This window comes from Neovison vison, chromosome 10 (genome assembly GCF_020171115.1).
Source record: "Neovison vison isolate M4711 chromosome 10, ASM_NN_V1, whole genome shotgun sequence".
NCBI classification, from domain to species: Eukaryota; Metazoa; Chordata; class Mammalia; order Carnivora; family Mustelidae; genus Neogale; species Neogale vison.
The window spans coordinates 6,005,035-6,252,327 of NC_058100.1; the positions used below are offsets into that span (position 1 = coordinate 6,005,035).

The following is a 247,293-nucleotide window of genomic DNA, read 5'->3' on the forward strand; positions in this document are numbered from 1 at the left end:
TCACGTCTATAAAAGATGACAAATTTCATAAATGTTATGCATGTTCTCCCTGCTTCACAGACCAGTCATTTCCCCAATCCCTCTCCCTCTCCGTGGGCCTCCCTATCCCTGAGACACAATAATACTGAGAGCAAGCCAATTAATCATCCTACAATGGTCTCTAAATGTTCAAGTGAAAGGAAGACTCACACATCTCTCACTTTAAGGCAGAAGCTAGCAATGATTAAGTTTAGTGGGGGAGGCATGTCAAAAGCCAAAATAGGCTGAAAATTAGGCCTTTTGTACCAAACAATTAGCTAAAAATGTGAATGCAAAGGAAAAGTTCTTGAAGGAAATTAAAAATGCTACTTCAGTGAACATGCAAATGATAAGAAAGCGAAGTGGGTTCCTGGCGGTCGTTGGTTGGAGGGTATGGGCGTCCGAAAACATGGGATTACTATTTTCAAAGTATATAGGACAGTATGCATCAATAAGAAAGAGATTCACATACCAATAAAAAAAAAAACTGGACAAAGAGAGAAAAAAAGAAAAAAATAGTCAAGAGAAGAAATACAAGCAAATGGCTTCATAAATGTTTTTGTGGTTTTTTTTTTTTAAGTGTTTTACCCCAAATGCACACTGCTGCTTCAGTTGGTGGGACATCATTTCAAATTGGAGTCCAACTACTCTTGTTGTCCCTTTCTTAAAGCCTCGGCACTATAAGCCTGGAAAACCCTGTATTTGGGGTTTATCCTCTACCACCAAGTTGCAAGCGCTGGGGCCCAGACACGGGTTTAAAGGCTCCCCAGGTAGTACACACTCCTACAGTCTCCGTGGTCCTCCGAGGGAGCCCTGCGCATCTCAGGCCGGCTCGACTCAGAGGAAGGGCGTTCTAGCCAGCTGCCTGCGTACTCGATGGTAGGGCCCCTGCCCGCTCGGCCCCCGGCGGCCGCCATGTTGGAGGCTCCGGGAGGGAACCATGGCTGTGGTCGGCAGGTGCGTGGTCAGAGCTGCGCCAGCTCCGCCGGGCAGATGCTGGAGGTACGGCCGGGCCTGTACCTGGGTGGAGCCGCGGCCGTGGCGGAGCCGGACCACCTGAGGCAGGCGGGCATCACGGCCGTGCTGACGGTGGATTCGGAGGAGCCCGACTTCAGGTCGGGGGCTGGGATGGAGGGTCTACGGAGCCTCTTCGTGTGGGCGCTGGACAAGCCCGAGACTGACCTACTGAGCCATCTGGACCGGTGCGTGGCCTTCATCAGCCAGGCCCGCGCCGAGGGCCGCGCCGTGTTGGTGCACTGGTGAGTGGCGCGCACGTGGGGCAGCCCCCCGGCTTTGCTTCCAGCCTGCAGCCGCCGCCCCTTCCTCCGAGGACCCTAGGGGAGGACCAAGGGGCTGTCAGACCACGGTTCCGCGGCTGGCGAGTGTCTGAGAGAGAGAGGAGGGGCAGGTGGCGGGCCCCCGAGGGCGTGCTTGCTTGCGTTCATGCTGCGTGGTTGATTCATTCTGCAGCCTCCGCCCCTCCCAACCCCGAGTTGCTTTTTAGGGGGGGGACTGAGAGGTGGCAAAGTCCCTGGACCTAAAAAGGGTCGAAGGCTTTTCAGGCACCTACCCAGATGATTATAATGCAGATTAGGATGCCAGTCGTGCAGTAAAAGATATTAACAAAAATTAAGATTATTCACAGTTCACCGCAAAGGCAGATTATTTTCAGTGTTTTTGTTTGGGGCAGAGGACGGTTTGTGAAGGGAAATGGGGAGAGAAGAATTGGTTAGGACACGCAGGAGCCCTAAGCCATGCCCAGGGGAGAGATGGAGTAAGTTTATAGCAATGCGTAAAAGAAAATCTTGATAGGTATTTGGGAATTCTTAGTAGTCTTCTTTAGTTACACTGGAATGTAATAATTAGTTTAAACTTGGTGAATCAGCCCTTTTACTGCGTGCCAACACTTGTTTTAAATATTTACACACAGGACATAAGCTAGTGGTAAAATGGAAAGAAGCCTGGGACCAGATCTTCGGGCCCCGTAATGCCAAGAGAGGGGAGCTTTGGATTTTTTTTCAAAGCCATTATAAAATTTTTTTAATTAGTGTAATTATTTTTGAAAAGGTAATACATTTGCGTGGTTCAGAATTCAAAAAGATTAAGGAAATAAATAAAGGAGTCATTAATTTCAGAGGCAAAGGGTTTTTCTTTGGGTAGAAGGAGCAGGCGTGAAGTGGACCTGAATTTTACCGTTTATGGGAAGCTGGGCTTTTTTTTTTTTTTTTTTTAATTGCTGCTGTTTGCTATTTTATTTTAAAGGTCTCTTTTTCAGTCATGCAGGAATTAGTCGTAGTGTGGCTGTGATTACTGCTTTTATGATGAAGACTGACCAGTTTACCTTTGAAAAAGCCTATGAAAATCTCCAGACCATCAAACCAGAGGCTAAGTGAGTTCTTTGTTAAAGAAATAATTCTGGTTTTTCGAAGTGATTTTATCCATTTAAAGAAAACTTAGCTTTATATTTGTCCTTATAGGATGAATGAGGGATTTGAGCGGCAACTGAAATTATACCAGGCAATGGGATATGAAGTAGATACTTCTAGTGCAATTTATAAGCAATATCGTTTACAAAAGGTTACGGAAAAGTATCCAGGTAAGTAATAATTACTAGTACTTATTGGGCCCTTTTTAGATGCTCTTTACTCTGATGCTAAAGGCTTCCAGTGTGTTATCTTACTTTTCCAGTCGTCCCTTGAGATAGGTGCCGTTACTTCCTTCTGAAAAGGTGGTTTACCAAGAAGTAACTTGTTCAAGGTCACATGGTGTGTAAGTGGTGGGCTGGGATTTGAACTCAGGCAGTCTGTGCTCAGAACCAAGGGCTTCTTCACAATGTTCTCTGACCTCACCCTGATTTCTCAACGCTGGAGATTTTTATTTATTTATTTATTTATTTATTTATTTATTTTTAATTTCTGAGGTTAGCATTTCTTGCCTCAATTTGCATTAGCTGAATTTTGTCTGAAAATGCAGAGCTGATTGCAACAAATAGATAAATTTTAATGATCTCATGTAGAATTACAGAACTTACCTCAAGAACTCTTTGCTGTTGACCCAACCACCATTTCACAAGGATTGAAAGATGGCATTCTCTACAAATGTAGAAAGTGCAGGTAAAATATTTTCTGTCCTCTGGAGATTTTATCTTATATCAGGAGCTGAACTGTACTAAAAGTTTCATTTTCTTAAAATCTGTAGGAAGAATTTGTTCAATTGAATATTATAAAAATTTCAAACTCAAAACTACTTTTAAGAATATAAATTTTGGGGCACTTGGGTGGCTCAGTGGGTTAATCCTCTGCCTTCAGCCCAGGTCAAGATCCCAGGGTTCTGGGATCAGGCTCTCTGCTCATCAGGGAGCCTGCTTCCCCCTCTCTCTCTGCCTGCCTCTCTGCCTACTTGTGATCTCTCTCTCTGTCAATAAATAAAATCTTAAAAAAATAAAAAAAGAATATAAATTCTTAAGAGTGAAAGTAAATCAGGTTACTTGTAGAGGTTATTGAAAGTTAAAGTAGCATAATCCTTTTTTATTTTGCTAAGAAACACTGCACAATTCATCTGTTTCTTCATCCCTTTGGAGGTCATTAATGTTTTTGTTTGTTTGGGTGTTGCAGGCGATCTTTATTTCGAAGTTCTAGCATTTTGGATCATAATGAAGGAAGTGGTCCTGTAGCTTTTGCCCACAAGAGAGGGACGTCATCTTTCACGCTCGCCGCTGGGAGTCAGGCTCAGTGTACATCATACTTCATTGAGCCTGTACAGTGGATGGAATCTTCTTTGTTGGGTGTGATGGATGGCCAGGTGAGAACGCATTTTATTTTCTGCAATTTCATTGTATCATCTATATTTTGTTGTTTCTTGCCCTCTCAACCATATTTTAACTGGTGTTTCATTCCATCATAAGTATTTTCTTATGAAGATTATATCTTTCTAGTGCAGATAAAAATCTATCAAATAAATGAAGTAAAAATCCAGCCTATCTAAAGTAGTGAACCACGTTTGGTTGAGAACTATTGGTCTATGTGAATTCCTTTTAAGGCTATTTATATTTTTTCAGATAGAAGACTAACGTAAGCTGATTAGAATGTATTTAACAAATTCAAATTTAGTAACAAGTAGGGCAAGTCGAAGATTTTAAGATTACATTTAAAGTTTCTTTCCTTCTTCTCTTTCTTTTTCTCTTACGTCTCCTCTCTCTTTTTTCCCTGATATTTCAATTCAGTATGTTTGCTAAGAGATTCATTTTCATTTTCTATTTATTCTTAAGACTGCAGATCATGAGAGTATCCTGGGATGCCACATTTCTCCTTTAGGGTTACTTAATTTACAGATATTCTTAATCTAAGATATAATTAATATAATCTAATTATATTAATATATATTATTATATATAATATATATCTATTAATATAATCTAAGATATAATTAATGATTATAAAGGTTTATGGTTTGTATAAAAGTTTGTATAATGAAAATTTTATGAAACTCACTCTATTTCACTTGAAGACTACAGTAACTGTACAAATAGGTAAAACATACATAATCATGTTTTATATGTGAAGAAACTTAGTTTATGTTAGTATCTTGCCTAGAAAGAGATACCCTATATTCAAACCCACGTTTCAGATAATTTTGCTTATTGAGATATAAGTCACTTACTATATAATCTTACCCATTTAAAGTGTACAGTTCATTGGTTTTTAGAATATTCACAGAATTTTTGCAACATCATTGTTTTCACCATTCCCAAAATAAGCGCTATACCCGTTAGCCATCACTTCCTGTTCTTGGTGATATCATTTGCAGCAGTGGGGTTTTAATTTTGAAATCCACTTTATCTGTTTGGTTTTTTCTTTCTTTCTTCTGTGGCTTGTGCTTTTGGCTCACTGCTCTTAATTAGCCTAGAAAACATATAAGATGGAGGCATTTTTGTGGAAGATACTATATCACATTTGTGCATACTTCTTTGTACACTTATTTGAATTTTCCTGTAGACCTGAAAGTGGAATCCCTGGTTTGTGGCGTGTGTACGTCTTAAATATTGCTAATATTCTACCCTGACAATAAAAATGCTTATACAACTTGGCTTTTCACTAGCATTGAATGCATGTACCCATTTTCCGATACTCTTGGCATAGTGGATATTATAAAACTGGTAACGTTTTGTCAATCTGAGAGATGAAAAATATTCATCTTAAAATGTCATCATTTGAATTTCCGTGACTGTTACTGAGGACCAATATTGTTATATACTTATCAGCTATTTACAGCTTTTCTGTACATTTCCTTTACATCCTTGGTCCATTTTTCTATGGAATTTGCCTTTTTCTTAGTGATTTATAGGAGCTCTTTATATAGTCTAGATGTTAATGATTCCTCTAATATATTGTAAATATTTTCTCCTGTCGCATATCTCACCTTTGTGGTGTATTTTGTCATATTGAAATTTAAGATACTGGGGCACCTGGGTGACTCAGTGGGTTAAAGCCTCTGCATTGGGCTAAGGTCATGATCCCAGAGGATCGAGATCCCTGGGATTGAGTCCTGCATCCAGCTGTCTGCTCCGGCTCTCTGCTTGGCATCCCCCTCTCTCTCTGCCAGCCTCTCTGCCTACTTGTGATCTCTGTCTGTGAAATAAATAAATAAAATCTTTAAAAAAAATTTTTAAGATACTTATGTAATCAAATTTGGTTTCTGAGTTTTATGTCCAGAGCTTTGTATCATTTAAGATTAAAAATAAGACTCCCTGACTCATGTCATGCACAAAATAACAAGCTAAATTTTAAAAAATAATGCTCTAAATACATAAAATATAATTGATGTGCTCAGGGTTTTTTTTTTTTAAATTAATCTATTTTACTGGAGTATCAGTTTGTTTTTAAAAAGCTGTGAATCAGGGATGTCTGGGTGGCTTAGTCGTTAAAAAGCCGTGAATCTGAGGCCTAACCTATATGCTGTCAGTCTCAATACTGATACTGACATGAGACTCCTCACATACTTTCCTGTTCTTTAGTCACGATGATCTTAGTTTGATATATTAAACTGCAGATTGATATAAAAGGCACACATGCCACTTCCTGAAATCTTGGGTCCTATCTCAACCTTTCTGCCCTCATACTGGGGCATAAAGACCAGATTAATCTGGTCTTTCTCTAGACTCCCAGGATACAACATGTTTCTTACAGGATTATCATAGTCCACTATATGTTATGGTAAATTGTCATTGCCTTTTACCTTGCTGATTCGATCATAAACGCCTGGAAGCTAGGAGCCATGTCTTTTTTTTTTTTTTTTCCCCCCAATTTATTTATTTTCAGAAAAACAGTATTCATTATTCTTTCACCACACCCAGTGCTCCATGCAAGCCGTGCCCTCTATAATACCCACCACCTGGTACCCCAACCTCCCACCCCCCCCCGCCACTTCAAACCCCTCAGACTGTTTTTCAGAGTCCACAGTCTCTCATGGTTCACCTCCCCTTCCAATTTACCCAAATTCCCTACTACTCTCTAACGCCCCTTGTCCTCCATGCTATTGGTTATGCTCCACAAATGAGTGAAACCATATGATAATTGACTCTCTCTGCTTGACTGATTTCACTCAGCATAATCTCTTCCAGTCCCGTCCATGTTGCTACAATAGGAGCCATGTCTTAACCTGGTTTTTATTTTGTTTCATTTGTTTGTGTTATTAGGGAGAGAGGGGGAGGGGCAGAGGAAAGGGAGGAGAGATGCAGACTCCCTGCTGAGTACAGAGCCCAAGGTGGGGCTTGATTTCAGGACCCTGAGATCATGACCTGAGCCTGAATCAAGAGTACGGCGCTTAACTGACTGTGTCTTACCTGTTTTTATATCTTCTATTGCCAGTAATAATTATTTGTCTTAGAAGTGAGTGAATGAAGTAACACAGTTCCTTTATTTCAGCTTCTTTGCCCCAAATGCAATGCCAAGTTGGGTTCTTTCAATTGGTACGGTGAACAGTGCTCATGTGGTCGATGGATAACACCGGCTTTTCAAATACATAAGAATAGAGTGGATGAAATGAAGATGCTGCCAGTTTTGGGATCACAAACAAGAAAAACATGAACTTGTGACATTTTTGATAGCTTGGAAAGAAATTTGCTGATACCTGTTTCCCTTGCTTACTGTCATTCGTGGCAGATTGTTTAGTTTATAGGCCATCAGCATTTCATTTGATGTGACATGGAAACTGCTCTGTTATTTGTTAGACTCCTACACTATTTAAGCAGAATACTTTATTTGCAAATCAAAACTTTTAATCATGTAAACTGTACTTTATTTGATATTAAAATTTTCTATAACGCATGTTCTTTGTTTCATTTATTTTCAAGAGTTCTGATTTTTGGAGTGTGTAGTTATGTGATATTAAGGTCTGGATAGACAAAATTATTTATAAAAATTGGAAATTATCATGTTTAAATAGATTTTTATTTCTAGAAATGTAAAGCAGATTTGTTTGGACATAATTCAAAACTATTTCTCTTTCTTTAAGGGACATTAGTAAATCTACATATGTCTGGATTTTTCTTGGAAGTGTAGAAGGAAAGGCTGTTAGTAAAACCTTGACTAAAATAAGCTTTTCCTGTTACTCTTTAGGAATCCCAATTATGTAAATTTTTAGAAAAGCATGTTTAAGATACATTAAGTAATCTACTTTGGGACGCCTGGGTGGCGCAGTTGGTTGGACGACTGCCTCCGGCTCAGGGCGTGATCCTGGAGTCCCGGGATCGAGTCCCGCATCGGGCTCCCAGCTCCATGGGGAGTCTGCTTCGCTCTCTGACCTTCTCCTCGCTCATTCTCTCTCTCACTGTCTCTCTCTCTCAAATAAATAAAATCTTTAAAAAAAAAAATGTATTAATGTTAGGTATGTTTCTAATGATAAGGAAAATACATGTGGAATAACTATATATCAGTTACTTTTTTAGCCTGATAGGTTGGAGAATTGGAAAAGGTACTGTGTCCATATTAGCTTTTTAACATCTCTCTGGAAACTGGAGTTTATTTTACTCATTACTAATAATTAGAATTGGACCTAATTAGATATTTGAACAATTACATGACATCAGAATTAGCTAGTAAAGAGAAATATAGTCCATGTTCTTAAGCCACTTTGCATATTTACACGTGAATATGTCTATATAAACACCAAAATGGGAGTAGTTTTAAATGGAAAAAGTGAAAATGAACCTCTTAAAAAATACCTAAATTTTATTTATTTATTTATTTTTACAGAGGGAGAGTGCCAGAGCCACTGGGGAGGTGGGGAGGGGCAGAGGGAGAGGAAGGGAGAATCAAAGCACGCTCCGCACGGGGCGCTGGTCCCAGAGCCCAGTTCCCCAGAAGGATCTCATGACCCTGAGATCATGACCTGAGATTAACCAACTGAGCCACCTAGGCGCCCCTACCTAGTTTGTTTTTGAAATGTTGGGGGTGTTATAGGTGGTTCTTGAGAACATCTTGGCATAGGGCCTGAAGCCTTTGGTAACTTCATAAAATGGTTTTTCTTATGAGAAAAAATTTCTCCATTTCTTTCTTAGCTTTTGTAATATGTGTTCACTTTGATTCATAATGTACTCTACAAGCTTTTTGAAAACAATTATGAATTGTGCCTTTTGTAGGTGCAAAACTGAGTAGCGAGAGTTTTGTATGGCTATCCACACTAGCATCTAACACAGAGAAAATTACATAGATTTTATCTGAATTTGCAATTCTCAATTCAGTAAGTATTTACTGAGCACCTATTATGTGCAGATTCTAGGTGATGCGGTGAACAAACTAGAAAAAAACCCTCTCTTTTTTAAGATTTTACTCATTCCTGAGAGACAGAGAGGCAGAGGCAGATGAAGGGTCAGGGAGCTCAAAGGGGGACTTGATCCCATAACCCTGGGATCACAACCTAAGCCAAAGGCAGACACTTAACTGGCTAAGCCATCCAGGCACCCCAAAGCCTGTCTTAACAATTTATATTCTGGCTGGGAGAGAGGGCACTTTTTTTTTTTTTTTAAAGATTTTGTTTATTTGAGAGAGAGTGCACCCAGCATGCACGTGTGCACAGGCACGTCGGGGGCAGAGGTGGTGAAGGGCAGAGGGAGAAGCAGACTCTGCTGAGCAGGGAGCCCCATGTGGGCTCAATCCCAGGACCCTGGGATCATGACCTGAGCCAAAGGTGGATGCTTAACTGACTGAGCCACCCAGGTCCTCTGACAAGATTCCTTTTTTGAAAGATAATTGGTATTTGACAGTGGAAAATAAGTTTGGGGAAATTGACTTTTCTTTACATAAATTTTGAAATTTTGTGAAACATCCATTAAGTAACAATTCCCAATTTAAACTCCATTAATATTTTACTTGGTAAATAGTAAATAGAAATGGTAAATAGAAAATCCATTATGAAGAAGAAACCAAATCTTTAAAAAACAAACAAGTAGAACCCTTTTTAATATTTAAGAACATCAATTTACAACAAATGGGTTTACACATTTGTCCAAAAGAGTGATATGAACTTTGTTTCATAGGTGGTGTTTCAGGTGCAGTTAAGATAGTACTGAAGTAGAAGTCTGCCTGGGCTCTGATCTTTCTGGCCCCACCTGTCTCTAGCTGCCTGGAAGGTCTTCTGCAAGCTGAGGGTCAGGCATCTCCTTCATGAAATGGGAGTAAATGTATGTTCTACTGCTCTGCCCTCTTAGTAGGGTTGTTTTAAAGGTCATTTATATAAGCCTTAAATAAAACACTTGTATAAAAGGAGGTAATAATTATATCCAGTCTGGGCAGTTGTGGGGATTTTAATGATACAATGCAGTCACAGAAAGTAAAACAGTACCTAGCTAGTAGCATTCAACACGGTTCCTTAAAATAGCTGCAATTTATTGAGAATTTACCATGTGCTAGTCACTGTGCAATTAATGTGTGTGTTTTTTAAAAAGATTTTATTTATTTATTTGACAGACAGAGATCATAAGTAAGCAGAGAGGCAGGCAGAGAGAGAGGAAGGGAAGCAGTTTGCCCTCTGAGCAGAGAGCCCGATGCGGGGATCAATCCTAGGACTCTTGGGATCATGACCTGAACCGAAGGCAGAGGCTTTAACCCACTGAGCCATCCAGGTGTCCCCATTTAAGGTGTTTTATCTAATCCCGCAATCCTGTGTGGGATAGATCCTATTATTCCCATTTTACAGGGGAAACTGAGGCTTAGAAAGATTAAGCCGCTTCATCAAAGTTATATTGCTGGGAAATGGTTGAACCTAGATTAGAATGAAGATTTGGCTTATCCCAAAATCTGACCTTTCAACTCTGTATTCTAGGCTTGAGTTCACTGTTTAGGGTGATAGAAAAGATGTCATACTCATACTCAAAATATGAGATTGTGAAATATAAAAGTACTGGTGAAATGCAATTTTTTTTAAGATTTTATTTATTTATTTGACAGAGACTACAAGTAGGCAGAGAGGCAGGCAGAGAGAGAGAGGAGGAAGCAGGCTCCCTGCTGAGCAGAGAGCCTGATGTGGGACTCCATCCCAGGACCCTGAGATCATGACCTGAGCCGAAGGCAGCGGCTTAACCCACTGAGCCACCCAGGCGCCCTGAAATGCAATTTTTAACCAAGTTGTAAATCTACTGGTCAGGTGCCCCCCTAGCACTTGCAGAGTTCTGATGAGTGCAGATTGGGGCCTAGATGCTACTTGTCTTAGTCCTTGAAAGTTATAAATCCAGTTACCAAGCTATTAAATAAAATGTGTCATTCTCTTACAAACATAACTTCATGAAAATCTGGGAGACAAGGTTTGAGTTTAAAATTCTCTGACTTTATGGAGTTCCTGACAATATGACAATGTAGAGAGAGTAGGCTCCCAACCTACAGAGCAACCTGCAGAGTCGGCCCCTTTCCCCACCCTGGGGTTCATTCACATGCCTGGTGCATATGCATACGTGAACTTCCCACCTCACATTTCTAAACTTAGTCTTGTACTCCTGGCATATGGCATTGGCACAGTTCGCCCTTGGGAAGTCAGAGGCCTGAGCAAACTTTAGAAACAGGCATGGAGCTATTCGGGCATGAGAAGCATATCTAGAAGGAGGCATGTGTTCTGGTTGGGCGTATCCCCTTGGCACCATGGATTCTCACCCTGTGGGAAGAGACACTGCCAGATGCCAGAGTTGAGTCCTCTGAAGTGTGGATCTAGGCAAGGGCCTCCTTTATGTCTCTAGGCAAAACTCTCTCAAATTTCACTTTGCTTCCAAGAGTTTAAGTTGAAAGCAAGGTAATAAAGAAAGAAGATTCAATAACATTTGACACTTATTGTTAAACACACACACACACACACACACACACACAGTAACCAGAATAGAAGGTGTATATGACCAGAGTGTGTATAAAAACTACAACAACCACAGCGAATTTCTGGATGAAAAATGAAATTTTCCTTGCACTGAAATACTACGGGAAAAATCTTATCAATAGTAAAACTTTTAAAAAGTTTCACATTAAAGTTGGGAACAAGGTAAAAGATGTATATTTGTGTATCTACCTTCAGTGTGGTACCAGAGGTCCTTGCTATTGCAATAAAATAAGAAGGGGAAAAGATTTAAGCCTTAGGAAAAAAACAGAAATCACTGATAGGTGTTGACATCTCTAAAAGTAGGATATTTAGAAATTAGATGCCTCCTTGTATGATGCAAGGAAGTACGTAAGAAACATTCCTGCGAGACTATGGACTCTGTAAAACAATCTGAGGGGTTTGAAGTGGCAGGGGGGGGTGGGAAGTTGGGGTACCAGGTGGTGGATATTATAGAGGGCATGGATTACATGAAGCACTGGGTGTGGTGAAAAAATAATGAATACTGTTTTTCTGAAAATAAATAAATAAATTAAAAAAAAAAGAGAAACATTCCTGCGAAAACAAATGAAACAAAAACCATCTAGTCAAGTTTACATTTAACTGGCAGTTTACAGGAACAAATCACCATGAAGACCCTGAGCAGTAGGAAATTCTACAGCACAAATGACAGATCCTTTAACAAAGGGCATGGGGTGACAAGGGGAAGAGGGACTGTCCCATGAACCATATGCACCCCGATGATCCTGATTTGAGCAAACCAGTTGTAGAAAGGGATTTTGGGGATAAAATTGAGTGTGGAATGGGTAGAGATGATATTAAGGAATTATTTTTGGTGGGTATCATAATGGTATTGTAGCTATGTTTTTAAAAAATTGGAAAAATCTTTGTCAGGATACTTATTGAAGTATTTTTAAGTGAAATAACATGATACCTGGGATTTGCTTTAAAATACTCCAGGGGATGGGGCGCCTGGGTGGCTCAGTCGGTTCAGTGTCCAACACTTGATTTCAACTCAGGTCATGATCTCAGGGTGGTGGGATCCAGCCCTGCCTCCGGCTCCATCCTTAGTGGAGAGCTCTGGAAATTCTCTCTCTCCCTCTCCCTCTACTCCTCCCACTGCTTATGCTCTCTTTTTCTAAATAAATAAGCACATAAAGAAAATATTTTTAAATATGTTTAAAAAACACCCCAGGGGAAAAAAAACCAAAACAAAAAATAAAATTGTTGTGGGGAGAGAAAGTAGATAAAACAAGAATGGCAAATTGTTGAAGGTGGGTGCTAGGAACAAGAGGATTGGTTAGTTTGTCTCTTGTGTGTGTTTGAAGTTTTCCACACTAGAGATTAATTTTAACATGGTTACAGTGTTAAAATAAATTTTAAAATGTCAGTGTTCGCATGCAAATTTTTCTATATAGAAAATCCTATAGAATTTACAGACAAAATACTACAGTCACACAATTCAGCAAGTTTTTGGATACAAGATTGCAGTATAAAAATCAATAGTGTTACTATACCCAAGGAATAACCAGATGTGGGGGGGGAAGAATGTGAAAAACAAAACTATAAAAATATTCAGGGAAAATAAGAAAATCTCTATGACCTCAGGAGAGGGAAGGAGTTTTAAGCAAGTTACAAATGCCACAGATCTTAAACAGAAGACCGGTAAATTTGACTACATTGAAATTAAAACCTAAAAGACAAACCCCTTAAAAAAGACAAGTGCAACTTGAGAGAATGTATTTGCCATATATGTATCTGTTAAATGAAGATAGTAGGCTAGCTAAAGATGTGGGTATCATCAGAGAGAGAAAATGCAATAGCAAATTTTGTAAGAATAGATGTTCACAGAAGAGTAAGTAAGGTTTAATAAACACGAAAAGATGCCCCATCTCCTTAATTGTCAGGGAAATGTAAATTATGGTCACACCCTTCACAGGGGCAAAAAATGTGAAAGTGACCAAATCTAGTGTTGGTCAGAATGTGCAGAACTCATTGCTGCTAGCAAGGATGTAAAATGGTATAATCTGGCAAATATTAACATTCCTATTCTATGACCCAGCATATATCTTAAAGACATTCTTGCTTATATGCACAGGGACTCATACAAAGGCGAATGTAATGGTAAAAATTTGAAACAATCCAAATGTCCATTAGTAGGGAAATTAAAGAAGAAATTGAGAGTTATATGTATGTGTGTATATATATATGTATGTATTTTCAAGGAAATACCGTGTAACAGTTAAAACATGAATAGATCATCAAAAAGTAATGTTGGATAAGAAAAGTGATTTGGAGAACACGAGGATGACACATTTATGTAAATTAAAAAACCCAACCCAATACTCAGTGTGTCATAGAAGTGTGTCTATGTGTGTCATAGAAGCCATCTATGTGGAGGGAGGGAAATGAAGCAGGGGAAAAGCACACTTGGGTCTTATCTGCAATGTTTAATTTCTTATATTATGAAAAACCTGAAACAAAACTGGAAAACGTGAATATTTGTTAATTTTTGGCGATAGGTATGCAAACGTTTGTTTCATTATCTTATTTTTATCTTTGGGGTTAAAAATAAAATTTTCAAAATTAAAAAAAATCAACACTGGCAGGAGTTCAGTCATGGTGATTTTTAAAAAAGCACTGAGGTACCTGGTGGATACGGAAAGAAGACTCTCGCTGGTTCTATCTTAGTTTGTCAGTTTTGGATTTGCAGTTAAGAACACCTGATGCATATCTCACCGGACCTGAAAACTGGTTAGGCATCCGACGGTGGAAGAGAGCATGCGGGGTTTTGTCTTGTTTTTGTTTTCTTCCGGCTCTGGGTCCCCGGGCGGCACTGACCGCTGCGGATTATGCAATCAGGAGTAACCCTCCAGCCTCCAGGACTTGGGTGGATTCTGGGAAGCGCTTGTTTGGTTCAGTAACTGTGGGAAAGACTCCGCTTGGTCCTAAAGCGATACGTGTTCTCAGGGCGTTTGACCCCGTCGCCGCTGAAGTGCCGCGAAGAGAAAGGCTGCGACACAGCGGTCCGGACGCTGTTGTGTCAAACTCGGCTCAGATTTTCAGTCGGAGCTCGTGATGTGAATTTCTTCTACACAAAACGGAACCTTAAGTTTTAGTAACAAAGAGATCGGGAATTTCCTTATTGTAGGTTGCCTGGGGGTACGCTCGCCCGCATTTCCACCCGCCACGATGTAGACACGCAAATCTAGGAGATCGGTCTGAGCCGGGCGGTTCATCGTTTATACTCGCCTCGCTTCAATCTGTTTAAATAAAAGTAGGCTTTCTAGAACTACACCGCGCGCGGTCCTGGTGGTCACGTCGGGTGCGGTGCCTGCGAGGGCGGCGTCTGACGAGCGCCGCACGAGAGCTTTTCTCCCACACGGTCATGTGTACGGGGAGTTTTTACATTGCTGGCGAGCGATTCTGAAAATTAAATCGAATTCACTTTCTCGGGCTCTGCTTTTGTTCTGCGAGAGCTACGCTGTGGTATTAAGAAAGATATCCAGCATGTTCAGAAAGGGCTCTTACTTTTCTTAATATTATCAGTACATTCATTTAACCAATGTAGTGTTTATGTGTCCGTCTTTCTCTCTCTCTCTCTTTTATTCCTTAAACCAGCGGGACAGAAAGTGCCGAAAAGCCCTACAGGGAAATATTTACTCGGACATTTGTTTAAACGAGCTCATCAGTATCTCACGCTCCTCCTTTCTGATCCGCACAAGTGCCCGGGCGGTCGAGGCACTTTGTCCTCCCTCGGCCACCGTCCGCAGCGCGGTGGGCGGTATTTTGTCCGCCGGGCGCCGCCGTACGGGATCTCAGTCACCGAGTTCCAGGCCGCCGGAGCGTGGGGCTTGCGGGAGCCGGCTGGCGTTGCCGGCACCATGGAGTCGCCTCTCAGCCCGGGCCTCTCTCACCGAGCCGAGGAGGACTGGGGTGAGTGGCAGCTGCGAACGTGCCGCTGCCGACCGTGGGGTTCTTCCTCCTGACGCGCACTTGTGGAGGCAGGTGTGGGCGAACTCTGCCCCGGGAGCCGGGGCTGGCCCGTCGCTTCCGTCCGCGGTCCTCCGTGGTGGGGTCTCGCCGAACCCGTCGGTTTCTGCCCGGGTAACAGCGAGCGTGAAATGTTGCCTGATTGGAATTATTATCGTTTTTCAGCGTTTCCGCTGGGAAAGTACGAGGTGGTCATTGTGTGGGGCTGGAAAGGGCGTAGGTAAGAAGCAGAGGGCAGGAGGACTGTGACCACCCCAAGGCTCTAAGCTGTTTTCTCGGTGGGGGATGTGGGCGGTGATTGCCGTGAAGTGTGTCTGTCGGGAGTGTGTCTGTGGGAGAGAATGGGAGTGTATACGGGGATCTTCGTGTCGCAGCTGCCACTGTTGGTCTAGGCTGATGTGCATTTTGGCAGACAACCAAAGCACCAGACCTTGGGCCCCCGACTACCAAGACCTAACACTTGAAGACTGATGTAATCCTTACTGCCTTCCAGAAACAGCTCTAGTTTTTTGTTTGTTTGTTTTTGTTGTTGTTGTTTGTTTGTTTTTAAATTTTGCTTCCTGTATTTTTGTTTGGCTTTATGGTCAGGAAGAGTGGAAGGCAATGCAGTGCGACTCAGAGTGGGGAAACTTCCTCATCTAGGTGTTTAGAGGAACCTTTTATTCTTCTCTTTTGTTGTGGGATGTAATACTAATGCTGGTCTCGAGCTTCAGTGAGAATTTGGGATTGCATAGGTCGAGTGGGCCCTGTAGTTGAGCCTATGCCATTCACCTACTTTGGAACTTTTTGGGATGACCCGGGCTGATGCTCAGCTTTCCCCCTTGGACCATCATTCTGAGAAGCAAAGTGCAATCTCAATTCTATTTATTGACCTGAAGTCCTCGTTCGACTTTCTAAGGACAGAACTTTTCTACAATTATGTGACATGAGAAATTTATTTCAGTCCTTGGTGGATTTCCTAGCAGTTGTTGGAAGGACTGTAGACTGTCAATTTCAAGTGTGTTTTCCTGTGCCAGATAGAGTGGTCATGGTGGTTACCGTTTATCTAGGACTTCATTTGTGTCAGGTGTGCCGCAGAGCTTCTACATGCATTATCTTCTTTAATCCTCTCAACAGCGCAAGAAGTTATTACTAATTTACAGATGAGAAAACTGAGGCTGAGGGAGAGTGGTCAGTCTTCTAGCCTGTGAGGGGCACAAGCAGGATCAGAACCAGTTTGTCTACCTCCAGAGCCTGTGCTCTTAGTCATTATTCCGTAATGCTTTCCTTAATTATTTCTGCAGATGTGATTCTTCCCAAGACCATCCCCCCCCCCCCGGTTATTAATAAATCTACATTAAAGTGTCAGGTGTTACGTTTTTTTTTCTTAGCTAGTCAACTGTTACATTTTCATGATTTTTTTAAAAGATTTTATTTATTTATTTGGCAGAGGGAGATCACAAGCAGGCAGAGAAACAGGCAGAGAGAGAGAGAGAGGAGGAAGCAGGCTCCAGCAGATGCAGGGCTCAATCCCAGAACCCTGGGACCATGACCTGAGCTGAAGGCAGAGGCTTTAACCCACTGAGCCACCCAGGCACCCCTCATGATATTTCTTAAACTGCAACTGTGGGGCACTTTCTTGAAGCATTATTTTGTCTTTTGATACTCAGGCTGCATTTTCCTGATTAACCCGATAAATTGATGGGTAAATTGACATGTAGTCCTAATGTTCATTGACAGAGCATTCAGTTCTTTGTAGTCATTTCACTGAGTTAACTCAGGTATCCTGCCCTGCTCCTCCCTGAATATGTTCATTTCCCATTGTTTTCCAGGCTTCTCTTTTCAGACTGTTGACAGTCTTCTCCTGGTTGCACACTTTAGTTCTGATTTATTAGGTAGTCAGTAAGTAGGATCGATTTCCCAGGCACTAAAGTGAAACACTACCGTCTGCTGCTGTTTTTCAGTAGAATATGGATTCATTTTCTGGGAATTGCCATTTTGAGGATCCAAAGACGTCACTGATTTATCTGATTTTTTTTTAAAAGATTTTATTTATTTATTTAATAGAGAGAGAGTACAAGCAGGGGAGTGGCAGGGAGAGGGAGAAGCAGGCTCCTGTAGAGCAGGGAGCCTGATGTGGAGCTCCATTGCAGCACCTTGGGGATCATGGCTGAGCCCAACGCAGATCCTTAACCTACTGAGCCACCCAGACACCCCCGATTTTTTTTTTAATGTTAGAAGGTGGCTAGTGATATTTAAAAATTTAGAGTATGTAATTAGTACTTGTCACTCTCATAACTTTGAATAATAAAGTGATTAGCTCAGAACAGTCTATGGTGGGAGGGGCTTTTCCCCTCTAACTTGGGTAGTGACATTTAGAGCAGTGTCTGCAAACATTTTCTGTAGAGGTCCAGATAGTAAGTTTTTTAGGCTTTGTGGTTCTGTGGTCTCTGTTGCAGCTACTCACCTCTGCTGTTACAGTGCAGAAGCAGCCATAGGCAGCGTCAGCTGAACATGGAGATGAGGAAGACTGTGTTCCCATACAACCTTATTTATGACACTGAACTCTGAATTTCATGTAATTACTTTATCTTATTCTGTTTTAAGATTTTTACACTTATTTTTAAGTAATTTCTACTTTCAACGTGAGGCTTGAACTCTGAGATCAAGAGTTGCAAGGTCTGCTGGCTGAGGCAGGCAGGTGCCCCCTGAATTTCATATAATTATTTTTAATAGTTAATAAGTTTCTTTTTAGTACAGTTTTAGATTTACAGAATAATGGAGCAGACAGTACATAGAGTTCTATTTATACCCTCCTTGCCATTTTCCTTATTGCTAACATCTTGCATTAATGTAGTAAATTGTTACAGTTGAACCATTATTGATCCAATATGATTAACTGAAGTCCATAGTTTATGTTAAGATTCCTTCTGTGTTGTACATTTTGTGTTTTTTTTTTTTTTAAAGATTTTTATTTATTTATTTGACAGAGAGATCACAGGTAGGCAGAGAGAGGAGGAAGCAGGCTCCCCGCTGAGCAGAGAGCCCGATGCGGGGCTCGATTCCAGGACCCTGAGATCATGACCTGAGCTGAAGGCAGAGGCTTTAAACCACTGAGCCACCCAGGCGCCCCCATTTTGTGGGTTTTGACAGATACCTAACATCATGTATATACAGTATCTCACAGAATAGTTTCTTGTTATCTAAAAAATCCCCTGTGCTGTACCTGTTCATCCCTCCCTCTCTCCTCCTGGGCCCTCTACCTAGTCTACCTAGTTTCGTGTATCAGTCTCTCAGCCTGCCATAACAAATTACCGTGGACTGGGTGGTTAAAACAACAGAAATTTATTTTCTGACAGTTCTGAAGGCTAGAAGTCTGAGATCAGGTGCCAGTATGGTCTAAGTTCTGGTGAAGGCTCTCTTCCTGACTTGTGGACGGCTGCCTTTTCACTGTGTCTTCACAAGGCAGAGGCATGAGAGTTGAAAGAGAGGGGAGAGGGGTGAAGGGAGAGAGAGGAGGAGAAGAGGAGGGGATGGGGAAGGGTATCTCTCTCCCTCCTCCTGTAAGGCCACAGTCCTATCTGATTAGAGTCCCACTCTTTTTTTTTTTTTTTTAAATTAACATATAATGTATTATTTGCCCCAGGGGTACAGGTCTTGAATCCTCAGTCTTACACATTTCATAGCACTCACCATAGCACATACCCTCCACAATGTCCATCGCCCAGCCACCCTATCCCTGCCCCCCACCCCCAGCAAGCTTCAGTTTGTTTCCTGAGATTAAGAGTCTCTTATGGGGTGCCTGGGTGGCTCAGTGAGTTAAGCCGCTACCTTCGGCTCAGGTCATGATCTCAGGGTTCTGGAATCGAGTCCCGCATCGGGCTCTCTGCTCAGCGGGGAGCCTGCTTCCCTCTCTCTCTCTCTCTCTGCCTGCCTTTGCATCTGCTTGTGGTATCTCTCTGTGAAATAAATAAATAAATAATCTTAAAAAAAATAAAAAAAAAAAAGAGTCTCTTATGGATTATCTCCCTCCGGATCCCATTTTGTTTCATTTTTTTCCCTCCCTACTCTCTACGGCCCCCTTCCCGTCCCCCATCAAATTCCTCATATCAGAGAGATTCTTATAATTGTCTTTTTCTGACTTACTTCGCTTAGTGTAATATAGGGCCCCAATCTTACATTGTCATTTAATCTTGTTTACCTCCTAAAGATCACCCTGTTTCTGGCTGCAGTCACCCTGGGGGGCATGGCATGTAAATGGAGAGGGGGAACACAACACAGTGTGTTTATGCATGTATATATCAAAGGATCTCTTGGTTGCTTTAAAATACTGGCAGCTACACATAAAGCTGCCATGTTCATGTGCAGCTTTTTGTGTGGACATGTTTTCAAATCATTTGGGTAAATACCAAGAAGCATAATTGCTGTATCGTATGGTAAGAGCATATTTAGTTTTGAAAGAAAGTTCCAAACTGTTTTCCTAAATGGTTGTACTGTTTTGCTTTCCCATTAGCAGTGAATGAATGTTCTTGTTGCTCCATATCCTCACCAGCCTTTGATTTTGCCAGTGTTCGGATTTGAGCCATTCCAATAAGTGTTGTTGGTCTGGTTTTTTTTTTTTTTTTTTTTTTTTTTTTAAAAGATTTGCTTATTTTAGAGCGCGCGTGCGTGAGTGGGGCGGGGAGGAGAGAGAGAGAAAGAGAATCTTCAATAGACTCCCCATTGAGCCTGAAGCCCCACATGGGACTCAATCTCATGACCCTGGGATCATGACTGAAATCAGGAGTCCGTCACCCAACCGACTGAGCTACCCGGGCACGCCACCTTGTTGGGTTTTGTTTGTTTGTTTTAAGATGTTATTAATTTATTTGGCAGAGAGAGAGAGAGCCAGAGGGACAGCACACAAGTAGGACCTGCAGGCAGAGGGGGAGGGAGAAGCAGGCTCCCTAGTGAGCAGGGGGCTGGGTCCTGGGACTTGGTCCCAGGACTCTGGGACTCGGTCCCAGGACTCTGGGATCAGGACCTGAGCTGAAGGCAGACACCTAACAGACTGAGCCACCCAGGCGCCCCCCTCATTTTTGTTTTAATTTGCAGTGCCCTGATAACCTGTAATGTGGAGCATGTGTTCAAATGCTTATTTGTCACCTGCAAGTCTTTCCTCTCCTTCCCTTCCTCCCTGTCTTAACTTAGTATAGAAACGATCTTTTGCCACATGTAAGGTATATGTACCAAGATCAGAAGCTTCTATCTGCTTCTGTGGTTTCTTTTATATCTTCAGTCTCTTCTGTGAAAGTTGGCCTTCTGGCACTGACCGCAGCCTGACTCCCTGGTGGGTGCTGCTTTCTCCGAAGTCTTGGTGAATGGCGGCCATTTTGATTCTCATATCCTTTTTGCCATTTGGGCCTCTAAAGGTGGGATATAGTTAACTTTTTTGTTTGTCTTTCATTTTTTTAAAAAGATTTTATTTATTTATTTGATAGATATCACAAGTAGGCAGAGAGGCAGGCAGAGAAAGAGGGGGACGCAGGCTCCCTGCTGAGCGGGGCTCAGTCCCGGGACCCTGAGATCATGACTTGAGCCAAAGGCAGAGGCTTAACCCACCGAGCCACCCAGGCGCCCCAACTTTCTTGTTTTTCACTGCTGCTTTCAGCTCATTCTCCTTTCATCCTCCCTAAGAAACATCCAGTTTGAGACTCACATTTTCACGACGTGCTGTGCCACCCATCCCTGTTACAGTCAGTCATCTGCTCTTTCCTGGTTCGTTCTCCCTCGCTGTTGAGAAATTCTAGCTCTTAGCTTACTGTCACTTTTCTCCAACATTCCTCCCTTGGCTGATTTCAGTTCCTCAGAGGATACTTCAGATACCGTGACCTCTCATGTCTCCGGCCTCCTCCCCACCAGCGGTCTGGCCTTCCGCCCTGTTCAGCCATTTACTCCCCTGGTCGCAAGCTGAAACCCTGTCAGTGCTGCTAACAGTTTCAGTTTCAACAGCCCCCACTCCGACCACCACCTCCTGTCTTACCAGCTCACTCCCTTTTGCTTCCATCAATCCCTGCAGTCCTGCTGAGACGCCGCCATCTTTTCCCTGCTCCCCGTTTTCTCCATGTCATCACTTCCCCCTTACGCAGTTCAGTTCCGTCGGCTTCCCTCGCTCGCCCTCACAGTACCTTGTCTCTCGTTTTGTAGTCCTCTCTTGGCTGAGCCACGAGCTTGGTTAAATCTAACAGACTGATGATAGTAACCCGCACCAGGCCTTCAGGTGTGGCCTGGCGGATCATATTTGCCTGGATCTCATTCTCCCACTTCGATGGTTGTTTGTATCAACCTCCTTCTCTCTTCAAACCTCTTTCACCTCCTCCCCCTTCCTTTGAATCGGAAGAGAGCTACCACAGTCTCCCACTGTCTCATCCACCACTTACCAACATATTTACCTTCTCTTGTTGGGAACCGGTGGCTTCTCGCTGGAGCCTCTAGTGCTGTAGATCCCTCCTCCTCCTCAGTCAAGAGTGTTGCGCAGCATGTCTTCCTTCTGTTCCCTGGATGGCATCACTTCCCTCTCTGCTAGGTCGTCTCCACTGGTCAGTAAACATGTGGTTGTTGGTCCTGTTCAGAGTCAAGAAAAAGCCCTCCAAACCTTCTTGGGTGTTACTTCTCCTCTAGCTACTACTACATTTCTCTTTATTTTATAGCACAATTCTTTTTTTTTTTTTTTAAAGATTTTATTTATTTATTTGACAGAGAGATCACAAGCAGGCAGAGAGAGAGAGAGAGAGGGAAGCAGGCTCCCCGCTGAGCAGAGAACCTGACGTGGGGCTCGATCCCAGGACCCTGAGATCATGACCTGAGCCGAAGGCAGAGGCTTTTACCCCCTGAGCCACCCAGGTGCTCCTATAGCAGAATTCTTTTTTTTTTTTTTTAAAGATTTTATTTATTTGACACAGAGAGATCACAAGTAGGCAGAGAGGCAGGCAGAGAGAGAGGAAGGGAAACAGGCTCCCTGCTGAGCAGAGAGCCCGATGTGGGGCTTGATCCCAGGACCCTGAGATCATGACCTGAGCCGAAGGCAGCGGCTTAACCCACTGAGCCACCCAGGTGCCCCCTACAGCACAATTCTTAAGAGCAAAAATAAAACCATGTTCACTGACCCCAGTTTCTCCTGTCTCATTGTCAGTGAGCAGCCGGGATCCACCCCTCCACCAAAGCCGCTCGAAGGTCACCACTGACTTCCATTTTGTTAAACCTGGTGGCCATTTCTCATATTACTAAACTGAGAGGAAGTAAATGAATACTTGGTCAAGGTCAGGTGGGAAAGCTTGCTGAGAAAGTTAAAAGTAATAGCTCCCATAGTTACTACTGCAAAGGGACATCTAAATATTGGTTACGTGAGACTGGCAAAGAGGACGTCGGACTAGACAGTGGACTTTAGAGTTGTTTCAGAGGGGACCAGCCCCGAATGTTCGGTAGATATACGTTACTAACCTACTTTCAGTTGTTTTTAAACCACCGAGGTTTTTGTTAAAAAACCACAGCGAATGAAAAGATCACTACAGGATACCCTGTATTTCCCTCATCTAGATTGACCAACTGTTAGCATTCTGCCCCATTCAGTATTACCCATACTTCCCTCCTCTTTCATCATCTGAAAGTAGGCTACAGATAATACGAAACTCCTAAACATTTCATCATTTACTTCCCGAGAACGAGGAAATAGGTATTTTTAAGCAGCATGAATTCATACTAATACCTACAGGTCAAAGGCAGTACCACAGGGTTCTTTCTCACCTTCTCACATTATATGCTTACATTTTTTTTTCTTTTTCTCTCTTTTTTTTTTTTCCCTGAGATAGAGGTTTATTGGGAGAACTTATGTCCAGGGAATCCAGGAGTGCCCGACTGGACAAAGCATTCACTGCTGAGTTACATTTCTTTTCTGTGAAAATCCTGATTCCCAATAATATCCTGTGTTTTTACTGTCTCACTTCAGCTGCTCTGTTGAAAATAGACTAAAGGACAGGCAAGGGCGGAAGCAGGGAGAACATTTGGAGGCTACTGTAGCAATCCAAGAGAATTGCAGTGGTGGCAGCTGAGGTAATGGCAGTGGTTGGATTATGGAGATATACAAATACATCTACATATACAGATGTATATACACGAACTTTTTTTTAATTTTATTTTTTTTAGAGAAGAGTCAGATCACACGTGAATGGGGATGGGCAGAGGGAGAAGTTGAGAGAATTTCCAGCAGACTCCCCACCGAGCAAAAGCCAATAAACCTATGTTCAGTAATTAATGTTTCAGTATTTTATTTTATTTGGAAGTGATCTAGCTAGTCAACAAATACCCATCATTTAACTTATCTTAGTAAACATCAAAATTTCAAGTTACCAAAAAGATTTTGCAGACTTATTATTTTTTTCTTTTTAAATATTTTACTTATTTGAGAGAGAGCAAGAGTGCACATAGGAGTGCAAGTGGGGGTGGGGAGCGAGACAAGCAGACTCCGCACTGAGCACAGAGCCTGATGCGGGTCTTGACCTCACAACCTGGAGATCACAACCTCAGCTGAAATCAAGAGTTGGACATTTATTTATTTATTTATTTATTTATTTATTTATTTATTTATTTTTAAAGGTTTTATTTATTTATTTGCCAGAGAGAGAGAGTGCACAAGGAGCCAGAGTGGCAGGGAGAGGGAGAAGCAGGCTCCCTAGTGAGCAGGGAGCCCAACGCAGGGTTTGGTTCCAGGACCCTGGGATCTTGAGCTGTGCTGAAGGCAGACACTTAACCGACTGAGCCATCTAGGTGCCCCACACATATTTTTTATTTAGATGTTTAAATTTTGAACTACTTTCAAAACTAAACAAAACAGTTGCATACCCTTCACAGAGGTTCCCTGTTAAATTTTATTGCATTTACCTCATTTCTCTTTCATTAGCGTGAGAAAGAGAGATGTGTTGACCCATTATCTTTAAATACTACAGTATGTATCCCCTCTTGCAAAGCAAGGATACTCCTGTGTTACTACCATGTCCTCCTTCCATTCAGGAAATAAACACTGACATGTTACCATCCATCTCACAGACGCCATTCAGATTTTGTCCTCTGTCTTAATGGCTCTTTTTCCTTTCTTGACGAGAGTCCTACCTGCAAACACACATCACTTTTACTTGTCAGGTCTTAATGTCCTTCAGTCTGGAACGGTTTCTTAGTGTTTTCCTGTCTCTTGTGTCCTTGACAGCCTTAAAGAACACAAGTCTTTTATTCTCTAAGATGACCCTAACCCCAGCTCTATCCGTGGTTTCCTCATGACCAGAATCAGCCCATGCATCTCTGGCAGGAATGCCAGAGAAATCCTACTATGCTGTTCTCAGTGAATCATTCGGAGGCACACTATGTTGCCCTGTCCCAAGATGAGGTTCATCTTAATCATATCTGCCAGGTTTCACCACTGTAAAGTCACTGTTTCCCCTTTTGTATTTGATTCCTGTTTTGGGGGAGATACTCTTGACATCACACCAGTGTCCTATTCCTCGTTAAACCTCCACCCACCACCCCCAGCCTCCATTGATAGTTCCTGCGTGTATCAACTACCGCTCTAATGCCAAATGATAATTATCTCTGTCATTCTGTCTGCATTTATTAGTTGACGTTGTACTGTAAGAAAGAGCTTTCTCTGTGTATGTGTGTGTATATGTATTTATTTCATTATAGACCCACTGACTCCTGTTTGATTCAGTGGGTTAAAATCTGGTACTCCCATTTTATTTCAATGCTTAGGTTTTCCCCAGTTTGACCAGTGGGAGTTCATTCATATCAGCTCTTTTTTTTTTTTTAAGATTTTATTTATTTATTTGACAGAGAGAGAGAGAGAGAGAGAGAGAAATCACAAGTAGGCCGAGAGGCAGGCAGAGAGAGAGGGGGGAGCCTGATGTGGGACTCTATCCTAGGACCCTGAGATCATGACCTGAGCTGAAGGCAGAGGCTTAACCCACTGAGCCACCCATGCCCCCCCGCCCCCATATCAGCTCTTTTATTCTTCTGGCATATTCCAATCATTCTCTCAGAATTTCCTTATTTTCTGGCATGAGAAGATTTTCCATTCTTATCTTGCACATTCCCTGCTTCAGCTCTGGAAATCAGCTAGTTCTCCAAGGAGCTCTTTAATGGACTTTCATTTAGTAGAGGATGGCAGTTAGTATCCAAGATTAGAGCACACAGTATTTTCACTGCTACTGGGATATCACTGTTCTAGGACCTTTGAGCCCACAGAACTAGGACACATATGTGTTTGTATCTATATACACAAGTATACAGACATCTGTGACTCTTCTGTGTACATATATTTGTTAGAAGTGGGCTCATATCAATACTTCCAATGCCAGTCCAACATCTTAGGGTTCTTTTAGGTGTTTTCCTTTCCATGTTGTGCATCCACCCTTTCTTAGACAGTGAGAAACCTGACTTTAGGTATTTTAGATATATTTGATTTGCTCAGTTGACGAGGTGTTTGTCCAGTGTCATTATGCTTTTAAACACTCAGGCTGCCTCTTCCATCTACCGTTTTGTTCTCCTTCCTACTGCCCCATTTCCTTGGGAGCCTGGGCTTGCTGCCACTGACACTGGACAGACCCTCTCTCATACCATCCCATGTTCTTGGCTACCAGGCACATTGCCACAGGTGCTGACACATAGAGCCCCACATCCTCGTCGCCCTGCTTTCTTAGAAGCTGACATCTCAGTGATGGGAAAAATACAGAAGAAAAGGAAAGATGGGAGGGGAAGGAAGAATAGGAAGGAAAGGTAAAAATCAGATTATGGGTATATAGCTTGAAGACAGAACTGATGGGATTTGCTGATAGTTTGAATATGGAGAGTGAAGAGAAGTAAGCAGTGACTCCGACCAGGGTTTTGGCTTGAGCTACTGGGAGAATTGAAGCATGATTAACTGAGATGAGGACAGAGCAGTAGAGGGTTTGGTGGGGGTGATCAGGAGCTGAGTTTGGGGTAAGCTAACTCCGAGACCTCCAAGAGGAGGTGTCCAAGAGATGTACTCCGTATACATGTGCATCTTGAGGTACAGGCTGGAGATGTGTATTTGGGAATCCTTGGCATATAGATGCTGTTAAAGCCACGAACTCAGCTGAGATCCCCAAAGGAGTAGAGTAGATAGAAAAGTTTATGCTGACCAGTTTCATGCCACGCGATGAGGAGGAACCAGCAAGGCGGGGTCAGCCAGTGAGGCGGAGGGAAAGCCAGGTGAGTGTGGTCATTTGGAAGCCAAGTGAGGCACGTGTTTCAGTTAACATGAAAGGGTCAGCTCTGTCCAGTGCTTCTTGATAGGTCAAGTAAGACCTTGAATCTACCATTGAATTTAGCAACGCAGAGGTCGTTGGTGACATTAATAACCATTTGTGTGTGTGGGAGAGGAGCATGGTGAAAACAGGCTCCAGAAAGAAAGGGAGAGGAGAAGTGAGAGGCAGCAGAGAGAACTCTTCAAGGGTTTCAGCCTCCCTGTGAGGTACACAGTCCCAGTTAACTGCTTAGGTGTTCTTGGCTCTGCGACCAAGGTTTAGGTCATCCTTTTGTGAGAGTTGTATGAATAAGCTCTCGTTACTGCTACACAGAATTTTTCGCTAGGTAGTATTTTGCTGTAGGTTGGTGAAATGGTTCTGTCACTGGCTGAGTGAACGGTGGACTGACAGGTGGCGTAGCTTCTGTATGTGTGACCTGAGGAAGTCACCAGAGCAGTGTCAGTGGTGTGACGCTAGGGAGTACAAAGGCAGTCTTAGGTTTGGAAAACTCTCTGAAGTTCTTGAGATTCTAAAAATGTTGGAGGCAGTGGACACATCACAGGTATGGTAACCAGCTGCTTTTGGTCTTTTCTGCATCCTGACCATCGCTGCAGGAAGTTTCAACCTAGTTTGTTAAGGGATATTTTCTGGGTCCTTAAATTTCTTGGTTTATAATGAGATCTTATCCAGAAATTGGAATTAGTTAGATTTGCTGAAATAAATTTAATGGTTTAGATAAGTGAGTCCTTTATTGTTCAGCTAGAAAGTTGGTTGAACCCCTGACTAAGACTTGGATGGCAAATACTGTCCATGGGCTGCCATATTCCTCTTCTATAATCACTGCTGATCAACTGTGGTACGTTTTTCCCTCCCGCCCTCCCTTCCTTCCTTCCATTAGTTTCAGAGGTAAGATTTAGTGACTCATCAGTTGCATATAACACCCAGTGCTCATTGCATCAGGTGCCCTCCTTAATGCCCATCACCAGTTTATCCCTTCCCCTCACCGACCTCCCCTCCAGCAACCCTCAGAGTTGCCTCCTCTGCTTCCTAGAGTTCAGCGTCTCTTATGATTTGCTGTCTCCTCAATTTTCATTTTATTTTATTTTTTTTCCCTTCCCCTATGTTCATCCGTTTCTTAAATCCCATGTAGGAGTAAAATTGTAAAATTGTATGGTATTTGTTTTTTTCTGACTGACTTATTTTGCTTAGCATAATACCCTCTAGTTCCATTCATGTTGTTGCAACTGGCAAAATCTCATTTTTTTTTAAAGATTTTTATTTATTTATTTGACAGACAGATCACAAGTAGGCATAGAGGCAGGCAGAGAGAGAGGGGGAAGCAGGCTTCCTGCTGAGCAGAGAGCCCGATGTGGGGCTCGATCCCAGGACCCCAGGATCATGACCTGAGCCGAAGGCAGAGGCTTTAACCCACTGAGCCACCCAGGCGCCCTGCAAAATCTCATTCTTTTTGATGGCTGTGTAATATTTTATTTTGACACCCCCCCCATCTTCTTTATCCATTCATCTGTTGACAGACATCTGGTCTCTTTCCATAATTGGGCTATTGTGGACATTGCTGCTATAAACATTGGGGTCCATGTGCCCCTTCTGATCACTATGTTTGTATCCTTTGGGTCAGTACCTAGTCGTGCAGTTGTTGGGTAGGGTAGCTCTAGAGTGTTTGCACCAGTTTGCACTCCCACCAACAGTGTGAGAGGGTTCCCTTTTCTAACCAAGGTACATTTTCATGTTGAGCTCAGATGTAGCCTCAGAATTCCTGTTTGTAATGTTCTAGAAAGTCACTTATCATTTAGTGCAGTGTGACCTGACATAAAACTTGTTCATTAATCCTTGGTGAAAAGGTTTAGATCACAAGATAAAAATGATGTGGAAAACAATACATGAATTAGAAATAGCTTTGAATTGGTTGTTGTTCACACTGCTAGAGTTTATCAGTAATAGTAATGGCTGATGAGAACCCGTATTAGAGGTGGCATAGGGATACAGTGCTTATTCTTTTGTTGAAACACTGAATTGACAATATCTGTTCTTTTCTTTTTTTTTTTTTTTTAAATCTCTGCCCTTTTGTACAAAGATTCTGCACTGTTTGCTGAACTTGGCTATTTCACAGACACTGATGACCTGCATCTGGATGTAGCAAAGGAAACTTACGTAAGTATTTAGTAGGGGAGAATTATTGAATAATGTGATATTTAATCTTTAGTCTAATTATTGCAAGATGGTTTCAGGATAACAGGTTTAGGGTAGTGGTTTAAGTTTAAATAATTTAGTATTTAAGTGTGAAATTTAGCAGCCACTTTTTACTCAGTAAATTTAGGATTGCAGAAATTGCATTGGTCTTGGTGGGAGAAGACTTGTATTCTGAGTTTACTTTTGGCCTCAGGGTTGGATGACTTTGGACAAATCACTTAACTGCCTACTTTTGGCTTTGTAGGTAGTTTGCTGCATAAGGGAAACGATGATGTTAAAGAGTGTATGTGAGTCATGAATCCAGTCAAGCAGAACTTACCAACTTCCTTTTTAAAAGTTACGTATCCTTAGTATAGAAAGCTCTGAAGTTTAGACGTGTCCTTACTTTTTGCCTGTGAATGGTTAGAAGTCTGTGTAAAAGCTATTATTATAGCGCTTTGAGTCCTCATAATATCTTTCCTTTTTTGTGTTAGTGCATAGTACATTGGCCTATAGAACTCTTTCATTCTGTCATATTCTTGAATGGATGAGGCGCTGTTTCGCTTGGGAAGTAATTTAATTGAACAGAGTGATTTTATATGTACATCAGTCAGGTTGGATCTTTGTTTCTTATTTTTTAAGCCCTTATTATGCTGAGTACAAAAATATGTAATGCCTGCTTAGTGAGTTTGTCAAATATTTCTCAAAGAACAATTTAGCAGATCGTATTTTTTTTAATCAGCACATGAAATTTTAATAGCTTTTGTTTACCTTATGAATGTTTGAGAGTGCGATCTATTGATTAAATTGGCTTTTTTTTTTTTTAAAGATTTTATTTATTTGACAGAGAGAAAGAGATAGCAAGAGAGTATGAGCAGGGACGAGAGGGAGAAGCAGGCTCCCCGCTGAGCAGGAAGCCGAGTGAGGGGCTCAATCCTATGACCCCAGGACCATGACCAGAGCCAAAGGCTTACACGTAATTGACCGAGCCCCCCACCTGCTCCAGATTGGCTTTAAATATTGGGCGGTTACCTAAGCAACTGATACTCATTTACAACCTCTACGGCTAAAACTACCAAGTTACCATCCAGTAGTTAATTTGAAGGGTTCAGGGAAATATCCTCATTTTGTAACTAACATCCTTACCTTACACAAGGCAGTCAGTCTTTCAGTTCCTTAGTTTTTCTAGTATGAAGTTAAGGGATTGGATTAGATGGTGTCTGAGGGCCCTTTCTAGCTTTAAAATTGTGTCATTCTCTTCCACACGTTAGTAGTTTCCCATGAGAAATCATAGAAGAGTCAGAATATAGAATATAGAAGCATAAATATGTCTCACTTTACATGAAATAGACCTGTTAGGTTTTTCTGACAGATAAAAGCCTTACGCTCTAAAAGGTATTTGACTGTTTTGGCTGAATACTGAGGAAGAAGCTTCCTGGAGTAGGTCATGTCTACTGTTGTGCCTGTTAGAAAGTATTACTAGCACTGAGGAGGCTTCATTTCTTCGGTTAAGAAAGTTTAAGGATCTGTTGGGTTGCTGAAGATAAAAGGCCGCTTCATTTCTGATTGCGTAAGGTTCAAGTAAGAGAAAAAAGCAAAGGGGGTCGATTTAAAAAGGGGTTCTTTCATGGTTTCAGTAGTATTTTTTTTCATGTGAATGTCCACACACTCTCTTTCTACAACTTGTACCAATATTTACTTAGTTAAGGGCAGTGGGATCAAACTGTTCCCTTCTTTCCTTTTGTTCTCAATAAAAATAAACCACAAAAGAGACATTTTGAAATAATGTTATTTTAGAAATTATCACCAAATGGTTGTTAATAATTAAAAGACTAATCTCTACTTTTGGCCTGTAACTTACTTTCTCTACTGTTGCTGTTTTATTATCTGTTATATTAGGTTAATACTGACCACCTTTGACTTTGTGGTACTGTGTGTATATTGTTTACTTCTGTTCTTGTCTCCATACCCCTGGAGACTTAAGATAATAGCACTGCTTGACCTCAGACTCACGTGTGGCAGTACTTTATTTATGTATATAGTATAAGATGACTTCAGATGGCCCGGAATATGCTTATATTTAAGTAAAAAAAATCATCATCTAAATGAAGAAACTAAGAGTCCCTCTAAGAAGTGTATTGACTTCTGTTTGAGAAACTTAGTTTTACCTTCTTCTAGGATTATAAAAAAAATTAGAAATTTTATTTTAGGAATTTGAAAGGTACTGTACAGTAGAAAAAGGAGGAAAATTACCCATCCTATGGATCTCTTTTTTCTTAGATAACCGTGTTAATATTTGGGATAACTGAAGGTTCAGCTAAAGTCTCGTTACAGTTCTTGCATGTCTTTTGGCTAAAATCTATATTTTTCTTGTTGCTGTATAAAGATGATGTTGTAAGTAGGCATTTGCTCTGCCTTGTTTTCATCAATGGTGATGGGAAAATGTACTCTGCTGCATCTCCCTTATGACAAAGACATATTTTGTGACTCTTGTAAACGTTGGTTCCCGTGGAAGAAAATGACACCAACTGAATCTTTTAGATGTTGAGTCCGTTACCTCCCTGGTTGTTCCTCCTGTGTTTTATATAAGTGGATTGGCTTATCTTTAGGCCATGCAAGGTGTATTATCAAGATGAACCGATTGACATAGAAAAATTATTTTAACTGAGTTGAATTTCTAATATAGAAATTATATTATTTATGGCAAATTGTGTCTGATAGTTTGATTTCTAGATCTATATATTTTATTCTTCTAATATCCTTTTCCTGATTTGAAACATACAGGAAAACAATTTTGATAATCTTGATTTTGACTTGGATTTGATGCCTTGGGAAACAGGCATTTGGGACATCAACAACCAGCTCTGCACAGGTAATGATGTATTTCATTGGTAAAAATCTTAAACAGATCCATTGTATTTTGTAGTTTGGTATTAGTCAAAATTACGTGGGGTAATTGGGCTACTTTGATGGGTTAATAAAAGCCAGGGATAGATATTCTACTTCTCATGGGGCAGTACACACCTAAGTTTCCTACCCAAATGGATGGAAAGAATTTCTTAGCTATATGTTAGTCACATAGTGATAAAGAAGTCATATCAGAAATCCTGATTTTGAATTCTGTGTAGTATCTTTATAAGAGGTTAACCTATTTGAGAACCAGACCGAATTTAGGGAATCAAAGAAAACTTGGGATTATCACAACTTAGGAAGGTGGCGTAGGGGTCCCTTGCATTTGATATACATACTTCTGTGGAGGGGGCACTTTCTGTCTGATGCTAGTATCTTTAAGGGGTCCTGATGAAGTAGGTTTTGGATGTGCTGAGAGAAGCTGGGATCTAGAGCAAACGGTCACTTGTGGGATGAAGTTGATGGGAGGAGGAAGAAACCCCTTTCTCCCCTCTCTTCGCTTTAGTATCCTTCCAGTATCCTCCATTCATAGGACGTAAAAGGGAGCCAGCTGAGACGTGTCTTAATGTGCATCACAGACTGTAGATAGGCAGTGGACTTAAGAGCTGAGAGACAGTGGGTAAGTCACCAGCACATCCTCCCACCCGGATTGCAGTCCTCCCTACCCGCCATGTCCCAGTCCCCTATTTTATGTGTTTGCGTGTCTTGCTCAATGCATATCTTCCCTCGTAGACTATGGGCTACCCAGGGCCAGTGTTCTGGTTACTATTGTCATGTTACAAACTACTATAAAACTCAGTGGCTTAAAACAACCACCATTTTATTATGCTTCCAGAATCTGTGAGTCAGGAATTTGGATAGGGTACCCTGAGAATGGCTTGGCCCTGCTCTGTCATGGCCAGACCTCAGCTGGGAAAGCTTGAGTTGCTTGAAAGTTGGGGCTCGCATTACCTTAAGGTTTCTTCACTCACATATCACTTGCCAGGCCCGAGTGAGTTGTGGCTAGCGCTGTCGGCTAGAGCACCTGCACACGGCCTTCCTGTGTGGCTTGGCTTCCTTTCAGCTTGGTGGTCCCGCGGTAGTCAGACTTCAGAGGCTCAGATGGTAGCGTTCAGCGCACAGAGTAGAAGCTGCATTGCCTAAGTAACCCAGCCTTGGAATTCACGTAGCATTACTTCCATACTCTGTTGGTTGAACAAGTCTTAAGCCTACCTTGATTCAAACCGAGGAGAAATAGATGCTACTTCTTGATGGGAAGGGGTAAGAGAACCTTATAGATGGTAAGATCTATAGATCTTGAGGGATGCTAGCTATTTGGCAGCTAACTTTGGAAAACATTGCCTGGGCTGTGGTTGCTCAATAAAATTTTTTTTTTAAAGATTTCATTTATTTATTTGATACAGAGAGAGAGATCACAAGTAGGCCGAGAGGCAGGCATGGAGGGGGAAGCAGGCTCCCTGCTGAGCAGAGAGCCCGATGTGGGGCTCCATCCCAGGACCCTGAGATCATGACCTGAGCCGAAGGCAGAGGCTTAACCCACTGAGCCACCCAGGCGCCCCAGTATGATTGAATTGTAAGAGTAGTTTGTACCCTCTTCCTTATTTTATTTTGAGTTTATAGTGTCCATTGGGACTTTTTTTTTTTTTTAAAGATTTTATTTATTTATTTGACACAGAGAGATCACAAGTAGACAGAGAGGCAGGCAGAGAGAGAGGAGGAAGCAGGCTCCCTGCCGAGCGGAGAGCCCAATGCGGGACTTGATCCCAGGACCCCGAGATCATGACCCGAGCAGAAGGCAGTGGCTTAACCTACTGAGCCACCCAGGCACCCACCATTGGGACATTGTTACTTCATGTTTTTCAGTTAAAGATGTTAAGGCAGAACCTCAGCCACCTTCTCCAGCCTCGTCAAGTTGTTCGGTCTCCTCTCCCCAGTCAGTGGACTCTCACTCTTCAACTCAGCATGTTCCTGTAAGTAGCCAGTCTTCTCCGGTGATGTTGGTCATAACGCTGTCTGGGAAATACGCATATGGTGGAGGCCCTTACCGTTTATGAAGTGCTACCGTGAGCCTTATGATCTCATTTCATCCCGAGGAACCTGAGTTTCGAGGAAGGGCCTTAGGAGAGCCCGTAAGTTCTTGGTCTGGTTTTGCCCTCCTTCCCTGGTGTTCTTGCTTTCATCTTGCCTTCACAATTTCATTGTTGCACTGGTTTTTTTGCACTTCGCCAGTATCCTGTATTTTTTTATTTATTGCCTTACCGTCTTCTCTCCCTGCTGCCCTCTCTTCTGCCTGTCAGAATATATGTTCTTTGAGGACAGACTCCAAGGTGATCTGATTTGTAACTCCTTGGCAATAGAGCCTAGAATGGATTTTTTTTTTAATAATTTTTTTTTTAAGATTTTATTTATTTATTTGACAGACAGAGATCACAAGTAGGCAGAGAGGCAGGCAGAGAGAGAGGAAGGGAAACAGGCTCCCTGCTGAGCAGAGAGCCCAACGCGGGGCTCGATCCCAGGACCCTGAGATCATGACCTGAGCCGAAGGCAGAGGCTTAACCCACTGAGCCACCCAGGCGCCCCTAGAATGGATTTCTTAATTCAGGAATGCTTAGTACTACCTTTGAAAAGGCTTTTATAAAAATCTGGTAACTTCTTAAAAGGCCTTCTGTTCTCCATCCACAGAAAAGCTCAGAGGGTGGGAAAAGGTACTTAAGGCAGTGGACTTAAGAGCTGAGAGACAGTGGGTAAGGGGGAAACTGAGAGACAGTTTTGAATGGGGGAAGGGAAAATTTAAGAAGAAAAATTCAGGGGTGCCTGGGTGGCTCAGTGGGTTAAGCCGCTGCCTTCGGCTCAGGTCATGATCTCAGGGTTCTGGGATCGAGTCCCGCATCGGGCTCTCTGCTCAGCAGGGAGCCTGCTTCCTCCTCTCTCTCTCTGCCTGCCTCTCTGCCTACTTGTGATCTCTCTCTGTCAAATAAATAAATAAAATCTTTAAAAAAAAAAAAGAAGAAAAATTCAAATTAGTATTTTAGTACATTATATCTGCTATAAACAGAGGTACCTTCTTTTCAGATTCAACTTGTAGCCAACTATGAAATCTGGACGGTTCAGTCCAGTTAATGTCTCTGTGATTCACCTTCTCTGCTCCTGCCAGACCATCATCATCTCACTGGGATTAAGTTAGTAGGATTTTACATGGCCTCTCTGCCTCCTGACCACCACCCGCCTTGCCCCCGCCCCCCGCCGTCCCCATCTTTTCTTAGCAGAGGAATCATCAAAGAGAAGTCTTCCAGAATTACAAATTTGATCATGTCAGTCTTTTGCTTAAACCTTGTAATGACTTTGCAGCCCTTACAAGGATGAGATTCAGATTCCCGGAGTACTAGACCCTTCGCAACCTGGCTCCTGCTTACCTTCCGGGCTCCCTGTCCCTTCCTGCCTTCACCTTCCCCTTCTTACCCGGTGGGAGCTCCCGCACTCTCCACTCACTCAGCAACTGTGCCAGGCACTGTTGAAAGCCTGGCAGTGAGTGAGAGCAGCGAGTTGTCGATTTTACACTTGTAGGTTTTTGTACATGCTCCTCTGCCTGGAATAGCCCTCGTTTTTTATCTTCCCTTGTGAAACTCCTATTCATCCTCTTTTAGTCCCGGTTCAAAACCACTTCCTCTGTGAAGCTCTTCTCTGATTGCTACCATTGGAAGTTCTCCGTCTCACAATTTCTCCAAATGATTTAAATTTTTTAAAACTTAATTTATCTTGAAGTCAGAAGTATATAATAAGGAATTTTTTTTTAAAGATTTTATTTATTTATTTCACAGAGAGAGAGAGAGAGATCACAAGTAGGCAGAGAGGCAGGTGGGGGGAGGGGGAAGCAGGCTCCCTGCTGAGCAGAGAGCCCGATGTGGGGCTCCATCCCAGGATCCTGAGATCATGACCTGAGCTGAAGGCAGAGGCTTAACCTACTGAACTACCCAGGTGCCCCTGTTCAAAGAATATTTACAGAAGCCTGATTTCTGTCCTTTCCTTCCCATCCATCCTTACGCGAAAGGTAGCATACCCTGTACCTTGGTCTGCACCTTGCTGGTGTAACTTAGTGGTATATCTTGGAGGTAAGACCAGTTTCAGGATCTTTCTCATTCTTCTTCATGGCTGCATGGTGTTCCACTGTGAGGACGTATCATGCTTTCTTTAGGGATTTCCTTATTTGATGAATCTTTGTGTTCTCAGTCCTTTTCAGGCTCAAATAATACTGTAGTGAATAAGGTGTTACTTAAGTCACTCCATATTTTCGCCACGGCGTCTTTGGGATATAATCGTAGAAATGAGATTGTTGAGTTCACGGTGAATACATTTGTAATGGTGTGGATTGTAGCCAGATTTCCCTCCGCGGGGTCATGCGGTTGTGTGTTCTGACCAGCAGCGTGTGAGAGGGCCGGTGTTCCCATTGTTCCTGCACAGCGTGCTTTGTTGTCTCTTTGTTTTATTCTAAGTGTGCTTGAACAGCTTCTCAAATATTTCATATGTATAAGGCCTATTTTATTTATTTTTTAATGAACTGTCTGTTCAAATTTTGGTTCACTTTTCTATTGGATTGTGTTGGTCTTTTTCTCCTCAAAATTTTTAAGTTGTTTTATTACATATTAGGATTATTAGTCCTTAGTTTGTGAAGTAAGTTAACAAGTATTTTTTCTCCAATTTGTCATTTGTCTTGATGTTTTCTGTCTGGTGTTTATTTTCTCCAGGCATACTTTTTCCCATAGCCAAATTACCAATCTTTTATTGCCTTTTTTTGGGGGGGGGTCATTCAGAAGAGGGTTTTCACCACTGAGAGGTTATAGTATTTTTATTTGTGTTTACATCAACTTTTTGTTTGGAATAATCTCAAAGTTAGAGAAATGTTACAAGGACATTACAAATAACTATTTTTTAAAAAATATTTTATTTATTTATTTGACAGACAGAAATCATAAGCAGGCAGAGAGGTAGGCAGAGAGAGAGAAGCAGGCTCCCTGCTGAGCAGAGAGCCCTGTGCAGGGCTCGATCCCAGGACCCTGGGATCATGACCTAAGCTGAAGGCAGAGGCTTAACCCACTGAGCCACCCAGGCGCCCCACAAATAACTTCTTTTCCCTGAACCATTTGAGAGTAAGTTGCCAACCTGCTTATCACGCCCAAATACTTCACTGTCTACTTCCTACAAGTGTGGATGTGCCTTCTGTGGCCACGGTACCATCACTAACATCAGGAAATGAAAGTGGACGCATTACGTTCACCTAGTCCTCAACTCCCACTTAGCTTGAGCCGGTTGTCGCAGAGATCTCCCTCAGACCAGCAACAGAGCCTCGTGTAGGATCCAGCTTCGTGTTTGGTTGGCTTGTCTCTTTCATTTCCTTCAGGTGAAGCGATTTTTTTTTCCTCAACTGTCATGACCTTGTCACTTATGGAGATTAAATACTAGTTATTTTGTAGAATGTTCCTCAGTTGGGTTTGTCTGATGTTTTCCTAGGGGTTAGATTCAGGTTTTGTAGCCACGGCAGGAATATCACCGGGGTGACGCCGCATCTGTCGCATTTACTTTCGATGAGGTGTCACACGATTTCAGTTTGTCATTACTGATGACATTCTCTTTGTTCACTTAATTAAGATAATGTCTGCCAGGCTTCTCCACTGTGAGGTTGTCCTTTCTCGCTTTGCCATAAATAAGTATTTTGTGAGGAAGTACTTTAAAATGATGTTTAAAAAAAAAAGTCCAGTTTCTCCTCAAAGTTTAACTTTATCTGTTTACTTTTTTTTTTTTTTTAAGATTTTATTTATTTATTTGACAGAGAGAGATCACAAGTAGGCAGAGAGGCAGGCAGAGAGAGAGAGAGAGGAGGAAGCAGGCTCCCCGCTGAGCAGAGAGCCCGATGCAGGACTCGATCCCAGGACCCTGGGATCATGACCTGAGCCGAAGGCAGTGGCTTAACCCACTGAGCCACCCAGGCGCCCCTATCTGTTTACTTCTTTATATCAGTGTGGACGTCAGGGTTTCCTATTTTATTCAACAGGTTGTAATCCATAACTGTTATTATTCTGATTCTCATGCTGTCCTGGATTTGGCCAGTGCAGCTCCCTTCCCACAGACCTCTGTGTTCTTTTAATATGTCTTTATTGGGCTTTTTGATAGTCAGGCTGACCCGGTTTGGATGTTATCACCCTGTTCTGACTCCCAGCGCTGGAGCGTTCGCCCCAGCCACATCCCCGCACTCTCTCTACCCGACTCAGGCTGGACTCTGACACTCGACTAGCCCGGCTCTCCGGAGGCATGGATGTTGGTCTTGCTCTGTCGCATCTAGTGGCTTTAGGGTAAAAGTACTCAGCAAGGAATATTTTTGTTTGCTTGTTTGTTTATTCATTTGTTATTTATATTCCACAAGTGAGTGAAATCCTATGGTCTTTGTCTTTCTCAGTCCAACTTAGTTCACTTAGCTTAATGCCTTCCACGTCCATTCATGAGCAAGAAATATTTTCTCAGTGGCTGTTAGTACATATTTTGTAAGGTTTTATTTTTATTTATTTATTTTTAAAGATATATTTATTAGTGTACTCAAGGGGATGGAGCAGTGGTGCAGAGGGAAAGGGGGAGGGAGAGACTCTCAAGCAGACTCCCTGCCGAGCTTGGATCCCAATGCAGGGCTCCTTCCCATGACCCTGAGATCATGACCTGAGTCAAAGTCAAGAGTTGGATGCTCGACTGAGCTACCCAGGTGTCCCATAAGGTTTTTAAAATTAAATTAAATTTTTAATTGTTTTTGAAAGATGTGGCCCAAGATTGAGGCCTGAACAGCACCATTTTTTTTTTAAAGATTTTATTTATTTATTTGACAGAGAGAGATCACAACTAGTCAGAGAGTCAGGCAGAGAGAGAGAGGGGGGGGGAAGCAGGCTCCCCGCTGAACAGAGAGCCTGACATGGGACTCGATCCCAGGACCCTGAGATCATGACCTGAGCCAAAGGCAGAGCTTAACCCACTGAGCCACCCAGGCGCCCAGGTTGTATTTTTAATTTAGATCTCTGATCCATTTGAAATTATCCTGGTGTATGATGTGAGATACAAATCTAATTTCATCTTTTCCCAAATGACTATCAAAAGAATGGTTTCAATACAGAAAGTTCATCTTGTTCTCACTGGTTTCAATCTGTAACTTAAAATGGTTTAGGTAAATAGCGCTATTATATTAGATCTCTTTGTATTTCTTTTAAAAATCAACACAGTGTTTTTAAGATCAGTTCATATCATTCTGTGTGCATGGTCTGTTGCATTGAACTGCACAGCACCTCACGGATGTGTTTACCAGGTTTTACCTGCATCCCAGTGAGCGTTGTCAGAAATGACCTTTTATGGGCCTGTGTGAGGAATCCTTCGGGATGCAGCCCAGGGGTGGAACTGCTGGGTGGTCGAGTGCACGTGCTTCATGGGACCAGTGCTGCCACTTGCTCTCTGGTCACCTGTGGTAGTCTGAAGTCCCGGCCACAGTGCTTCCGGATCCTTGTAGCTTCTCTTCGTCGCTAGTGCTCAGTGCTGCCTGGCCTTCTAATTTTTGCCAGATGGTGCAAATTTTTTATTGTTTGTTTGGTTTTAATTCACTTATCTTTGATTACTGATTGTTTTCAACATTACATGGCCTTTTGGATTTGGATATTTTTTCTTCTCTGAATTGTTCATTCCTATCCTTTGCCAGTTTTTCTATTGAGTTGTCTTTTTCTTACCCACTTGTAAGAATTCCTTCTGTCATTGAGATAGTGACTTTATTGGGTGTAGATATTACGTGTATTTTTTTTTTTAAAGGTTTTATGTATTTGAGAGAGAGAAAAAGAGTGAGCAAGAGTGGGCAAGCAGGGGTTGGGGTAGAGGGAGAGGGAGAAGCAGGCTCCCCTCTGAGCAGAGAATCCAATGCAGGACTTGGTCCCAAGACACTGGGATCATGACCTGAGCCAAAGGCAGACGCTTAACCGACTGAGCCACCCAGGCATCCCCTGCATATATCTTTTTACTTTTTATTATATATTAGCTTTGCAGTCTTTATTGAGTAGAATTTCTAATTCTGAATACTCAGATTCATCTTTTTTTCCCTTTGTCTTTTTGATTTATTTTTGAAGTTTTTTTAAAGAAGTCTTTCTCTGCTTGTAGGCCACAAAGATGTTCTCCTGCATTTTTTTTCTATTAACTGCATGGTTTACCTTTCACATTTAGATTTCTTAATACCTTTATTTATTATTTTTAGAATATTTTATTTATGTATTTGTGAGAGGGATTGAGGTGAGGGGTAAAGGGAGAAGCATACTCCGTGCTGAGTAGGGAGCCCGATGGAGGACTTGATCCCAGGACGCCTGGATCATGACATGAGCTGAAGATAGAGGCTTAACTGACTGAGCCACCCATGTGCCCCAAGATTTCTTAAACCTTTTTTTAAAAACTAAATTTAATTTTTAATTTTTAAAATTTTATTTATTTATTTTTTAAAAGATTTTATTTATTTATTTGGCAGATAGAGATCACAAATAGGCAGAGAGGGAGGGAAGCAGGCTCCCTGCTGAGCAGAAATCGCGATGTGGGGCTCGATCCCAGGACCCTGATATCATGACCCGAGCCAAAGGCAGAGAGTCTTAACCCACTGAATCGCCCAGGTGCCCCAAATTTTTTATTTTTTAAAAGATTTTATTTATTTAGGGGCTCCTAGGTGGCTTAGTCGTTAATTGTCTGTCTTTGGCTCAGGTTACGATCCCAGGGTCCTGGGTTTAAGCCCCAGGTCGGGCTCCATGCTCCACAGGAAGCCAGCTTTCCTTTTCCCACTCCCCCTCCTTGTGTTTCTGCTCTTGCTTTCTCTCTCTGTCAAATAAATAAGATATCTCTCTCTCTCTCTCTCTTTTTTTAAGATTTTATTTATTTGACAGATACACAGCACAAGTAGGCAGAGCAGCAGAGGGAAAGGGAGAAGCAGGCTCCCTGTTGAGCAGAGAGCCCAATATGGGGCTTGATCCCAGGACCCTGGGATCATGACCTGAGCCAAAGGCAGACGCTTAACCGACTGAGCCACCCAAGCATCCCTTCTTAATGCCTTTAGACTCTGCCTTACTGTGTGGTTTTAGGTAGGGATCTAGTCTTGATTTTCTCTAAGTGAACCAGTTTCTCCAGTTGTATCACCTTTGCAGTCATTCTGTTAAAGAATATCTTATGTTTGGTGGCGCCTTAGTGAAGTTATCTTTTATGTATCTCAGTTAAGTTTTGAAATTTTCTTTATATAGGCCCTGTACATTCCTTAGAAAATTAACTCCTAGGTATTTTATAATTGTTATAGTTTTTGTGGTTGAAATCTTTTTTATTATATTTTTAAGTGATTATTCATACAATATTTTCATTGTGAAGTATTTTTTAATTGGTTTTTATATGTGTTCCAAGTAGACAGCATGTCACCTTACAAAGGCACTTCTGTCTCTTCTATTTTAATACTTACTCCTTTTATTTCATTTCTAGTATAATGATATTTGCTAGAATTATAGAAAAAGCAGTTACGTTTCTTATTCTGGACTTTAATGGTATTGTATTTAGTATTTCACCATTAAGTATGACATTGGCTATGCAATTATGCCTAACTTTTTTTTTTTTAAAGATTTTATTTATTTATTTGACAGACAAAGATCACAAGTAGGTAGAGAGGCAGGCAGAAAGAGAGGGGGAAGCAGGCTCCCCGCTGAGACGAGGGGCTCAATCCCAGGACCCTGGGATCATGATCTGAGCCGAAGGCAGAGGCTTTAACCACTGAGCCACCCAGGTGCCCTAGCCTTTTTTTTTTTTTTTTAAATGTTAAGAAATATCTTTTAAGTATCTGAGGCCACAAAGAGATTTGTATTCAGATCTACTGAATGTTAAAAGTCTTGGAAAATGTTGTCTTTATACATCTCTGTATTAACAATTCATCCATTAAATAAAAGAAAATGGTCCTGTTCCTTTCAGTGTTTGTCTTTCTTTCAAAACATTTGGGACAAAGGCAGTGTTAATAAATGAAAAAGAAAAATAGTAAGAATTACTCGTTTTGAGTTTCTTATAAGACTACTAAATTAGAGATTAGAGGAAAGGATATTGGCATTTTAACCTTAGTCTTATACCAGACATTTATATGGCTAGGAACCAAGTAAACAGCAAGTGTGTGGGAGGAAATATAGGAGCAGATCAGTGCTTCTCATCTTTAATATGAGAGGATGACTTAGGCATCCTCTGCAATTTGAATTATTTTTCCTCTTGTATTGATGGATAATGTTACTTTATCCACAGTCTCTTAGTACTCAGTAGGTAAAGTTTCTAATACATCATACCTTTGCCTTGAAGTTTTTCTTGAATGTTTATCTGTTAATGTATAGATCTTGCCTCTCTGAGCCATTTTCTGTTCAAGAACTACATTCTTCTCCATGAACTTGTTTGTATTTTATTTTGCTGTAGGAGGAGTTGGATTTGTCTTCTCCTTCCCAGATGTCTCCCCTTTCCCTTTATGGTGAAAGCTCTCATAGTCCCTCCTCAGCAGAGCCCCTGAAAGAAGATAAGCCCATCGTTGATCCTGGGAGCAAAACTGGTATGACTCCCGTCTCCGATCTTCTGTTCTTTCTAATTTGGACTGAACTTAGGTTCCATTTTTAAAAAGAAAATATTGGATTATGTGCATGTTTATTAAGCTGGCTTTTTGTTTTTAAACAAGTGGACCTGTCTTCTTTAGTTGTATTGTCTTTATGGGTGAAAAATGCTTTAAAGTAGATATAGGCCTCATCATCTTCAGGAGAGAATTCAAGGATTCAGTTAAAGATATTGAATGTGAGGGCCATTTGGGTGTGACATTTATTACCTCTTAATCTTCAGGCCTTATTCAGTGATTTTAGCTATTCTCTACCAGTTGTAATATCCCAGCACTGCAGTGTGGTCGTCCAATGAAAGTCATCATTTTGACCATCAATGTGGTCAAAAAGGAAGGCTCATTTGACTTCCACTGTAAATAAGTCATGACGATGTACTGTACATGGTGCCTATGGTTAGTGATACTGTGTTGTCTATTTGATTGCTAAGAGATTAGATCTTACAAGTTTTCATCACAAGAAAAAAATTTTTAACTGTGGTAGCAGATGTTAACTAGATTTCTTATGGTAATCCTTTTGTGATACAAATATCAAATCATGTTGTACCCCTGAAATTAATATAATGTTATATGTCAATTATACCTCAAAAAAGGGGTAGACCTCAGATGAAGGACTTTTCTTGAGTCCATTAAGTTATAGAATAGCTAGGCTTAAACTCCGGGTAGGGACAGTTACTCAGAGGTCTAGATAATGTGTAGAAAAAGGTGTATCATAGAATCTGTTTTCTAGGAATTGCTTTCACAATGATCTGTTGTTTGTTTGGATTTTCTCCAGAAAATGGACTGACTCCAAAGAAAAAAATTCAGATGAATTCAAAACCTTCAATTCAGCCCAAGCCGTTATTACTTCCAGCAGCACCCAAGACTCAGACGAACTCTGGCGTTCCAGCGAAAACCATCATTATTCAGACATTACCCACGCTTGTGCCCTTGGCAAAGCAGCAGCCTATTATCAGCATACATCCTGCGCCCTCTAAAGGTACCTGAGTGGAGCTGGACGCTGCGTAGTTTAATTGGTGGCCACTAAGGCTTGTGTCACGTCATTTGTTTTAACTCAGGTTATAATTTCTGAGCACCGGCTGGGTGCCAGGAATTGTCCTTGGTTTTTGAGGATGTGACAGGTGATTAACATGTGATTCTTGTCCTAACAAGGGAGATAGCTATCCAGATGAATTATATCAGATACTTCTTTTTTCTTACAGTTTTTGTTTTTTTTTAAAGATTTTATTTATTTATTTGACAAAGATCACAAGTAGGCAGAGAGGCAGGCAAAGATCACAAGTAGGCAGAGATAGAGGAGGAAGCAGGCCTCTTGCTAAGCAGAGAGCCCGATGCAGGGCTTGATCCCAGGACTGCTGGATCATGACCTGAGCTGAAGGCGGAGGCCTTAACCCACTCTGCCACCCAGGCACCCCTTTTCTTACAGTTTTAATTATGAAAACACCTGTCTGTCAGGATGGTAGTTTTATATAACCACTTGTAATGAAGAAGAAAATCCAGGAAACTTTATTGGCACCATTCTGTCCTGAGAGTTTTGTGTCCCTGAACTTTTGTTTTTAAGGAGAGGTCAGTATGTAAATAGCGTTACGGGTCTATAGGTGAGTTTCGGTGATAGCATGAGGCTCTTCATCCTGGCAGAGGCAGCATCCTTTAGTAAACGTGATCTTGAGTGAGGGCATGAGGAAGAGAGCTCAACTCTTGACTTCAGTTAAGAATGTGTGTGTTTCCGTACCGTGTCCACCAGATGGCCTCCCATCCTCAACTCTACACGAATTGTAGTATTGGAAGAGCATGCTTGAGGATCTGGTGGTGCACAGATCCAGGAATCATTTGCATGTGGAGATGTCTTAGGCAGATTATCTGTCATTCTCCTCATACTGATGTGTGTACACAGGAGTAAAGGAGAACCCAATCGACTTTCTTTCCCCAGATTTAGGGCTAGGTCTCAGTGGTGTATGGATTGTAAACAAATGTTTCTTCTATTGCGGTGTTTCCAGCTCTAGGTTGTCAGTTCCTTTCTTTGGAGCAAGAAGATCAAGTTTTAATGAGAGCACGGTCATAAATTTGATTTCTAGTTACTCTGTTTTATTCTAAGGTCATGGACAATATAACATTGATAAAGAGAAGAACTAGGTGGGAGATTGGACGAGTCTGTGAAAAATCCGTCCAAGTCTGCCAGAACCCTAGACAGACCTGGAATACCGGCCCTTTCTGTACAGGGTCAGAACTGCTGCTTTTTTCATGTGAAAAATAGCAGCCGATAGAAGAGGTGTTCTTGTGGTCTGTGAATGGATGTTAAGTGTTCATAACTTGAAATAAAATGTAAGATTTATTGTATGTGTGGACTTTTCTCAGGATAGTCTCCAAAACTTTCATCAGGATCTCAGAAGGGTCTGTGTCTTCCCAAAGGCTAAGAATGAATGAATGAATGAATGAATGAATTTATTTTTTAATTATTTTATTTTATTCTTTCAGTGTAAGGCTAAGAACTGAAACTTGAGAAGAACCTCATTATGGTTTCTTAAAACTCTAGTGTAAAAAGCGAAAGCCGGACATTAATATGACTAGTGTGTGAAGCAAGGGGTATTCCTGAGAATTTGCTCTTAGTAGACCATGTTCAAGTGATAGAAGACAAACCATTCTTTTCTGAGCAGTTTATCAGGTTCAGAAACCCGTATCATATGTTGCTCAGAAACCCGAGTCATACGTTATTCAGAACGTCAGTGCCTGCCCATTTTTCTGAAGATGGTATTTATGTTTGCTAGTATAAGATACTTGCGTGTTTTTCTAGTACAGTCCGGAGAGTTGGTGTGGCTATAACATACAGATTTAAGTGTACGTCTTCCATTTATTTGAAATAAAGTGGTAGAGGGGAAATACAGGAGAGGCATTTTATAGTTAATCAATGTAAGTGTCAGTAGTAAATACTTTACTATTAAAAAAGAAGTTATTTTTATAGGATTAAGTTCACATTCTCTAACTTGGAAGTAAAGCCCACCGTGGTTTGGCTCAGATTTCATTTTCTAACTTTACATTATAATCACTCCTTTTTATAAACCAACTTCCTCTTCTAGCCCAACCAATCTGGCCACTGTCCCTTGAATTCTCTCATTTTTTCTAGTTTCTTGGCTTAGACCATGTCTTAGACCTGTCTGCCTGAAACAACTTCTGTAACTTAAGTCTTGTACATCTCTTAAGGCTGTTAGGAGGAGTGCAGGGGAGAGATGATGAAAGCCTGGTGTGTCTGTGGAAGTGGAGAGCCAGGATAGAGGGTGCAGAGGTTAAAAAGTGCAGAACCGCAAGCTTGGCAGTTGGATGGTTGGAAAAGGGATGAAGGATAGAGAGGAATGTGTCCTATTTCTTGGGCTTGTCGGGTAGATGATAGTGCAGATCATTGAAATGGAGGATGGAGGTAAACTCACTTGCCCCAGGTCATTCTGCTCCTGAGAGGTAGAGGCCGACCTGGAGCCCGGGTGGTCTGGCTCAGGGTCTGCGCAATTGGTCAGGCTACTAGATTTCCTCTAAAAGAATGTGCAGATGTGCTCCTTGACCTCCAGAATTCTGTCTAATTGGGGAGTTAACATATTTACAAAAATAAATAGCAGTGACCGTGAGAACTAATGAGTTAATAATACGTATAGTGCCCTTACAGAAGCTGTTACTATATAGAAATGGAAATTAATAATAGTAAATAATAGCTAACATTGAAGTTCTTGCTGTGTGGCACTGTTGTGTTTAAGTGCATTATCTTGTTTAAAAATTACACTGGTTCTGAGAATAGGTACTATTACTGTCTTCATTTTATAGATGAGAACATTAAGACAGAGAGGAATCATTTACCCCAAGGCACACAGCTATGTTATTTTAGACAAAGTAGGCATTCAATAAATGTTTGATATGTAGTTTGAAGTCTTTGAAGAAAGTTGAAAAGGAATAATGCCTGTCACACTCGGTGAGTCATACAGAGTCAGAAGTATTCAGCATTGAATCTAGCTGGGTTCCTTTAAGGGGGATTACCTGTAAGGTAAGGACGTACCATTAAGGGTGGACACACCATTAAGGTATGTCATATCTGAAAGGATTCTGAGCATGCTGCAATGGATAAATAGTCTTATGGTTTTCCTTTTTGACTGCCCTTTTGTCCTTTTCATACTAGGGGCAGTAGTTCCTGTGTTCAGCTGCTAACTGTTTAAGGCCCAGAACAGTGCTTTGCAATGCGTTCTGTGATTCCTGAGCATCTAGCGGGCCAGTGTTTAGCAAGTCATCACAAGAGTTTTTTGTTTTCTTGAACATGTTATAATAGAAGTTTCTCCCTATTCTGTCTTGAACCCTGGCTTGCCTAGAATATTTAGAGGATCCTAGAGTTAGATGCTACTAGGTAATTTGAGGATAGTTGGGCACCATGGGATGTTCATCATAGAAAACAGGAGGCAGCAGTGGCCTGATAGGACTGGGAGCCACTTGGGTACACAGACCCTGCCTCTGTGTTGCCCCATCTCCCTCACTCCATGAGGCAGTTCTCTCAGCAAGGAGGCGGTGATAAGTACACAATGGACAGTACAGACTTGGGTTACTTTTCTAAATTAGTTTTAAGAAATAGCGCAGAGCCATTTGCGTGTGTTAACTGCAGCTAGAAGTATTATCCTTTCTTTGAAATGTTTAATTCTTTACTTTTACCACCTCCTCTGCTCTTTGGAATAATCTCAAAGTTCACTGAGCAGTGTTTCATTTTGGGATTTTTTTTTTTAAAGATTTTATTTATTTATTTGCCAGAGAGAGATCACAAGTAGGCAGAGAGGCAGGCAGAGAGAGAGGAGGAGGAGGCAGACTCCCTGCCAAGCAGAGAGCCCTATGCGGGACTTGATCCCAGGACCCTGAGATCATGACCTGAGCTGAAGGCAGAGGCTTAACCCACTGAGCCACCCAGGCGCCCCTGTTTTGGGATCTCTACCGAGAAGATGTGGAATAATGCTCTTCTCAGAGTATTGGTTTAACTCAGTGGTTCCCACACTCCAGACTGTGGACCCCAGGGTATGGGTGGTGGGAATAGTAGCCTTTGGCATTTTGCAAGGCCTCTGCAAACCCCCATACTGACAGGTATTTTCTGTAGCCTGAATAATTTGTTTTATATCTTTTTGTACTCCTATTTTAAAAATTTTTGTGGCTGTAGTTCAGATTAGTAAACTACAAATTTATTTTAAATTGTTACTAGGTTTTTGTTGTGGTTGTTTTTTTAAGTAATGTGGGGCTCGAACTCATGACTCTGAGATCAAGACATGAGCCGAGATCAAGAGTCTCAGCCTGACAGAGCCACCCAGGTGCCCCTGTTACTAAGTTCTTTTTTTAAAAGATTTTATTTATTTATTTGACAGAGAGAGATCACAAGTAGGCAGAGAGGCAGGCAGAGAGAGAGAGAGGGAAGCAGGCTCCCCACTGAGTGGAGAGCCCGATGCAGGACTTGATCCCAGGACCCTGAGATCATGACTTGGCAGAGGCTTTAACCCACCCAGCCACCCGGGCGCCCCTGTTACTAAGTTCTTAATAGCCTTTTCTCATCATGTATTTTTTCAGTCCTGAAACTGGAAGGACAGCCATGATCATCTTGGGTGACCATGATACTTTTTGATATTAAAGAAGAGGGGTCACTTGGTTTAAGGTTTACATAATGATGAGTGTGTCTTCTAGTACCAGATTGTACTTTTTCTTTTTTTTTTTAAGATTTTATTTGAGGGGGTGCCTGGGTGGCTCAGTGGGTTAAAGCCTCTGCCTTTGGCTCAGGTCATGATCTCAGGGTCCTGGGATCAAGCCCCGCATTGGGCTCTCTGCTCAGCAGAAGGCCTGCTTCCTTCTCTCTCTCTGCCTGCCTCTCTGCCTACTCTCTCTCTGTCACATAAATAAAATCTTAAAAATAAAAAAGATTTTATTTATTTGAGAGAGTATGGCAGTGTGCAAGCAAGTGGGGGAGGAGCAGAGCAGGAGAAAATCTTAAGCAGACTCCCTTTTGAGCTTGGTACTCTACATGGGGCTTAGTCTCATGACCCTGAGATCATGACCTGAGCCGAAATCAAGAGTCGAGTGCTTAACCAACTGAACCACCCAGCATCCCCTGGACTGTAATTTCTTTTTTTTTCTTTTTTATTTCTTTTCAGTCTTCCAGAATTCATTGTTTATGCACCACACCCAGTGCTCCATGCAGTACGTGCCCTCCATAATCCCCACCACCAGGCTCACCCGACCCCCCATCCACTCCCCTCCAAAACTCTCAGTTTGTTTCTCAGAGTCCACAGTCTCTCATGCTTCATCTCCCCACTCCGATTTCCCCCAAACTCCCAGTGTCCTCCATGTTATTCCTTATGCTCCACAAGTAAGTGAAACCATATGATAATTGACTTACTCTGCTTGACTTACTTCACTCAGCATAATCTCTTCCAGTCCCGTCCATGTTGATACAAAAGTTGGGTATTCATCCTTTCTGATGGAGGCATCATACTCCATAGTGTACATGGACCACATCTTCCTTACCCATTTGTACGTTGAAGGGCATCTCGGTTCTTTCCACAATTTGTTGACTGTGGCCATTGTTGCTATGAACACTGGGGTACAGATGGCCCTTCTTTTCACTACATCTGTATCTTTGGGATAAAAACCCAGTAGGCAATTGCAGGGTCATAGGGAAGCTCTATTTTTAATTTCTTAAGGAATCTCCACACTGTTTTCCAAAGTGGCTGCACCAACTTGCATTCCCACCAACAGTTTAAGAGGGTTCTCTTTTCTCCACATCCTCTCCAACACATGTTGTTTACTGTCTTGTTGATTTTGGCCATTCTAAGTGGTGTAAGGTGGTATCTCAATGTGGTTTTGATTTGAATCTCCCTGATGGCTAATGATGATGAACATTCTTTCACACATCTGTTAGCCATTTGTATTAGACTCTAATTTCTTTTTTTTTTTTTTAATTTTTTTTTTTTAAAGATTTTATTTATTTATTTGTCAGGGAGAGAGAGCGAGCACAGGCAGACAGAATGGCAGGCAAAGGCAGAGGGAGAAGCAGGCTCCCTGCCGAGCAAGGAGCCCGATGTGGGACTCGATCCCAGGACGCTGGGATCGTGAACTGAGCCGAAGGCAGCTGCTTAACCAACTGAGCCACCCAGGCGTCCCTAGACTGTAATTTCTTAATAATAAGTGTTATTAAGAAACCTTACACCTGGTCATGAGCTTTTTATTTTATATTTTTATTTGAATATTTGACCTAAGCATATTTATATCTGCTTATGAGTCATCTCCTCATTTAAATGTTTTTATTTCATAAAAGAAGTTTTTCCGGGGGAAAAAAGATAAAAATGTTTAGAGATCACTTTTGTCCAAATAAATTACACATATTAAAAATCTGTGAAGTTATTTTCTTATGTGGGATAAAATGCTGTTAACTAAACTCTAGTTTTAGTGTGCTTTTTGGGGCCATGTGAAACATAAAGACTTTGATTTTATAGAAGTGACCTTTTTTTTTTAAAAGCTAAGACAGGTGTTCTTAACAAACAGGTGTTTCAAAGTATTATTTAGATTTTTAGTTTTTCTTGATCCTTTGAAATACCAAGCTGAATTTTACGTGGGTCGTGTTACACTGGCTGAAAGTAGGATGCTCTTTTTTTCCTGCCTTGAAGAAGAATTATAAATATTTATGTAATTGTAGTTGCTGGTTACTGTAGTACTTTTTTTTTTGCTGGATAGGCCCAAGCAGCTGTGGATGTTGGGGGAGGCTTTCAGCACCTTGTAAAATTGGCCAGATCTGAAAGGAAGCATTCAGTAGGCAAGTGGGATTTCTAAAAGACCGGAGTTCTGAGTTATAGGAGTCTTCTTTAGGTTAATGATACTAAGTCTCCTCAGATTAGTGTAATTTAAAAAATAATGTTTAATGTGAAGATTTAAGAAAAAGATTTAGAGACCATTTTGTGTGTGTAGGGGGAGTTGCTATTATCTACAGATAATTTTAAGTTACAGATTTGTCTCCTGTTCTTGTTCATTGTGAACTCATTTCAGATGGTTTTAATGTTTGTTTGTTTGAAGATTTTCTTTCTTTATTTGACAGAGAGAGAGAGATCACAAGTAGGCAGAGCAGCAGGCAGCAAGAGGGGGAAGCAGGCTCCCCGCTGAGCAGAGAGCCTGATGTGGGGCTTGATCCCAGGACCCTGAGACCATGACCTGAGCCTAAGGCAGAGGCTTTAACCCACTGAGCCACCCAGGTGCCCCTCAGTGTTTTTTTAATAAGGACATTGTGAACAACTTCATAAAAAAAAGTATATTTTTAATTGAAGTAGGATTAACATAGCGTTGCTAGTTCCGGGTGTACAGTGTACTGACAGAACATTTCTGCTCGTGACTCAGTGCTCATCGCGGTAAGTGTCCCTCTTCATCCCCTTCGTTTGACCTGCCCACCTCCCTGCTGGCAACCACCAGTTCTCTTTAAGAGTCTGGGTTTTGGTTTTTTAAATTTTTTGTTTCTCTTTTTTTAGAGACAGAGTATGACTGGGCAGTGGGGCAAGGACAGCAGAAGGAGAGGGAAAGAGAGAACCCCAGGCAGGCCCCACACCCAACTTGGAGCCTGACACAGAGCTCGTTCGCAGGACCCTGAGATTACAGCTCCAGCCGAGAGCACGGGTCTGACTAGATGACTGAGCCGCCTAGGTGTTCCCCGGAGTCTGTTTTTTTGTTGTTTGTCCCTTTTCTCTGTTCATTTGTTTCTTAAATTCCACATATGTTTGTCTTTCTTGGACTTCTTTCACTTAGCAGAATAGTGTCTAGATCCTTCCATGTTTTTGCAGATGACAAGATCTCATCTTTTTTACAGCGAGATAGTATTCCATTGCTTATATAGGCCGTTCTTTATCTATTCATCACTTAGTGGATACTTGGGATGCATCAGTGGGATGCATTCCACTTGGCTTTGGGAGATATTACTGCAAGTTTTAACATTTTTGATATTTGTAGTCCCTGGGCTGCCACATATTGAGTCACCGAATCTCCATTTGTATATTTTTGGTGCTGTATTTCTAAATCCTGTTAATTTAAAATATGTGGCTCTCAGTGTTCAGGATAAAAGATTCATTAGTTATAATATGAAAAATACTTCTTGGCACTCATAAATTTCAGTGGTTAATAGAGAAATCTATGTGTAACTCAGCAAGTTTGACATGAATATAGTTGAGAAAAAATGTGGACATACATTGTTCATGATAACTTCATAGGAAACAAATGTAGTTGGTTTCATTAAAAACAAAACATCAGAAGTCACTGTGCGTGTGTGCTGCTGTTGATTATGTTTTAATTGGTGGTTTTAAATGCCCTCAGTGTCCTCCTCCTCTTGTATCCACAGAAGGGACCTAAATGTTAAACACTGTCCTTTGTCATAGTGGTCACGCACACTCTGACTCCTTTCCTGTTTCCTCCACCGCAGGTCCGACCGTCGTGCTTTCTCAGCCTGCGGTCGTACAGCTTCAGGCTCCCGGAGTCCTGCCCTCTTCTGCCCCAGTCCTTGCTGTCGCCGGGGGAGCCACACAACTACCTAATCACATGGTGAATGTGGTGCCGGCCCCTGTGGCAAACAGCCCAGTGAATGGAAAACTTGCAGTGACTAAACCTGTCCTACCAAGTACCATGAGAAGCGTGGGCTCGGATGTGAGTGCTGCAACTTTGTGCTTTATCGTGCCTGACTGAAAAGACAACAAGGACAAAACCACACTGTTTTGTTTTTGTTGCCTTGTTTTTGCTTTTTGGAGTTTTTATCATCGTGCCTTGGCAAATTAGCACGTCAGAATCTAAGTGATAAGGTTTTAGAAAGTCTGAAGTTGTTAGATGAAAAGTGACGTTTGCATTCTTTCAAGCCCTCCTCGCATTCTGCAAGGTCCTCCCCAACCCCGTCAGACACTAGTATTTTCCAAGACTCTCTCATGGCTCCTGATTGAAATGTTTTTGGCAGTTCCCAGATGAGAGCCTGTAGACTATTTTTTTGTCAGGATTTACATTTACCTTCTCTCTTGAGTTATTGAAGGGCTTTCACCACTGCAAAATGATGACTTGCTACTCTTAGGAGTTCTCTTAATGATTAGTTGGTATTTTCCCATCTTTGCAAATCCTCAGATTTTCTAGCCCATTTTAGGTTTATTTATTTATTTTTTTAATAATTTACAAATCACAGAAAGTTTCCTAAGACCTGTCTTCCTCAAAGCCAGTTATAGCATTTGCCAGCTAACTTTTGCTTTCTTTAAAAATGATACAAAAATATCTCATTAAGTAGTAATTGAACATTATAGTCTTAAAGTTTAACGAAGTTAAAGTCAAATTATCACTTTGACAGTGGATTCTCCTAAACTATTAGTGGGAAGGCAAACCCATATGTGTTTTCTTTAAAATAAAAGTAGATATTCTTGGTTGTTAATATTACTATTCTACCTTTTCTTTAGGTATTGCAAAATACTTTTAAAATTTTGTGCCTTATTACAATCTGTTGTGCCATGATTTATTAACTAGCATGTTAGTAGCCCAGTAGTGAAATTGCTCCGTTGTTACATAAACACAACTAAGTAATGTCCATTCAGCAGTATTTTTAAAGACCCATAACAAAGGAATATTATCTGACGAAAGCAGAACATTAAAGATCTCCAATAATTCGTATAGTTTCTGTAGGTTTTGAAAACTGTGTCTGTCCAGACATGGAAGAAAATTTAGTATCGAACGAGAATACACATGGATGGTTCAGGATTAGCCTTGACTGTTCAAGTTCGTTTATTTTGAGGACTAGAGAAGGCTAAGCTAAGTTCGTTTATTTTGAGGACTAGAGAAGGCTAAGCATAACCATAGTGGTTATGGCAGAATAGGCACTAAAACACAGTATGGGCTTCAGCTGAGGATGAAATCGTACGGTGCTGGGGTTTGCTTAAAATACTCTGGGGCAGGGGGCAAGGAGCACAGGATGGAGGAAACAAGATTGGCAAAATGTTGATGATCATTAAAGTTGGGTGTAATCTTTCTCTCCTTTTGGTGTGTGGGAAAATTTCCACAATAAGTAAATAACAACAAAAGTCCAAAAATACCCTGTGCTATTTTCGACTAAAAAGTTATACAGCCAATAAAAGAAAGAGTATGTTTTTCACAGGAGACTGAGATAGCTAAGAATGAGGAAAGAGAGTATTTTTTTAAATGATCCTTTTAAATTTCCTTTTAATCCTCTTTAAGTTATGAATTTGAGTATTTGTTCTGTGATACTCCCAAACGCAACTGGCTGTAGAAAATATTCAGAGTTGTCTTTTTATTGTTTATCTGAGAGAGCGAGAATGTGCATGCTGATACAGCGGAGAGGGGCAGAGGGAGAGGGAGAGGGAGACTATCAAATGGACTCCCCACCAAGCACGGAGCCTGATGTAGGGCTCGATTCCACCACCCTGAGATTATGACTTAAGACGAAATCGAGAGTCGGGAGTTCGACCCAGGAACCCCTCAAAGTTGTCTTTATATCATGTTAGGACATTTAAAATATTTATTATGAAATATCTTAGACATGAAAAAAGGTAAAGACTAAATTAGAACTTTAAAAAATATAGATCAACAGTATGTCACAGTTGTTAAATTATTCACATAGTGTTAGTTTGTATTCTTGGCTTTCTAACATCCGATTGTGGGACAGTCCAGAGGCATGTGGCTAGGATAGGGAAGATATCTTGAAACGATGTTCTAGTAGAGGAATGGTTTAAGGGTTGGAATGACTCCATGAACCAGAAGAGAACACTGAGCATAGGTCTGGAGCTGATTCCAGGACGTGAAGGTTGATGTGTAGAAAACAAGATGATTGTTCTGGGTTGTTCCAGAGGACTCAGCTAGAATAGGTGCAGATACATTATAGAACGGTTTTGTCTCATCCTAAAATTCTTTGATCCTGTCATTGCATTTAAAAACAGGAGGAGGGGGACGCCTGGGTGGTTCAGTTGGTTAAGCATCTGCCTTTAACTCAGGTTATGATCACAGGGCCCTGGGATTGAATCCTGTATGGGGCTCCCTGCTCAGCAGGGAGCCTGCGTGTCCCTCTGCTTTCCCCTCTGCTTCCCACTTGTCTTGCTTGTGTTGTCTCTTTCTCTCTGACAAATAAGTAAAATCTTAAAAAAAAAAAAGGTAAGAGGAAGCCTTTTTTTTTCTTCTAGGCTAATATCTGAATATGAGCGTCTGTAATGTTGGCACTCATCATTGTATTCTACAGATCCATTTTGTAATCTCTGAACATTTCAATTAATTATTTGTTGAACAGACATTTGCCATAAGTTCCTTGGTGTGAAAGAACATTTTTTTTTTTAAAGATTTTATTTATTTATTTGACAGAGAGATCAAAGTAGGCAGAGAGGCAGGCAGAGAGAGAGGAAGGGAAGCAGGCTCCCTGCCGAGCAGAGAGCCCCATGCGGGGCTCAATCCAGGACCCTGGGATCATGTCCTGAGCGAAGGCAGAGGCTTTAACTCACTGAGCCACCCAGGGGCCCTGAAAGAACATGTTTGTTCTGCTCTTGCATCAGTAAATTTTTCTGATAAAGTCTCCGTCAACATTGAACTGGGGGATGTGTGAGATGCAAAAGTATAGGCCCGACAGACATCATCTTTTTTTTTTTTTTTAACCAATATTTATTGGTTAGAGTTTGGAGTTTAGAGTTGACAATATTTCACATACTGTTTGTCTAGTGCAAGAGACTTAAAGGTGATTAGAGTAAATTTCTAGTCAAGCTGCATTAAGGTTTTGTGCTTATTTTTCCCTGGCCAGCACATCAGGAAGTGAGCCAGGTCTTTTCAGTATGAGTTCTCTGGTCGAGGTTTTGACTTAATGTTTATTTCAAGTAAAGAAACATCAGTCTGTCCTATCAGCTGGCCAAGCTGCTCAGGAACCCAGAGAAAATTTGTTCCAGAAGGAGCTGCAGGAAACTTTGATCTGCTGGTATAGTCTCCTGTGTTAAAACTTGGTTGACCTAAATAGGGCACATGTTTGTTAGACTCAAGTCCTATTAAATTATGATAAATTTGAAGTAGTATAAATTCTGGATTCAAAATGGCCAAAAAAAAATTTTTCATTATGTGCTTTTTGTGCTTTTGAATCAAAAGCCTGGTGAAAAAGCTGTAATTCAGGAGAAGAAAGCATATCAGTCTTTCGGGGCTTTATAATGCTGACATGGCTTCTTTTTCCTACCTTTTTTGTTCTTTCATTTGGCTAGTTTCACTCTCTAGAGGCCTGCTACTGCCCTGAGTAGCGTTTTTTGCATACCAGATTCTGCAGACTGCATTCAGTGCCACATTTTCTGTTATGAAACAGTTTGCCTGGTTCAAATTATAATCTCACTCTTCCTGTCTTTTGCTGGTAAATCTGTTCTGTTTAACTCTTGGAAAACTTACCTAAGTTTTCAAGAAATATGGTTGGTTTTTGGCTCTGATCATGATGGAAAAAATGAACATGGTGTCTCATTTCAGTGTAGAAATTCTCTTATTTCTCAGTAAAAGGCAGTCTTAGAACTGCAAAGTTGCCTTCATAGGAGAGGGTGCGTATCTTTCTTTAAAGAGCTATTGAATGTTGTCAGACATCAAACCACGGACTTGAACGTAGGCAGACTGTTTATTTATTTTTTAAAAGATTTTATTTATTTATTTAACAGAGAGAGAGAGAGAGAGAGAGACCACAAGTAGGCAGGAAGGCAGATGGAGGCGGAGGGGGAAGCAGGCTTCCCACTGAGCAGAAAGCCCAATGCGGGGCTCGATCCTAGGACCCTGAGATCATGACCTGAGCCAAAGGCAGAGGCTTTAACCCACTGAGCCACCCAGGCGCCCCTAGGCAGAGTATTTGGATCTGCATTGCTATAACTACTACTCTGTACCCATCATAATTCCATAAAGTTCATGAAACATTATGGCCCCGGTTTTAGGGCTATGGAGTTACATTGTTGTTGTTATTTTGGGGGGATAAAAGACCAGGGGAAAACAAGTGGGGAAATGATATTCTACGTCCTCTGCGGCGGACCAAGGTGGAGCCCAAACCCTTAATGGAAGTCAGTAGGTGGTGACAATGGAAAGAACATGGTCAGGAGCTAGGTCAGAATTAGAAATACCAGATGGGAGGCTGATCAGGGGTACAAGGTTTGCTGACAGGGGGCCTCCGGCCTTCCTCTCAGTCCGTGCACCCCATTAAGCATCTTACAAACCCTTTATTCTTGCACTGTTCTGATTCTTTACTTAATGACCTCGATCCCTCCCAACCCAGTCCCTAGCCCTTGGGAGTCCCTGTCCTGGTCACTAAAGCCAACGTGAGAAGCTGGGGGTCTGGGGGATCCCTTTCCACCTGCCTGCAGGTATTAGAAATAGTGTGAAGGGGATTCCTTTGGCATACCGAACGGAACCTTGTTTATTTCTTTTCTCTGGAGACAGTGTTAGTTCAGCTCAAGATTTCAGGTATTGTTAGTACTTTGAGCGTGGAGGTGATGTGATCTGGGACCAGACGGGGCCAGTACACACAGTGTTCCTTTGTGGCTGTGCAGGAGGGCTGAGTTTTGGGAGTCTAGCACTTCTCCAGCGAGCAGTGAGCGAGTTTCCTCATTGTCCAGAGGAAGACATTACCTCATCTCACAAGGTTTTTTGCTGGAAACACAGCCCTGAGAAAGGGCCTGGGTAAAGAGCGGTTAGGGCCTTGTATTCTTGGCGTGCCCAGGAAGATGTATAGCAGCAGGACTCCCAAGAGACCCCTGGAGAAGTATCTTTAAAGAAAAATATGCATCTAAAATAATTTGTTTACAGTGCAAAGCAATGCAGAGAAACCCTTAGAAAGATGGAGAGTGCCTGCATTCTCTTTCGGGAGAAAAAAAAAAAGCATTGTCTCTAATGACACTTAAGCTGCTTATTTTATCTGTAACACCCAAGAGTAAGTCCTCTGTTAGGTCCAAGTAGGAGCTGAATATCCATCCTTAAATGATGTGGCCAGCCTAGATCTAAGAAGATGAAGAATGAACAGATACTTTTCAGTGACTGAATTCTTTAATAACAAAGACATTGAGATTGTGCTATTTCTTTAGGCTTTTAAAGGGGAGGAATCCATCAGAACCAGTTCAGCAGAAAGGATTTGGAGGACTCAAAAGCTATCCAGATTTTAGTAAAATATTACTTCTGTGCTGATTACTTTTCTGGCTTTGCTGCTACCAGGGACTGTGCAAATCAAAGAAAAGCGTGCTTTGTTAAAATACTTGTAGTTTCTCTTTGGGGCTTTAAAAAATTTATCTTGAATAAGGACTTTGGCAAGTAATTTCATTTGTGGTTACAGTAGCTTTGGAAAGGGAAATGAGCAGAAGGTGGTTTTACTCCCTCTCTAGGTTCTGTTGTATTAGGTTAGGTTTCTGTCCCGGCACCTGGAGCATTCTTTGTTCCGTATTTTTCAGTTTAGCAGCTTGATAAGGTTAATAAATAATTATTCTTAAAGGGATCCTGATTTTTTTTTTTTAAAAGATTTTATTTATCTGACAGAGCCAGACACAGCCGAGAGAGGGAACCCCAGCAGGGGGAGTGGGAGAGGGAGAAGCAGGCTTCCTGCAGAGCAGGGAGCCCAGGGAGCCGGATGCAGGGCTCAATCCCAGGACCCAGGGATCATGAGCTGAGCCGAAGGCAGACGCTCAACGCCTGAGCCACTCAGGCGCCCCGGATCCTGATTTCTATCTTCATAAATAATTAACACTTAATTCTCTTTTCTCTGATTTCCCTTCCTGCATCCTGTCCCTGAGGACAGTCCTTCCATGTCACAGATGAGTATAGCCACTCGGTCTCCCTGCCCAGAAGCAGTCATTGTCACTCATTTTTTGTGCCTCTGTCCTGAGACAGTTCCTTAATGTGATTCTAGTTTTAGCCATTTACCTGTTCTGCATAAGTGGTAACGAGCATGTTCATTCTGTCCCGCACCTTGCTTTTCTCATTAGGTATATCTTAGGGAACTCTCTGGATCAGTACATGAACATTTTTCTTTTTTCTTTAATAGTTGCGGGGTAGTCTGTTTCATGCAGGCATCATAATTACTTAAGACTTTTGAAGTTTTTTTCTTTGTAAGCATTCCTCCATCGAGTAACTTGGTACTTAATGTTGTTTATGTGCAAGGATATCTGTAGGAGACATTTCAGGACTGTACTAAGAGAGTCAGAATGTACGTAGTTTTTCGATATTGATAAATATAGTTAAATGGGCCACCATTGGGGTAGTAGTTTTAATTCATCCTTCCACTTTGAGTGTGTGAGAGTGTCTGTCATCGGGCTGCTCAGAGCCGTCTATGCACGGTGTCTCCACAGAGTTCCCCTTTTCCTTACGTCACCCCTTTCCTTGCATAATCGTTTATAATACTGGGTATGTGCGTTTGTGTAGAGAGAGAATCTATAGCTTCCTGGGTAATTTTTTTAGTAGCTTGTTGAGATAAAATTCACACACCATTGAGTTCTGAAATTTAGTGGTTTTCAGTATATTCACAGAGTCCTGCTGCGATCACTGCTATCTAATTCCAGAATGTTCTCATTACCCTAAAAAGAAGCTCCGTACCCATTAGCAGTCATTCCTATTCTGATCTTTTCCCCAGCCCCTGGCAACCACTAGTCTGCATTCTGTTTGTATGGAATTGCCTATTCTGGACATTTCATGTCAATAGAATTATCCAGGGTGGCCGTTTGTGTATGACTTCTGTTACTTAGCACAGTGTTTTTCAAGGTCCATTCAAACCATAACGTGTATCAGTACTTACTCCTTTTTATTGCCGAATGATTTCCCATTGTTTGGCTGGATGACATTTTGGATTATCCGTTTACCAGTTAATGGGGATTTGGATGGTGTCCACTTTTCAGCTATTAGGAATAATACTGCTTTGAACATTCTTGTGTAAGTTTTCATAGTCTTTTTGAAACCTTTTTTAATGTAGAGAGTATTTATACATCAGTGAGAAAAATGCAAGTTAACCCAACAAATAGGACAAAATATATGAATAGATAATTCACAAAAGAGAATGGCAGGTTTTTCAGGAAGGTATCAGTGGCTCTGTATTCTTGACTGGGTATGCCCTCTGAAAGATTACTATTTTAAAATATGTGAAAGAATATTAATTATTAATAGAAGAGAACTTTTGACTGGTTAAAGAATGCTATTCAGGGATTAAGTGTCATGGTTAATGTTTTCTGTGGCTCTTTTTTTTTTTTTTAAAAGATTTTATTTATTTATTTGACAGACAGAGATCACAAGTAGGCAGAGAGGCAGGCAGAGATAGAGAGAGGAGGAAGCAGGCTCCCTGCTGAGCAGAGAGCCCGATGTGGGGCTCGATCCCAGGACCCTGAGATCATGACCCGAGCTGAAGGCAGAGGCTTAACCCACTGAGCCACCCAGGCGCCCCTCTGTATGTCTTTCTTGTAATTCCTCAGCGTGGTACCTGCCCTGCAGCCCTGAAAGTGTGTGTGTGTGTGTGTGTGTGTGTACGTGTGCATTAGACTTTGCATGTGATAATAATGTCAGATACTTAAAGTTGCAGAAACAAAACTCATCCAGAGAATGCCCATGTGCCTTCACCGGTTAACCTGTTACCATTTTACCCCATTTGCTTTATTCATTCTTTCTTTCTGTCTTTCCACATACAGACTCCTGCCCCCCCAAACCATTGTAGAGTATGTTACAATTTTTACCACTAATTTTTCAGTGTGTGTTTTTTCAGAATAAGGATATTCTCCTGCATACCCACAGTAATCAACTTTGTAAATTACATTTGTTAAATACTTTAACCTGCTGTCAGTATTACAGTTTTGTTGGCTGATGTAATATCCTTTATTGAATTTTTTCCCCTTTCAAATACAGGACCCAGTCTAGGGCCAGATACATTTAGTTGTCTCTTTAGGTTCTTTTAATCTGGAACATTTGCACAGTTTTTGTCTTTTTGATGCTTTAGAAGAATTTGGCTCTTTTCTAATATGGTTGGTTTTTTGTTTTTTAAAATATATTAGAGAGAGGGAGGGCGCTTGTGAGCAGTGGGGGGGTGGCGCAGAGGCAGAGAGGGAGAGAGAATCTCAGGCAGATCCTCTGCTGAGCACGGAGCCCATGGAGGGCTCAGTCCCAGGACTGTGTGGTCATGATCTGAGCTGAAATCCAGAGGCAGCCACTTAACCCACTGAGCCACCCCAGTGCCCCTCTGATACAAGTTTTAATAAGTACTCCACATTCATACTGCATTATAAATCATTTATTTTTACATAGTTCTATTTGACTCTCACAAAATCCTTGTGAAGTGGGTGATATTTATTCCCCTTTCACCATGAAAGGGGTCAGTTGGTGAGGTGTTTCAGGCAAGGCCATATTGCCGAGATGGCGAATACCAATTAAGTGGTGTGGGTCACCCTTGCCTAAGCACGTGACTCGCAGATACCCACTTAGAGCAACGCACTCTAAACCTCCTGACAGCCCTTTGAGGTGAGCGAGAGCCCCGATACGAATGGGGTAAGGAGCAGACGGAGGGCTCTCCGAGGATTTTAGTCGGCTGTGTACCCTTAGGCTCTTTTTCTGCTCTGCAGCAATTAAATGGGATTTCCAGATTTTGTCTGTTTTTGTTTTCGTTTCTTAAGTCATTTTTAACATTTAAAATCTGTGAAAATAGGAGCTGAAATGAGGACAGATAATTTCATCATTGCTTTAGTTTCACAGTTTATCTGAGCAGCTCTGAGGCATTGGTGACGGAGTTCAGAATTTTTGCCTCCTCACTCAATTTTTTCATAGCCGCCGGGCATCTCTTTTTATTGACACTTACGTGTGTGTGGTGCGTTATAGTCGACAGAGACCCTCACATCCGAGTCGTGTAATCCTCGCCTCAGTTGCTCGGCCTGCGCCAGCCGAGTTGGGATTCAGGTCTAGGGCTTGTGTTGGTCCAGTGCTGCCGTCACCACTCAGTGCTCCCTTAACGGGGCTTTACTTTCAAGAGAGCATGGAGGCAGTACAGACTGCAAATGACCTGCATCTTGAAACTTGCTTCTCCCTCTACAGATGTACTCTCTTAATTTTTAAAAAATTTCAGCAGGCGGTTTTAAGTCTTGAGAGACAAAGTATAAGGGCTGACAGTAATGGAACAGCTCAGTGATCTGAGATAAAATTTACAGCAAAGTTAATCTCTGTTTTGGGACAGAGTAGTCCTTACTAGGACATGTGGTAGTTCATTATACTTGTTTAGCATCAGGACTAGGACCATTTTGGTTTTGGTTGGAATGGGACCTTCAGAAGATTAATGGGATGGATCTCAAGTTTTTGCCCACAGTCCACAGTAAGAAATGTGTTTTACATCTTTCTTAACACACACAAGTCTAGTGAGACAGTAAGCTCTTGCTACATAGAGAATATTCGGTTTTCTTTTATTCCATCCTGTGACTTTCTGTCAATTTTTTTTTTTAAGGCTCTTGTGATCTACTAAATGTATCACACTACTTGATATTGGGTTATAATTTCAAAAACACTATTCTGGTCTAAATCCCTCTATTACTATACAAATAGGCCCCAGGAGAAGAAATGATTCTTCAAAATCTTTCAGTTAATTCATTGCAGTGCTGAAATTAGAGTTAAGGACACCCAACGTCCAGTGTTGTACTGTCCTCTAATGACTTAAGTTGCTATTACTCTTTTTTTTTTTCAAGTAGGCTCCACATCCATGTGATCGACACCCAAGCCAGGATCCAGAGTCAGGTACTTAACTGACCAAGCCACCCAGGAGCCCCTAAATTCCTATGACTCTTAGGTAGCTACACCAGGTATTTCTAGGGATGTCGAAAACAGAGGAATCATTAACTGAGGGCACAGGAAACCGCTCTGAGGGTCCTTTGATGATCCCTGTGCAGGGGACTTTCTCCATTCTTAAGGAAGCTGTGCTGCACAGTGTGGCTTTACTAAGAGCATCTTGTGGATACTCCTGCCTTCGTTCTCCACCAGTTTTTTCTCTTCCCTCAGAACATTAGATTAGATAAGGCAGCCTAGACCTATCGTCCAGCAGGGATTTTGTCTATCACCCTTTCTCACTTGGGAAATCACACTACATGCCCAAAGGCATTCTTCATTAAAAAAAAAAAAAGAAAAGATAATTTGCAGGGTGAAGATTATTTCTTCGACTCTGCCAGTTAAATGGCTCAGGTTGCCAATAATGAAGCTGCTTTATTTAATTTTTGCTGACTAGGAACTGGGTCTAACAGACACGTACCCAACACAGTTTCTTAAAGTGTTGGCTTTGTATCATGAGGTTTGAGAAGAGTACGGGTAGTACAAGAGGAGATTTTCCCCTTTTCTGTTTTAAACAATTTTTTGAGAAAAAAGGAGTTTTTTTTAATGATTCGTTTGTTTGTTTAAGTAATCTCTATATCCAACATGGGGCTCAAAACTCTGAGATCAAAAGTTGCTTGCTTCACTGACTTAGCCAGCCCAGTGCCCCTAAAAAGGGAGTATTCTTAAGAATCATTAGAGAAATAAAACTAAATAACTTAATTTATTTGAATATTTAAAATGAGAGTCCCACACATTAAATTTGATAATGAGTTTAGCTGTACACATATTTTTAGAAAGTATTTATAAATATATTTACTATGATAGGCAATAATATGTTATATAAATTAGAAATGTATAAGATAATTTACTTCTTTGGCTTTTAAATCAGTTTCAAGTAGACAAAGCTTCTTTTGTATGTAATGGAAAAATTGGTTTGTCCAATATGAAGATATTGTCGTTAATCAGTAACAGTTTGTATATTAGTTTAGAGATTCAGCGAAATAAGAATTACAATTGAGAGAATGATATGTCATAAACCAGTGATTCTTCATAGTTACCAGTACCTGATCTCACTGAGTTCATATGAGATGTTGGAATGTATTTCTTAGCATTAAAATATCCCATTTTAATATCTTTGATTTATAGTCATACAGGACTTTGAAGCTCATTTCTTAGCAACATCACAGAATCAAAGGTCCAAACAGTCTGTTTTACTTATAAGAAGAACATAATACAGTATTTATTGATTGATAACTTTTAAAAGACTTGGAATTTTGACTCAAGTTGGTTGAAGCTTCAAAAAGTACTAATTCGTGAAAGTTCTTTTTTTACCCAAGTCTTTTTTACAGTCAAACAAATGTTCGCTGAATAATGCAACACCGTATTACAGTATAGGGGCACTAAAGGGAGAGAATATTTTACAGCTGTGAAGTTTTCTTTTTTCTTTTTCCAAGGCACAGTGCTTGAAGGAGGAGTTGTCTGAAGGCAGGATGATCAGAAGCAGGGACTGACCAGCTGTTCACTCATTTTAGTCATGTTAAATCATCTGATATGCCTGTAAGAAGAGAAATGTCAATTGATTAATGAGCCATAGTATTGATTTTATGTTTTCAGACTGCTAAAGGAGTTTAAGCTTCCAGATATAAGCATTTCCATAAGCCTTTCTTTTCGAACAGGTGCATAATGAAAGTAAGCACAGAGTTCGCTGAGGTTGGAGTTCCATGCTGGGATCCAGGACTTCCATTTGATACTGAAAACAGTGTGGTGTTGGGGCTCCTGGGTGGCTCAGTGGGTTGAAGCCTCTGCCTTTGGCTCAGGTCATGGTCCCAGGGTCCTGGAATCGAGCCCTGCATTGGGCTCTCTGCTCGGCAGGGAGCCTGCTTCCTCCTTTCTCTCAGCCTCCTTGTGATCTCTGTCTGTCAAATAAATAAAAAGCTTAAAAAAATAAATAAAAATAAAAACAGTATGATGCTATTGTGTGCTGGGCTTACAGTCAGCCGACCTGAGTTCTGGCTGTGGCACTCATCAAATGATGAGGCTTATCTCAAAGAATCTTGAAGACTTTAATAATTTCGGTAAGAGGAGATTCAATATAGAACATCAAAATAATTGAAATACTATGCTGCCGTTCTCATTGCATGTCAAGGATGATTATAATACAGTGGGTGCAAAAGTCAGTTTACAAAACAGTAATTACGGTCTAATTTTTTTTCTTGTAAAATGTACCCCCCACCAAAAAAACAAACACCACAGAGGTGTGTGTATGTGTCTGTGTGCGTGTGTGTGTGTGTTAGTCTGAAAATAATAATTTTTTTTTGTCTAGGAAATACAGAATAACTTATCCAGATAGCTGAAGAGAGCTTGCTGAGATGTAAAGTTGAAATTCTTGTGTTCAGTGATGCCTGTGGGTTTCATTTATTTTTATTCTCTATCCTTTGTGTCTATTGGTAGTATTGAGTATTTATTTTCAGAGCTATTGTATCTTTTTCCATGGGAAGAAATGGACGGCCACAGGTGGTTTTCATTTTTTCTGCATGAGGCATCTGCATCGACAGCCTTTGAGACCTTAATGCTTTATAATATGCAGGTGCTTTTATTGTTTATAGAAGTTCCTAATCCTTGTTTGAAATTTATTAAATGGTGTTCCGTCTGTAAGTCTCCCTAAAGTCCATAGATTAATTAGCCTTTAAAGCAAGGTTGCCTTTTATCTAACTGCAGTATAAACTCTTCCATCTGGGAACCTTCTCTTTCCCTCTGGGAACCTTCTCTTTCCCGCGCTTGCTCAGTGTTCCATGTACCTCAGCACTCCGGTATTAAGTATTAATTACGGACATTAATTGACATTCCCAGTCACCAAAAAGAACACTAAGAACAGCAGTAGATTGAACAAAGTGGCATTGTCCAGAGAGTAGTTTGACGTGGTGAATAATCCACTCATCATGGCTTGGCCGCTGCTGTGTGCACATGTGCACACATGTGCGCGGCATTATCGGGGGCGGGGCTGTGTGTGTGAGGGGGAGTAGTTATTCCATAGGGAAATTTTACAGGTGACGGTTCTGTAAATTAGCATTCTTAGGAAGTTTCAGTTAAAGGAAGAAAAGAGAAAAACACCCTCTTTTGATATCCCATGTGGCTTTTTTCCCTTGCAGGTTCTGATTGAAAGTTTGTTGACAGTGTTTACTGCAGAGAGACTGGCTTTGGTTCTTTTGAGAGAATGTAGCATAGGTTTGGAATTGTGTTGTTTTAAAAGAAATCTATATTAAATGATTTAATTCTGTTTACTAGTCTCAGTAAGAATTATTGAATACCACAGAGTGGAATGTTTATTTTATTTTAAAGATTTTATTTATTTATTTGACAGAGAGATCACAAGTAGGCAGAGAGGCGGGCAGGGAGAGAGAGGGAGGGAAGCAGACTCCCTGCTGGGCAGAGAGCCTGATGCGGGGCTTGATCCCAGGACCCTGAGATCATGACCTGAGTCGAAGGCAGCGGCTTAACCCACTGAGCCACCCAGGTGCCCCTGGAATTTTTAAAAAACATATAAAGTCAGTAAGTAATTCAGTCATCTGTGTACTTAAAATAATTAGCTTAATGTTATTTGGTCCTTGTTATGGACCTAACTTTGCTACCTCACCCTCTGCCTCAAATAAATTAGATTAATGCTGTAACAAATAGGTTCCATAGCTTGTTTAGAAAACATGACAAACATGATTTTACTCAGTTAAGTTTTGATTATGGTAGATACTGAGGGTAGGAAACAAAAATGTAGTATTACATAGTTTTGGCTTCCAAGGTGGTTGAGAGAGAGACTTAACAGTCACGAAACAGTTGAGACCGTTAAGAGTTCAGGTGTATTTTCCAAATTACAAGAGCACAAGGCATTTGGGGAAGATGGTTTAGCATAATCAGTGCAGAAGGTCCTTAGAATTAAGTTAGTGGAGGAGACAGCATCCTACATTAGAGTAAACACTATGACTAAAGGAATGACTTCGGCATGTGTGCAGATCTTGGACTAGCCTTACGTGATCAGAACCTGGCTGTGGATTGACCAGTTGTCAGGGCTGTTGATACGGTTGTTGAGGGGGGGTCACATTGTGGGAAGGCTTTGAAAGCAAAGGTGGTCAGTGAAGATGCATGACTAGCTTGTTTTTGCAATAGAGTGGCAAGATAAACAGTTTCTCCCTGATGAGTTACCTTTCAAATGGTAGATAGGAGGAGATTGGAGATCACTGAACATATTTAGGAAATGATTGCCGTAATCATTAGTAAGTGCCTTCCTTGGGAGGGTGACGGCAGGATTAGATGAGATAACTGAGACACTCTGTCACCGGAAGAAAGTTGGTCATTACCATTAGCATATGTCATTAGCATATCCTCAGTGCGTGTTTAATGAATCAGAGGTTGAGACAGGGAATAAATATGGTGAATGAAGGAAAAAATAAGTTAATGGGCACTTCTTCCTAGATATCTTGAGAGTTATTTACCACTGATAGAAGATGGATTGGTAAACAAATCTAGGCAGATGATGATGATGCAGTTTATACATCCTGAATTCGAAGTGGTGGTGACTTTGCAAGTACAAGTGGCCTTAAAAGTCCTGGATGTGTGGCTCTGGAAACGAGTTCAGGGCCCGAGACATAGAGTGAAAGTCTATGAATATGTACATATGTGGATATGTAAGGGCACTTTCTGAGAGAGTTTTTCTTTTTTTCCTGAGGGAGTTTCTAAAGGGAAAATTGGAAGATCAATAAATAAGCCTTAGAAAACACCGGAAGATATCATTCAACATTTAGGCTTTAGAGACCTACTTTTAATCATTTGATTTCAGTTTGCTTAATTTGAGTTAATATCTTTTAAAACCTTTTTTAAAACAGCCAGTAACTTGTGTTTGAACAGTTTTGTTTAAAAATGATGGGAGAAAATCAGTATACTCCAGTCTGATTCTAAAAGCAGAATATTTCTGATTTGTTATAACTTTTGCTAGATTGCCGTGCTAAGGAGACAGCAACGTATGATAAAAAATCGAGAGTCTGCTTGTCAGTCCCGCAAGAAGAAGAAGGAATACATGCTGGGCTTGGAGGCCAGGTTAAAGGCTGCGCTTTCGGAGAACGAGAAGCTAAAGAAAGAGAACGGATCCCTGAAGCGACAGCTGGATGAAGTCGTGTCAGAGGTGAGTGCTCGTGAGGCAGCCCGATGAGGCGGGTTCGAGTAGTCTCTCTTTTCTGGAGAAGCCAATTGGAAATTGTGTAAAAAAAGAATACTAGGGCGCGATAAACCCCAAAGCATTTGCACTCAGAGTATAGCATTGGAAAGAGGAGCTGTGGGCTGTACCTGCCGGTGTGGTCAGAAGCTGTGTGTTTCCTGGGTGGCTTGCTCTCTCTCTTTTCTGACTAAATGAGTCCCCTTGAGGACCCTAAATAGTCTCAACAGGTCTTTCCTTTTATAAAGATTTTATTTTATTTATTTAACAGAGCGAGCGAGAGAGAGAGAGAGAGATCACAAGTAGACAGAAAGGCAGGCAGAGGGGGAGGGGAAGCGGGCTCCCTGCTGAGCAGAGATTCCTGGTGCGGGGCTCCATCCCAGGACCCTAAAATCATAACCTGAGCCGAAGGCAGAGGCTTAACCCACTGAGCCACTCAGGCGCCCCTAGGTCTTTCCTTTTAAAGAAGAAAATACAGAAGCGCCTGGGTGGCTCAGTTGGTTGAGCATCTGACTCTCTTGATTTTGGCTCAGGTTATGTTTTCCGTCCCGGGATGGAGCCTGAGTCAGGCTCCACGCTCTGCCGGAAGCCTGCTTGAGAATTTCTCCCTCTGTCCCTCCCCTCATGCTCTCTCTTCCTCTCTCAAAAACCAACAAACAAAAAGAAAGAAAGAAAACACAAAATAAACAATGTTAAGGTCTTTTCTCTCCCTGACGACTATTACGGTTTTTGCATTTTGTTGCCGTGCTAGTCCCGATAAAGTCAATCTTCTCCTTAATTCTGTCCATGAAATCTCCTGTCTCAGGATTTCCCACTCCAGAGGGATGTCTGTGCCTACTGTGTGGGGCTTTTCCCACTGTTCTGTCTTTTCCTTACTGAGCACATGTTAAGGGATTTAACAGACGGGGAAATAAACTGCAGATGTCTTTTAAAACTCTTTGAAGACCCATAAAAATGTTAAATTGTTGAATTCTTTCCTTTTGGGTGCAGAGGAGACTGCAAGGGAGTGGCCCTTAGTTTCTCCCCTCCGGTGCCCCGCTCTCCTTTTCCCTTGCTGCTGTCCCAGGGAACCTAGAAGGCTCTGCTCTAGTCTTGTGAAAAGTACTGTTTCCTCACCTTTGAGGGTTTTTTTAAAAACTATAATAAAATGGGTGAAGAGGAGTGTGTTTATCTTAGATGTTGATTTTTGTGAGATCGATATGTAGTTTAGCTGTATTTAAGGTGGTTATTTCTTTCAGAACCAGAGGCTTAAAGTTCCTAATCCGAAGCGAAGAGCGATCTGTGTGATGGTAATATTGGCATTTGTAGTGCTCAACTATGGACCCATGAGGTAAGCGGATAGCCAGCCGTTTGTGCTGGGTACCAATGCTAAAAATTTCAGCTCTCATTCTTTCAGCTCTCATCATAAGCTAGAGAAAAACAGTTTCGTTTCGTTCTCCTCAGGGACAATATTTAGGTAAGAAGAGGGGGAAGAAGAAAGATTGGTTTCTCTTCCTTGTTCTTCACCTAGGTCTGGCAGAAAACCCATGACGTTTGATGAAGAAAGGTTTCTGTTACCAAACAGATCCGTGGTGGGCCTTGAAATCAGACTGCCCGAGTTCAGATGCTTGCCTCTGCACTTGGTAACTTTGTCATCTTAGGCAAGTTACTTAACCTCTGTGCTTCAGTTCCTTACCTTTAAAATGATGAAGCCTTTATTATAATATTGTTACCTGCCTCCCCCTGTACTGTGATGCTTGAGTGGCCTCAGGGATTATAAGACACTTGTGTGGCTTCCTCCCTGGCTGGAAAGTAAACAGCTAGAGCTGTAATTAGCAGTCTCTGATTGAGTAGGTTTGGAATGGGAATCAAGAATGCAAATATTTTATAGTGTTCTAGTTGATTGTGGTACAGGTTTCTAGCTAATCATAGCTTGAGAAACACTGCTTTTAGGTCAGAGTCATAGAACACTAGGATTCAAGGAACCCTGGAGACCCTCTTTTCCAGACTCCCACTCACTGTGGCACATTTGATCGGTGAATGAAATCAGTATATCCTAGGTGCTGGGGAGTCCACGAGTAATTAGACCCAGGCCATACCTTCAAGGATCTCTTGGTCCAGCTGAGAAGACGGACAAGTCAAAGGATGACTCAAGTATAATGTGGTGACTGTGGGAACAGCAGTGTGAACAAATTACTAAAAGAGTGTAAATAAGAGTAAGAATTCCTTGAGAAAGTTTGCATCATGTTGATAGATGTTCAGAACAGATTTTGTTGAATGAGAGTGGGAAGGGAAGTCCCTGCAGGAGACGCTGAATCTTGGAAGTGGGATAGCAGTTTGCCAGCTGCAGAGTATGGAACGAGATGCCAAGCAGAGGGACCACAGTAGTTAAAAGGCACAATTAGGAAATGGCTTGACATCTTCAGGAAAAAGTGAAAAATTCACATATATCTTGTACAAGTGGGAATGTGTATGACGGAAATGGGTCTACAGATATACCTGTATGCAGGTATACAGTGGGGGCCAGATACTGACGGGCCTAGTGTGCTGCTGTGCACAATGAGGCACCCGTGGGTTTTAGGCAGAGGGCAGCATGATCTGTTTTGATGTTAGGAAGGTGACAAAGGGTGGTAGCGAGAATGGACTGGACTGAGCAGATGGTCTTGGCAGTGACCGCGCCGGGAGGCTGTTGGTGTGTTTAAGGTGATAGATACGAGTCTGGCATTGGACTGTGGGGACAGAAAGGACACGCTGTCTCAGGGTGCACCTCTCATGTAGACTCTGGGCTTTGGTGACTGTTAACAGAGTGGGACATGAGGAAGAAAAGAGAGAAGCTAAAGATAATTCCAAATTTCTATCTTGAAGGACAGAATGGCGTTACTCTTATTTAAGGCAGCAGATAGGAAGATGAATCATTTTATGATGGAGGATAATAGTTTTTATTAGTATGGGAAGTTTGCGTTTCTCACTAGATATTGGGACAGACGGACAGATGGTAGTGGAGTAGGTGAGATTATCCAAGGAGAACAAGTAGGGGAAGAAGAGTAATGCGAATCTGGGGAAACCAGCATGACAGACTCAGGAAAAGAAAATCAGAGTGAGTGGTGTTAGGGACAGAACCAGAAGAATGGTTTTCTGAAGCCAAGAATGAAAGAATTCCAAAAACAGGCTTGTCGGGGCAGAAACCTGAGGTGAGAACACTGACTTTGGCAGCTAGCATCTTGATGGTTATCTTGGAGCTTCTCTGTGGTCCGGGCTTTGTGCTTCACAGTGTTTAATTCAGTGTTCATTTCGGAAGGTGATGTGCAGAGGCAGCACATTTCCTTAGGCACTGTCTTCTGACCTGCATAGACTGTAGTGAAATCCTTCCTTCCTAAGAGCTCATTTTTTTCACACAGCCTAAGATTGTGGTAACTGTTTCGAAGACATGTATTATTAAGTAAAATCCCCGTATCTTTTTCACATGTTTGATGGTCAAGCTAGGTCATTCCCATTTTATTTTTACACAGTTTCTAAAAAATAAGATGTAGATCTTGTATTCAACTTTCATTATCATTTGGTATTAACACAACTTGCTAGAGTAGTTGATACCCCATAATGGAATCCCAGATACCCATCTACTTTTTACTAAAATGATTCAGTGGAAAGAGGTCATACTTCTGAGTTGACCTGTTTTTGAGTTTATACTGTATTAGACATGTTACACAGAATATGTAGAAGAGATACCTGGAACAAGCATTTAAATTATTAAAAGAAATTTTTTTTTGCTGCCTGTTGATATTTTACCCATATCCTTCATATTAAAATTATTTTTTCATTTAACTCTGATAATGGCAGTCTCAGAGGCTTTATGCAGTAGCATTTGGTGGACAGTAAAGCAGATGGGGTTGGGATGTAGGAAGTGAGGATGGGGCTGGGGATACACCTTGTTGTGGGAGCCCTCATGCGTAAATAGAAATTCGTGGGGAAAAAAAGACAAAAATTTTCAAGTGGATTAATGATGTTTATAGCTACTGAGGGTAGAGAGGGTGTGTGGGGATGGATCTCATTTCTGTGAGCAGATAAGTTGATTCATTTTGGAAGGAGGAGACTATTGTCCTCTTTTTTTTTTTTTAAATTTTATTTATTTATTAAAGAATGAGAGGGAGCATGAAAGGGGAGTAGGTTAGAGGGAGAGGCAACTCCCCATGGAGCTGGGAGCCTGATGCGGGACTCAGTCCTGGGGCTCCAGGATCATGACCTGAGCTGAAGGCAGTCACTTAACCAACTGAGCCACCCAGGCGCCCGACTGTGGTCCTATTTTATCATGGAAGTTTTGTGTCCAAAAAATTAGATGGACAGTACAAACAGCAGAATGAAGAATGGAAGAAAGCCTAAATGTTTGAAAGTCCTGAGGAACGGGCAGAGGAGATCTGTGTCTCTCTGTGAAGGCTTGAGGAACAGAAAGCAAGAAGAGAGAACATTTAGGAAGTGTGCAGATTTTTAAATTCAAACATGTTAAAAGGCTTAGATTGAAGCAAAGTAACAAAGAGCTGGAAGGGGTGGAGAAATATCGAAGTATCTCAACAGGTTGGAATACCTCCAGACACCAAGAAGGAAATAGAAAGAAACTGGCTCATAAAAACCAGGAACTAATTCTTCTAGACACAGTTTGGCACTGATGGTGAAATATCAAAGCTGAGAGGGCAGCAGTGGTCTGAAAGGCTAAACCTGCCCCTGAACCAGCGTTGGCAGTGGACATGTGCCATCACGTATGCTCTTCCGGAACATTCTTGACTGACCCCGTCCTCTGCAGCCTCTTCACTGCAAGACTGAAGATCTCAGGGCTGGGAATCTGCCAGAGAAGCAGAAACTTCCCCGCTGAACCTTATTAATACCACCTGGAATGTATTTATTGAATAACTCCCACACCCATGGCTGTGTCCGTCAATCTATAAACCTTAAGCATTATTGGGCTTTAATTGGTATCGAAAAAAGCAAGATTGTGTGTTGTAACTGAACCTTTCTTAAGTACCACAAAACTAAGTCTGGCCAGACAAACAGACATTTAAAGGAGAGATTTCCAAAGCATTTTAAATTTAGGAAATGAAACTCTTTCAGAACAGATCCCATTACCATAGTAAAGTTGTCAGTGTTGTTTCAGATGTTCCATGTAGAGTTAAACTTCTGTGCCATATTGGTATGGGTCCAAGTGAAAAAATACATAACACACAAGTTTGTTGCCTATAGGTATGCCTTAAGAAACATTTCCTGAAGGCCCTTGTGGTGATGAAATGTAAATACATCTTACATCTAAAGTAAGAGAGTTTTGTGCAGCAATACTAGTTTGAAGAGTTTTAGGTTCCTGAATAGTCATAACACAGAAAAAGAAAATAAACCAAACAGACTTAAAAGGGTTAATTTTTCTGACCTTATTGATGTTGTGCCGATGGTAAAGAAGGCATCTAGCTTTTTCTGGCACAAGATTTAAAGTGCTGCCCCCTGGGTGGTCTATAAAAATAGTAACTCTGGGCAGCAGGGAGTGGCTAAACTGGACAAATGTGAATTGAGAGGAAACCCTCTTCTTACTACCCATTAGGGTCGTAAGATTCTGTGATTCTGATTCTGTGATTATCAGTCTTATTTTATAGTTAAAGAACTGGAAATTTAACAAAGGTCTTTTTAAAAATTTGTCATGGAAAACTCTGCCTTCTCTACTACACCATAAAGTGTTTTTTTCCTACCATTGTCCAAGGACTTCTGTTTTTGGCAATATGGTGGGCTATCAATATGGAGAAACTCTTTGCAATTCTATATACCAACAAATGCTGGATTAACAAACAAATCAAAACTCTGTTATGTAATGGGTGAATCCAAGACAGAGTAAGGACTTCTTAGAGGCCAGAGATGTAAAGATAACATGAATCCATTATAAGCTAGCATTGGAAATGGTGCTATTTCCTGATCCTCTGGCCTAGAGTCTGGTGACAGGAAAGTAGTGGGGTCCTGAACAAGGTAGGAGAGCACAAGTGAGCCTCATCCCCCCTTCCCATACCCAAATAAAGCTGGAACATCCAAAGAATGACATTTTTCATTTGCTAAAAAGAGGGGGGAAAGTAAGTTGTCATATCACATAGGAAGAGTATTGATAAGTACCTGTCTTGGTATTGGCTTTGAGTAGGATGGAAATAAAGAAAAAATCTCCCGGAGAACTCATCATTACATGTCTTAACTCACACAGGTTTGAGCCTGAATTTATACTACTATTGTGACACTCCTCAAAAAAACCAAGCCAAAAATTTAGTTTAAGTGGCCCTGTGTTGGTACTGCTAGGCTCCTGGTGGAAACAAATGCACCATCTTCTCAGAGGAAAGCGCCGTGGACATCCTTCTAAAAAACTGCAGATCCAGTTCCAACTGACCATGCGCCGACATCACCTCCCTTTCCCCTGATCATTAATCACACTAGGAAACAAGCCACCATGGGCATGAGTTGGAGGAAATAACAAACTACAGAATCAGACTCGGAAGACTGCAGATATTTGAATCAACAGCTACAAGGTGTAAAGTAAATACGTGAACTAGAAGAGGGCTTCAAAGAATGGGAAAGGAACAAAAGACTATCAGAAATGATGCACACATTTTGAGAAGAATCTAGAAATGTGATAGTAAGTTAAAATTAGAAAATGCCCAGGTTAAAACAACAAAATAGGCACATTTGAAGAAAGAAACCGTGAATGGGAAGATAGGGCTGAAGGAAATGTAGAGTGTAACAGAGAGACGAGATGGAAAACATGGAAGAGATTTAAGAGGGGAGGTCACACTGCCATCGCCAAGTAATCCAAGTAGCATTTCTCAGGAGACATTCTGACATCTTGTACCTCCTGAAGAGATGCCCTGGAAAGGAAACAGTATCACTTCTGTGATATTCTAGCCAAAGAAGGAATAATCTTAATTTTCTAATGAAAAAAATAACGGATAAATCCATATAGAGAGGACAATGTATAAAATAGCCTGTGATCTTAAAAAAGCATTCAGGGTATTCAAGAAGAAGGAAAATAACCCCAAAGGATGGTTTGAGACACAGAAATGAATGTCCAGAATGACAAAAATGATAGTTGTAGATGAAGCTTTCTTAAAAATTTGATGGTATAAAACATTAACAATGTCTAGTTTGTAAGGTTAGAACTCAAGGCGGAAGTATTTTCTCTACAGTAATCCCTGATAAATTGAAAAGGGTGTGATGGAAGTGAAACCATTCAAAGTTCTTGTTTGAGAAGTAGGTAAAAGTATTAATTGTTTAGACTTGTTTAGCATTTAAAATTAGCATTTTAAAGTTTTGGTTTAACCCCTAGAAAAATGTAATTGGAGTGTATCCTTTCAAAATCTAGTGGAAGAAATATCACTGAATGAGATGGACAGACTCAGCCCAAAAGAAGGCATGAAAAGAGGGAAGGCGACTACTAGAGTAGGAAAACACAAAATGTGATGGTAGAAATGAATCTATAATATTACCCGTAATCACAATATGTGGAAATTCACTGAACTCTGCATTTAGAAGGCAAAGATCGTCAGACTGGGGCTGAAGAATGATAGGCAGAATTCAGCTTTATGCCTTTTACAGGTGAAACACCTAAAAGTGTCAGGCTACAGAAAGTCAAAGTTGAAAGTCAAGGGATTGAAAAAGCCAATGGCAAAAAGAAAGCTGGAGTTGCTCTATTAATATCGGACACATAGACATTAAGGAAAAAGTGTTATTAGACACAGTTACTGAACTGTGATCATATAGTTAGTTTACCAGGAAGATATATGATTCTAAATTAGTATATACCTATTAAGAGAGCTCGGAAACAATCATTAATAGAACTACAGGGGAAACTGACATTCCACTGCCATAGTGGGGAATAGGAGTGTGCCTCGTTCTCTCTCTCTTTTTTTTTACAAAGTTTTTATTTCTTTTCAGCGTAACAGTATTCATTGTTTTTGCACCACACTCAGGGCTCCATGCAATCTGTGCCCTCTCTAATACTCACCACCTGGTTCTCCCAACCTCCCACCCCCCGCCCCTTCGAAACCCTCACATTGTTTTTCAGAGTCCATAGTTTCTCATGGTTCACCTCCCCTTCCAGTTTCCCTCAATTCCCTTCTCCTCTCCATCTCCCCTTGTCCTCCATGCTATTTGTTATGCTCCACAAATAAGTGAAACAAATATGATATTTGACTCTCTCTGCTTGACTTGGAGTGTGCCTCTCTTGATAGAGCACACTGACGGAATCTGCCAGGATAGAGAGGGTTTGACTGTTATTATGAAACCTGATGGCCATTTAGAGAAATGCTGCATTTATCAACACACAGAGTTTTTGAACCAGAGCTGGAAATGTTAAAAAAAGTATTGATCTGTGCTAGATCATAAAGGAAGTCTCAACAGATTTCAGAGACTAACATGCAGACTGCATTCAGTGTGAGGGTAATTAAACTACAAATCAATAACAAAAAAAGTAAGAATTTCGGTTCTACTAAAACTTAAAAATACAATTCTAAATAACTCATAGATCAAAGAAGAAATCATAATGAAATGATTACTGAATGATATTAAAAATACTATTTATCAGACCTTGTAGGAAGTATCGTGTTACATGGAATAAGCAAATTGCAGAAGAGTGTTTATAGTAGGATTGCTTTTATGTCAGGTTCAGACCGAAAGAACTGTACAGTGTGAATGTGTGTACATATGTGTGAAAGCTATAAAAGAAAGCAAGGGAACTGTTACTCCAAAATTCAAAAATCACATTGAGTAAGTTTAACTCACACGTAGGCCAGGCTAAGTATTTCTGCCTGGTGCTTCCACATCGTCCTATTTACATATCATAGAACTTGTCACACTGGCTAGTTCTTTGTTGCTCTGTCTTCACTGCTATAGCTCTTGTGTTGTTTTCCTTTTTTTGGGCAGGGGGAAGCTCTGCTGCAGTCCATTTTTTTATTATATCCTCAGCATCTAGCATAATATGTACAGTACATGGCATATACTTAAAAAAAAATGCTATACTGAATTACGAGGCAGGGTTTGTCAGGCTGACAAGGAGAGATGGACATTCCAGGCAGAGTTAGGGAGGATGGCTTTTTGCCGGCGGTAGGAAGCAATCCGAGATGGCTAGAGCTCCTCCGCCGAAATTTTAGATCATGCTTGACATAGTGGAGCTCCTTAATAAAATCTTTGTTGCATGTGGTTGAGCGAAGAAACAGATGAATGAGGGCCTGCTGGAATGTGAATGAGCATAGACTGTCCTGTGGCGAGTGGAAAGCAGTAGGGCTGAGAGGGTAGGCTGTGGCCAGTCCCTTTAGGGCGTCATGTTCCCTGCGGAGGAGAAGACCCCAGTGACCATTGTACGGTAACGTTCTAGTGAGTACTAAGTAACCTGGTGTGTTTTGTGAGTGTCATACAGTGAACAGGAGGTTAGTGGAGATGGTGATTATAGGGAAGGCTTCACCCAGAAGAATGGAATTAAAGATTTATAAGGAGAGAGACAGAGGTTCCGTGGGAGGTGAGGGATGCATGACACTAGACAGCATACGGTACGGAGATGGAGAAGAAGTTATTTCCCCTGTCTGCCCTTTTTGTTGCCTTAAAAGAAACAAACACGAGGCAAAAAAAGGTCTTCACTTCCTAGGCCTTTTATGAATGATTGGATTTTCTTATTTGTTTTCTGGTTGTGTGTTTTCTAAGACACCTTAATTTTCATAACCTGTTCTCTCTATCTCATTACTGCTACTTTCTGCATTGCAGTGGAGTTTCTTCTCATTTTTCATATACTTAGTCTTGTAGGGATGTTGGAATTGGATTGGATAAGGCATAAGTGGTTATCTAGTTTAAATTTTTGAGGTGGAAGAAGAGATTTTTTCATTGTGGAGTGGGGGCTTAATTTTTAGAATTTTGTCTTCTTGGGCTCCTCCTTTCTTAAAGCAGTGTTCACACAGCTGATGTTGGTCCCACCAGAGACATGGTTTTCATTGCTGCTCTGTGCTGATGTGTTTCTGTTTTGTTGTTACGTTAAGTTTGTACCTTAAGACCATACTGACATTAGGGAAGTTTAACCCTCCCCCATACCTCAAGGACTGATGTAAATTTCAGACTTGTACAGATATCCAGGAAAGAGGGTATGTTGGAGGGAATGAGCAGTGTTCCTTTTAGACATTTGTAGAAATATTTCTTAGTTGAGGGAAGTTGAATTAACTTAAGAAAAATGGTGGAAATAAGGGAAGAGAAAGGGAAAATAGATTAAAAATCTTGATGGAAGAAAAGAATTTCCAAAAGTTTCTCTTGGCAGCATAAAGTTTAATGAGCAATAAATTGTGTTAAAAATACTTCCGTCTTTATAAAGCAGGATGGTTAAGAGCTAGTTGGAGAAACATCGGTCTGAACCCTACTTGCAGTCTGTCGTTTATTCTGAGTTTTGTGGTTGGTTGAGTAATGACAGGGGCTAAAGTTTTTATCGCAGAAGTTTGAGGTTTTGCAGATTCTCCTTGCCTACTTAAAGTTGGGATGAAAAAAAAGTTTGGCTGATTTTTTTCTTGCATTTTCTCATAGTGGTTCTCGACCATGGCTGTACATTAATAATCACTAGGAAATCTTCCAAAGGGAGGAGCCCTGCCCAAAACTTGTGGAATCTGGTAGGATGGGTCTAATTCAGTTGTTCTTGAACAAAATGTTTTTCCCTCTGGTGATTCTGAAGTATGTCCAGAGTTGAAAACTGTGCTGTGTTGTTTTCTTTCTTTTTTATATACCTTGGCCTCTGTAGAAATTGTTAGAGCACTTACCCATTAATTTTAGAGGATAATGTATATAAGAGAAGTTTGGTTTTTTTAAAGATCTTATTTATTTGAGAGAGAAAGTGAGAGAGTGAGTGGGGGCCGAGGGGCCAAGGTAAGGGGGAAGCAGGCTCCCTGATGAGCAGGGAGCCTGATAGGGAGCTTGAGCCCAGGGTTCCGGGATCATGACCTGAGCCAAAGGCAGACGCTTAACCAACTGAGCTACCCTTGTGTCCTGGGAAGTTTTGTTAAATGTCTAGACAGACACATCTGTACTCAGAGGTTTGTCTTATATAGTTGAGGAAATGTATGGACCTCTGTTTTGTACTAAGAGCCACAGCATAACCTGTGGGGAATTTCTTCCTGGCACAGAGGACTATAGTTACCATTTCCTTTGTTATGCTTTCCCCTTTCTATTTTAAAAGTCACTGTCATCCTCCTCCTCTTCTGAAAATAAAAGCAATTTCTTAGGAGGTTTTGAATATGCGAGGTCTTAAAAAAATAAAAAATGTTTCAAATTGACAGGGCCTTTTCCGTGTTTGTTCCTGGTTAGGTGCTCTCCCCTCACTAGAACGGAATCTTTACAGTTTGAGGCATCAGACTTGGATGAAGAAGGGTAAATCATACTGTTTAAGGGCCAGCTACTCTGTGGTTTGCTTCCGAGACTGTTAAGGAAAAGCGGACCACAGAAAATATGGCACTGAACTTGAGTTGTCTGGAACTGGTTAGAAATAAAATGTCTCTATTCTAGCATTCTCTAAGTTTGTCAGCGTTTCATAATTTTTACAGGAAAAACTCTAGCTTCTTATCCTGAGATGAGCCTGTCCCCAAATCTGGCTCTAATTTTTTTTTTCCTGTTCAATTGCTGAGCACATTTTGCTGTATGAAATCATTATTGGCTGTAGGTTAAAAGTTACTGTATAACTTAAATGTCAGAATTCAAACCACCAAGTCTACATGATTTTGTTCAGCCAGATTTTAAAATGAAATCTAATTCAAATTCTTGGCTGAAAGTACTTTCCACATTTATCAAAGTGACACATAAGCTGAAGAAATGCAGTACATCTAAACAGCAGGTGTCACTGAATTGCAGAGACGTGTTGGGGCGAAGGGCGGTCCATCCCCCAAATCATGTCGTTTATTCTCGTTCTTCAAAAAAGTATCCATGCAGAGTAACTGGTTCTCATTTTTTCCAGCCTTTGTAGATTTCATCCTTTGTTTTAAAAAAAATGACGTAGAGTTTGTCAAGTGCAGAGCTGAGTTTTGAGGGCATGGAAAAGTCTGTTGATGATTTTCTTTCGTTTTGGACTCCGTGGGAGTTGTATATTGGGAGGTCTGTAAGGAGTACCAGCGGCTTAGCCTTCATTGCTTGGCTACCTTTTGGCCTAGACTTGAGTTGTGACAGTGAGGGAAAGGGCATTTGAAAATAGAAATGTACATCCTTTGCTAATTGCCTTCTTAACCTTGAGTAAGTCACTATGTCACTTTCAAGATAAGGGGAAGTAATGTAACTTCTGCCGCTTTCTCTTTTTTGAGAGAAGAGTCACTGCGAAACCCAGAGCACATGAGAAAACTGTCCAAGTTCAAGTTGGTTTTTGATGTTTTCTTTAGACCCCAGATCTTAGCATGTATGGTGTGTCTGAAGCAGCTTTCTCAACCACCGTTTCCAGTACTTAGTACATTCAGGTGGAATCCTGCGGTAGAAGTTGATCAAAACATAAATGGTAAAGGAGTTCACAGCTTTGCTTGTGGAAAGGGACGCTCTAGCCTGATATTAAGGTAGTGTAGGGTAACCGAAACTTTTGATTGTAAGGAACTATATGTGTAATTAATCACATATCATTTAGGCTTCTATGCGGTTTGATATCAGTGCCTTATTTTCTCCAGATTTGAGCTGTTTTGTCATTTCAGGAAACATTTGAAACTTAAATATTTTACAGATTGTTTTTAACTGAGTTACGGCCGATGTAGCATGCATGACCTGTGAGTGTGTGGTGTATGTACATTTAGACTTCATGTTGTCTGTGCATTCTGAACAAAAACTGGCATTAACGTGTTCTGTCCATAGTCAGTTTTTCACAGTCTGTGACCGCTGAGGAGCTAGAATTAGGGAATCACAGAAAGTCCATATGCCTTATGTGGCTTTCTCTGTCAGCCCTTCTCAGTAAAGCAGCATTACTTGTTTCATTCTTCCGTCGTATGTGGGTTTCGTTACTGTTGTGAATTTGAAAATGCGAGATAGATGCAAATAAGACCGCTGGAAGAAAAGGTGAATAAAAAAGAGAAGAGAATTAGTTCTAGAATAATCTAGGTTGGCTGTATGTTGATACCATCTGTGCTTGGTTGGTAAAGGTAGTGGTTTTTGTGTTTGTCTCGTTAAGCTATTTTTAAATACTTCGTGCCAAGCAAATGAGCCTAAGCAATTTTGTGAATTCATTCTCCCAGAACTGTGAGGGAAGGTGTGATTATCTCTCTTACAGATGAGGAGACTGAAATTCCAGGTGCTGATGTTGCAGAGCTAGGATCTAGAGTATGCCCGTGGAGCCCTTGTCTTAATCACTTACAGAGCCACTGAGGCAGGGGAAAAGAAGTTGCAGACAGAGGAGAAGAGTTAGGATTTGATCCAGTAACTTTACCCATTCCTTGAAAGCTAGGATTGGCTGTGAAAGGAGGAGAAAATACTCTAAGTTGACTAGGTTGATGTAAATATAACAGAAAAGGGATTGTACTCCAATTTACAGGCATCGTTTTGACATTTAGAATGATCAGAGCATGCCTTTCTCAAGTGAGAAAATTCCAGAAGGTTGTTTACACACAAACTTCTTATATCAAACATTGACTCGTTGACTTCAATTGAGTAAGTATAGTGTATTGTCTATTGCTGTGTGACAAATCACCCTAAAACTTAAAGCCTGAAGATGACATTTACTTTGCTAAAGCTCTACAATTTGGGCAGGGCTCAGTAGAGACTGTTCTTTGTTCCATGGAGTGTCAGTGAGGATGGCTTGGGTTTATGGACCATTCAAGACGGCTCGCGCATCATGGCCAGCGAGTTGGTGCTGGCTTCAGCTGAGACCGCTGAGGCTATGGGCTGGGTTTCTCTGTTCTTCTTCATTTAGGCTTCTCCACCAGCAGCGTGGCTTTCCTCTTAGTTTCAAGGCGGAGTTCCAAGAATGAGCATCACCTGTTAGAAGAGTGCTTGCTTTATAATTGTTCATTTGAGCGAGTGGAAGGATCTCGTGCTGATTTCTTGCTCACATTGGCTCACTTGGCCAACTGCTGCTATAAAGTACATGTTTCTTCTCAGGGGCCGATAATCCCTGGTTCTGAGAACTACTATTTAGAAGGTTTTTAAAATCTTGATTTAAAGATTTATTTCATTATCCAGTCACATTTCTGTTTTTAGTAAATTACCCCCAGTTACTACTGGCCTGCAAAAATCATCTGTGAACCATTCAGTAAACAGAAAAAACTTCTTTTAAGATTTGGAGAACTCCCTTGGGAACTTTTCATTTTTAGCCTCAATTGCAATGAAAATTAACATAATTTCCTGTTCCTGGATCTGAAGATGGTGTAATAATGAATTCACCACCTGCCATTCTTGAGTTGTGAGTTAGTGTCCCTAAAATGAAGATCTGGATTTTTCTCTTGACTTGAGGCAGAATGCTACATACATTTCATCTGTTTATTATTAAAAAAAAAAAAAAAAAAAAAAAAAGAGGTCCCTGTACTCCTTCACTTACATTCTAGCGAGGACAGACTGACAGTAAACATAATAAGCAAATACAATGATAGAGTTGTAGTTCCTTTGAGCAAAGGGAGTAAACTATAGTAGAGTGAATGGTTTTACAAGTGTGAGGGTGGTTGTTGGAACTGTAGTTTGAAATAGTGATCATTGTAAAGTAGACATACGCACCAAGGCTTAACAAGAGGGCCAACCATATAGATATGTAGGGGAAGAGCATTCCCAGCAGAGGAAGCAGCCATGCAAGGGCCCTAGGGTAGAGGTATGCTTACGTGTTCGAGGAAAAGCAAGGAGGTCAGGGTGGCTGGACTGAAGTGAGCAAGGGGGAGAGTAGTCAGTGATGAGGCCAGAGGGGTAAGATGGATGCATTGAGTGGGGCCTTGGTCATTTTAAGGTTTGGGGCTTTTGCAAATGGGGAGCTATCTGAAGGTTTGAACAGAGAAGTGACTTAATAATTTGACCCAGATTTTAAAACAATTCCTCCTGTTGCTGTGTTGAGAAAGGGCAGAACCTGGCAGGCAAGAAGGCAAGCTGGTTCCCTAAATGCTCTGTGTCATTTTTGGGACACAGAGCACTTTTTGATTTACAAAAGCATGTTCACATCTGTCATTTTGCTTAACTCTTTGGAAAAATGAAATATGTGTTATTTTTCCCATTTTACATGTGAGGAATTTCTATTTTACATGTGAGGAATTGCATACAAAGAAGGTCTCCTCCAGTGGGGGGCTCAGAGCCACGCCTTGAACCCAGATCTCTTGATGTCAAATTTTGTGCTCTTTCCACCATCCTGCATTAAAACTGGAAAAACTCCATGTTCTTTTCAGCTTCATGTGATTTCAAGTTTTCATGGGTAGTTCTCCACCAGCAGAGCAGCAACAGCATGTGGATTTCTCGGGGAGATGAAAACCAGTAGGATTCTTACCTGCTTAGATGGCTTGAACTTAAAATTGATCTGCTTGTATCATAAGAAAGCAGGTCTGCAAAGGGTAGAATGAATTTGGAAATGTGCTGGTTTTTGTTTAGTTACTTGGTATGAAAATTGGTTATCTGAAATCACTTCTTAACAATTAAGTGGCTTCACAGATAATCTAAAACACTTGTTGGCTTTTAGAATTTTTATAAGTGAAAAAGTGAAGTAACAATTTTTAGAATACCTTTTCCAGACTTTTGGGGAAATTGAAATTATTTGTGTTTTTACCAATCTATGCTTTCAGGCCTGTTGGCCCCTGACATGAGCAAGGTTTATTGGTGTAACGGTTACTTTGTGGCCTAAAACTCTTGTGGCTCTTGTGGAATAACACGTTTCTGATCATGGAGACATGGGGACTTTTATTTTCTTAGTATTTCTTAGTTTATTTAAAAATACAGAATAGAGGGGCGCCTGGGTGGCTCAGTGGGTTAAGCCGCTGCCTTCGGCTCAGGTCATGATCTCAGGGTCCTGGGATCGAGCCCCGCATCGGGCTCTCTGCTCAGCGGGGAGCCTGCTTCCCTTCCTCTCTCTCTGCCTGCCTCTCTGCCTACTTGTGATCTCTGTCTGTCGGATAAATAAATAAAATCTTTAAAAAAAAAATACAGAATAGAACCTAATTTAACCTAATCATGAAAAGAGTTTGATTAGACTGTTTTATTAATGTTATGAACTATAAACAGTCATTGCCATTAGTACACTAACCCTTCCCATGACTCTGAGTCATCTCTTTATATTATTAGGAATTTAATTTTTCCAGGGGTGCCTGGGTGGCTCAGGGCGTTAAGCCTCTGCCTTCGGCTTAGGTCATGATCCCAGGGTCCTGGAATCAAGCCCCGCATCGGGCTCTCTGCTTAGAAGGGAGCCTGCTTCCTCCTCTCTCTCTGCCTGCCTCTCTGCCTCTTTGTGATCTCTGTCAAATAAATAAAATCTTAAAAAAAGAAAAAGAAATTTAATTTTTCCAAAATTAACAAAAGCGGTCATTGAATGATGCTAAAACAGTCATGCCAAGAATCTGGAAGTTCACATCCACAGTTCTCTTTTCCTCTTTCATACATTTGGCTACTGTCAGATTCCTTGATAATATTATGGTGGCACAGTTGTACCTAAGACAGTCTTGATTTCTGGCAGTGAAATAAAGCTCTTTCTTGTATTTCAGATAGTCATAAAAACAAGGGAAACATAATTCTACAGTTACTCAGATGGTTAAAATTAGTTTCTCTGGGTCATTTCATAGGGTTCAAGCATTTATAGTTTTTTTTTTTCTTTTGAGCTGAATTGGACAGGTGGTTTGTCTGTAATTTAGCTTAAGAGAAATTTCATTTTAAGACCTTAAAAAAATCTATAAGGAATGGAAGCCAAAGGACAACAACCACCAAAAACAAATAAATGAAAAACTTTAACAGATTCTTTTCAGAATTCTTAGTATGTTACCTTTTCAAAATACATTCTGGGCCAATGAGTAGATAATAAAGGTGAGGCAAACAATGGGTAGGGGTTACTAGAGTGGCTAAGGTTAAAGGTAAATCGCCATTACACTGTGATATTCATTACCTGTATGGGCAGCGGTGAAAAACCAGTGATCACGTAGGCGCCACACCAGTCAACATCAAAGCTGATTTCCGGCCAGTGCAGCTGCTGAGTGACGGTTGCGCAGCTCAGCTTCAGATGGAATCAACTAAGCCGATGGTTAACCTCAGGGCATTTGCTTGGAACAGCCGTAAATCGTGAATTGAAGTGCCTGTCTTCATAGCAATATTAACATCATCAAAAGAACAATGATCAGTAGAAAGGCACTTTCAAACTTCCAAGTATTAATAATGCTGAACACGTTTCCTTTATAAAACGTGCATAAACCATACCGATGTCCACTTTGATTATACCCTTCCACCTGCCGCCTGTCTGGAGGCTCCATCCTTCCCAGAATGTCCACTTCTGTTGCATTCATTGTGGCAAATGTGTAATTTTTAGGGAATGAGATAGGAAGATGTGCAAGACAGGATTATTTAAAATGGTGGCTCTCGAACATTTTGAGTGTGTCTCAGTCACTTAGATGGCTTGTTAAAACACAGAGTCATTGGGCACCATTCCTAGTGTTTCTGGATGAGTCTAAATGGGGTGGGGCCTGAGAATTTGCATTTCTAACCGGCTGTCAGGTGATGCTAATGCTGCCGGTCCAGGTACTGCACTGCGAGAATCAGAGGAAGGTACTTTCTGATCGAGAGAAACTAATGTAGTGTGTTAATTGCTAGTTGATAGTAGGATTCAAGGAAACATAAGTGAAGTTATTCTAGAAGCCATAGCAGCACTTTGGCTTGGCAGTTAACTGTGGGTGATCGAGGGAGCCTCCCTTTTTTAAAGGTTTGTACTCCCTAGCCAGGGCATAGGAAAACAGGGAAACTGTTCTAGTAATCTGCCGTTTTTCAAGTAGTTGAGGTAACTAGGAGATCATTGTAATTCCAGTTTTTCAAAGAAAGAAGGTAGATTCCCCCATTAGAACAGGGAATTTTAACAATCACAGGGAAGATTCTGATACAGAAAGGGAGAGGATAGGGGGGCCTGGCGGGCTCAGTCAGTGGAGCATGTGACTCTTGATCTTGGGAATGTAAGTTTGAGTCCCATGTTGGGAATAGAGATTATTTAAAACATGAAATATTTAAACATAAATAAATAAGAAAAGGACATATCTGAGAGCCAAAATTAAAACAGGAACAAACAGGCTAGTTTTGTTTTTGTTACTTGATTAAATTTCTGGACTTAGTGAAACTGTGGCAGGCAAGGCCATCCCTAATCTAGCCTTGCATTATCATCCTGCTCTCCTTCCTTTCTCCTCTCTCTCTGAGATGATCCCTTTCTCTCAGTGTCCGCGCACACAGTCTCTCCTGCTTTACTTGTAGTTCTCTGAGCAAAACATGCTCTCATACCTGTGCGCTTTCCCCATATACTATTCCATCTGTACGGCATGCCCTCCCTCCCTCCCTCTTCTTTTTCCACCTGTTTATTTATGGCTTTCATTTAAGATCACTTTGTGATCCTTTTACTAGAGATCAGGTGCTTTAGCTGTGGGCTTCCATAGCATTCGGCATTAACCTTTATTATGATGGTAATCACTCTATTTTCTTTCTTTCTTTTTTTTTTAAAGCTTTTATTTATTTATTTGACAGAGAAAGACACAGTGAGAGAGGGAACACAAGCAGAGGGAGTAGGGTAGGAAGAAGCAGGCTTCCCGCAGAGCAGGGAGCCCAATGCCCGGTTGATCCCAGGACCCTGGGATCATGACCTGACCGAAGGCAGATGCTTAACGACTGAGCTTCCCAGGCTCCACCGCTCTGTTATCTTTTATCTGTATCAATACCCTCCCCCATACACTGTAATTTGATTTTTACCTTTTTCAGAATCTTTTTTCAAAATGCTTTTAATCAATTAATTTTTTTTTTTTTTAAAGAGGGAGAGGGAGTGGGGGAATCTTAAGGAGACTCTACACTTTGGGGCTTGATCCCACAGCCCTGAGATCATGACCTGAGCCAAAATCAAGAGTCAGACGCTCAGTGGACTGAGCCACCCAAGTGTCCCTACCTCCTATTATCTTTGAGTCCTTAGCATTGTATAGCGTTCCTGGAACATAATAGGCCATAGTACACATTGAATAAAGGGATAATCAGTCATTCTGAGAAATGTCAACATAATGCGGTTCCAGTGGAGTTCTAATCTTAGGTCCAAGTCTCTGCTTCTTTAGCTACTTAGAGCAAGTTTGTTTAAACTCTTTGAGCCTCAACTTGTACTAAGTCTTCATTCCCTAATATAGTAGATGCTCAAATGGCTGCTGCTGTTTTACTGTATTTGCATCTTGGAAGACAGTTTAACAGTCGTGCGGTATCCTTACGGTCATGATGGGGAATTTTGGACTATGTGCTATAATTAATTCAGAAGTGGTGAAACTTAACATTTTTTATAAGGTTTTCACTAGGGACATGCTCCATGGCTCGATTTCTTTGTTCTGAGTGTTTCAGTATTTTAGTAACAGCTCAGTTGTGGATGTTAGTGGCATGCTGACCCTTGCTTACAAGGAGAATTTCTTTGGCTAATTAGGATCCTGGAGGTTCTTGACTGATTGGTAGACAAGGTGATATTTTTAAAGGAATTGATGAAAATTATTCAGCTGGGATCAAAAAGCTCAATGATATGAATTCAGAATTGGAAGTGGGAGAGGAAGGAAAAAGAAGGTAACGGTTCCGAATCAGTATGTGAGGAGAGTAGGGATTTGGATTAAACCAGACTCAGGAGAAGCAACATGTGGTGTAACTGCCAACAAAGCCTTTGTGATACTCGACTGCCTCAGAGGGAGAAGCGTATCTAGAACGCGGGAAGGAATGAATCTGTTCCATCCTGGCTGGTCATGCCCCCTGAGAAGTACTGTAGCCCGTTCTGGACACCACTTCTGAGAGGCATAGTGATAGGAGAGAGGCCAGATAAGACTCAAGACAGACTGCTTCAAAGAAGAACGTGTGTGGAAAAAAAAAATAGCCTGGAGAAAGCAAGCCTGCGGGGTAGGGGTGGGAGGCGTAGGAGATGTCTTTGGACACTGGAAGGAGGCTTGTTTAGGCTTCTGAGCAGCCACAAAGCCCAGAACTAGAACCAAAGTGTGGAAGTTACAAAGAAGCACATTTCTAGTTATAACCAGGGGAAAGACTTTTCATAATCAGGATGATGGAGCCCCTCTTCATCATTGGAGGGGTTGAGGGAGTACTTGGATGAACAGGGATGTGTCACTAATACAGTGTAGCTGTTGAATTAATGGAGATTCTGTTGCTAATACAGTGTAGCTGTTGAATTAATGGAGATTCTGTAAAGAAAGTTCTTCACTTTATTTTGTTTACAGTGTACATTCCTAAATCGAATGTTTGATACCACGCTTGAAAGATTTAAAAGTAAAATCTTTTTCAGAGAAGTAAGTTGCAAAAAGAAAAAATTCTGCAGTTATCATCACACACTCCGTTTGTCTTCCCTACAAAGTTCTTGCTTCTCTCCTATTTTCGTAAATACTCACCAAGTTAAGTTTTCCAGAGTTTGGTTAGACTCCACTAGGCCTTTTCCCTTATTACAGCGGGGTTCCTGTTGGTCGGGAACATTCAGGCAAACATTGTGCCTGAAAGATAGAATTGTGACAGTGTATCCTCAGTTGTAGTAAAGTTAGATGTTCCACAGGGCTGGTAATTTGGTGGCACACCTTCGAAGGGTTTACAGGATGTCTGAAGTGCTATAGCATACTGTGTGTGGACCTCTGGACAGCAGTGATTCTGGGGGGAAAGAACTGAGGAAAATGGGAAATAAACTAAGAGATCAGAAGATGATTCTAGAAAGATGTACCTGCTTCCTGTTTCCCCTAACACTGCTTTCCTCAGATGCGGAGACAACTGCCCTAGGCTGAGGAACTCCTTCCCTCTTAGAACCACTTTCATTAGCCCTTCTTTCCTCTACCTCTTTGACCTTCTCAGCGGAACCTGGCATCCCTATTATGTTTCCCTTTGCATTTAATTTCGGGATTAGAACTAGTATAAATAGTGTGTGAGGCATTGCAAAATAATGCATACACACACAGAATCTCATTGGTGAGCCAAATCTCTAAGCCCATGATTAGTGAGTTAAAAGTGTTAAATGACTGTACAGTATTGGCTTTACGTGTGTGTGTATGTGTTTTTGTTTGCCGCAAATACTTGGGCCCACCCTGAGGACATGCACTGACAATTGAAAGTATGGGGGAAGATGGGAGAAAGAAGGAAATCGGAAACTTTACATGTAAATAAAAATAGAAGTCTTTTTTTAAAATAATTTTTTTGTGTGGCCCAGTCCGTTAAGCATCAACTTAATTTCAGCTCAAGTCATGATTTCAAGGTCAAGATGGAACCCCACATTGGGCTCTGTACTCAGTGGGGAGTCTGCTTGAGATTTTCTCTATCCCTCTTCCCCCACTTCCACTCATGTGTACACTCTTACTCTCTCCCAAATAAATAAATGAATAAATAAATCTGTGAAAAACATTTATTTTTTGTTACCTGTATTTGATCACCTCCCTTCGGGGATTGTGAAGGGCTAATGCCTTTGGCTGTCCATAAGGAGAAGAGTTCCAATTTCATCTGAAGTGTTCCCTCATTGAAACAGCTTGCAGCATTCAGGAGGACTTCTTATTTCAATTATTATCTGAATTTAAAATTGTTAAATGTATGTTGTACTTCTTTCTACTTTATATATGTATATAACATAATTAAAATAGTTTTTATTTTATTTTTTTAATTTTTTAGATTATTTATTTATTTGATAGACAGAGATCACAAGTAGGCAGAGAGGCAGGCAGAGAGAGAGGAAGGGAGAGAGGAAGGGAAGCAGGCTCCCTTCTGAGCAGATTGCCTGATGTGGGGCTCAATCCCAGTACCTGGGATTATGACCTGAGCTGAAGGCAGAGGCTTTAACTTACTGAGTTACCCAGGCGCCCCTAAAAGAGTTTTTAAAGCATATAGAATACTGATGTTGTTCAAGCAGTTTATTTTTTTAAGATTTTATTTAGTTATTAGAGAGAGAGAGCACGCGCACGTAAGAGCAGGGATGAGGGCCAAGGGAGAAGGAGAGAAGGAGAAGCAGACTCCTCGCTGAGCATGGAACCCGATGGGGGTCTCTGTCCCAGGACCCCGGATCATGAGCTGAGCCAAAGGCAGATGCTAAACCAACTGAGCCCCCCATGCACTCGTGTTGAAGCAGTTTAAAAATGAGGTACTTTTAGGCACAACAAAAATTATTCTCAGAATTGTTTTTCATGTGTATAGGATGCCAGGTGAGGGATATGACCACAGCCATGTGCTATTTTGTTTTCTGTGCCTGGTGTTCATACTGTGTGCATGAACCTCTGAAGGAATTTGGGTTTGCTTTAGAGCTAATGTAGTATGTATACATGTGTCAAACTGTTCTTTCAATTATTGTTTCACTTTTTAAAATTTTCAGCATGTTGGAACAGGATTCCAGGAGAAAAAATCCTAGTGTGAACCCTGCAAATCAAAGGAGGCATCTTCTAGAATTTTCTGCTAAAGAGGCGGAAGACACATCAGATGGTATCATCCAGAAAAGTAACTACAGGTTAGAAGACGGCATGTCTCTGTCTGTTAAAATGATTTAATGAAACTGCCATGGGGAATCATATAGTATAACTTTACATCTAAATCGTTTATGCATAGTTTAATTTGTAGAACAAACAAGTTATTGAGGCCCTTAGTAAATTTTACTGTTAAGGTCAGTTTTAAGAATAAATTTGCTTTTTGAAACCTTTCCCAATTTTGGAATTCTTACGGAGATGTGACCTTAAAAATCTCTGTTTGTGTGTACTAAGATACATGTGGAAGCAAATACAATATATACACATTGTATTACACATAGTGTTTTTAATATAGTTTTTTAAATCTGCCATATGGTTACACGTATGGTGCATGTGATAGTATCATCTTGTGAGGACGGTGATCTGGTGGAGTGATAACGGGTGAGCCTGTGTGCGGTCAGTCATCTGATCAGGTCGTTTATACTTACTGTGATTTTTGTCGGATCTTCCTCTCGTTACGGTTTACCATTCTGGTAAATTTCTCTATATCTTGCCAATAGTAACAGACTTAAAATTTTTTGAAAAGACAAGGTCTGTATTATATCAACTAGAAGCAGACTATAATGGACATTTTCAGAACTCTATACTTTTTGATAAACATTTCCCTGTGTTATTTGAAATTTTTATTAGAACCGAGTGGAGTGTCCTTGACTAACAAAGCAAAGGAAGGTCACAGTGTGGCAACGATTGCACAATATAATGCTTGAGAATCATTAATTTGTTTACTTGTGACTCGTTAAGGTTCTACTGGCCAAGGGCCATAGTAGAATCTTTTTTTAAATTTTTACTGTGACAGCCATATCACTGAATGAAATTACTACTGTAGTCCTGTGGGCTTGTCTCCTTTTAGCCGTCCTAGAATAAAATGCTAGTACTCATTATTTTAGGAATCTGCAGTGTGTCAAGTGTTAAGCATGGCAGAGGCTCCAGAGAATTAAATGGCAGTGAGTGTAACTGACGCGGCGTGTGGGGTGATGGATGTCATAACAATGGGAAATATTAAATAACATTTCTTGCTTCTTTTTAACATGCCCAAATTAGCCATACTTCTGAAATACTGATCTTAGTGCTCACTTAACGGTGTCTTTGAATATTGCTAGAGCTTAATAGTATCTCATTTTACTGCGTAATTTGTCCAAGTTTGCCCTACATGTTCTGCATGTAATTTTGAGTTGTGTTATCCACATGCGAGCCATCGAAACTTACGTTTTAAATTTGATAGCCTTTGGATTTACGAGCATTGAGAATATGCCACGTGCCTTTAGGTACCTATTGCTGGTTGGTTGTTAAAAAAGTAGAGCTAGTTATTGATTATGCACTTGAAATTACAGTTCAGGTAACCTTTACAGCAATACTACCTACCTTGAGCTAACCTCAGTAAATAGCGGCCTTCACCTGTTTGCGTGTGGTGGAGTAAAGTAACATGGGAAGCATAGTGCTCTGGTCATCCTAGTTCAGCCTAGATGTTTGAATGACTTTCAGGCTATAATTTCTCAGCTTTCAAAGTAGTATATGAAAGACAAGCCATTCGCTGTTCCCCACCCCAGAGTCTGGGTTATTGGTATTAGTAAAAAAAAAAAATAGGAAAAGATTATGGATTCTTGACTGCATACAAATATCTTGAAGTATCTAAGATTATTATTGAGGAGCTTAGGGCATGCAAGTTGGTATCAGTCCATCAACTCGATATTCTTGATTTTATCATTATAAATACTAAATAAAAGATACCCGAGAATGCTTGCACAACATTTGAAAGCAGCAGATACAAATGTGTTTTGAACTGCATTTTAGTTGGTTTATTTATACACAGCCATGACACTATACTTTTTTTTTTGACACTATACTTTTTTAATGTATTTTATTTGATTTTTCCGTGTTCCAAGATTCGTTGTTTATGCACCACACCCAGTGCTCCATGCAATACGTGCCCTCCTTAATACCTACCACTAGGCTCCCCCATTCCCGCACCCCACCCTCCAAAACCCTCAGTTTGTTTCTCAGAGTCCACAGTCTCGCGTGCTTCATCTCCCCCTCCAGTTTCCCCCAATTCACTTTTCCTTCCCTTCTCCTAATGTCCTCCATGTTATTCCTTATGCTCCACAAGTAAATGAAACCATATGATAATTGACTCTCCCTGCTTGACTTATTTCACTCAGCATAATCTCCTCCAGTCCCGTCCTTGTTGATACAAAAGTTGGGTATTCATCCTTTCTGATGGAGGTGTAATACTCCATAGTGTATATGGACCACATCTTCCTTATCCATTCGTCCGCTGAAGGGCATCTTGGTTTTTTCCACAGTTTGGTGATTGTGGCCATTGCTGCTGTGAACACTGGGGTACAGATGGCCCTTCTTTTCACTACATCTGTATCTTTGGGGTAAATACCCAGTAGATGACACTGTATTTTTCAATGCAGCTTACTTTTTATTATGTTTCATTTTTTAGGAGAATTATGAGAACTGGTTCAACTAAAAAAGGAGTAGATTATAATTCCATAGTTCATAACATTGCATTCTCTTAGCATATAGTAATTAACTGCATATATGTTTTCAGTTTTAGAAATGTGTGGTTTATAATAAGATGAGCACTTTATTTGTCCAACCAAACTGGGACACTTTTAAGAATGAAAGGGAGTGCTACGTAATAATTACATAAGGACCTCAGGTGTAAATTCGAGACTGTCTTGGATAAATGGGAAGGGATGGTTCATAGAAGGCATCAGCCAGAATAGAATCCCTGGAATAGGGATTAGCTCTTCCTAGCTCTGTCCTTTACTTAAGGATTTATTTGCTGAAATGGTGTCTTTCGATGTGGAATAGCTTGCAAGCAGCCTAGAACCCGACCGCATCAGGATTAGTGTGGACGTGATTGTCTCCAGATTGCATGTTGGCTTAGAGTCTCCCTTTTCTTTTCCCTTCAGCTCCACCCAGTTCTTTTCCTGGTATTTCTCCTATCAGATTTTTATTTTTTTCCCAAAGAATATCTTGGCTGATCAAACAAAGCAAGTTAGCACAGATGTGCAGAAGTCATTACACTAGGGTTTATCACATGGAAATAAAATTATAGATCAAAAATATATCTTCAAAAGTAATTTTAGACTTGTCTGAATGATAGGAGCATTTGTATTTTTTGAAAGTATGAAGACCTGATTTTTTAAACTAAGGCACATGTGACAGGTCTTCATTCTTTCTTTTAAGTGTAGCAAACAGCCTCCCCTGCTAGGCACATTCATCCAGTACAAGGGAGAGGTTTTTTCCTTCTCCCTCAACGCTTAATTTTAGGGCAGTGTGTGTGCAGTTACTACGTGTGCACCATCATTTCTGTGTTATTCCAAACAGTTTAACTCTCAGAGGCAGAGGAGAGGACTGGAGAATGTTCTGGTGCGACTTGAAGGGAAGAATGATGTGTGTATCCTCAGCTGTTGCTTTTTTTCCGTGGTGTGTGGCATACAGAGAAGTCTGTAACTTTTCTCTTGAAGGTAGTTTTCTGGTCGGCCAAAATTATTTTTGTCACGGAGGCCAGTTATTTCAGTGTTGCCAAATTCAGTGGAAACTTCTGTCTTCGTCTTGATCTTTCCTCCGCATCTGGCCATGTGGATCCCTCCTTTCTTGAAACATTCTCCCTTTCGTTGCTACATTTTTCAGTTTCCATCTTTTTCACTGGCCTCTGTCTCAGTCATCTTTCTGGGCTCCTCCTTCATCCAAATCTCATCGTCCGGAACTGTGGACTTTTAGTTTTCTTCCTGCTTCTGTGACTCATCCGTAATCTAGTGCACAATCCCAGTCTCTGTGTCCTGACAACTGAATTTATATTTCTCCGTCTCCAGACTGCTCATCCCAGTAGTTTCCTTGATGTCTTTATCTTTTCCAATTTATTTATTTATTTATTTATTTAGTCTTTCTCTTTTTTTGAACATTTCAAACTTAACACACACGCGGCAGAACTCTCGGCGCCTCTCTGCATTCATCCTCCGGCCGCTTCTCCCCGGCAGTCCTCCTCGCTCTGTCACTTGGCCGGAGACCCTGATTCCTCCCTTTCAACAAGCGCCACTGATACGCTTCCCCGAAAGTATCTTGCGCTGGTTCACCGCTCTCCGGCCCAGCACCTTAGTCCTGCTAGCTTCAGCTCTTGCCTGGCTTCCAGCTCTCTCCTCACTGGTCTCTGAGCTTCCCCGGTGACCTCCATTGAATCCATTTTTGGTACAGTGGCAGGGGCAAGGATACACTGAAATACATCACTTCTCTCCTTAAGTAATACCTTATAATCTGGTCCCCCCCTTTTTTTAAAAGATTTTATTTCTTCATTTGAGAGAGAGAGGGGCCAAGAGGATGAGTAGGCAGAGGGCCAGAGGGAGTGGGAGAGGGCAAGCAGACCTCCCTGCTGAGCAGGGAGCTGACACGGAGCTCCTTCCCCAGACCCTGAGGTCATGGCCTGAGCCAAAGTCAGATGCTTAACTGACCGAGCCACCCAGGCACCCCCTGGTCTCTGTCTTTCTAACCTTGTCTTGTGTTTCCCTCACTTGCTCACAACTCTTCAGTGGGTGAGTGGTCTTCTTTAAGTTCCTGAAGGCCACCTTCTCCTGACCTGTGTCTGTCTAGATCACTCTCTCCCCAGTTATTATGGTACTGGCTGCTTCTCATCCTTTAGGCCATTTCAGACCATTTCCTCTAAAGTAGAGACTGCCATTGGTTTTCTATTTCTAGTTAGATTCTTAATTTGGATTTATTTGATGTATCTGTTCTCTTATATTTGGTGCATCTCTGCCGTTAAGGTCTCTGAGGATAGGGACTCATTTTGCTTGCTCCCCGTTGGACTCCTAGCGCAGGGCCTGGCACATAGTTGGTATTCAGTAAATACTGGTTCAGTGAATTAATGAAAAGTGTGAATCTAGCCGTGTCTGATTTTGTGTTTACATTTTTTCTTTTTGAGTGTTAGTTAAGTATTTAGTCTTCTAAATCTAGAGCATTGAATATAAAGAAATTCAAGACAGATCTAAGATTTGTTAGTGAGAAAGGTTACAATAGCGGCAGAAGAGAATAAACAGTGTTGATGCCCCCAGTCAGCTTCTGACTTTCAGCCTGGATTTTGCTCCCTCCATCACACCACGGATAATGAATTCAGTATGACAGTTAGGAAGGTATATTTTTCGAAGCTAATGGAGTCCCTGACTGGTTAATGTTACTTTGGTGTTTAATTAGTGACTTGGATTCTTCCCTGACTCTAAAATTTATATTCAACTTTTCAGCACTCACTTCTTTCCCACCGAGTGTTTTATGCTCTTCCTTTCCCCCACCACACACAGTTTTAAGGAGACTTGAGTTTTGTTATCACAGAATTGTGAATGACCACAAAACTTCAGTCTGTTCACCCAATACTATCTTTCCTGTCAGTCAGTGGGTCCTTCCCCCACGTCCCTTCCTGTGTTACCTCTGTTCCAGCAGCACTATGTATGCCTCAAGTTCACGGAAGACACGGACCTTGTGTTTTCGTCGTTTCCTTAGTTTTTGACACATAGTCATTGCTCAATAAATGGTGACTGGATAAATGTGAATTACCATGACAATCTGCAGAACATTGGAAAGTGACATTTGTGCCACATGGTCTACACTTCCCTCCTTTTCTGTTGCATTTGCTTCCGTCTTGCACTATATCCTATTTACTATATTTTTATTTCCATGAAAAGTTAATACTAGTAATGACTTTCTTATAGCAAACTACTTAGGAATTTAAGACACAAGGTTTTGTGCATATGTTTTTCAGATATGATCATTCTGTTTCAAATGACAAGGCCCTCATGGTCCTAAGTGAAGAACCACTGCTCTATATCCCTCCGCCTCCTTGTCAGCCCCTGATTAACACCACCGAATCTCTCAGGTGAGTGTTGTAGATCGTCACACAAATATCTGAGTGGGTTCCTGGGCTTAGCTTTGGAACGTAGAAAGTTGTTCAGATTAGTTAAGTGACTGGGAGAAGCTCTGATTGTGTGTTGGACAGTCATAGGCTTAGCAGTTGTTGTCCAGTTTCCCCAGCAACCTGATAAAGATGGCGATGGACTATGCCGCGTGGTAGTGTTTGGTTGCTACTTAAATATGCCTTATTTGAAAACTACAGAATGATATACTTATAGGATGTTAGACTTGAGAAGCGGTAACATTCACAGGAGAAGGGGCCTTTTTCATCAACTTAGGAAGACAACAATTTGAAGAGAATGATTCTAGAGGTATTTTCCCATTAGGGCACACCTTACCATTCCTCATCTCCTTTTCCCTTGAATATTTTCCTTTGATTTTGGATTCTTTTCTTGAACTTCAAAAATTACTTCCTTTTTTTAAGTCATAATCACCTCTAGTTAAGTAAACATCGTCTAACATCTTCACAGCTGCTGTAAAAAGTAAGCACAATAAATGGAACCTATATTTGAACTTGTCCTTTTTTTATTTGCAGTGTTGGGAATTTTGGTTTATAGTGCATTGAAATTTATTTCTTTCCTTTTTTTTTTCCATGAGCAGTTGAGTTCATTCTTTTCCTTTTCCCCAAAATAGTATGATTTTCAAAGGCTTTAATGTGTCCATTTCCTGGTAGGATCCTATAGTTTACTAAATGCTCTTCAGTGTCTCCAGGGTTGTGCGTATGTAGCCCAAGAGCAGAAACAGGAAGTACTCTTCTGTGAAAAAACCTTTGCATTCATTTTTTATATTTGGAATGTATTTAGTTATGGGTTTTTTAAAAAACCTGAACTCATGATTGAGGAGTCTACGATATAAAAATGCATGTCGTATTAAAATAACTTAACATTAGTATCTTAGCTTTTTCAAATCAGAAAGGAATATCGAATCATTAGGCACTAGGCATGCTATTTGGACCTTAGAGAATGTGATTAAATGAATTTTTTAAAATAAATATTTTTATTTATTTGATAGAGATCACAAGTAGGCAGAGAGGCAGGCAGAGAGAGAGGAGGAAGCAGGCTCCCCGGTGAGCAGAGAGCCCGATGCGGGGCTCGATCCCAGGACCCTGGGATCATGACCTGAGCCGAAGGCAGAGGCTTTAACCCACTGAGCCACCCAGGTGCCCCTGATTAAGTTAATTTTAACCAAAGGTGAGAAATTTATTTCTTTGAAGTATGCTTAATTAACTAAGCTGTTTTATAGGTTAAATCATGAACTTCGAGGATGGGTTCACAGACATGAAGTGGAAAGGACCAAGTCAAGAAGAATGACAAATAATCAACAGAAAACCCGTATTCTTCAGGTTTGTTTCTGCTTGTCTTTGAACAGTGGTTGGCATACGGGTTGGCCTTCTTCCTTCAGATGGGTTGTTTTCTTCCCTGAAAAACTGGAAAACTTGAACTTCAGTCACTTCCCACTGGCTCCTGCTGCTTCGGATGCAGCCATCACTGCCCCTGAAGCCCTGGTCCCAGGTAGCACTAATAGCTCTTGCCCGGGTCTCGTGCTCCTTCCTGCTCTCTCCCTCAAATTTACTTTCAAGCCAGGGATTCCGGTGCATGGACATCTGTATCAAATGTTTTTGGCACAAATGGTATGATAAAGGGTACTGTTTGTCTCCTCTGTTCTTAGAGCTTTTCAGAAAGAAGGTTTTAAAACATAGGACAGCTTAGAAATGGAGGCACATCTTCCTGGAGAGCATTTTTGAACTTAGATGTGTGAGTCTGGCTACGGGTTAATGGCAGCTCTTATTTAGAACTTATTTAGCTGGGCCTCCTTTTGGGGGGGTATTAGGATTTTATTTTATTTATTTAATTTTTTTTATTATTATTTTTTAAAGATTTTATTTATTTATTTGACAGACAGAGATCACAAGTAGGCAGAGAAGCAGGCAGAGAGGAGGAAGCAGGCTCCCTGCTGAGCAGAGAGCCCGATGCGGGGCTCGATCCCAGGCCCCTGGGACCATGACCTGAGCCGAAGGCTGAGGCTTTAACCCACTGAGCCACCCAGGCACCCCTAGGATTTTATTTTTAAGTAATCTTTGCACCCAACATGGGGCTCGAACTTCGAACTCTGAGATCAGGAGTCACATGCTCTACCTACTGAGTCAGCCAGGTGCTGCAGATGAGCTTCCATTTTCATGTTTACCACAAAGCACCATTTGTGGTCATTCCATCATTTGTAAGCTACTCATTACTTCTGAAGCACTTAGACTAGCAACTGGCACATTCTAAGCTCCCAACAAACATTACCTATGATAGAGAGAGGCAAGATGGCGGAGGAATAGCAGATTGAAATGACATCGGATCCTAGGAGTTCAGCTAGATAGTTATCAAACCATTCCAAACATCTCAAACTCATCAGGAGATAAAAGAGAAGAAGAGTAGCAATTTTAGGAACAGAAAATCAACCACTTTCTGAAAGGTAGGACATGTGGAGAAGTGAATCCGAAGCAACGGGAAGATAGACCACGGCGGGAGGGGCCTGCTCCCAGCGAGCGGTAGAGCAGTGGAGCACAAAATCAGAACTTTTAGAAATCTGCTCCTCTGAGGGACATTGCTCCAGAGGCTAAGCAAGGGTAAAGCCCTCACGGGGACAGTGTGGTCTCAGGTCTCACAGTCACAGAAAGATCAGGGGTGTCTGAGCGTGGCAGACCTGCCAGGTATCAGAGCAGGGTAGCTGGCTAGAGAGACGGAGCTGAGGAGTGAGCTCTCAGCTGGGGTTACCTTAAACCAGGATCCGTGGCACAGTTGGGCCACTGCTCTTGGAGCAGGGACCCCACAAGTGGCAAATCTAGGGAGGCTCACCTTTTTCCTCCAGAAGGAGCAGCGAGGCAGGAATCTGCTGGGTTTGGAGTCTCCAAATGGGGCTGTGCGCTAGAGACAAAAATGCTCGGTCACAGGCTGGGTGAGCTCGGAGTGTGGCCGGAGACCAGGAAGACAGGAGAGATTGACTGCTTTTCTCTGAGGACACACTGAGGAGTGCAACCCCAAGCTCTCGGCTCCTCTGGGCCGGAGATTGGGAGGCTGCCATCTCCATTCCTATCCTCCAAAGTGGTATGGAATGCGTTCAGGAAATAAAAGCTCCGAGAGTGAACCCAAGCAGATTACTTACCCTGGTCCCTGGCAAGGGCGGTGCAGTTCCACCCTGGGCAAAGACATTTGCGAGTCACTGCAACAGGCCCCTCTGCAGAAGATTAGCAAGAACATCTGGCCAAGATTAAGCTCACCAATCAAGGAGAACAGCGGAACCCTAGAGCTAGGGGAAAGCAACTCATAGAATTCATGGCTTTTTCTCCATGATCCTTTAGTCTTGCAAAGTTAAATTTTTTTCTAAAAGATTTTATTTATTTATTTGACACAGAGAGAGAGATTGCAAGTAGGCAGAGAGGTAGACAGAGAGGGGAAAGCAGGCTCCCCGCTGAGCAGAGAGCCCGATGCGGGGCTTGATCCCAAGACCCTGAGATCATGACCTGAGCTGAAGGCAGAGGCTTAACCCACTGAGCCACCCAGGCGCCCAAGTTAAATTTAAAAAAAATTTTTTTTCCTTACTCTATCTTTTTAACTTTTCCTCTTTCCTCTTTTAACTATTTCATCTTAATAGAACCTTTCTAAAAAAAAAAAAATCATTTTAAACCTTCACTGTTATAGTCATATTTTATCCCTTCATTGTATTTAACCTTATATTTTGTATACATAATGGGTGTTTTGTTTTTGTTTTTGTTTTTCTTTTAGATTTTATTTATTTATTTGACAGACAGAGATCACAAGTAAGCAGAGAGGCAGGCAGAGAGAGAGGAAGGGAAGCAGGCTTCCTGGTGAGTAGAGAGCCTGATGTGGGGCTCAATCTCAGGACCCTGGGATCATAACCTGAGCCGAAGGCAGAGGCTTTAAACCACTGAGCCACCCCGGTGCCCCAGGTTTTTTTTTCCTAAAAAATTTGGGATACAATTTCTTCTAATAGATCAAAATATACCCTAATCTAGCACATGACTTTGTTCTAGTTTCCACCCTGAGCACATTCTTTCCTCTTTTTTTCCCCTCTTTTTCCAATCAATCTTACTACTTCCATTTTTAGAATTTTTAAAAAAAATTTTCATATTCCATCCCTTCATCGTGTTTACCCTTATTTTTGTATATATATGTTTTTCTCTCTTTAAAATTTTGGGAGGTAGTGTCTTCTAAGAGACCAGAATACATCCAAAAGCTAGTGGGTGGCTCTGTTCTTTTTATCCAGTCTAATATATAAATATTATTTTTTATTTTTAAATTTTTATTTCTTTTTTCCCCTCTTTTCACTCCCCCAGTTTTGGATCTCTTCTGGTTTGGTTAGTGTACATTTTTCTGGGGTCTTTGCCACCCTTTTAGTATTTTATTCTCTTGTTCATATATTTTTATCTGGATAAAATGACAAGGTAGAACCCCCCCCCCCAAAAAAAAAGTTCATAGCAAGAGGCAGTACCGATGGCTAGGGACCTAATCAATATGGATGTTGATAGTATGTCAGAACTAGCGTTCAGAACGACGATTCTCAAGGTGCTAGCTGGCCTCAAAAAAAGACATGGAAGATAATAGAGAATTCCTTTCTGGGGAAATAAAATCCCTTTCTGGAGAGATAAAAGGACTAAAATCTAACCAAGTTGAAATAAAAAAAGCTGTTAATGAGGTGCAATAAAAAATGGAGGCTTGGGGCGCCTGGGTGGCTCAGTGGGTTAAGCCTCTGCCTTCGGCTCGGGTCATGGTCTCAGGGTCCTGGGATCAAGCCCCACATCGGGCTCTCTGCTCAGCAGGGAGCCTGCTTCCTCCTCTCTCTCTGTCTGCCTCTCTGCCTACTTGTGACCTCTGTCTGTCAAATAAATATATCAATCTTTAAAAAAAAAAAAATGGAGGCTCTTACTGCTGGGATAAATGAGGCAGAAGAGAGAACTAGTGATATAGAAGACCAAATGATGGAGAATAAAGAAGCTGAGCAAAAGGGAGACAAACAACTATTGGACCATGAGGGGAGAATTCAAGAGAGAAGTGATGCCGTAAGTCGAAACAATATTAGAATAATTGGGATTCCAGAAGAAGAAGAAGGGGGGGGCAGAAGGTATATTGGAGCAAATTATAGTAGCGAATTTTCCTGATATGGCAAAGGGAACAAGCTTCAAAATCCAGGAGGCACAGAGAACCCCCCTCAAAATCAATAAAAATAGGTCCACACCCTGTCATCTAATAGTAAAACTTACAAGTCTTAGTGACAAAGAGAAAATCCTGAAAGCTCAGGACAAGAAGTCTGTAAAATACAATGGTAGAAATATTAGATTGGCAGCAGACTTATCCACAGAGACCTGGCAGGCCAGAAAGAACTGGCTTGATACATTCAGAACACTAAATGAGAAAAATATGCAGCCAAGAATACTATATCCAGCTAGACTATCATTGAAAATAGAAGGAGAAATAAAAAGCTTCCGAGAAAAAAATTAAAAGAATTTGCAAACACCAAACCAGTCCTATAGGATATATTGAAAGGAGTCCTCTAAGCAAAGAGAGACCCTAAAAGTAGTAGACCAAAAAGGAACAGAGATAATACACAGTAACAGTCACTTTACTGGCAATACAATGGCATCAAATTCATATCTTTCAGTAGTTACCCTGAATGTAATGGGCTACATGCCCCAATCAAAAGGCACAGGGTATCAGAATGGATAAAAATCCAAAACCCGAGGAGTCAAGATGGCGGAGAAGTAGCAGGCTGAGACTACTTCAGCTAGCAGGAGATCAGCTAGAGAGCTTATCTAAAGATTGCAAACACCTGCAAATCCATCAGCAGATCGAAGAGAAGAAGAACAGCAATTCTAGAAACAGAAAAACAACCACTTTCTGAAAGCACTTGCCAGGACCATTCCCATTCTCAGGACAATTTGGGGGAAGAGGGAACGCACTCTGCCTCTCTTGCTAAGATTTCTTCTGACCACCGATTGGGAAATTATAATTTTCAAGAACAAAAGCCAGGACTTCATCAGCCCTGAGTGGGGAAAATCGTACAAAAGCAAAAACAAAACAAAAATGAAACAGTTGAGAATGTGCAATGTGGAAAGGATGAAGCCAAAGGAAGATGATTGGTGAGTGGACTAAAGGCAGGCAGGAAATGGCCTCCATAACTGTCCCCAAAGGCCTCACGGCCAACCCTTTACCTAGATTTACTTTTTTATTATTATTATGTTCAGTTAGCCACTGTACAGTCATCATTAGTTTTTGATGTATTGTTCAATGATTCAGTAGTTGTGTATAACACTCAGTGCTCATCTTAGCATGTGCCCTCCTTAATACCCATCACTGGGCTATCCCCACCCCCCCATCCCCTCCTCTCTGTAACCCTCAGTTTGTTTCCCAGAGTCCACAGTATCTCATGGTTTGTCTCCTCCTCCGATTACCCCCCCATTTATTTTTCCCTTCTTTCTCCTAATGTCCTCCATGTTATTCCTTATGTTCCACAAGTAAGTGAAACCATATGATAAAAAAAAAAAAATCCAAAACCCATCAATGGGCTATCTATAAGAAACTCATTTTTGACCCAAAGACACCTCCAGAAGTGAGGGGGTAGAAAACAATTTACCATGCTAATGGACATCAAAAGAAAGCGGGGGTGGCAATCCTTATATCAGATAAATTAGACTTTTTAAGCCAAAGACTATAATAAGAGATGAGGAAGGACACTATATCATACTCAAAGGGTCTGTCCGACAAGAAGGTCTAACAATTTTAAATATCATCTATGCCCCAAATATGGGAACAACCAAATGTATAAACCAATTAATAACAAAATCAAAGAAACACATCGACAATAATACAATAATAGTAGGGGACTTTAACACCCCCCTCACTGAAAGGGACAGATCATCCAAGTGGTAGGTCAAGAAGTAAATAAAGGCCTTAAGTGACACACTGGACCAGATGGACATCACAGATATATTCACAACATTCCATCTCACAGCAACGGCATACACATTATTCTCTAGTGCACATGGAACATTCTCCAGAATAGATCACATCCTGGGTCACAAATCAGGTCTCAACCAGTACCAAAAGATTGGGATCATTCCCTACATATTTTCAGACCACAATGCTCTCAAGCTAGAACTCAAATACAAGAGGAAATTTGGAAAGAATTAAAATACATGGAGGCTAAGGAGTATCCTACTAAAGAATAAATGGGTCGACTAGGAAGTTAAGAATTGAAAAAATTCATGGAAACACATGAAAATGGAAACACAACTATCCAAAATCTATAGGACACAGCTAAGGTAGTCCTGCAAGGAAAGTATATAACAAGCCTTTCTCAAGAATCAAGAAAGGTCTTAAGTACACAACCTAACCCTACACCTAAAGGAGCTGGATAAAGAACAGCAAAGAAAGCCTAAACCCAGCAGGAGAAGAGAAATCATAAAAATCAGAGCAGAAATCAATGAAATAGAAACCAAAAGAACAGTAGAACAGATCAGCAAAATTAGGAGCTGGTTCTTTGAAAGAATTAGTAAGATTGATAACCCCCTGGCCAGACTAATCAAAAAGAAAAGAGAAAGGACCCAAATAAATAAAATCATGAATGAAAGAGGAGAGATCACAACCAACACCAAAGAAATACAAACAATTATAAGAACATATTATGAGCAACTATATGTGAGCACATTTGACCATCTGGAAGAAATGGATGCATTCCTAGAGACATATAAAGTACCAAAACTGAACCAGGAAGATATAGAAAACTCGAACAGTGGGGTTGGAGATTAGAGTTTAAATTGAAAGATGAGTGGCTTTGTTAGATCGAATAGCCGTTCTAGAGAAGGCTTCTCTGAAGAGCGCTTGAGAAGGATTGTCAGGGTGATTAATGCTGGGTGTTTTAACAACTAGTCTCAAAATCTCAGTAGCTAAGTGGAATAAGAATTGGTTTCTCACATACACAAAGTTTGCTGTAGCTCTCTGGGGTGGCTTTCCTTCAAGCAGGGACTAAGGAATCCAGGTTCTTTCCCCTTTGTGACCCCAACAACTTGAAATTCTTCACTTCTAGCTTCGGATGTTGGGGAAGAGAGGGTTTTGGAAGATTGTGAAGAATGTTTTAGGGATCCAGCCTGGACAGTAGCCAGTGTCCAATTGACTAAAACTCTTGTCACTTTTTACGGTTTGTCTTGCAGTAGGTTAGGCAAATGTCATCTTCTGTGTACTTAACGAAGAAGAAAATGATTTGGTGAGAATATTGCTTTTGTGGTAACAAAAAACGAAGGCGTAAGCGGTGTAAAGATCCAAGGGGAAATCTAGAGAAAGAGCTTCTGGAAAAGGGGAACAGCACATATGAAGACTGTCTGGAGGAAACCATCTGGATATTTGAGGAGCATCAAACAGTTGTCTAAGGCCGGACTGTGGTGTCTGAGGGTGGAGTAGTAGATGATGACATCAGAGAGGCAGCAGAGGCTAATTCATATCAAACCTCGTGGGCTGTGGTGAGAAGCATTGAGAGCTTTGCTCAGGGGAGTGACTTGATCTGATTGCTGACCACCCCCAAGCCAAGATTTTCTTGCTTTTCAGCAAATTGACTGTAATGTGACTAGGCGTAGTTTTCTTTTTCTTTTTTTTAATTTAAATTCAATTACTTAACATATAGTGTATTACTAGTTTCAGAGGTAGAGGTCAGTGATCCTTCAGTTGTGTATAATACCCAGTGCTCATTACATCTCGTGCCCTCCTTAGTGTCCCTCACTCAGGTGCCCCATCACCTTATGCTCCTCCTCTCCAGCAACTTTCATTTTGTTTCCTGTGGTTGAGAGTCTCTTATGGTTTGTCTCCATCTCTCTGATTTCATCTTGTTTTATTTTTCCCTCCCTTCCCCTATCCTCTCTCCTGTTTCTTAAATTCTACATACGAGTGAGATCATATAATTGTTTTTCTCTTATTGACATATTTTGCTCAGCATAATACCCTCTAGTTCCATCCACAGTGTTGCAAATGGCAAGATTCTGTTTTGGGGTTTTTTTTGGATGGCTGAGTAAAACTCCATTGGGTACACCCCCCGACCCCACCCGGGCATCTTCTTTATCCATTCATCTGTCGATGGACATATGGGCTCTTTCCATTGTTTGGCTGTTGTGAACATTGCTGCTATAAACATTGGATTTTTAAAAGATTCATTTAGCTGCTGCTACACAGAGTAGACAGTGGAGGGAGCTTGAGTGGAAGTAGGGAAACAGTTGAGAAGCGCTTTTGGTAGGCTGGGTGAGAGATCATTTCAGCCCTTACTAGTGTGGTAGGTGTGAAAGTGGGGGGAAGTCTGTGAATGCCAAATGTATCTTGAAAGTAGTGCTGTTGGAAATTGCTGATGTAAGAGTAGAAGGTATCACTAATAATTTCTGTGCCTTGCCTACTGGAGGGCTAGTGATGCCGTTTACTGAGACTGAGACTACGAAAGGAGGAGTTGGAGGCAGGAATCAAGAGATTTTATTTTATTATTACTATTATTATTTTTTAAAGATTTTATTTATTTATTTGGCAGACAGAGACCACAAGTAGGCAGAGAGGCAGGCAGAGAGAGAGGAAGGGAAGCAGAAAGCCCGATGTGGGGCTCGATCCCAGGACCCTGGGATCATGACCTGAGTTAAAGGCAGAGGCTTCAAACCACTGAGCCACCCAGGTGCCCCAAAACAAGAGATTTTAATAGGAAAAAAAAGATTTAAATATCTCTTAAGTTCAATATGACTACAGTCAGGTAGATAGTCAAGTGGACTGTCATCTAGGTTTGGAGTTCAGGGGCAAGGTCAAGACTGGAAGTTTAGTCTGAGATGAGAGCAGCAGCAGTAAAAAGGAAAGAGGTATGGAACTGAGCCCTGGGCCAGCTCCCACATTAGAGGACAAAAGAGAAGGAAGAGGAGTGGTTGGCCCATGGATAAGAAAAAATGTAGGATAGGGACGCCTGGGTGGCTCAGTCGGTTAAGTGGCTGCCTTCAGCTAGGGTCATGATCCCAGAGTCCTGGGATTGAGTCCCACATCCAGCTTCTTGCTCAGCGGGGAGCCTGCTTCTCTATCTGTCTCTGCATGGCACTCCTCCACCTGCTTATACTCTGTCCCTGACAAAGAAATAAATAAAATCTTAAGGAAAAAAAAGAAAAAGAAAAAGAAATAATAATGTCCCAAAACCCAAAAAAAGTTTTATAAGAAGGGGATGTGATTAACTATTACTAAAGAAGAGATAATGATTAGGATGAAGATTGAGAAATTTACCAGTGGATTTGATTATTAGAATTTGTTAGTGACCTTGATGAATCCTTTCATTGGAATGGCAGTGACAAAGCCCAATTGATGTGGATTCAGTAAGTAATAACAAACGGAGAAGTAGAGAAAATTATTTTAAGATGATCCCCATTAATAGGAGCAGGGAGATGGAGTAGCTATAAGAATTAAATAAGAGGTTTTATTTTTAGATGGTATATATTTCACCAGGTTTACAAGTGTTTATATGCTAATGGAAACACGTTAGATTTTTGATTATTTGGAAACTAATTGGGAGCAGTGTATGTGATATGTTCACAAGTACACTAAAAGGATATTGAGAAAGATGAACGTTTAACTGTTATGGGGCTGTTATCATCAGTAAAATAATGAGCGTTGGTCTGGAGGAGCCCAAGCTTTGAGATTCTGTGATTTTCCAGTCTGGGCCTCTCTGGTACCTTTTGTTCATGCATTACGGCGGTTTTATGGTCGTTAGTACCCCTGGAAGCTACAGACAGTTATTCCCAATGTGACAGCTACCTCAGTAGCCCAAACAAAGCTGTTCAGTAGCATCAGAATGCAATGTCTAGTACTCCAGACACACCTGTCTGCCGAAGACTACAGTCAGCTGCCATGGGTGGAGGGAAAACGGACTCTGTCTCTCCTTGCCTTTCTGAACCTGGTGCCAACATATCTTTCTGGCAGTATCTAAATTATATCAACCTGATGGCAAAAAACAGTGTAATACAGTTTTCAGGCTTCCATCCTTTGCCATGCAGGGGGAGGAGCAAGAAAGGGGCTGATAATTGCCAGTAGGTAATTCCACAGAGGAGGTATTACATGAAAATTCTTGGCTTAAATGAGATTTTGCCTTATCTTTTGATAAACATTTTCATACTATTTTTTCCTTTCCGTTATGTCAATGAATAGAGAGTTTATTTACCATGTCAGGGGTGCTTGGTGTTCTTTAATCTTGAAGGAATTTTAATGCAGAGAAGATAGTCTTGTTTTAATTTCACAGCCTTTGGACATGAGGTGATCTGTAGTTTAAATGGACGTATTTTTCTCTGCCGTCTTGGGTGCATATGTTTCTGTAATGAGCTTAGGTAATGGTCAGAAATGTGGGAATCTTAGTTGGTACAGAGAAAGGAATGCGAAGGATGAATCTGTGTTTGTCAAGGGTAAAAGGAGCTCTTGGTCAGAAGGGGAAGGGTCATTCTGCTTACGCTGCTGTCCGTACCAACACATGCAAAGAATTGGCAGATTCTCTGTCGTAGCGTAGAGAGTTGTAACTGCTCTGCTTAGTCGTTTTTACTCCTCTCATTCCTCTTTTTCCTCCCAGCCGCTGCTTTCAGATGCTTAAGAGGATCCGATAGTCTCGTTAAGAACTCAGTAAATTTGATGAATTGCCCTTTCTTTGAAAGTTCTGTGATCTCCGAGCACCATATCCTTGATTTTGTTCATCCCAGTTCATAATTCTACCCTCTTTCTAGATTGTGAGTCTGAAAAAGGTAAAGGGGCACATTCATGAAAATACCTTTCAAAATGAAGGCAAAATCAAGACATTTTCAGACTGATAAAAAACAGATAATTTTTCTTTGGAAGATCTGCTCTCTAAGAAATACTGAACATTTTTTAGGGTAAGGGAAATATAGCAAGTACAACTCCAGATTAGCAAAAAGGAAGAGCACCAGAATGGGCAAATAACTGGTAAAAATAAATGCTCTTTTTATAAAAATTATCTTTATTTTATATGTATGTATTTTTAAATGTCTTTAAAAGATTATTATTTTTTTTAAGATTTTTATTTATTTATTTGACAGACAGAAATCACAGGTAGACAGAGAGGCAGGCAGAGAGAGAGAGGAGAAAGCAGGCTCCCTGCTGAGCAGAGATCCCAATGCAGGGCTCAATCCCAGGACCCTGGGATCATGACCTGAGCCGAAGGCAGAGGCTTTAACCCACTGAGCCACCCAGGCGCCCCTATTATTATTATTTTTAAAGATTTTATTTATTCAACAGAAGGAGACAGAGCGAGAGAGGGTACACAAGCAGGGGGAGTGGGAGAGGGAGAAGCAGGTTCCCTGCTGAGCAGAGAGCCCGATATGGGGCTCGATTCCTGGACCCTGGGATCATGACCTGAGCTGAAGGCTGACGCTTAATGACTGAGCCACCCAGGCGGCCCTAAAAGATTATTTTTTAATCAAAACTCGTAACAGTTTATTGTGGGTGTATGGGTTATGTAGAAGTTAAAAGATAAGAACACAGGTTAGGGGCACCTGGGTGGCTCGGTGGGTTAAGCCTCTGCTTTCAGCTCAGGTCATGATCTCGGGGTCCTGGGATCGAGCCCCACATCAGGCTCTCTGCTCAGCAGGGAGGCTGCTTCCCCCTCTCTCTCTGCCTGCCTCTCTGCCTACTTGTGATCTCTCTCTGTCAAATAAATAAATAAAAAATCTTTAAAAAAAAAAAGAATAAGAACACGGGTAAATGGAATTATAAAGTTACATTTTTCAAATAACATTTAAAGGCAGACTGTGGTACTTTAAAGATAATCTGTATAACAAACACTAAAAACTAGCACAAAGAAGTAAAGCTAAAAAAGCCAATGTAGGAAATAAAAGTGGAATACCATAAAAATAAGCATTTTAACCAAAAGAAGTAAGTAAAAGACTAAAGAAATAGGATAAATAGAAAATATGTACTAAGATAGTGAACTTATTAACCCCAGCTGTACTAGTAATTACATTTAATGGGCTAAATATATTAGTTATAAGGGAGAGATTGTCAAACTGTTTTTTTTTTTTAAGATTTTATTTATTTATTTGCTAGAGACACAAGAGAGGGAACACGAGCAGATGGAGTGGGGGAGGCAGAAGCAGGCTTCCCACGGAACAGGGAGCCCCATGCGGGCTTGATCCCAGGGCCCTGGGATCATGACCTGAGCCAAAGACAGACACTTAAGGACCGAGCCACCCAGGCGCCCCTCAAACTAGAGTTTTTAAAAGGGAAGACCCAGCTATATGCTGTTTACAGGAAGTAACATTTGATTGATGGATTGATTTGAGAGAGAGAGAGAGAGAGAGCGAGGGCGCACACAAGCAGGGGTGGGCAGAGAGAGAGACTCTCAGGCAGGCTCCCAGTCAGGTGTGGAGCCCCATCTCCGATAGCCTCCATCTCCCTTCCCTGAGATCATGACCTGAGCCCAAATCAAGAGTCAGACAGTCATACGACTCGGCCACCCAGGCACCCCCACTGGTGAGATCTTTTTAATGACGGCTTAGTCCATAGGTATATTATGGCATGAAGATCTTTGTGTTTAATTCAGTAAACAATAGGATCTAGTTCCCTTTTTTAAATTTTTGAAGATTTTATTTATTTATTTGACAGACAGAGATCACAAGTAGACAGAGCAGCAGATAGAGAGAGAGGAGGAAGCAGGCTCCCCACTGAGCAGAGAGCCTGATGCAGGGCTCGATCCCAGGACCCTGGGATCATGACCTGAGCGGAAGGCTGAGGCTTTAACCCACTGAGCCACCCAGGCGCCCCTCGGATCTAGTTTCATTATGGACTTTTCACACTTAAGGAACTTTTCATTGGGAAAATAATTATTTTAGACAAATACAAGTTGTTACATGTTCAGTAGTATTTTTATGACTAGGTAATAAAACTTGCGGTAATTGGACTAAACATTTGGTCTGTATTTTCAAACTTTATGAGAAATGCCTTAATGTTTTAATCTCCTTGAGACACATCTCTCAGCCCAGAGTATAACGAGAAGAGCTCTAATCTCTATGTTGGTGTTTAGTTACGTGAACCTAATATGTCAGAATATTCATGAAAAAAAAAGCATGTGAACACTTTAGTGAGAGTTTCGTAAATGTTAATGTAGAGTGAGTCACTATAGGAAGATCTTCGCACAATTTCATTGTATGGCATTAAATTTTTTTTTTCCTTTCAGGGTGCTCTGGAGCAGGGCTCGAATTCTCAGCTCATGGCTGTCCAATACACAGAGACCACTAGTATCAGGTAAGAAAGTGTGAAGGTTCTTGGCCACAGAATTTTATTTTATTTATTTATTTATTAAAAGATTTTATCTTTTTATTTATTTGACAGAGAGAGAGAGACAGGGAGAGCAGGAACACGAGCAGGGGGAGTGGGAGAGGGAGAAGCAGGCTTCCCACCGAGCAGGGATCCTGGTGTGGGGCTCGATCCCAGGACCCTAGGATCATGACCTGAGCTGAAGGCAGATGCTTAATGACTGAACCTGGCCATGAAATTTTAAAATGCCTAGTATTTTAATAAAGTTGAAAAGCACATTTCCCTTTTACCTTACACTTGTTCTCATCTGTGACTTTACTCTTAGCTCACTTAGCATACTGCTTCTGAGCAGTCAGAGTAAATCCAGATAATTTCAAAAGGCTAACTCTCAAATTCCTAAATACAGATTTCGTTAGAATGCTGTTCAGTCATAATTTTGCTGTAAAATTTAAATAGACATAACTCTTGTCCTCGATTTGTATCTGTTTCGTGAGCCAAGGGGAAGAGAATGTTATTTGAATGTCTGCTCTGTGCCAGATGTCCTGCTGAGTGCTTTCCATGCATTTTAATCTTTGAATCTGTATAATCACTTATAAAGTGTAGGTATCACAGTCCCTATTTTTATATAGAGAGAAACTGGGCAAGTCACTTATTTTTTCTAGGCCAGAGTCATAGAACCAGTAAGTGGCAGAATCACCATTCAGATCTATTTGACTTAAAATGCATTTTTCAGGGTACCTAGGTGGTTCGGTGGGTTAAAGCCTCTGCCTTCGGCTCAGGTCATAATCCCAGGGTCGAGCTCCGAATGGGGCTCTCTGCTCGACAGGGAGTCTGCTTCCTCCTCTCTCTCTCTGCCTGCCTCTCTGCCTACTTGTGATCTCTGTCTGTCAAATAAATAAATAAAATCTTTAAAAATTGCATTTTTCATCACACTGATGCCACTTAAGATTTTGAAGGATTCTTGAAGGAGTGCTGTGCCTACGGTTGAAATGTATGGACCAGACATAACTAACTAAAAGGAACAGCATCATGGGAGGCAGCGTAGTGTCCTGGTTTAAGACGCTAGCTTTTGGGTTGGCAGAGTGTGCAAATCCTTTCTGCCGCTTACTTGCCGCGTGATTACATAAACACCAGCAGCTTACTTAAAATTTCCTCGTCTACAAAACTTGGGCCACACAGAGTTGATGATTAAATTACATACTTTATTTAAAGCACTTTACACAGCACTTGGCATGTTCAGAAGCTGGTAATGATGGTGGTGTGATATACTGAGGACAGGACAGTATCACTGAAGTGGGAGTAAAGAGGGGCACCTGGGTGACTCCGTCCGTTTAACTGTCTGCCTTCGGCTCAGGTCATAATCTCAGGGTCCTGGGATCAAGCCCCGCATTGGGCTCCTTGCTCAGTGGGAAGCCTGCTTCTCCCTCTCCCTCTGCCCCTAACCCTCTACTCATGCTCTGTCTCTCGCTTTCTTTCTTTCAAATAAATAAATAAAATCTTTAAAAAAAAATAAAGTAGAAGTAAAGAATCTCAGCTTCTGTCTGTGGCTCTGCTATAGACTTAGAGTTCACAATTATTTAGTGTTAATTTCACATTTACTGAGCACTAGCTGCGTGCCAGACTGTGTACCAGGCACCGAGAATACATACCCACTAAGTCGAAAGCTGTTCGTTTCCTATTAACTGAGAGTTACTATTAAATGGCAGTAAGCAGCATATCAGTAACCATGAATGTTTAAAATCCTGAGATACTATATTATCTTGTAGAAATAGATAATTCAAATATATATAGTAACCAATAATTCCCTAGTTATCAGAATATTTCATTTGTTTACTATATACATACTTATAAATACTTTTTTTTTTTAAGATTTCATTTATTTATTTGACAGAGATCACAAGTAGGCAGAGAGGCAGGCAGAGAGAGGGCGAAGCAGGCTCCCTGCCGAGCAGAAAGCCCGACGCAGGGCCCGATCCCAGGACCCCGGGATCACGACCCAAGCTGAAGGCAGAGGTCTTTACCCACCGAGCCACCCAGGCGCCCAATATTTTCATTTTTTAATGGATTTTTTCTTTTGAGAGAGAGAGAGATCTTGTGAGAGTTGGGTGTGGGAGAGGGAGAGAGAGAATTTCAAGCAGGCTCCACGCTCAGCCTGGAGTCCAACATGGGGCGTGATCTCACAACCCTAAGACTGTCACCTGAGCCGAAGTCGAGAGTAGTATGCTTAACTGACTGAGCCACCCAGGTGCCCTGCTCCCCTTCTTAAAGTAGGCTTCACGCCCAGTGTGGGGCTTGAACTCACAACCCTCAGATCAAGACTTGGGCTGAGATCAAGAGCCAGATGCTTAACCGACTAAGCCACCCAGGCACCCAAATACTCGGTTTTTGATGCATTGTTGAGTTGGCACATTATTTCTTTACTAGTTAAAAATGCTTTTAATCTCTGCATCTTCCTCTCAGGTTTGCTGTGAACCTAAAATTGCTTTTATAAAGTCTTTAAAGGGACACCTGGGTGGCTCAGTTGGTTGAGAGTGTGCCTTCGGCTCAGGTCTGGGATCGAGTCCCACATCAGGCTCCTTGCTCAGTGGGGAGCCTGCTTCTCCCTCTGTCTGCCGCTCCCCCTGTGGTGCTCTCTCTCTCCCTCTCTGACAAATAAATAAAAATCTTTTTAAAAAAGTCTTTAAAAAGATGTTTTAAATGAATTACTCATGTACTTGGTATCTGTGAATACCGCGTGCTCACTAAATGTGTGTCTGCCCCCAAGTCAGTGCTCAGCATCTTCTCATAGTCATTTAGGACTCTGCACGGATGGCCCTGGGGAGGCTTAATTAACAAGGCAACACTCTGCCTTCCTGCTTTAGCTCTCATGCTGGAAACAAGTTTCTTTTTGAGGTCTATTAAGTACCATATTTTTCTGCTTTTTCTTGGTGATTTCACTATTTAAAATGGCCCTGAAGAGTAGTGTTGAAGGACTACCTGTTGTTCCAGAAGGCTGGTTGTGTAGATGGGGAAAATATACATGTTAGATTGGCTCCATTCTGACATTAAGTTACTGACCCCGCATAGTTGACTGCGTTCTACGGTAATGAATAAAATGTGTATGTCAAAGGAAGTGTCTTTAATCAGAAACGGAAAACAAAGTTATATGTGATCAGATGACAGAAATGCTGTAACTAGGGGCTTGTAGGAAGCTAACCCTGTATTTCCTTAGAATATTTCAGTCTTTACTAACTCAGTGTTCACGCTGATTTTATAGAACATAGTAACTACCATGAATAATAAGACTCCATTGTGCATTCAGGGGTGCTTGGTTGGCTCAGTCGGTTAAACATCCAACCCTTGATCTCAGCTCAGGCTTTATCGCAGGGTCATGAGTTCAAGCCCCACATTGGCCTCCACCCTGGGCATGGAGCCTACTTAAAAATTAAAAATAAAAAAATAAAAAAGAACCGATTGTGTACTCAAAATAATGTGGTTAGAAACGGCCTCACAGTGAGCAAGTGGAATTATTTAAAAAAAAAATTCTTATGACTCATTTATAATTTTCCTTTTAGATCAGTCTTTTTTTCCTCTTAAAGTTTGATTGAAAACATAGAAGAACATACAAGAAAGAAAACATAAGTTGTCTTTTTGGAGAAAAATGAAACATTATTTCTTTAATTTTCCTTTAACTTCTGAAGGTGTTAGCTTATTATGCTGAATAGTAAGACTGAAAATATTAAAAACTATATTAATATCACTTGAGTATATCTTTTGGGAATATGATGTGGTTGAGGTACAGTAATTTTAGTTAAGATTTTATGAAGGCACTGACATGGTACTTTTTAATGTATTTTTTTAAATTTAAGACTTATTTATTTGAAGGAACGAGAGAGAGAGAGAGAGAGAGCATGAGCAGGAGGGAGGGGTAAAAGGAGAGGGAGAAGCAGATCCCTGCTGAGCAGGGAGCCTGACGTGGGGCTCAATCCCAGGATCCTGGATCATGACCTGAGCCAAAGGCAGATGCTTAACCGACTGAGCCACCCAGGCGCCCTGACATGGTACTTTTAATATATGTGGCTAGCATTTGTTGAGTGACTCATAGGAAACAGGAGACCCATGCTAGGTACTTCGTAGATAACATAGATAACATCTCTGACCCCAGTAACAATCCGGGTTTATATGGTTATTCTCATTTTACGGTTGAGGAAATTGATGTTGCTCAGAGGATAAATCCCCCAAGAATACCGACTTGAGGAGTAAGAAATTCAAAGCCGGGTCTGTTTGTTTTCAGATCCTAAATTCTTCCCACCTTTTACACAGCCTTGTAGCAAGCATGCCTCCCAGATTTGGTGGAGTGGTAAAGAAGAAGTTTCCCTTAGATTTAATTTCTGTCGCCATAAAATTGAAAATCACGGAAGCCAATGCAGCAATCTGTTTTCTGATACTTTCATTATTTTTACATGCTTTGCATTTGAAAATAATGCTTTTCATTATTTTACACGCTTTGCATTTATCCACTTGAGTAGATAAATTCTAGAGCTTTCCATTCAGAAATGAGAGTTTTAGCTATTTAGTGAATTGGACCTTACAAATAACCTGACCTTGGGCTCTTCAGAATGTTAGTATAAAAATTATTGCCAACTGCTGCTAATATTTTGTGTGAGAGAAATTCTTACAATTCATACATAGCTGTAGAATGGGGAGTATTTTCAAGAGGTTATGAAATTTGCTAGTTGAAGAAAACTTTGCCCTTTTCTTCTTTTAGCAGGAACGCGGGGAGTGAGCTCCAAGTGTATTACGCATCACCCAGAAGTTACCAAGACTTCTTTGAGGCCATCCGCAGGAGGGGAGACACGTTCTATGTGGTGTCATTTCGACGGGTAAGTTCACTTTGAAAGAAAAAATAATTTTTGAGTGCCTGCTAGGTGCAGGGCACTGAACGGACTCCTGTGGGAGGGAGGGAGAGCTGAGACAGGACGAGGTCTAGCCGCGCCCCGAGAGTGGAACCTGGAGTACGTGCTTGTCCGCGCTGTGGGCCTTGTGAAGACCAATGTGGAATTGCGGTCAGGCAAGGAGTTCGTATTTGGAAAATAGAAACAGTGTACTGATTTTGATTCTTTGTTATTCCTATATCCGTCCTGGTTGTTTTTAACAGAAGAAGTAAAAACATGAAAATTTCTTTTTAGGCTTTGGGGTGTTAGTCCCGTTTGGTTACTGAGAAACAGGTTTCCCAGGAGTGGGATTAAGGTGAATCGTGGACTGATCGAATGTTCATGTGGAGTGCTCGGATTCGCGTCTCTGAGATGTCCTGTTCTTTTCTCGCTTCTTCATCATTTACTTCTGTTGGTGAAGATGTGTTAGTCATGTTGTGCAAAAGGAAGTGTTTGTTTGAGTAGTTGAACGTTACAGATGTTCAATAGAAGCAAGGCGCAGAGCTGTGTGCTTTCCGTCTGCTTCCCCTGTAAAATGAAAATATGTGTTTCCCAGAGTTGCCATGAAAGTGTCTCCGTGAGACTGCTGTGCGTTCAGCCGGGAACACACGAGCGAGTTAGAATTCCTTGGAGGTGTGTGTCCTAGGCTTTTCGTTTCTTTTTTTAAGAATGTAGAGGGCGCACTGTTAGAAATAAGCACATGCTAATTGTTGAGTAAACAATTCATTCTCGGACTGTTGTCCCCACTCACTATCTGAAATTCTCAGCTAACGCCGTTCTTTCCCTAACATATATATATATCTCTAGTAGCTCAGGATATTAGGATCAGAGAACTTTGACAGTTGAAGATGAGAGAAATCAGACATGTCCCATATTTTTAGCTGTTAATCAAACACACTTAGAGATTTGGAATACTTTTGCAGTGCCGCCTCATGATTTCCGCCTTTTCCTTCTGCCCAGCTTATTCTCTCAGACAAGTTGGTATATTTCTGTGCTGTGCCAACCTCGAAGTGCATTTCCAGCAGCAAGGGGGCAGCTGAGAACAGGGTTTCAGCAAGGCTCCGGTTGTACTGGCTTCTGAGAACTAAGTATTTGCCTTAGTGTTGACACAGTCATGTTAAAAGTGGACAGAAAAAACTAAACTTGGGAAATGAGATCTCGCAGCACTACGAAGAGACCCCGATGGGTGTCAAAAACCGAATGTGTTGAAGTATATGTTTATGGAAGCTACCAGAGGAAAGTGTTTTTAACACTCGAATAGCTGAATACTTTTTCTCAGGTTCTGTAATTTCTTTATTATTTATCCAAAACATATTGGATGTATCAGTGGTCATGCCATGGGTTGTTGAAGTCCTACGGGTAATGTTTTTCTAGGGAAGAGAACAATAATCCTAGCTTTAAAGGGATTATGTATACAAAGGAAGAGGAATGGTATTTTTATTTTAGATATACACATTATATTTCTTGTGTTTATAAGAGCTCTTTCTCTTTAGTTTGCTGTAAAAAGTACTTTTGGAAAATTGTTGTTTAACTCCCTGTGCCCCCAACTTTTTGATGTTCTAGAAGAAACAGTCTTTCTCACGTTGTGGAAAACTGTTAGGACTATCTGTCACATTCTGTTTGGATTCTTATTTCCTAATTACTGCTTTATCACATCTTGGTGTTTTATATCAAGGAAAAGTGAGAATGAACCTGAACTTCATTAGGTAACGGGAGTTAGAGACAACATCCTGTTTCATTTTTTCTTGTTTTATTTTAACAGCAGGACTAAGGAAGTTAATTTTATCATGATGACTGTAAATGTGTCATGCGACAGGAATTTGGTTCTTAAACGCCGATTGTTCTTTTCGTTCTTGCTAAAATGAAAATGAAAGAAGTAATGACCTCATGCTTCGTTTTTGCTTCCATTTTTCAATATAAAATACTCTTCTAACATTTTCATTAAAATGATGAAGGGCATCATTTCCTGTACAGAAGGATACAGGCTTTTTCTCCCAGTTTGGCTCTTAATTTCATTGACAGAAATTATTATAATTGATACCGTATGATTGCATTGGAATTTAAGAGATACAGAGGTTCTAAAGCTCCAAGGTTTGGCTTCGTATAAACCAGACATAACAGAGCCAGTAAGCAAGCTATATTGTTTTATTTTAGAAGTGAATATGTGTCTAATGAAATATTTTACTATCTAAAAAAGTAGACGTAGCCATTGACTATTTAGTATACCATTATTTAATAAACCTCCTCTGTCCCAGACTTCTGCCTCCTCACACCCCACTTTCCCGTGCTCTAATCACATTACAGTTGAGCTGCTGAAATAATTTTCTCCAAGACTCACTCTTGGATAACTACTGACTTCCTGGTTTAGGCCAGCAGGAAAGAATGCTTGTGATCCCAGTAATCCTGTCAGAGGTTCAAACCTTTTCCTGTTCTTTTGATTTTGCTTTAAGTTTTTGTCTCCCAACACAGTAACTCCCTCTACTCCCTTTTATTTAGTTCCAGGTGTTCATAACTTATTTTCTTAGAAGTATTTTGTCTTTTAGTCCTTTCTTTGACTTGTTTTACTATGATTTGGAGCCTGGGTGGTAGAAAATAATATTTTCTCAAACTTCCAAGTCACTTTGAGTGTGGTATAACTGATAAATTAATAAGAAAAAAATCCCATTAAGTTTAATGTTTATTTTTTCTCAGTGATTCCATATGATAGTCTGTCTAGGGAGGGAATAAATTAAAGAATATGATAAAATGAATTCAAAAGCATGGGGCAGAAGCAAATACTCAAGAAGGCTTATGTAAGGTAGGATAAGAAAGTGCTTCCAGGGGCGCCTGGGTGGCTCAGTGGGTTAAAGCCTCTGCCTTCCGCTCGGGTCATGATCTCAGGGTCCTGGGATCAAGCCCCGCATCCGGCTCTCTGCTCAGCAGGGAACCTGCTTTCTCCCCTCTTTCCCTGCCTGCCTCTCTGCCTACTTGTGATCTCTGTCTGTCAAATAAATAAATAAAATCTTTAAAAAAAAAAAAAAGAAAGAAAGAAAGTGCTTCCAAAGAGGGGAGGAAAAGTAACATTGAGAAAAAAGCACGAAAATGATATTTACTTTGTCTATAATTCCACTAAACGTTGAAATACTACTCTAGATGCCACTCTCTTGTCTTCTGATAACTAGAGAAAGAAATTTCTATCTTCCCGGGAGCAACTCCCCATTAGGAACAGGCTGTCTCTGATTCACGGGGCTGCGAATGGCAACTCCCCATTAGGAACAGGCTCTCTCTGATTCACGGGGCTGCGAATGTCAGCTCACCATATTGTCTTCGTTCTTGTCGGAGATGTCCTTTCCAGTGAGATGGAAGTCTGTGTTCTGGAACTCTGTGTATTTCTTTTATATTTTCTGTTTGCAGTACCTGTCCCTCAAGTAAAAGTGAGACACTTAACATTGTCTTCTCATCTGTTTCAGATACATACATAATGTAACACACATAAGGGGAACCTGAGCTCTGGCTGTATGCCTGCTCCGGATATGTTTCTCTCCTCTGCCTCCTGAGTACTGTATGCATTCAAGATATAATACCATGCTCTTTTTGAATATTTTTTGTGTTCTTTGATACAGTACCATATTTGGGTATTTTACACCTTCGTGGTCTCTTATAAAAACTTACTAACAGTATCGTACACATGGCATGGATTCTTAGGATAACCTTAAATAAGAGGGTCATATTGTAAAATACATAGGAGCTGAAGAAGCGCAGGAAACTGGCTCAGCAGCTAAATAGTCCCTCTGTGCTTGTGCTTCCTAGACTGGAACATATACTGGGCCTCACAGAGATTGCAGTGGTGGCTCGTTGCCATTCCTGATCCCACAACGGCGCCAGTGATTCTGTGTTGGTCTCATTTACGTGTCGCTCACTGAGGCTTCCCAAAGAGAGGATCTGATTGTGTGTGTGTGTGTGTGTGTACACGCCATGGGTGCACACACGTATGTATGAATGTATGTGTGTATGTATGTATACTTGCATCACCTCTTACAATCTCATATAGATAGCCTGGCTCATGGTTCATGGTCCATTCATTTGCTACCAGGGAAATAGGGTTGATTTCAAATGTAGTCCCTTGCTTTGTGAGCCAGCAACTTCATGCAGAAGGAACAGCCTAGGGCCACTCTTCTGAAAAAATGATTGTGATGAGCCCTTAGAGCTTCATAAATTGTTTATTACACTCTACAACCTGACTTCTATAAAAAAAGAAATTCTTATATTGATGGCTAATTGTTTGATTTAAAGGCTCATCTTCTTGTCTGTGTCCTAACCCTCTTAAAGGCAGGAAGTGTCATAGCTGTTTTATTACCACCCCTGACACGCAGCACAATGCCAGCCACTCAGTGTTTATCCAACGGCACAATTTTAGATAACGGTTCACTAAGAGAAATCAGTGATGGAGGTTTGTTGCTTTTCATAATCATTTAAAGGGTACTTTTGCATCTGCTTTGCCTAAAGAACTGTGAATCTGCTTTACCAATCCAAGGAATAACATAAGCCGTGCAAAATTCTAACAGAAAATTTAGAGATGACCTTTCTCCACTTATGGTTACACTAGCCAGAGCTGCATCAATTTTGTTCTTGACTCTGAATCTAAGTTTTGGAGCTGAAGAAGTGACCTGCCTGGAATGATCGACTATGAAATGTTTAACAGTCACGAGGTAGAACTTTGAGGTGCTTACATCCTCATTTTTTTAATGTTTGGCAGAAACATTTTGAGGAGATTTTTGTTAGACCTCATTGCTTTCTTTTTTTTGGAGAAAAGATGATGTCTACTATCTGTAGATTCCAGCAGCAAGAGCCAGAAACTTGAAACCCTGGACAAAGTATAGGAAAAGCTCTAATTATTGGAAGGCTGGAAGGCTGACTTGCGATGTTATTGGTTCAAAATGTTTGCCAAAGATTGATTCCCATGGAAGGCCAGAAAAAAGAATTGCACAGAATAACTATGATATTTTCTAAGTGTAATGCCTGGATTAGTACCTAGTATATGCTTAGAAGAATGGCATGGGTTTGTTTTTTGTTTTTTGTGGGTTTTTTTTTTGGATGCATTTTTTTTACTTCTTAGAATTACTGCTTAGTATATATATACAAAATCCTCAGAGGCAAGAGGAATTTCCTTAGTAATCAAAGGATATTAGTCACTTTATAAAGTCTACTTCAAATACAGCTCCTTTTGTTTTGGGACTTCCCAACCCAAGCACACACATCAGTCTTGGAGTTTGGCCATTTTCTTATCTCTGCTTTCATTGTCTTTTAGCCAAATTCTTTCTCTAGATGGAAAAAAAAAGTAAATAAATGAGTTTGGAAAGATACTTTCAATTACAAAAAAGTCTTATCTAGAAGAGACACTTAAAAAAAACCCTTTTAATAGGACTTTTTCTAATGATTTTTAACTTACCTTGAAATACATCTCATTCAGGCTTAAAGCACATTATAAAAAATAGAGCAGAGTTGTCTGAGTATCCACTTAACCTAGGTTCATTTAATGATTAAATCAGCAACATTCTCTTTCTCCATTTCCTCTTTCATTTCATTTATACACAAATGCTGACACCTTCAGTGTATATGACTGTTACAGTTTACAGACCTTTCCTATGCATAGTCTTGTTGGCTCCTTACACATAGTTAAGTATTCCTAGTCCTTTTCTTTTTTTTTTTTTTTTTTAATTTTATTTATTTACTAGAGAGAGAGCTGGAGGAGAGGCGGAGGGAGGAGAAGCAGACTCACCAGTGGAGCTGGGAGCCCAATACAGGGCTCCATCCAGGACCCCAGGATCATGACCTGAGCTGAGGGAAGATGGTCAACCAACCGAGCCGCCCAAGTGTCCCTCCTAGTTCTGTTTTACAGGCGAAAAAATTTGAGGCAAAGAAAGGTTAAGTCGTTTATCTAAGGACAGAATTGTAAGCAGTAGAGCTAGGGCAAATATTAAGGTGTTCTAATTTAATGCATTGATTCTTTTATGCTCTAGTGCTATATTTTAGATACAGTGCAGAGTATGTAGATAGCATAATTACTCCGTTCCTCTAAAGTCAGTCATGTTTCTTTGCCAGATCTGCTTGTCAGTTTTGCTGGAGTTACTGAAAAACCATTCACATTTTTTGTTTGTTGATTACCTGATTATAGAGGAAGTGCTTTATTAGGTTACACTTTCATAATAGTAGAGAATGACCTACTGGTCTGTCTGCAAGATTCAAACAAGGAATAGGATAAATAGGCTTTGATGGTTTCTGGTTTCTTTTTAAAACAATTGGTGGTGGATGGGGAATCTGTGTGTGTCCTAAAAAGGAAGCCGTTTAGCCAAAATAGACACCCTTGTAATGACTGGTACCCTAGCATGTCTCACAGAGTTTGTGCGTGTGTAAGTGCATTTTGTTACGGATTCTGTATCTGGCTTGCCAGGTCCTTGGGATCAGAAACGTTTGATCTCAAGCTCCTTGTTAAATATGAGTTACTGCCGTGTGGTTTAGTGGATTCAGTCATTTGTTCCTTGGCTCTGTAACAGATTGCCAGCGAACATAAACATTTCTATTACTTAGACTTCTCCGTGCAAACTCTAAAGTAACTTGCTTTATGTCTGAAAAATGATTATTCGGTAGTCTCTGGAACTAGACTTGCATATAGACTAGCCCTGGACACAGAGAACTTATATTTCACAAATAGTTTAAACTCTTCGAAATTCTCAGGGTGGTGGGCAGATCTGTCTGAGTCAGGATGATTTTCCGTCTGTTCATTATTTGTGTGCTCTGAGTAGCCGTCTTTATTTTATAATGTGTTTTTCATGTGCACTTTTTTTTTTTTAAGATTTTATTTATTTATGACAGAGAGAGCGATCACAAGTAGGCAGAGAGGCAGGTTGTGGGGGGAGGCTCCCTGCTGAGCAGAGAGCCACATGTGGGGCTCCATCCCAGGACCCTGGATCATGACCCAAGCCAAAGACAGAAGCTTAATTGGTTACACCGAGTCATCCAGGCGCCCTCATGTGCGCTTCCTAGTCTCCCTTTTCAGGTCCCATGCTTTTTCTGGGCAGGGATGAAGTTCTCTTCATTCTGCTTTGTCCTTCTTCAAGGTCTGTTGCGACACACGCCACTGTGCCAAGCAGGTCCTAATAAGTAACTGTTGGCCGCCCATGCCACTGTTTACGTGTGCCCTTTAACCTTATTTTTTCGATCCTACTGTTCAAAAAATTGCTAGAGGTGGAGTTTACAGAAACAAAGGAAGACATTTTTCTCCATGAATATTTAAAATTACTCATGTAATTCAGATAACAATGAAACATATAAAAACACACGGTCTGCTTTGATGTAGTTGGAGCCTTACCTGTAGAATAAAGTCATTTCTGAAAGGCTGAAGTTACCCTGAAGAAAGGTGGGATTCAGTAATTGATAGCTTACAGTTTGGAGAGTTTTATTCTCATCAAATTTCAGATTTTGTAGTGAGGGAAAAAATATTTCCTGAAGGCAAAACCTCATCCTAAGAAATAATATATATATATATTTTACATCATGGTTCTATGAGGGGGAAAAAGTGTTTTTTTTTAAATATTTTATTTATTTATTTGAGAGAGAGACAGTGAGAGAGAGTATGAGTGAGGAGAAGGTCAGAGAGAGAAGCAAACCCCCCATGGAGCTGGGAGCCTGATGCGGGACTCGATCCCGGGACTCCAGGATCATGACCTGAGCCGAAGAGGGGAAAAAGTGTTTTTTAAGCAATTTGTTCAGGGCGTCTGGGTGGCTCAGTTGGTTAAGCGGCTGCCTTCAGCTCAGGTCATGATCCCGGGGTCTTGAGATTGAGCCCCGCATCGGGCTCCCTGCTCAGTGGAGAGCCTGCTTCTCCCTCCCCCTCTGCCTACTTCTCTGCCTACTTGTGTTCTCTCTCTCTTTCTGTCAGATAAATAAAATTTTAAAAAGCAAACAATTTATTCATGCAGATTTTAGAGACCCACATTCCAGCCCTGATTCTGCCACTCATTATTTGCTGCGTGACTTTGGAGAAATCACTTGTCTCTTCTGCTTTTTCTTTCCTTATCTGTAGAGTGACGAAGTAGCTTTTTACTTCCCTTCTAGCTCTAGAAACCTAGGATATTCTTTTCTCCCTGTGTGTGTGTGGGTGAGCGAGAGAGAGAGAGAAAGAGAGAGAGAGAGAGCGGGCAAGCGCGAGCACTGTCCTCTTAGAAATCTGTGGTATTTGTTTTTGAAGTTACTAAAATATTTAGTGAAGTTAGTACAGTTTAAGGGTTTTGGAAAACATCTTTCACAAAAAGTCAACTTACAAGGTGGGCCTATAAATTAATGAGTTTGATTTTTTAATAGTTGGTGTTCTTATAATTTTTTAATAATCACTTTCATGGTGCTTATAATATGCCAGTCTTTAATCCTCCTAATATCCCTATGAGGTAAATACAGATATTATCCTCATTTTGCAGGTGGGGAACTTGAGAGGTGCAGCAAGGTTATGTAATTGTCCAGTATGACAGTTTGTAAGTGACAGAGTCAGAATTTAACCAAAAAAATGTGGCTCTATGTTTGTGATCATTTCTCAAACCCTGCCTTTTTAGAACTTTTGTGTCCAAAGGTTTTCTCTTTCAAAGTATTCAGTTTGGAATTTAATTCTATGGATCTCTGTGTTCAAAACATGTACTGAGTTGCTTCAGGTTAGTTTTCCAAAGCGAACAAGATCAAAGACAGCCCTGTGGAAAACCAAGCCACGTGCTACCTAAAGAGATCATGTAGAAGGAACAGCAGCTAGCAGGGAGACATAGAAGAAGTGATTAGAAATAGAGAAGAACTGGAATAGTACACTGCAGATGAAGTGAAAAGAGTGGACTTATTTTCTTTTAAAACATGGAGGTTGAGGAAGAGAGTTCAAAAAGAGGTGGCCAGCAGTCCTGGGCATTACCCAGCTCACTGAGCAGGAGAAATGAGGAAAACTCATTGGTTCTGTATAAACACGGAAGCCATTGGCGATTTGAGATTACAGTTGTGGTAGAACAGATTCCGAGCAAAATCCAGACTAGAGCCAGTGAGGAGACAGTGTGAAGGAAATTAAGTGGTGGGTTTGGTAAACTTGGCCCTGAAGGGAAGGGAGGATGGCCTGGATATAGTTAAAGAGAGGTCAGGGTGCATGTGTACACGTGTGTGGGCGTCCGTGCTTTCAGGATGGGAGAGCTATGGAAGCAAAATGTACGGCAACTGTGGTTAATTTATGTATATTGAAAGTAAGAAGGAGCATGTATTTTATTCTTGACAGCTGTTTCGAAAGAAAAGCTAGTCACTGTTCCTCATCTGTATTAATGTTTTTCTGTTTAAAGCAGAGCATGGAGAAAGTTGAAGAACAATTCTTGTTTGTTTATTTGCAGTGGGACTACAAAAAAATAAAAGAGTATGGAATTAAAACCAGATTTTTAAAAAATAAGGTCATATTTAAAGTATTCCTTGAGACATCAAGTTTTATAAATCTTAAATAAAGGGTGCTTTTTAATAATGGTGAAGAGTTGGGGTGCCTGGTAGCTTGGTGGGTTAAGCGTCTGCCTTTGGCTTAGGTCAGGATCCCCGGGTCCTGGGATCGAGCCCCACATCAGGCTCCCTGACCGGTGGGGAGTCTCCTTCTCTCTGCCTTCTGTTCCTCTCCCTGCTTGTGATCTCTCCCTCTCTCTCATAAATAAAATCTTTAAAAAAAATGGTGAAAGATTTAAAAAAATAGAAGTTGATAGAACTATTTCTAATTTAATTTATACATAGATGGTCTTGGATATTTTGCCTCATATAAAGTCAGAAAACTAGCAAAGTGGGGTGTTAAATCATTTTATGTCTAAACAAAATTCGGTGAAGGCTTTTGATGATGTCACATATCTTAATTATGAAGGAAGCAATTATTATGGTTAGGAAAAGTTGATGATTTATGATCTGACTCAGGATTAAGTTCTGAAACACTCGTGTCATTTCCTCCCCCCCCCATGTGGTGATTTGTTCATTTTGGACTCAGATTTGTTTAAATTTGACACCATCAGCAAATCTGAACACTGGCACTTAGTTGGTTTTTCCTGAAAATCCTAAGGCCAGTAGTAGTGTGATGTTTATTTTAAGGCATTGATGCTAATCTATGAAGAGCCTGTTACTAGTAGGCTTTGGAGGAGTTTTCTAATTCCTAGTATGGGAGACACTTTGGAAGCGAACAGGTTGGATGAGTGGCTGAGACAAGCATGTGGAGTGTGTCTGACTAAGGAATGACGTAATTCTCTGCTTACCGTCCATTTCCTCGCCCGGTGCCTTAAGCACCCCGAGGGCACGAATTGTCTCTGTCTGAGTCATCGCTCCATCCCTAGCATCCACTGCCGTCCCAGGCTTATTCCAGATTCTCAACGTTGAGTGAATGAACAAACCACCAGACTGGATACCAGTTCCACCAGTTTGACACCATATTCTAAACTGGTCTATATCATCACATAATGTGATAGAGAATGTGTGATAGATCATCTCCCGTTTTGACTCTATCAGGGTTGTCTCTGTCTCCTGGTAAATCTGAATACGTCTTTGAAAATTAATGAATTCAGATGCAAAGGCTAGTTACCATTTTGCATGAGAGAAGCAATATATTCAGGCAGATCTTCTCTGTATTTCAGAGTTGAAACATTATGTCATTAGTATAGGTGGAGAAGATTATTTTTCAGTTTGGATGCTAACCAGGCAGTGGTGTCATTTTAATCTCCAAAATTAATATGCTGCAGACTGCATAAGCCCCATACTTACGGGGCCCCGTTTATAATGTACACCATGGTGTCCCTAGAAGGGATAGGAAGATGTTAGCATTTTATTCCCTGCAGAGTGTTTATTTTGAATATGAAGATAGTCAAGAAAAGCTTGTCGACTTACACTGTTAAATCTTCCATAGCCTGTACTTTGAATAATTTTAGAGTTATTTACATTTTATCACAGTATGCCTAGAAATAAATCTTGAAAATAAAACTAAAATATATCCTACAGAATAAACAGGCCTCTGTTATGCAGTTTAAGTTTTATAGCTGTTTTTCTTCTGATTCTGTTTGTTATTGAATAAGAATTCAATAACTTGTTCTCTTAAGAATGAGTCTGCCTTGGAGGGGGTGTCAGATGTTTACTTTGAAGTCTCTTAGAGAGACTGGTTGCCTTCTCCCTATAAAATGTGCTTTGAATTAGTGGCTTTTCAGTATCTATTCTGGTGGAGGTACAAGCAGTGTGAACTAAAGAGAATGATATATAGTCAAAAAACAGTTCTTCCTTGATTTTGAAATGAAGAAATTCCAACTCAGAGCCATGCAGGCGGACATTTATGTGGTTAGGTATTTATCCCCTCATTTTCTGTATGTTTGACCCTGACCTTTCCAGTCTTCTCTGTTGCCATCAGGCCTTGAGACCCAACTGAGTAATAAGAAAGTGGAGCTCCTTAGATTGATGTAGGTCAGTGTTCTTCAGATTTTTTTGGGTTTCATAACTCCTTTGTAGTTTTCAAACCCAAAGAAACTTAGTGAGAAGAGGGGCGTGGTCTTAATATTATTATGGGTCTCTTTAGTATATGGCTAAATAGGATCCAGCTGGATTCTAGTATCTGCTTCCACATTAATCATTTCTTTTTGGTTGAAATCTATAGAGAAAACCTGGCCTCACACAGATAATGTGGTTGGATAAGGAGGGACTCTTTAAAGCCTTTCTAGTAATTGTCCATATTTTCTTTGATACAATACCATTCAACAAGAGACGGTTTCTTAAAGGTTAGTTGCAGCGCAGAAGCCAAATCTATGAACTTTTAGTTCTCTGGTCCATTAAAATCCATTGATTTCTCTTGCACTTTGGATCTTCTACCTGTGTGTGATTTTGTGACATTCCGCATTCCTCATTTGGAGAATATTGGCTCACTGAGTCACGCAGATCTTCCAAATGTTTACACATTTTATTATTCATTATTTTAAGACCACTACAAATCTTACCAGAAAAGTCTTCAAGTATCCGGAAGCTGTTCAGGTTATGGTAGCCGGTGCAGATTTTCCAGAAGTCTAGTTTTCGCTTGAAGCTTCAAATTTTACCATCGTCAAAGGATTGTCCATTGTTTTCCTTCAAGTGGCAGGTTCCCATAATTCATTTTCCAGTAAATGTCCATCGGATGGCCAAATCTAAAAACCCAGCGTTTGTTTGTCTGACATTCTTTCAGGTAAACTTGCTGTTCCATTAACAAGTGGCTGGTGCAGCTCACAGCTCAGTCACACGAACGATTCTCCTCCAGCAGCCATTACACTTGGTGACGCAGCAGAAGGGCTTTATGTGTATTTCCTGTTTTGTCACACAGAGTATTAAAAAATCTACTCAGAGGTCAAGATTTAATAAAGTGAATAACTTTTGTTGGTTTTATCAGGGCCGTCCTTCAGTTAAACTTCATTTGTGCGCTTGTGTGAATGTACCCACACATGGGGTGACAGATAACACAAGGAGCTCTAATACGGCCGCGTCCCGCCGTGTAAGGGCGGGACCAGAGTTGCTTCCGCATCAACAGTGTAAATATCAGTGCAGTTGCTCCAGGATGACTGATGAGATTCAAAAAAGTTATTCAGCCCTAAATATTTTAGTACTGCTTTTGTTTGCTGCCAAGCATTCCCGTAAAAGATCTTTCTTGCTGATTACTTGGAGCTCGTGTCAGATGAATACAAACAAAACATCAAGTCTGTAGATTATTTACTGGTAAAACAAAAGCACAGTTCTGTGGTGGAAATACTAACTTTGTCTTCATACTGGCAGCTAAATCTTTTCTTTTTCTTTTTTTAAAGATTATATCTATTTATTGAACAGAGAGAGACAGGGAAAGAGGCAATACAAGCAGGGGGCGTGGGAGAGGGAGAAGCAGGCTCCGCGCTGAGCAGGGAGCCCAGTGAGGGGCTCTGGGATCATGACCTGAGCCCAAGGTCGATGCTTAACAACTGAGTCACCCAGGTGCCCCTGGCAGCTAAATCTTTAATTTGATGAATTACTCTGTGATTGGAGGGTAGCAATGCTGTGATTTCTTTTACTGATTGATCAGCGGGCACTGAGCAAGGTCAGCTGTCCAGGATTTTATTAGTTTCTGAGCTATTGTATGTGCATAACCTAACATGTAAGAGCTTTCAGTGGTCTTTTCATTTCTAGTATGAAGGGCTGTAACAAATTTTAATTTTATTTTTAAAGAATTTATCACATCCTTGTTTAAAATAATCAGTTTCTTTTTCTTTGAACGCTACATGATTGGTCTTAGAATGACATTGGAACTTTACTGACACCATAGTATTTGAAATGTTCTGTTGCATAAGAGATAATAAATAGGGCGCCTGGGTGGCTCATTCGGTTAAGTGTCTGCCTTAGCTCAGATCGTGATCCTGGGGTCCTGGAATAGAGTTTCCGCAAGGGCCTCCCTGCGTAGTGGGTAGTCTGCTGCTCCCTCTCCCTCTGCCCTTTCCCCGTTCATGCTTGTGCACGCTCGCTCTCTCTCACAAATAAATAAAATCTTAGAAAATAACAACAACATAAGAGACAATGAATTATTAACACCTATAATACAAGAGAACATATGGTCATTTCTTACTAATAGTTTCAGCCAGTTTCTTTGGAGTGGATTCTGCCTTTCAGGGAGTCAACAGAATTCTCAAATGTGTCAGTTTTATCTTTTTCAGAATCTTCAGTACAGACAGTACAGTTGTGAGGTAGCAAAGCAAGTCTTCTAGTCTCCCATTTTTAAGCCATTTATTCTACCTTAAATTTGAGAAAAATGTGTTACAGATATTATAAAATATTAAATGTAAGATTAACAGTTTTAGATAAAATTGTTAAAATTTAAAGGTTTTCAAAAAACTTAAATATTATTGCAAAACAAGACAACAAAATGTTCTTTCTTCTTTGTTGTATTTAGATGGTAAGTTGTAGTAGTGAAGTCCATATGTATAAATTACATAATAGTGTGTTTTCAGGACTTTCTCCATTAGTCTCATACTAGATCATAAGGTTTATGTATCTTAAGATTCACTTTTTTAAAAAACAATTTTATTTATTAGAAAGAGAGCACGAGCAGGAAAGAAGGGTAGAGGAAGAGGGAGAAGCAGTCTCCCCACTGAGCAGGGAGCCTGATGTGGGACTGGATCCCAGCTGGGATCATGACCCAAGCTGAAGGCAGCTGCCCAACTGACTGAGCCACCCCGGTGCCCTTAAGAGTTACTTTTTTCATGTCTTGGGAAGCACTGTTTTCCAGAACTACTTAATGAGTATTATGATGAAATACACCAGGAGCAAGGCCTCCGATGATAGATAAGACACACAGTCTCTGTGCTCATGCAACTTCTATTTTAGTTGATGGTGCCAACCAGAAAACAGAAAAAGTAAACAGATAAATGTGTAAAATAATTGACAAATACAAGTTTTATGAAGAAAACACATAGTGGGATCAGAGGATAACAGGGAAGTCTGCTGAAGATTGGACCAGGGCTGCTCTCCTGGGAGGTGATATTTAACTGACATCATAAAGTGAAGGGGGATTCCAGGCAGAGAAAAGAGCACGTACAGAAAGACAGTAAGGCAGGAAAGAGCGTTACTTGAGGTACTGAAAGAAAACCAATGTGGCAGAAGACTTCGTGAATGCAGTGAAGGTGGGCTGAGTAATGACAGTGAGGTTGGAGAGATTGAAAGGTCCCAGATCATGCAAGTACTTGGGAGCTGTGGTAAGGAGTTTGGGTTTTATTCTGAGGGCCAGTGAAGGGATGTAAGTAACTGAGTGATATGAAGATACAGTTTGTAGAGAGGATGCGTGTAATTGTTGTCTCAGCAGTAGATTAGAAGGAGACATGATAGAAGCACAAAGACCAGTTAGAAAGCTTTTTCAGTAGTCCAGGCAATGTGATGGCAGTGGTGAGACGAACAGGTTCTAAATACATTTTGCAGGTAGATTCGGTGGAATTGGAGATGTATCCAGTATGTTCAGATTTCTGGCTTGAGTGACTGAGTACATAGTGGTACCATTTACTGAGATGGAAGGTTTGGGGATACTGCGGAGTAATATGTTTGGTATGAATTCTGAGAGTTCTTTTTGGACATGTTTAAGTTTGAAATGTCTTTGAGAAATTTTAAGGGAATATGTCACATTGGCTCTGTGAATTTAGGACCCGGTGAGAAAAGTCTGAGCTAGGAAAGTGAATTTAGGAATTGACAGTTTAGAGATACTTAAGTCCATGGCAGTGCTGGAATCATCTAGGTAGAGAATGTAGAGGAAGAAGGGGACCCAGGACCAAATGAAAGATTCCATTAGAGAAGGTTATGAAGTAGAACAACCAACAAAGTAGAAGGAGAGCCTGGAGAGGAGATGTTTTCAAGAGGGAAGGAGTGGTTGACTTAAGTTCTCTTGAGAGGTCAGTTAAGATGAAGGTAAATATCCACTGGCTGTGTCAACATAAAAGTCATTGACTTGTCCTTGACAAGAGCCCTTTAGTGATGATCAACGATGGGGGTGTTTGGGTGGCTCAGTGAGTTAAGCCTCCGACTCTTGGTTTTAGCTCTCTGGTCCTGATCTCAGTGTCCTGGGATCGAGCCCCACATTAGGCTCTGCACTCAGTGCAGAGTTTGCTTGTCCTTTCCCTCTGCTCCTCCACCTGCTCGCTTGCTCTCTCTCACAAGTAAAATCTTAAAAAGTAAGAAAAGAAAAGAAAAAAAAGATTAACAACAATGGATTAGTCAGTAAGAGATGAGGACAGCGTAACTATTTTAAGAATTTTGCCTCTAAAAGGGAACAGAAAAAAGGATTTTTTAAAATCCCCAGATAACAATGTAAAATTTTAAAGGCTGAACCAGTAGGTAGGAAGAGAGCAGTGTTACAGGGGAAATGATTAAGTCCTTGACAAGGAGCAAAAAGGTGGAATTCCTGTCCCTAGTAGAAAAATTGCCCTTTGTTAGAAGGTGGGATCTTCTTCCTCTTATGGTAGAGGCAAGACAGGTTCAGAGGTAGGAGGTTTGATTCCAGAAAGAGAAGAAAAGACACCTCTGAGGGTTTCTGTTTTCCTGCTGACCTGCACTGTGAGGTCATCAGCTGAGAGTGAGGATATGGGGGAAGGATAAGGAGTTTGATGAAAGTGGAGCAGGTTGCGGGGGGGTGCCTGGGTGGCTCAGTGGGTTGGGCGTCCAACTCTTGATTTTGGCTCAGGTTGTGATCTTTCTTGTGTGCCTGGGTACACAAAACATTAATTTTATGCTTTTTAGGATTATTTGAACATTTAGTGTTTACCTTGGATTTCTGTCTTACTGCCTTTTGAAGAGTTGGCCTTGTTTGCAATTGGGGAACTATACCACTTACTTGGAAGACTCTAATATACGAATAAAACCTTGTGGCTGGTTTAAATTTAATTCTCTGCTATATGAAGCAAAGACTTGCTCTTTAACATAGTTTGTAATTAAAATTAATAGTGAAATTTTGTGTCATGCAATGCTGTTAATTTTTTTTTAAGATGAAGATTAGGGTTCCCCCCTCCCAAACGGGCTACTGAGATTTAATGAAGTTTAAGTGTGTACAGTATGATTGGATGTATGAATATATTGCAGAATATTACTTCAATAAGATTAACTCACATATCCATTGCTTCACATTGATTTTTAAATAGTGAGAACATTTAACATCTATTCTCTTTGCAACTTTCAAGTATATGATACCATATCGTGAACTGTAGTGACCATATTGTATGTTAGATACCCAGTATTTATTTGTCTTGTAACTGGAAGCTTGTACCCTTTGACTAACATCTTCCCATTTCCCCCACTGCCCCTGGCAGCCACTATTCTATGCTGTTTCTGTGAGTAACATTCTGTTCTGTGAGTCAGATCATGTAGTATCTGTCTTTCTCTGTCCCACCTATTTCACTTAGCATAATGCCCTCAAAGTCCATCCATCCATGTTGTTACAAATGGTAGAACTTCCTTGTTTCCCTCCTCTTTTCATGGCAGAATAATATTCCATTGTACGTACACACCACATTACCCATTCATCCATCAGTAGACATTTAGATTGTTACCATGTCTTGGCTATTGTGAATAACGAGACAGTGAATATGGGGGTGCAGAAATCGCTTGGAGAGAATGATTTCATTTCCTTCAAATATATACCCAGAAATTAGAGTGCTCAATCATATGATAGTTCTGTTTTTAATTTTTTGAGGAACCTTCACACTGTTTTCCGTGGTGGATTAGGATTTCTCTCTCTCTCTTTTTTTTTTTACCATTTTATTGAGGCATAATTGACATATAAGCTACTGTACATAGTTAACTGCTCATTTTACACACTTTGATGTATGTACATATCTGTGACGTCACCGTAGTGAAGATGATCAGAGTGGCCATCATTCCCGAAAGTTGTTTATTCTTGACACTTTGTAATTTCTCCCCATTCACTGTCTTCCCTTTCCCCTCTCATTAGGCAACTACTGATCCTCTGTTACTATAAATTTGTTTATGTTAAAAAAAAAGATTTGATATGAAGGAATCATACATTATGTGTTTCCTTCTAGCTTAATTATTTTGAGAGTCAGGCACCTTGTAACTTTATCAATAGTTCATTCCTCTCTTGCTTGGTATTCCATGGTAGGGATACAACACAATTTGTTTATTCATTCACTTTCCACTTTTGGCGACTACAACTAGAGCTACCAAGAATATTTGTGTACAGATCTTTGGGGGGGATATATGCTCTCATTTCTCTTGTGTAAATACCTAGGAGTAGAATGGCTTGGTTATATGGTAGGTGTGTTTTGCTTTTTTTTTTTTTTTTTTAAGATTTTATTTATTTATTTGACAGAGAGAGAGAGACAGCGAAAGAGGGAGCACAAGCAGGAGAAGTGGGTGAGGGAGAAGCAGTCTTCCCTCTGAGCAGGGAGCCCTATGCAGGCTCAGTCCCAGAACTCTGGGATCATGACCTGAGCTGAAGGCAGACACTTAATGACTGAGCCACTGGTGCCCGTGTATGTTTTGCTTTTTAAGAAATTGCCAAACTATTTTCCAAATTGGTGTTACCATTTTATATTCTGAGAAGTATGAGTGTTGAAGTACCTACCTCCACATCCTTGCCAGCACTTGATATGGCCTGTCTTTTAAATTGTAGCCATTCTGATAGGTGTGTAGTCATATCTCCTGGTTTGAATTTATATTTCCTAATGACTAATAATTTTAACCATCTTTTCATGTATCTTTGTGCCATCCACACATCTTTGTTCAAATCTTTTACCCATTTTAAATTGAGTTGTTTTCTTATAATTGGTTTGAGAGGTCTTTGTATGTTCTAGATACAAGTTTCTTATCAGATACGTGATTTGGATTCGTTTTCTCTCAGTCTGTTGCTTGACTTTTCAGTTTCTTATTGGTATTTCTCAAAGAGCAGGAATTCTTAATTTTGATGAAGTCCAATTTATCAGCTTTCTCTTTTATGGATAGTTTTTGTTGTTGTAAGAAATCTTTACATAACCCAGAGTCACAAAAATATTCCCATGTTTTCTTCTAAAAGTTTTAGAGTTTTAGGTTTTATATGTAGGTCTGTGATCCATTTTGAGTTAATTTTTGTAAATGGTGCAGGGGTGAATCACAGTTCATTTTTTTGTGTATAGAATCCAGTCTTGTGTGATACTCACGCCGTGTTTTCATCCAGTAGCTTTTTTTTTTTTTTTCATGCAGTAGCTTTTGATGGAAGAATTAAAGCAAAACCAAGTTTAAAAGGTTATACCAGGCTGTCCGTTTCCTTTGTGTTACCCTTAACTTGTTAGGTTGTACACTTTGCTAGAACTTCTTAAAACAGTATCCTGTGATTGAACTTCTTCAACTTCAAATTTCCAGTCTTTATACTTAACCAGTGAAATGTTATTTATACTCTTTGGAAACATAACATATACTGTAGATAATTATAGCAAAAGTGTAATGGCTAAGCAGAAGATATTGCCAAACCAAGATTCTGGAGACCAGATGATATAAACACATGACATGTGCCCAGACAGAGCACAGTGGTAGGAAACACACAGAAGAGTAAGTGAAACAGGAAATGAAAAAAGCATCGCAGAAGTGTCTGTTGCTTTTGTTTAATCTGCTAGTCGTTTTTCCCTCTTTATTTAACAAGAGAGGTGTAGTATTAGACCCTAGAATTAATCTTCTAAAAATGTATGTATTGTGTATGTATGAATATGTATATACACACATACCTACACATACATGTATTTTAGGATGGGCTCCAAGAGTAGAAGAATAGCACGGGGTACAGAGAGTTCATCCTGTAACATTGTGCGCCTTATTCACATGTCAGAAGACAAGCCTTCCCACATAATCATGAGTCATTACTTTTTAGTTTGGTGGAGAAGATCACTTTTGGGGGAGCTGAGAGAGCATCTTCTGCTAGGCAGTCATGGGGCATGGACTCGGGAGTCGGATGAATGTGGAGTTCATCCAGTCTTGTTCTACTGCTTACGCACTCATAGACTACTTTTCAGAGGCCTCAATGCCCTTATTTCTAATATAGTAATATTAATAGTTAACTTCTTCTAGGTTAATAAGTTTGTTTTTATTATTTTCTTAGGTTAATAAGTTTAAATGAAAAATCATGTTCTAACACCATACTTAATACACAGTAAGTGTTCAGTATATGTTTGTTGTTAGGGGTTTCACCTTTGACGCTTATGGCTTATGGCTGGAAGAACCTGTAAATGGATAGGTCAAGGGGAGATTGTTTTTCATTAGATGTAGCAGAGTCATCCATGACCCCTCCCAACCTCAGCTCCCCATAGAGATTCATTCTGGTGCTATTATTTTACAACATCCACCAACAGAGGGAAGATTGGTACGTTCAGAAAGTATGAAACCTGTGTGACTGCACAGTGGCTTTTACATTCCTATATATTATCTAACTAAGTTTATGAAGGCTTGATTTAGATAGTTTAGATCTACCCTGTGTCCCTTTTGTGGGGAAAGGGAATCATAAATTTGAAAGGAAGGGCTTTTCCAAACAGAATCTCCCTCGTAGTATAACCCTTGTTATAGCCTTTTAAAAAAGTGATTTTAGTTATTTTATTTGAGAGAGAGAAAGAGCACAAGTTGGGGGTAGGGGCAGAGAGAGGGAGAACTTATTTTTTTTTTAAGTTTTTATTTATTTATTTGAGAGAAAGAGAGCGAGCAAGCATGTATGAGCAGAGGGAGAGGGAGAAGCAGACTCCCCACTGAGGAGGAAGCCTGACTGAGGGCTTGATCCTTGGACTCTGGGATCGTGACCTTAGCTGAAGGCAGACACTTAACTGACTGAGCCACCCAGGTGCCCCAAGAGAGAGAATCTTAAGCAGGCTCCACTTCCGGAACAGAGCCCAGTCCGGGGCTGTCCTATCACAGCCCTGAGATCATGACCTGAGCCAAAATCAAGAATCAGATGCTTAAGTGACTGAGGCACATAGGTGACCCTAGAGTTCTTTTAATATTTTCTGTATAGATACTAATTAGTATACATATTAATTAAATATTTCCTGTATAGATACTAATTCAATGTTCATGCCACATGATGTCTTCAGAAACTAGAGATTTAGATGACATACAGAAAACTGAATAATAGTAGACACCAGCTTTTCTACTTTTTTTTTTTAATTTGTCAGAGCATAAGCAGGGGGAGCAGCAGAGAGAGAGGGAGAAGCGGGCTCCCTGCTGAGCAGAGAGCCCAGTGTGGGACTCGATCCCAGGACTCTGGGATCATGACCTAAGCCGAAGGCAGACGCTTAACCGACTGAGCCACCCAGGCACCCCACTCTTTTTTTTTTTTTTTTTTTTTTTTTAGGAATTATTTTAGAGAGAGATTGTGTGCATGTGTAGGGGGCAGAGGGAAGTGGGGGGAAACCCAAGGTGTCTCTGGGCTGAGTGCAGGCCTGAGGTGGGGCTCGATCTCACAAGCCTGAGATCATGACCTGAGCTGTAACCAAGAGTTGGACATTTAACCAGCTGTGCCGCCCAGGCTCCCTTGTTCTTTTTAAAAAATTATTATTAATATATTTTTTGTTAAACTTGCTTGTATTTTTTTCCTAAAAGACTTGGTGTTGGTGGCACTGTTGTAGTTTAACTTCAGTCCCAAATTCCATGAAATAAAAATCAGGTAAAGTTTTAGAATGGGTGGAGGGAAGCAGGCCTAGGAGGAAACAGTTTTGACCAGAAAAAAAGGAGAGGGTATGTGTGGTGGGCATTCCTGGACAAGGCCACTCCTGGAGGGCGGGGAGGCAGCTGGCATCTGCCTCATGCAGGGGAGGGAAGATCCCCTGGGGACCCAACAGAGAGGGTTCCTCTCTTCCTCAGGCTTCCTGCCTCCTGGGGAAAGCTATTAAGGAGGATCAGCCACACCCTCAAACAGAGCTGTCCACCCACCCCTTTCCCTGGTTTGACTCCCCATTCTGTCCAACCTGGAAAGTAAGTGAGAGATTGACTTCCTTTGATCCCTCTTTCTGTTGTTTTTCCACTTCACATTTTAAGATTTTATTTATTTATTTGACAGAGAGAGACACAGCGGGAGAGGGAACACAAGCAGGGAGAGTGGGAGAGGGAGAAGCAGTTTACCCGCTGAGAAGGGGCCCCATGCAGGGCTTGATCGTAGGACCCTGGGATCATGACCTGAGCCACTCAGACGCCCCCTACTCTCCTCTTTTTAGTGTTTATTCAAACTGAGTGTATCACATTCATTTTGATGGATGTAGTGACATCAGCTAATGACTGGAAAGAAACTGTAGTCTTTAACCTGACCTTTGCATATTGAGATCAGATAGGAGCCTTATAAGTGATATGTCATGAGTTCATCCCAAGGATATAGTAAACATTATTTTCCTTTGTAGCATGAAGTCAGTCTTTATTGTTTTCTTATAAGTATTAATAACATATAAACAATCATATATAAATTTTAAAATAATTACATCAGTGTAGGTTTCGTAATTAATAAATGTACAAAGTGTTGTTTCTTTCTCATTTTTAGATGAAGTCTGTTAACCTTACATTATTATATATAATAGAAGTCCATAGATTATTAAAAGGACAAAAAATTAATGACAAAATAACTTGAATTCAGATTATAAAATAGCTCAAGCCTATTCAATGAAATGGCTTCACCTACGACTGAGATTTTGGGGTCAGCTTTTTAGTAATAAAATTTATCTTATTTTTTAGTAAAACATCTAAGTATTTATAAACTCTGTCATCCACAAAGAAATGGTCAACCAAAATCTGTGTATACAATTGCTGGTTGTTTGAAAGCTCTTGTCCTCTTAGAATTGTTTTACCAATTTTGTGTTCAGCGTACATTAGGAAGAATATAGTGTTCTGAAGCAAAACACTTAGTAGAACTAAAACAACTCCAAACTCCATTGTTTTTATTGATATTTTTCAGATTTTACTATGGTTCTGTGTAGTTGACCTGAGTTTAAAATATAGAGCTAGGAAGGCATACTTTCCATGAGAATCTTAATTTCATTTTGACACAGACACTTCTATTTTAAGAAGGTGAATGGTAGTGATAAATATCAAATCCAAATTTTTTAAAACCAGCAGTACCGCTTTTGTTGATTTTTAAGAGAAAAGATAAAGAGGAGATACCTTAAAGCAAAAACAGGTTTGTTCTTTAGGCCTTCTAAAAATTTGTATTATCCCCAAAACCTTGATTCATTCTAAATGTGACTATATTTGAGTAATTGCTTTACTTTCATAATTAAAAAAGACTCTTCCACAAATGTAGCTGTCCTCAGAGAATTATTCAATCAAGAGGTTTATCCAATTTTATTGTATTCACACAACAAAATATTTAATGAGTAGCCATTATATTCCAGACTGTTCTCATTGTAAAGAATCCAGTGATAAACAAAAGAAAGCCCTCACTTTCATTTTCTAGGGACAAATACTAATATACAAATAAATATGTAAAAGAATGTCAGTTTGTGATAAATGCCATAAAAGAAAATTAGAGGCACGCCTGGGTAGCACAGACTGATAAGTGGCTGACATTTGATTTAGGCTCAGGGTCATGAGATCAAGCCTGGCATTGGGCCCTTTGCTTAGAGGGACGTTTGCTTGAAATCCTCTCTCTCTCCCTCCCTCTGCCCTGCTTGTGCTCCTGCTCGCTCTCTCCCTCTCTCAAACAAATAAAATCTTAAAAAAAAAAAAAAAAGAAGAAAAGAAGAACCAGAGTAAAAGGACAGAGAGTAATTTTATTTTATTTTTTTTAAAGATTTTATTTATTTATTTATTTGACAGAGAGAGAGAGAGAGATCACAAGTAGGCAGAGAGGCAGGCAGAGAGAGAAGGAAGTGGGCTCCCTGCTGAACAGAGAGCCTGACGCAGGACTCGATCCCAGGACCCCGAGATCATGACCCGAGCCGAAGGCAGTGGCTTAACCCACTGAGCCACCCAGGAGCCCGGACAGAGAGTAATTTTAAATGAACATTGAGAAAGTACTATTTTCCCAGGTTGAAGCATATAAAATCTTTCGCTTGTGTTTTTAAATTTTTAATTTTGGCTTTTGACCATTTCTGTTGTTGCTGAAAATTACTTAGAGAACTTAAGAACTCATTGTACATATTTATACTGACATATGTATGCATATGTATACTGACCAGAAAATTTAGCCTCAATTAGTGAATTTAGCATTTATAAATGAAAGTGTCTATGGAGGAATATAAGCTTCAGTTAACCACTCCTTTACTTCTAGCAGTAAAGTCTGTGGCCCATGAAATTCGGAATTCTGGAGTGGTCTCGGCTTTCGGCAGCCCCTGGGGATCCTGTTGATACAGCACCGAGTTACAGATTATTATTCAGCTATAGAAGCTTTATGCTTAAGCATTTTCTTACATCTTCCTCTCAGTCCATCGAAATCTTGTATTTTTGCCAAATAAAACAACCCATACTAACCCATACTAATAAGAAGCTATAAATAAACAGTAGGAGCATGGGTCAGAGCCAGCATCAGCCTTACTCCTTGTGTGCACCTCTCGAGAACGCCCCAGTGTGTTCCCTTCGCCCAAACACACAGCACCGCACGAGCGCTGTTGTACAGAGCAGCTCCGGTATGTGAGTGAGGGCGATTTCGTAGACCCGAGCAGTGCAGCGACTCCCTGGGAATTCTGGCTGTTACCGCGGTCAGACACAGAATGTCAAATCCGGCATGCCGCTGGTGGGAGAAGGAAATCTTCCCACCTCTCCTATATAAATCCCCAGAGTTCAACCCACAAGACTGCTGTGAGGTCCCCCACAGGGATTTTATATGCTGTAAGCACAGTCCAGCAACTCTCCCGGGGGAAGAAAAAGAGAAGTGGCTTGAGAGTCCCATCTCTTCTGCTCCTCACGTCCTGTCTGATAAACTTCATCCTTTTTTGCTTCAATTGTTCATTTATTCATTCAGTAAATGTTCATTGAACACCTGCTACTCCCGGACCTGTGCTACCACAGACTGTATAAAAACGAGTAAGCCCAAATCCTTGCCCTCCCAAAGTTCATTATGGTGGAGAACTGTGACTTGTCAGTCTAAAATTACAGCACTGTGGTAGGAACCATCAAAGAGATACATGCAGGATACTCTTAAGATTACAAGTAAAACTACTGCTATTTATAAAGCATTTACTGTGCTAGCTATTTTACGTAAGTTGTTCCATTTAATCCCCTCGGCCGCTTTACGAGGTTGATACTATTACTCTCCATCACTTGTGCCAGGGACACTCCCCTCACCCAGGAAGGAGAAGGTGGTACCAGGGAAAGTTTCTTCATAAACACTCCTTGACTTGATTGTAGAAGGATGAGTGAGTAGGGTGGAGAGTGGGAGGAAGACGAGGCAGGGTGCCATCTCACCCAGAGAGAGGCGAAGACGTTAAAGCAGAGGACGTGATGGAGAACCTGTTGGGAAACGTAGGCTGGTTCTGGGAAGTAAAGATGGCGGGATCCAGTCGTGAAGGCACTTGTGGGCCAGGCTAAAGGAGTTTGGTCCTTACCCTATAGAACATAGAATATGGCCAGACGTGCATTTCAGGAAGATAACTCTGTAATTGTTTGTACAGGGATTTAGAAGAGTGTACTTCTAAAGGAAATGATTTCTTTTAAAGGAAAAAATTCCTCAGCATTATTGTTACGCATTGTTTAAGCACAGACAAGCACTGAACTAAGTTCTCAAAACATCTTACATTTGCAGATTTACATCTATAAAAACCAGAATAATTGTGGGCGCCTGGGTGGTTCAGTCGGTTAAGCGTCTGCCTTCTGCTCAGGTCATGATCTCAGGGTCCTGGGATGGAGCCCCGCGTTGGGCTTCCTGCTTTCTGCTTCTCCCCCTCCTTGTTCCTCTGCCCTCCCCCTGCTCGTGCTCGCTCTCTTAAATAAATAAAATTTTAAAAAACCAAAATAATTGTATACCTTAAATATAAATAAAACTACAAAGATAATAAATAAAATTAGCAGCCTGCATTTATGTAAAAGGATCATGTTTTCGTGAAGGAGTCCCTACTGACACATGAAGGTGATGCTGACCTTCATGGTGCAGGTTCTTTCAATGTTTCTTTAGACATTTCCTTGCTGTTGAGTACTCTCTGAGAACCCGATTCTCCCTCCAGATTTCTGTCTTTGACCCAATAAGAAAATCTTTGTTCTTAACAGATTTTGGAGAGGAAGGGAAAAGGGATAACTATATCTAATATGCTCCCCTCTCTCTGATCAGTTAAAGGAGTGGTACTTGGTGGTATCATAATCCTAAAAGAATATAATTATGGGCCCCTAAATTGCATGGCAGTTCTAGAATATGCTTAAATCAATTATTTTATCATCAAAGTGAATTCACAGAGATAATTACAGGGAACTGATGGCCTCCAGCATGAGAAATGCAGAACTAGAGGATTCATTGTTTGTCCAGAACAGGGATTTTGTAAACAAGGGAGCCATCAGTGGCTCTGGTAGAGAGTCATTGGCCAAAGCATTTTAAAAAGTCAACAATCTAGGACCCAGAAGTCAATAGATTTTTGTTAATCAGTGACCTTACAGATCCTTGATAATAGACATCATTGTTAACAAACTATACCAGTTATTTTCATTTGTAAGATAAAGTCATATGAACTTGATGAAGACATGAAGGGGTTCAGCTGAGAAAAGTCCTTTTCAGCATGGTGACAGTAAAGTTTGTGCTTCTCTGCCCTGTGATACAGTGGCCTCTAAATACTGAGGACCTCATAAATTTAAGCCTTTTTTTAAAAAATTCTTATATTCAACTCTGCAGGAGTCCACACTGATGTATAGTAAGACAGTGAACAAGAAAATTAGATCTTGGTTTGTTCGTAGAGGATTCACGGTGTTCCATTTCAGAGGGTGAAGGAGATTTTGAAATGCTGATGAGAAGACTCCTTCAATAATAGCTAACATTGACTGAGCAGTTGCCGTGGTCCAGGCAGTGTGCTGGCCTCCTCACTTGGAGTCACTGACTTCATCCTCGGGACAGCTTTTATGAAAGCACTATTACTCTGTTGCTCATTTTATAGGTAAAGAAAATGAAGCACAGGGAGGTTAAATAACTGAGCAGTGTCCATGGCTAGTAAATAGCAAAGCCGGGGTTTGAACCCAGCAGGGCCACTGCACAGCCTTAGCCACATGCTGTAGTGGCAATTGTCTTCAGGTGAGGCGTGCTCAGGTCACATCTGGACACTGGTTCTCGAGATACTGAATTGGCAGCAACCACTGCAGCAGTCTAGGAGGAAGAATGAAGGAAGGGGACGTAAGATACTTGTCTGCTTGAGAAAGTGCCTCTGGCGGGGTTCTCTGGACTACATTGTGAAACTAAGCCTTTTATGCTTACTGGGGGGTGTTCCTAAATTGTGAGTGAAGCCTGAATAACTTAAGATCTGTTGCAACCTCATAAACATAAGGGGATAAATATTACCACTCACCTGAATCTTAATGTAGTTTTAGTCCCATTGATTGTATTTCTCCTAACTTATTGACAGAAATCAGTGGGGAAATAAGTATCTTGAAGGATTAAATTCCAGTCTGTATCCTCAGTTACACTTATATCCAAGAGTTGTCACAACAACAGTTGCTTAGAATAAATCTACAAATGGAACTCATACATAGGACCACAGAATCCTTTCTTCAGGGGCATGGTTTCAGAGTTGGAGGATAGTTAAAGGATAAATCAGTACACAAATTTGTAGGTATTCCTAAAATTAAAGTGGTGTGTCCTTATTGGCATCAGTACATACTGAACCCTGCTGGACTGTGGAGAAGGGAGAAACTGACCCCAACGACACAACACTCTACACAGCTGTTCCCAGCCTTCCTCCACCTGTTAGCACTCAGTGTTAATTTCATGGGTTGAATCAAGGCATGTAAGTGCATTAAATAATTTTCAAAAACAACTGCTGCTTGCTGTTGGTCAGTGGGGAAAGAAAAAATAGGAGCTGTCATTTTCCTGCCAACTGCTGCTCTAATTAACAAGGACAAGAAACATATTATGAATAAATGAAATTCTTACGCCACACTAGAAAAAAAGAGCAGCTGAGCCCCCCCAAAGGATTTTATATCCTGTTATCAGACAATGAAAGAAATAATTTCATATAAATGGCTGCATTAGTCAGTGTCATAAATAGAAAGTAAGTCCCCACTTCTTTAAAAGAGCAGCTAGAAATATTTTCCCTTTGAGAATAGAGTAGTTATGTATTTGGTAAATCATATATAATATTGGGGATGTTTTTCACATTAAAGAGAATTTCCATAGTAGCCCCCTTGTAATTTTTTATGGCTAAAGTTATGAAGAAAATCAAGATAGGGTAAAACTGGTCATGTTTCAAGATTTGATTTTCCTTTTCTATTTGATCACCCTATCTGAATCCCCATAACTTGAATGTAAATTTGCATGTATAAAAATGTATGGATATCCAAGTCATCTCTTAGGAGAACTTTAAGTGTAAATAGGAAATCTTTTTGTAACCAAAAAAAAAAAAAAAGAAAAAGAGAAAAAATTAATATCAAAATCCACCTTTTCTCATCCCTCCACATCCAGAACTGTCACCATGTATTGTAATTATACTTCCTAAAACTTTCTCGAGTAGTCTCTCCAGCCCTATTGCCATCCTCTGAATGAGGCATGCTTTACCATTTGTGTTAAATCAGCAGGCCCTCTTTATTCTCTTCGTCATATCCACCTCCTCACTGTAGTCATCCATCTGCATGGGTCCCCCTACCCCCCACCTGAATCCCTTCATTGGCTTTTATTAAATCCAACTTCCTTATCTTGGCAAAGAGGGCTCTGCCTCCATGAGCTGGTCCTTGCTTACTTTTCCTGCCTCAGGTGCTGCCACTTTCCCAGACACCCTAAGATCCAACTTAGCAGTAATTCCCCAGTAGACCTCCCCGTGGAGCCACAATATATATATACCTTTATCCAAACATGTATCTTTGAAAATATAATTCCCTCCACAACATCTTTTTTTGTCACATTCCAAGACATGCCGTGATCTAAACACAGAAATTTCAGCCCCTAATTGGGGCTGAACAGAGTTGACTTGAATACAACATAAATCGCTAGTTTGTTAGTGTATGTATCTTACCGTGATACATGTGTACTTGAAGCTTTGTTCACTCCCCAGTTCCTGCCTCAAAACTAAAGAGTTTATTTTTCTAACTGCTGGAAGTCCTGCCAAACAGTCATCTTCAGGAATTGCCTTGTCCCCAACTCAGGACAACTGTGAAGGGGCTTTCCTGGTTTTCTATGGGGTCATCTGAGGCTCTAAGAGTGCATCAGTGCCTAACTTCTCCCCCTGTTATGTCTCTTCCTTTTCTCAAGGAAAACTCCCTGAAAAACCTCCTATAAGCAATCTGTGTGCTTGCTGGGAAGCCCAACCTATAACATGTTTGTCTTGTTGATATTTTCTGTTCTAGATCTTGTGAGATTATGGTTTGCCAAAATTTTACTAATTCAAGGTCATTTCATCAGACACGTATTGAGTACCTGCTCCATGCTGGACCTTGTGCCACATGTGATGTCAACAAATTAAGACTTATGTCGTGAAGAAGTTTACAGTCCAGTTGAGGGGACAGTTACATTCAGTACTATACTATAGCATCTTCAGAATAGTCTTTTGAACTAAACTTCAATAATTTATAAAATCAAAGGCATGCGGTGTGGTGTTGCAAAGAACAAAAGGAAGTTATCTCAGGGAAATGAAAATAAACAAATGGAGTGAAATTTTAGAAGGTTACAGAATTTTTCTCTATGATTCTGGAAGCCTTTAGGGAAAAGATGGGTTTTTTTTTTCCAGTTTGTATTTTTATTTTTTTGAAAGATTTTATTTATTTATTTGACAGAGAGGGAGACAGTGAGAGAGGGAACACAAGTAGGGGAAGTGGGAGAGGGAGAAGCAGGCTTCCCCCAGAGCAGGGATCCGTAGGTGGGGCTGGATCCCAGAACCCTGGGATCATGACCCGAGGCAAAGGCAGATACTTAACTGAGCCACCCAGCCACTCCTCAATTTTTATTTTGAAGCAAGTTCAAGCTTCAGAAAAGTTATAGTACTGAACTCCCATACACCTTTATATGCATTAATCAATTTTTAACATTTTTCCACTTGCTTTAACTTTCTCTGTACACATCTACATGCATACTATTTTTGCAAACTCTCTGAAGTTAAATATATCCTGTCACTTTATCCCTTTGTACCTGTCACTTTATCCCTTTGTACTGTAGTGTGTATTTAAAAAAAAAAAAGGATATTCACTTTAAAAAAATTTTGTATATTCACTTCTGTAACTACAGTATAGTTATCAAATTGAAGATATTTGATACTTTAATCATACAGTCCAGATTCAAATTGTTAATCATCCCAAAGAAGATGAGCTTTAAGAAGAGTCCTAGAACTTAACATTTGTAACTCAAACTAAAAATTGTTTTAAGTAAGCCATAGAAGAGCTCAGAACTTTACTAACTTGATTAAAATGCCCTAGTGAAGGGGGAGCCACTTCTGACTTTGTAAGGGGGAAGCATGGATACGTCCAAGTTACCAGTAAAGGTGTGACTTCTGGTTCTCCAGAAGTGAGCCTACTCTGGAGAGCTCATTTCTCGAGGTGACTTTCGAAGGAGACCGTGTGTCCGGAATCCAGGGATCATGGGTTTCCTTGAGCTCCTGTGTAAAGCACCTTGTTGCTTGGTCTTCACGGTGCTTAAGTTTAATGATGTTCTTCGGGGCCATCAGTCATGCACAGGCTTCCGGCTCAGGGGCTGGCAGGTGGGGGAGGGGGCCAGGGACTGCTCAGGGAGCCTGGATCGGTGGAGACTCCTCTCCCGACCCCCAGAAAGCAGGGCTGCCTAGGTGGGGCGTCGCTGGGAGGCCATGCCCCGCGTGCGGCTCCGGTCTCTTCCGCACGGGCGCCGGGACTCCGCTACGTCATTTCCGGCGGCGCTGGGCGTGGTCTGTTGGGAGTTGGCGGCTGCGGCGGCAGCGAAAGGCCTGCCAGTGGAGGTGGGGGAAGCCGGGCGGGGTCCGCCCCGACGCCCGGCGGCCCTGGACAGCATGGCTTCCCCGCTGGAGCTGGAGCAGGACGTGCAGGGGAAAGTGGATTCGTTTCGAGCCCGCATCGCGCAGGAGGCCGAGGATCTGGTGTCCACCTTCTTCCCTCAGAAGCTGTCGGAGCTGGACAGTCGGGTCCAGGAGCTGCGCCTGCAGGACCTGTCCAGGATCCGCTCGGTGCCCGCCTTGGAGCCCGCCGCCGTGCCCGACCCCGCGGGGGACGCACCCAACGGGGACCCGCCGCCGCCGCTGCAGCCCCAGCCCTCGCCCAAGGTGCCGGCCCTGCCCGGGGGCGAGAGACAGCTGCTGCGGAGCAACCAGCATCTGGTGGAGCTGATTGAGCGGGTAAAGCCCGAGATCGAGCTGCTGAGAGAGAAGTGCAACACGGTGCGGATGTGGGTGCAGCTGCTCATCCCGAAGGTGGAGGACGGCAACAACTTCGGCGTGTCCATCCAGGAGGACACCGTGGACCAGCTGTGGACCGTGGAGAGCACCGCAGCCTCCTACCTGCGTCGCTTCTCCGCCTACTACAACACCAGGGCCAAGCTGGTGTCCAAGATCGTGAAGTACCCCCAGGTGGAAGATTACCGCCGCACGGTGGCCGAGGTGGACGAGAACGAGTATCTGAGCGTGCGCCAGATCCTGCTGCACGTTCGGAACCAGTACGCCACCTTGCATGACGTGATCCTCAAAAACATCGAGAAGATCAAAACCCCTCGGAGCACCAACACTGACAACCTCTACTGAGGGCCTTTCTCCACCCCTCTTTCCTTCAGGAGGTGGCCCAGCTGTTTAGGCAGCCAAAAGGGGTTCTTAATGACTCTACAGGTGACGAAGCGACTGGAAATGTGCGTTACGTTTAATGACAGTTTCCTACGGCTTTATCGTCACACTCAGTCCTCGTGGTGTAGCTGTTACTTGCTTTTCCTTTCCCCGAGAGGATGAGGACAGACCATGGTAGGGTTGGCCAAGGAGGAGGACTGCTGTTTTTAAAAGCAGTTTTGTAGGTGAATGTTGGCCAGGGTTCTTTTTTATGGCATTGGTGACATTGGATGGTGTCAGGGGTTACTCAAAGAAAAACCTAAAGTTCAAAAGAAAGTTCAATGAAGTCTTTCCTGAGGTTCTGCTATGTTACTTTGTTCAAACCTCAGAAATGCTCCTTTTACCACCATCGTTTGTTTTTTTCAAGGAAGGGGGTTTAAAGGGATGTGTTTAGGTCATTGTATGTCTCCAGTTTGGCAGATTGAAATAAAACTTGGTTTTAACATTTTATGATGTACTAAGTGTGCTTATCTGAACTGTAATCTTCAGAGGTATAGGATTTCTGTCCTCTTTTGGACTCATAGCCTTGATATTTTTCAGCTCTGATGTGTAAGAAAAATGAGCGTATAAAGAGTAACAGATCTTCATTGTTCCAAAGAAATGGACTGCCGTGCCTCCCTTAGAATGAAAAGGACTCTATGAAGACTGCTTCCTTGCACAGCTTTCTGCCATCTCTGCATCTTCCGGTTTCCTTTCACACAGCGTAGAATTCCTTCCATGTATTCATTTATCTCCTGCGTTCCTGCTGAATCTTTTAAGCTTTGTATCATGTTTACTTTTTTTCTCCTCAGTTGAATTTCATCTCTCTTCCCCTTTTGTCTCTTGAGATGTCTCTTATGGCTTCTCATTTGAATTTCTGTCTCGCGTTATATGAATTACTGTTTATATTTAAAGACTCTAAAATGTGACTTTTGAGTTTTTTCCTCCTGCTTTTGCTGCCTGGTTGAGAGGAAACCATTATCTTTTCAGCCATGATCTATACTGTTGATATTTTTCAAGTCCAGCATTTCTAGATTCCAGTTTCAGGTACAGTGAATTATTGGATTTTATGTTACCTCATGCATTAGAGTGAATTTCTTCTGATATGATTAATCCTTTGTCCATCATGGTTTTTGTTTAGAATTTTAGTTTTTTGATAATAAATACACTTCAGTCAGCTTAAGTATGTCTATTCAGAGCACCTTTTCTTAGTATTACTGTCATTCAAGGATCTTCATCACTCAGAAACACCAGGTGTGGAGGTTATGTAATAACACATTTGGAAAAAGCACGAGTGGGAGTTATTTTTGATACCTTTTTATAATAAGAGTGAGATTATTTCTGTGTACAATGGATAGCTTTTTCTCTTTTTCCCATTTATCTAACAACTTGTGCCCTGAATCCCCATAATATTTTTGAAACTTTATGCATACATAAGTATGACCTTAATTTTTAAAAATATTGTATAGTAATGCTTTCATGCAATAAATTATTTCTCAAATGAGTTTTTGGTGGGAAAATGATGAGGGATTAAGTTTATTTTTTGTGAGAGATGAAAACTTATTTCCCATTGAAATTTCTTGTCTATATAAGATCCTCTGAAAGGAGGTGACCATATAAAAGAGGCCATATCTATTTTAAAACTTACTTGTAATTCTACCTTTTCTCCTTTTTTTTTTTTTTAAATAATATCTTTGTAAAGATATAGTTCTTGCTGTAAATGCAGTTACCTTCTGAACTTGCTTATGGGTAAGGTCAAAACATGAATAATTTCATCTCTTCTTTCCCCATTTAATGAGTGAAATGACTCTGAAGCAAGTGTGTTTTGGTTGCCAAGGGCGAAAACTGGCATGAACCTTTATGTACAGACTTGACTTTACATGTTGTTGTAAAAACATTTCCTATTTATCAGCAAGAATTGTTTAAATGTAAAGCGGTGATGTTTTCTTTTGCATGTTTTTTTAGACAAGTTATATTTCCAAGTTTGAACTACACCGCATTATTTGTGGTGGGTAGTTTTTTGTTTTTCTGAAGTGGTAGGATACCTGTTAGGTTTTCCTGAGGTTGGCGTCAGTATGTATCTGTCTAGGAAGTGTCTGATGATTCCTGGCATTTCTTCTTTCATTTTCCTTATGTGTTTCACTTGAAGGAATGAAAAGACATTTCTCCATGAGGAAAGTGAGTTGGACACATAAAATTCTGTTGCAGTTACCTTTGATTTTTAAAATTTTATTTATAGTTTTATCTAGAAAATGCACATTGGTCCTGTTCTTACGAAATGGAGATGAACATTTTTCTATTCCAACCTGTATTTATCAACTGACTTAGTAGAAACTTTATTTCAGAAGTAAACTAGAAAATGATATCCAGGCAAAACAAGTTTATTCTTCCATTGAACTTCTGAAAAGACTGTCTTTCCAATCTGACTTTGAGTTTTTTCCTCCCGCAGCAATATCAACAACAAAAGATATGATTGAAAAATCTCTATTTGCATTTGACGGTTCCCCTAGAGAGTTCTCTATTTTCCTTGTAAGGTGTTATATCCGAATCACAAAAGTGCCAGGAACCCTAGTGTCGCTTCATACAATTTGTCAGGCATTTAATGGCACACAAAATTGTAAGGTACAGTGTTAAGGGAAGTCCACACTTGATAAGTTTTCAAGCATAGTTAATCTTCTAAGGTTTAAAATACCTCTTCCATGCATGATACAACTATCCTCTTCTGCTTGTTTCTTTTATTCTGAAGCTGTCAAATCTGTGCCAGACTGAAACAAATAGTCTCTAACACCTAGGCACTGTCTTTTATTAAGAACATATGCTTGTCCTTTGTAGGTAAGGGTTTTTGATATTTGTATTTTCCCCCTGTTCTAATAATGTATCAAACCAAATTGAAGTTGGAATGCTTTTATAAAGTCTCTTCTGCAAAAATTAGGCCCTTTGTGATTTTCCCTTTTTTGAGAATGGTTGCAAAAGCTCTTAAAACAATAGACTTATTTTAAAAGCTGGTGTAAAAACATGGTTTCTAATGTATGCTATTTGCCTATTATTAGTACTTACATCTCCATTTTTGTTCCTGTTAAAAATACCACTGAATTGAGAGAATGTTCTGATGTTTTATTTTTTAAATATAGTTCTAAAAACTTACTTGGGGGTTAAATAATTTTAGTTTTAAATTACTTTTGTACTTTGTAAAGGCTACTAACTCAAATTTGATTGGAAACTTGGAAATTGATAGATGTGGCCTTTAGAAATGAGTGAAAAATACCTTTCTTAAATCATATAAATGATGTAGAAAAGGCTTAGTTTTAACATTTAAACTTTGGAGCTTAGAGGGTTTTTAAAAAATTACTGAATTGTTTATAGATTCCTGGGTTGTTAGAGGCAAAAATTTTTATAGTTTTTACGAAGTTTTCATGTGTCTGCAGAATTCTTAACCAAATGGCCTTAACCATTAATAGATAACTCTGTGATCAGTTTTAAAGTTTAAAAGAACTATCTTAACCCTCAATTGGAAAAATAATGAAGAAATGACTTAGAACTGTCTAGGTCAAAATTACTGAAGTGTCTGTGTGGGTTTCATTTATTTTAAAGAATACATAAGTGTTTTTAAATCGTTGCAAATTTCTGATGCGTATTTCTATAGAGGATAAGCATTTGTATTTAAACCCAATCTTACCAATTATAATTTCATTTGAGTGATACCCCAGATTCAGTTAGCAATAGATAAACCCCCTTTCATTCTGTTTTTCAGGGGTCCTTATGGCTCTGTCTTTTAAGTATGAGAATATTTGTCTGAGTCAGGGATTTTAACTAGAGTGTGGAAAATAGAGATCTGGTAGCCCGGAGGACATGTGCCTAGATGACTGGGAGACTGTCCAGGTATTTAGATTAATATTGGTTTGGGGTTCCCTATGGCATTAGCATATAGCTGTAATTATTATTTAGAGCTTATCCCGCCTAGGTAAAGCATATTAATTACCTGTTTAAAATTTGTACAAGAAAGCAATTACATTATTTTATACTGATTAGATGAGTTGTTCCTGCTTGCGTGATTTGTTATGAATAGGAGGGAATCCTACTTCCTCTGTCAGCATTTAAACATCTCTGAAAGATCCTATTGTGCACTGACATCAAGGCATTTTTTAGAAATTACTGATCTTTTTGAAGAAAACAAAGGACTCAGTCAGTTAAGAAACAGGTGCTGGACCACCCTTGTTCTCTGCATTGGAACACTACACTAACACATGAGTATCTGCCCACCTTGAACTGAAATTGTTCATGGGAAACAGAATATACATTTAGGAGTTTCATGACTTACCTTTTCATCAACAATAATAGGTGCTTTATATTAGATGACCATACATTTGTCTGTTGTTTTCTTTACTGGGCCTAGTCTCTCTCTCTCTCTCTCTCTCTCTTTTTTTTTTTTTTTAAAGATTTTATTTATTTATTTGAGAGAAAGCACACACCAGCAAGGGGAGGGGCAAAGGGGGAAAGAGAAGGACAAGCGGACTCCACGCTGAGCAGGGAGCCCAGTACGGCTTGAGCTCCCGACCCTGAGATCATGACCTGAGCGGAAATCAAGAGTTGCGGGTCAGTTAGCTGCTTAACCGACTGAGCCACCTGAGTGCCCCCTGTTGTGTGAAAACTAAGTTCCTTAAGGTCAGTTAGCAGAATTTTATCAGTGAAGCTTAGTGAGCCCCGTCATTCACATTTAAAATATCTTGCTGATAAGCTAAATTTAATGAATTTTGTCACATAGAGAATGTCAAGTGTTATTTTTACTCATTCATGAAAAGCTGGCAGGTGCTGATGAACAGGAGGTGAAACTATAATCAGAATTCGATTCCTTTCATAATTTGGCCATTTGTTCTAGCTTTGTTATGCAAACTCACTTATACAAAGATTTACAACCTTATGTCGGAAACCATAACATTTGCTTCAAATGCTATTGCTTTCAAAGTGTAAAGCATTTGGAAATTGTTGAATATAGTTTTCAATTTAAATTTTTTGAGATTCAGAGATGTACTTTCGCCTGTTAATTTTACAGATGGAGAAATTAAGACCTAGAAAGTTACATAGTGTCATAACTCATCACAAAGCAAAGTCAAGAAGCCAAACCCTCTTCCATTTCAGGCTAGTGGTCTTTTCACTGTTCTACACTATCTCCCTATTATCAGTAAATGAGATTATGTTAAAAGAGAGTTCTTCTAGAAACATGCAAACTGAGAGAATTCCACAAATTAACATGTCCTTATGATGTAGTATGTTACTTAGTCCACAGAATTTAAGAGAAGTTGCAATGTTTCTAAACCTGCAAAATTTTACTTAAGATTGTGTAAAGAAAAAATTTTTTAAATCTCTAAAATTGATGTTAAATGTAATTTGGTTATAAAAATAATTCTTACTGAACAAAACCCAGGAGAGTCTCAGTAGCTCCAATCCTATATCCTTCTGAGGAGGAGTGACTTTATACCATCAGGAAGGCCTTTTGTGTTAGAGGCTGGTGCTTTTAGAGCATCTGGGGACAGACCAGGAGAAGTATATTACAAGCATTTGTTTTTTTACTTTTTTAATGTATGAATTTAAAATTTCCTACTAACCAACTCCGCCACTCCTAATCTTTACCACCGAAGAATTGCTGAATGGAGTTGTTACAGTGTTCGGGCTGCTGTTCCTAATAACCTACAGGATAAAGGGGGAAAGCAGAAGAGCTGTAGTTTTGTTGGGGAGGAAGCCCGAAAGGGCCATTTCTCAAAAGAAGTTTATTCTCTAACGCTGTACTGTATTCAGTACAGTAGATACTAGTCTTCAGATGTAACTGGTCACTGAGATGGGCTAGAAGCATAAAAGGCGTGCAAGAGTTTGAAGATTTAGTATAAAGAAATAAAATATCTCAATTTTTGCATCAGTTACATGTTAGATGATAGTATTTTAGCTGTACTGGGCTAAATTATTAAAATTTCACACATTTCTTTTCACCTTTTAATTTGTATACTAGAAAGTATGAAGCTACTTACATATATAAAGTTGGACAGAGCTGCGTGAGAGCTAAGATTTCTAAGGTAATTGGGATGGGCCTTGAAGCTGAAAGAGAACTTTGGACAGTGGTGTATTATGGGGACCTAGTATTTCATGAAGTGTGGATTTTTTGATTTTTAGTAAAATTTTTATTAGTTTGCCATCCAGTTCATAGTGTACAATTCAGTAAAAGCCATTCAGGGAGAACCTAAACTTTGTGAACCAAGCCTCTCTGGACACCAGCTTGATCTTGGAACTTAGAATGCCTGAAGGCGTGGATGGTTAGAACGCCCCATAAGCACGCCTTCTAAATAGCATGTCTGTCACTCAGACTTTGGGGAACGCCTAGAGTATAGTCATCTGTGTGGCTACTTCAGGGCAGCTTTGTATGCTTTAGAAACCAACTAAATTCACGCCTGGGTGGCTCAGTGGGTTACGCCTCTGCCTTCCGCTCAGGTCATGGTCTTAGGGTCCTGGGATCGAGGCCCGCATCCGGCTCTCTGCTCAGCAGGGAGCTTGCTTCCCTGTCTCTCTGCCTAGGTGTGATTTCTCTCCCTATCAAATAAAGAAATAAATAAATGATTCTTAGAAACCAAATAGATGGTAAGTTTGGCATCTTACTATAAAAATTGAGACACAAACTGTTTTTGTGTGGGCGAAAGAATACTGTACCCCTGGTGCCTCCAGATATCTGTAGGCAAAGTCAGGCTGTCCCTCATGGAGCAGCGTTTGAACACTCAGATCCCCAGAGTGCCATCGAATCCCCATAATAATTACGTTTCTTTTAAAATTTTTTTTAAGTCTATGTATATTCTCTCTACATAAGTTCCCTGAGAATAGTGAGATTTTTTACTTACTCTTTTGGGGTTTTGCCTACAGTAAATTTCTGAAGTATTTTTGAATTAAATTGAACTAAACCCAAACTAGGTCAAACTGCAGAAAATTGTTTCTCCCTTTTCCCCTAAGACACACAGTCAACAAGTGAGGCACTTTGCTGCAGTTGAACAAGTATGTGGATGTGGACCCAGAGATACGTGACAGTTTTAGGTGTGACACCCCTAAAAATCGGACTCAGAAGTAAACGAAGGCCAGTTTCTGGCTTCTAATTAAACTTTTCATGTCCCCATAATGCGAATGGTTTCGAGCGCTCCTGGCAGCTCTCCTTCCATACTCCCAGTAATTTCCTTAAGCCTGCTCAGCCGGCGACAGCTGCAAGTTATTCCAAACATCTGCGCTGAATCCCCGCTGAAAACAACTCTCTCACCCCATTAACAACACCAGTAATTCCTTATTACTTTTCTAGCCACAAGTTGTGGAGAAATAACTCTAGTATATCAAAGAGGGAGGAATCCTGAAAATGGTTTCTCAGCACTGGTTCTCTGTGCTTGTGCACATAAAGCTCTGTCTTCCAGATTCCTGTACTAAAAAGTTCAATAGTGTCTTTAGTACTTGAACTTTAATATAGTTTGCTAAATAGTTAAGAAGGAATTCTTTCAGATTTTGTTGAGTTTTATTTGCTAATAAATATGAAGACTTAAAACATTTTGCACAAAAATTATTTCGTGAGGCCTCCCGGGTTGGCTCAGTTGGTTAAGTGTCTGCCTTCGGCTCAGCTCTTGATCCCAGGGTCCTGGGATCGAGTTCCGCATCTGGCTCTCGGGTCTGTTTCCCTCTGCCCCTCCTCCTACGCGTTCAGTCTCTTTCCCTCTCAAATAAACAAAATCTTTAAAAAAATTATTTCATAAATTTTGTACAGTTTAGAGTAAGTATAGTGAACTCAGAACACCACTGCCTTATTCCTCTGCTTCTTTAATATTGGTGAATATTTTTCTTTGCTTTTCTCCCTACATTTATGCCATGAGCCAAGCACAAAATTATTGTGAGCACATGACCTCCACATTTCGCAGCTCACTGCACTGTTAGGCTCCCATCCAGAGCTGAAGAGGTTGGACTGTCTGGTCGCTGTTCTGGAGAGGAGTAATACTCAGTTCTGCTTATAGGTAGTTAACAGACGGCATTAAAAAAAAAAAGACCTCTCAGAAAGTCATTTTATGAACCTCATGAGCTGAGGGTTAATATTTTCAATAAGAACCCTGTAAGTCAAATGCAATTCTTCTGAATTTAAGCTCCACATTGTTCTGTTTTATTTATTTTTTAAAAGATTTTATTTATTTGAGAGAGAGAGAGAGTGAGCAAGCATAAACAGGACGAGGGGAGAGGCAGAGGGAGAGGGCAAAGCAGGCTGCCCACAGAGCAGGAAGCCCGATGCGGGGCTCTACCCCAGGACCCTGGGATCATGACCTGAGCTGAAGACAGGCTCTTAACCAACTGGAGCCACCCAGGCACCCCACACTATTGGGTTTTATTATAAGAAGTCTAAAAATGACTCAAGTAGTATAGTAGGAAGAGTAAGTTGACTTTGATGAAAGTAATATCTTTAAGTTTTAATTTTAATTTTAAATAAAAATTTTATTTGCATACAATTGACATAAAGTATAATATTTGTTTCAGAGGTAGAGGTCAGTGATTCATTAGTTGTGTATAAGACCCAGTGCTCATTACGTCATGTGCCCACCTTAATGCCATCACCCAGTTACTCCATTTCCCTCCAACACTTCTCAGTTTATTTCTTATGGTTAGGAGTCTCTTATGGTTTGTCTCCCTCTCTGATTTCATTGTGTTTTATTTTCCCTCTCTTCTCCTATGTTCTTCTGTTTTGTTTCTTAAATTCTCCATAGGACTGAGATCATCTGATAGTTGTTTTTCTCCGATTGATTTATTTTGCTCAGCATAATACCCTCTAGCTCCATCCATGTCATTGCAAATGGCAAGATTTCGGGTTTTGATGGCTGAGTAATACTCCGTGTGTGTGTGTGTGTGTGTGTGTGTGTGTGTACCATATCTTCTTTATCCATTCATCTGTTGATGGACATCTGGGCTCATTCCATAGTTAGCTATTGTGGACATTGCTGCTATGAACATTGGGGTACAGGTGCCCCTTTGGATCACTACATTTGTATCTTTAGGGTAAATACCCAGTAGTGTGATTGCTGGATTGTAGGTTGGCTCTATTTTCAACTCTTTGAGGAACCTCCATGCTGTTTTCCAGAGTGACTGCACCAGCTTGCATTCCCACCAACAGGGTAGGAGGGTTCCCCTTTCTCTGCATCCTCGCCAACATATGTTGTTTCCTGACTTGTTAATTTTAGCCATTCTGACTGATGTGAGGTGGATCTCATTGTGGTTTTGATTTGTATTTCCCTGATGCCAAGTGATGTTGAGCACTTTTTCATGTGCCTTTTGGCTGTTTGGAGGTCTTGTTTGCAGAAATGTCTGTCTGTGTCTCTGCCCATTTCTTGACTGGATTTGTTCTTTGGGTGTTGAGTTTGATAAGTTATTTTATAGATTTGGATACTAGCCCTTTATCTGATAAGACATTTGCAAATATCTTCTCCCATTCTTTCAGTTGTCTTTTGGTTTTGTCCACCATTTCAAAAGCTTTTTATCTTGATGATGTTTAAACTTTCAGAAAGAAGATAAAGAGTATTGGCAACAACAAATGAATCAGAATAGCTTGATTAAGCAGGCAAACATAGGGACGCCTGGGTGGCATAGTCGGTTAAACATCTAACTTTTGGTTTAGGCTCATGTCATGATCTCAGGGTTGTAAGATCAAGCCCTGTGTCCACTCTGTGCTCAGTGCAGAGTCTGCTTGAGATCCTCTCTCCCTCTGTTCATGCTCCTTCTCTCTCTCGCTAATATAAAATTAAATAAATCTTTGAAAAATAAAGGGAGCAAATGTAGCTTATTAAAAGAATATCTCCTTGGGATGCCTGGGTGGCTCAGTTGATTAAGCGTCTGCCTTCGGCTCAGGTCATGATCTCAGGGTCCTAGGATCAAGTCCCACATCGGGCTCCTTGCTCAGCAGGGAGCCTGCTTCTCTCTCTGCCTCTGCCTGCTTGTGCTCTCTCTCTCTCTGACAAATACATAAATAAATAAAATATTTAAAACAAAATAAAATAAAAGAATATCTTCTTAGTTCTGTAGTATGTGCTAATTTTTTGTTTTGCAAGTACACACATTGAGACTTAAACCTATGGATTACATGGGATATGCTTATTCTGTAAAAATGTTTTGCAAAAAAGTCTTCAGCTCCCTAAGGAGATTTAAGCATTTGAAAATTGAATGACATTTCAAAATTGAAAAATGAAACCTTTGATAAAAGCAAAGGCTATGGGAATTATCCTAATCTCAAAGAAATATTACTCACTCCTTTTAACTCTTCCATTCCTACTTCAGAAACCATTTAAATTTACTCAAAAAGATTTAATTTAAAAGTTCTGCCTAGAACTTAGATTTTAAAATTCTGCCTAGGGGCACCTGGGTGACTGACTCAGTTAAGTGTCTACTTTTGCCTTGGGTCTTGATCCCGGGATCCTGGGATCGAGCCCTGCATCAGGCTCCCTGCTCAGTGGGGAGTCTGCTTCTCCCTCTCTCCCCTGCTTATTGTGTGGGTGTGTCTCTTGCTCTCTAATAAGTAAATAAAATCTTCTAAAAAAATTATGCCTAGAAAATAATTCTGAAATTTTTAGTATTATTCACAGTAGTGCTGTGTTGGTCTCTCACTCTCTCCTTTTTAAAGATTTTATATATTTATTTGACAGAGGGAGAGGCAGTGAGAGAGGGAACACGAGCAGGGGAGTGGGAGAGGGAGAAGCAGGCTCCCCATTGAGCAGAGAGCCTGATGCGGGGCTTGATCCCAGGACCCTGGGATCATGATCTGAGCCAAAGGCAGCCGCTTAACTGACTGAGTCACCCAGGCACCCTTGTGTTGATCTCTTAAATTAATTTAAACATGTTTATGTAAGAGACAGATTGATGTTTCTTTTAATGAACTAATATGCTGGAATATCTTTTAATTTATTTATTCTGCTTGAAACATCAATAATTTCTAACCTAAATTTCCTCTGAAATTTTTAGCTATACTGTGAGATTAATGGCAAATTTATTTTCTTAGATATAATCTTAATTTCTTCTTAGTAATTTCAAGAGGCACTATGACCTTATTAAAGCATAAAATTGACTAACATTGACTAACATATCCTGAGGATTTACTGATCTCTTATTTCATTCAAGCGTATATGACACCATTTCTGTACATGTTTTTGGGATCACAGTTAGTATTAATGCATTTACTAACTTATGTTTGGGAATACTGTTGCTGTGTAATCTTAGTAATAATGATACGATGTTTAGTACAAAATTACAATAGACAGAGCACTATGTCAACTACTCATACATTATTCGGTCATATACATTTTTTAATTAAGTAAACTCTACACCAGTCGTGGGGCTTGAAATCACAACCCCAGGATCCAGAGTCACATGCTCTATTGACTGAACCAGCCAGGTGCCCCTGTTCTGTCCTTTATTAATTAAATAAACATTACCCTTACCTACTATAAAACAAGTTTTCCTGTTTATCATGCATATGAGTTATATGTATGTACTTCTGTAGTTTTTAAAGCCACTTACTCTCGAATGACTAAGACATATTCTTCAGTCTCAACCCCCCGCCAACCCTGTATACTTAAGTCTGTTTCAGGTGAGCCATAAATTGGTTTTATATTCATAGTCTGACAGTGCTCATGTGGGTAACAGACAGCACCTGTTTTTTGTTTCTGGATTTGAACTTGCTCTTGGATCATTTTAAACAGCTAAACTATATACTCAGCCTGAAGTTTGGTAGTCTAAAACTACTGTCCAGGAATTTTACCTTACTATGTGATGTTGGTGAGATTTTTATGTTTTATATTCTGAGACTCGTCAGGTCATACTTCAATCATTCTTTGATTTTCTGCCCATAGTAGAGTCATACATGTATTTCATCCCATTCTAACAATTCTTGATTCTCTTCAGGAAAAGGTATATCCTGGGAGCTGTAGAAATAAATAATAGGTTTAGGGATTTATGGGAAAGTTTCCCTGACTCATGACTTAAAACATGTAAGAATAATTACTAATATGTATATAAAGCTGCCTATATTTATTTTGACTTTAGCACTTTAGTATGTGCCCATGTTAGAATTATTTATGCAAATGCATTTTGGGGTCTTACCAATAATATTGAAATAATTCTCTATGTTCATATGAAATTACTTCAGTTTACCTTCATTTACAATCATCAGTAGTTGTCACTTTCATGTAATTACCTGTCATTTGTATAAATGGCAATAAAGATTATCTGTGATGACCATTTTCTCCCCAGGATCTTTAGCATCCTGATCTTATGTGATTTAGAGTGATGTTAAAGGTAGCACCTGCTTCCTGATCACACACAAAGAAAAACCAGATGTACACAGGGACAGACCAGAGATTTTATATTATAGATAAATGTGACCTGATAGATAAGTATGTTTGAGAAGTTGGGATGGCTCTTGATTTCCTTTTATTTAGGGACATCCCAGAAACCCACCCACGTAGCAGACAGATTCCAGTAGTCTTAGCAGTTTGATAAATGGCCTTTCATGAGTGAATTGTATTTTCCACTTAGAAGATCTCAGTGTCTCTTTCCTTGGTGATTTCAGAAACACTTATTTTGATTTGGTGATTGTTGGTATGTTGGGATAAAATTGTTGTTGACAGAGCTGGGTCTAAATCCTAGTTGGGCTCAGTTTTTTTAAAATGAGAGCGTAGACTCCCTGATCTGTAAGGCTTCTTCCTGCCCCGTGACTCTGTGCCTTTGCTCAATATAATTTCTGTCATATTTTGCTTGACTTTTGGAATGTAACAGCAGACCTTCAAGAGAATCTCCTACATAAAACTTGACCAAACCTGAGATTTTAGGGATGGGAGGGCGATGATCATAGAGCCTTCAAAGATGAAAATGTAAGCCGAGTTCTACAAGTTGAGTAGATATTCTGTCACACAGAATAATAAAGAGCAAGGGCATTCCAGACTCCAGGAACTTCACTGGAAAGTTGAGTATCCGTGAAAGAATGTGGTGGGAAAGAAAAGGAAAAATCTGAGTTTATTAGAGTTTGGGTGTTATTGTACAGTTGAAGAAGGACATTGGGCCCAGATTTTCACTTTATTAGCCACTGCCTCTTAGTCAAATATATATTCTGTATTTATATGCTTTTTGAATGTCACAAATATAGCAAATATATCACAAATAAAGAGTTGGAAAATAGGAAAAAACCTCAGGAAAATTTTAGCCTGCTTTGGGTTGTTTTATTTTTTTAACCTTTTTGCATTAGTTGAGTATCTTTGCTTATTAATTGTTAGAATGTTGAAACAAAGAGAGGGTTAGGGTTAGTCAGGTGAATATCTTTATCTCCTTTTGTTATCTAATATTCATTTCCTAGACACTTTTCTTGGTGGGTTTTTTTTTAATAGTACCTATTTGTTTTCCTAATTAATAGGCATTTGTTTCCCTTTTCAGTTTATCACTCCTCCTCATAATTAGGCTAATACTCCAGTCAGCCATTTTGTCTAGATTGTCATCCGCCATGTCTTCTGAGCTCTGTGTTGGTAGGTGGATTTTCTATGATCTTCTGTGAAGTGCAGAACCATTTGATAGGTGCAAAGAGTCTATCTGAAGCCATATTTCCTAATAGAAGGAAGTTCCTGTAAGAGCGAAGATCCTAAGCTTAGAAAAAGAAATCCCCCTCCCCGCCTCTAAAATAAGGAGCGTTCTCTCCTCCTGCCTCCGGCCTCCCATTGCTAATGCGAACACCTGTGCGCGACCTGCCATTCCAGGGCAGGGCTGAACGCATCTGCTTTCCTCCAGCTCCACCATCATTACTCGTATCTGCGCGTGCAGACCTCACATTGGAGAGTGGACTCCAGCTTAAATTCTTTTTCTTTTTTCAAGTTTTATTGTCATTCTGGTGTCATTAACATACAGCGTTATAACCGTTTCGGGTGCGCGATCGTGATTCAGGCCTTCCGTGCATCACCGCTGCTCATCACAGCCCGTGTCCTCCCCAGTCCGCATCACCTGTCGCACCCGTCCTGCCCAGCCCTCCCCTCCGGTGACCATCAGCTTGTTCCCTGTGAGTCTGGTTCTTGATCTCTCACTCATTTTTTCCCTTTGCTCGTTTGGTTTCTTAAAATTCCACAGATGAGTGAAATCATATGGTATTTGTCTTTCTCTGACTGACTGACTTCGCTTAGCATCGTTCTCTCTAGCTGCGTCCATGTTGTTGTAAATAGAAGGATTTCTTCTTTTTCACGGCATAATACTACATGCACCACATCTTCTTCATCCGTCCATCAGTCGGTGGACACTTGGGCAGCTTCCATGGCTCGGCTATTACAGGTAATTCTGCTACAAACGTAAGGGTGCATGTATCCCTTTGAATTGATGTTCTTGTGTTCTTTGGGTTAAGACCCACCAGTGTGATTGCTGGATCATAAGGTAGTTCTGTTTTTAACTTTTCGAGGAACCTCCATGTTGTTTTCCACAGGGGCCGCACCAGTTTGCATCCCCACCAACAGTGCATGGTGTTTCTTCTTCTCCGCATCCTCGCCAACACCTGTTGTCTCTTGTGCTGCTGATTCCAGCCATTCTGACGGGTGTGCGGTGATCTCTCATTGTGGTTTTGATTTGCATTTCCCTGGTGATGAGTGATGTGGAGCATCTTTTCATGTGTTTGCTGGCCATCTGGATGTTTTCTTTGGAGAAGTATCTGTTCATATGTTCTGCCTGTTTTTTAATTGGATTATTCGGTTTTGGGGTGTTGAGTTTTATAAGCTCTTTATATATTTTCAGTGCTAACCCTTTATCAGATATGTCATTTGCGAATATCTTCTCCCTTTCCATATGTTGCCTTTTAGTTTTACTGGTTGTTTCCTTCACTGAGGCATTGTATTTTGATATAGTCTTAGTAGTTTATTTTTGCTTTTGTTTCCCTTGACTCCAGAGACAGATCTGGAACGTTGCTTCAACTGGTGTCAGAGAAATTACTGCTTGTAATTTAGGTTTCAGGTCTCACATTTAGGTCTTTAATCCTTTTTGAATTTATTTTTTGGGTATGATCTAAGAAAGGGATATGGTTTCATTCTTTCGCAACTGCTGTCCAGTTCTCCCAAAACCATTTGTTTTCCCCATTGGATATTCTTCCCTGCCATATTGAAGATTAATGGACCGTATAATTGAGGGTTCATTTCTAGGTTTTCTTTTCTGTTCATTGATCTGTGTGTCTATTTTTGTGCCAGTGCCATATTGTTCTGGTTACTGCAGCTTTGTTATATCACTTCAAGTCTGGAACATGATGCCTCCAGCTTTGCTTTTCTTCTTCAAGATTGCTTTGGCTGTTCAGGGACTTTTGTGGTTCTATACACACATTAGGGTTATTTGTTCTAGTTCTTTTTTTAAAAAAAATTATTTTTTTAATCATCTTTTTTGAAAGATTTAATTCAGAAGAGAGAGAGTATAAGAGGCAGGAGAGGGAGAGGGAGAAGCAGGCTCCTCGCTGAGCAAGGAGCCTGACGTTAGGCTCTACCCCAGAACCCCAGGATTATGACCTGGATTGAAGGCAGATACTTAACTGACTGAACCATCCAGATGCCCTTGTTCTGGTTCTGTGAAAAAAGCTGTTGGTGTTTTGATAGGGATTTCATTAAATGTGTAGATTGCTTTGGGTCGTATAGACATTTTAACATTATTTTTTTTTCTTCCCATCTGTGAGATGTCTTTCTATTTCTTTGTGTCCTCTCAGTTTCTTTCATCAGTGTTCTGTAGGTAGAAAACTGTAAGAGTACAGGTCTTTCAGCTCTTTGATTAGGCTTATTCCTAGGTATCTTAGTATTTTTGGTGTGGTTGTAAATGGATTATTTTCTTAATTTCCCTTTCTGCTGCTTTAGTATTAGTGTATAGAAATGCAACAGATTTTTGTACGTTGACTTTGTATCCCGTGACTTTACTGAATTCATTCATCAGTTCTCACAGATTTTTTGATGAAGCAGCTTTAGATTCTTGTTACATTGTTCTGAACGCTTCCAAAGGTAGGTGGTGGGCGGTGTCTTAAAATGATAGCTCTGTTTCTTAGGGGCATTTCTTTAACAGCTGAACTTTGATGAAGAGAGTAAGTGATTTACAATTACTGTGATTTCCTCCAGTTGGGCTTCTCATATTACTGTTTCTTTTTCCTTTTTTTTTTTTTATGTTATTGTTTCTGATGAGCGTATTTTCCAGTTTGATACTCTGAACTTTTTCTTTTTTAAAATATTTTATTTATTTGAGAGAAAGAGAGGAGGAGCAGAGCAAGAGGGACAAGCAGACTCTGTGCTCGTATCCCACGGGGCGCAGCAAGTACAAAGGCTGTGAAGCAAGAATATGCTTGGTATAGGTGACGAACAGGGAAGGAGGCTGTGGCAGCAGCAGCAGAATAAACAGGGGAAAGAACCACGGAAGATGATGTTGGAAGAGATGTCGGAGTAGCTGGGTCAAAACATATACAGCCTTAAAGACCATTGAGGTTATTTTAATTTTACTCTGAGATGGGAAGTCATGGGAACATTGCAGTATACATTTTAACAGGATCATTGCGGTTGCTCTAATGAGAATAGACTTGAAGGAAGACGGAGCAGAAGCAGACCATTGAGGAGGCTGTTGTAGTTACACAGATGGTGGTGGTGGCTTGGACTGATGGTTCAGGTCTCGATGTATTTGGAAAGCAGCATTGATAGCTTTCACTGATAGATTGGATATGGAGTATGAGAAGAATACTACAGGGTCTTTGACTGTGTCTGAGAAGAATGACATTGGGATGGGATGGGAACTGAGATGGGAAACGCTGTGGGAGAAGCACATTTGAGAGGTGTATCAGGAGCTTAGTTCTGGATATCTTAACTTTGAGAGGTCCAAGTGTTTTGAGCAGGCAGTTGGATATAGGAGTCAAGGCCAAGGGAGTGAGATGGGCTAGAGATACAAATTTGGGAGTCATCAGCGTGCAGATAATATTTAAAACTGCGATACTAAAGGAGATTACTGAAGAGTGAATACGGGTGTCTGAGTGGAGCTAATACAGATTCACGCTTGGGAATAAGAAAGGGGCATATTTAGTGTTGAAGGTAAGAAAAATGGAGGAGTCCATGATCATTCTAGGTTTCTGTTTGGAGAACTAAATAGAAATGGATGAAGTTAATTAAAATAGGAAACCCAGGAAAAGGACAAATCATAGTTTAAGAACCTGTAGAATATTCCAGTGGAAATATTTAGTAAGCATTTGTAAATATGGGTCTTCAGTTAGGGTTTGAGAGATTTGAGCCCAACATATTTTTCCAATTACGGAACTAGATGAAAATGTGAAGAGAAGAAAAAATATCTGCCTCTGAGAAACCCCGGTATTTAATGAGTGATGTGGGTGGAAGAGAGGATAGCAAAAAGAGAAACAAAACTAAACAAAACAAGGGAAGATGAGAACTAAAAATTGGAGGAGGAGCTGAGAGCATCAGCTGCCTCAGGAAGGAGCAGGGCAAGGGCTGGATAAAGCAATGGCTTGACCATTGGAACAGAGTCTTCATAAGGACAGTTGCAGTTCGAGTGGTGGAGACTGAGCCAATGCTCATTACTATGGGGATCAAGTGGGCGATATGGGAATCCACGGACTTATGACTCAGTCTGCTTTATTTACCTTAAATAATACCATGGGGTTAATCTAATTAAAATTGATGTTTTGGGGAAATGTTAGGTCAGACATTGACCAGTAATATCAACATATGTCAGAAATGGAATTCCAGTATGGTGCCAGTAATGGTTCTTGGTTGTAAACAACAGAAACTTTCTATTACTTAAGTTAAAGCAGAAACTGCTTACATTACAGGAAAGGAATTTAATGGGAAGCTATTTTTAGTTCACAAGACTCCATATGAATCCTGGAGAACTCAGCCCAGAACAATGATGGGAACTGAAGAAGGCCACACAGCCAAGAACACAGTCATTGTGTCAGCTCAAGAAGTTGGGTTAGGACAGCTAGACTTGCCATACAGCCGCTAGCCCTGCTGCTGGGGACCTGCCCCCATTGCTGCTGTGCATCTATAGCTGAGTCTTTTTTCATTATTGCCCAACTTTAAATATTAGGGGAGTATCTGATTGGCCAAGCTTAGGGCACATATCTCCTGGTTGCTGGAGAGTTGGGAGAGAAATTATGACTGTGCCCTTCAGGCTTCTGCAGTTAGACATTATCCTCTCACAAAACCCCACAAATAGACAAGATGCTCAAATGCTGGAAAGCCAAAACCAATAGCCAGTATTAGAAAAACTAAGTACTAAATCTTAAAGGTTTAGGGGAATTAATTTGGAAGTCACATAACCAAAATAAAAATGATTTTGTAAACTCAGGAATATAGTCCATGGCTTACTTTACTGATATTAAATATCAAGAGTATCAAATTAAAAACTTGGCTTTGATCTCTCCTGCTTTGGACCTTTTAGTATCTGGGCCCTTAAATATCCTCCTCCTTTCCGATATCTCCCCTGGACCCCTCTAACGTTGGGATTTATGATAGCAGCCTGCTCAAACCCCAGGAGGCAAGTGGAGGCAACACTGCCGTTCCTTGTGGTGGGAGCACAGTTTTAGGAGTGAGATTGGTCCCGGCAGACCTAGAGGGATGTTAGGACATCCTGTGCCCCCGGGGGGAGGGAAGCATGGTGGGAAAATACAGGCAGAAGAGCAGACTGGGTTGAAGGGTTTGCGGGATAGGGGTGGGGTTTGGGGCCCCTGACACAAGTGTGGAGTGGCTGGGCCAGGCTGGGGACTGGGAGGTGGGGAGACAGGGCAGTGGAGCGAAGCAGACAAAGGCATGTGTTGTCCAGTTAGTGGCTTCTTCAAAAATTAGGCCTTTGAGAACTCTTTCTTTGTTGCAGTTTTGTTTTGTTTTGTTTCATTGGGATCTGTTTTCTGTTGTTTTGTTTTGTTTTGGTATTAGGATTTAATTTTATTTTTAAAGGTGTTTCTCTGCCAGAAGACCATTATGAAGCCTCTACAGAGGAAAGACCCTGTGTAATCTAAATAGAATTTGGACTTTTTTGCTTGCCCACCCCTTTTTTTAGGGTTAACTCTTTTTTTTTTTTTTTTACTTATATTCAATTAATTACATAGAGTGTATTGTTAGTTTCAGAGGTAGAGTCAGTGATTCATCAGTTGCATATGACACGCCCTGCTCTTTAGCGGTGCCCTCCTTAATGCCCATCCCCCAGTCACCCCAGCAGCCCCCACCTCCCCTCTGGCAACCCTTAGCTCGCCTTTTTTTTAAGAATCAGCTTGCCCTGACTTGACATGGTGACAAATCTCTAAGAAATAGAAATCGGGGCGCCTGGGTGGCTCAGGCATTTAAGTGTCCCCCCTTTTTTTTTTTAAAGATTTTATTTGTTTATTTGACAGAGGGTGAGATCACAAGTAGGCAGAGAGGCAGGCAGAGAGAGAGGAAAAAGCAGGCTCCCCGCTGAGCAGAGAGCCCGATGCAGGGCTCGATCCTAGGACCCTTGAGATCATGACCTGAGCCGAAGGCAGAGGCTTAACCCACTGAGCCACCCAGGCGCCCCTAAGTGTCTGATTCTTGATTAGCAGCTCAGGTCTTGATCTCAGGATTGTGAGTTCAGGCCCCACACTGGGTACTACACTGGGTATTGAGCCTACTTGAAAAATGAATGAATGAATGAATGAAAGAAAGAAATACAAATCCCAAACCTTATAAACTTGATAAGTAAAGTAAGGCCTCTAATGACTTCTGTTGACGATACTGCCCAGCAAATATTAAGTAAAACAGCAGCAGCAGCCTCTTGCCCCCAGCCCCCTACCCCCACCACCTACTGCCCTGCCGCCCCAATCCATAGAGTCCCTGCCTTGTCTCTCTTCTCTCTTCACACAAGGGCCACAGCTCAGGCCAGACCTCTCTGTCCACCTCCTTTCCACTCTTCCAACTTCCAGACCCTTCTTCCCTGCTAATAACTCATACCTTAAAAAAACAACAACAATTTAGCTTCTTCCAACTTTCCTCTTCATCTGTAACCTCACCCTGCCCACACAAGCAATCCAGCAGCACTTAAAAAAAAAAAAATCCTGAGAATGGGGCACCTGGATGGCTCAGTGGGTTAAAGCCTCTGCCTTCGGCTCAGGTCACGATCCCAGGGTCCTGGGATCGAGCCCCGCATCAGGCTCTCTGCTCAGTGGGGAACCTGCTTCCCTCTCTCTCTCTGCCTGCCTCTCTGCCTGCTTGTGATCTCTCTCTCTGTCAAATAAATAAATAGACTCTTAAAAAAAATCCTGAGAAAAAGCAGAGACAGAGTAGAAGCTTTGAATACTTGTGCTTCATTATTTTTCCCATCTTTTAAAGTAAAGAACATTAAATGTGAGGTTATCTTGTTCTCTTGGTTGAATTTGTAGTGATTATCTCTGACAGTTGGCAGCAGTGTTTGTGAAAAGGAATAGTGACAGATCATGGTGAAGAGGCCAGGTTCGGAGGGACCAGAGTGTAAAGAGCTTTCATTTCTAGGCTCAGGATTTGGATGGGGAGTGAGTGTCTGTCGTCGGCAGGGAAGCAGTGACTCTCAGCCAGAAGCGGGGACAGAAGAAGCCTGGTCACCAGTGTCCGTGTCCCTGCTTGTGCTGTTACATTTTTTTCAGGGGCTTCTCTGACCTCAACCTTTTCAGTTCTTTAAAAAAAAAAAATTATTAAATACTTAAAATAGTGCTTTTTGCTTGCCAGTCACTGTTCCAAGTGCTTTAAAATATTACCTTGTTTCATCTTCATAAACAATCTGTGCACTATGTATGGTTACAGACCTTGATTTACTGATGAGAAAACCAGGTCACAGAGAGATCAAGGAACTCCCTCCAGATTCTGCAGCTAGAAATGGGGGTGTCAGAGGCCAAGTTCAAACCCAGGCTTTAGCTTGGGAGCCCAGGCTCCTCATGGGCTCTGTGCGTTGCCGGCCTGTTCATCCCCACGCTGTCCGCCTCAGAACTGCCAGGAATCCCTGACAGATTTGGGCCCACCTCAGACTTACCTTATTAGAGTTTTTAGGGTGTGGAGAACCTGGGTGTTTATGTTATGAAGTCCTGTAGATGATTCTGATGTGGATCCTTGGTTAAGAACTTCTGTTTTGGAAGGGCCGCCTGCTGTCTGTGTGCTCACTTCTTGGTTTCCTTTGGCTAGAAGAGTAGATGCTCTCTGAAGGTACCTAATTATTACAGAACTCAAAATTAATACTGCGATCCTTTGGTGTGCCTTTTGAGCCGTCACTGCCTGAAATTTAGTTGCAATCCTTTCTTAAACAATACTTGACCCAACAGTGAAAACAGAATTTTCCTTCCTTTCCCACAAGCACATTGTATGACAAACATTCACTTTAAAACTGAACGGAAGCCGAGCTTGCCGTTCTACTTCTCATGCGAATGTGGGGATGTACTAGGTTCTGGAAAGTACATCTTTTGTGATACGAAGAGAGAACTCTTCTGAACTCTTTGGAACACGTCTGTGCAGTAGCGGAGTCCAGTCCTTCGTGAGGGCTGTCGCTGCGGCGAGTCTCAGGTCCCAGTGTGGACCAGCTGTCCTGTTTGCCTGTCCTGCCAAGCCAACATCTAAGAGGAAATTTGTCCACTAAAGTAGAAAAATCAGATTATTGCAGATTTTAGTTAAACGTATAAGGGCTTTAAAAGAAACGTGAAGGGAGTTTTTTGTTTGTTCGTTTGTTTGTTTTCCCCACTTGGTTGTTTGCCTTGGCAAGACCAGTCTTTCCTAAAATGTACGTCGTTAGGGATATTTTATGGTCCTTCCTGTTTGTGTGAAACCAAGACCAAAATTACTTTGGAGAGAAGATCGAGCTCTTTAGTGGATACGGGAGGGATATCCAGACACGGAATCATGCAGGAAAGAGAACTTTAGAAATAGAAGTAGCTAGCATCAGTGATACGAAGAAGTCAGCTAGAGTAGTATCTCCCTGCGCTCCCGTCCCCTGCTGCTGTGATAATCACACACACACACACACACACACACACACACACACACAGCATTTGAGACTACTGTTAACGCGAGTTTATGCCATTTTTGTAGTTTCTGCCTAAAACTTTAAAAAATTAATTTTTGCCTCAAGCCAGCATTCTCCCCATTTTTTACAACAAAAGGTAAAATCATTTTCTTAGATATCTGTATTTAACAACTCCTTTATAATAACTCCTAATAATCTCTTTTCTCAGAAAACTCCTTGGCTCCGTTTGCTGTAGACTCACCTTCTCCCTCCCTGCCCCGCGTGGCTGCCGTGGTCACCCTCTGTAGGATGCTGTTCAGTCTTCAGGAAATTCTCTTCCTGCCAGTAGTCCCGAGGAGAGTGAACTTTCTAAAATGAAACATCTTGTAAACATTATGCCTGACAAACGCCTATGGTTAAACTCTTCGTGCATTTAGTGTTTGATCTTTTTCCTTAAGACATTTTTTTGGATTGCCACCCTGTCGGCACTCAACAAATCACGGCTGAGAACAAGTTTCAGGGGTCCTAATTTATTTCCCCAAGTCACACACTGTCCGGCTTTTGGAAAACTCTGTATTAGAGCTGACAGAGTATTGAACTTGTTTAGCTTGAGTTATTGAATGGAGTGATAGGAGGTGCAGGGTCAAAGACTTGCTGGCCTGATCCCTGGTCAGAGCATATAACTAGCATTTTGTGGGAGGGCTTTCTCTGGGGAAAACAGTCTGGTCAGGACTGTTTAGAAACACTGGTTTAGAAACACTTTCCCTGCAAACTCTCATTAAGAGAGAAGAATGATTTAGAAGCTACTGTCATATCCTTGGGAAAGTATTTACAAGAAAGTTTGTTGACCAAGAAACTCTAAATTAATTCTACTTTAAAAAAAGAGAGGCGGGGGTGGGGGGTCCCTGGGCGGTGTGGTTGCTGAAGGGGCTGACTTCAGCTCAAGTCATGATTTCAGGGTCCTGGGATTAGCCTGCTGGCTCCCAGTTCAGTGGGGTGTCTGCCTCTCCCACTGCCCCTCAGCCCACTGGCACATGCGCACACGCTCCCTCTCTCAAATAAATAAAAATCTTAAAAAGAGAGAGAGATGCAGATCAGAGTACCTGATGGGCTCAGTCAGTAGAGCATGCAGCCCTTGATTTAGGGGCTATGTTCAAGCCCCATGTTGGGTATAAATTTATTTTAAAAAAACCTGTTTTTAAAAAGGAGGCATATGTATGAAATTACTGATATTTGACCCACAAAAAAAAAAAAAGTTTTGTTTGGTCCGACCTTACACATTTTTGTGTGCATAAAAGGGGAGGTCAGAGTCAGGTGACGTATGTGGAGACTCCCACCGAGTTTGATGTGAAAACCATATCCTAAAGCAAAATGAGTTGGTACGTATTAGGATTTCAAGCTAATCTTTCCTCTGGTGACCTTGGCAGCAGTTATCAGGTTTGAATGTAGTGTCAGAATTTTCCTCTTGTGAAATGTAAACCTTGGCTCACTCTTGGGCCATCTGTTGTGCGCTAATAGTTTTGATTTATTCTTGCTCTGGCTGACATGCATATTAATGGTGCTGATGCAAGCTTTACATTTCCTTTTATCGGTCCGTAGTTGCGCTGTGTACGTTAGTGGCACAAATACTGCATTCATATTAGATATTTATATTACTGTTTCTAACTGGAGGGTGAGTAACGTACTTAGCTTATGTTTGTACTATAATGGGAAGCTCTACATCATAGACATTTTAGTAGACTTTTAAAATGATTACATTCTGCTTAGTTTTACTACCTCTAATTTTTTTTTATTTAAGATGTCACTGTGTATACCTGTGTGTTTTAATGGTTTTGGATTTTTTGTTTGTTTCAGATTTCTTAATTATCTTTGCTTTTCAGTTGCTTTCATGTTGGACAGATTTGATTTCTGATCAACAACTAATACAGCTTTTAGAAAATGTTTGACTTTGTTAAAGAGCTTTGGAAGGTCTGCTTCTCACGGCTGCTCTGGCGGTCCAATTTCCAGGCTCTGCTGTGCTCTTGACTCAGTTCGGTAGCTTGCCAGAGACTTGGCGAGATAAATGAGGTAAAGTAATAAAAAACAAGAGCTCCCCAAGAGAGGAACATAGATGAGAAAAAAAATTAATGCAAAGCTGTTTTTGAAATGAGGATAGATGCTTTTTATTTTTGATCTGATTTTAACAGTTTTATATTGAAAAACCAAGCCCATCTCTGGAATCCAGTGGATATGGACCAAATATGAAATGTTAAGAGAGCCTTGACATGCGAGATTCGATGAGCAGAGGCCGGTGTTGGTCCAAATAAAAGCTGCTCATTGTCCGAGTGCAGCCTGTTACAGGCTGTTTCCCTCATTCCCCAGGAAACATCACTAGATATTAACTGCATTCCTTCCTATCAAAGATACGGGGCTCCAACCTTAGGTCAGAGTTTCCTAATACAAGAGAAGCTGTCTTACCTAGTATTATCAGGATTATTGGATGATCTATGAACTAACAAAATTGGTTAAGGCAGGAGATCAAAATAATATGTATATTTTAAATTTATTTCATTTAATTATATAAATGTGGACTCATTTGCCAAGCTTTGATGTAGGGCCAACACCTTTTCTTTGGGTCCAGATCCAGGACAGTGCCAAGTTGCCTCTCAGTGCAAACTACACTCACAGTGCGTCAACCAGAACTTCCAGTATCAGTTCCTCTTCCTCTAAATTAGATTAAGAATTCAAAGATTTTTTTTTAAAGCAGTCTGAATGCAGACTAGTATGGTTTCTCCTCATTTAAAAAAAAATTTTTTTTAAGATTTTATTTATTTATTTGACAGAGAGATCACAAGTAGTCAGAGAGGCAGGCAGAGAGAGAGAGGGAAAAGCAGGCTCCTTGTGGAGCAGAGAGCCCGATGCAGGGCTTGATCCCAGGACCCTGGGAATCATGACCTGAGCCGAAGGCAGAGGCTTTAACCCACTGAGCCACCCAGGCGCCCCTTAAAAAAAATTTGTTTTAAGATTTTTAAAAAAATTTATTTATTTGACAGACACAAGTAGGCAGAGAGGCAGGCAGAAAGAGAGGAGGAAGCAGGCTCCCGGCTAAGCAGAGAGCCCGATGCGGGGCTCGATCCCAGGACTCTGGGATCATGACCTGAGCCGAAAGCAGAGGCTTTAACCCACTGAGCCACCCAGGCGCCCCTAGAGAGTGATTTGTACTCAGTCACTGTCACTGAGTGTGGGGACACTTCCAGGGTGAGTCACATATAGCGCTGTCTTCTCTGTGTCTCCTGTCAACTCCTAAGCCCAGGGTGTCCTGGGCTGGAGCCCTGCATTGGGCTCTCTGCTCGGCAGGGAGCCTGCTTCCTCCTCTCTCTCTCTGCCTGCCTCTCTGCCTACTTGTGATTTCTGTCTGTCAAATAAATAAAATCTTAAAAAAAAAAAAAAACTTAAAAATATTTTTTAAAAAAACTGCTTTAACTCACTGAGCTACCCAGGCGCCCCTCCCCTCCGCTCAGTCTTTTATGGTTGTCTTGGAATGAGTGAATTTTTTAAACTATTCACTTTTATTAAATCTTGTTCTCCTTTTCACACATTTTTAATCTTTGAAGATTGATTTATTATCAGAGAGCGGGAGGGAGCACGAGGGAGACAGACTCTCAGGTGGACTCCGCACGGAGCTTGGAGCCCAGCGTGGGGCTCAATCTCGTGACCCCAGATTGCTACCTGAGCCGAAACCAAGAGTCGGATGCTTAGCTGACAGCGCCACCCACACGCCCAGTTTCCCGAAATTCTTTAAAATTACACAGTTACCCGAACAAATACATTAGCAAAAGTAGTTCTGGAAGAAAAAACACAACTATTCATGAGCTGGATTCTCTTGTGCTGGGGCCACCAGTCAGGTTTAGAGGGGAGTGGGAAGGGCCATTTAATGTCAGTGGTCAGTTTAAGTTGGAGGTCAGTTTCCACTCTACACGATTATGTCGAGTTAACATTAGATAACACTGAGTAGGACCGTGATTTTATTGTGAATTACCGTTTCAACCTCCAGCTGAGCAAAATGTGGTCCTGTTCTTGTGATAGGTTAGTCTCCAGTGCTTCAGCCCTCTTAAGAAGAGAAGAAACACAGTGTTGGATGCTGCATTATGCACTAATATTTCAGTTTTCTTCTAACAAAGTGCTTGGAAAAAGGAATTGGGAGAATTGTATGAAATAGCACATTTTCTCATGCATGATATTGCGTAACATTGGAAAACTAATGTTTTATTCTCACAGTGAAGTGTTTTCCCACCAGACTTTCTCTGACTTCTTCTGGGAATAAAAATATAATGTGTTGATGATAGTGTCTGTCCACAAAGTTTCCTCCCTGAAGATATCCCATGGTATCTCTGACTTGTGGAGGCTTTTCAGGATGCATTTGGAGAGATCCTAAAACTAGTGACATCGATGACAGTGACAGTGCCAAAATAAAACCTCTGAAAACATCACTAATAGGATTAATGGTATGTAAAAAGGAGTGAGATGAACATAGTTGGGGAGAAAAAAGTGATTCAGAATTCACTGTTACAGCAAGGAACATTTAATTTGAGGAAGTGAAAGTAAATGTTAGATGAATTATCTACACTCTCCCAGATGTTTCTGTGTATAAATTATTTTTTTAAGATTTTATTTATTTATTTGAGAGAGAGAGCGTGAGTGAGAGAGAGAGCATGAAAGGGGAGAAGGTCAGAGGGAGAAGCAGACTCCCCACGGAACCGGGAGCTCAGTGTGGGCCTTGATCCCCGGACTCCGGGATCATGACCTGAGCCAAAGGCAGTCGCTTAACCAACTGGGCAACATAGGCGCCCTATTAATTATTTTTAAATATAAGTTAAGTACTATTAGAATTTGTAGTATACTGGCTTTGATTCCCTGCAGTTCTGTGGTAAACAAGCACTTTAAAGATTTTTGTTTATTTGAGAGAAAGAAAGGGGGAGAGAGAGAGAGAAAGAGAGAGGGAGTGAACACAAGCAAGGGGAAGGAGTCGAAGGAGAAGCAGACTCCACGCTGAGCAAGGAGCCTGGTGAGGGACTCCATGCCAGGACCCGGGATCATGACCTGAGCCGAAGGCAGACACTTAACTGACTGAGCCAGGCAGGAGTAAATTCGAGGTGTCCTCCCTGTCCCCCACCCTCCGCAGTTTGCGAGCTTGAATAAGTAGCGGTGAGGCTGGCTAACTGTAATAATTTTTATGCATTCAAGATGTGATTCTTCTTTTTCATAAATAATAATGTGTTTTTTGGCTTTCTCCTGCAAAAGTAACTACTTCATTTGAAATTTAATGAAGAAAGAAGGAGACATTATGTTCAGAAAATCATGTTTAAAAACAATGTTTAGTATGGCATCTAGACCTTAGCAGGAAACTCAGATTTAAGTCTGAGCCTGACCTTAACCCATGACCAATAGAATCCAAGTGTGTTTATTTTTACAGTAGCTTTAATTTGGGGTTTGCAAGTTTGTTGGTTTGTTTTCTCATTCAATTTTGGGGACCCTGAAGCAGTATTTTAATTATAGGAATTAAGCTATTTATAATTTTATGGCATGAAGATCAGCAAATTTTGTTTCTTCTTGGCTATATTATGTTATCTTACTGAGAAATGTGTGATCTTTGTGTCTAACAATGCACTTTAAAAAAAAGTCTCCCGTGCTCCAGTGCCTGAATTCTAGCAGGACAGCTTCACTCATCTTTCCCCACTTGAGAAAAAAAAAATCTGTTCTCACAGAAATGCTGCCTTGACTTAAACAAAGAACAAGCAGTTACCGGAAATGTTGTCTATACAGTTCTGTTCATGTATGTTCATTTCAGTTTGTTTGTTGCATCCTAGATTTTTCCTTCACTTTGCTGATAATTGCATTTCATAATCCCATTGATCTTTGAGCTAAGTTGCCTTGAATTTTTATTACCTTCAACTGCGTTAAATCCTACTTGTAATGAGTCCTTCTCTGTAGCAAGTTCGCTGAGTGAGTGTTGAACCGAAGGGGGCAGAGGAGAAGAGAAGGAAGTAGGAGGGATTCTGATCAGGTTCAGTTCTGTCTGTCTGTCTGTCTGACCATGCGTCCTTCAGTAGAAACACTAATGTATGTTGTTTTCTTTCTTTTTTTTTGTTTTTGTTTTTGCTGTGACAATTCCCACTTTTGCTAGGAAAAAGGAATTATTGATGTTTAAGCAATAGCTCATATCTAAATCATAAGTCACTTATAATCTGTTTCAGAATGCCTACAGTTGTACATACCTTTTCCCAAAAAACACATAATCTCAGCCTCCTTTTTTTGAAGCCAGACTCCTCTTGGCTCATCTTCCTTTTAGGATCTGTGTGCTTGAAACCAGAAACCTCAGGTGCCAGGGGTCATTTATAGATTATCAAACGTTGGCATACTTTATAACTGTCCTTTATAACTTTATAACTGTGCTAGACATGCATTTATAGTTTTTTTAATTCTTCCATTGAATTGTGTGCTTTTTAAGGGTAAGAACTGTGTATCTTCTTCAGTATGTACTTCCTGCTTACCGAAAGAGATCTAGTGCTATGTGGTGGCTTCAGAGGGAGAAGGGAAGCTCAGCAGGCAAAGTTTCAGGCTCTGGCCTTGACTGCAAGCTCCAGACGGAATCTCTGTTTTAGATACCAGTAATTTGGGATCCGTAATGGGGGGGGCGGCAGAAATGTTCCTCCTCTTTAAGGAAAAAAAAGTGAAAATGACTGTATTGGGTAGATAATTTCAGTATCTTGTGATATTATCTAGCCTAGCCCCCTCATTTTATAGGATTGGAGATAGAGCCAGCATACAGCAGTCAGCAGTCAGTGACTAGATCTAGAGTGACAGTCCTGTTCCCACTCCTTACCAGTAGCCTTTAAAGTGTTTACACAGCGTGTATGTTTTCCAGAACTGAGGAGTTTTCTAAGGATACTACGTGGCACCTGGGAATGATCAACACTCAGTAAATCATAAGATGATTTGTAGTTAATTGCCTCTAAGCCAAGTTAAAATAAAAAATGTCATTTTTGGTTGTGATCCCAGTGAAATGTTGGCATCTCAGAAACTCTGATTTGGGCCTGTTCTAAGACTCCGCCAGTGGTTCTCACAGGTTGCTCTTTGTTATTCCTAGGATCACCTGCTGTTACCGGCCACCACCCACAACAAGACCACAAGACCAAAAATGTCAATAGTGTTACCAGCAATAAACATAAATGGTAAGTTGAAATTTGGGTTTATGAACAATCTAAGTTTGCTGTCTTTAAGCAGTATTCTCTGGATGAGCCAAGAGACATTTAAAATATTTGGTTGGTCAGATATATATCCATGCGTTAATTTTGAAACATTTTCCACAAAAGATTATTTTAAAATCCCTATACTCTCTATTACTGTATTTTTAATTCATTCTCTTGTTTACAGAATTGGAAAAGTTAGCAGCATCTTAACTGCTCTACAGACTTACTGTGGCCTCTCAGGCTATACATACAATGTAAGAATTCCCTGCTGGGTTCTCAGAGTGAATTTGTAAGTTGCGTTCTGGGAATTCAGAGCAGTTTCCTGAATTCTGTAAATGGTGACGTAATTCCCAGAGCAAGCATCACAAGCCTCTTTAGTCCACAGTCCCGATGTATTTGGTATCGATCGTGTTACCATTCCATTTGTTCTCCTACTAGTGCTGGGTATTACATAAATTACAAATAATGCTATAATACCTTGAGATCATCTAAGGATTTTAGTTAACCTATCTTCCTTATAATCTAGAAAGAAAAATCAGCCCAGAAACCACGGTGCTCCAAAGAGTACGTCTCATAAAGAATATACAAAGTACTAAAGACATTTAGGAAAGGCGAGATTACTTCCAGCTGGCTCTTCATGGGGAAGAGAAGTAGCTTACTCGCGGAGCCCGCCGTGCGCTGTAAATGAGCACAGTGTGTATTGTTGATGAGTGCTTTCTGGGACACATCATGTTAGGCTCTGATGAAACAGGGAGGGTTGGCTGTCCTTCTCAAATTCTTTTATCTGGTTTAATGGAACTACCAGTATATATTTTTTGTCTAGTAGTAAGAACCTCATAGTTTATGAATAAGCCAAAAAGTGAAAAGCCTTTTGAACTAACCCACAGCTGAACCAGTCCACATTCGGATGGATGATCATAGTTAAACAACCAAATATAATTATTAAAAAACAAAAACAAAAAACAGGGATTCTAGATAAATAAAACTTAGTCTTAGAGAAAAAGTATTCGATATTCATTGTGCATTTTAAGACCACAGAGGACTGTAGAGTTTCTTGGAGCTGTGTGCACACCGCTTACTAGAAATGCTTGGAGCTCCGACAGGCACCCAGGTGGCTCAGTCGGTTGAGGGCCGGCTCTCAGGTTTGGCTCACGTTATGATCTCCTGAGATCGTGGGGTCGAGCCCCACATTGGGCTCCATGTGCAGCGCAGAGTCTGCTTGAGATTCTCTCTCTTTGTCTCTCTCTGGTTCAGGTTGTCTCTCTAATATTAAATAAATCAATAAAATCTTAAGAAAACAAAGAAATGTTGAGGAGGTCATGATCTCGGGCTGTGAGATTGAGCTCTGCCTAGTATGGAGCCTGCTTAAGCTCCTCTCTCTCCTCCCTCTGCCCCTCCCCACCCAACCTCTCTTAAAAAGAAAAAATCAAATGCTTAGGAGACAGCTTGATTTCTTTTTTAAAGATTTATTTATTTTAGAGCATGTGTGTGCAAGCGTGCACGTGTGCAGGGGCGGGGGCAGAGGGAGAGAGAGAGAGAGAGAATCTCAAGCAGCTCCCTCTACTGAGTGCAGAGCCCTGTGTGGGGCTCAGTCTCACAACCCTGAGATCATGACCTGAGCCGAAACAGAGTCAGACACTCAGCCGACTGAGCCACAGTGGCATTATGCCATTGGTACATAAACATTTGTCTTGCTAAAGCATAAATGATGACATTTTCTTAGTCTTCCAAGGATATCAAGAACAAATTTTAAAAATTAAAACTGTAACATTAAGAGGAACTTCTCTTGCTTCAGTAAAGGCGGGCCTCCAAAGCTTTCAGGGAGCAGTCCTGTAGTACTTCCGGAAGGATAATATATTCCACAATGTATTACATTCAAAGAATACGTTTAGGAAATACAACTTATTTTTACTTCAGGGGTGCCTGGGTTTCTCCTGCTTGAACCATAATAGATTTCAGTTCCGGTCAGCTTATGCTCGGAAGGGCTATTACCTAAGCTTCAACAAGACAGAGTTCACTTAATTTTGTTCTGATATTGAATTCTTATGCAAGAGAATGCCTGCTTTTATTTTATGACAGTGAGTTTTCCATACTTTACCAAGCCAAAAACAATACGATGCTGTTCGACTCTGTTGATCTTGGCCAGGCGGCTAATTTTTGAAAATGAGCCTTTCATGGATTTGAAAAATACAATCATTAGAAGATCATTTCCTTTATAATCTGGTTTTGATTTCTTTATAAATAAATTTCGTTGTTTCCTTTTTAGGGTATAGTAAACTATTTGAAAAGTTAAGATTCAAATTTTAAAAGTTTTGGTTGAGTATCTGCCACATGCCAAGTGTCGCGCTGTGCCCTGGGTCTCTTTCTGCACGGCGCCTCCACCTCCTCACTCCCAGCGTTAGCATCTGACTTTGCCTCCGTACCTTGTGTGCCTGTGAGCCTGCAGGTGGGGTGGGGATATCCTTGCTCCCCACTGCGACTTCCAGATGACCCCCCGCCCCCCGCATCTTCAAGGGTATAATGTCAGGCTTTCTTCCCCTCACCCTGGTTTGTCGCCGTCTTCTTGGGAGAGAGAGAGTGTGAGAGCATGTGCACAAGTGGGGGGAGGGGCAGAGGGAGAAACAGACTCCCTGGTGAATGGGGGGCCGGACTCGGGGCTCCATCCCAGGACCCTGAGATCATGACCTGAGCCAGAATCAAGAGGCGGACCCTCAACCTGCTGAGCCGTCCAGGCGCCCCAGTCCTGTTGTTTCATCCTGTACCCGTGAGCCTCCCACCCACATGGTCACGGTCATACTCCGGACCTCGCCGTCGTCAGGCATGGCACTGCTGCAAGCCTCCCAGCCTACTTACCTCTTACTGTAAACCCACGCTCCCAGCCGCTGTCTCACCGCCCCGCTGCAGGCCTCCGAGCCCCCGCTCTTCCCGTGCGGATCCGGTCCGGAGCGGTCCGGCCTCTCGTGGAGCCCGCGTCCCGCCCGCATACGCGCACCGCTCTCTCGCAAGTCCCCTTACTTAGGTCCTGGCTTCTTCTTTTCTTAGGTCTCACTTGTCTGTAAAACTCACCCCCTGCCCCACAATTAAACCCAGCTCTCCTCTGTATGCCTGTTCGTGGATTCTCAAGAGCTGAAAGTTACCAGAAAATACCATCTAGTCGGGACCAGCGGAGTCGCTGCCCACTAACTGCTCATTCCGCAGGAGCAGTCGGTCCTGCCAGTCGCTGCGGGGAGCTGCTCTCGCCTTCTGGCGGAGACACACTTCCCTGCCCTCCGTCCCTAGCAGCCCGGGACTCGGGGATCATGACGCCAGCCGAAGGCAGGCGTCCAACCAACGGAGCCACCCAGGTGTCCCACGTAAACGTGCTTTAAACAGTGCCCGGCCATTGTCGGCGTGGGCACTCATGTGCCCTTCCGCTGTCATCGTCCGTGTCGTCCTAGGCAATTCCTTCCTTTTGGACCCTGTGTCCATCCCCTCTCACAGGCTGGGAGACTCGGCTCCTCGCTGACAGCCTTTCTGTGCTGCGCCATCAGCTTCTCTGCTGGTTCGGTCCCATCTGCATCCTGCGCGGCCGCATACTCCCTCGGCGTGGGGACACGTCCCTCCGCGTCCTGCTTCTCCGCGGGCCTTCGGGGAAGCGCTCTTGCAAGGCGTCCCTGCGCTCGCTGCCCCCCGTCGGCTGGTGGCCGGGTCTCCCCGCGCTCAGTGCGCGTGCCTCCGGACCACGGGAGACTGGATGGCAGGCATTCCTGTATTTCCCCCCCAAATACCTGAACGCATGTCTGCGGAGAAAGGGAATTCTCCTACAGAAGCACAAGACGATGACCACACTTTCAAAAGATGAGAACTTTAGCACTGATGCTGTACAGTTTAACCGACAGTCCATATTCACGTTTCCACTTTGCCCCCAAAATGCTCCTTACAGCTTTCTGTGGGGAGAGACACAGAACCGAGGTGCAGACCATACGGTGCCCCCACTTGGCAGACCTCTTTCCTTCCGTCTAGAACCCTTGCCGTCTAAAAGTTGTCTTTCAAGACATACACGCTTTATAGAAACCAGAGTCATTGAGGTATAATAGAGCATATAGTAAATCAACAATTTTATGTATACTGTTTAATGAGTTTCTAACAAATGTAAACAGTTGTGAAACTACCACTCAGTCGTGGTGAAATGTTTTTACTTCAGAAAGTCTCCTCCTCCGCGCTGTAGTCATTCCCCTGCAGTGTGTGTTGACATACCCTTCTGCCGAAGCGCTGCATTTTGTAGGCTTCCCCGATCCCGTGGCCCATCTGGTTTTCCTCTTAGGATTAAAAACAGTTGACAAGTATAGTCTAATCTTTCCAAATATAAATTAATTAAAGTATTTGCTAGTTACCTTTGTGCCGTATTGGTTAAGATTTGGAATTTATCATCAAGAGTGAATTGGAACTATTAACCTCCTTTTAAACAATTGTTCTACAAAGGAGAACATGTTCACAAAATTGAAGTATCGAGCTCTCCACAATCCAGAGATGGATTTCTTGGGCGTATTGGGTGTACACATTTGATGCCAGTACGGCATCACTTAGAACCTGACGCGTGAGAGTTATGTGTACACAGAAACATTTGGGCACCTGTTTCTTGCAAGAGCAGAGATGTTGTGAGGACACCTCTAACACCGAGATTTTTCATCCTGAGCAGTGTAAGAATTTGAGGAGCTTGAATAAAATACATTTTCTGCCATTCCTGAGTTCAAAAGTTACATGTAACTCGGAAAGGAACATGAGTTGTGGGTCTGTCTGATCCCTCTCTCTGACTTCAGTGGTGCCTGTAGGATGTTGGGGAGGGTGGTGGAAGATACACAGTCAAATTTTATTGAGCAGGTTTCTGTAGGACTCTGGATAGGGATATTGGGGAAGAGGAATTTGATTTTCCAATTTGGGCAAAGTACATTAGATTCCTAGATCAATTAAACTGTAATGTATAATGACTCTACTTTGTGGTTTTGAGCTATGGAAAAAAGTCTGTACAAGAAATAGCTAACGAGAGTAGGATATGGGTGTGAAATTAATGCCATTTAGAAAACACTAGTTACATCATTCTGTGTTTCCTGTGCCATTTTGGCCTTTGTAATTTATTTCATTTTGCATTCTCTTTGGTAGTTGATTTCCTTGTCTCATATGACAGTTGAAAACAGGTTGGGAAAGCTGTAAGTCTGTCTGTCTTTGAGGAAGTTTTCACGCTGAAGATTATTAAAGTAAAATAAAATGCTAGGTATGCTTTAAAAACAGCTTTCAAAAAATGATTGCAGATGGTCGGCAGAGCAGTGGATGATAAATTAAAGGCTATTGCTATTTTTTAAAAAGGGATTCTGGAAGTTTTCCTTGTACTATAAGTCAACATTTCCTGCTTTTAAATTATTTCCACTTATGCTGTGGTAAAACTGCTCATTTCCTTTCTTTCTTCATAAATAATTCAACAAAGTGGAACCTAGAAATGATCTTATTTTTAATGGTAGCTACTTTGTAGACATCTTTCACAGGGAGTGAACACAGCCTATTAGTAGATGTGTAATTTGACCAATGCTTTGATTGATTTGGTTTTACTGTTCCCCTTCCCTCTGTGTATCCTATACCTAAGTTCGTGTAGGTACCGGAGCAGTAAAGAGAAAACTATTCTAATTCTACCCTGTCCCTGTTCACCTTTGTAGGTGAACAAATACCTACAAGGCGAAACTATATTTATATTTAATCTCCAAGTAATTTTCTATGAAGAAAATCTAGAAGAACTTATTAGCAATGAAACATCTTTTTAGTTGAAGAGGATGTAATAGAAGGGCAGGAAGCAAACCGACTCAACAAATGTGTTGGTTTTAATAATAAGAGAATGTTGATACAACTGCTTTTGATGATCCGCAGTTTCGTAAACTGTGATCCCAAAGAAAATGTATTTGGAAACAGTCCTATTTTAGACATGTTCTGTCTAAGTAGGCTGCTTGTCTGTAAGAGAATTGTGCCTAAAAGTTGTGTTTTTCCTCTTCTTTTCTTCTTGAAGTCCTGCAGGTTATCTGCTTTCTTAAAATATATTTACAACCTTGCATTTTCATTGCAGTTTTTTCATTTCACTTGTTCTGTAATTGTGTTCAGACAGCTGAGTGAGTGGAGTCTTCTCTTCCAACCATGTTTTTAATATTTTAAAAACATATAATCAAATATTTGACTTTTGACTCACTACTGAAACCAGTAGTACAATTTCCACACTGAGAATTTCTGCTGACAAAAGGAGGAAAATAACACTACTCACAAAAAGGATTTTTTTCCTTCCGTGTATATCCAGAGATTTAGGAATTCTGTGTAGCTGGCAGGTAGAACGAGAAGTGTTAACACTGACCGTACTTGCCATGATAAACAGTGCTTTCATCTAGACCTGAGTCTTCCTGTTGATCGGGGTTGAACTGGCAGTTTCCTCGTGAGAAGACAGTCACCACAGGAGGCAGAATAGGACTCAGATTATCTTTACAATGTGTAAAATTGTAAAATTTTGGCTCAGTTCCTCAGATCCCTTTTTAGCTCACCTTCTCTGGTGATGCTGAATCACCAGCCACGCTGAGACCAACAGTGATGCTTTAGATCAGTTCTAAACCGGAAACAACATGCTGATTAATTTTTTAAGAGAAATCAGTTAAGTTCTAGTAATTATAAATTGTAATGCCTCTCTGGCATCAGATCAGAAATTTGAAGAATAAGAGATTCTAGAATCTTGGTACCTTGCGAGGTAAAACTTGAACTGGACTGTAAAGGAAACTTAGAGGACAATAAGGAGAAGGGTATTTCTTAATGTAAGGATTGCATTTGGCTACAAGTAACAGAAAACCTTAACGTTGTTAAATAAATTGGATTCGTTTTTTCTTATATATTGACAAGTCCACAGCAATGAACCAGTGTAGGTGCTGGTGTTCGTTCAACAATGTGAGATGTTAGGTAGGACTAAGGTTGCTGCAATTCTCTTGGCCTTTCTCAGATGTTCTCAAAGTGGCTGCTGCGGCTCAAGCCCTCATATCTGTATTTCAGATGGAAAAAAGGAAAGCATGGCATCTCTCAGGAAAGCAAACATCATCCAGAAATTTCCAGCAGACTTTTGTTGCTGTCTCATGGGACATACAAACTTGTGTCACATCCATAGGCCGAGCTTCAAGGGAGGCTCAGAAATACAGTGCTTTAACTAGGCTCGCTGTGATCTGAAAGAAATACAGCCTTCTCTTACTGTGGAAGTAATGGGTGTTGGCTGGACAGATCAGCAGCAGCTGCTTGCTGCGGCATTCCGGCATGTGCTAAGTTGGGACTGAACAGAGTGTCTGGGAGGAGACAGTGCAGAGAGGACTCGCGTCAAAGAGGAGAAATCGTTTACTGCAGGGACGCAGCTCTATGATGTAGGTCAGTAATGAGTTAAGGACGTGACTTGAGGCTCTCTGGCGTAAGAATGAGAAGGGGAGCTCCATTGCGAGACTTACTCTGGCTGTCTGTACGTGAGAAGAAGTTAGGAGGGGAGATGAGCTGGGGTGCAGTGCCCCGATTCTGGGGTGAGGTTGTGAAGGGCCTGGAGTGGAGAGGAAGGAAACTGTACAGAGAAAGTTCACAGGGAAAATCTGTTGCCCCAGGCAGCTGAAGGAGGGAGGGGAAGCTGATGGCCCGTGGGGAAAGTAGCTGTGGGGGGCGGCTTTCCTTTCCCCCTCGTTTCCTCTGGGTGAAGTCGGCAGGGTGACCGTCCTTAACTCCTTCCAGATTGTTCGGTTATCCCCACGTGGCGTGGCCTCTTCCGAACCCTCTTCTGCAAAAGTCTGAAAATAGGATTTTGAAATGGAAAAGACGAGATTAATGCTGGATCTACCCTTCTGCACCTGCAGACTTACACTTCGTCGGGAGTGACAGTGCTTTGAGGATTCATTGGCAGTTGTACGGGTCCGTTTTTTTATGAGACATTTGTCTTAGTCAGTATTTGATTTACCAATAAACCTTTTAATCTGGGAACTTTCGTGAGCCTCCAGAGGTTTACCTGGGGATCAGGTTGCCCTGCACCTTCCAGGCGCCGAGTACTTCTGTGGCCCAAGGAGCCAACTCCCGGACCCGCCGCACCTAACGCACCTCTGAGTCCCGCCAGCTCGCCGTGAAGTCACTTTCACTCTTTCTCCCTTGTGGCAAAAATCTGTTTCTACTCAAACAGATGGTTTGCTTTCGACTAATAAAAACTAGGGATCAGCATCTATTTAAGCCAACAAAGTTGGTTTGAGGTTCCTACTAACTTCAAAATCTGAAAGCTCTCTCTACACATAGTAAGCTCACCAGAATGGATTTATCTTTGTACTGGAAAATCAAGAACCTTGTAGTGAGTCAGAAGATTGAACCATTTCACATAGTCTCGGGTTTCTGTTTTTCTGAGGGACTGTTTAACAAGCGCAGGCTCAAGGCGTCTGTTTTCTCTTCTGCCATGACACCAGCTGGAAACAGTAAGGACCCTCACTTTCCGTAGAGTGCTCTGCAGTTCTTCCAATCATTTCTTTGTCATCTGAGACACAGTTGAGAAGGGGTGATAGGTTGGCGTCATCTCAGGGATGTCCGTGTCAAGGACGCTGTAACTCGGTTCACATTGGAGACTCCTCCTCTTCTTGGGCTCGCAGTAGGAAAGGTGAGAGTCCTCAGAAATCTATATTTTTCTGAACCTAGAATGTTGCCATTGAAAATATGGTACAGATTGTTAGAGTTTTTGCTTTGGGAATCTTGAGTACATCAGTCAAGAGATAGATGCCTTTGAACTTAACCAAATATCCATTGAGGTAGTTTCTTCCATATTTATTACAGATTTTACAGAAACAACCGCATGCCTTAAACATAAGTTTTAGATTAAATAATGAGACAAATGTGAACTATAAAATAGTTTGTCGCCAGGAGCGGGGTTGTGAGGAAGAGCATACAGTTAGCCTCGGTGAAGATATCAGAAGCCTATGTCTTTGTTTTCATTCTGCTTACTACACAGGACGGAACTTGTGGGAAATGTGATCCACTTGGTATCACCACAGTATAGATTAGGATACAGAAGGACTCACTGATCTTCATGTTGTCAAGCCGTAGTGTACCAGGGGTAAAAGGCTTTGGTACAGTCACCCATGCTAACTCCCTTCCAGTGTCAGGCTTTCCTTCTGCCACACTTCACTCCGTGGCCAGCCTCTTTATTTACTTATTTTTAAGATTTTATGTATTTGAGAGAAAGAATGAGTAGTGGGGAGGGGCAAAGGGAGAGAGAGGGAGAAGCAGACTCCGTATTGAGCAAGAAGCCCGATGGTGGTGCTGGATCCCAGGACCTGGAGATCATGACCTGAGCCAAAGCAGATGTTTAACTGACTGAGCCACGCAGGCGCCCCGGCCAGCCACTTCAGCTACTGTCCCCTCCGAGGATGAAGACTGCCTGCCTTAAATAGCTCTGGCAATTTGTAAACTGTTCCTTTTCTGTCTCTTCCTCATTCTACCTATAAATCAGTGTTATGTATCAATATAATCTTTTTTCCACATGGCAGCCCTCTGGCTACTCGTGCTCTGTATATATCTTCTGAGTCTTCATACATCAAGGCCTTCCAGTTTTCAGAAGCTCTTCTTGTAGCCTCAATTCTGGTCACTCTCTTCTGGATGGGTTCTGGGTTTTCACCTCTTACGGAGGGCCGTGGTACGGAGCACGATGGACTAGCTCCAGATTCTCGGCCCTGCCTTCTGAGTGATGACACCAGAGTGGTTTTTCCCTGTACAACCTATATTGTGCCTTTTGTCAGTTCTAGTCCATGGTTCTTTTCACGTAAATTATTACCAAATCCTGTCTCTTCCATTTCACTTCGTGATTTTGATTTTGGGGGCTTTTTAAAAAAATCCTGATTTAACATCTTCTTAATAAGGTTTTTCATAAATCCCTTACTCAAACGTTCAGGGAAAGCTTTCCTAAGCCCATGGAGTAAGTTAGGTGCCCCTCTCCCACCTCCACTGCGCAGAATACTCTGAACTCCCTTAGTTTTGTAACATTCATATTATTTATAATCCGCAGCTTATTGTCTGACTCGCCCACTAAACTGTAGGCTCTTTAAGGTTAGGGACCCTGTTTGTTTAATATCTTTTGTTATTCCTAGTGCCTTCTAAAAGAACAAGTGCCTTCAAGGAACATAGTAGGTGCTCAACCAAATGTGTGGGATTGAACTGAACGTGTATGGCCTCTGTGTAAGCTGGGCACAGCCATTTGTATCCAAGAGAAAAAAGTAATCAGTTAAATCCACACACAGAGTGAGCTTTGAACTGAATCCTGAAGGATTCATATGATTGGCCACACGGGTGAACATTTCTGGGCAGAGGGAACGGTACAATAGGGATATGCCAACAAGAAAACCAGCTAGCCTGCCAGGGGGAGTTAAAGGGCCAGGAGGTGCAGAGGAAGCCAGAGAGGCCATCAGGAACCCCTCAGGACATAATGTGTTTTGACTTTACCCTGCGGGTAATAGGGAGCTACTACAAGATTCTGGGCAGAGGAGAGGCACAGGTGGATTCGTGTTTCAGACGTTTCCCTGACGGCAAGGATGGATTAGAGGGGTGAGACTTTTTACAGAGACAACAGTTGGAAAGTTATAATCACCTAGTCTAGAGATAGCAGTTTGAACACTGATGACTGCACAGGTTCTGGGGCTCCGGGAGGTGGGAGCAGCTTAGCGGGGTGGGTCTGGCTCCAGGTCTCTCGGGAGGTTGTCTTCAGCCTGTTGGTGGAGCCTGTTGGTGGATTTGCCTGGGGCCGAAGGATCTGTCCCGGGCTCATGCACTGTTGGCAACAGGCTTCAGCTCCTCACCTGCGGGCCGTTCCTGGCGCTTCCCCCAGAGCATCCCATCCATGCGGGCAAGAAAGTAAGCAAGTGGGACAACTCCCCGGACAGACAGAAGCCAGGCTGTGGAAGCTAATTGCGGAAGTGACCTGCCACCACCTCCCCGTGTGCTGTGAGCTACATGGACTGCACCTGGGAAGTTGTAGGAGGGACTCCCAAGGGTGCGAGTGCGCGGAGGGGGCCCCGGGGGCATCTTAGAGGCTGCTTGGCATGCTGCCTGTCGCAGCGGACGAGGAGCACCTCTGCAAGTCGGGAACGCTGTGCTGGTTTATGGAGACAGAGACAGAATGCTCCACGGAGAAACTGAAATGTCCTGTTAATCATTTCTCCCAGCTTCTTACTGCCCAGAGCATTCGCTTGACTGAAAAATAAGATCACTAAGACCCCATTATAAATGTTAAATAATGGCTAGTTTGCAATCACCGCTCTTTTCTGTGCTTGGATAGCCTGGTTCCGTGTTTGTTTTATGGGGTGACGCAGTTGTGCCTCAGGTTTACAAATACCCGTCACGTGGCCCTCTGCTAAGCAGTGTGCGGGTTTCCGAGGGGCTCTGGGGTGTGATTTATGCCTTCAGAGAGCTAAGTGTACTGGGAAACAGGACATGCATAGATCAGAGGGAGTCTCAGAGTTGGAAGGAAACTTGGGGACAGTCTCACACGGCGGCCTCATGATGCAGGTAAGGAGGCAGGTTAGGGGAGGCAAAGGCTGACGGGGCTGTGACCTGAGGCCCGATCTCCACATCCCCAGGCAGAGTGCGCTTATCTTAAATGTGAAAGGTGATGTTTTTTTGTTTGGTTTGGTTTTTAGAGAGGAGCAGGGAAGGGGCAGAGGGAGAGGTGGGGAGAGTGAGAGAGAATCTTAAGCAGGCTTCACACCAGCTAAGCGTGGGGCTTGATCTCACAATCCTGAGATCATGACCCTGAGCCGAAATGGAGTCAGACACTTAACCGACTGAGCCACCCAGGCGCCCCCAAATGCAATGTTTTTTATACCACCAAGGACATTCTTTGAAAACATAAACCGTTTTTGTATTTGAAGCAGAGTGACCTGGTATTTGATGTGGGGAAATGTGAGGCATGTCTTAGAAGACATTTCTGTCTTTTGTGAGAAAACCCCCCCCAAGCTCCGTCACTGATTACTGTGTGACTTTGAACTAAATTATAATCCATTAGAGAACACAAAATAGGTAGCAGAGCCACATACCTTACAGTTTCTAAAGCAGGGACCACCCTAATTGATGGATATTTACATATGTTTTCCCATTTTAAGTGGTAAGTATCCAGGGTTAAATAATGTAAAAATTGTGGTCCAAAACTATGTGTGAAACAGTATGTAAATATGAGCTCCACTGGCAGAATGAGGGAGTGAAATAAGGAAAAAATAAGCATTTATACGATTCACTTAGTATCTATCACAGTTTAAGACATTTTGGAGGTTGGTTCCCTCCCCACCCCAAACAAAATGCTTTTTTAATCACGCATTGCCTTGTATTCTAAACAGTTCAAGTTGCACGTTCAGTTTAGTTCTTCTTTTTGTGAGCGCCCACCATGTACATGAAGCACATTTTGGGGTTCTTTAACATAGATAACGGCATTTGGTCCTCACAGAGTCTCTGTGACGTTATTGCATCTGTGTTTCATGGCTGAGGCGGTGAAGAGAGAGAGAGAGGGGCTTGTGACGGAATGTTCTGAGAACTCCTTCACGCTCTGTTTTCTGCGGCCCAGCGCTGGCTCCTCACGTGCCTTCCGCCCTTCCCTGAAGCATGTTTGTGACGAAGCTGAGGCAGTAGAATTAAACACCAGCTTATGCTGCCGTCATTTCAGAGGAACAGCTACTGCGTTCCGTTCTGGTCATCTCTCAGTATTTTAATATTAAGGACATAAGTTGGATGCTGGCCAGCAGAAAGATGACATGTGATATTCCTATAAGATAGACATGCTCGCCCACTAGTTACCTGGACTTCCCATGGTAAACCAAAAAGATTTTTTTACTAACTATCTTAAAATATGAAGAAACAAATTGGGAGTCCATAAGCTCTAGCTTCCTTGACATCATAAATTTACCTCATTAAAGCACCACTTTAAAAATTCATTCCATCCACATACAGCAAGCATTGATTTCAAAGTTTGGTTGCTTTTTCCATGGTACTTAAACAGACTCCCCCCCCCCCCGCCCCCCACATTTCCCAGTAAATAAATGTTAGTCATTTCCCTTAACTGGCCTGTCCCAGACCAATAATGAGCTCTACTTTCAAAATAAAGCCTATCACTTAGCAGGGACATTGAGCAGTCTGCCCTCTCACTAATGAACTTGCTGGCCACAGTTGTGTAGACGCGGCTGTGTGCGGCCCAGGAAAGCGGGCCTGCGGTCGCACGAAGACAGTGGCAGGTTCGGTCAGGAGGGCGAGGCTGTGGACATGCAGGCTCTCCCGCCCGCTCTGCTGAGTTAGTTCACTTCATTGTGCTGTTCGCGCACATTCTAGCAGATGCGCTGCCCCGTTAATTCTGTCTTCCCCCTTAGTCCACAGAGCCCCATTCAGGTCCCTAATAAGGACGACCTTTGTAAGCACCGATTCGATTCCACCTTTATTAAGAACCTACTAAATGTTAGGTATTGTTTTATGAGCTGAGATACTATTTAATATGAAAGTTACAGGTAGATGCCTGCCCTAGGTAAGCTCACAATAGAATAGTTTTTTGGTTTTTTTAACTTTTAGCTGCTTTTATCAATCGGTTTTCTTTAGTGTCAGATAACAGGGTATTTAAGTGGAATTTGTTAAGTTAAGCCGAATTTCTAGGAGACCCAGAGAGTGAGACTTGGAGGTTTGTCAGGCAGAAAACAAAGCCCCGCGTTACCCCCCAGAGTCCGCATGGTGGAGGACACCCATTCCGCACTCTGCTTCAGGTCCGGCCCCTGAGGCTGGCTCTCTGCACTAGATGCTTCTGCCACCGGGACCACCGCCCTCTCCAGAGGGGTTTTCAGAGCCGTGGCTGCTTTGCAGTCTGGAGCCTGGTGCATCGAATTGCCAGTGCCGACACCTCAGTTACCGGCAAGTCTGGAAACTGTACTAGAAAAACCTCTGCCTCCCCTCTCCTGTATTTTTCTCCTTTACTATCACTCAGAATACTTCTGGTCACCAAATGCATTGGGTGGGAGTCCCCCATACCAAGCAGTTCTCTGTGACAGCAGCTCAGCATCCTGCCGTGTAACTCAGTTCTGACACCGTCTACCTGGAGACAGCACCAGATCTCTGCATCAAAGGGCTCTCTTCCTCGGGATTGCTCCCCCCCACTTCAGATGCCGTCACCCGTAGCAGATTCCCAAGTGACCCACAACTTTTGTCCGAATTGGCTTCAAAGCAGGGATTCTCCCTGCTTTGTAGCCAATCTCCCCCGCCCCCAGATTTGATTTACAGAACTCAGGGCACTTAAATACACTGACCAGTCTGTTAAAGGATATGATAAGGGACACAGATGAACAGCTAGCTGAGGAGATACATAGGGCGAGGTCTGGGAGGGTCCCAAGTGCAGGAACTTTTGTCCCTGCCGGAGTTGGGGGATGTCATCCTCCAGGCGTGTGTATGTATTTAACCACCTGGAAGTTCTGAGCTCCCCATACTGGTGGGATTTTTGCGGAGGCTTCATCGTGTTGGCGTAGGCATGATCGATCGTCAACTCCACTTCAGCTCATCCGCCTTCTCCGGAGAATGGGGAGTGGGGCCGAAAATTCCAAGCTTCTAATGAGGTCTTGGTCTTTCTGGTGACCAGCCCCATCCAGGAGCTCACCCAGAGTCATCTCATTAGAACAAAAGACACTCCTGTCACCCAGGAAATTCCAAGGTTTCAGGAACTCTGTGCCAGGGGCAGAGACCAATATATACGTCCTATTATCTCACAGGTACTTAAACTTCTATAGTGGGAGGTCGGCTCTGCCTCATAAGAAAGGAGATTCTCTGAACATAAGAAGATAGATGCTTAGTGGACAAAAACCTTCTATCAATAGCATTTTGAATAATCAGACAATGTTAAACCTACGAGTTGAGAAGAAGAAAACAACAATCAAAGGAGAAATACCATGAATTTGGCCTCAGTGTTACTAAAAGAAGTGTTTTTGTTTTTTGTTTTTTGTTTTTTGTTTTTAACCAACCTACTTTCCTAAACCGTTTGCTAATCTCCGTTAATGGAAGGCTGGGTGGTAGCTGATACTAGAAGTTCATAAGGTGCTAAAGAACGTCTCTTCCCCTTGAGGCTCCTTTGCTCTCTGCACATTCAGGAGCCGTCTTCTCTCAGAAGGGTGAGCCTCAGCTTGACCCAGGGAAACAGCCCACACTTAAGAGTCAGAGCCCCGAGTTCATACCCTGCTTGGCCCTTAGCCAGATGCATGGCCTGTAAGCAAGCGGTTGGGTTTGCACGTGCTCCTCTGGAAATTGAGATGGTGGCGGCAGGTGCTCTTCTGTCTCGAGACCTGTGGGCTCCAAAATTCTGTAACTTCTACATGATAGGCTAATGATTATTTTTACTTAAATTGTTTGATGTTTTAGAAAACCAATAAATCATGAGGGGTTTTTTTTTTTTAAGATTTTATTTATTTATTTGACAGAGAGAGACACAGCGAGAGAGGGAACACAAGAGTGGGGGAGGGAGAAGCAGGCTTCCTGCTGAGCAGGGAGCCTGACATGGGGCTCAATACCAGGACCCTGGGATCATAACCTGAGCCGAAGGCAGATGTTTAATGACTGAGTCACCCAGGCGCCCTGAGTTTGTTTGTTTTAAAGATTTTATTTATTTATTTATTTGACAGACAGAGATCGCAAGTAGGCAGAGAGACAGGCAGGGAGAGAGGATGAAGCCGGCTCCTGGCTGAGCAGAGAGCCTGATGGTGGGGCTCGATCCCAGGACCTTGGGATCATGATCTGAGCTGAAGGCAGAGGCTTTAACCCACTGAGCCACCCAGGCACCCCCTGAGTTTGTTTTTTGATGACGATAAATTTCCATGAACTCAAAGAATTTAATCTCTACCTTTCACTTATTTTGTTGTTGTTTTTTAAACAATGGTATTTTCCCACACAGTACTGTTTAGGCATTCAAGTTGCAACAGGGGAAATGCTCTTTGAATTTGTCATTATTATTTTTGGCTTCTATTTTTACAAGAGCCTTGTTTGTTTTCTAGTTTCAGTAATTTATTCTCAGGGCGCCTGAGTGGCGCAGTCATTTGAGCTTCCAGCTCTTGATTTTGGCTCAGGTCATGATTTCAAGATCGTGAGATCAAGCCCCAAGTCAGGCTCTGTTCTGGGTGTGGAGTCCGCTTAGGATTCTCTCTCCCTCTGCTTCAGCCCCTCCCCTTGCCCTCTGTCTCTCACCCTCTCTTAAAAAAAAAAAAATATATATATATATATATATATATATATATTTTATATTTATATTTTATATTTATATATATATATATTTTCTTCAAATAGGTTTTAAACCGTAGCATAGCTAACATTTGAGGACTAAATTGTATTTATGTTAATAAATGGAATGTCACCATGTTTCTTTCAAAAAGAGTTTTCTCTAACTATGAAACACAAGGTTCTTCATAATTTTTATAAAGTAGAAAACTTTGCAGACTTTCTGTATCACTGAGCAGCTAATGTCCTGTTTAGACTGAGCTGAGTTCGTGGTAGAGGTAGCCGCGCACCGTGCCTATGTCATGAACAGAATGAACCAAGGGAATAAATGCCGAACCGTTGGCCTCAGGAGCTGCGAGCTTCACATGCCCAGCAGATGGGTTCGAAGTTTCCATTTTCTCAGCATTCTTGACAATACTTTTTTTTCCCTTTTCCTTTGAGTATATGCACCCGTTAGGTGTGAAATGGTATGTCAGTTATGGTTTTGAATTGCATTTTACCAGTGGCTAATAATATTGAGCATCTTTTCATGTGTTTATTGGCCACTTGCAGATCTCTTTGGAGAACTGTCCCATCAGATCATTTCCCGTTTTTCAATTTGGTTATTTTGTCTATTACTGGGTTGTAAGAGTTCTTTATAAATCTAGATACTAGTCACCTATCAGATACATGATTTATAAATATTTTCACTCAATCTGTGGGTTTGTCTTAACTTTCTTGAGCAATCTTATTCTTAACTCTGGTTAAATTTTGGTTTCCTGATCTGTTAAACTTTCTAAGTGTCTCAAGTGAAGTAACCCCAAATTCTTTGAAAGTAGAACCAGACTCTAATTTAAGACTGTAACAGAAAATAATAATTGTCACAGGCACCAACATTGTTTAGTTTGTTACCATGAGCCAAGTATTATGCTGAGTATACTTTGCAGCCCTGAAATGTAGGGATACTTACTATTCCTTTTCTATGTATGAAGAAACAGAGGCCGAAAGAGATTGAGTTACACCAAATCAGAAAGCACTAATAAGTTAGAATGCCAATACATGTTATTTTTCTTAACCAGTATTCATATTTTATTTTGTACCTTTATGTTCCCCTATCATGTTTTTTAAAACAATGTTATTTTATAGCTTTATTTTTCATTCACTCACAATCCCTAGATTTCTCTCAGGCCCACTGGAAAGTAGTTGCTGACTTCTGGGTGTGGAGTCCGCGTCGGACTTAGAGCGCTTAGAGCTCTGCTTCTTTGAAACTGGATTTCTTAGTTTCTGACCAAATCTTTCCATTAATATAACCTTTTGATTTTTTTCACTGTCTCTTCCAAATTGGCCACTTCAAACTAACTAATATTAATCGATGCTTAAAAAATATTATCAAGGTCAACTTGCTGTTACAAAGTAATTAAATGTATTATTTTAGGCATTTGAAGTGTCTTTTGAATTAGCCACTGTCAGCAATTTAACTGTCTGCTTCTCCCTTAAAATGTATTAGTAGCTCGTGTATGAGTCACATATTGCCGTGTAACCGACTCCCCGGAATTTAGTGGCTTAAAACCACCTTTATGACGTCACAGCTCCTGTGGGTCCGGAGTCCACGGTGGCTTGGCTGGGTGCCTCTGACCCCGGGTCTCTGGTGGGGCTGCAGCAAGGCTGCCAGCTGGGGCCGCCGTCTCATTCTGAAAACTCACGCCATCGCCGGTAGGATTCAAGTCCTCATGAGCTGTTGGACTGGGAGCTGTGCTTCCTCACTAGCTGTTGGCCAGAGGCCTCCTTCAGTTCCTCGCCATCCGAGCCTCTCCACAGGGCGGCTCACAACATGGCACCTGGCTCCTCTCAGAATGAGCAGACATGAGAGTGCCCCGGATGGAAGCCGCAGTCTCTTTGTAGCCTAACCTCACACTCGATCTCCTACCAGCTTTACTGTATTTCGGTCATTAGAAGCAAATCATTACATACAGCCAGTGCTCAACAGGATGGTACCGAGCGTATGGATACTGGATGTAGGGTCCACTGATGTTAAAGGCTGCCTGGTACAGTCCGTGAGTCTATTGTTCAGTCACGAAGTATCCAGAAGTCGTGTGTGCATAGACAGAACACTGTCCTATGTGATTCCATCATGCAGACAAGTGATAATTTTATTTTCAGAAAATCTGTAAGAAGTTCTCTCCATCCTAAAATATGTGTACATGTGTATGGGTATGTATATAATATGTGTGTGTGTATATATATGTATATGTATATATATATGTGTGTGTGATATTTATAAGCATCTAATTGTAACTACTTCTTGTTAATTCACTTTATGGAGGACAGCCTTGAAGTCCTGAGGCACAATTAGGAGAGAAATTTTTATGTGTAACTTCATTTTTTTTTCCTTGACTTAGAAAGAGGGACATTGCACAGTTTCAGTAATGGGAGACTTTGGCCAACGTAAAGATGACTTCAGTTTAGCATGTTTAGCAAGCCAAAGAGTATTTTTCTTCCTCTTAAATTCTACCATAAACTTCAGACCTAATTTGACAAAATAAGTCATTCTGAATGGATTTTACTAGTTATTTGTTCAACAAGGCTTATTAAGTTACTCTTGTAACTCATTATGAGCTGCCCGGTAGTTGAAGCCCGCACTCCTCGTTGGCCTCCACAGCTCAGCTGATCTCTCCATCTCTCCAGCTTTATTTCCTGCATCAGAACCGCCCCACACACCTTGCACACACCACCCCAGCCCACGGTTCAGCTTGTTCTTCCTCGACCTGACTGCTCATACATGCCTCGGGCCTTTCTGTCTCTCTGGAACCCTGCATCATCACACGGCTCGCTGCTTCGCTTCTTTCACTTATCTCTCTCCGGCGTCAGTACCGTAAAGAGGCATCCATTCGCCACTCTTCATAGTGTAGTGAGGACCATCGAAGGCCAAGGACATGATGAAAATGAGGTTAGAGAAAGATTAATCTGCCGGCAGTGTACAGACTAACTTGCAAGTTAATGTCGGTTGCACTGAACGTGGATGAGGACAGAGCTTGGGGAGAACTTGCACACTCCTTCAGATGCAAAGGGATAATGGTCCAACATGGAAGAAAGGTTAGGACTGTGTATTCTTATGGAGAACACGAGACACTACTGAAGATGGCAGATAATCTGCCGAAACCACATTGCTTTTTCTTGACCATTTAATAATAGACCTCATTTTTTAAAGGCTCCTGTTCAGCTCTTTGCATACAGTTCTGTCCATTTTACTGCCTGGGGATCAGAGACTCGTTCGTGAGAAATGCTTTCCTCGTGAACATGAATGTCATGTCGGAGGACAGCAGGATCTCCATGGTTACTGTGTGAGCATCTCCATTTAGCACCGGGGGGACTAAATGTTCTAACTAAACTAAAAGTTCTCTGAGCTTACATGGAAAACATCTATTAATCTTGCTGTTTACCAGTTATAAGGAATGTATGGGGTCAGCCTTTCCTGAACTGGCAGTCCAGTTATCTTTGAGTTTTCTGTGATTCAAACTGTTCTTTTTGCTTCTGTGCTGGTGTACAGAGTCCCATGGATTTTTCAGAACTCATGTCAAGCATTCATGGCGACTGAGGATGAGTTTCACTGGCTCCACTCTCTGTCTCTATCTATAGCTTGCCAAAGGCCCATGAACTCCTTCAGACCATGGTTACTGCAGCATTCAGGTTCTTGTGTTTTCTGGAATACATATAAGGTTTCTTTGCACATACTCTTCTGTCACCCGCCTGTGCCAAGGACATTTCAGAGACCGCAGGGATGTTATTGTGGCTAAGTAGGTCCTTTAACAGAGCCACGTCACTACCCAACCCCCGATAAAGTTGGATAAAAATACAAAGTGCCAAGGAAGTATCGGGAAATTCTTTATTGTGAATCAAACCCGCTGATGGTAGGGATCTGCTGGAGGAAGGAGTGAGCTCTCTGGAGTGACATGCATGGATCGGGGTGCTGCTGCCCCCAAGACTCCCCTCAGTCCATAGACATCCCCTAGTAGAGTTGGCAGGGCTTCCGCTCGGGGCACCACATACTTTCCCAGAGACCTTTTAAAGGCAGTGTGCAGCCAACACTCTGTGTAAAGCCCCATAACTCTCAGGAATGTGGGCTCAACTGGAAGTTTAGTCCAAAGGAGTTATGATTTGGTGGTTTTTCTTCTTCTGAGCTCCCTTCTAATTGTTTTCCCCATGTTCTTAAGCTCAGTGATTTAATTTTTTTTCTGTATTTTTCACATCTTGTGGAGAGAACAAAGATAGTTCCATGATACGTAGCCTGTTACGAAGTCTGAGGTGTGGTGTTTCCCAGGCAGTAAGCTCATTGTGCCACCGAGAGCACTAGACGTGCGCTCCCCAGAACGCCTGTTTTCTGAGGGGCAGGCGAAGAGTCACGACATGCTTCCCTACTCCCTGCTCTGTTCCTGGGGTATCACCCATTGTGCTCACCACTCCCAGGAAGTTTCCTCCCGGAAATAACGTGACCTCTCTCCTCACCCTCCTTCCAGCTGACCCTCTGTGGCAGATAGAGTCAGACTTGGTAGAGATCTGAGCGCGCCCTGCACTCCATCGGGAAGCTTGTCCTGGGCTGTGCGGTGCGTTCACTGTCCTGCTGTGGCTTCTCGGCAGCACTGTCCCTACATGAAACTCTGCACTGCACACAAGTGCCAGGAGGGCAGACTGTTTCGTTGATCGAGCTCTAGCCTCTGAGATGGCACCTGAGATGAGTCAGGTGCTTACTGCCTGCTGGGCCTCGGCGCCGTCCTCCAGTCTCACCGTGGGGCGGAGAGGCCGCCGAGGCTGCTGTAACAGACCCGGCCGCGTGGAGCCGGCGAAGCAGGCCCTGAGCACTCATGGCGCGGCTGCGGATGCACAGGAGAGATGGGCAGACTTTCTCGTGTCCTCCGCCGGCTAGATGCTGGGCGTGAGCTGTGCCGGCTGCGGACATTCAAAAATCCCTTCTCCCCGCTCCAGCGTCGAGCCCCACTTCCGTCTCACACTTTCTACTTCAGCGACACCTTGCACAGAACATTCCCTGATGACTTCATGTATTTACTAATGCTTGTCCCTCTCGAGAAGTCCCCCCACCCCCCACCCCGGCTCAGACCAGGGTGAAAAAGCCTTAGGAGCTGAGCTCAAGTGTCACCTCCTTAAGAAAGCCTTCCTTGCCATCTCTTCCCCTCCCCGGACAGGGGGAGGCCTCTCTCGCTTGTTCTCAGCACTGTCTACACACCCGTATCACGCTTGGGCCCCGACTTGTGTGTGTTACGCAGCTGCCTGCCCGACCGCTTGGCAGACGCCGTGAGCAGGGGCCGGGGCTTACTCATCCTTGCCTCTCCAGCACCCAGCCCAGTGCCCAACATGTAACAGCTGCTCAGTAAATATTTATGTAACTGAATCATATTGATCCTGTGAGCAGACTCCCACTGGGAGAACATCTGCCTTGCCTCATTTATCTGAGAAAAGCCCTTGTTTATGATAGTCTATTAATTGAGAGCTGCTGTGCTATACATACTAAGTTGGGTATTTTAGTCCCTGCTTAGAAAATAGACGTTAAATGGAGCATATTCATGGCTCTGTTAAGCTTACGTAGTGGCTGTTCGTGCACAAACGTAGGTAGTGACTGCACTATACGGTTGTTTGGGGGGGGGTGATGCCCAGCTGCATAGGGGAGCTTTCTGTGTTGGGTGGTATTTTGACAAGATGAGCTAATAAGCGTACAATTAACAAGTCACTGGTGCTCTGTGGAAAAGGTTGGGTGGCAGGCTGTCTCTGCTTTAAAGTTTTGCTTAAAAAAAAAAAAAATCCCAAGAAAGGTAGATTCTTTTAAGAAAGTTTATAGCCTGCATTTTCTAAGTCATAAACCAACCCAGTTTTCAGCCCAGCTCTCGTGGGGATTCGTGGTGACCTGTATACACTACGTAGTGGTTCCAGTTTATTCAGGGAGGGCCCCAAGATTTTCACTGAAGGATCCCAGAAAGAGGCGCTGCCACAGGTTCTGGTAAGAAGCAGTAAGTTAGGTGCCTGGGTGGCTCCGCTGGTTAAGTGTCTGCCTTCTGGGCTCCAGTCCCACCCCCGGCTCTCTGCTCAGCAGGGAGTCTGCCTCTCCCTTCTCACTCTCCCTCTGTGCTCTCTCTCTGTCTCTCAAATAAATAAAAACAAAAAAGAAGAAGGAGCACTAAGTTATAAGAAGCCAATTGGGATAATTTACCCTGCTGGTGAGAGAGAGATAGGAAACCTGCCAGATTTTCTAGTGCTTTCTTAGCACTAAAAAAGGACTTAAAGAAGGTCTTCATATCTGCCAAGTCTTCCTCTCTGGAACCATTTCTGCTGGGAGACAAGAGAGCTGCTGCCCCAGATTCTGTTTGCCTTGCCTTGCCTTTCCATGCGCTAAATCATAGAACTCAAAAGACTGGATAATTTCCTCAAGATAAACAGATAAATCCCACATTGTTTCCAGTGCTCCAGCTTCCTCTGGATTCTCTCACTGTCTCCTTAATGTAAGTCTTAGTCACACTCGTGTTAACAGGAGAAACAGCATGTGGTAAATCCTTTCGTGTGCTGGTGTCACAAGCATTAACTCCTTAACCCTCACGCCACCTCCAGGCAGATGGCAGTCCCTGTCCCCTCCATCCATGGGGGAGAGGGCGGGAACAAGAAGGTGAAGCAGGGAAGTGTCAAGGCTAGATTCCCAGGCTCTTCTGTGCTCTGGCCCTTCTGGTTCTTGCTGGGTCCCAAGTCTGAGTCTCACGGCCACCCTGCAGGCTAGGGGCGGCCGCGCCGGTCCTGCTGCGGTCGCGGAAGGTCGCGCGCTTGCTGCGGGGGGCGGGGGTGGGGCCGCCAGCCCCAGCCCACGGTTCCATGGTGGCTCCCCGCGCCGCGGCGACTCCACACCGTCACGGCGAGCTGCATTCGCTGGCTCTCGGCGGCCTGGAGGCCTCCACAGACATCAGCGCGTTTCACCCGAGAACGTCGGGAAGATGAGCGGTTCTCACGCCGGCTGCGAGTCAGAACGCCGTGTCGCTTCACGCTTGCTCGGACCCGCCGTTGCGCCTCCTTCAACGCGAGTCAAGGCCCAGGTGTGACTTGGACGGAGTCTGGTCCCTGGTTCCTCGCTGGCTGCTTCTCCCCTTCTCCCCCGGCATTCTCCCGGCCCAGTCAGTGGCCGCCCTGCTGCTGCTCAGGTCGGCGGGGCCCGCACACGGGCCGTCCTCTCGGCCTCAGGCGCCCTTTCCCCACGCCCCTGCGGGACTGACTTCCTCGCTTCTGTCAGGAATTGACGAAAAAGGTACCTTTTCGCCAAAAATCATCTTTCTGTCGCTTGTTCCCAGACCACGCTTTCCGAAATCCCAGTCCAGCCCCCAGGATCTCCTGTGCCTCTCCCACGCTTTCCCTTTGCTCTTGTCTTCGTGGTCTTCAAGCATTCGGGGAATTTTCCTGCGTCACCTCCTCCTCCTGCCCCCGGGGATGGAAATGCTGCGAACAGACGCTTCGTCGGTTTTATTCACTTCTCCAGGCAGAACAAGCCTGGCACATCCCGGGCGCTCAGTAAATATTTGATGAATGAAAACAAATTAGAGACTAAATGACCAAAGAGGTAAAATGATTTATTTCTCTCCTTTTCTTTTTTTTTAAGATTTTGTTCATTTGACCGCCAGAGCGGGAACACAAGCCAGGGGAGAGGGAGAGCGAGAAGCCGGCTTCCCGCTGAGCAGGGAGCCCGGTGCGGGATTCGATCCTAGGGCTCCGGGATCGTGACCTGAGCCGAAGGCAGACAGCCAGTGACCGAGCCACCCCGGTGCCCTGATTTTCTTTTCCTTTTTTTTTTTTTTTTTTTCCCCTTATCAAGGTAAAATTTTTCCGCAGAGGATGGCAGGACCCAGAAGTGTCAGAGCTTACGCTGACACCGCCCTTCCCACCCACATCCCTGCTTTTCAGTTAGAAGCTGGGCGAAGCCAAATCTAGAAAAAGTGCTAAGTCCTGTCACCAGTAAGCCCAGTTAAGGACGCGCACCGTTGCCAGCATAAGCACTGTTGAACCCAGCGGCCGCGTCGCTTACCCGGCAGCGTCACCGAGGCCGGGCTGTGGCGCGGCCGCTCCCGCCTGTGGGCCGTCTCCAAGCCGCGGCGGTGGTGCAGTCGCGGGCGCGCGGACGCTCGCGACGTTCACGGGCGCGCGGACGCACAGGGGTCGCGGGGCCTTGGGTCTCGGAGCCTCCGAGAGGAGCCGCGGTAGCGTTTCCGAGTCCCCGCGGCTCTGCCTCAGCTTGAAGCGGCCGCGGACGGACGCGATGCCATTCTCCTGGTGATCCGCTCGGCTCGTGCACGCAGGGCGAGCGCAGTTTGCTCTGGAGATGAACGTGTGCGCGCCTTTCGGCAGCCTCTCTTTTCTCTAGATTCTCCACACGTGCTTGGTTTCCTCACGTTTGCCAGAACACGGGCTCTCGGTCTGACCGCGTGGCGCCGCGCATCGGCGCGCATCGTGCGGCGGGAGGCCGAGCCTGCTGCGGCCGGGGCACCCAGGGCGCGCGGACTAGGAGGCTGGGCCGGGCCCGGCGAGGCCCGGGCTCAGATCAGCAGCAGCGACCCGCGGGGCCGGAGAGGAGGGATCGTCTGTGGCGGCGGCCCGCGCCCTCCGTTCCGGACTGAGGACGCGCACCCGGGCTGTGACTGGAAGGAAGCGCGTTCGTCAGGCCCGCGGCCCGCGCGCACGAAGCTCTGGCAGAGACTGACGTGTAGTGGTTGGCGCTGCGGCCGCCTCGTCCACGCCCCTGTCGGGGGGGACAGTACGTGGTGACGCCTGGCTGGCTCAGTCAGAGGAGCGGGCGACTGTCGATCTCAGGCTTGTGGGAGACGCCGCGCGGGGGAAGTTCCTGTCACTACACAGCTGCACGCGGGACAGCTCACCCTGCCGATGTCTGTCGGCGCAGGTGTGCAGTCCTGTCGCCTTGCAGCGTCTTCTGAGCCGGTTTCCGGACTGTGACTTGTATCTCTATCCCTTCTCCCCCCGCCAGCTTGACCGTGAACTGCTTCGGCAGAGACACTGTGGGATCATTGGTGCAGGACACGCGCGTGTTCTCGGGGTGGCCCCAGGGGATTGGGAACGCGGTGGGACATCTGGGCTGCGGGCAGCTTCTGCCCTGGGGTCACCCTGCGTCCACTGAGCCCATTTCCTGTGTCTCCCTCCCACGTGTTGCACAAGTTGCCGCGGGGCGCCTGCCTCCTCACCCGCAGCGCTCACCACACCGGAGGGCACCTGAGGAGGAGCCTGGGGGAACCTCGTTCATTTCGTGTCCGATGTTACCGCTTCCCTGAGACGGCGGTGGCTCCTCTGCGGAGATGATGTTTCTGTCGTGTCAGTGACACCTATTAGGAATTGTTCCGCGAGAGAGCATGAGAAATTCGGAGTTCAAAAAAAATCAAAATGATGACATCGTTGATAAAAAAAAAAATCTCTTTATGATTTGAGTATCATAGTTAAACCCAGGAATCCCTGGGAATTTGCCCTCAAAGCTATTCTCAGAGCATGTGTTGCCTGCATTCCGCAAGGGCCTGGGGGACGGAGCATGCTTAGGTTTTGGTTTCCAACAGTCTTTGTCACTGTCACAGCTGAGTGGAGCCCTGGAATGTGACGTCTCTTCAGTTTTGCCCATTTTTCATTCAGTATTGATCATTTTCACCATGGCAGGTCTTCTGTTAAAAGCGACACCTTTTTCGATTTTGTGAGTTTGGTAAACCACACTAGAGCAGGACCCTTCTCTGTGCTGGACTTTGCCCTGGGTTTTATCCTTTACTCTCTTCCAGCTTGTTCTTCAGCAAGTCGGAGGACGTTTATTGATCAGAGCATTTTATGGTTGATCCACCTTTCAAATTTCCAAAATGCCATTTGGTTTTTTGCCTACAGAGCCACACTACCGGGAATTTATTTGGGAGCTTTGCAAACACGAGTGCTGCTGTTTTCCAAAAGAACAGAAGCAGGAGGGAGTGAGAAAATGGCTTCCCTGCTAAAAAGAAAAGTAACTTTTTATGGCTCCGAGAATAATAGTATAACCACAGCAAGCAATGGCTTGTCTGTGTTCCACTTTATAATAATTCAAAAATCATGATAAATTCTTGGAAAAGGTACATTTGTTCTAAGATTCCTAAGTGGTGCTGTGTGTGGACATATGTGGTAGTGTGTCAGCATTCGCTGAATGGAAAAATCCCTCCACATGTAGAGTCATATATTCCAAACTTCTTTGTGTTATGGAGATCAAAAATATTCCGCAGTCGCTAAGCCATTTCTTTTGTATCTGAAGAAGGGTAACAGCCAGTGCATTCCGAATTGGTTTGGTTTGGGACCTCAGTTCACAGCAGAGGATAGACCTAATTGTTCTTGGTGGTGACCTTGCTAGCCATTCAGTCACCCGTCCTCCAGTACTACTTCTCTACATAATGTAGAGATCCTTCCTCTTTTCTTTGCTCGACTTTTCTAGATTGGTTTCCAAAACTAGCAAAAGGAAAATCCTTCCTTCCTTCCATTTTTTCCAGAATCTGTTCTGATCATTCATCTGAATATTGAACACTGAAAATGCCCAAGTGAGCTTCAGCCCTTTACAGGAAGGTCTGAATAAGGCAATCCCCAATCCCTTCTTTTCTGTGATTGTATTTCCTATCAGTGGTATCTGCATTCGTCTCTTCACTACAATTTTTACAAATCTTACTTGTTATCAGAAACCTCTGTGTCTAAGAGTTTTTTTTTTAATATTCAAAGAAGTATAATCTTAAATGACTCAGCACCCAGCTTTCAGCTAAGAATGAGACCAAACTCAACGCACACGAAACAGGCAAACATACCAAAAAATGGGCAGAAGATATGAACAGACACTTCTCCAATCAAGACATACAAATGGCTATCAGCCACATGAAAAAATGTTCATCATCATTAGCCCTCAGGGAGATTCAAATTAAAACCACATTGAGATATCACCTTACACCAGTTAGAATGGCCAAAATTAACAAAACAGGAAACAGCATGTGTTGGAGAGGATGTGGAGAAAGGGGAACCCTCTTACACTGTTGGTGGGAATGCAAGTTGGTGCAGCCTCTTTGGAGAACTGTGTGGAGATTCCTCAAGAAATTAAAAATAGAGCTTCCCTATGACCCTGCAATTGCACTCCTGGGTATTTACCCCAAAGATACAGATGTCGTGAAAAAGAAGGGCCATCTGTACCCCAATGTTTATAGCAGCAATGGCCATGGTCGCCAAACTATGGAAAGAACCAAGATGCCCTTCAACGGACGAATGGATAAGGAAGATGTACTCTATACTCATATACTCTATACTCCATATACAGTATGGAGTATTATGCCTCCATCAGAAAGGACGAATACCCAACTTTTGTAGCAACATGGACGGGACTGGAAGAGATTATGCTGAGTGAAGTCAAGCAGAGAGAGCCAATTATCATATGGTTTCACTTATTTGTGGAGCATAACAAATAGCATGGAGGACAAGGGGTGTTAGGAGAAGGGAGTTGGGGTAAATTGGATAGGGAGGTGAACCACGAGAGACTATGGACTCTGAAAAACAATCTGAGGGGTTTGAAGTGGCGGGGGGGTGGGAGGTTGGGGTACCAGGTGGTGGGTATTATAGAGGGCACGGATTGCATGGAGCACTGGGTGTGGTGAAAAAATAATGAATACTGTTTGTCTAAAAATAAATAAATTGGAAAAAAAAAAAAAAGAATGAGACCAAATGAGCAGTCTCAGATTCTCAGCATATATTAGGCTTTCCCTGTCAGTAATGAAACTTGCCTGCATACTGGGCTGCATGTTGCAAAGCTTAAAGCAGTAAAAGTGTTTATAAATGCAGACACCTTTCTGAAGACCAGTTCCCTTAGTTTCACTTATATAAGGCTTCAGAACTATCAGCTGTAAGTAACTGAGGGAAGTCAACACATGAGCGTTCTCGAATGCCTAGGCTTTTCTGAATGTTATGTGATTGAAAAGCAGCCAAGTTTAATGCAGACTGAGAATGTCTGACATTTCAGTGGAGAAAATAACACCCAGAATGGCAGTGATGTTCTGAAAACTGACCTGTGAGCTTGCCCTCCACACCTCCTACCTCTACTCCTGCCTTTTTTTTTTCTTTCTTTTTTTTTGAGGGGGAAGGAATCCTCTACTTAATCCAAATCTGTAGGACAAGATTCCCTTTGATGAATAAAAAGTATGCTAGGCTTTTTTTTTTCTCAGCTTTTTAATAGGCTGGGAGTCATTTGGTAATATCGGGCCTCATTATCCCTTTAAGGATCCTTCATGCTCTAAAATTCATATTCAGTGACTCCCTTTAGAACCTGAGTCTGACCAACACAATGGGCAGAGAACTACTGTAGAGGATAGCACTGCAGAGAAAGCTATTTTAGTGTGCTGAGAAGAGTGTGGAATTCGATACATTAATTTTAAGTGCAGTTTAAGAGCACAGTGTTTAGAGGAGAGAGTGCTCTCTGACCCAGTAGCAGTAATAGCAGAAGTTCCGCCCTTAATCTGCCTAAATAAATTTTAACTCCAACCCAGTCTTCTAATGGATCCCATACCTAAAGTTCATCTGTTTTCAGTTTTGGGGGCAATAATTGAAATTATGTAATCAGATGTCAGTTTGGTAGTTCAGGAACTCAGTTTGAAGAAATGAGTAATAAGCCTGTTAATTATATCCTTTTTAATCTCAGGAGAGCTGTCTAAGATCAATGAAACAGAACTCTTCTATGATCTCTTGAAGCAGTGGCTCACATTTGTGGGCAGCATTCTTGGGGAAAGAGCAGACACATCCAGAGAAAAGCAAATCTAATATCATTAGTCTTCAGACAATTATGAGATCAGGCAGATTTCCTGAAATTATCCTCGGAGACTATCAAAAGCCCTAGAGGAGCTGGACTTAGAAGTCGGAACTTGACCTGATCATATGTAAAGCTTAGACCTTTGTGGCACAGGCTGCAGAATTTCCCAGGGGATAAGTTTCATCTGGTCACCTTGAAAGGAGTTCTTGTTATTGCATCTCAACTGTATTTCAGTGATAATAATAACAAAAAGAATCATTGTTGGTGGTGAGGAATTCAGTATATAAACTAGCGGTTGAAGAGAAGTGACTTTGGCTGTGCTTCAGAGACAGGGTCTTAACAGGTCTGGTTTTATATTTGAGGATGTTAGAAATTCTTTGCTGCTAGCACACTTTCTAGAACCATTCTGGGCTGGCACTTTCTCAGGCTGGAGCCAAGAGTGGTGGAACTTTCAGAAAGCAAAGTGTTATCTGATGACATAACTAGCAAGTATGAGAGGACAGCCTTCCTAATGCGAAGGTCATATTCTATAGTTTTCACTGTGTGGGGGGTGCCAGGCACGATACTAGCTCTGGGTGCATGTGGTAGTGAATGAAACAGATGCCCTTCCCGACTTTATGGAGTTGGTGATCTAGTAGGGAAGACAGACATCATTAAACAAGTAAACAAGCCAGTGTTTAACTATATGTATGGCAAGTGCTTTGAAGGAAAAGGACTAATGTGATCGGGGATGCTGATTGAGTTTGGTAGTAAGAAAAGGCCTTTCTGGGGAAATTCACTTGTTTGGTATTTTATATACATACATACATACATACATATATATGTATGTGTGTATGTATATATTTTTTTAACTGAAAGATAACTGACATATGATATCCTATTAGTTTCAGGTGTACATCATGATGATTTGATATTTTTATACATCACAAAATGACCTGCGCAGTTACTACAGTATTATTGGCTGTATTTCTTATGCTGTACATTACATCTGGATTTAATATAACCGCAAGTTTGTACCTCTTAATCCCTTCACCTGTTTTGCCTGACACCCCCATCCGAGAGTTAACCAACAGTTACAAACTAGCCAACAGTTTCATATTATTTACCAGTCTATTTCTGTTTTGTTTTCTGTTTGTTCATTTGTTTTTTAGATTCCACATACAATTGAAATCCAATATTTGTCTTTTGTCTTACTTCACTAAACATAATACCCTCAAGGTCCATCCATGTCGTTGCAGATGGCAAATTTCATTCCTTTCTATGACTGGATAAAACTTATTTGTACATAAACACCACATCTTCGTTATCCACTTATCTGTGGATGGACACTTCAATTGCTTCCGAATCTTGGCTGTTGTAAATGCTGCTGCAGTGAACGTAGTGGTACTTCCAGCTCTTCAGATTAGTGTTTGTTTTCTTTTTTTTTTTTTTAATTTTTATTTTTTTAAAGATTTTTATTTATTTATTTGACAGACATCAAAAGTAGGCAGAGAGGCAGGCAGAGAGAGAGAGGAGGAAGCAGGCTCCCTGCTTGAGCAGAGAGCCCAATGCGGGGCTGGATCCCAGGATCCTGAGATCATGACCTGAGCCGAAGGCAGAGGCTTTAACCAACTGAGCCACCCAGGCGCCCCTGTTTTTATTTTTCTTTAAATAAATTCTCAAAAGTGGAATTGTTGGATCATAGGATAGCTCTACTTTTCCTTTTTTGAGGAACGTCCATACTGTTTTCCAAAGTGGCTGCACCAGTTTGCATTCTCCCCAACAGTGTATGAAGGTTCCCTTTTCTTCACATCCTTGCCAACAGTTGTTATGTTTTATCTTTTTGATAACAGCCGGTCTAACAACTGGGAGGTGGTACCTCATTATGTTTTTGGTCTGCATATCCTGATGCTGAATGATGTTGAGCATCTTTTCATGTGTCTGTGGGCCATCTGCATGTCCTCTTTGGAAAAATTTGTATTCAAGTTCTCTGCCCATTTTTTAATTGGGTTGTCCTTTTTATATTAAGTTATGCAAGTTCTGTATATATTTTGGTTATTAACCCCTTATCAGGTGTATGACTTAAAAATATTTTATGTCATTAATAGGTTGCCTTTTTGTTTTGCCAATGGTTTCTTTCACTGTGCAGAAGCTTTTTTTAGTTTGATGTAGTCCCATCCGTTTAGTTTCGCTTTTCTTGCCTTTGCCTGAGAAGATTGGTCCAAAAAAATATTCCTAAGACCATGTTAGAGAGCTTCCTGGCTATGGTTTCTTCTAGGAGTTTTACAGTGTCACATCTTACATTCATGTCTTAAACCCATGTTTAATTTGTTTTTGTATGTGGTGTAATGTAGAAGCCCAGTTTTATTCTTTTGCATGTAGCTACCCAGTTTTTCCAATACTGTTCATTGAAGAGACTGTCCTTACCACCATTGTATATATATTCTTGGCTTCTTTGTCAAAGACTGACCATGTGTGCGTGGATTTATTTCTGGGCTCTCTGTTTTCCATTGATCTACATGTTTCTTTTGTACCAGTACCTTACTGTATTGAGTACTGTGGCTTTGTACTATAGTTTGAAATCAGGCAGCATGGTACATCCAGCTTAGTTGTTGTTTCTCAAGATCGCTTTGACTATTTGTAGTCTTCCATGGTTTTATACAAATCTTCCAGATTCTTTGTTGTGATTCTCTGAAAAATATCATTTGTATTTTAATGGAGATTGCATTGAATCTGTAGATTGCTTTGCTTAGTATGGATGTTTAATTAATAGTTAAAACTATTAATTCTTCCAATCTGTGAGCATGGTATCTCTTTCCATTTATTTTTTTTGGGTTGTCTTCCATTTCTTTGGTCAGTTTTCTATGGTTTTCAGAGTACAGGGCTTTACCTCCTTGGATAAATTTATTCCTAGGTATTTTGCTCTTCTTGATGTAATTGTAAATGGGATTTTCTTAATTTCTTTATGTTAGTTTGTTACTAGTATATAGAAATACAATGAATTTCTGTATGTTAATTTTGTATATATATCTTCACTGAATTCATTAATTCTAATAGTTTTGGGTAGAGTCTTTGGGATTTTTTATATGTAGCATTGTCATCTGCAAACAGTGATAGTTCTGCTTTTTTTCCAATTTGGAGGACTTTTTTTTTTTTTTCTTGCCTAATTGCTATGGCTAGGACTTCTAACACTGTGTTGAATAAAAGTGGTGAGAGAGAGAGCAGGGGTAAGGGCAGAGGGAGAGAATCTTAAGCAGACCAAGCAGACTCCATGTTGTGCTGAGAGCCTGAGGTGGGCCTGACACAACCCAGAGATCATGACCTGAGCCAAAATCAAGTGTCAGACACTTAACTGACTAAGACATCCAGGTGCCCCTCTAAAAATATCTAGTAAGTCCATCTGGTCTAATATGTCACTTAAGCTGGCTTTTTATTGATTTTCTGGCTGGATGAGCTTTTGATGTAAGTAGGGTATTAAAGTTCCCTAGAAGGGGTACTTGGGGGCTCAGTGGTCATCCAGCTCTGGATTTTGGCTCAGGTTTTGATCTTGAGGTGGTGAGATTGAGCCCCATGTTGGGCTCCATGCTCAGCACAGAATCTGCTTGTGCAGACTCTGACTCTGACTCCCCCTCCCTTAACCCCTCCCCCCCTCGCTCACAGATGCTCACTCACAAATAAATCTTCAAAAAATAATTTAAAAAATAAAGTCCCCTACTATTGTTGTATTACTGTCAATTTTTCCTTTTAGGTTGGTTAATATTTGCTTTATATATTTTGGTGCTCTTGTGTTGGGTGCATAAATACTTCAAATGTTATATCCTTCTTGGATATTTTGTAATACCCTCTTTTGTTACAAACTGTGTTTTTGACTTTTTTAAAAGATTCTACTTATTTGACAGAGACAGCAAGAGAGGGAACACAAACAGGGAAGCAGGCTTCCCACTGAGCAAGGATCCCAATATGGGGTTCAGTCCTAGGACCCCTAGGATTATGATCTGGGCCGAAGGCAGACACTTAACGACTGAGCCAACCAGGCTCTCCTAGAATCTTCTTTTTTTAAAGTTTCTTTCATCTGATACAAGTACTGCTACTCCAGCTTCCCACCCCCATTACATATCATTTTCCATCCCTTTACCATCTGTATCCTTAGATCTGAAGTGAGTCTCTTGCAGGCAGCTTATAGATAGGTCTTGTTTCCCGCCCCCTGTCCCCATTCAGTCACCTTATGTTTTTAGGTTGGAGCATTTAGTCCATTTTCATTTAGGGTAATTAATGATAAGTAATACAGCCATTTTGTTGTTTTTGTAGTTTTTCCTCTGTTCTTTTCTTTTTCTCTTGCTCTTTTCCCTTGTGGCTTGTTTTCTTTAGTGTTATATTTGGGTTCCTTTCTTTTTGTGTGTGTATTGTAGAATTCTGGTTTGCGTTTCCCATATGATTCATCTCTGTCAACCAGTACACATATAGCAATCTTCTGTTTTAAGCTGACAGTCACTTAAGTTTGAACTCACTGAAAAAGCAATAGCACTATGTCCCTGCCCCCACATTTTATGTTTTTGATGTCATATTTTACATATTTTTATTTTGTGTATACCTTAGCCACTTACTGTAGTTATAGTTGATTTTACTGTTTTTGTCTTTTAGCCTTCAGGCTAGCTTTTTAAATGACTGATCCACTGCCTTTACTATATATTTGCTTTGAAAAGTGAGATGTTTTTCTTTTCATGTATTTTCTCTAGTTTTGGCCTTTTCTGCTTAAAAAGACCCTTCTTTTCTGCTTAAAGAAGACCGTTTCTTATAAAGCTGGTTTAGTTGTGATGAACTTCAGTTTTGGCTTGCCTGGGAAATTCTCTCTCCTTCAATTCTAACTGATGCCCTACTGGTTCGAGTATTCTTGGTTGTAAGTTTTTCCTTTTTAGTGCTTTAAATATATCCCACCACTACCTTCGGGCCTATAGAGTTTTTGCTGAAAAACCAGCTGGTAGTTACGGGGTTTCCTTGTATCTATTTTTCTCTTGCTGCCTGTAAGACTTTCTCTTTAACTTCTGCCATTTTATCATGCTAAGTCTTAGTGTGGCTCTGTGGTTCCTCTTGTTCTGGACTTGCTCTCCTGCCTGGGCCTGGCCATATGTTTCCTTCCCCAGGTTAGGGGAGTTTTCAGCCATTATTTTGTCAGCCCCTGGCTCTGTCTCCGGTGGGACCCCTGTGAGAGGAGGGTTCATGTGCTAGTTGTTGTCCTATGGTCCCTTAAACTGTTCTTAAGGTTTTTTGTTATTATTCTGGCTGGATGGTTTCTGCTATTCTGTCTTCCAGATCACTGGTACATTCTTCTGTCTCATTTAATCTGTTGTTTATTCCCTCTCCTGTATTTCATTTCAGTTACTATGTTCTTCAACTGTGATCACTTTTGTCTTATATTTTCTCTTTGTTAAAGTTCTCACTGTGTTCCTCTGTTCTTCTTCCAAGTTTGGTGAACATCTTTACAACCATTACTTTGCAGTCTTTGTCAGGTAAGTTACTTACTCCCTGTTTTTATTGGTGTTTTCTTCCTGGCATCTTATCTTGTCCTTTCATTTGGAATGTATTCCTCTGTCTCCTCATTTTGCTTGACTTTGCATTTGTTTCTGTGCATAAGGCAGATCAGCTGCCTCTCCTGATCTTAAAGGAGTGGCCATATGTGGGAGTGTGTCATGTGTAGTATGCCTGGAAGCTTGGGCAGACCAGCTAAAGCTGGAGCAGATATGGGCCAAACTGTCCCGGAACACTCCACGCTGGGATCATCTTGGTGGGATGACCAGATCTTTAGTGGGCGCATGAGCCAAGGAGTCCAAGAGTGCTCTGTGCTGAGGCCACCCTGGTAGGACATGCAGAGCTTGCATGAGCTCAGGCCTCCAGGAGGGGGACCATTGGGCCTGCTGAGTTGGGGTCACCTTGGCAAATGCGTGGAGCTGAAGTGAGCATGGGCGGGGGGTGGGTCTCAGGGTGCTCTGTTCTGGGGCTGTTCTTGGCAGAGCAGCTAGATCAGGTAAGACCAGGTGTCCCTGGGGATGTCATGCTGGAGTCACCCTGGGGGGAAGGACAGCTGGAGCTGGTGTGGTCCCGGGGTGTACTAGGGTAACCCTAGCAGGTTGGCTAGAGCGCCTGACTCAAGTTCGCACGTGAGCTATTATAATTTGATTTGGGGGGAGGGAACATAAACAGTGGTACTGGTTGGCCCTTCCAACCCCAGAGAGAGTTCAGTGGTTTCCTACCCTTTGGGCAGATGCTGTAGGGTTAATAAGTGGATTTCTTTCACTTATAGTCCAGTTGCCCTTTAAACTGCTGTTTTCTCACTGTACCCCACGGTTGCCAAGTGTGTGGTATCATTTCAGTGATATCCCTTCCTGCTGCAGGTCGCCACGCCAGGGGTGGGGTTCTCGTCATTACCATGTCCCCGTCTGCCTCCATTCTCTGCGTGCTCCCTCTGTGGTCTACTGCGCAGAAGCTGTCCAGTCGGCCCTCGGTGTGTCCTTGGGACGAACTGCTCTGTGTGTGGGTGCAGTTGCAGTGTGTCCATGGGCAGAGATTGAGTTCAGGGTCTTCCTATGCCACGGTCTTGGACAGCCAGTATTTTAAATGTTTTAAATACTTTAAGTTCTGCTTTTGCAACAGTCTGGTAATCTGGGTAAGGGAAAAAACCCCATTTTCTTCTGTAATTCCTCAGAGTTTAAAGCACTATGTGAATGTTGACTGACATTTTCCTTTAGAAAATGCTCCCCAGATTTAACTGGGTACAGAAACTGGGATCTAATGTTTATAAGAGTCTGTAACAGTGCCTGGCCTGTGATCAGTGCTCAAATACTGGGAAGGAAGGAAAGTTGGTTAAAAATTGAGTTTGGTTCTCAGAGGTACGCTCAGTACCATCGGATGAAGCCACAAACCTTCCCTTTTCTCTTCATGCTCATCCTTCTTAACATACATGTTCCCATCATTCTTTCCCCAAGAGTGATACCATTTGGTCCCAGGATGCCATCTGTCCTTTGTCTCCAAACAACTCCCCAAGTTGCAGTTCTAGCCGCTTTCTCCTGCCAGTCCTCACCCCATTTCTTCCCAATTGCTGCTCTTGTCCACTAAATGTCTTCCTAAAATCTCAGATGTGCACGAGACCCTCCCTGTGATGGCTGCACAGCTCACCCCTCCCCTCCTGAGGTCTTTACTCTGAGATCACCCTCTAGGAGAGGTGCCCTGGGTACTGTGTCAAAAACTGCACGCCCCACCCCCCAACCACCGTCTGTGCATTGTTTTCCCCATAGCACTTCTTCACTCTCTCTGTATTTTCTGTCTCTCCGTTCTCTCTCCTTTTATAAGAATTAAGCTCTACGAGGACAGGAATTTCTGTTGTTGTTTTTTTTTAATTAAAGATTATTATTTATTTATTTGACAGACAGAGGTCACAAGTAGGCAGAGAGGCAGGCAGAAAAAGAGAGAGAGGAGGAAGCAGGCTCCCTGCTGAGCAGAGAGCCCGATGTGGGGCTCGATCCCAGGATCCTGGGAACATGAGCTGAGCCGAAGGCAGAGGCTTTAACCCACTGAGCCACCCAGGTACCCCTCTTTCCATGTTTTATTTACTACTTGATCCTCAGTACCTGGCACATGGTAGAAATTCAGTAAATATTTGTTGAATTCATGACTCTATAATGTTGAGGCATTATGTGTAATAATGCTTGTATTGTATTAGAAGAGGAAGTGGAGGGGCGCCTGGGTGGCTCAGTTGGTTGGGCGGCTGCCTTTGGCTTGGGTCATGATTCCAGGGTCCTGGGATGGAGCCCCGCATCAGGTTCCCTGCTCAGCAGAGAGCCTGCTTCTCTCTCCCCCTCTCCTTGACGCTCTGCTTACTTGTGCTCTCGGTCAAATAAATAAATAAAAATATTTTTAAAAGAAGAGGGAATGAAGAAGCCAGGTGCTCGCACCTATGCGGGCTGTCACTGAGTGCAGCAGTGAGAAGTGCGGACTAATACTAGTCTCGGTAAACCAAGAGGGTTTTTGCCACAGGTGATGTGATTTTCTGAAATGAACACTTCTTGAGTTCAGAAAGAAACAATGTTCCCAGCATAGTGGAATAATTATAAGAATGTATTCCGAAGCCATATTGCCAAGTAAAACCTATGTAAAACTAATTTAAATGTAAAACAGTGAGGTTCTATCTTGATTAACAGAGTAACAATCAGGGTTTTCATTTTGTTTTAACCTACGTGAGTATGAGCTGTGGGACCATCCCTGGGCATTGCAGATTGTCCGGTATCCTGGCCCCTGCCTGGTAAATTCTGGTGGTTCCCTTCATCATCACCATGCCACGTGCCCTGTCAGGGTTAATGGCTTTTGTATACATTATTCTAGGCCCACACATTTTTTGTGAAATTACTGAAGATCTAAAAATTAGATAAACTTTTTCATCTGACTCCCAGTTGCTCAGTGTCCATAACACCTGAATAATATTTAACAGAGTCTGGTGTGTCTCACAGTGAATATATGATACTCTTCTCTCCCTGCCTTTGGACACTCCCAACCCAACATCCCCGTCAGAGACACTCTGCTTTTAATTTTTTCTGGCAAAGGGCAGACATGGTGGTTGCAAGGAACTCCCCGTGGTTGCCCGCGTTCCTTGTGTCTCCAGAAAGACTCACATCGGGGGCACAGCTGCGTCTGCATGTGCAGCCAGAGCGCGTGCTCTTCCGGCTGAGCGGGGAGTGGCTGCACCTCTCACCCCCTGCCCCCCAATCCAGAAGTGCTGGACATGGCTTCAAGGAGCCAAAACTCTGTTCTGTAAGTATTTTGACATTGTTCCATAAATCAGGACATTTACATTATTGGTTATAAAGAAAAAAATCAATATTGGAGCTCTCATTTCAAGTGGGACTTGAAATGGGCCGAAAAGGGTTGAGAGAATTTGACGGGATAGAGAATCTGGGTGAAGAAGAGCCGAAGGGGCTGCTTTTCCGAGTAGAGGAAAAAATACCCCCAGAGCCAGCACACGGTGTATTGAGATGGTCAAAAGCTGGACTCAGGCTGAGAACCGGAGAAAAGATGGACTAGGGTTAGTGGAATAGCTTATGGATGTTCTGGAAAGCCTCTGTCCACTGTGATTCTACACCACTTCGTTGTTCACTGTATTCCCACCCTCCTTTCCCTTCCACTACTAGTTCTCCCCTTTCAGGCTGCTTCCCCCCCCCTTTTTTTTTTTTGCTTTTGTTTTGGTTGAAGATATCTCTTGTGATCTGTGAGTTGGTGCATTTTTATCTCTTTTCCATGCCTCCCCCTACACACACACACACACCCACACACACACCCTGTACACCAGCAGATCCAGGCACAGATACCAGCAGCCCATCACTGCTTGTCCGCAGCCTAGCTGACACAGAGCGAACTACCTCTTGTTAGGGTTAGCGTCTGATTCCCAGTAGAAATGTTTTATCCTATATGCTTCTTTGCAAAGCATTGAAATCTTATGACTTTTTAAGATTAAAGTCTCTTGTAAGTTTTTGGATCTTTACTTCTGTTTCTGGTCAAGGTTCTGGCATGTGTGTGTTAGTCACCTCCCAGCCAACAGTCTCTTGGCAGGCCATTCTGAGTTATTGTGCGTTTACAGGCTGTTCAAAATTCCACACTGCCCGGAGTTTTTCCACCTCCAGTGTCCAGGCGCCTTTTCTGCTTCCTCAGAAATCAGTTTCATGTTCATATCCGAAGCCCTTCATTTCTTTTCCTTTTTATATGCCTGATTCATTTTGAATTTGAAGTATTCCTTTTTTACACCTTTTTCCTGACTCTGATCAGTGTTTCGTCTTGTTTTGCTTACTTGAGGAGGCCCAGAACAGAAGATTCCTTGTGTCTCTCGTGCAGTACAGGTTGGCTGATAGAAGAGGGAGAGTGAGCTTTTACACGTCCCTCCGTGCCGTTCCTTTTGGGCTGATTTTCCACAGTCAGTGTCTGTCTTCACTAAGTACCTACTTCAAAACAGCTTAGCAGGCCTGTCACGTAACTCGGTTCTCACAAGCCCCTGGGGGGATGTTCGCCGCCCCCCCCCCCAACATTGTCCCTGCGCCTTGATGCTCTTTGGACGAGGGCACTGTGCATCCTCAGTGGAGACCTGGCCCGTGCTGCAAGCGAGCATCCGCCTTCCTTGTTCTCCTCCAGAGGCCTGTCCTCACCTGCCTCCCAGAGCCAGCAGAGCCTTCAGGTTCTCTCTCTCCAGTAGAATCTGCGCTCGTGTTCTTTATGCACAGGAGGCGCAGATGATGGGCAGTGGTTAAAATGCTCCCCGCAGGAGGTCACTTCCTACCCAAAGGACCCAACTTGTTGTGCAGAAGGGGCTTCCTGAATTCAGCTGAGGGCATTCTCATCTTCTGTGGCAGTCTTGTGACAGTGCCGCTCACCTCCTTGCCCCTGAGGTCGGTGCCTTGAGAAGGCAGTGAAGAACAGAACCCAGTTTTATGGCCGCCTAGATGATGCCTCGTCTGAGTCTCGTCGTTGGGCGTGAGATAACAGCGCCATTCCAGGGTGCCTGGGTGGCTCAGTCAGTTAAGCACCTCCCTTCAGCTGAGGTCATGATCTTGGGGTCCTGGGATCGATCATGACTGCCACCCTACTCATGTGCGCACATGCGCGCTCTCTCTCTCTCTCTCACTCTCTCTCTCGCAGGCACATGAGCTTAATGAGTTTTGCAGGTGGTTTGGGCTATATGAGAGCACCTAGTCTTGATTTTAAGTTGTCATCTGGATTCCAAGTTAATCCAGAAAAGCAGTAAAAGTTAATACTGTGTATTGCATGTCTCCAACACACGTGTTTTCCATTATCTGGTCATGTATGCCCTTGTGTGCATGTGAGCATTCCTGCACTCACACACACAAACTTTTTCATTTTTCTAAAACAGGGAGTGATTCTGGTTCCAAAAGCAAATGATTGGTGTGACACCTAGAAAGCTGAGCCTGGCACACGTTCTAAATGAAATGGCTCCAAATCCATTAGCACGTCGTCTCTCTTCCAGAGGGCTGCAGCTGCCTGTGTAGTTGGAAAAGAAAACACTCTGATAGGAAATTCTGGCCAACTTACAGGATTCAGATGCAGTTCTCTAAGGATGAGCAAATGACTTGCTCATTTGGCACAAGGTGGTACTGTAGGAAGGTCCTGAGCCCCCCTCCCACAGCCACACCAAGCCCACAGCTGCATAAGGGCATTTCCCTCTGAAAACTAGAAAACTGCTTCTCCACCACAACGGGTAGAAAGACCCCAGACGGGCAAGAGAGGTAGACACATAGTCTTACCAAAAACCCCATCCCCAGCACAGTGAGAGACAACAGGGGAGGGTCTCACCAGCCTGGTGCTTCTCCAGAGGACAAAGAGGTTGGTGCCCCACATCAGGCACCCCAACCCATGGGATCTGCGCTGAAGAAACAAGCCCCCAAAACATCTGGCTTAAAAAAATGAATGGGGCTGATGTCCAGGAGACCCAAAGTGCTGCAGAATTTAAAGGACTCATTTTACAGTCCCATTCACCCCAAGACCCAGGGGGAAAACAGCTGTTTGAAAGTGCTTAGACCAGCTAGAAGGAAATCTTTTGCTGGTCGAAAAGCTGGAGGGGCAGGGGACAGCTGAAACTCTCCTCAGAAGAGAGGCCCTGGTGATGCCAGTTTTGCCCCCTCCCAGCACCAGGCAGGTGAACTTGGATGCAGCACCATCCCCCTGCCTTGCTGAAGCCAGAGAGTGCGGGCACCGCAGCTCTGTCCTATGCCCAGGCCAGGGCAGGTGAGCGCCAGCCAGCCGCCGTCTGCTCCCGCTCCCCGCCTCAGGCTGCTGCACTCACACAGGCACGGCGCTCTCCCGCTCCAGGCCTGAAGCCCACAGACATGCTCATTTTCCTGCTGCCTGTCCGCAGCCTGCGAGTATGCCCTGCCCCCTGCCCTCTCCCCCCCACCCTAGTTAAAGCCAGCCCATGGACATGGTCTATGCAGGGGAGGCCCCCTTGATTGCCTGGCTCTAGTGGCCAAGGGGGCTGGTATCTCTGAGCTCCGTGGGAAGGCACAGTTGGGAATACAGGTATGGCAGGCCACCACCCCTACAGCCCCGCACGGACAGAGACTGAAACACAACCTCGGTCTTCTGAGGAAAAGACCTGCTATCCTGGAGCTTCAGCCTGAGGGACAGGCTTCAGGTTTCCCACACATCGAGAGGCTAATGAGGTGCTCCCAGGGAATGAAGGCCAGGAGATACCTCCTTGCATAGCCCCTTGGCCTCACTACAGCTCTGTGAGACCTGCCAGAAAGGAGCTTACAGTCCTCTGGAGCCCCAGTTACTGCAGCTGCTACCCGGGCAGTACGTCTAGACTCCTGGTCTGGAGGCCGGTAGCAATCACACTCAGAGCCCACAGGACTGTATCTACTTGCATATTTTAAAAGCTGTTGGCTTGAGGGATTTTGCTTTCAACTGCCTGAAACTAGGTGCTACGTGAGATTCCTCCCCCGGGACACTGACAGGCCTTGGCACACTCTCAACAACAGGTGCGTCTCAAAAATTAGCAGGTGCTTTAGAGCATCACAAAGTTCAAGAGACAATCAAGAGCCAGGGCAAGACTGAGTGATTCATGAGGTTCATCACGCACACAAGCCGCTCCTTCACACCTGATACAAAGAAACACAGAACCAAGTAAAACGAAGGGACAAAGAAGTCTTCCAGATGAAAGAAAAAGGCTTCAATGATAGAGATAAGCAATCTTTCATTTATTCTTTAAATAAAGAATTTAAAATAATGGTCAGTAAAGATGACTACCAAACTCAGAGGAAGAATGGATGAACAGAGAACTTCAACAAAGAGAAAGGAAATATAAGAAAGTACCAAAGAGAAATCCACAGACCTGAAGAACAAAATAACTAAAAAATACATGACAGTTCAATAGTGGACTGGGTAAAACATTAAAATGATCAAGGAACTGGAAGACAGAGCCATGGAATTCACCCAGACACAGCAGCCAAAACAAAAAGGAATTTTTAAAAATAAAAATAAGGGACCAAAGGGATATCAAGGAGAATTACATTCACTTTATAGAGTTCCCAGAAGAAAGAGAAGGGCAGAAAACTCCCTCTGTGGAGGGAAACAGACATCCAGATCCAGGAATCCCAGAGAGTTCCAAAAAAGATGAACCCAAAGCAACTAAGACACTTATAATTAAAATGTCAGAAGTTAAAGATCAACCCTTCAAAGTAGCAAGGGAAAGATAAATTGTCATGTACAAGGGTAACCCCATAAGGCTATCAGATTTTTCAGTGGGAACTCTGCAGACCAGAAGTGAGTGGCAAGACATAGTCAAAGTGCTGAAAGGAAAGAACTTCCAACCAAGAATACTCATCTAGCAAGGTTATTGTTCAGAATTGAAGGAAAACAAAAGCAGTTCATCTCTACTAACCCAGCCTTTCAAGAAATGTTAAAGGGACTTCTTTACACTGAAAAGAAATGTCAGTTGTTAATAACAAGAAAACCTATGACAGTAAGAATCTCACCAGAAAAGCTAAATCTATAGTAAAAATAGTGGATTCATTCACTTACAAAGCTAGTATGAAGCTAATAAAATCAACTGAAATTACAGTAGTTAAGGAACACATAAAAAGATGTAAACTGTGACATCCGAGACAGAATATGGGGAGGAGGGGTTAAAAATGGAGAATTTTGGAAAATGTTCAAATTTAAGCTGACTGTTACACACCTTAGGACTGTTTAATACTTAGGATATTAGGACTGTTACATACTTAGGATAATGTATGTGAGCCTCATAGTGACCACAAAACAAAAACTTAAATACACAAAAGAAAAGGAGAAAGGAACCTAAGCTTAATACTAAAGAAAGTCATCAGACCACAGGGAGGTAAGAAAAAGAAACAGAGAAACTACAAAAACAGCCAGAAAACAGGTGACAAAATGGCAATAAGTACATACCTATCGATAGTCACTTTAATATAAACAGACTATAAATTCTCCAGTCAAAAGATGTAGAGTGGCTGAAGACAAATAAAAGGCAAAGAAGGGAACTACATAATGATAATGGGGTCAATCTATCAAGGAGATATAAATTTATAAACATATATGCCCCTAACACAGGTGTACCAGATATATAAAGAGAGAAATTGACAGTAGTACTTAATGTTGATGGATAGATCATCTAGACAGAAAATCAGTAAGGAATCATCAGCCTTAAATTACACATTAGACTGGATGGACTTAATAGACAGAGAACATTACATCCAAAAGCAGCAGAATAAACATTCTTCTCTAGTACCTCTGGAACATTCTCCAGGATAGATCACATATTAGGCCACAAAACATGTCTCAGTAAATTCAAGAAGGTTGAAGTCCTTTCAGGCATCTTTTCTGACTGCAACAGTATGAAATTAGAAATCAGTTACAAGAAGAAAACTAGAAAAACTAAACACATTACTGAATCATAGAAGTCGTCAAAGATGAAATTTAAAAATACCGAGTAACAAATGAAAAATGTAAAATCCGTGAGATGGGCAAAAGAGGGAAGTTCATAATGATACAGGTTTATTTCAAGAAACATCTCAAACAATTTACACTTAAACTAGAGGGGGTGCCTGGGTGGCTCAGTGGGTTAAGCCACTGCCTTCGGCTCAGGTCATGATCTCAGGGTCCTGGGATCGAGTCCCGCATCGGGCTCTCTGCTCAGCAGGGAGCCTGCTTCCATCTCTCTCTCTCTCTCTCTCTCTCAGGGTCCTGGGATCGAGTCCCGCATCGGGCTCTCTGCTCAGCAGGGAGCCTGCTTCCATCTCTCTCTCTCTCTCTCTCTCTGCCTGCCTCTCCATCTACTTGTGATCTCTCTCTATCAAATAAATAAATAAATAAATAAAATCTTTAAATAAAAAAAAAAAGAAACTAGAAAAAAGAACAAAGCACAATGTTAGTAGAAGGAAGGAAATAAGGATCAGAGCAGAAATAATGAAATAGAGATTAAAAAGATAATGGGAAAGATAAGTGAAACTAAGAGCCAGTTCTTTGAAAAGATAAACAAAATAGACAAACTTTTAGTTAGACTCACCAAGAAAAGACGGGGCTCAAATAAATAATTTAAGAAATGAGAGTTGATACAAAGGATCATAAGAAAATACTATGAAAAATTATATGCCAACAAATTGAACAACCTAGAAGAAATGGATAAATTTATAGAAACACGATTTTCCAAGACTGAACTACAAAGAAATAGAAAATCTGAGTAGAGCAATTATGAAGATTGAATCAGTAATCAAAAACCTCCAAACAAAAGGATCTAGGGGCAGATGGTTTCACTAGTGAATTCTATCAAACATTTAAAGATTTAATATCCATCTTTCTCAAATTCTTCCAAAAAATGAAGAGGAGGGAATGCTTTCAGACTCATTTTACATGATCAGCATTACCCAGATACTCAAACCAGACAAAGACACCACAAAAAAATTTTAAGACACTATCCCTGATAAACCTAGATGTAAAAATCCTCAACAAAATATGAGCAAACCAAATGCAATATATTAAAATGATCATACACCACCATCAAGTGGGATTCATTGCACTAACTAGCTCTTAGTTTCACTTATCTTTCCCATTATCTTTTTAGTCTCTATTTCATTATTTCTGCTCTGATCCTTATTTCCTTCCTTCTACTAACATTGTGCTTTGTTCTTTTTTCTAGTTTCTTTTTTTTATTTATAGATTTTATTTATTTATTTGATAGAGAGAGATCACAAGTAGATGGAGAGGCAGGCAGAGAGAGAGAGAGAGATGGAAGCGGGCTCCCTGCTGAGCAGAGAGCCCGATGCGGGACTGTATATGAATAATGAACTGTCAGAGAAGTTCAGAAAATAATCCCAATTACAGTTATGTTAATAACAATAAAACACCTCAGAATAAATTTAACCAGGGAGGTGAAAGACCTATATACTGAAAACTATAAACCATTAATAAGAAATTAAAGAAGATATAGGTAAGTGGAAAGATGTTTCATGCTCATGGATTGGAAGAATTCATACTGTTAAATATCCATACTAACCAAAGCATCCTACAGATTTACTGCCATTCCTATCGAAATACCAATAGCATTTTTCACAGAACAAGTACTTGCACAATTTATGTGGAACCACAGAAGGCCCTGACTACTCAAAGCAATGTTGAGAAAGACCAAAACCAGAGGTATCATGCTCCCTGATTTCAAACTAGAACACAAAGCTATAGTAATCAAAACAGTATCTCACTAGTGCAAAAAAACACAAAGATCAGTGGAATAGAATTGAGAGCCCATATATAAACCTTCCTGTATACAGTTAATTTTTAAAAAACATATAATGTATTATTTGCTTCAGGGGTACAGGTCTGTGAATCATCAGTCTTACACAACTCACAGCCCTCACCATAGCACATACCCTCCCCAACCACCCTGTCCGTCCAACCTCCCTCCCCTCCGGCAAGCTTCAGTTTGTTTCATGAGATTGAGTCTTATGGTATGTTTCCCTCCCTGGTCCCATCTTGTTTCATTTCTCCCTACCCCCACAACCCCTCGCCCTGCCTCTCAAATTCCTCGTATCAGATAGATAATATGATAATTGTCTTTCTCTGATCAACTTATTTCACTTAGCATAATACCTTCTAGCTCCATCCACATCATTGCAAATGGCACGATTTTGGTTTTGATGGCTGCATAGTATTCCATCATATATATACGTACCGCACACATCTTCTTTACCCATTCATCTGTTGATGGACATCTAGGTTATTTCCATAGTTTGGCTATTGTGGACGTTGCTACTATAAACATGCATGTGCACGTGCCCCTTGGATCACTACATTTTTATATTACTTTGGGGTAAATACCCAGTAATACAATTGCTGGGTCACAGGGTAGATCTATTTTCAACTTTTTGAGGAACCTCCATACTGTTTTCCAAAGTGGCTGCACCAGCTTGCATTCCCACAAACAGATCAAAACCACAGGTTCATTAATTTTTGACAAAGGAAGCAAGAGAGAAGGAAGAAGAGACAGTAAATGGTGTTGGGAAAACTGAATCACTACACACAGAAGAATGAAACTGGACCATTTTATACCATATAGAAAAATTAACTCAGAGTGCATTACAGACTTGAAGACCTGAAATCATGAAACCCTCGTGTATGGCATTGTCAGTCGGTGTAGCCACTGTGGACATGATACAGAAGTTTCTCATAATCTGAAAAGAGAAGGGCCCTGTGATCCAGCAGTCCCACTACTAGATATCTATCTAAAGAAACTGAAAACACTAATTTGAAAAGATATATGCACTGCTGTGTGCACTGCAGCGTTATTTACAGGAGCCAAGATAAGGAAACAACCTTGTCCACTGACAGATGACTGGATGGAGATGTGGCGCGTGTGTGTGATACATGTATATACAGTGGAAGCGTATCTGGCCATAAAGAACGAAATCTTGCCTTTTGCAATGTGGATGGACCTAACGGATGTTACGCTAATTTAAATAAGCAGACTTTGACGAAGGCATATACCGCATGACTTCACTTATATGTAGAATCTAATGAATAAAACCTAATAAATCTAAAAAATAAAACCCAGACTCATAGAGAACAGATTGCCCCTTGCCAGAGGGGAAAGTGGGTTGGAGTAGGGAGCAAAATGGGAAAGAGATCAAGAAGTACACAAACGTAGAGTTGTAAAATAAGTTGGGTCCTGTGGATTTAATACACAGCATGGAATACAGGTGGTAATTTTGTATTAACTTTTGTGTAGTGACACATGGTACCTAGACTTAGTGTGACAATCATTTTGCAATGTATATAAATGTGGAATCACCAAGGTGTACAGCTGAAACTAAAATAATGTATTTCATACCAGTTATACCTGTTTTTTTAAAAAGCTAAAACACTTATTTTCATTGCATATCAGTAGGACTTAGAAACCAAAGTGTCCACAGTGACGGTCTTAAAGAACAGGAGGCTTAGTGCACGGGGCAACTGGCTGTTCATCCTCTCTAGTAAGGCTGGGAAAGGAGATTAGCTTTAACGGTAATAGAAGAGATTTATAAGACTTGTAATGAGAAATTAATCACCAACTGAGACTATTTTAAAAGTAAAAGTAGAAATGGAGGAATGATGTCTTCCATTGGCTTGAACACAGACTATAACATCTGCTTGAGGAACTTAAAATTGGTAGGTTATTGGATCCAGTAGTTTTCAACTTCGGGGAAACTTTAAGACCCCTTTAAGAATCCAATGGGGCTCCTCTCCAGAAAAATGAACACACAAATAAAACGTCACATGCAGTTCCAGGGAACTTACAGACTCCCTGAAGTCTGTTCATTAGACCCTAATTTAAGACCCCCTGGATTAGGTCCTAAGTCCTAAGGTCCTAAAGGTCCTAGGTCCTAGGTCCTAAGTCCTAAACTGTGACACACTCCAAGGCTTAATTTTCCCAAACAGAACAATGGAATCTGAAGATCAAATGTCAAACTTTGGATTTTCTTCCTCTAGATTTCTAACACTTGGTGTGTATAGTGTTGAAGTAAAAACAAAAAAATATTAATTCTACTTCTAAGTTCAGTTCTTGGTCCTAGAGAAGCCAGATATTTAATTTTAAAAGTCACTGGCTGGCTGTAGGTCATCTTCATAAACACGCAGTAAGACTAGGACTTCGCCCGGTCCCCACTCCCATTTCCGGACTCACGGGGGACATGCGAACAGATGCCAGCGTTATTAAACACTCGCCCACCTTCTAACTGCCCTGCTGTGAATTCCGGCTGGACTTGGAGAGACTGTCTACAATCTCTCCTCAGTCTTATGCCCAAGTTTCATTGACTACAAGTCGGAAAATGGCTACCCAGAATTACAAATCCGGAACTAATTTGGCCCTCTCCCTAAAATAGAGTGTTCATCCTCTGAGGAAGAGCGTGTGTGTGAAACGTGTGGGGAGTTCCCCTGGACGTGGTACATGAGCGACGCTGTGTGGTTTTCCTGCTCCCTCCGCAGCTGGCCTCTAGTTCACCTGCGAGTCCAGCGGCGCTCCCTCTAGTCCCAAATCAGAAACGTCCTTGTCTCTTGCACCGAGAATCAAGAGCTCTGGAATCTGATGCGAGAGCATCGTTGCCGCCACTGCACCTTGTTGTTGTCGGTCTTCACTGTACTTCACGCTGCTAAGGCCAAGCCTTAAATTTGTAGCCGGGGGTGTCTTACTGATATTAGAAACAGTGCTGATGAGTGATGAGTGGGAGGCAGTGATCGCAGCCAGAGAGTCCTGACCGTGCACACGGCAGGCTGGTTCTTCTGACAAGTGTTCCTTCCCATTGCTGAAGGGGAGGGGGGCGCTGAGGTGTCTCCCCTCCGTCCTCCGCTGAAACCGTCATGCTCTGGGCGGACTCTGCCACTGCTCCAAGACCCTCCCAGTTTGGGAGCCGGAATCTAGGAGGACAGGCCGTCCCAGGGCCTAGCCCAGCTGTCGGAGACTGATGGAGTCCCGCTGTCCCTTGAAAGCCCGTTGGCAGTTCACACCCATAAAGCTTATTTAGGTTCTCTCTGGGCTGGAAGCTTACGGTAGAATCGTACGTGCTGGTGACTGTTTATGCCTTGTGTCTCCCTCCCCACAGAGAACGTCATCAACGGGCAGGACTACGAAGTGATGATGCAGATTGACTGTCAGGTGATGGATACCCGGATCCTCCACATCAAGAGCTCGTCGGTTCCCCCTTACCTCCGAGATCAGCAGAGGAATCAAACCAACGCGTTCTTCGGCTCGCCCGCAGCAGCCCCGGAGGCAGCCCACGTGCTCAGCACCATCCCGGAGTCACTACAGTAGCCTCTGAGGCCGCGCGCGAAAACCCGGTGGGATCCTGCCGAGCTGGCGAGCAGGGGAGAGACCTGTTCCTGTCTGCCCTCTTGGTGGCCGGCAGAGAGCTGGGGTTCTCACCATCTGCCGGAAAGCACTGACATGACATTCAGACGTGAGGCAGACCGCCTTTCTCCAGCAGCAGATGCTGCCTGCGTCCTCCGTGGCTGCCCGGTGTCGATTTTTCCCTGTACCTTCCTCAATTGCTTTTCCTTCTGTACTTCTTTTGTGTTTAAATAGTCATCGTTAAAATAAGATCTTCTTCCCTTCTCTGCCATTTCACTTACTGACAGATTTTTATTTACAGCTGTACAGCACACTGATGTTTCCAGCAATTAGAGTTTTTATTAATTTAAAGCCAATCCATTGTGGATATAGTGCTTATTGGAAATAGATTTCAAAACCAGAACAGCGAAAATTGTCCCCAAAAGAGTCAAGACAATTGAGAACTTTAGTAAAAGGGAAAAAAATCCCCATTGGTAAAGTTGGTCTTGGCCAGGGAATGGTGGCTCCCACCTGACCCGGTGTGTGCAGAACCGCACAGGGGCGCCGGGGGAGGACCAAAGGCAGAGAGCGTCAGGGAAGGGCAGAGAGCGCGCGCTGTGGAAGGAGCCGGCTCTGTTACACGCTCAAAATGCTTTAAGTTTTGATGTGCCCGGAGCGGAGGGTGAAAGCCACGGCAGCCTTCATTTTAAGGCTCTGCAGGCTAGCGTACGTGCTTGTATGTGCTCTTTCCTCGTCCGGTGCAGGTCCGCAGGGACCCCGGGACAGACCCTTCAGCTTTGCTGTGAATCCCCACCCGTAACACGTTAACACGATGACACCGAATTCAGCTGAGGGACACGCAGCGTGCTGTTAAGCAGATGAGTTTTTTCTCCTCATGAGAATTGACAAGTATTTATTCCTCAAGACTCTGCGGACAGACTGGCTTAGACTCCTGCTCCCGGAGGGCATCCCACAATACAGCAAGAATTCCCAGTTTCTCCAGTGAAAAAGACAGTGAAGGAATTAACATTTTTGTCCTCCCATGGTTGGGAAAAACACAAACAAACAAACAAAAACCAGCCCTAACTGCATTCCCTCATCTCTCACTGTACCCTGACTACTTTCTTCTCACTGATGTTCTTCTGCCTTCAGTTTATAAAGTGAGTCCTGTTCTACGAAGCTTCACACTTTCTTGCTAGAACTGGTTCTGCAGACGCGGCTTCTTACCCTAATCTGCTTGCCCAGGTCGGCTCTCATGCCTTCCAGTCCCTGCTCCGGCCTTCCGCTGCTCTGAGCCTGAGGAAAGACCGTCGGTGCGAGTCCTGCGGGGTGCCCCAGCCCCCTTCTGCCCACGAGGGCCAGCCTGGCTCCTGAATAATCCCGAGGAAACTTCTGGATAGCGGCGCCTCTGCCTGAGCTCATCAGATGTGCTCTGAGATCCGTGTGACTTCGTGTGGCCAGCGGGGCACTCTGCTGCCCGGCTCCCCGGCACTCTGGGGTTCGGCCACGTTAATGAGCCTCAACTCTGCCCCCACCCCGCCCTACGCGAGCCAGTGAGAGTCCAGGCCACGCGGCCCCCAGTGCGGCTGTCGGGGCAACATCCACATGGGAACCCCCTTCCCGGGGCCATGGGACAAAACCTGCAGGTGGAGGACAGCCTTCCCTCGGGGGTGTCTCCTCCCGTCCCGGCTCTTCCTCCCCGTCGTGCGCACCAGCCGAGCCAAGAGCCATGGCCCCAGCCAGCGGGAAGGGGGCCGTGGTCCTTCCCAAGCTGTTAGTCCACTGGAGCTGTCACAGCGGTCACAGGCACAGCCTTACGGACGTTGCCGCCTCTCCCGAGCTCCGACTCTCACCCGCACACCGTCCCTGACCGGTCTGACCGACAGTGGCAGTCATGTCCCATCTGCCCCCGACGACGCCTCTCCCATGGGCGGGGATGCGGGGGCCGGCGGCCTGGGAGCCGCGCCCGCTTTCTCCCCGTTACCGGTTCTCGAGGGGATCCTTCTGAGATGAGGGAGCAGCCTTCTCCCCAGGGTGAAGTCCCCAGAAGGGAGAGAACAGCCACTGCGAAGCAGTCCTCTGCTTTTGTAACTGCCGTCAGAGCTCACTAATTCCTGCGCAGTTTTGATGTAGTGTCTGTGCTCACACCCGGTCGGCCTGCTGGGAAGGAGAAGCTGGCTCTGACTGATGAATATATTAAGCTGCTTTTTGAGTTTTAGGATAAAATGGCCTTTTCGGGATTGTAGCCTGGGATATATATCAGTATCTTAATTTATTTTTTTATTAAGTGGGATTTTGCAAGCTTGTGGGATAATTAGATACCCTAGAGGAGTCAAGTCCACCCATGGGGTAGAGAACTCTGTCCCCTTTGTCCCCCGACCCCTTCTCCCCCAGGCGGTGCTGGCAGGCGCGGCCGGAGCTGCTCTCCCACCTGCCTCTGAGCCCCGCGTGCCGAGGCTTCGTGGCAGCAGATGGTTCCTCGCGCTAACTACGGAGTCAGGCGTCGGGGATCCCCGCCCTCCAGGCTAGGGCCCGCAGCAGAACAGACGAACGGCTCCATGTGAATAGCCTCTCTCCAAAGCTGGGATTTCTAAAAGAATCATCTTGAATCAAAAGTTTGCCATGCTTGTCATCCAGAAGCTTTCCATTACATTACTGGGTGAGGTTTATCTTTTCACAAGTACAAAAACAAAAACAATCTGTTAACTATAAAAGCTCAGAGCATCTCCGAACTTTTCTCTAAATGCCCACAGGCCCCAGCACCAAGCAGACACGTCTCTGCCTTTTCTTGTGAGCAAGAAGCAGCCACGGAGGTATTTGAAAGCAGCAATGTTATGAGTCATTCTTGAGCGCGGAATAAACAGGACTGAGAAACAGACAAGCAACTTGGGATTCAAACTGATTTTTCTATCCTTTTTAAAGAGACACCGTCCCAACAAACCTTCCTGGCCTGACTCTTCCACCCCGGGCATGAGCTCCCGTCGGCACAGCAGTGACCCCGATGAGACGGCCATGGCTGCGGCCTTTGGTGTGATGGAAACCAGACCCCTCTTCAGCTCCTTGTGACATTTGCACTAATTTCTGGCTCTTGCCCTCTCACTCAGCTCAGGTTATAAAACTTGACAGAAAAAAGAGCACAGGGAAAAACCCGTATTTGACTTTCAAACACTGAAAAGTCTCCAAATGACTTCTACTTTCAGCTACATAGAAGAAATCACCCCTTTTCACCAACGAGCCAGAGTCTGACCCCATGTCCCCTGCAGCCTGACCTCAAGGACAGTTTCCACCTAAAGCTTGGTCCACTGCACCCACATGGGCCGACTCCGCCTCTGGCAGGAGATTCCCAGGAACTGAACTTTGAATGAAGCCTTTCATCCCATTGGCTGTTTCATGCACATTCACCTCTCAAGATCACTTCATGCTGGAATCCACAGATGCTTATCACCACCTCTGCATCCCCACATTTTTACAGAATGCTACTTTTGTCCTTCCGGAGTCATTCTGATTTACAGAAATTAGGATCTTTGCTGCTAATATAAGCACTAATTATATCACATACCTTAAAAACAAGAATAAAGCCTAAAGAAAGCAAATGGGAGAAATTCTCGTTCCTACCCCAGTCACTTCGGGGAAGGGGGGCAACTTCTGTGTCCCCTACTCCTAGAGGTTGTGGTTGATTTTTATTTTCTAGAGAAACAGAGCACTGGACTACCCAAACATGTTGCTTGAGTCCAGATGGAACTGTGCACATGAAAGAAATGCCGTTTTCTCCCACCTGACATAGAAATCAGAGTGTAGCCTGTTAACTTATATTTTTAGTGACTAAGCTTAAAACAAAGTTTATTTTAGATAAGTCTAGAGCTTTGAGCAGCTTGTTCTAATAGTTGTGTTATCTGTCGGATTATGAAAAGACTGACAAAGGCATCGTGATCAGGAAATTTGGTCTTGGGTGTGAATCATGTCGTGGCTAGCCACTGCCAAATAGTGGACACTGGTTTTGACATAGCGGTTTGCTGACTTTAAGCATGAGAGACTTATAATAATGCCACATTAAGAGACTTAATTATATTAGTTTGGGGAACCAAGGAGTAAATAAATCATAGTTTGTCATCTGCCAGGGTCAGCAGACAGCACCGCTCGTAACCACTAGTTAAACCAAGAGGCTTGATCTAAGTGGGGGCCGCCCCGGAGAAAGGCCGGCGGGGTGACTTCTTCACAGTCAGGGTCTATCAGCCCATCCAACTCACACTCAGCCCTAACTGGTCAGTCATCTAGATAAGAGGGGAAAGAACTTTAGATAAAACTCCCAGGTACTACTGGCCTTAAGACACCAGTTTCCTGTTTCTCATCACGTTGGCAAGCGTGGCTGGGCTAAGACCATGTGCTTCACCCCGGAGCCATCAGAGCCCGGGGAGAGAGCGTCCCCCAAGCCTTCCACCAGGGTTTTCCTTCCGAGGCTGCATCGGCGCTAAATGAAGAGCAGGTTAAAGGTGAGGAGGAACGAGGCGCCATCCTCTCCTGCGGCAGCTGCGTCGGTTTACGGTGCATCAAGAAACCGTGACAACAGACTTACGCGCTTGTAAGCACGTCTTCACAATGCAATACTTGTTCTTTGTCTAAGATTCAAATAAAGAATTTTTAAACTTGCCTTGTTTTGTTCTGTATATATAGAGAAAAAAAGACCCCAAATGAATCTGGAATGTGAAGAGATGAGTAATGAGAAGGGAAACCTAAAATGGCTTGTGGCCTGTTACTGTTTAGATGAAAACAATAGAACTCTTTTCCTCTCTCCCCCCACCCCAGCCTGGTTAAGTAAAAGTTTCCTTTATTGTGTCCAGATATTTCAACTACAATCTTACCAAGGAGAAAGATTTGTCTAAGAACAGCTACTTCATCCTTCTCCGTCAGGAACCTGGGTTACTCAGTCATGTCACAGGCGTCTTCCCAGCTTGGAATGACCAATGTCACCGTGCAGGCCGCCCGTCCTGCAGACTGCCAGCAGAGTCCGTCCACAGGTGATAAGTGCGGGCATTCCCTGAGTGCCTAGTGTTTGCCTCAAACACCGCTCTAGGCTCACTAGTCCTGCTGTCCTGTTCCCGTCCTCCCAACAACCCGGTCCCTACCACTGACTAACCAGTATCCGGACCCAGGCAATTCCACTCCAGCATGTGGATTCTGGCCACCATACTGTTCCACCTCCAGAGTCCCAGATCTCGTGTAGGTCCTGCCCTGAGGGAGCTCACAGTTGGCCTGTGGAGCCAGATGCTTCTAGAAATACACCAAATGAATAACATCAGGGTTCTCTCAGACACAAAATTACATGTGTTTCCAAAGACACTGTAACAGACCTCTTGAAAAAGACCTCAAGTCCCCTCTTCTGCCAAGAAAGCCGACACTGGAGGAAGGGCTGAGCAGCAGGGCTGAGCCTGTGGGATTGAGCCACAGGCTCGGTCTCTGGGTGCTGGAGCCGTCATGTGTAAATCCCTCTTATCGTCCCAAACCTTCTGTAAAAGCCTGCTGCACACACAGCTTTATGTCAGTGTTGTTTGGGGTTGGGGGGGCGGGTACGGAGAGGATGCTTGCCATGGAACTAGTGAGAACCGGTCGCAGACAGTAAAACAGGATGATTCAAAACCCAAGAGTCTGTGAAGCCACAGAGGTGATCCGGGAAATCCATCTTCCTCCTCCCCAACCAAATCCTATGCGATTGTCCCCTGGGCCCCCGCTCTGTGTGTGGGATACAGTTCAAGCCAATTTGCGGATCTCCAAGGAGAACCACTGCTGACGTCTGGGTTGAACCAGACACGGTGCCACCAACAGGGCTCGTCTCACACTCCGCGATGGGTCTAACTGTCCTTCTCGGTAGAAAGGCAGACCGCTTCCCGTGTTTTGTTTACTCTTTGGCTCGATGGCCTCTTTCACTCCATCACACCATCTGGTGTATCTGCCCACAAACACGGGCAGAGAATCCGTCCCTCGGTTCATTTCCTAACAGCTGACCCATGCTGAAGCACGCCTGCCAGACTGGCCCAAGCGTTTACCAGCATTAGGTCATCAGGCTTCACGGCAGCCTTATGACATATGTGTGTACCACGACTCACGTGTTCCAGATAAAGGAAGTTGGCACAAAAGGATGAAGGAACTTGCCCAAGATCTTACAACTAGCACATACCAGAGCTTGATTTTAAAGCCACGTTCCTTCCACTGCGCCACAAAGGAAGCAACAGGAGACGAGGTAGACAGGAAGAAACCGAGCCACATATCACAGGCAACCGGGGCTGGAGCTACGTTCCAAGAGCGAAGATGCAAGACTCAACAGCCGGTGGGTTTTCTGTAAACTCCGTCCCCCTGAAGCCACGTGCTCAGTGCTGGCTGCGTGCAGAGCCCACAGGGGGCTGTGCCCGCTTCTCCTGGACCTCAGTCCTTGTGGTCTGCATCCTGGATGAGTGACCCAGTGGGGTGAGGACGAGCTGGGCGCTCCCATAATTGAAGGCACAGGTGACCTTCCCACCCCACTCACGTCTAAGAGAGACGTTCAGCCCTGTCCCCAGGCTGCATCCACTGCCTACTCTCTCCATCAAAGCTCTACCTACGAGGGTTTCACTGCTGAATTAACTTCTAGTATGGATACTGACTATAAGATGGGAAAAGAGGCTGCTGGAAGAGAGAGCTATTGTGCAGCTCCAAAACTGAAATGTTTTCGTCTAGTACGAAAGGACAGATCTTTCAAAGAGATACAACGTGGCCATATGAAGAAGTGGGTCATCTGGTCAGGACAACTATTTGCAGCACTGTCTCTCCTGAAAACTGTGCTTGTTTAGGTGGGGGGCCTTGTGGTGCTAACCAGAGAACCCCACAACTATAAGGTGTTCCCTGTTGACACTATAGCCCTCTGCGGGAGAGCGTCAGCTGGTTACAAAGGAAGAACAGAGAACCCCAAAGCCCGCCCTGAATCATTTCATCCGTGTCCTGCTTGACTCTCGAGGCCTCCGGGGTTATCTACACTGCCTGAGCACCCAGGGAACGTGCATTCTTGGGCTGCATTTCAGCACAGGCCATGGCAAAGAGGTGGTGGCCCCGGAATTTAAAACTTTGCTACAGACTCTAAGTGTTGGCCCAGGCTCAGACACGCATCACCGATCTGTGGGAAACAGTCAATGAACCAGACAATATCCTTGTCCTCAAAGACATGTGACTGACGTCTCCTCCCCAGGTCCATGGGGTCACCCCTCTATTCCCACAGAAAAGTAAAAAGAATTTCCAGAAGAGGGTAAGATTTCTGGATAGCCTGCAAAATTAGTTTATTTAGACACGGGCTGCTCTCAGGAGAGCTTTGGAATGGAAGATTCATCGGCCGGTGCCTTTGTCACAGCCACAGAGCTCACCCCCTCACTTGGCCGCTGGTCCTAGGACATAAAAGAATGCAGTTCACCACACTGTCTCCGGTTTCCTGGCGGTACTAGAATTCTCTGCTAAGTGACTTGTTCACATCAGACGCACCCATCGCCCCCTCCAGCCTGGCAGCCTGGAGGAAGGCAGAGTTACCGCAACCCCCTTCCACTAGCCTGGGTGTTTCCATCAAACCTCAGCAGGAGGGGAACTGGAAATTCGTCTTAATTTGAACAGTATGAGCAGGAAAGATGCTGAAACATTTAACCTCTCGTTAAATGGCTCTACGGGTCACCACTCAGGTGAGCCCAACTAGAAGCACATTCCAGCCAGCAGCGTATCTGGGGTTAATTCCGTCTCCCCGAGATTGATAGCCTGGTACAAGTCACCAAAGCATGAACAGTCCAAGGAGGGAAAAATCTCCTCTTAGGTAGATGGAGGGCAGGGGGCTTCCAGAGCCACATCTGTCCTCTCCTTCCCAAACTCACCCCTGCAATGGCTTATGCGCACCCACGCCCCCCACGTGACAGTGAGCTCCAGAGTGGCTGGAAGGCTCTCCACGCCCAAGCCACTGCTGTGTCCCCAGTAGAGCCAGAGTGCTTGGAACAGGGCACTTTGGGGCATTTTAGGCTAAATCTGTTGTTGAGTTGAAGTACTGAGCATTTAGAAAGCCACAGACAGACTTTGCCTTTCCTGGAGCGCACATGACAGACTGGCATTTCTTGCCTGTTTTGGCACCACACACTCACGACATCACCCTACAAGGAAGCAGTCACAGAGCCCGTGCAGAGCAGGACACCTGCTGCCCGGTGCTGGGCCTGGAGGCCAGGATGCGGGAGAGCCTGCCTTCCTTCAGCAGAGGAGGACACATGAGCTTTCCTTGCCCCTTTCTTATTCCCTCCACCTTCCAACTGTGGCAAGCTGGAAGGGAACCTCGGAAGAAGCTGCAGACTGTGGGTCTGTGAGGGTGACCTCCATTCTGCAGCACTTGGGAACTTGCTAGAAATACCACCTCTCTGGCCCTGACCCAGACCTTCTGAGTCAGACTCTGAGGCTGGGCCCAGCAATCTGTGTTTTCACAAGCCCTCCAGAGGTTCTGATACGAGTTTGCGAACCACCCATGGAGCTGCCTGTCCGAGAGGCTAGAGGAGGGAGGGCAGCGGGCTTCTGCCAGACCCCAACCTTCCCAGGCTGCCATCGCCAGGGCTTTTAAGGAAACACCACGAAAGAATTTCCTGCTGTCACTCCCTTTCTGAAAGTCCGCGGGGGTCGCAGCTTGGGCCTCCCTAGCCTCCCACCCGTGGTCGCATCATCTGGCCTCGCCATCAGCTACGGGCCGGGAACCAGGCCCAGGCCCCTTATCCCAAGGGTGCCCTCAGTCCGTCCACAAGCCCAGGGCTCGGGCTGCGCCCAGGCAGGAGACACCGAGCTGGAGGCCTGCCTCCCTACAGATCCGAGGCTCTCCTGGGGCCCGAGCTCCTGGGCCCCCCACCTCATCCGCTTGGACCCAGCGCCCTCGGCTGAGGAAGGGAGAGCCCCCGGAGAAAATGCCCCCTCGTCCCCCTCCGTCACAGCTCTGAAGGTCTGCCTGTGCCCCACACGCCATGAGGCTGGCGGGGGCTCCGACCCGCTCCGGCACAGCGCTCAGTTCCTGGTGCCCACACTTCGCACACTGGAATCACCCGGGGACCTTTAAAACCTGCCGCCGCCTGGCCCGCGCCCTCAGACGTTCTGACTTCATGGGGACAGGCTGTGGCCCAGCTTGGCGGTGGGTGGGTGGGTGGGGGTTGCTACCATTTCCCCAAGGGATTCTCATGTGCAGCAAAGTTTGGGAAACAACAAACACTGTCTTTGGAGGCCAAGACCTAGTTCGCCTTCTAATGCTTACAGAGCAGCGCGCGGCCCTCGAGCTGGAGGGCAGAGCAGGTTCCAGGGAAAAGAATGAAGTGTGTCTGGATCGTCAGAGGCCAGACTCAGCAAAGAGCTGGTCAGGAGAGGAGGGGCGGGAGGGAGGGCAGGGAGGTAGGGGTGGCGTCTGGTGAACACTGGATTCACTAGTGGAGATGATGTCAGACATTCCTGTGATGTTAGAACTGGGAAACGCGTGAAAAGACCAGAGCTGTGAAAATGGAACTTTCTGTGAAATGGCATATTCTTGGAAGGAGAGGGACCGGGGAGGAGAATGGCCAGACCAGAGAGGGCACCAGAGGCCAGCTGGCTCCCCGGCCTTGACGTACGAAAGAGAGATGGTCTGGGTTGCCCTGATGAGCGGGTGCGGGGAGACCACTGCTGACCCAGAGGAGCCTGAAGCCACAGAGGAAAGATGAGGCAGGAGGGAGAGAAGGAATCACACTAATGCTGGCGTTGACCCAAACCCACCCAGCTCTGGCCACGTGGAGGGTTCTGGGAAAAGGCTGAGTGGACAGCTTCTCTCCACAGCAGCCCCTCGGGAAGGGAAGGGATATGGCAGATGACCTGATTCCCCTCCCTCCTCCTCCCGCCCCCAGCTCTGCAGGCCTCAAAGGAAGCCAGACCCATCCCCCGGGAGTCTTCAGGCTGAGAGACAGCCCAGACAGGCATAGGCCTCTGGCTCCTGTCTTGGGGTGCAGTTCCCCTATCTGAGGCCTGGCCCCAGCCCCTCATTCTTAGATCTCACCCCGATGGCTTCCCTCCAGGGGAGCCACCCAAATATGAAGTCACAGAGAGAAAAAGCCTTGCAGACTAAACTGAGAAAAATTACACGGGCTCTTAAATTCGTGGGTGAAAGGCTTTCCACCTGCTTTGCACAATCAGGAGACTTCCCGAGCCCAGGTGTGACCATACCCCACGTGCATGCAACGAGCACCCGCAGACGTAGTCTGCACGTAGTCTGCACGACGTAGCCCCTGCGAACCGCACGGGAGGCGGGCAGGAAGGTCCTGTCTCTGCCAGTGAGCTGGTCGGGGCGGCGCAGGCATGAAGACCCCACTGCCCCGTGGGGGGATCCACGCTCTCCCCCATGGGGCTGCTTTCCTGAGGGGTCAAGAAAGAGGCGGTTAAAGCTCCAAGAACCGTCTGGGGTTACGGAAACTGATCTCAACATTAAGAGCTTCAAGATGTCGACGGTCCCCACTAGTCAGTGTTCCTTCTCCCTGGACACCAGCCCCACCATGCCAGGCTATGTGCCCCCGATGCCTCAGCTCAAGCCGTTCCCTCCCCCGGAGGGGCCTGCCAGCTTGCCCGGAGGAGCCCGGGATCCCCACAGTCACGTCTGAGACCGTCAGAGCTTCCAGTTGGCAGTTTCCTGTGGGAGCACGGCCAGGGCCTTGGCTCTCCACTTCCTTGAAGACTTCCCTCTCCCCGCTCTGCCTCCGTCCACCCCGACCGCTGGCCTGGCCTCACCAAGGAGCAGGAAGTGGATTGGCCTCCCCCGGCCACAGATTGCCCCCCCCTCGGGGGTGGGGGGGTGGCCAGCAGCGGCAGAAAGCCGGAGAGCAGGAGCCCACCAATGGTCTTGTGCTTCAGGGGAGAGGAAAGAAGGGGAGAAGGGGAGCCTCTTGGGACCCCAGGGTCAGGAACCCATCCCCTCCAGAGCCCCTGTGGGCAGTAGAGTCTATCCTTCAGGAATGCCAGGACCCCAACGGCGCCCCCGTGAAGGCTGTCTTTTCTAGAAATGCAACACGGAGGACAATGGCCCCTCTGAAACAGAAGAGCCATTGTGAGACAAAGATGTCAGAATGGGGCCAAGGTCTTTATTCCACTGCTGACAGAGCACCGTGGGCTGGAAGGGCCAGGGTGACCGAAGGGCAACTGTGGCCTAAGGGTCATAGGTCCTTCTGTGTGACCAGAATGGGGCTGTCTGGTGGCAGCCTATACGTCAGTACACCCGTGCATCCCTCTGCGCCAGGCCCTGGCCCGGCTCTGACAGGGACACAGAGCCGTCCTCTAGCAGCAGATAGGCCCGGGTGATGGGGGGTGCGCTAGGACACCGGCGAAGAGGGAGGCGAGGATGGGCGCCGCCCCGGGTGAGCCAGGGAGGTCTTCATGAGGGCGGTGGCTTTGAGGTAAGACCTTACTTGTGGGGAGAATTCCCACAGGTAGTGACTGGGGAGGGTCACCCCTCAGGGCCTTGCGGGGGGTTGGTGGGGAGCAGTCTGAGCTGGGGCAGGGAAGGTGAGCTCCAGCCAGTGTAACCTCTTGTGTGGGGGCCTTCTGTGCTCGGGGGGGCAAACCCGCTGGGAGAGAACTTCCTGACTCTTCGAGCGCCACTGTGATGCTGAGAGTGGTTTTGAACAGCCCGAACTGTTCCTGGAGCTTGGGCGGCCCTATCTCAGCAAAGTCATACTCTGAGGAGTTTCCTAGAAAGAAAGACAGAAGGATCAACCTGCCGAAAGTGAGCGTGTTTCACCGGAAGTTAAGAGAGTTGCTGTTCTCCAACAACCAGACATGCCTCACGGGCCAAGTGGCCCTGGGGCCCAAGGATTCCTTCCATGGCACTTTCGACAAGAGCCTTTCTTGACTTGAAAGGTCTTAAGCACCCTCCCAGTGGCCCTTTGGCAAGAGGAAAAGCCAGCGGAGTTAACCTTGACTAAGCCCTACTCTGAGACCTTCTTCCCAGCCATGGCTGGTGGACAAGGGGTCAATGCGGTCAGCCGCCATGCCCAGCGCGACAGAGGAGCAGAAAGCTTGAACAAGCTGGTGCGCACACGGGTCCTCAAGCTCAGGGACCTCGGCGAGGCTGCCGCCGTGGGGGCCATGGACAAGATGAGTGAGCAGTGGGAAGTAGGAGCTCAGGCCCCGCAGGGAGGAGAGGATGGACATTTCCTGAATTCTCTGTCACGGTCCTGAGAGGACTGTGGTACCTCCCCAAATCTCTTTGGGACACATGCCGTGTCCTTGCCACCAGCTGCCCTCCATCTGAGCCAGCCTGGAGGAGGGACCCGAAAGAGCCTAACACCTAGACATCCCTGGTGACACCCCCTTCCCTCCACCGGGTCTCCGGGTTCAGGGGGGAAAAGCCAATGTCTTGTGGCGGGTGGAGCTGGATACTTCTGAGGGCAGCGGGCGGACTTTCCGACTTTCTAGCCAGCCCTCGCTTTGCCTCTCCAACCCTGAAATGAGGCGGCTATGTGACTCTGGGAAGTTCACCAGAGTTTTCCGGCCTGTTCCTGGCACCTGCTGCTATTGGCTGCACTTTAACTCCCCAAGGCACTGCCAAATTTTCCTTGGTGCTCCCAGGCCAGGCGATCTCCTCCAGAGAGAGAGCTCAGCTGAGGTCACATGGAAAATAACCCCAGAGCACAGCCCTGCTCCAAGCTGTTTCAACTGACTTCCCTTTGTTCTCTCTCTTTCTCTGTCTCTCTGTCTCTTTCTCTCACACACACACAGAAGAAACAGGCCTGCACCCCCACAGGTCACACTGCATGCCCCTAAACAGAGGAGTGTCATGCAGGAAACGTTTGAGACTTGTTTGCATCTAATGACTCTGGGAACACTTAAAAAGTAGAGAACTCCCGGGACACCCTGCCACAAGGTTCCTGTAACCGCTGGCTTCCAAACTACAAGCCCTTCCAGGGGGAAAGCTCTCAGGACCGATGAACCTTGCTTTAACACCATAACACATTCCTGAAGAGTCACAGATAATCTACTCATTTCTACTCTGCCTTATTCCAGGAAAACAAAACACAAAAGCACAGCAAACACAAAGATGGCAAGTTAGAAAAAAGAACTTTAAAAATATAAAATACAAAAAGATGCTCAACATCACTTGGGATCAGGGAAATGCAAATCAAAACACCAATGAGATAGCACCTCACACCTCTCAGAATGCCTAAAACCAGCAACACAAGAAACAACAGGTGTCGGTGAGGATGTGGAGAAAGGGGAGGGAATCCCTCTTACACTGCTGGTGGGAATGCAACTGGTGCAGCCCCTCTGGAAAACAGTAGCTCTGAAAAAACAGAGCTACCTTAAGACCCAGCAATTACACTACTGGGTATATATCTAAAGAGTACAAAAATACTAAATCAAAGAGACACAGGCACCGTCATGTTTATAGCAGCATTATCTACAGTAGCCAAATTATGGAAGGAGCCCAAATGTCCATCAGTTGACGAACGGATAAATGCTGTGGTGCATATATACAATAGCCTAGTACTCCAACATCAAAAAGAGTGAAATCTTGCCATTTGCTCGACATGGATGGAGCTAAAGTGTACAATGCTAACGGAAATGATCAGTCGGAGAAAGAGAAACACCATATGATTTCATATGTGGAGTTTAAGAAACAAAACAAAGGAACAGACTCTTATCTAAAGAGAACAAATCTGATGGTGGGGTGGATGGGGGAAAAAGGCGAAGGGATTAAGAGCACACTCATCACGATGAGCAGGAGGTGATGTATGGAAGTGCTGAATCACCATATTGTACACCTGAAACTAACATAATGCTGTCTGTTAACTATAGTGAAATTAAAATTAAAAAATTAATTATGGGGTGCCTGGGTGGCTCAATGGATTAAGCCCTGCCTTCGGCTCAGGTCATGATCTCAGGGTCCTGGCATGGAGCCCCACATCAGGCTTTCTACTCAGCAGAGAGTCTGCTTGCCCCTCTCTCTCTCTGCCTGCCTCTCTGCCTGCTTGTGATCTCTGTCAAATAAAGAAATAAAATCTTGAAAAAAATAAAATAATAAAATAAAATAATTAAAAATATATAAAATAGGGGGGTTGGGTGAGCCTGGTGGTGGATATTATGGAGGGTATGCATTACATGGAGCACTGGGTGTGGCTCATAAACAATGAATTTTGGAACACTGAAAAGAAATAAAATAAAATAAAATGAAAAAATAAAAAATATAAAAACATAAAATAGAACCAGGAGAGAGGTAAAATCAGCATGGACACCATCAAACAGACAGACTCGCAATGGGTGAGACACAATGCACCATAAACTCTCCAGCAGCTGCACAAACAGAGAAATCTGAATGGTTACCCAAAGTATTATGTATAAACTGAACACTGAGAAACTGAATCACATTTTAAATACCTTAGTGGCATTACTATTAAAGAAAACCTTCATAGAAGACTTCTAGTTTCATTTTTTGTTTTTGTTTTTTGTCTGCTCAGCAGCCCTTCTTTGGGGGAAGTGGCCCTTCCTAGCCTCCTGTGATTGGGGTGGGTTGTCACTCACAGAATCCCAGCCTCATTAGGGCTATAGGCTTTAGAGCCAGTCATACACATCAGACCCTCTTTTGGAAATCTGCATCCTGAATGGAGACACCTGGGGACTGCAGGTGGTTAAAGCAGAGTCTGCTGTGAGGCTATGCAGAAGACAACTCACCTCAGGACATCAGGCTACTTGGGACCCCAGGCCTGACCTAGTTCTGTTCTTCCCATGTCTTGATTTTCCAGATTTGCCTTGAGTCTACAAACTTTCCAGATTCTTTCCAATAAAATCTTTCTAGCCTAAGCTAACAAAAGTCTATTCTGGGAGAAGGAGGAGCAACATGGCAGAGTAGGAGACCTAAATATCATCAGGTCCCAAGAGTTCAGCTAGATAGTTATCAAACCATTCTGAACACCTACAAACTTAACAGGAGATAGAAGAGAAAAAGAGCAGCAGTTCCAGGAACAGACAATCGACTGCTTTCCAGAAAGTCTCTTCTGATTTGGTTAGTGTATTTTTCTGGGGTCATTGCTACCCTTCTAGTATTTTGTTCTCTCATTCACCTACTCTTATCTGGATAAAATGACAAGATGGAAAAACTCACTACAAAAAAAAGAACAAGAGGCAGTACCGACAGCTAGGGACCTAATCAATATGGACTTTAGTAATAAGTTAGAACTAGGGTTCAGAATGACAATTATGAAGGTGCTAGCTGGGCTTGGAAAATCCATGAAAGATACTAGAGAATCCCTTTCTGGGGGAAATAAAATCCCTTTCTGGAGAAATAAAAGAACTACAATCTAGCCAAGTTGAAATAAAAAAGCTATTAATGAGGTGCAATAAAAAATGGAGGCTCTGACTGCTAGGATAAATGAGGCAGAAGAGAGAATTAGTGATATAGAAGAACAAATGATGGGGAATAAAGAAGCTGAGCAAGAGAGACAAACAACTACTGAACCACAAGGGGAGAATTTGAGAGAGAAGTGGTACCATAAGACAATACAATATTAGAATAAATGGGATTTCAGGAGAAGACGAAAGAGAGACAGGGGCAGAAGGTATACTGGAGAAAATTATAGCAGAGATTTTCCCTAATTTGGCAAAGGGAAGCATTAAACTCCAGGAGGCAAGGAGAATCCCCCTCAAAATCAATACAAATAGGTCCACACCTCATCATCTAATAGTAAAACTCATAAGTCTCAGCAACAAAGAGAAAAATCCTGAAAGCAGCTCAGGACAAGAGATCTGTAACATACAACAGTAGAAATATTAGATTGGCAGCAGACCTATCCACTGAGACCTGGCAGGCCAGAAAGAACTGGCATGATATATTCAGAGCACTAAATGAGAAAAATATGCAGCCAAGAATACTATATCCAGCTAGGCTATCACTGAAAATAGAAGGAGAGATAAAAAGCTTCCAGGACAAACAGAAACTAAAAGAATTTGAAAACACCAAACCAGCCCTCCAGGAAATATTGAAAGTAGTCTTCTAAGTAAAGAGAGAGCCTAAAAGTAAAAGACCAAAAAGACACAGAGACAATATACAGTAACAGTCACCTTACAGGCAATATAATGGCATATCTTCCAATAAATTCATATCTTTCAATAGTTATCCTGAATGTAAATGGGCTAAATGCCCCAATCAAAAGACGCAGGGTATCAGAATGGATAAAAAAAAAAAACAAGACCAATCAATAAGCTGTCTACAAGACACTCATTTTAGACCCAAAGACACCTCCAGATTTAAAGTGAGGGGGTGGAAAACTATTTTTCATGCTAATGGACATCAAAAGAAAGCTGGGGTAGCAATCCTTATATCAGATAAATTAGATTTTAACCAAAGACTATAATAAGAGATGAGGAAGGACACTATATCATACTTAAAGGGTCTGTCCAACAAGAGATCTAAGAATTTTAAATATCTATGCTCCCGGGACGCCTGGGTGGCTCAGTTGGTTAAGCAGCTGCCTTCAGCTCAGGTCATGATCCCAGGGTCCTGGGATCGAGTCCCACATCAGGCTCCTTGCTCGGCGGGGAGCCTGCTTCTCCCTCTGACTCTGCCTGCCTCTCTGTCTGCCTGTGCTCACTCGCTCTCTCTCCCTCTGTCTCTGACAAATAAATAAATAAATAATCTTAAAAAAAAAATCTATGCTCCCAACATGAGAGCAGCCAATAATATAAAACAATAACAAAATCAAAGAAACACATTAACAATAATACAATAAAAGTAGGGGACTTTAACACCCCCCCTCACTGAAATGGACAGATCATCTAAGCAAAAAATCAACAAGGAAATAAAGGTTTTAAATGACACACGGACCAGATGGACATCACAAATATATTCACAACATTCCATCCCAAAGCAACAGAATACATATTCTTCTCGAGCACACATGGAACATTTTCCAGAACAGATCACATCCTGAGTCACATATCAGGTCTCAACCAGTATCAAAAGATTGGAATCATTCCCTGCATATTTTCAGACCACAATGCTTTGAAACTAGAACTAAATCACAAGAGGAAAGTTGGAAAGAACTCAAATATATGGGGGCTAAATAGCACCCTATAAAAGAATGAATGGGTCGACCAGGAAATTAAAGAAGAATTTTAAAAATTCTTGGAAACACGTGAAAATGAAAACACAACTATTCAAAATCTTTGGGATACAGCAAAGATGGTCCTGAGGGGACAGTTTATAGCAATACAAGACTTTTGTCAAGAAACAAGAAAGGTCTCAAATACACAACCTAACCCTACACCTAAAGGAGCTGGAGAAAGAACAGCAAAGAAAGCCTAAACCCAGCAGGAGAAGAGAAATAATAAAGATCAGAGCAGAAATCAATGAAATAGAAGCCAAAAGAACAGTAGAACAGATCCACAAAACTAGGAACTGGTTCTTCGAAAGAATTAATAAGAATGATAAACCCCTGGCCAGACTTATCAAAAAGAAAAGAGATAGGACCCAAATTAATAAAATCATGAATGAAAGAGGAGAGATCACAATCAACACCAAGGAAATACAAACAATTATGAGATCATATCATGAGCAACTATACGCCAGAACATTTGACAATCTGGAAGAAATGCATGCATTCCTAGAGACATATAAACTACCAAAACTGAACCAGGAAGAAATAGAAAACCTGAACAGACCCATAACCAGTAAGGAGATTGAAGCAGTCTTCAAAAATCTCCCAACAAACAAGAGCCCAGGGCCAGATGGCTTCCCAAGGGAATCCTACCAAACATTTAAAGAAGAATTAATACCATTTTCCTGAAACTGTTCCAAAAAATAGAAATGGAAGGAAAACTTCCAAACTCATTTTATGAGGCCAGCATTACCTTGATCCCAAAACAAGGGATCAAAAAGGAGAATTACAGACCAATATTCCTGACGAACACAGATGTGAAAATTCTCCCCAAAATACTAGCCAATAGGATCCAACAGTGCATTAAAAGGATTATTCACCATGACCAAGTGGGATTTATTCCTGGGCTGCAAGGTTGGTTCAACATCTGCAAATCAATGTGATACAATACATTAATAACAGAAAGAACAAGAACCATATGATCCTCTCAACAGATGCTGAAAAAGCACTTGACAAAGTACAGCATCCTTTCTTGATCAAAAGCCTTCACAGTGTAGGCACAGAGGGTACATACGTCAATATCATGAAAGCCATCTATGAAAAACCCACAGCAAATATCATTCTCAATGGGGAAAAACTGAGAGCTTTCCCCCTAAGGTCAGGAACATGGCAGGGATGTCCACTACGACCACTGCTAATCAGCATAGTACTAGAAGTCCTAGCCTCAGCAATCAGACAACAAAAAGAAATAAAAGGCATCTGAATCCGCAAAGAAGAAGTCAAACTCTCACTCTTTGCAGATGATACGATACTTTATGTGGAAAACCCAAAGGACTCCATTCCAAAACCGCTAGAACTCATACAGGAATTCAGTAAAGTGTCAGGATTTCAAATCAATGCACAGAAATCAGTTGCATTTCTATATACCAACAGCAAGACAGAAGAAAGAGAAATTATGGAGTCAGTCCCATTTACAATTGCACCCCAAACCATAAGATACCTAGGAATAAACCTAACCAAAAAGGCCAAGAATATGTACTCAGAAAACTATAAAGTGCTCATGAAAGAAATCAAGGAAGACACAAAGAAATGGAAAAACATTCCATGCTCATGGATTGGAAGAACAAATATTGTGAAAATGTCTATGCTACACATTTGATGCAATCCCTATCAAAATACCATCCTTTTTTTTTTCAAGGAAATGGAACAAATAATCCTAAAATTTATATGGAACAGAAAAGACCCTGGATAGTCAGAAGAATGTTGAAAAAGAAAACAAAAGTTGGTGGCATCACAATTCCAGACTTCAAGCTCTATTACAAAGCTGTAATCAGTAAGACAGTATGATATTGGCACAAAAACAGACACATATATCAATGGAACAGAATAGAGAGCCCATAAATAGACCCTCAACTCCATGGTCAACTAATCTTCAGCAAAGCAGGAAAGAATATCCAATGGAAAAAAGACAGCTTCTTCAACAAATGGTGTTGGGGAAATTGGACAGCCACATGCAGAAGAATGAAACTGAACCATTTCCTTATACCATACACAAAAATAGACTCAAAATGGATCAAAAACCATAGTATGATACAGGGATCCATCAAAATCCTTGAGCAGAACACAGGCAGCAACTTCTTCCTAGAAACATCACCAAAGGCAAGGGAAGCAAGGGCAAAAATGAAATATTGGGACTTCATCAGGATCAAAAGCTTTTGCACAGCAAAGGAAACAGTCAACAAAACAAAAGGACAACCAACAGAATGGGAAAAGATATTCACAAATGACATATCAGATAAAGGGCTAGTATCCAAAATCTATAAAGAACTTATCAAACTCGACACCCCAGAACAAATAATCCAATCAAGAAATAGGCAGAAGACATGAACAGACATTTCTGCAAAGAAGACATCCAAATGGCCAACAGACACATGAAAAAGTGTTCCACATCACTTGGCATCAGGGAAATACAAATCAAAACCACAATGAGATACCACCTCACACCAGTCAGAATGGCTAAAATTAACAAGTCAGGAAATGACATGTTGGCGAGGATGCGGAGAAAGGGGAACCCCTCCGACACTGTTGGTGGGAGTGCAAGCTGGTGCAACCACTCAAACAGTATGGAGGTTCTTCAAAAAGCTGAAAATAGAGCTACCCTATGACCCAGTAATTGCACTACTGTGTATTTACCCTAAAGATACAAATGTAATGATCCGAAGGGGCATATGCACACAAATGTTTATAGCAACAATGTCCACAACAGCGAAACTATGGAAAGAGCCCAAATGTCCATCGACAGACGAACGGATAAAGAAGATGTGGTAATATATACACAATGGAATACTATGCAGCCATAAAAACTGAAATCTTACCATTTGCGATGATGTGGATGGAACTAGAGGGTATTGTGCTAAGCGAAATAACTCAATCAGAGAAAGAAAAATATCATACAATCTCTCTGATATGAGGAATTTTTTAGAGGCAGGGCAGGGGGTGATGAGGGGTAGGCAGGGGAAAAAAATGAAACAAGATTGGATCAGGAGGAAGACAAAGCATAAGAGAATCTCGATCTCACAAAACACACTGAGGCTTGCTGGCAGGGGTAGTGGTGGAATAGGGTGGCTGGGTTATGGACATTGGGGAGAGTATGTGCTATGGTGAGTGATGTGGAATGTGTAAGCCTGATGATTCACAGACCTGTACCCCGGGGCAAATAATACATTATATGTTAATAAAACTGTCTATCAGAAAATCCAATGAAGCAAATATAATGCAATATAGATGATTATTATATCTCGGGGATAGGGGTTTTGTATACTTTTCTATTTTTCTTATGAGTGCAAGTTTGCACATAAAAACTGAGTCCCTATGATTTAACTTGTGCTTTAGATATTGTTTCGTTAAGCCCCCAAACATCCATGTAAGACAGATCCATTACTGAGGGCTCAGAGTTCAGTGTTTTGTGCAAGATCGCACAGCCAGATCAGGGCTGACCCAGGGTGTGTCCACAAGCACCCACCTCCCATCATGCCGCTTGCAGAAGGATAGTATCTCAGTTGGGGGGGGGGGGAGAAATGGCGCTGAAGCTATATACCAGGGGACCAGGGAGCCAGGGGACCATCAAGGGAAGTCCAAAAGAGGAGCTGGGCAGAGGAGTCAAGTAAGGACTTTGGCTTTGGACAGCAATAACAGCTGTATTTCTCACTTTTCCTTGCATTGCCTTCCTTGAACCTCCTGTGAACGTACTCGTTTTGTAGGCAGAATGTGCTTTTTAAAAATATATTTGTTTTATTTTTTAGAGAGAGATACAGACAGAGCACAGTGAGGTGGGGCAGAAGGAGAGAGAGAATCTTAAGCAGACTCTGAACTGAGCGCAGAGCCCGCCACAGGGCTGGATTTCACGACCTTGAATTTACAACCTGAGCTAAAACCAAGAGTCTGATGCTTAACAGACCACCCAGACTGCCCCACCCAGGAGCCCCAGAGTGTGCTCCTTTTTGCAGAGGACAGCCAGATGCAGAGAGGCTGATCCAGGTCATGTGAACGCCAAGTGGGGGAGCCAGGACTCATTGCAGGCCCTGGAGACAGTTTCCTCCAGCAGACACGCGGCTTCCCTGGGTGGTAGCAGGTGGGAAGAAGGCATACACGCATCACCCAGTTGTGCCCAGGTGCGTGCTGGCATAAGAGGTGGCAGCAGCTAGAGCACCTCCGCATACCGCTGGGTTGATTGCAGGTGCTTCCGCCAGCCTCCCCAAGTGCCCAGGGTACCTGGGCCAACTCAGGTGGGCAAGGCCACCCCAGTTCCTATCCTTTCTGTTGGCCTCTGGAGGTCTTCAGGTTGAGCCCCTTGCTGTCTTCTGCTTCTGCCCAAATGTGCCCTCATCACACAGACTTTCTCTGAGCTGCCCACATAAAAAGCCATCCTGTTTTTCTCCATACCTTTTTCCTGCTTGCTAATATTCCCACCTGTCACATTATGCATAAATGCATTTCTTTCTCCTCCTGCTCTACAATCTAAGCCCCATGAGGTCAGGACTTAGCCCTGGTCACTCAGGATCCCCAGGGGAGGCTCCATGAATATTTGTTCAATGAATAAACGTACACGTGAGAAAGCGAATGTTAAAAAGAAGGAGGTTAGTCATTTCTTTTCTCTACTTCTGAAAATTAAGCTGTTGGGAACTACTATAGAAGGAGAAAAAAAAAAAAAAGTATACCTGACGCTTGACAACACAGGTTTGAACTGAGCAGGTGCACTTCGTGTGTATTGTTTTTCAACAGATACAGGGCCGTTAACGTATTTTCCTTACAATTTTCTCACCATATCCTGTTCTCTAGCATACTTTATGGTAAGAATATGGCTATAACACATACAGCATACCAAGTATGTGTTAATTAACCGTGTCATCAGTAAGGTTTCTGGTCAAAGGCAGGTTAATAACAGCTAAGTTTTGGGGGCAGTCAAAAGTTACGGAGGATTCTCAGGCACCGAGGAGGCTCAGTCGGTTAAGTGCCTGCCTTTGGTTCAGGTCGTGATCTCAGAGTGGGATCGAGTCCCACATCGGGCTCTGTTCAGCCGGGAGCCTGCTTCTCCCTCTTCCTCTGCCCCTCCCCCTACTTGTGCGCTCACTGGCTTTCTCCATCTCTCAAATGAATAAATAGAAAAATCTAAACAAAAACAAAACCAAAAACCCTCATAGAGGTTGGCGTCCCTGAGCCCCGGGCTGGAAGTCTATCTTCCCATCCCTGGGGCACTTACCCGGGAGCACTTCCAATGCCCGAGGTCAGGGGAGGGTGGCAGAGTTCAGGAGAGACTAAGACAAGCCTGAAGGCGCTAAGATCCTGCGTTTACCGGAAAGGGGAAGACCCGGGAAGGACGGCGCCTCTGCAGCCATCTGAGGAACTCACCGTGGGATTCCTGGGACGGCCCGCCTGTGCTCGGGGAAGCCGCTTCCCACCACCCGGCTTCAGGCCTGCGGCCACCTCTTCCTCCGCTTCCTCCTTCCAGCCCGA

The 247,293-nt window shown here is 42.4% G+C and overlaps 3 protein-coding genes across 3 annotated transcripts; all 3 read left to right on the forward strand.

Moving 5' to 3' along the window:
* Positions 1–933: 933 nt before the first annotated feature.
* DUSP12 (dual specificity phosphatase 12) lies at positions 934–7,343 on the forward strand. Its single transcript, XM_044266743.1, has 6 exons — positions 934–1,277; positions 2,294–2,407; positions 2,496–2,614; positions 3,035–3,131; positions 3,633–3,819; positions 6,942–7,343. Exons 1-6 carry the CDS (start codon positions 934–936, stop codon positions 7,101–7,103), a joined length of 1,023 nt encoding a protein of 340 aa, XP_044122678.1. The 3' UTR covers positions 7,104–7,343.
* Positions 7,344–15,116: 7,773 nt separating this feature from the next.
* Positions 15,117–229,300, forward strand: ATF6 (activating transcription factor 6; the record flags this gene model as incomplete). The annotated part of the gene is made up of 16 exons (XM_044267818.1): positions 15,117–15,306; positions 28,729–28,805; positions 31,608–31,695; positions 33,597–33,703; positions 42,210–42,339; positions 43,169–43,372; positions 51,845–52,065; positions 67,184–67,369; positions 68,638–68,729; positions 89,868–89,999; positions 95,777–95,890; positions 97,168–97,267; positions 110,161–110,228; positions 114,988–115,102; positions 175,646–175,730; positions 224,430–229,300. Coding segments are annotated over 16 exons (2,118 nt in total), but the record flags the coding sequence as incomplete, so codon positions are not given.
* On the forward strand, positions 145,726–146,469 carry LOC122918383 (proteasome activator complex subunit 3-like). Its single transcript, XM_044266745.1, has one exon. The coding sequence runs from the start codon at positions 145,726–145,728 to the stop codon at positions 146,467–146,469; it is 744 nt and encodes a 247-aa protein (XP_044122680.1).
* Positions 229,301–247,293: the final 17,993 nt, after the last annotated feature.

Excerpts from the sequence above, each read along its gene's own strand:
- LOC122918383 (XM_044266745.1), top strand. The coding sequence starts at position 145,726 with ATGGCTTCCCCGCTGGAGCTGGAGCAGGACGTGCAGGGGAAAGTGGAT.
- DUSP12 (XM_044266743.1), top strand. The coding sequence starts at position 934 with ATGTTGGAGGCTCCGGGAGGGAACCATGGCTGTGGTCGGCAGGTGCGT. Across the intron at positions 2,408-2,495 it reads ACCATCAAACCAGAGGCTAA|GATGAATGAGGGATTTGAGC; the intron begins GTGAGTTCTTTG and ends TTGTCCTTATAG. Across the intron at positions 2,615-3,034 it reads GGTTACGGAAAAGTATCCAG|AATTACAGAACTTACCTCAA; the intron begins GTAAGTAATAAT and ends GATCTCATGTAG.